This window comes from Microtus pennsylvanicus, chromosome 5, assembly GCF_037038515.1.
Source record: "Microtus pennsylvanicus isolate mMicPen1 chromosome 5, mMicPen1.hap1, whole genome shotgun sequence".
In the NCBI taxonomy this organism is placed as follows: domain Eukaryota; kingdom Metazoa; phylum Chordata; class Mammalia; order Rodentia; family Cricetidae; genus Microtus; species Microtus pennsylvanicus.
In genome coordinates, this window is record NC_134583.1 from 79,536,909 (window position 1) to 79,825,266 (window position 288,358).

Genomic DNA, 288,358 nt, shown 5'->3' on the forward strand with positions numbered 1-288,358 from the left:
TAATAATGAATAGAAAATTTATATTTTTCAGCAGACAAAAACATATGTTGTTACCAATTTCTGGTCCTCTCCACTCTTATCTTACAATTCATGGACCTTCTACTTCTACCCGAGGCATAAATCAGAACACAGATGGGGTCAGGGACCAGGGAAGAGGCAGGGAGAGATGAGGTACGAGGAAACAGGGACCTCGGGAACCTGTCCCTGACCCTGCTACTGCTCAAGAACAATTTATTGCATGCTCATTCATCTTCACTGGCAGCCACAATCAAAGAGCCATCTGAACCCTGACCTCACAGGGCACAACTGCTCTCTGTAAGGCTGTGAGTCCAAAGTCCCCCAGGATGTGGCTACCAACTTCTCTCACATTGTCACATATGAAGACAGAGAATGTTTTAAGCACCTTGTCTAGGTAGAGTACCTCAGAGGGAGATTCTTCTTCCCTTCCCAAGTGCACAGTGACCTTCTAAGTGGGGTGACAGGCCCATGCGAGTTCCCTTTATGGGATATGGTTAGGTGACTTCACCTGAACGGATCTCCCCACTGCAGCTCAAGGCCATGATCCTCAGAGATGGAGGCCACCCAGTGGGCGTCCCATTGCTGCCACCGCAAACACCATGGCCCTGATAAGCCTAGAAGAAAGTTGTGTGCTGTCCCATAGGCCTTGTGTTTGTGCCTCTGTTTAGTGATAGTCCAGGTCAAGCTGCTGAGCAGTCAAAGAAAAGGGATAGAATCTGCTAAAAGATGTCAAGATGTCACTGGAGAGGTTGAACTGGACAGTAAGAGCTTCATGTGTGGCAATAGGAAGCCAGGAGATGTGGGCTAAAACTTATTAAGTCTACACAGTTGCCAGGTGCTTTTTGAGAGAGGAAAACATTCCCTTGATCACACCAAAAAGGGAAGTCCCACAATCTCACTGATGACTGGATGCCCTCTCCCTTTCTCCTGGGAGTACATGGCCCACATCTATACTTGGTGAGTGTAAGCAGTAAATGGCGGCCTTTACATGCACGACACAGGATGGGCTATGGACAGGGAGGGCTGGATCTGATGGTCCAGCAGGGATGGAGGAGAGGCAGAAGCTCTAGCAACAATGGCTGAGGAACTGTCCCCACATTACTAGGCATTCCACGCACAGAAAGCTGAGGAGAAGCTGAGCTGGTTTCAAGTGACAAGTGTCTCTCTGCTTCTGAAGGAGCCATTCAGGATAGCGGTGACAGAGATTCTGTCACTGCACAACAGGCTTCACTCACGAAGAAGGGACACAGGCAAGTGGTAGCAGTGATCACATGTGGCCCAAGACCCCAGACCTTCATAACCTCCAAAGAAACACACAGTCCAAAGAGAGATGGGGCTCATTGCAGAGGCGTGGTTAGATCCACTCCCTGCAGGAAGAGCCATGCCCAAGGGAATCTGTGCTTGTGCCAAGGAACTTCTGAGAGAGGTGGAGACAGAATGGACAGGCACAGTGGGAGGCTGGTCTCCAGGGCGACGCTCCCTGCTGCTACAATGATGCAGTGTTTAAAGGGTTATCTTGTTGCCACACAATATTTTTAAACATAGAGGCACAAAAAGCATCTGAAGAAAGCACAAAAACCCATTTGGCAGCTTCAGCAAAAACTCCTCTCTGCTACATTTCCTTCCGATCTTCTTTTTTCCTTAGAAGATAATACCATTATTCTTGATAACTGCCTTCATTGTTCTCCAAACCCTAACACATCTTGATGGACACTTTAAGAAAACAACAGGACCTAGAAAGCATAGCGCGGAATAAAATTCACTAGTCAATTTTCCCATTTTTTTACTTCTTGGGCCATTTCATGTAAGTATGTAATGCATTTTCGTCATTTCCAGTCCCCCATTCCTGTCTCTCATCCCAGTCCTTCTCACAACGAAATCTCCCTTCCAGCCTTTAAGATGTAGACTGCTGTGCTACAGATGTGGCACTGGGCTTCTCTGCCTCCCTCCCACCCTCCTAGACCTGCTCCTTGTGTTCTGCATAGCTAGGAGGCAGGCTGGCTCTGGAGCTGTGACCGTCACCCCCCACCTAGGAGGGAACCTGGGCCTCCTAAACAGGGAGCCTACACCAATGAGCCCAGCAGCTAATCCTGTGGGGCCACAGCAGCTATTATCAAGGGTATCCTCACAAGGGCTGTCCTGTAGGCACAGGGTCACTGTACAGGTTGGGGAGGGTTGTGATGTACATGAATGTCTGTACACAGCTTGCATCTTTTGACATTTCATAGAAATGTCACTCTGTAATCTGTGACTGGCTCTCTGTGGAGACTTCCCCATGTTGACTTTCTACATGAGTTTTGCAAGCGTGGCATGACTTATCTACCCATTTTCTCACCCAGAGGAATTCAAAGACCCCGTTTTTCAGCATCAGGGATGATGCAGCAGCGCAGGTTTGGATCTGTGTCTTGACACACGTGTGCAGGTTTCTTTATAACGAGCATTTGCTTGGAAGCACAGTTTGAGGGCATCTTTCCCCTTACTAGCTCGTCCTCAGAAGTGGCTAACTCACATCCCAGGGTCTACACGCATCTTAGGATAGCTCTGACACACGATAGACCACAATGCTCTCGTGCGATGTCAGAAGTTTGGAGACCCGTGAATAGCTCAACTCCTTGCGTCAATATGAAGGCTCTTTTTTCTGGGGAGTGTCCGGAAGGAAGCACAGAGCATACTCATTGTGTGTGGCTGTGTGTGGCTTCTCATCTGTTACTGCTCACTTTCCTATTGATTGGGTGACCGTCACCCACCTCTGGCATTGATTGTGCTACAATATCCCTCCATCTGCACCTCCTGTTTCATCTTATTTATTCTATTGTCTATTGTTGGAAACAGAAAACTCAATACAACCACATTTACGGTTCGTTCTGTGAATATATATATATATATATATATATATATATATATATATAATTTAAGAAATCTTACCCTACCCTCAAAGTCAAAGAAAATTCTTCTAAAATATATTTTAAACCCTTTATGAGTCTGTTTCTTTTACTCCTTTTTAAAAAGTCTATTTCTGGCAAGCAGCAATGTTTTGAGGTTATGCTGGAGCCATGTTGTCCCCTTGGCTTCCTGGCTCTTTGTATTATGCCATTGATTTGCATGGAAAGTGAGCATGTGGGAGGTGCTGAGTTAATCCTAGCAGCCATCCGACCCAGTAGCAGCTCTGATGGTCAGGACCATAAGGCACGTAGGGCTGAGACAGCCACTTTGTATGACCAGCACAGAGCAGGAGGTCTGCCTTGGCCTCAGGCAGGCAGTCACAAAGCCGAAGGTGTACTTCATGACCTCTGTCCCCACTTCTGTGATCCACAGAGCCAGGTGGACTTGCCAAGTGTGCCACTTCTCTCCTGTGTTCAAGGGTGCCACCATGAAATGGCCTTGGAGGTCTCTTTCTGGTGAACAGAAGCTGTCAGGAGACAGAACGCACTGAGATGGTGTCTCTCGCCTGTCTGGAGTCACCCTTCTAAAGGAAGTCCAAAATTCAAATGTGGGTGGAGTCATCTCGGGTAGGAGGGAGGGGATCTCACCCATGTCTTTTTCTCAGTCCGCCATGTTTGTCCTAATGAAAATTTTCAGTCAGAAATCCTAGCTGTGGGCCACTCACAAAGAGCCAGCAATGCCCAATCATTAGCTAGCATCCACCTGTTGTGTATTTAAGAAGCTTCAAGAAGCACATGTCTTCTCAGGAGGCCCCCACACAGTGCAAAGCAATCATATGCCTTACTAAAGGGGACCACTATGTTTCTCAAGAAGGGTCGCTAGGGTTCCCTGGATGACTGATCACCACTGGTGTCTAGACGGAGTATGGCCCCTGTCAGGAACAGATGTTGAACCTGGGTCTACCTGTCACATCCCTTCTGCAATCTTTTTTTTCTTGTTAAAACACTTTCTAGGTTTAAACAGCAATATGAGCAGCCCCAGAGGAAGGATTAGAATCAGCGCCAATGAGTCAGTGTGCTTCCACTGCACCCAATAGCTGTCTGAGATGCGTGTGACCCAGGTTTAGCTAATGAGTAGAGAAGTCACCTGGGTGCTATTTTTATACTTGGATAGCATATATTACTATATTATTTATCTACATTACATATTAATGTGGAAATATTTGTATACTTGGAAATGTCTTGAGTCACCACCTCATAGAGTGAGTCACCAGTTTCCATCCCCTACAGCAGTATGTTATATAATAAGAAACCGCACAGTAAGATAGAGGGAGCAGAAGAAGGGGATCATCAGACCAAGCATTAGAGTTGATATCTCCACATCCCTGGCTGAGTAATAACAGATGTCCTCTGTCCTAATAAGCTTTGACAGCCAACTTGGCACAGCCTAAAGTCATCTGAAAGAGAAACTGCCTATCTCCGATTAGACTATGGGCATGTTTTTGAGGGACTGTTTTGGTTGTTAATTGATTTGGGTGGGTCAAGTCCACTGTGGGCAGCTCTGTTCCCTAGGCAATGAGTCTTGGACTGTATAAAAAAGATGGATAAGCATGAGCCAGTAAGCAAGCCAGAAAGCAGCCTTCCTCCATGATTTCTGCTTCAAGTTCTTGCTTGAGTTTCTGTTCTGACTTGGCTCAGTGATGGACTATAACTTGAAAGCTGAAATAGAAGTTGCTTTTGGTAAGAGTGTTTTATCAGAGCACCCATTATTGGTGGCTAGACGCTCCTCCTTTCTGTGGTTGAGGTTAGTGCATGCTGATGGATGCCCAGCATGGCAAATGCTTGCTTGAAATATGTCAGTCTGAGAGTCCACATTTATAAAAGCACATGTATGGGAATAAAATACATTTTTCGATATAATTTGTAAAGGAACGGTCAATTCCAGCTGCAAGGAAGAAAGAAAATGTCCACAGGTCACCAATGGCCATACTTCCATACTCAGGAGCTCTTCTCTGTTCTGGAGTGTGGGCATCCAATGTGTGAGGTCAATACTCAGGTAGAAGTGTGACCACAGAAGATAGATGTCGGGAACGGCCTCCTGCTGCAGAGCAATGGACTCTACCCACCCATCGTCTCTTGAGGATGGTTAGAATACAGTATGAGCTTTCTCTCCATGTCAGGCCACAAACCCCAGAGATGTGAATCTTGGCTCCCTCTGTGGCTAACTGCAGCAAACAGGAGAGCAGTGGACAGATGCCAATGCGTATGGAAATAGTAAATCTGTGGGGGAATGTGCCCAGGAGGACTTCAACCTGCCTGGCCATCATCCAAAGACTGTAGGGACTGTGGTCATGATGCAGTTGAGACACTCTATAAATCTGAAGAGGATAAATTTCTAATATTAATGCTACTAGTGTCAAAGGGTCTCAGGTAGACTCTATACTCCTAATTTTAGACCCAGTAGTGTATCTGAGAGGAGTACCCTGGGAGAGGCATGCAAACCATCTTGGCAGGAGGCTAATGGCTCAGTATTTATCCCTCCTACATCCAGAGCGCCTTATGGACACTGAAATGTGATTATCTCAGAGGTGTAAGGCACAACTAATAAACTCCCAGATGTCCAGAGCTTCACAACAACAGGCTCACGCCCAGTTGTCTAGAAACAGTGCTGGAGAAAACAAAATGTCTTTGTCCCATTGGTGCATCATGGGGGCCCCTCTCCAGAGATGTGCAAAGTCAGGAGCAGGCTTGCAATAAAAACTGTACGCTAAGACTGGCTTCATAATAAAACTCCTCAAGGTGGCTGAGGGATGTACAGGTCAGTTGTGACTGGGTTCCTGGCAGCATGCTCTCTAGCCCTGCATTGTCCATGTCTCCTACCAGGGAGTTCACCAGACCCAGGCGATGATCTCAGCAACACTAGTGAAGAAGCACAGCTCCCGAGGGTGTAGCTGGCTTTGGACAAGTTGCTTACTTCCCTCTTCCACCATCTGCTTTAGACAACTCCTCGGGGCTGGAGAGATGGCTCACTGGTTAAGAGCATTGACTGCTCTTCCAAAGGTCCTGAGTTCGATTCCCAGCAACCACATGGTGGCTCACAACCACCTGTAATGAGGTCTGGTGCCCTCTTCTGGCCTTCAGGCATACACACAGACAGAATATTGTAGACAACTCCTCCTCGGCTGATACTTCTCCAGGCCTAAATGGCTTATCTAGTAGGGTCTCCAACTCCATCCATGAAAGCTCCCAACCTGGTGTTCTCACATTTCCCTGGCACCATTGCTGAGCCTGTACCCATGATATTATAGTAGGGTAGCATGTGCCCTGGGAGTTTATCCAGGTGCCCTGCTTACTTTGTGGTTCCCCTGCAGGCTCTTCAGATGCACTAGGATGAGCAGGGTGTCTCTCTGCTCAAGTGCAGGGTCTGAAGTGCTGTAGTTCCAGGAGTATTCTGGAGGCGGGAGAGAAAACTTGCTTTCAGGGTGAAGAAGGACAAGGAGGTTGCATGACAGAGAAATCTAGGAGCCATTTCCTGGCTTTAAATGAAGAGATGAGTTCCCATTCTTCCTCACTGTCCGCTATGTTCAGCTAGTGCAAATTTATCCCATGCTTTTTCAGACCCAGGCCAGCTGGCCTTGGTGAGTTCCCTATAGAACATCTCCATTGTCTCAGTGTGTGGGTGCACCCCTCGCGGTCCTGAGTTCCTTGCTCGTGCTTCGTCTCCTTCTGCTCCTGATTTGGACCTTGAGATTTCTGTCCGGTGCTCCAATGTGGGTCTCTGTCTCTGTCTCCTTTCATTGCCTGATGAAGGTTAATATTCAGGAGGATGCCTATGTGTTTGTCTTTGGATTCACCTTCTTATTTAGCTTCTCTAGGAACATGAATTATCACAGTGGGTTTTTGATCCTATTGCACGTACTGGCTTTGTGGGAACCTAGGCAGTTTGGATGCTCACCTTATGAGACCTGGATAGAGGTGGGCGGTCCTTGGGCTTCCCACAGGTCAGGGAACCCTGATTGCTCTTTGAGCAGATGAGGGAGGGTGACTTGATCGGGGGAGGGGGAGGGAAATGGGAGGCGGTGGCGGGGAGGAGGCAGAAATCCTTAATAAATAAATAAATTAAAAAATAAAAAAATAAAAAAAAATGAAGAGATGAACAGAGGCACAGCGATAGAGTTGTCTGGGACCTTGGAGGAGAACTGACAGTTCCTAGCACCTAGGACATTGGCTCTGAAGGATCCACTGTCTTCAATCAGGCCCAGCAAACCCCTTCCAAGTCAGGAAAGCTTTCAAGGTAGAATCAGTCTCCATTCCTGTCACTTATCTCTGATCTCCATTCAGATGTACTGACATGAGCTGCAGATGGACAGGAGGAGGTGGGAACCAGACAGATGGAAGAAGAAGAAACATGAGCCTCCGATTCAAGGACAGCACTGCCTTACCCGAGCGAAGGTCTGGTGGGAACATGGAAACCACAAGGCCAGGCACAGACACATACCCAGGCTCAGGTCCTGGTGGATGGGCCCTCCTAGTGTGTACTGACCACCCCCCTTCAATCGCTTTATCATCCTGAGGCCACAATCTATTTCCTAGCCATAGCCACAACTCCAAGGGCTTTCTGGGAAAGCAATGCTGTTGTTCTGATGAAGGGGTGGATTAGAGGCCATTACCCTGGGCTAATCTGGATCCTGCTAGAGCGGGGTGGTAGAGGAGCAGTTGAGGTGATTCTGGAGCTGACTGACTGACCTGGATAAGGAGGTGGGGCACCCGAGGGGTGGCATCAGTCAGTAGTTCTGATGGCCTATGAGCACAGCAGAGGCCGCAGGGATGCGTCACAGGGAAAAAGCTGTATCTCAGGTTCTTGTCTTTGATGAGCGCTGTCAGGTGTCTAAATTACGGTTGCCTCTGCCTTTGGGACCAAAGCACCAAGATGTTGAAGCCAAGTGAGCATCCTTGGTGACAAAGCAATTAATGAAAGACAGTCCCCCAAACCACTTTCCTCTCCTTCCTTGACAGTTATGTGATGCATAGAAGGGGTGATAGAGATGGGTGCCATGGTCTCCATGAAGTCTGGACTCCATTGTAAATCAGACTGCAACCCAGGAAGGTGGGAACTTACTCTGCTATCTTTTCTAGGAATGGTGAAGCTATGTGATGAGAAAGAATGGCTCCTTTTCTCCTTAGGAAGGGCGGTGGGTGGGAGGAGTCACCTCAGGCTGCCAGTGGGAGCAAGGTTTATTCCTGCCCCACCTCAACACACTTCAAAAGAAGAACAGCACTGAGGACGCCCTAGTCCTCGGGGGTCCTATGGGGTTCCTGAGTCACCATTGCTTATCCACTTCCATCTCAGAAGCCTATGTCACACGCTGAGCAGCTTGCATAGGAACATCAGAGCAGAGCTTCTCCTGCATCCAGCTCATGTGCATGAGCCCTGTGGTGTTCAGAAAGCTCGGGTGAAAATCCCTGGTGTTCATCCTCTGGAATGGAGGGCATCTCAAGTGGCAAGGAAGGGAATGACTCAACCTGCTCTGTGCCTCCCACCCTGCAGACAGCCAAGACTTCCCAAGCCCAGGTGAGAGCCTATGTGGTCTTATACCTGTCCCATCTCTGAGAGCCAAGGAAGCCTCAGACACTCCCAGGTCACATGGGATACCAGTGAGGCACATCATGATTATTTCCTTCCCGCTCTGGCTCTCATCACCATGACAACAGGACATGCCACTCTCCCTTCTCCTTCACTCTGTCAGAGTACCATATAGGTAAGACTGAACTCTGAGCATCATGAAGCCAGAGCATTGTATGAGGAGAATCATGAGAAAGAGGTTCAAGGTCAGAGAAGGATAGCTAACATCTATGGGACCCTTGTGAACCAGGTCACTGCCCAGATGCTGTCAGTCAAGTGACTAGGTTCCTATAAATCCCCAGCAGGCCAAGTCACTGGTTTGGAGATAGCAATTTGAGCCCTTGCCCCTGAATATGGGCTGTTCTAGTCTGAACAATGCTACAAGCCTGTGGCAACGCATCCTGCAAGTTCCTGGTGCTAGGGAAGAGTACAACTTCCTTTCTGAGGATCTCATTAAAAAGAGCAGGGAGCCTTGAAGTCATAATGTTTAGAGAGCTGCCCCTGCCTGCCACCAGCTGCAACACTTGGGAGAGCAGGCCCTGAACCTCTCCTGGCCAGTACAATAGAGTCAATCCTGTTGATGGATGTGTGGGGTGAGCCAACTTCAAAGTTCTGAGCATGGGAGAGCTGTCCCCATGACTCAACATCATGTGGTGTGACAGCATGGGGGGGTGACCCGGAGATCATAAGGGTAGGAGAGCAACTCCTGCTCCCTACCAGCTTCAACACATACATCTCCTGGGAAACACAATGGAGTCAATCCTGTTGGCAGAGGTGTGGGTGAGTCAGCCCTGTACTTGTGAGCATGGGAGAGCTGTCCCCATCACTTATCTGTCATGTGACATCATGGACCTGGAAGAGATGCCCTTCCCCGTCCTCTACCTATCAGTGCCTGAAGCGGGTGGGAGAGCTGGCTCTGAGGTCATAAGAGCAGGAGAGCTGGCCCTGGCCCTCATTAGCTGCAGCACTGGGGAGAGTGTCCCCTATTCCATACTTGGGGAACACAGTAGAACTTACCTTGAAGGTGTAGGTGTGGGGGATTTAACTCCAAGGACTTGAAAACAGGAGAACTGGCCCCACCCCCTTGCTCATCACGTGACAATGCAGCAGAGTTCATCCTGGTGGTGAAGACAAGGGAGAGATGGGAGGTTGACCAACCCTGTAACTACCCAGGCCTAGAACAAGGGTTATATGTTGGCCCACCCCAACATTCAGCCCATCTGTGATCTGCTGGAGCATGTGAAGAGACCCAAAGCTACAGGATTTCTACAATACACGGCAACAACAGGATAACCAAGAGGCATTCCAATGAGGGCTTCCTTACAGGCCCGGCATCCACAGTAGATCCATAGAAACCAGAGGCCTCAAACGAGGACCAGACCAATGTTCTCTGCAATGACACTTGTAAGTGAAGATGCTTATGCATGAAAGGGTTGATTCAGAAATCACTGTGTCACTCTGCAGCTTCCATGGCGAGAATGATTTTCTTTCTTTTTCTCTCTCTTTTTTCCTCTTAATTTTTTTTCATTTTATTTGGGGAGGGAGGTTGCAAGGGTAGAAGTTGGATAGAAAGGGACGGGGGAATGAATGGTATGGAGATACATGATGTGAAAGACACAAAGAATGAAGAAAAAGAAGGGGGAAAGAAGAGGAAGGAGGCGGGGAGCAGGGGGTGGGGACTAAGGAATGGATGGGGGAGAGAGGGGAAGGCAGACCATACAGAGGAATGAAGGAGGAATTGTTAGAAGCAGGAGGAAGCAGAGAAAAGAGGAAGGGATGAGTGAAGAGAAAGAGAGTGGGGGGATAAAAAGAAGAAAGGAGGGAAGCAGGAGAGAGAAGGAAGAGCTATCTTTCTGACTTCCCCCTTTGGCTTCCACTTGGGCATTCTGGAGCATCCCTCATAGACGGAACTCTCCTCTACTAGGAAAATTCTCCAAAGCAATTGGCAAATGAGAGAAACAGGGAGAATTCATAATTTCACATTGACCCAGAAACAGAATGGATTTTTTTAAAAAATTTTCTCAGGCAGGTACTAGGTCTGCTCTACCTGGTTTGCGAACTGTAAGGTCCAGGGCCCCACTGAGCTCCGCTCGCAGCAGGGATTCATCACGAGCCGATCTAGTGTCAAGCCGGAGAAACAGAACCGAACCATTAGATACATGTGAAATTAATTAGCAGTCTCATGACATTATGCAAATCACAGTCCGTCTTTTTCCTTTCATTTTTTTCTTCACTCAGTTTATTCCTTTTAAATACCAGAATCAAGCATAGATCAGTCCCGAGTTATTAGGAAGCCCAAATAAACCTTTGTGGATTTTCTGCTTTCTTTAAGGCCCACTTAAGCCTAGTTACACAGCCAAGAAAAGTAAATTTGACTCCAGAATCCTTCCATTGCAAAATGAATGTTCCTTGATGTCTTTCTTAGGGCCTGCGAGACCACCTCCTGTGACACACAGGGAAATTTCCCCGATAAATCTGCTGTGTCCTCCAAACGCGAGCAACTTCCCTGAAGTCCTGTTCACAAAAATATAATGAAGCAATTAAAAACTGCCTCTAGATAATGGCCCCCCTCCCTGGTTTCTTTTTTCATTGCACTAAAGCTTTCTGGCAGGGACGGCAAACATGGAAGGCGGGATAATTCCCTAGAATGTCTTAAAGAACTTAGGAAAGCACCATGCCCATCACTGTGGTGTCACCAGCAGCGGCACAAATCAAGAGCAGCTGGGGGAAAGCAATGAGGTGTGAGGAGCTCCTATAACCCCTCCCCAGAGGATCAGGATGGGACAGCAGTAAGCAAGCCTCCCTGTGTAGAGTTTTTATTGAGGTTTGGCTACACAGGCATGACTAATCGAGTCATCCATTAGTGATCAGCCCTGACTGACTGAACTGAATCCCCAGTCTCTTTCTCCTCACCAGTCAAGTTGACACCCTGAAGCATACAACTTATAACCAAACAGTTGATCCTCTCTGCTTTGCCAGCCCTATCCTGGGGATGCCTATGGGCTCCCCAAGAGTTACTCATTAGCATGACCTTAGGGAGTAAACCCAAGAGCCAGCCTCAAGAACAATGGTGTGGGACTCTGTTAAGGAATCCAAAGGACTTACACACTCATGTAAGAGGCCAGGATAAGGAACGGACTATTTACTCACTATATGGCAGCTAATTATTCAACCCAAGCAGAGGACTGGCTCCATATCCACTGTCATCTCTAGTACAACAAGAATTATTAAGCCTTTGGTTCTCTTTTAAATTAGAAAATCAAAGTTGTATACAAGCAGATGCAATTTCTTGGTTATTATTAGCAGTGACATTCCCAAGGTCACTCTGGGAAAATATTGTCCGCTGAGGTCACAGAAGAAAGTGATATCATCCCTTTCTCTTCAGGTAAGACTAGGAAAGTACTGGGATTTGTTTACACCTGTGTTAGGAACAGAAAACAATCTAATACAGAGAGCTCCGGTAATGAGTATGGGTTTGATCCTAAAGACAATAGGGTTCCAGTTGTTTAAGTCAACATCTGGAGAGTGACCATCCCAACCTCATTCGTCCCTGTCATTGCCTCATTTCACTGTGTCCATGTCACAATGAAGTAAAGAGGGTCACAGTTAGACCATATCAAAACTTCTGCAGCTTTCATTCAAGATTCTTCTTTTTGTTAGGGTGAGAAGTCGAAAACAAACAAACAAAAACACTCTACAAGAGCTTCCCAGCAGGGAGAGCAGCTTCCAACCTTCTGACCCTGGACAGTTTAATCAGGGTATGGAAGGTCATTCCAAGTTCCTTCTGAGCACCTCCGGCTCAAGCTAAAGCTTCTTGACAGTGGAATTCAAAGTACGTGCCTCTGCCTTGTGTATAAGTCCAGCTATTAGAAGCGAGAAAATAATTCATTTAATATTTCTGTTTTATTGTTTAGTGTTATTTATCTATTCTGCACATGTGAACACATACATGCCGTGTGCACACACTTTGGAGGACATAAATCCACGTCAAATGTCTTCCTCAGTTGCTTTTCATCTTATTTTTTTCTCCCTGACCCTGGTATTCACTGTTATGAAAAAAAATAATAAGAAGGGCGTCTCCACTGGTGCAAAGAAGTTCAATTAGGTCATATCAAACCAAATTAAAACACCCATCATTTTATTAAGTACAGTGCTCTCGGGTGGCCGAGCGCTTGGCAGGGAGACAGGAAAGCAGGGAGCACATGCAAACCCAGAACCATGTGTTTCTCCTCTGGGAGCCCACTTAAATACCCTGTGGGAGTGGTCCTGACCCCTCCCTGGCCTGACCCTCCCCCAGGGAGGGGTCAGGACCTAGCATGCTGGAATTTGGAGTCCAGGCTAATGCAACTCCCAGGCCAAGGGGGCTGGGATGGATGCCAGGGGCTGGGCCTACGCTCCAGACTTAACACTCACAGATTTGGATATATTAACTTGCCATTAAGTACCCTAAACCTGCTTGTCTCTAGCCCCAGCCATGGAGTTACAGGCCCATGTCATCAGGCTCAGTATGATCACCTAGGGATTGGAGACTGGGAACTCAGGTCCTTGTGCTTGTGTGTCAGGTTGATGCTTTTCTGCAGCCACCTGAGTTTTATTTTAAAGGAGGATTTTCTTTCACTATGACTGTTACTCAAATGCAAGAAACACCGAACTTTCCTGGGCCTTCTGCAAACTTCACAGACCTTGGAATTTTTACATAATGTGAGTTCACATGACATCATGAGTCTGGGAATCATTTCTACGCACGGGGTGCTACTGAGTAAACTGTGTGCGGTACTGTTATCCTGTGGCCTCTAGAATGTCCCCCCCCACCCCCTCCCCACCTTCACCCCCCCACCCCGTTGACCAGCAGGAGCAATTCAAGAAAACAACGCTGCCATTGTTGCTGTTTTGTGTTGACATTGCTTTGATTATAATTGAGGTTAGCAGAGGGAAACACTTCTCCCCCTCCCTGAGTAAGTGGGAGGCCACAGGGCAGCATGATTTTTTTTTTTTGTGAAGGTTGCTAGTAACTCCCATGAAGCATAGCAATTTCCTTCTGTACATCCCCAAAAGTACACAGAAGAAAAAAAAAGCTCAACTTGGCCTCAAGGCAAAACCTTGTCTTGACAATCCCTGGAAGGCTATTCATTCCTATAAGCCAAAGAAGCCACGTGAAAGGCAAAGCAGCCTGAGAACAGGGGTCCTGGGAGGATGCTGCGGCGGGTGGGAGGTGGCCTGGAGCAGAGAGAGTTATGGAACAGTCCTGTCAACTGCTGTAGCCTTTCTCGGAACCGCTGGCATTTCCTGTGATATTTCCAAGCAGGTTCCCGCAGCCATGTGACAGGCGAGCATGCTGGTGTCACTTCACACCACCAGCACCTGGTGCTGGTGATGTCAGTGACACCATCACAGCCTCCCAAGCTTTCTGCCCTCCCCCTTGGGCTTGTGTCTCAAGCTTCAAAGGTTGTAGGTAGCTTTGACTCTGGCAAGTTTTATTTCCAACAGTGTCTGTGACTATGAGCAAATAAAACTTAGTATTCGATACACAAAAAGAAAGACTCTGCCTGCAAACCCATCTGCTTGGGTGCCTGGCTGTCAAAGGAGATTGTGAAACCAGAGCCTGGAGGAGCCTTGATCTGGCCCCCGGGTATGCCCGGAGCCTGCCGATAACTTGGAACTCGCCTCATCTGCGAATGTGGATTTCATCAAATTCACGAGAGACCGTCTTGAATTACTGCTTTTCAAAAGATTTTGTCAAGAAATGGAAGCAGAATGTTGGGTTTTCTCCACAGAAATCCTTTGGCTTCCTAGAGAATAAGTTCGTAAGCTCTTGCTTGTACTTCATATGTATACTTTGCCTCGGGGAAAGAGGAGGAGACGGCCCCTTGGGAACAATCTGATGGGGATGATGTAATTCCTGGCTCTGCTCAACTGCAAACTTTGTTGATCCAGGGGTAGAGTGAAGACTAGGGCAGAAGCAGAAACTTCCTGCTGCAGGTGTCAAAGGTGTTCTCTGTGCAGCAGGGTCTGCCTGCATCCTATGGCAGCAGCTGCCCAGAGACTATCTTTCTCTTTGTTGTTAATAAGAAATCCGGGGATTGGAGGCACTGCTTCTTCTTCCAGGAAGGCATAACAGGGCCACACCTCCTTCCTTATCACACCTTATACTACAGTAAGCTCAACAATAGAAAACAAAATAAATAAAAAATAAATAAATAAAAGAAAAGAAAATAAATAAATAGCTAGATGCACTGTATTCATGTGTGCAGAATTCAAAGAAGGATCACACGTAGTTCCTTGAGGTTGCTATAAGACCTCACATGTCTTAGACGTGGAACTGAACAAGAATGGCCCCTGAGAAGCTCGAGTGAAGACACTAAACCTAACATGAAAGCCAGCTTCATCTCTTGTGTAGACCAAGAAAAAGGCAGCCTCGCCAGGCACAGAAAGCACCAAGACCTACCTGCTTCTCTCCTGTGCTCTCTCATTAACATGTCATTAATGTCTTCCTTTCTTCATGTGAGGTTTGTGTCGCTTGTTTTCCATGAACTAGGAGCTACTCGGTTGCATGGGAAGATGAGACCTGTGAGATATTTCATATTTGTCACCTGACTTTGCTGGAGGTGTGCATTACTCGAGCAGTTACGGTCCTGCTTCTTTAAAAATTGCATTCAGCTGAGCGGTGGTGGAGCACACCTCTCATCTCAGCACTCAGGAGGCAGAGGCAGGCGGATTCCTGTGAGTTGGCCAGCCTGGGCTACAAGAGTTAGTTTCAGGACAGCTAGGGCTGTTATGCAGAGAAACTCTGTCTCAAGAAAGCAAATGAAAGATACTGCATGCATTGTTTGAGAATTTCATACATGGATACCATGTGCCCTAATCAACCCCAACCCCATTCTCATCACTGCCTTTCTATACCCCCATCACATTTCTCTCCAAACTTTGTGTACTCCTCTTGAAAAACAAATAACTCTACTTAGCGCCATTAGTAGATTATGGGTTTGGGGGGAAATACGAAGAAAACTGACTCATTCCCCCAGCAGTAACCAATTGTCAATAGCTCTCCAGCTTGGGGTGAGACTTCACGAGCCTCTTCTCCATCCATGCTACAATACTGGGTGGTTTGATCTTATACAGATTTTGTGCATGCAGTCACGGTCACCGTGGATTCATATGTGCAACCACCCTGCCACATCTGGAAAACACCGTTTCACAGCAATCCTCCTCTAACTCTGGCTCTTACAATCTTTCTGTCTCACCTTTCAGATTAATCCCTGAGCCTTGAGGGGCAAACACTTGATAGAGTTTTTAAAACTAAGAATTATGTAGCCTCTTATCCCCTCCACTTGGACCAGTTTTGAGTCTCTGTATTAATCACCATCTCCTTTATAAAGAAGCTTCCCTTATGGAAGGTGAGAGCTGCATTAACCTATCGGTACGAAGGGAGGCATTTGAGGAAGTTTAGTATTATGTATATGTAGCAGAATAAGAGTAATAGTATGTTCTCCCCTGGAACTTATGACCTACCTAACCATAGGTTCTTGACCCCGTAAACAGTTATCATATCAGGCATGGTGTTCATTTTGTAGGGCAGACCTTAAATCTAATCAGAAAGCAGTTGGTTACTCTTGAAATGTCCATGCTACACTTGTACCAATAATCATCTCTGGCCAGCCCAGCTATTATTGTAGTTCCTAGGGCTCCCAGCTAAGTAAGACTGGGGATTTTTCCTTCCTGGTAGCATGCGCAGCACCTTCCAGCCCTGTGAGAGCTAACCAGTAGGGATGCAGCTTTCCGATCAGTAGCTGTTGGATTTCTTCATGTTCTATGATCAAGTATACAATATCTTGCGCAATAAAGTCTTGCCTTCACATTTGGAAGAGAAACCAAGAGTAAAGGCAATAGTCCGCAGTGATTTGTGGATCTGTGAGACCTCACAGACTGACAGTTCAAAGGAAGATATCTCACGTCAGGTTCCAGGCTTCTTGTTCTATCGGCTACGGCATCTGCAGCAACTCCATTCTTCAGTACAGAGGAACTTCATTTAAATGCTTTTTTTAAACAATAGTTTGTTTCCAAATGGCATTTTCAAACATACTGAGGGTTAGTTAGCACTCTGGCTTCTTAAATTGTGGTTCATGGCCTCACATAGGATCATATGGCTGAATGTATGTTGACATATTTGGCGGTAAGAATAAAGGGTTCTGGATGTGTAACGATCAGAAATTAATTCAGAATCAGATAGAGCCATGCTCATCTGTGCTGTATCACACAACCTTACTGCAGCTTTGTCTCCAATGACCACACGATCTGTGCAGTTTGCACCGTGCATGCTGTCACACCACGCAGCACCAAGAAAAACTATCTGAGACATCTTGGCTCTGCTTCAGGACTATTCCACGCTGTCAGCTGTGGTGCTTTCCTTCTCAGTACATAAAAAGTGTCAAGTTTTCTGTGCTTTAAAAAGTACTATTGTTTAATTATGGAAAAAAAGGCAATGTTTTTCGATTACTATTCCTCGGCATGCATCAAATTGCCCTATCATCTTTGGATTGCATCGTGCTAGAATTTTAAAAATACTGCTTGAGCCATTGACTGGAATTTATGAGAAATCACTAAATAAATTTTGGCTTGGGATTCAGACAGAATTTCCAACAGTTCCTGAAATGCCCCTAGACATATTTCTACCATTTGTACTACATATTTATGCTAAGCAGGGTTCTCAGTACTGACAATTATAAAATCAAAATATTGATCAACTCTGAAGAACACTGAAGAAACTCTGTTTCCTGTATCAGAGAAATTCAGCCAAGATTGAATCTTTATGTCAAAATAAACAAAAACATCCATCTCGTTAATATACAAGTTTGCTTTTCTCTTTAACAAATGGCAAAATTTTATGTATACAAAAACTTTTAAAATAAAATTTGTTATGATTTGTAATCAGTGAATGTTTAATTCTTATACCTGAGGTCCCACAAAATTTTCTTAGGTGGGAAGGATCTATGAAAGGGGAAAGTTTAAAAATTGCCCCAGGGAAGCACAGCCTTACTCGGAGGCAGGGGAATGGCCATGTGGAAGAAGCCTTTCTGACAGTTGTCTTAATTTGGGTTAGTATTGCTGGGATGAAACACCATGGCCAAAAACAAGTTGGGGAGGAAAGTTTATTTTGTTTACATTTCCACATAGCCTTTGTAGGAAGTCTAGTAGCCGCAGAACTAGAAGCAAAAGAGAGAGCAGGGCTACCGCTGCTTTTTAAAGCAAAAAAGACGACACCCAAGTGGGCTGGTATCTTAAAGGCTATTGGCTGAAGGAGCGGAAGGAGCTCCCACAGCACCCTCAGGTTATGGAGACCACAGCCCACACCAGTGGAAGGTCAGGGTTAAAATCCTGGTTGGAACATAGATACATTCCTTTTCTCTAGAGCCATTTAACAGGACACTTGAAGCCGTGGTAGATATACTTCATTTCTAAGAGGAAAAATAAAGAAATAAAGCTGGGACTCGATGAAAAGAAGAAAAGAAGAAAATAACCATACGATCCTTTATTGTATAAGATTGTTTTGGCTATCCTGGGCTTTTGTTTTTCCATATAAAGTTGATTATTATCTTCTCTAGATCTGTGAAGAATTTTGATGGGATTTTGATGGGGATTGCATTGAATCTATAGATTGCTTTTGGTAGAATTGCCATTTTTACTATGTTGATCCTCCCAATCCAAGAGCAAGGGAGATCCTTCCATTTTCTGGTGTCCTCTTCAATTTCTTTCTTCAAAGACTTAAAGTTCTTGTCAAATAGATCTTTCACTTCCTTGGTCAGAGTTACCCCAAGATATTTTATGCTATTTGTGGCTATCGTGAAAGGTGATGCTTCTCTGATTTCCCTCTCTGTTTCCTTATCCTTAGTGTATAGGAAGGCAACTGATTTTTTGGAGTTTATCTTGTATCCTGCCACATTACTAAAGGTGTTTATCAGCTGTAGGAGTTCTTTGATAGAGTTTTTGGGGTCGTTTATAGTGATCCTAGAGAAGCTAAATAAGAAGGAGAATCCAAAGAAAAACATATAGGCATCCTCCTGAATATTAACCTTCATCAGGAGATGAAAGGAGACAGAGACCTACATTGGAGCACTGGACAGAAATCTCAAGGTCCAAATCAGGAGCAGAAGGAGAGAGAGCACGAGCAAGGAACTCAGGACTGCGAGGGGAGCACCCACACACTGAGACAATGGGGATGTTCTATCGGGAACTCACCAAGGCCAGCTGGCTTGGGTCTGAAAAAGCCTGGGATAAAACCGGACTTGCTGAACATAGCGGACAATGAGGACTATTGAGAACTCAAGAACAATGGCAATGGGTTTATGATCCTACTGCACGTACTGGCTTTGTGGAAGCCTAGGCAGTTTGGATGCTCACCTTACTAGACCTGGATGGAGGTGGGTGGTCCTTGGACTTCCCACAAGGCAGGGAACCCTGATTGCTCTTTGGGCTGACGAGGGAGGGGGACTTGTCTGTGGGAGGGGGAGGGAAATGGGAGGCGGTGGCGGGGAAGAGACAGAAATCTTTAAGAAAGAAAGAAAGAAAGAAAGAAAGAAAGAAAGAAAGAAAGAAAGAAAGAAAGAAAATAACCATAAAGCAAGAAGCGAAAAGAGAGACTGTAGAATTAAGAGCTATAACTGTGTGTTAATGTACAATGGGCTGCTTCTCTCATCAAAGGGGAGTGGAGATGAACTATTTGATTTTGGAGAAGCTGGTGGAGGCTGAGCCCTTGGCAGGCGTTGATCCTCAGTGTAATGACAGCATCTGAGAGCAGCTCACAAGCCAGCTTGCACCTAGCTCCTTCGGCTCTTCCTCTTTAAGCACTCCCATTGCTTTTCCTTCTCGTTACTATTAGTTTTGGAAGTGATACACGCTCATGTGAAAGTATAAAGAAGAGACATCTTTTAAAGACCACAATGCCGTAACCCACGGGTAAGCCCTGTGAAATCCATCTGCATTTTCTTTTAGTCTATGCACATATATTTACATAATTCAGATTATACTGCATGTGTGATTTTATATCCTGACTTTTTTTTTCACTTAATATTGCACTGGAAAACTTTCTACAAGTCATTGACGATTTTAGAAAAGCATTTTAATAGCTATGTAATTATCTCCGATGGGATATAACACAATTTAATTATTCCCCTATTGTTGGACATATGATTTTTGCATTTCTTGTTTCATTACTACAGATAATATTGTTATGAATATCTTTGCAATAGAATTCTTTGATTGTCATTATGACTGTTTCTTAAGATAGACACAAATAAAAGACATTTAATTAAATGATGAAAGTCAAAAACATATGAATCAATTAATAGTCCTTCAGTAGCAGGAATACACTTGTTTCATTGTTCCTTGATGGAATATGCCAAGTGCTATTTAGAAAACTTTCTAATTAATAAAACGGATATTTTACTTTGTTGTGTATCCTCTCCTTAAATAGCACATTTGAGTCACTTAATACTAAGTTACCAATAAAATCTTGGTAAATCATAGGTTTCCTTTTCCATCTAGAAAAACAAAATCCTCTTAGTTTATCATTTTCTCCTGAGTATTTTTACACTCATGAATCACTTTCATTTATGCCTGACAATGTGCTTCCTTAAACATACATCCTCGCTAGTACCTGAGGCCCCAGGGTCAGGCGTCAGTTAAAAGCTTTGGAAACTGTGTTAAACATCCATCTAGTTTCATTTAGACTGGAAAATACCTATTGTTGCTGTTGTCGTTATTATCTTGTGTTATTATACTTTGAAAAAAACACACAACAGCCAGGATTCTCCTCCCATCTAGCTACCAAGCAGCGGGAGACTGGATCCCTTCATTGTTTTACTCACTCTCTTCCATGCTTTAGTAAAAAGCCTCACCCAGCTTCTGGTTTGCTTTGATGGTGTGGTGTGAGGACCCATAAGCCTCACTCCCTTTTTAAATTAACCAAGTGTTCTCATTGGTCATGGTGACTTCGGCACTTTCCTGGCAGGCTTGCGGTTCCCTAATGGAGTAGTGAGCCCCTGTGCGGAGTGTGGTTATTTCTAGACTTCCCTTTCTGCCTCACTGATCTCTCTGTTCTTTCAGTAGCATTATACGGCTCTGGTATTAGAGGATTATAGCATCTGAAGATTTTCTTCATACTGCCTTAGCTGTTCCGTCCTGTTCATTATTCAGATGCATATTTCTCCAAGTATCCTAGTTCAAACAATCTTCTTGGAGACCCCAAGAGTGAAATGAGTATCACATACAGAGACAGACAGACAGACAGACATGCACAAGGGACGCATGCATGCATGCACACATACATAAACACACACACACTGCCCCTTTGCTGCAATTGCTAATTTACAGTGAACTTACAACCACAGATAGACTTTCAAGACTGTCCACCCAATACAGGTCTCCGCTCTAGGGGGATGGATTTTCTCTTTTCCCAGCATCTCCAGCTTCCTTACACTGTGCCTTCTTGGAGCCATAGGGAGGAGACACCATCTCCATAGAAAAGTGTCTCAACATAGAACCAAATTTGAAAAGCAGGGCTTGTAGGACAGGACCCATCTAGATGCAGGAACTGTGTGTGCCAGGGACAGCCTTTGCTCCCTGGATCACTTTGTAAGTGGGTCCATGAGACTAGAATCATAATGACAGCATCATTCTTCACCCAGCCAGTGCATCGGTGCCCCAAGAGAGGCAAGTACCATGTCATTCCTGATGCCAGAAAGTACCGGAGTAAACACAGTGTGAGTTGAAAAAAACAGAAGTTTGGCACAGAGGAGAAAGGAAGTAGCAGTGGTTTAGGAAATGAAGAATTGCCGTTTGGGTCTATACAGAATTGGGGTAGCCATGAATACTGTCTGGTGAGGCAAACACAGAATTTTTGGAATCCGTTGATTGACTGGACAGAAATCCAAACTGACAAATCTTTTCTGAATGATTGGTTAATGAGTTAGGTTACTCCTTTTGAAAGACCCCCCCCCCATACCCATGTGCCCTGCTAAACTTAGCTGAGCTGCAGACAGAAAAGTCCCAAAGCTCAGCTAGTGCCAGAACAGGATATCCGTGGTCTGCATCTGGTCATGAGACTAGCTGACAGGACTAAGAAGAGAAAACATTCAGCCCCCTAGGGTACCTTATCGAAACTGTCAAATTGCTGAAGCAGCCACCTAGGGTACCTTATCAAAACTGTCAAATGGCTGGAGTATGCTTTATCTAGCACTGGAGTTTTTCGGGGAACTTGGGAACGGACACATGGGGCTGTTTCCAGGATGGCCTAAGCCCACAATTTAAAGAACCAATGAAATTGCTGTTGCTATGCTCCCCTATTATGTAACCTGTAAAATCCTGTAAATGCTGGTTGGAGATCTTGCTTGGGGTGCTCAACTAGCGGGAGCTGCTAAGTCACCCACAAGTGCTTGTGAACAATAAAGAAGCCTCTTGCTGATTGCATCCACTGGCCTGGTTTATTGAATCTGGGGGTATCTCCAAGCACCCTTGAAACCGAGGGTCCTTCACTTTTTGAGGGATGTTGAAGACCAGAATGATAGTTAATATTGACTATTAAGTGGGCAGCATTGAAAGTTGTATGTATTACTCTGAGTCTGCCCTCTGGAGAATCTGAAAACTGACATCAGATGTCCATTTGACTCGGTTCATGGATTGACCGGTCACAAGTCTACATGTCTCCTCTCATCCGGCCTCTCTACTCTGGCCTCTCCTCCCTCAGGAGGCCTTTGCATTATCACTTTATCTTCTTTCACAAACAAACACTCAAGGAAATAGCCTGAGAGACCTCCAAGCCCTGTTGTTATCGGGGAAACTTGGGGTGTTCCTTTAAGAAGTCGCAGCAGAACACGTAGTTGATCTGCATATTGTCGTCTCAATGTTAACACGATAGGAACCAGTGACTGGTGGAAAAGCAAGAGAATGCTTGTTTGTCAAGACAGTTGTTAGGAGACAGCACAGTGCGTACAACTTTAGTTTAGTGCCAGAAAGGAAAATCCTGGGCTGACGAAGCTCCAGGCAATATACTTTGCCGAGAGTTTTAAACTAAAAACTTCAGGAAGGCCCAAGAAACAAGGGTGTAATTGTCCCCCTTCAGATGTAAACACAAATCAAAGGAAGCCTGACTTTGAACTTCATCAGACCAGAACCACGTAACCCCGATTCCTGCAGTTGATCCAGGCACAAACAGTGCCTTAGGGGTGAATGAAAAGCTGCATCCCTCCTGTGATGGAGCTTGGCTCTCCACAAGCACAAGCAGGATAGCCACTACTGTGGACACACCTGTGAAGTGCCATGTCGCCGGCACACAGAGTATGCTCTACAGAAGCCCTGTCACTGGAGACTCTCTCTGGAATATGACCAGTAGTCAGATATAGAGTACTGGCCTCGAAGAAGTGGGATCTAGCTGTCAGAATCAGCAATGCTCTGGACATGGAAACACTTCTCAGTTCCAAGCAGGCCTCTTGGTTGTTGTTGAGGAAACGGGTGAGGCAAGGTCACACACTGTCTCTACAGCTAGGGGCCAGCCACAGATGTCAGCCAGGACAAAAAAAAAAAAACACCAAAGAGGGTGAAAAGAGAAGGGAAGTAGTTTAGCTGCAGATGGTAAGAACATCCTGGAAAAGCCAGACACCCCTACTCCAAAGAGAGAGAGAGAGAGAGAGAGAGAGAGAGAGAGAGAGAGAGAGAGAGAGAGAGAGAGAAAGAGAGAAATGAAATACTAAACCAAAGCTGCCTGTATTAGTTACTTTTCTGTTGCTGAGATGAGACCCATGGCCAGAGAGAACATACATAACGAAGGATTTATTTTGGCAACCAGTAGCAGGCATGGCTGTGGGAACTGAATTCTGAGAGTTCACATCTTGACATGCAAGCATGCAGCACACATACAGAGGAGGGGAAGTGGAGTAAGGTTATAAACCCTCAACTCCTGTCACCAGCAAGCCTCCACCTCCTAAAAGTTCCAGAGCTCCCCCAAACAGCATCACCAGTTAGGAACCACTAAGTGTTCAAATACCTGAGCCTGTGGGAGGTGTTTCTATTCAATCTGTCACATGCCCCCCTGTGTAAGTATGCAAGAGCGAAACCAGGAATCCGGGGCAGGAGCGGGATGCCAATGGATGTCTACAGCCATACCTCCCTGAATGCATCCTATCTCGCTTAATATTTGAAGCTAAGCAGGGTCCGCCCTGGCTAGTATCAGTACTTGATGCAAGAGGATAACGGGCTGTCTCTATGTGTGCTTAATTATGAGCAAAGCTTGACACAGCACATAGGAAGACACATCGAAATGGCAATTCAGAAGAAAAATACGGACAAGAAAATGAAAGCACATGAGGAAAAACCTGCACTTCTGTTTGGATTGCTTGTTTTGCTTTGTTTCTGCATTGATGGGGATAAATTCGGGGCCTAGATTGGTCTCAGGGCCTCACACACCCTAGGCTAATGCCCTACCCAGCAAAAATGCAAATACTCCTTAAAAATATGGTATTTACCTGGATAGAGCCAGGTCCCTGTTCCTGAACAGGTCTATTTAAAACTATACAGTAGGCTGAGGAACAAATTTCATGGAGTATCAATAAAAATGCTAATAAGTTCTTTTTTCTGAAATCAAATAAGTATTTTCTAAATTTTATATTAAAAAATGAGTGGAAGATATCTTTAAAAATGTAAAGAGGGAACAATGAAGGAAGACTTACTAGATATTAAAAATATCTAGTAAAAATATTAAAAATATGATAAAGTCTCTGATTAAAACAGTGCATTGTTGGAACATAATTCAGCAAAACAATAGAAGAAATGGAATTCCATAAATAAACCTAAACACAAGCAGAAATGGAGCATATTTCAAAGACAGCCTCCTCTGGTACTCAGAAGGAAATAGAGGGAAACACAGAGCTTTTGGGGGACCTGAAATGCTCTAGGCGACCTGAAACTTGTGGCCACAACTCATTGTGTTCACAGATCAGAATTAGGTGAATCTGAGAACTAAGTGTAAAAAGAAGACAAGTGCAAACATTAAGGAAAGGAGTGGGTGAATTTCTTCATAGTAAGACAGGGCAAGATGGTACAGAGGTTCCTCCATCTTGTGTTCTTGCTGAGGCCATGTAAGGTTGGGCTTAACTAGAATTTAATGTTGATGGAAAGCACCATGGAAAACTACCTGACTCTATCTAAGAACTGGGGTCAAGATATCCCAGCTAACTTAGTTTCTATTAAAACTGCCTGCTTTAGAAGGTGAATCCAAAGACAAACACATAGGCATCCTCATGAATATTAACCTTCATCAGGCGATGAAAGGAGACAGAGACAGAGACCCACATTGGAGCACCGGACAGAAATCTCAAGGTCCAAATCAGGAGCAGAAGGAGACGGAGCATGAGCAAGGAACTCAGGACCGGGAGGGGTGCACCCACACACTGAGACAATGGGGATGTTCTATCGGGAACTCACCAAGGCCAGCTGGCCTGGGTCTGAAAAAGTATGGGATAAATCCGGACTAGCTGAACATAGCGGACAATGAGGAATACTGAGAACTCAAGAACAATCGCAGTGGGTTTTTGATCCTACTGCACGTACTGGCTTTGGGGGAGCCTAGGCAGTTTGGATGCTCACCTTAGGAGACCTGGATAGAGGTGGGCGGTCCTTGGGCTTCCCACAGATCAGGGAACCCTGGTTGCTCTTCGAACAGATGAGGGAGGGGGACTTGATCGGAGGAGGGGGAGGGAAATGGGAGGCGGTTGCGGGGAGGAGGCAGAAATCCTTAATAAATAAATAAATTAAAAAAAAAGAAAAAAAAACTGCTTGCTTGTGCAAACCTCCGCCTCCAGTTAACTGCTTATCTTAGCTTCTGTTAAACTGCTTGCTTGTGTAACGTCCCCCCTGCAGCAGCCGAATGAAATACCAAAACATGGCTTTTGTCTTTAAAAAGCCCTACTCTAGACACTCAGCACTGTACTTGGGTCCCGAATACCTCAGTGTAGTCCCAGCTGACTGCAGTAATGACTTTCCATTGGCTACAGACTGTGTCTGAGTGTTCTTCTCTGATGGTCTCCCCATAGCAACAGGAAGAGCCTGTCTGTCTGGTTGGGAAGAAAACTGCATAATAAAATGGATGGTAGGCCAGGGGTGGGAATGACATTCATTTTATTTGTGTTGTGTGTGTGGGGGGGGTAGGCATTGTACCTATGTGAGTGTGTGGGTACATGAACCCATGTGTGTACATGTAGATGCTAGATGTTTTCTTCTGTTGTAGTCTGCCTTATTGCCCTGAGACAGGTTCTCTCACTGAACTGGATTTTTGTGGGTTTGGCTTGTCTGGCTAGCCAGTGAACTGGAAGAAATCTCCCTGTCTCCACTTTGCAATGCTGGAGTTACAGGCCACATGAGGCCATCTCCCGTTTTCATACATGGGTCCTGAGGGTTTGATCTCAGGTCCTTGTGGTTGCATTACAAACAGTCCTACCCATCAAGGCATCTGCCCAGCTTCATACTGTCCTGCTTCTTGAATAATTTTTTTTATGAAAAGTAAGTAGTCAGTGTTGTAATTTTAAAAATGACACAAAGAGAAGCCATGGCATGCAACAGGGCTCACATAGGAGATTTATTGGAAGCGAGGGTGAGGAGGGGCAGAAAAACAGTAGAGATGAGGGCAGAGATCAGTCCCTGGGGATAAGTGTGGCAGGAGAGAAAGAAAGAGAGGGAGGGAGAGAAGAAAAGAGAAGGCAACGAAAGGGGGAGGTGGCAAAGCCCACTTTTTAAAAGGGAACATAGTGAATGTGCATAGGTGGTGCTTTTAGTGCTGCAGCTGAGGACATATCCTGTTAGGACCCTCAGGGCAGTCCAGTACAGATGCCTGAATACTATCAGACACCATTTAGTTTGAAAAGACAAGTCCCCCAAGGAGTACCTGCCCAGTACAGGATTGAGCTGGACCCACAGCTCATTGGGAGAATGTATTAGAGAAGAACAAGGAGGCTTCATGGGCCACATGGGACAGCACTCTTTAGTCACATTAACCTTGGCCCCACTATCAGAAAGTCCTTCTTGTCCCTGACTGTGGCTTGTCCTCAGACTCTATTAGAGGTTATTCAGAATTTTCCCAACCTGAAAAACACCCCTCAAAAATATTTTGCCATGCTGCTCACACCACCAAATGCTGCTCACACCACCAAACACTGCTCACACCACCAAATGCTGCTCACACCACCAAACACTGCTCACACCACCAAATGCTGCTCACACCACCAAATGCTGCTCACACCACCAAATACTGCTCATACCACCAAACACTGCTCACACCACCAAACGCTGCTCACACCACCAAACACTGCTCACACCACCAAATGCTGCTCACACCACCAAACACTGCTCACACCACCAAACGCTGCTCACACCACCAAATACTGCTCACACCACCAAATACTGCTCATACCACCACCAAATGCTGCTCAGACCATCAAATACTACTCACACCACCAAATGCTGCTCACACCACCAAATGCTGCTCACACCACCAAACACTGCTCACACCACCAAATGCTGCTCACACCACCAAATACTGCTCATACCACCACCAAATGCTGCTCAGACCATCAAATACTACTCACACCACCAAACACTTCTCACACCACCAAATGCTGCTCACACCACCAAACGCTGCTCACACCACCAAACGCTGCTCACACCACCAAACCCTGCTCACACCACCAAACCCTGCTCACACCACCAAACCCTGCTCACACCACCAAACACTGCTTATACCACCAAATGCTGCTCACACCACCAAACACTGCTCACACCACCAAATGCTGCTCACACCACCAAACGCTGCTCACACCACCAAACCCTGCTCACACCACCAAACACTGCTCACACCACCAAATGCTGCTCACACCACCAAACACTGCTCACACCACCAAACACTGCTCACACCACCAAACACTGCTCACACCACCAAATGCTGCTCACACCACCAAACACTGCTCACACCACCAAACACTGCTCACACCACCAAACACTGCTCACACCGCCAAATGCTGCTCACACCACCAAACGCTGCTCACACCACCAAACACTGCTTATACCACCAAACGCTGCTCACACCACCAAACCCTGCTCACACCACCAAACACTTCTCACACCACCAAATGCTGCTCACACCACCAAACACTGCTCACACCACCAAATGCTGCTCACACCACCAAAAACTGCTCACACCACCAAACCCTGCTCACACCACCAAACACTGCTCACACCACCAAATGCTGCTCACACCACCAAACCCTGCTCACACCACCAAATGCTGCTCACACCACCAAACACTGCTCACACCACCAAACCCTGCTCACACCACCAAACACTTCTCACACCACCAAATGCTGCTCACACCACCAAACCCTGCTCACACCACCAAACCCTGCTCACACCACCAAACACTGCTCACACCACCAAATGCTGCTCACACCACCAAACCCTGCTCACACCACCAAACACTGCTTATACCACCAAACACTGCTCACACCACCAAACACTTCTCACACCACCAAATGCTGCTCACACCACCAAACGCTGCTCACATCACCAAACGCTGCTCATACCACCAAATGCTGCTCATGCCACAGAGCAAGGCTCACCCCACTGAACACTGCTCATACTGCTGCTCGTTCTCATGGTTCTGTTTCTATAATAGCCCCGAGATGGTTTCTGTTTCTGTGCTCATTTAAAAGAAAGCTTTTATAGTAAAATAAAATTAATATTTCAAAAATATTGCATAGTTTGAATTCCTGAGATCTAATTATCAAACACCTGCATTTTCCAAAGTGAGAAAAAAAAATTAGGGCACAGTGTTGGGTTAAATGGAAATGTGCCTTCATTCATACTGAGAAGCAGATGTTACTTGTGAGGCGATCCTAGGCTCAGCTATGGGCAGGCCACCTACTAGACAAACTTGCTCCATCCACTCCACTGCACACACATGTGAAAGCACACGTTTCTTGCTTGCTAGTTTGTCCATGCACAGTGTGCTAACTCATGTCACACTCATACACAACCCTTCCCTGTTCCCTGTCGCACCCATGCTTTGAATCAGGTGTGCCCAAAGTGCCCTGACATAGGCCTATGTTTCCCCTGGGATAAGATCCTATATGCCAGAGGCCACGCTTGCCTCTCTGGATCTCCCAATGTCAAGTACTGTCCAGACTCAGGCTGCTCACATGCCCAGACATCTCTGGTTAACACTCTCCTGATTATTGTTTAGAGCAGAACCAAGCTCTGGGTTGGGACCCACAGGCAGGAACAACTGAATGGAGTCATTGAAGGATGGAGTCAAGGCTATCTGACCAGGTCAGGCTATGGTGCCTCCCACAGGTTGGTATTGAAATGGCATCAGGGGTCACAAACCTCCTATGGACATCCTGGAATGGTACTTTCAAACTAGTCTGCAGAAGACACACCATCAAAGCAGAAGGTGACTTAGAAATGGCATACTCTAAGTACCCAAACCCAGAGGAAGGAATTGGCTCAGGCTGTCCCAACTGATCCTGCCTACAAGGCAGTCAAAATCAAGCACACCAGGAAAGGGAATGGACCAAGGTCCAGCGGGGCATTGTCTCCCCTTTAACTCAAGGATGACCTCCTTGTCCACAGCCCCCAACAAGACACTGTAAGAAACTTGCCTTGCACCAGGCCTCCTTCCTCTTACTCAACATGTAACCAAAAAGAACTTTAAATCTTTAGGAGGCTTCCCTGTAAATCTGCCTTTAGACACATATTAAAAAACACACGCAGGCCTAGAGGTGAACATGGAGCTAAGAGGCTGATGTTTTTTCAGAAGATATTTTCATTATTTGATAAAGATTTAAATGGATTTTAACTACCTCCCTAGATAGCCCTTTTTAAATGTTTTAATTTTAAGGCCTTGCTGGCTTAATACATTATATGGTGCATAATCAGGTTATATATTCTACATCCTATCTCAGCCTGAAAAATAAGAAGATGGGATTATAGTAATACCTCTGCAGGGGCGATTAAACTCAGCAATCACAGAGCAGAGCTGAGATCACCTCAGGTCCCAGCTCACGCTGGTGGATGTTGATTCCCTCCCCTGCCCCTACCAGTTCCCTAGTCTGACCTAGCCCACTATTGTCTCCATAACCAAGGAAGAAGCAGAGACTCCTTCCCTGGGAGCAGGTAACAAGGATGATCTAGAAGGACACTCTCCCCACATCATGCCAGGAGCATTAGATGAAACTGGAACCCATTTATGGTCCACAGGCTTCATACTTGGAGTCTACGCTACCCTGTAGCCTTTATTACATGAGAATGTCTACCTATTAAGAGAAGAAACATAGGTCAACAGTGTTTCAGGAGCTTGGCCACCTGGCCCTGTGCTCTCTGACCCACAGGACCCCGGGGGATACACAGGATGACCCTTGCGAGCTGTTTCTCCTGAGCCTCGAAAGAGCATGCCAGAAAAGGCCCACAGGTGATGTGGGTACTGGAAAGCTGATCTCTGCAGGTGGCTGTCCTTCCGCACAACCAGAAAAGGCTCCCTGGTGGGTCTTATCTCCTATCAGCAGTCCTAGGATGGTGAAGCTGTGCCCAACACCCAAGTCTCGAAGCCATACTGCCCATGCTCCAGGCCCAGCCCGAGGTTTCACTGTCGTTCTGTGACTTCACTTATAAAATGGCACTCTCAATTGGTGCTTACATGAGCAGTCTTCTTAATACTGAGGGGACAGGAAATACCCGGCATGGACAGAGATGTTCTCCAGGGACACAGCTCCACTGGCCAACAGCTTTGTCGTAAGATAAGTCATCTGGTTAGGGTGGTCCATGCCCACTTCCCTTTCCCACTCTGGGAGCTCTCCAAGAGCAGGGCCAAACCAAGTCTCTTTGCTATCTACAACTGGACACAAAGGTGGAACGTGGAGTTCATGCCACCAGAGTGCACCTCAAAGACCAGCACTCTTCAGATGTCAGCCCCAGATTTGCTGTCCCGACTTTCCAAAGAGTTGCCAGATTTCAGCCTGGCCAAGAAGCACAGACCAAATGAATCAGCACAAGGAACAATTTACTGCTGACTGCCAAGGCTGGTGAGCGAGGGCAAGAGAACTTCATTTGCTTCCGTGGGCTCGGCCAAGGCATGCAGAACAGAGAAGCCAGGGTTTGTACAAGCCATTTCCACTCTAAAATATGGGGAAGGCTGCAGGGAGGTGCAAACTGCAAGAACTATTTATTATGTGTAGGATGGTAATAAATATTTCTTTTATACCCTAAATAAAATCTAAAAATTCAGAGTGTTTTGCGGGCTTCTTTTATGTCTTCCCATTACGGCTCTGGGCCTGTGATTTTGCCAAAATTTAGAGCAGTGAAAATGAGCTACAAAGAGCTTTCTCTGACCCCGAGACAAGCTGGGTGGGTCAACTGTCCCTCCACGGTCTGCAGGGCCTGTCTTAGAAGGAGCCACACCACAGCAGGCAAGAGTCAGAGGGCAGGGAGAGGAACATGGCTGGGAGTCCAGCCAGAAGGAGGATTGCATCTTATGCTTGTTTTTCAACTGGGTGGTGAGTTATCAAGGTTCTTTCTTTTAAGCCCAGGCTGGCCAGTGGATAAGAGCAGACAGTATTTTTGCAAGTACATTTGAATCAAGAAAGCATTTCAATGCTGTTAGTCCAAGGGGAGGGGAGGAGGGAGGGAGTGAAGGGAGGGGTAAGGGGGGGGGTTGCAGAGCCCTGACTTTGTTATTAAATGTGAGCACTGGAGAAGTGGAAGACGTCAGGGCGGCAGTAAAATTGATTCATTCCTCGGCACACTTTGCCAGAGGTGATTTATTGTAAAGAGCATATGGGACGCCCACATTTTGCCACTCCGCGACAGAATTAGAGGACTAAAATGGAGAGATTCGTCTCCAATGGACGTGGAGATGAATCAAGAGAAATCCCCACTGGAGCCCGCACCGCCTCCTTCAGAAGGTACCGAGGAGTGATCTGTCCTCTCGCAGGAGCCATCGTCCTATTGGTTGTCATTTCCTTGACTTCGACACACACCAGACATGCACACAGCATCTCTCCAAAGCGGGACCACAGGGGGGCAGGCCACCCCCCCACAGGAGCCCTGCACGGAGGGGGTTTAAGGATAGAAAACTCCGGCCCGTGACTCTTTAGGGACATTTAGACAGCACGACTCTCCCATGTTTATATGCTACCAACTTTTCTTCAGCATGCTGCTTCTTGTTGCCCAGATAGTGAAGAGCTGCCAATCTTTCTCTGTCCACTGGGTTCTTTAAATGTTAATTTGACCCCCTCTCTCTTTTCCCCCTATTCTCCTGCCACACTGGGAAGCAAGCAGACAGATGGGTATCAGTTCCAGCAAAGAGGGACAGGATGTAGCAGGAGGTGGGAGGGACAGTTTAGGGTGGCCTCTGAACCTGGGAGGCGCACACACACATACATGCTTGCATGCCCATCTGGCTGTCCTGAAGGTGTCCACAGCTGGTACTGGCCTAGCATCCCTGCCCTACGAGGAACCAGCATGAGGCTGTGACGTAGGCAAGTCTAGGAGTCCAGGGGTTTGAGAATGAGGGTCTGGTCCCGGAAGAGCAGTTAAGTAGGTGCAATGTGCTTTCTAGCCACTAGAAAACTCTGGCCAAGGATGGCTATCTCTCTTCCTTTCCTCCCCATCCCAACTATGCCAATGTGTAGAAATAGAAAATGGCAAAGTTCCCTCTTCCAAGGTCATCTTGCCACCTGTCCCCAGAGGGTCAGGTTTATGCCAGGTGCCGTGCTAAACCCCGAAATTAAGATCCCCCCTCTAGGTGGGTTGCCTCTCCAAGGACCTCAAGTATCCCCAAGACAGAGTCCTTGGGAGACAACTCAGGTGGAATGGGGCAGGCACGGGGCTGCTAACCCTGACAAATTATAGCTTGTCCGTGTGGAATGCATCTGGGCTGTGTGAGCACAGAATTGCTGACACAAAGCTTCTGGTGGGTGCCAGGCTCCTGGAAAAAAAGGCATAGGCTGAAGGTAGGTGTTTTGGGTATGAGCAGTGAGACCAGGTGGCCGTAGGGTGGACAAGGAAGGAACATTGTCCCCATGGGGAGCAGCAGTGAAAGAGCTGGGCACTAAGGGCTGACCTGGGCTCATTTTGCCATAATTGGCAACCAATTGGTTTTCTTTAGTCACACAGGCTTTGAAACACGACAAAGAGCTGTGGAGAATGTGGCATTTCTATTGTTTGTGCCCCACATGCCGATGTAGAAATTCTGGCCCCCTTCCTAACTCTCCCAAGCCTCCTTCAAGTTCCAGCGATCTGGAGAAGACTCCCAGTGTTTCTGTTGGCCTCCTGAGAGTGGGGGCTGGGAAAGTTGAGATGAAGTACCATGGAGCCTTGTGGCAGTGTGCCTGAGCAGGTGGCCTGAGGGCGCGGCAGGCAGCAGGCAGATGAAGCCGTTATTTGGCTGCTCACTTGTGAGAACATTCCATTTCTGCACAATCTCAGTCTGTGGGTTACCCCATCAGCGTCCAGAGCAAATTGTCTGCTCGAGGCTTTGACATCAATGAGTTGCCAAAGTCATTTGATTACAAACTTTTCTGTGCGGAGACCCGAAGCCTCTGGAGCAGGACAGCAGCTGTTTTCATTTGTGGTTTGCAAACGGAGGTCACAGCAGGGTGAGAGCATTGGATGAGGTGGCCAAGCTGGAAGCCATTCATCATTTTAAAAAAGTCTCACCAGTATTGCACGTTTGCATGCAGCCTGATCAGGGTATCTCAGAAAACAAGCGCCCAGGTGCCAAATGAACAGTCGAGTGGGTACCCCCAAAGCATCTTCCATCCCGCACATCTGAAGCTTGGCAGAGCGGGAATGGACTTATGTGTCTGTTTCTGGTTGGTATTCCATGCTGTCAGAGGATCCACCCATTCAGTCACCCAAGAAACCGCTGATACTTCAGCGACCAGAAGCTGGTCCTGCAGGACTGAGGGCCAAGTAGGAGTCAGATATAAAGATGCCCCAGGACTGCTCCCCAAGTTAGATGTGAAATAAACTTACAGAGCATGCCTCTAGGTTCAAGGTCACTCACTGCTGAGAGTAGCTGCCATCCTGCGTGACTTAACTGCAATTAGAAAGGTATTCATGCTTCCAAAGACACATGAGGATGGACAGGTTGGGTTTGGGAAAATGGAGGAGAAAAGAGGCAAATGTCAGCAGAGAGATTCTACTGCTGTCTAAATGGTTAGAGTAGGTCATGGGGTGTGCCAGACTTTAGCTTCTCTCTGTGACCTAGGTACATCATCTATAGGATATGTCCTCCATCCTACTCTGTCCTGCCTGAGAGACTCTGGGCATTGCCTTCTCGGGGACGGGGGGCGGGCTTTCTCTCTTCTAGGAAGAGAGGATTGTGTAGTCATTGTAACCTTTTTGACCTTGTAATAATACTTATTCTCATAAAGGAAGCTAGAAGGAAGGTAGAAAAGAAGGAATAGATGGAAGGAAAAGATGGAGGGAAGGAGGAAAATCAGGGAGGAGAGAGAGAGGTTGGGGAAAAGAAAGAGGGGTAAGGAGGAAGGGAGCAAGGAAGATATGTGGTTGCGCATCAAGCCTAAGAATGTTGAGCTTATCGGGAACACAGCCTCTGAGAACCAGGAGCAGCAGGGAGTTCAGCATGTCTGTCTGGCGAAGAACCAGACCTCTAGCTGACCGCCTAGTAGTACTCCAGTGTACACATAACAGAGGTGACCAGAGGTCTTCCAGGGGCTCACCTCTGCAGGGCAAAGTCTCCTTGCCCCTGGAGGATGATTCTCAAATGACTGGCATGTCTGCCAAGTTAACACTGAGTACTCACTGTTAGCTAGGGGCCAAAGCCAGTATACTCACAGATGGAGAGACAGAGGCTCATACAAACAGAATCCCTGACCCAGAGGTCTTTATCAGGGATCAGAAACCATGGGCTCCTTGCTAGGACTGAAAGGCACCCTGGCTAGGCCAGAATCACCTTGGGTGATCTATAGCAGAGCTTGACCCAAACACTGTCTGGCTTGAGTCCTGTGGCCTTGTGGGTTGAAAAGGTCCATCTATCAGTCTGTCTGAGATGCTAGGATTAACATAGAGATTGGCACAGGGAAGCCATTTTGGGGAGTCCAGTGTTACTATCCTCACAAGAAACACTGGGAAAGGACTGGCCTGAGAAAAGGTTATGTTCTCAGCTCTCTGTGTCCAGCCTTTCTCCTTGCTTGTGGCCCCAGTGGGCTGAGTCTCCTTGTGTTTCTGCATCCCATGTGTGTCTCAGCTCCTATATTCCACCCAGCAAATCCCTGTGACTTCTGTCACATAGCACAACCCTCTGTGCTATACCCGCCTTGGTCTCTCTATGGCACTCATTGTGAATTGGCAATGTCTTTTGCTTTGGTTTGAGTTTCTGTCTCTCCACTTGTTAATATGCAAAATCCAACCCCTAAGGTGATGGGATTGAGAGCCCTTGGGAAGGAGGAGCACTCAGCCCCAGGTTGGTGTTCTATTCAAAGAGCCCCTGAGAGCCCCTGGGTCCCTTCTGCCAAGCGAGATTGCAACAAGATGGTTTGCTCACAAGGATGGCCCCTGTGGCTAATCTCCATTAACAATGTGACTGGATTTAAAATCACCATGGAAACACACCTGTGGGTGTGTCTATTAGGGTGTTTCCAGAAACATTTAAACTTTAACTGAGAAACCCTGCGTGTGGCTAGGCTGGGGTCCTAGACTAAACAAAGAGAATGTGAGCTGGGCACCAGTGTTCACCTGGCTCTGCTTCCTGACCGCAGATGGATGGGAATCCCTGCCAGTCACGATGCCTTTCCCGCCGTGATAAGCTGTACCTTCAAACTGGGAGCCCAAGCAAAGCCTTCTTTTCTTAAGGAGTTTTCTTAAGGTATTTGATTGCAACATTGAGAATATGATTTCAGGAAGCCCTTCACTTGGCCTGCAGTAGCTGCCTGCCTCTGGGACCACCGCTCCCAACAGACTCTGAATTACATAGAACTCAGAAGATCTTTTCCCTGGTGCCTGGCCCAACTGCTTCAAAGAACACTAAAGGGATAAGTAAAGGATCCCAGGAAAGGAAGGACAGCAGGAGATCACAGAAACTCGAGACCCTTAGTGATGCTGGTCCCTCAGAGATGAGGGATGAAAAGGTGGCATCTTGAAAACTAGTGGTCAAATTGTTTTGTGAGAAAACGACAGACAGGCTCTGATTCCTAAGTCTTAGAGTCCCATGAGGGGAACATGGCCTGGAACTCAAGATGAAGACTTTGGTCAGGGCTGAGAGTGGCAAGAGCAGTAGCGTGGAGCATGACGTCTACCTAAGAGGCAGGCAATATGCCAGTTACCTGCTGATTGAGACGTGGGTCAGTTTTGGATCCAGAGTTAGATCATCTGAAGCAGGAGCGGCCAGCCACGGGAATGCCGGTCAAGTACCCGGAGACAGCAGTTTACAGTAACTGTGGCTTTTGCTTAACTGTGGGGCCTGATCTGGGTGGGCAGAGGTCTACTCGCTGAGTGTCATTTGTCCCTCTCACAGGCTGGAGAACCGAACCATCTGAAGGTTCACTTTTATCTTATCTGCTGATGCTGTTTATCTGGGCTGTGATCCATAGTCTTCCCCTAGGCTGAAGCAGCCTCTGAAAAGGCAGCTTCTCATGGAGCCTAAGAATGTCCTCAAGCCAAAAGAACCTGGCCTAGTGGGATCACTCCAAAGCTCTACTGATGAAGGAGGTCAAGATCTGACCCTCTCAGGGTCAGGAGGATGAGAAACAGGGGACATACTTGTCTTTGTGTGTATGTATGCCAGCCTGAGTGAGAGGAAGGGAGGGAGATGCTTAACTCTCCCCTTGGAAAAGTCCAGGGGCCCAGAAAGACTACAGCCCCTTGTCTTTCTTGAATCTTCAGTGAACTTAGATTCCTTGATGACCACAAAGTCATGTTTTACATGTAACTTCAATCCAAGTTTTAAATAAATGTGTCTCAGGAAAGAAAAGTGAGGCGGCTCAGCGGGTAACAGCTTTTGTCACCAAGCCTGAGAACTCGAGTTCATTCCCCTGGACCCACATGGTAGAACGAGAGAAAGGATTCCACAAGTTTCAGCTGATGGCCACACGTGCACGGGATTAAATAAGTAAATAAATAAATGACCCACATATCAACCAAGCATTGACTGGCAAATGCCCCTCACCCAGGTGTCACGCTCCAGGCTCCTGACTCTTGCCTTACTCAGTTTGATTCACAGTCCTCAGTGGTGAGGTCCAGGCCTTGCTCCCTTCATAGGGCTCAGAGGCTTGGGAACCAGAGTCCTTTAGGCACAAATTGCTTATAAATCTATTTGATTGCTAGTCTTTAATAAGCTAAGAAAAGAAATGAAAATGGAAGAGTCGATGAAAGATTATGTCATGTGACCCAAACCTGTAAAATCTCAGTAAAATATTTGTCTCCCATTCTGCTCTCTCAAGCAACTTGAACACTCTTATTCTTTGGCCCCCAGCCTGACTATTGTCCCCTCCCATATCACCCAGCCCCCTCTCACTAGGACTGCCTGCCCCAGCCCACCATCTGCGCAGAGGGGCACGCAGCCCCACTAGGCGACTGTTCATTTTCCTGCGGCATTTTGTGAACTACCTGGAGTCTCTGACCTAGGTCACAGTTTAACGCATGGTGGACAAAAAAAAATAGAAACAAGGCAAAGCTTAAAGGTTTTGAAATAACATAAATGAGCAATGTTCTCCTGTTACTGCATCCGTTTATGGCAGAGCATATGCTGAATGAGGCCAGAGCTCTTGGCAGACCAGAGTCAAGTAATGCGTCATTACTGCCCACACAGAGGCTGCTCGGACAACAGTCTACCCAGGTTGGTCTGTCCTAGCTATATCTGTGAATGGCTCTTAACCTCCCCTTCTGATCACCATTACCCAAGTCCAGGGAATTCCCAGACCCCTCCTCCTGGGTGGTCACATAGGACATTCAGAATAAGTGCAGTCGGCCGAGGGTTGAGTTCCCGAGGAGCATCTGCACCAGACAGAAGGTTCTCGTGTGATGGGAGAAAAGATAAATCTCGCCACCAATGAGAAACTGAGAAGTGTTGGGTAGAGATACAGAAAGGGCACCGTGGGTGGGGAAAACTCACCAGCCTGGGCCAGAGCAGTGAGGTTAGGAGTGGGAGCAAATCCCTTGGAAACGCTGTAGGGAGGAGGACAGGGTGGTCAAAGGCACACGCGCACCGAGATCAGGTGGCAGACATGACGTTGACCACAGCTGCTTTCTGAAGTTGCCCCAGCTGCTGCAGTGGGGAGAGAAGGTTCACATGCAGCAGTCGGAAACAGGCAGACTGGCTGGCCTCCCAACACACTCGTCCTCTGGGGGGATTCAGCGTCAGTTGGTGGACTGACACAGGCGGAGGATGCATTATTTATGATTATTTATTATTTAACAGAGAGAGGTGACCGTGGAGTTCACCCCTTGTCACGCTTAGAATTATCATGACATTTAGAGTTATCCTGACACCTGGAGAGCGTAAAGGAAATGGTAAGGGGAGCCTCTGCAGTAGCGTGCTGTCTTTCTGGAATGCTTTAAACATCCACAGAAGATCCCACAGAGTTAGGCACACCTGCAGCCCTGAAAGGAGAACGAGGACTCGAATATCACTGACATGTGTACTCCCGAGGATTTATAGAGCGCACCCTTCCCTCCCTGGGTGCACATCTGATTACAGCTGAGCTCTTCTCCATCATACACAGGCCAAACGATCCACAGATGTGCATGAATACAGAGGAGCTGCTTCTAGCACCTCTCTATGACTTAAAGAGTTTCTTAGAATTGCAGGCATATTTATGTGCACAAATTATGTTAGCTCCCACACATGTAGATAAACACAGGCTGCAGCTGCTTTCTCGTGGGTCAGGGGTGCCTGCAAACTGTTGTCTTTGTGTTCTGTCCCCCACTGAGGTCATAAACACATGATCCTCTCCATGTCCTGTCGACACCAATTCAAATGCAACCATGTGGTCACAAGTGTGTGGCACCCACTGCTGCCTGTGATGATAACAGTTCTGGGGCCCATGGTGGCGGCACAGGTCAGGCCTGACAGCGAGCAGACAGTTTCTATACAAGCACCATTGAGAAGGCTCAATGGAGCATTGCTTATAGCGGAAACGGAAGCGGAACTGAAAAAGTCACGGATGGCAGAGTCCTCAGGGGATGAGGTACCGATGGAGCAAGAATGGTAACCTTCCCTTGCAGAGTCCCACTGTGTGACAGTTGCCTAGAGAGCTTTGAACAGGGCCTTCAGGTTGTGGGGAGATACCACCAACTCCATAGCTTTCTTCTTCTCCCACATCCATTCTGCTTCCACTGTTGCTAGACCCAGAAACTTCTAGGACTGAAGCTGATGACTCCTTCACCATGAGCATCAGAGAAGAGGCCAGGAGAGCAATCTGGGGGACAGATCACATGATAGGTCTGGCCTTCTCCTCTGGGGTATTCTCTGCCACTGATGATCACAAACCTGTGACCCTGACTCAGGGGAAATAATCCAGTCAGAGACTGAGTCTCACAGTAAAGCAAGGCCAACTCAGTCACCCACTAAAGTCACGTGGTCAGCCTCCATGTGATAATAGGAGAAAGAAGGGAGAGGCGTTAAGGCAAAATCATCTCTCACGACTCACTTCTAAAGATGAATGTGAGAATTGCAAAGGTAGTCGATACTCTGTTGCCCTGGGTACCTCCAGTTGTCAGAGTTTGTTGACTTCCAGCTATCCAGCCAGTGCTCAACACCAAGAATGGTGCTGAGGACTCCTGGCAAATCCCACAGGTCTAGACATGCTTTGTCTGCAGTATGCACTGATTGGGATGCTCATATCTCAGTAATTAAAATGGCTCATGCTGTCCCACAGCCACCTCGTTCTCTACATTCTACCTCAGCGCCAGGAGCTGCTGAGGGGCCAGGGAACCCCAAAAGCCATGGTGGCTTCTTTTGTTCTGGCACAGTAGGCTCTTCAAACCCTCCATGTTCAGCAGTGACATTGAAATTCAATAGGCAGGTCAGGGGTGGTGAGGAATGAAGGGCCACTTTCCTGCAGGTGTGGAGGCTGGACCATGCTCAGTGACTCTATGGAAGGCAGCTCTGGGTATGGGTAACCAATGTGAGGCATGCACGTGTCCTGTAGGGTAGCAATAGCCTCATTGGGACCCTTCCAGGCACAGCAGAGCTGCACCTCTGGTAGACAGGGCACACAGGATGTCAGTTAGTTGGGTGGCCAAGAGCCCATTAGCCCAACTACTTTGCTGTTCAATAAATTCTCCAGGAAAGAAGGCCCTGAGCAGGATGGAGTTGTTCCCTCTCTGTGGATAGAAGTATGCAACTAAGTATAATGGTGGTGGTGACGGTGTTTATGATGTAAAAAACATGATATAAAACCATGATGAAAAATATCTGCATTTGAATAAAGTAGAGCAGTGAGGAGAAATTGTCTTCTGGAGGGAAGGGGGCTCACACTCATGGACTGCTAAATGTGCTACCCAGCCATGATGGACCATGTGGCTTATGCATGTGACTCCATGATCAAAGCCCAGCTGTCACAGTACCCTTCACTGTGTGCACATGGCATTTGGATCCCTCAAGCTCATAGACATAAGCATCTCCACATTGTGTCCCATGCCAGTTGTGGTTTGGGTGGAGTGTGGGCCTGTCACCCAGGGTTCATGTGTTGAAGCTTGGTTCTTCCATGTGACAGTGTAGAGGTGTCATGGCTCCTTTAAGAGGAGACAATGCCCAGTGGGAAACCATTAGGTAGTGGGAGCCAGGCTTTTGGAGACCATATAGTTAGTTCTTTCTGGATGACAGCTGTTAAACAGGATTGTTGGCTTTGTTCTACTCTCTGATTTTTTTTTGTCTTTCAGTTTAATTTTCTCTTTTCCATACAATCCTGATATTGTAATTCTGTCTACACTGAAACCTATAGGAAGAAGCCTGCATCACTTTACAACTGTGAGCTAAGCAAACATCTTTGCTTTACAAGTAACTCAGACTCGGGCATTTGGTGATAGCAATGGAACTCAGACTGATATGCCAACTTTCCTGAGATTTCTTCATCCCTGTTCTTCAATCTCATGCTCCCCAAATACTTAGCTAGTGTCATTAATCATGGTCCATATGCCAAATTTTTCTTTCACAAAATAGATGACACTGCTTGCAAAATTGCCACTTTCAGAAGCCTGGGGGTACATCCACAATGGGACGTTCCCTTCACCATTGGCTCCGAGGCCTCCCCTGGAGAGCTATGATGGAGCCAGCACTGTAAGAGATTTGCCCATCAATCTCACCTTGTACTTTTCCTACTGTCAGAGGATGTCAAAGAGCCCAACTGAAGCAGAGGTGTGGGTGCAGACAGAGTGGTCCTCATTAGAGGGGCAAGGCCAGAGGTGGGAGTTGAGTGGACTGACGGCTTCCAGAGGTGCTCAGACCCAGCCCTGTTGACTGTTTTCATTTTATATAACCTATTCACGTGTTAAGCAAATCCCACACTATGCTGGATGGATGAGACACATTTAAGAACTCCATTCAGACTGTAAATTTGGTGTTCTGTGCTCAGGCTGTCAGTCTCACTGGCAAGTGAGAACTCAATGTTGTTTAAGTGAAAACTACAACCATGTGGAAAAGAGAGATACTTTTCCAAATGCAGGGACCCTGGAGTTCCCCTGACTCGAAATGAGCCCCTAAAACCACCACTGCTTCTCTAGCCCCTGCTGCCTAAACTCAGAAGACAGCATCTCCTAGGGGTTGCAACACCCCACCCTGACACCTAGCTTAGGCAGATTGGGATAGAGTCTTCCCAATGAGACAGAGATACATTGAGTGGCTCTCCCAGGTTCTGGGGTAAAATTTCAGCAAATTCTGACCAGCATGACCACACATGGCTTATCTGATTCTCTTTAAGCCAGGCTTATACCCTCTCCAGGCAGGCAGTACCACAGCCATGGCCGATAGGGAATGGCTGGCTATTCTGGTCACCTGTGAGGCTACTATTACCCAGTATTCCCTGAACATAGATCCCATGACCCTGTGCACCTGTGGTATCAGCAATTCTTTCTTTTAAAAAGTCCCGTTCAAGTCACAGGGTGGTCTTAGGTCCTGGACGTCCACTGGTGTGCTGATTACACCAGCACCTGCAAAACCTGCCTTCGACTGTAGATCCTGAACCTCAGGAGGGTCCACGAGCCCCCCCAGCAGAGAGGGGTTGAAAGGTTGAAGGGCATAGGTGCGGAAACCAGAGCTTACCATGTGGTGTGGATGCCACCACCGCGAAGTGCGTTCTAACATGTGTGAGCTCTATAGGAAGGGAGCTGAGGAGGCTGTCGGTGTTCAGTGTGGAGCAAAGGCATCCTCTCAGAAGAGGGACTCCACAGCCTTGAAGTTAATAAGCTGGCATTCAACAATAGAAAGAACTAATCTGCTGAGATTTTACCAGGGCTTGTTCCAATCCATAGCAGCAGGCAGGTATAGGGAGTCAGTCTGTCGAAGCAGGTGTTGGGGGTCAGGGTCTGTCCCAATTAGGTGTAGAGAGTCAGTCTGTCCCAAGCAGGTGTAGGGAATCAGTGTGTCCCAGGCAGGTGTAGGGAGTCAGTCTGTCCAGGCAAGTATAAGAGAATCGGAGTCTATCCGGGCAGATATAAGGGAATCAGGGTCTATCCAGGCAGATATATGGGAATCAGGGTCTATTCAGGCAGATATAAGGGAATCAGGGTCTATTCAGGCAGATATAGGAGAACCAGGGTCTATACAGGCAGGTATAAGAGAATCAGGGTCAGAGTCAGTTTCAGTATCCTGACACAGCACGACATACACTTCTTCCCTCTGGAATCTTTCGAATCCCAAAATCTGCAGTTGACACATTTTTGCAGCCTAAGATGGTCATGGGAGCCTCAGCCAGAAAACATGCTGGTTTAAAATATTTATTGATTAAAAAAAACTTTAAAATCTTATACAAAGATGATGAGAAAAATCTCATGCAAACTCTGGGCATACAATAAAAATAACTCAAATAGTAATATGATGATTTTGTACAAAATAATTCTTTTTAAGAAGGACCTCTGACAGCCGGCGTGGCTCCCTTTTCCGCTGGCCGGGACACGCTTTCAGAGAAGCCAGTCACACTTAGCCACCTGCAGATGATCACGATCCACAAGGGTGTCAAATGTCTGGTTGTCACTGTGATGAATAAGGGGACCCATTTCTACTACTCAGGAAACAAGGGGCCTTGATCTAGGAACACCACGGGAGGCCTGCACGAAGGGGGTGACTCACAAAACTCTCGGGGAAGTTCTAGACAGTCCTTCTGCGCGGAAGCAGCACCTCGAGATGATGACGAACATTTCCTGCTTCTTCCTTGCCACAAACCTGCAGCGGGTTTATAATTTGTGTATATTACAAGTAATTTGCATAATTAAAACACTTAAGGACTCGACATCTCATGGCAGTTAGAAATGCATCGAACTGGGAACAATGTACAAAAGAGGGAGCTTCAATATGAAACAGTAATTCTCTGAGAACATCCGGCGCCCTGGCCGCCTGGGCTGTGCAGAGCAGCCGGCCACCGCCACCTCCCGTCTCTCTCCTCATGCGCACACTCAGCTGCCCGTTGTCATATTGCGTTGTGCAGACTCATCTCATTTTCCGGAGCCTGAGTCTGTTTTCCTTGTCCCGTTTCTTTAGAATAAGTATGAACTGGTTGAAAAAGTGCTCCTGATCCTTCCGCTTCTGAACAAGCCGAAACCTCTGATCCCGGCCGTACTTCTCCGCAAACTCTTTAAATGTGGTCCTGAAAGATAAAGGATTTCTGAGACTTCTTCCCAGAAAAGGAGGCCTGTTTTCCCTCAACAGGACAAACAAGCTCCCTGCGACAGGACTCCTGCCGGCTAACAGGCTGAGAGGGCTGGGTCCTGATTTGACGCATGCATATATCTCTGGCTTCAGGAACCCTATCTCTAATGCCGGTGCAGTCATGCAGGCCTCAGCTCTGTGCTCTCATCATAGGACATCACACATACTGGCACTGTGTAACAAGGCCTCCCCATCCCCCATTCTCCTAGTTGGTACCCATTCTTTCTTAGGAGCCCTGGTCTTTTTTGCGAAGCTAGTGTCCTCTAGAGACCCAGAGAGTGATGAAACACCCTTTCGGGTCCCTTAACATGGAATGTAACTGGACCTTCCTACACTGGGGTAGAGACACTGTTATCTGCTTGGCTCTCTACTCTGCTGACACTGAGCATCAAACCACGGAAAGCAGGTAGGAAGTGTTTGGTTCTCGGTGCAGCTAACATCCTGTCTCCAGACGAGGGATCCTCTGAAACCGCAGAGGCCATCCCTACCTGATCAGTGCAGACAGATCTACCAGCCATGGAAACTTAAGGTCTTCAGAGCTATACCAGAACCTGGAGAGACTGGGGTCCCAACCTGCCCAGCTCCAACATGGAGCTTCCAGGAGTGGCAGATTCAGACTGGTCAAGAGCCCAGGATCTGGCATTGGTTAACCAGCCCTCCGCCCGGTCACAGTTATTCTGTGTCTGTCACCCAGAGTTCCCACCACGGAGGATGGTTGACTGTGAACACCTAGTGTGCACAGAAAATCACTCTTTGTTCAGGAAACCATTGTTTTCTTGCTCAATTGTCTTTATAGAGAAGTTTACATTTTCCTCCACACATGTAATTATTGTGTTAAATTATTGCAGCTCTTAGTCATTTACACACAAATCACAAGAGCACATGGGTGTGGCTGTTAAAAGAACGGTCCTAGGACTTGGATCTGCATTTTCCTTTTTCTATCCTCACCCAGCTGCTAGTTCCCTGCTCTGCCCATAGGAAGCACTTGCTTAATGGGTTCTCTGAACGGAAAGTGTCTTTCTCTGGCTTCCCTCTTCTTCACTTCCTCATTCCCCCTCCATTCCCACGTCCCTGCTTCTCCTCTAGTCGGGTAACAGCTGTGCTAGCCTCCCACTTTTATTAAGGCCTCTTCCAGGTTGACAGCCCATGATGCTCCCACCCAGATCACCTTTGCGGCATCTCTGTAGAGAAACGTCATGGAAGGGGAGGAGAATGACAGCTGTATCTCAGCTATGTTGAGGGGTAGTGGTGGCTTTCTGCTGGTTCTGGGGAGTTCAGAAGGTCATCAGAGTGATGGCCATGAACCTGTGGCCACAACAAGTTGGCACCAGCCTTCCTTGTGCCCCCACAGGTATATCTGGTCAAGGAGGAATGTACACTAAGCTATCCAAGTACGTGAGATTGGCCTCTTGCTGCTCTGGTCCCGCAGGTTCTCAGGAGGGACTTGAGATGAACCATCAGAGTCAGCATGAACAGTAAGTAGCCAAGAGCATTAGAGGCCAGAGCAGCTACTGCTGAAAACACCCAAAAGAGAATGAGCTAAGCCCACCCCAACCAAGACTGACATATCTACCTCTTAGGAGAACAAGATGGCTGTGAAGGAAGAGAAAAGGGACATCCTAGAAGCAGATTTGGCTTCTTCAAAGGTTATAAACAGCTTTCTAATTATGAAAGTAATATATGCCCAGTGTGAATACTTTAATATTCAAATATATTCCACTGTAGTAAGTATTTTACTGTCTGCGTGTTTCCCACAAGTCACACTGTATCCCTTAAACACACAGCAACATTTACCTACAGCACTGCTGAACAGGAACTCTAGTATTTAAATAAGAGATTAAGCCCATTTGATTTCTCTTACTCATGTTCTGTGTGTGTGTGTGTGTCTGTATGATGTGTTGGGAATGTATTGTGTGATGTTTATGTAATGAGGTATATGGTGTGTGTTTGTGTGTAATGAGGAGGTGATTAGATGTGTTGTGTGTATACATTTGTTGTGGGCTTTGTGTGTGTGTGTGATGTGTGTGGTGGGGTATATGGGATGGGTATACGTATGTGTGGAGAGTTGTGTGGGTGGTATTGTAAGATGGATGGTACATGATGAGTGTGCTATGTGTATATGTGTGTGTTGTGGGGTACGGTATGTGTGTGTTTGTGGTGTATGTCACATGTGAGGTGTGTGTATAATGTGTGCAGTGGGTGTGTATGTGTGAGTTGTATGTGAGATCTTTCTCCAGTATGTACACCCTATGCCCCCTCTATCTTCAGGACACATTGTGAGGTTCCAGGATTGACACTAGCACCTACCAATGGGGGACAGAGAATATCAACCAAAGCCTTCAACAGCAAAGCGAGGTGACAGCTAGCACTGTTGAGTGCCTTGGGCTGCTCAGGGAGTAAGGGCCACACAGCAAGATTTCATGCTATCCCCTCCGTCACTTTTCAAGGTCAGTATAGTTACCTCCATCCAGATGAGACCATAAAAACACGTGAATGTCTAGCTCCTTATTCCCGAGTCTGGTCAGGCTGGAACTTAAATAAAGGTTCCAGAAGGAGATTCCAAACCACTTCTGTGCCTGCCTCCCTCTCATGACCACTCCTGGGTAGATAAGCCGGGCCAGAACCTGACCCAGTACTCGAGGCTCTTTGACTGGAAACCACCCTTACAGATGACTAGGCATACATTTGGATTTTCCTTGGCATCCCCTGAGGTTCCAGCTGCATTCAGCTCTATCCTCTGGATAGGCAGAATGATTTGGGGAGCAATGTGCAGTCAGTATTAACTGTGAACTCAATTATGGACCAAACACATTACAGACCATACTATGAATGCCCATGTCTTCGCAGAAAAGAACAACTAATATTCACTTCAAATATAACATTGCTAGTTACCATTGAAATAAAAATATATAGGCTGGAGAGATGCCTCTATAGTTAAGAGTGCTGACTAATGAGGCCTGAGGACTGGAGTTTGGGCCCCATGTTGTAAGTCAGGTGTAGCCCTGCTCAGTTCTATACCATATCACTGAAGAGACGGAGACAGGACAGAGACAGAGACTGGATCACAGAGTGGGGGCCACTGACCTTTTGAAGTCTACAGCAGAAGTACAAAGACTATAGCGGATTTCCCAGAAAATCTCAGTGTCTGCCAGACTGAGAAGTACCAGCTTCCCAAATGTTCTGTTGTTAACAGGTCTTTAGAGTAAACGTTTCAATGTCTTTGAAATATTAGATGTAATGAAGTAAGTTCTGCAGTAATGCCACATTTCTGGCCCCAGAAAACAATTGGTGTATGTCTCTTTCCATACCTGGGTGATACTTTAGATTCTTCTAGAAGTTTCTTGAATTCTTCTTTGGCTAGCAGCAATTTACTTTTCCTTTCCTTGTATTCTTCTTTTATTCTTGTCTTGACGAACTGTTCAAATATCTTAAAACACATACATGCATGGAAGAAAACCATCATAAAATTGAATGTGAGAAATAAATTCCTATATCCTCAACCAGGACAAAAGTCCAGCATCTGAGGAAAGTGGTTCTTTGTCCTAGCTATAAGATCTATAATGGAAACTCCTGTATTATAATATTGTCCACAAGACTGTGGACTCTAAGGAACAAACCCCAGTTCCCACAAGGTCCAGTGTGCTTCTTCCACACAGCCAATGCTTCTGGGCCAACTATCAATCAGGAGTCCTGGAACAGATTTGGACAGCTCTGTCATGTTCCAGAAGCTAGGAACCCTTCATCTGCATCCCCTCCTCATTTTGTACTTTGATGTTTGCAGGACACATAACCCACCAACACTCATATCATCATCAAAGCATTTACATGACTCTTAATCTTCTAAACCCCTTTCCTGTGGTTCTGCGATTGGCCATGGAATCTCTAAAAATGACACAAATTTGTAAACATAAAGACTCTGGCATCTCTGAGTCACACGCTCAAGTCTCCAGGAAACCTTACTTCTACATGTGGGACTTTGGGGCATGAAGAAGACTCAGGGTCCACCAGGGCCCTCTCTCAAGGTTGTCAAGAGATGTCTAGACTGCACCAACCATCAGCATAGAAATTACCAAAGAAGGTAACTGACCAAAAGTGTATTTTGAATAACCAAACAGCAAACCTTGCTCCCAATCTAGAGCATAAGAATACTGTCTGGTGTGCAAATCCATTCAACCCTCCCAAGCAGTGTTGTGAAAACAGTGCTGTACTGTTTTCTCTTGGGAATCAGGTGCTGCCTAAGATTATAAACCTTCTCTTTGCTACTTCCCATAGACTGTTCTTTCATCATTGTTGCTTGTCTGCCTGTTTCCCTTTTTTGAGACAGGATCTCACGTACTCTAGCCTGACTTTGAACTTGTTATGAGCTTCTGATCCTGTTGCTTCCACCTTCTGAATGCTAGGATATGCCACAGCCCCTGTCTGGCATATGCACTGCTGGGGATGCAACCCAGGATGTTATGCATGCTGGGCAGGCAAGCATTCCATCAACCGAGTTACAGACACAGCCCCAATGCTCCTTTTTGTCAGAAGACTATGCATTACTCTAACATTAGAAAAATTATTGCTTGCAGAATGAACATCAAGTCAAGGATCAGGAAGGACAAAGCTGTTCTAATCATAATGCTACCCAAGCATCCAGAACACTAAAAATTAAACTGAAGATCATTTAAATATTTATGTAAACTATCAAATAATCAAATTATCAAATAAAATTATCAATAAAAATTCACTTTCAATTTCACCAGTACAGACCATATCAGTCCACGTAAATCTGAGGTGTCCACTGGTCCCCAGCATCCCTGCCAGGTAAGGGAGGGGGAAGGGAAAAGATGGTACCTTAAGCCCATCACGGTCTCTGTCCTGATGTTATCTTACTGTTTCATACCTGTCTGTTTTGTTTCTTATATTTTAAGAGTGGGAAACAGGGTCTTACTCTGCTGCCCTGGGTGGCCTGGAACTCCCTTGATGCCCCTGCCTTAGCTTCCTGATGCCACTTGCAACCATGCCCCTGGCTCAGAGCCCTTCTTGACTAGGGACCCTTTTACAGGATGTTATACGGGAACTACTGCTTGCCTCCAGAGGACTCGGCAGCACAGAGGTGAAATATTCACGGAGTGCAACTTCAATTTTGACCATGTGCATACACATTTAAGTAAGACTACAATTGGCTTATTTTACCTTCAAGGCAAACAGTGAAGTGTGCTCTCTAGCAGACCTCTAATCTAAATAGATAGAAGAAGCAAATGCGGGGCCATTATCCAAATAAAAACACGTGGCTCCATCATCAGCCAAGTTTTGCTCTATTCATTTTAAACGTGGGCAGAAAGGTTGCCGACTGTGGGGCTGGAACATAGGAGAAATGCCCACACACCTCCCTGCCTAGAACCGTTTATCCACCTAATCAAAGGATTCCCCTTTCTCTCTCCTTTTCCTCTGTTGCTTTATTTAAGCTGCCATAACTCGACATAGCAGATATATTTCCCCGCTAACAAATTACACCAGTTTTACCCAAATTGGAGCACGACTTTTTAAAAGAGAGCACTGGCCGTTATCACGTTTTCTGTAGGCTCTGGTGTAATAAAATGAAACACTTCTTGTTACCATAGAAACCGGACTGATTAGCACTCCCCTGGCCTGGTTCTCTGTTTAGGCTCACTCCATCTCCTTTGCAGCCCTGGTAACTTCACACCAGGAGCCTTAGCTTTCCCCTGTGAAAACATTGCCACGGGAGGGCTGTGTGTATTCCATTTGATGCTTGTTCTCCAATCCATTTGTAATCTGGACTATGCTTTCTCAGAGAGGCCCAGACTCTGCTCCTTCTTCACAGGCGGTTGCTATGCCACTGATTGTACCTTCGCAGTAGGGACACGAGCATTAGACCAGGATGTTCTCTGGAGGGCCCAGAGCATAAAGACCACAAGGCTGGCTTCCTTCCCATTGCAGCACATTAAGACAGTGCTGACATCTTCCTTGGCGATTTCACAGGGATTTCTGAAATTTTTGGCTAAACAAGGGACTCTTGGTATAAGATGATTCAAGATGCAGAAGCCATGCCTAGGCAACTGTTGACTCCCAAAGCAGGGACAAATGTGACAGCCCTCTCATCTGCTCTTTCTGACCAGGGTCTATGGAAGCCCAGTCTCTAACTTCCTCGGCTGATCTGATATAGAATGCTCTGCCCTTAGACACCAGGCAGTGGATGATGGCTATTGACGTCCTGTCTACGAACCAACTCCTTCCTGCCTGGGTGCTTGCTCTCCTAGACCTCCCAAAGGATGTCACTTAGGGGTCAAACTGAAATTATCGGAGAGCCTCGAACTCAACAGGGCTTATATATTTTTTAGCTTCTTCTGAAATGATGCTAGCCTCTAAAAAGTATAAATGGCATGCAGAAAGCGAGTAGACACACACCAACAAGAAAGCAAAGCCAACCCCCCCCCCCCGATACACGCACACAAACAAAATGGCTCTTTGTAAAAGCACAGCCTATATGTTTATAGGCAGGCTTGACACATTAGCTGTTTGCAATGGCTCTTCACACACAGGCGAGGCTGCCTCGGGATCTCATGGCATCTTACGGTGTAGATGAGCTTTCTCTCCTACAAAGCGCAATTGAATTTTTGCTTTTTAATAATGCAACAAAATGGTGAAATAGTATCAATTATTAAAATCTAAAGTTTTCTTTAGCTATAGGAGAAAACACATGTAGCCAAAACTCAGCTCACTAGATTGTGGGCTTAGTGTTCTCCCATACTTGAAAGTTTTTCTGGAAAAAGCAAAAACTCTGTGAAAAGAATCTATCTCAAGTTGCTGAAAAAACAAAGGTGGAGATTCTAGCTGCCCAGTTCAGGACCCCCTACCCAACCTGTTGGAGGAAGAGTTGCTAGTTGTGCAGCAGGAGGAACTCGGGGTCCCAGGCTAGCTGAGAGCACCTGGGGGTGTCATTGAAACCATCTCAGTGTCTGCTTATAGCCACTGACAGACTGACTATAAAGTTGCATATCAATGACTTGCCCCAGTCGTGATAAGAATCTGTCAGCTCACACATCACTGGGTTCCTGGAGATCCTTGGCAATGACCCTCCTTTCTGCTAACACTGAAGCTCCTCCTGCAGTTGCATTGTGTGGGAATATACACGGGGGTGGGAGGGTCTCACGAGGAGTCTGGACAGGTCTGAGACTACAGGTATAGCTCTCTGTCTTTACAGTTCCTCCCTCCATTCTGCCTCACAGCCTTAGCTAAGGTGCGGTGCCCTCAGCCCCTCCCTGGCTCCCCGTCATTCCTCTGTCTATAGAATCTGGAAAGGCAGAGTTGGCTCTGTGAAGTTCTTCACCAATAAGCCTGAGCAGACCTCTGGCAAGTCATTCTTGTTAAGAGCCTGGTAGTGTCCACTCCAGGTCAACCTCGACATTTTCTGGAGCCTGTTTTCTGGAACGCTACCTTCTTTTTTCATTGACTCTGTTCCCTGGCCTCTCCTGGTTTCCCGGTAACAATATAACACCTTAAGTAGGTGGTAGTGTTGTTGACACACTGAGTACAGTCATTTGGAATGATCCAGGATTTGCACTTCCATCTTAGACTCAGCCATTCTCTGCAGGAGTCACAACCAGGCAGAACAGCTCCAGGCCTGAGCCTCCTCTGTCCACACGGCGACACTCCCAAGCCCTCAGACTGTTAGGGAACCGAGCAGCCTCTCAGCTCCGTTTCCAGTCCCCATCTCACCTCGCCCCAGCATTACCTGCTTGCGTTCCTCCGAGTTTAGCAGGAGATATCGTGGGTCAAACACAATTTTATGCAGTTCTTTCTCCCAAGTAGAAAATGCTGACACCTGGAGAAAGATATTCGATAGAGCTACTGTTAGCATCCAATACTGAGCCTGGAGTGCGCTGAAATGATCAATGGTTCAAAAAAAAAAGGCAGCATTAAGGCACAATGGATTCGGAGAGGTGTGTTGGGTAAGAGAGGGGGACATATCCAACATACCATGAAAATCAATATAAAAAACATTAGAAAATTTAATTTCCAGATGTCCGACACAACTTCTGGTATCTTCCAGAAGCCTGCTCTGATCCACAAGCGCGGGTTCCCGCAGGACGAGCACGAGGCATTTCACTGCCATGTCTTGAATGGTGAGAGGAGGCTCCTGGGAGTTTTCAGAGCCCTGCAGGCTGCAGCCGTGTAGGAAGGTCTGCAAACAGGCTGGTCTTGGTGAAATTTCATCTAATCTTTTAAAATTTACATTTAGCTGTTCTCTTTCTATTTTTAAAGTAAGGTTGCTTGTTTTGGGTTTTGTTTTGTTTTGTTTTTTTACAGTAGTTTTCAGATTTATAGAAAATGTGGAGACTATTACAGGAAGTCCCCATACCTCTCTCCAGGTATCCTTTATCACTGAAATCTGTCAATGAGCTTGGCATAGCACTGTAAAAACTAGATGGTCATTTTAATCAAAAGCCCTCAGATCATGTGGATTTCTTTGGCTATCTTGATTTTTTTTTTCTGTCCTAGAGTTTCGTGGCACAACGAGTCTTGTGTCTGCTGAGTTCCCCTACATTCGGTCATTTCCCAGACTCTCCTTGTTTCTGATTGGTCCCGGGAAGACACACTGCTCTGGCCTTCTCCAGAACTCCTTCAGGTTGGGGGATGACCACAGAGCCAATGTGCCGCTTCCGTCTACACCATCCCTGAGACTCACTGCTGATGGAACCCGGGCCTCAGGCTGAGGTGTGGGCCCAGGGTCCCCTGGATAGGTAGGTCACTTTTTGGCACTTTGCATACTACACCTTGGCAGGAACAGTATGCCATGCATGTAGGGGGTCATACTCTGCCTCTATGGGTGATTTGGAATCCTTCGGGTGGTATATCTCTCTGGTATCTTATTATTCAGCCTTTCTCTATGGCTGGGAAGACACCTGGGTGTGTGGTTCCTCTTCTCAGTCACGGTCCTGTGCTGCCTTATTTTTATTGCTGTTCAGCTACTTCAACTCCAGCTACCAAGAGCTCTATGGTTGTGCCACAGATATTGCAGATATTGCAGAATGCTCCTATCCTGCCTTGAAGGCATTAGTTCATTTGCTGGCTTTTCCCAAGGCTCCAGGCTCCTCTGTGCACTGCGCGTCTTAGCGTTTCAATCAGCCGACTTCTCAAAAGTCCTGGTTTTCTTAATCAGAGAACAGAAATAGAAGCCAACACCTGGGCATCGGTACATCACCGCCGAGCAGCTCTTGCCTCCAAACTCTCGGCTGATAAACAAGGGAATGTTTAAGTCATTTAAAAATAATTTGTTCATTTAAAAACATCGACTTAATATTGACTCTGCCTTGGCCCCACGCTGTGTACTGAGAATGTAGAGAAAATAAATCAAGACCCTGGTATCTGAAAGGCCCTGGTCTTGGGTAACACAGATGAGGGAACTAAGAGGCTCCCAAGGACCATTCTGAAACACAAATACTCATTCAGGCTGAGGAAGGAAGCTAGGAGGATGCTCTAGGATCAGCTGTACATGGTTGTGAAGGGCAACACTCATGAGTTAATGAGAAGGTGGGAATTCAAGGGGCTGGATGAGGTTGGGGGGGTGAAAGAACTTCTGGAAGGCTGGAGACAAGTACAGGCACAGTGACTCATGCAGGAGATTATGAGATGGCTACAGCCTCAATGTTATCCTGAGGACCATGGGATGAGAAAGACCAAGTCTGGCTCACACTTGGAGAAACCATAGAGATCTGGTAGGGGTAGGATCCTGGGCAGGAAAGGGAGGAAAACTCCCTAAAAGTTAAATCCATTCATGTTGTTTTGGTTTTCGTGTTTTGAGCATGTGTTACCCAGTTCACAGAGCCATTTATGGAGGCTGTGGAAGCTTCCAGAGATAGCAGCTAGTTGGAGGAAGTAGGTCACCATGGGAGGTCTTTGAATGGCAGGAACCATTTGAGGCTTTTGAACAGGACCCCTGGTTCCTGCTGTTTCCTGTTCCAAGGTGGTGTGAATGGTCACAGAATCCTGTCACCAAGGACAGAACTGCTCTTTCATGGGCTCCCCACTAGGGTGGAAGAAATCCCCCTGAAACCCCAAGCCAAGGTAAACTGTGCTCCTGTAAGGACAACAGTTACAGAGGCACAGAGGACTAATCCTGAGTGAGGACCCGCTTCAACCAACACATGTATGCTTGTGCATCATGCCAGAGAGATCTTCTCCATCAACAATTCTGTCTTTAATAATCAGCCTTCTTTCTGTCTATCCCACTAACCCTTTCACTGGCGAAGTGACCCAGTCTACACAGTACTTTTCTCCATGACTAAGCATGTGGTACAGTGTTGATGTCATGGGGAACAGGGGCAGAGTGGCTGGGGGAGTGACTCCCACAGGAGGATCTGGAGCAGTGATGGGCAGAGCTGTGGCCAGACTCACCTAGCTCAGCCAGATGGGCTCATTCTACTGTGGGGACCACCTGGGAAGGTTCCTTCAGAGAGGGCTGAGGATGGCTATCGAGTAGGTCATATACCCAACTGTGACAGGGTGTCTAGATTTTAGGAGATCTAGAGGTGTTAGAAGGAGGTATAAAAATACATGTATAAGCCTGGCGGTGGTGATGCATGCCTTTAATCCCAGCACTCAGGAGGCAGAGGCAGGCGGATCTCTGGGAGTTCGAGGCCAGCCTGGTCTTACAAGAGCTAGTTCCGGGACAGGCACCAAAGCTACAGAGAAACCCTGTCTCGAAAAACAAAACAAAACAAAAATACATGTATAAAGCTTCTCAGGGGAGTCTGTCATCCACGAGGGAGGCAAAAAAGAAAAAAGAAAGAAAGAAACTTGTATTTTGGCTATGATTTAAGTGACAAACAAACCCGGTCATCTCACCCATGGCCATGCTGATAGGTCCCATGAGTTCACATGGGTCTCAGCTCCAGAGCTCATGGTGGAGAAGACGGATCATCCTCCACATACCCCACCCACACCTAAGGAAGAGGCTGCTCAGCTATAGGACCACGTTGGCATGCTACCCACTCTGCGAGTCCAGAGATCCATGACACTACTTCTGCTTTTCCTGATCATGTCACTACCCTCCTCCCCTTGACCCCTAATGCTTCTTTGATTATCTAGCATGTTCCTTGATTTGGTCTCAAATGGTTGAATTCTTCAATCACATTTAGGCCACTCCCCACGGTGTTTCCCCTGTGTCTGACTGGGACATATGTCCCCTCCCCAGTTCTCTCTGCGGCCCCGCTCTGTGACCCCTTCTGATATCCAGAGGACCTGAGCATGTCGAGCCACTATGTAGATGACTACTACTGCCCATATCGGTGGGACAATCTTAGTGGTTCTAGATCTCATTTCTCACGGAACCAACTGCTCAGTGTCACCTGCTGTCATCAGAACCCTGAGAATGTAGACAGTATTCCTCATGACCCAAGGTGAGTGGTCCTTTCTCTACGTCCAGCATCTCTCCCTAAGGATAACAGAGTATCCTCTGCTTTGTCTCTGCCGTCTGAATCACCAGATGCTTCACCACTTCCACAGTGGAGGAAACTAGAGTCATGTGTTCTGAAGCCAGGCCCTGAGAGGGAGCCACAAGGTTAGCTGTGACTGGGGAGGGGGTGTCCATCCCCGAAAGGTATTACCATCACATTGGAGCCGGCATTGAGGAGCCATCCCGGAAATGGCTGGTTAGTATGAGCATCCCCGAGGCTGCAGACCCTATGTGGTACTATGTCTTGAGGAGCTAGTGCTGAACAGGACATGGGTATAGGGAAATCCCCCATTCAGGAGAAACCGGTGGCCTATTTGCAGCTCCAGGAGCTTGAGTTTTCATAGTATTGAGATCTCCATTTGTTCAACCTGTAAAGACAACCTTGTAGAAAAATCCAGAAATGTTTCCCAGACAAAGTAGCAAGATAGGAACCCCAGGTTGCAGCCTCTGGTGATGGTCACCTGGTATCTGGATGAAGAAAGTCATCTCCAAGTAGTTCCCCTCAGCCAACATCCTTTGCTCCACTCACAGCCTGAGCCTTCACCAACAGCTCTCCATCTGAATCCTCAGTTCCTCACCTCTTCAGCTGGGCACCCAGCAACCTCCTGGTCAGAGCCTACATCCCTTCTCAGCTTTAATATGGTTGCTCCCTAAACAGCCTGGATGTGACCTGCATCTTTTGTGGGCCCCATGTACTCCTAAGCATTTACTCCAGGCAAAGAGAGTTTGCAGAGACAAGGCCCTTCGAAGCACGCCAAAGCCTGGCAGCTGCCTAGTTCTCGCCAAAGCCTGGCAGCTGCCTAGCTCTCCATTCTGTAGATGAGTAGGGGAGGCCCCATCAGACCTCCCAGGGAATGATCGAGGACTTGTGTATGGAAAAGAACTGCCGTCTGTGAGGGGAGCATTTGCAAGGAGCAGCCAGAGTAAAGCACTCCATCTCCGTCCCAGCATTAGCCAAACCTCTCCAGAAACTGAGGAAATCGGATTTTGTGCTACCCCTGGGGATGATTCAGCTTTGAGACGAATGGATTTCATTTAAACAAAGTGGTCAGGCATGTTCTGAGATGGCCAAAGTGCAAGGATGTAGGTCCCATCTGCCACTGACAGCCCCCGGCCATCTGGGGTTATTAATGTGGGTCAGACCTGAGCAGGCGTGTGGGAGTGACCAGGGCTGTCATTAACCACCCTGTCATAGCCAACAGAATATTCCTTTCATCTTTCCAGCTAAAAAGTCTTGTATTTTCCAATCCTTGGACCACAAAGAATCTGGGGATCCCAGATGCTCAGGGAAAAAAGTGCTGGCACTGAGGTAGTAGCTGTATGATAAATTCCTGCCCATAAGGGGATCTTGGCAGGGTAGAGAATCCAGGCACTAGCAGTCCCATCTGATGCCTGCACTGGGGTGCCAATCACTCCTGCAGGAGTCTGTGACCTACAGCATCTATACACATATCTGTACTGCCCCTCTGCCATACACAGAGCTCAAGCCTGTGATCTTTGGGCATCACTGACGGCAACTGACAGCTGGACTAGCATTCAGGAGCTGGAACCTCTTCAAATAGTTTATTTCCATCTCAGACCCAAACCCATTTACTTCAGACACTAATGTTCCTCACCAAATTTGATTACCAAGCACTGTCTTGTCTCTCTTGATTCCCTGGTACATTGAGATGGCCGCCTTAAACCTGGGCTTCAACTACTTAGCCAATTAGAAATGACTTCTCCTTCATTAACTACAAACTGTCCTCCAAGGAAGTGTTCTGACTCCAGGCCACTCTACTTCTGACAGTACCATGGACCTCTAAAGCAAAGCGTACCTCTGTCACAGTCTCCCCAAAGGGCTCACCCCTTCCTTCAGTCCCAGACCCATGAGCAGGGCTTAAGAAAGATCAGGACTGGTGTTCCAAGCCCCTTCCTAGACTCTAGTACAGTGAATCATTAAAGTTTCTATTCACTATAAAAAATATGGGAATTATTTTATATTGATTAAAAACACAGGAATAACAGACATGTATGCAGAGTGGCCTGCAGTTATGGCTGCTGAGAGACCCTTGGGTCTCTTGGTCATGGATGTGTCCCCAAATCCTCTAAGTCTCTTCTCAGTGATTGTGAGCACATTTTGCTGGCCCCTCTTCTCCCTTCTATCCCCTCCTGGTTCTCAGGCAAGGATACAGAAGAAGTCCTTCCTCCCTGAGTACAGGGATTGATCAGAAGGGCTCTGAAAGAACACAGACCACTGGAAACTTGGCCACACTGAAGAAGACTCACAGATGTCTCTCCCTTCAGCTCTGTCAGAATTTAAATATGAAATGTGTCCCCTGCCCCACACATAACACACCCACAGGCTCATGTGTTTGTGGTCCCCAGCTGAAGGGGTTATTCTGGAAGATTGTGGAACATTAGGAGGAACATTGATGGAGGAAGTGGATTATTGGGGATGTGGCTAAAGGTTTTATAGCCCAACCGCTACATCCTGTCTACTCTCTGCTCCCTGACTGAGAAGACAGTGCAGCTCGTGACCGTAGGCCCAGCCTCTATGCCTTCCCGTCACGACAGACTTTCTCCTCACACTGTCTGTTCAAATGAACCTTCTCTTCCATTAGCTGCTTTGTTCGACTATTGTGTTACAGCAATGAGAAAGGTAATTAATGTGTCATAAAAATTCAAATTCCACACAGATTCCTTCCCAGTGTCCTCTCCCGTGGCCCCTCAGCTGCCGTAACTCCCTGAAGGTTTTGTAGAAACAAAATCTTGCCTCTTTGGAATGCTGCTCTCTGTGATAGAGTCCCAGAGCATATTTCAAGAACCTTTGTTGCCGGGTGATGGTGGCGCACGCCTTTAATCCCAGCACTCGGGAGGCAGAGGCAGGCAGATCTCTGTGAGTTCGAGGCCAGCCTGGTCTACAGAGCTAGTCCCAGGACAGGCTCCAAAGCTACAGAGAAACCCTGTCTCTAAAAACAAAAAACAAACAAACAAACAAACAAACAAAAAGAACCTTTGTTTTTAGCTCTGATGTCCCTGAGAAGTACAGGTAGTTGTAGATGGAACCAAAGACTCGGGCCTGGTGTGGGAGGCCACCTTCTCCACTGCTGAAGAAGTCATGGTCACTGTTTGAGGTCTCTTAAGCACAGCTCTGGCACAAGTGCTTGGCATAGCTGGTGTATCTGAGGTGGGAGTGCAGAAGAATGAGCTGGTAAAAAGCGGTACACAGTGTGTAGGAGATTCCTACAGAAGCTGCCCAGGTTTCCATGAGATTTCTCTGAATTTAGGGAAGTGTGTTTCTTCTTGGGTGTGAGTGTAGCTCAGGGAGTAGAAGCAGGAATGGTCCCTGGAGTCCAGAAAAGTCCAGATGAGCGCTAGGTAGAGAAATAAGTCCTGGACCACAGGGCGGGGCTGCCACTAGCATGGATACCCTGTCTTCACACTGGGACACAGCACTCTCAGCCTTGCCTCTGGTGCTCACAATGTTGTACAGCGCTCGTGATTCTATTTTTATAAATAGACCTTTACACGGCTATTCCACACACAGCTGATTCATTTGATCTGAGGATTATTTTCACATTAGAGACTGTTATCCCATCTTGAAATCTGAGCAGGTGGACACAGTTCCCCAACGGTTTGCAATTTCTTCTAGAGAGAAGGCCCCGGTCACACCTGAGGCACGACATGGCCAAATCCCAGGGCAGCCGATCCAGGGAATAGGGATGAGGGGCATAGAGGCCAACAGAAACAAATGGACCAAGAGGGCTTAAAAAATAGTAAGTAGCAAACATTTAACCTTCCTGCTATTCAGTGCTGATTGGGTGAGCTGGCAAAATAAACCATAGGGACTTCTCAGACTTTGTTGGTAGGAAAATATACTGAATTAGAACAGCATCTTCAAAAACAGTGTGATAGCAGAAGTCAAATGTTTATATTCAGAAGGAAATAAATCACACACACACACACACACAGACAGAGAGAGAGAGACAGAGAGAGATACACACATACCCCCCCCACACACACACACATATATGTGTGAGTCAATGAATATTATTTAAACAGCAACATTGGAAAATACACCAAATGGATTCCAGCTTTCCAGATTGATAATTAGTGGTATTTCATCAAATATTCCATTGTATATCAAAAGTATTTCCTAGGGGCTTAGGTATATAGCTCAAAGTAGAGTGAAGTTAGATTTTGTGAAGTTCTGGGATTGATCTCTAACACTCACCCCCTAACACACACACACACACACACACACACACACACACACACACACACATACACACACATGAGAGAGAGATTTCATAACAGTTCATACTAATTTAATTATGAGCTACTTACAAGAACACACAGTATGTACATATGTTTACAAATTAAGTTGAATCTTATGGTATTAACTGAAAAGAGAAATTGATTCAACTGTATCCAATTGAAACTCAGTATCAGATATACTATAAAAGTCTTTAGTCTTGATTTTTTAAAAGTTTCTTTAAGCTTTATTTTGTATTTTTGGGTGCTGGGGCTGGAATTGAAGGGCCATGCATATTAGACACATATGTGCCATCATTGATCCTTTGAAAACTATTTCTAGGGAGAAAGGTATGAAATTAAGTTTACTCTGGAGGTAAATAATTGTTTTAGGGTAGTATTTGTGCTGCTTTTCTCTTAGTACTCTTCTGAAAATTGATTGATTTACTAACAAACAATTTGGCATATTCAACTCTTATTTTCTTTGATAAGTATGGGTTATGCTGATGTGGGAGGTCCTTCTGTCTTGGTTAATGAATAAAAAAACTGCCTTGGCCTGTTGATAGGACAGAACTTACATAGGCAGGGAAGGTAGAACTGAATGCTGGGAGAAAGAAGGGGAGAGACAGAGAGAGAGAGACCAGGGAGCCGCTGCAGCCTGAGATAGATGTGCTGAATCTTTGCTGGTAAACTACGCCATGTGGCGATATACAGATTAATAGAAGCAGGTTAAATTAATATAAGAGTTAGCCAATAAGAAGCTAGAGCTAATGGGCTAAGCAGTGTTTTAATTAATACGGTTTCTGTGTGGTTATTTTGAGTGGGCTGGGAACCAACAAGCCTCCTCCCCTGTTACATTACGCCATTTCATTTTATCAGCATGTCCCACGCCCAAGACACTTAAGACTAGCCCCAAGAACACAGAGCAGCTATTTACCCCCCAAATTCAAGGACCAGTAGCTGGCACAGGCGCCTGCCCTCAGGACCACCTATGCAGACCACTTCTCCTGTGACCATGATAATAAGCGATGTTTTCGGCACCATCCTGTTGCTGCCAGATCTGTAATGAATGGGAGTCATGTGTGAATGTGCCCTGGAAAGGAAGAGGGACCAGACATGCAGCAGGCTGCAGGGTGATACCAATATGCAGACACTTGGGAGGGGTACCCTGTGCCCTCTGCTATAAGCTGACTGACTAAGGAGCCTCTGTCTGTTCCACACTGGCTTCACACAGGCTCCATAGTGATCCCTCTGTTCAGTTTGATCAATGACCACTATGTAATGAATATCCTATTAATCAATTCTTTCTTGTTTTTGACATAATTGTGAACTCAAATTCCAGGGCCTCTCCTGGAGCTGGCTATGGTGTCAACCAGTGTCCATAAGGCCTACTCCTTCAGACAGACAGATTCTGGGGGTACCCAGAGGCGAGTCTGAGCCCTGCATTGCTTGGGTCCAGCACAATGCAAAGGACTTCCCTTTCCAGCCCTGGCTAAGCAACACTGAGCACCAAGGATGCTACAGGAAGAGACTCCCAATACTCTGTCTCCCGTGGACTCAGTTAAACAGGAAGGGAAAATCCGGCAACCTGCTACTCAATTAAATAGAGCTTTAAAAAAAGTTCCCCTGTGATTTGTGCTCGTACAAGGACTAAATAAATAAAACAGAAACCTTTATTGAGCCATTTCCTGCTGGTTACAAAAGCACATAACTAGAGCCCCTCCCTAGCCCATAATCCCCTGGGAAAACCCAAGTACTGTCTTTTGAAGATATTAGAAATCCTCCATGCCTGGCTTCAGCACTCCATGAGCACACAGGTTTCTGAACTAAGTAGTCAGCAAATGCAATAGAAAAATCTTGTTAATCACTCAGTCCATAAAGTGTGACCTTTCTAACGGCTCATTCTTTAAGCAGCTGGAAGTCTCCTGAGCTGAGCTATCAAACTCTCATGAGCATGAGTGACTTATGAAATTGGCTGGCATATTTTATAAAGTCTGAGTATTGCAGGCGGTAGCATTGCTTTATGACAATGTTGTAAGCTCAGATTGCCCTGTGCTACTCCAGAACTGAAGGGGCTCTTGGACCTTCTGCAATCAGCACAACACGGGCCCTTTGCTTCTCAAACACCTATTGCTCTTTTTGACTTTTATAGAAGCATCTCAAAAGCAAAGTCTAAAAATCCCTCACCCTGATAACTTAAGCATACAATCCCTCCAGCAAAGCCCTTTGGAGACCTTCAGTGCTCCATGAGTTTGTCCCACCCACTCCTTTGCCCAGGAAGGCAGTGCTGGCTCCTCACTTTATCCCTGCAAGCTTCCAGAAGACTGCATCAGTACATTGGACTCAATGCTTTCCAAAACTTGAAGTTGAAAGTTAGGCAAAATGATGGAGTGGACTTCTCCTTTGACTTCTCAAAAGATCATGATCAGAGAGATGGCTTAGTAGATAAGGGTTCTTGTTGTGGAATCCCAAGACCTGAGTTTGATCCCCTAGGACACACAAGGCAGAAGGAGAGATCAGACATCCTCACATTGTCCTCTAACCTCAGCGTGTTTACTGTGTACTGTGTGGGTCTGTGTGTTACACATGCATACATACACACACTTGCACAAAAAATAAGTAAATGGAACACTTTAAATAATTCATGGTGACACACTGGACCAGCTGGCTAGAACCCTGCAGAAATGATCGTGTATCGTCTTCCTGGCTGGAGGCTGTTCAGAGTAAGGGAGGAGGTAGAGCTGGTCTAATGGCGTGAGAAAATCTCAATGAATCTTGGAGCCATGGAGCCAAACACAGGAACTCAGCCCTGGGGAGATGAATGTGGTGCTTTGTTCTCATGATGGCCCTCACCCCATCCTACTTCTGTTCCGTGGGGGCAAGAGTGCAGAGTCAGGAAGCAAACCTCAGCTCTTCCAGGGAACACCCCTTCCTCACACACTCCATAGGCTCCTCTGGTGCTTGCATGAGCCAATTAAGCACAAGGAGTAAGATATTGGTCATAGCCTAAACAACCTCCATAGAATACTCTGGAAATCCCAGGAAAATGGTCCAGCATATCCTGGTGCCATGGGATCTAGTATGGAAAGAACAGTTGCACCACGGCAGGAACAGGAGCCCACATGGAGTGTCCCAGGGCAGACTGAGGAAGAAGTTCAAATGAAGGAACCCAACTTAAGACTTGTACAATGAATTTACCACTCCGTTCCACTGTTAGGATAGATATCGGTGAGTGGCCTGCATCGATTCATTCTTGGCCCTTTCAGTGTCTGAGACTGAGAACTGAGGTTTGCTTCTAGATGACGGTACATAAATAGGTATACATGCTCACATTCATAATACCAAAAGAGAGAAAACTGCCAGAAAGGCAGGTGGAAGAGGATGCTTTCCTGCTCAAGTCGTGAGGCGCTATCCCTGCCTCCATCCTTCCTTCCCTTGGCCAGCACCCAGAGTCCAGCTGGGCCTGGCCTGCCATGGGAGTGATGACCCAGCGCTTGCCCTCTCCCCAGTCCCTGCTCGGCAGCCTCTCTGCATCTGCTGCAGAGAAGGCAAAGGTGTTTCCAGGAAACAGCCTGGCAGGGAGAAGCATGCCACTGCAGAGTTTGGGAATTTGCTTTGGATTCACAAGGCCATTACCGTATTCATTACAATTACCCTCACACAGTCTTCATTACTGCCTTCTGTGTTCTGCCGCACTCTGTGAAGAAACCCAACTGGGCTACGATATTGTACTGGCTCAGTTTTGTGCCCAAAAGCCAAAGTAAGAAATAAAAGTCCTGGTTTCGCATACAGTTTCCTCCACTCAAAACAAGATTCAGAAATCACTTTATTTAAAAACAGTCTAATTAATCCAGAAGTGTGAGATGCCCTGTGGGGTTAAGATATCCATAGCGGATTATTCCTGAGGTTTGGGCCCTGAAGCCTGGCCTGAGGATGGCAGAAGTCTTTCCCACACTGGTTTGCGTCCCTCCAACCATTCCAGCAGCCCATGCCTTGCAAAGCCCCCTCTCCAAGAAAGGAAGCAGAAGCAGCTCCTCCTGGGGTTTGCTCAGGCCTCAAATCCTTCATCTCCTAAACACCCATCAGCTTAGGCGCAGGTACAGTGGGGAAGACCAGTCCTTCCCAAGGGTCCCCAGGGGCCCTCCTCCTCTCCACTATCTCCCCACGGATGTTCAGGGTTCTTACCCCTCTCTCCAGCAGCATGTCTCGGAAATGGGTCACACGCTCCTCCAGGGGCAGGAGAATCTGTGGCGGTGGCGTCTGTGGCCCCTTGTCTACTTGCTGGGTCTCCTCTGGGCTCTCACAGCTTTCAGTCCTTGGGGACACAAGATGCAGAATTAGCCACACCCGAGGAGATCCGACTGGTCCCCACTGAAACCTTAAATCTCCCTGAGAGCACTGTTTACAGAGAGAAGAGTCTTGAGTCAGATCTTCTGGCTCATGCCTAAAATCCCAGCTTGTGAGAGGCTGAAGCAACAGGACCGCCAAGGGTTAGAGGCCTAGACTATAGAGTGAGACCTTGTCTCCAATAAACAAGAAAAGATGGGGGAAAAGAAACAGAGTCTTGGAAAGCTCTTTGGGCTAAGTTGGCAAAGGAGACTTTTCTTGCCTTGAAAGACAAGTGGCTTTGCTGTGTTCTGTGGGGAGACTGAGATTAAAGTCCTGGTCCACAGCCCCCGGTCCCAAGAAGAAAATGGCTGGGACAGAATCACAGAGATGCTTCTAAAATGGCCACACCATGAAAAGCATACAGAGGAGGGAAAGGGAGGCCCACCCTTCTGAAGCACCACTTGAGCTGTGCTTGTTAAGGGGGCAGGGCTCCTGATGGGTCTTTTCATAGCTCTACCTTATTCTAGAAGCACCTGGAAGTCTCCCCAAACATCTAAGTACCCATGTCTGGAAGGAAATATTTGGCCAAAGTTGTTACCGTTATTCCTCAAGCTGGCTTCACCTCACTGACAGGCTTCTGGAACACTCCTGTCTTTGAGGACGCAGCTGGCCCTTGCCCTGTCCTGTGCTCCAGAGCTCAGTCTGACCTTTACCCTGACCACTCCGATTCCTCATAGGGTCTTCTCCCCAGCCCAAGTCCCACATCTGTCTATGGTCAGGCCTGTGACAGTGTCTGTTCAAAATGACAGGCGGTGTTGGTGCTGCTGGGACAGTGCCAGCACCAGTCACCTCTCTGTACCATCCTCGTCTTGACTGCTCTCAGGCCATGTTGGTCTGTGATGGTAAGGGCACACAGACAACACTGCCAACAGACCGCCCAGACCTGCAGAAGTACACCCACAGGAGACACACAGAGCTAAACTCTGTGGAAGTCGAGCACGTGCCGAGAGCACTCAGCATTCTGGGCCTAACACGGGTTTTGGTTCTCACAGGGCTGTCTGTAGTAGAGATTACTCCAAACAAATGGGAAATGTGTGAAGGAACAACAATGGGGTGCTGAACCCATGCGAGGATTTTATTTATAGACCAGCTATTTCAGGACAATGTACCATCCTCGCTTCTTCTATGTCGATGCGGAATTCTGAAAAAGGAAAGTTACCAGTTGATCTGTGATCGTGCCAGACTGCAAGGTTATAATTAGGACTTCTTTGTAGTGAGCTTTTATTAGCCCAAAATAGAAGTGTGGAAACAAGGCTTGTATTGTTGTACCTGGAACCCATTATGATCTCCTGTTATTGCTTATCCAACAAATTATTTTGTTCAGAGCCACTGGATGTCTTCCAGGGGACGGGGCTCTTGGCTTGCCTGGATGAGTCAGAGGCAAGTGCAAAGATACGGTCATGTTTTGGGGTTCTTGTGTTAGGGTGGGCTTTGTACCTTTAATAAAAGCTGAGTGCTCCCTGTGGGTGGCAAAGCTTGCTCATTCCGAATTTTGCCCAGAGGGAAAGGCATATGAGCACTGGCTTGGTACCTAGCATGGCATGCGGCGCTGGTGTCGGGTCTTTACAGAACCCTCAGTTGTCCCACACAACAAACCTCACTTGTCACCCTGCTTTTATAAATGTCCTAGTGCTAAGTAAAGTTTGGAGGGGTTGGTTTTTTCCAACCCCTCACCCACAGATGATGGTCCCCAACTCTAGATACCAGCACTCCAGAGTCTCCCAACTCCAATGGAGAACTCCTGTTTCCTGTTAGGCAGAGAGATATTGAGGTGACTACCTCCCTCCCTGCAGAGAGGCTCTGACCTCCCATGACTGCTTCTTAGCCCAGCTTTCTGTGTACATCAAGATCACCCACAACCTTTCAGATCCTTTCAGATCACACGGGTCCTCCCTGCGGAGCCTTCCAGAGGCTAAACTAGTCGCTTAAGTAACACAATGGCAAACCCCAAACAGTTCTCTGTGGCAGTCTACAGGGCTCAGTTCCCTCTGCAAGCTTGAGTCACTAGCCCATCTTATTAGGGTCATCTGTCACACTACCCACATAAAAGATGTGCGAACCTGAGCTGTAGGATCATTTAGGCAAACCCATGGACCCTATGCTCAGATACAGGGTGATTGCAATGCTCATCTCGTGAGCTGCTGGAGGGTAAGAGTCTTGCTAATGCTGTCACCCCTCACAGCCATATGTTCACAATGTGACATGCATTGTATCAGACACAGAGAACTTCAGGAAAGCCAGGTACCTCACCCAACCAGGTATTCAGTTTGGTGGGAATGGATTGGAGTAGGGCATACACACAAGCCGCAGGCCAGGGCTGACATCCCAGCATCATAGAACCTAGTATAGGTGTTCTTAGGCCAGGTCTCTGCATAGCATGCCTATCATACCAGCATCTTCGCAGGAATAGAGGCCTTTAGATCGAACAGGAGAGAAGAGAAATGAAGGTTACCGCAGGTCATTGCAGCCATGAGGACACCACCCTGTGCAGAGAGAGCTGTTGTCTGGGAATATGCTAGCTCTAGAGGAGAGTTCTGTGGATGTGATGGGCTCAGGGGAAAAAGCACCAATGTGAACACACCGTGGGATCAATGTGCTCTGCTCCTCACCATAAGGCTGCCTATGTATACAGACGAGCTGTGGAAATCTCTGGATCTTGTCAGTGAGGTATGAAGTTCTAGCAAGATGGTCTTGACATGGCTGCAGCCCAGTTCTGTGATGTGATGGATCTTGTTGACTCCACCCTGCTTAAACAGTGAACATAAGGGCCACCTCTGTCTTGGCAGCACTGCCTCCCTGAGACAGCAGCTCTTCTCTATACAGGGTGGCAACCCTTGGCTGCAGTAGCCTGCAGCAGATTCTCTCCTCTCGTGTTCCACCCTGGACAACAGCCAACCTGAAGGCCTTCTTGGCACAGCCTTATCTGACAGGGATGGCAGAAGTCATAAAGTCAGCACAGCTGTTTGACAAAGATCCAGCAAAGCTGAGTCACATGATGGCTGCCATACCACCTTTGGTTTTTATCTCCACCTGCTACATATTTGAGAGACTTTTAATATTTGTACAATTTGGAAATATTAAATTGATGGAAAACTTATGAATCATTTGTGTCGTCTCCCAGGAATACTATTTCCAAGCTTCCCAAAGACAATCCTGAGCATACTATCCTCCCTCCTGCTTTAGTGAGATATCCTGATCTACTTGAAGGTTTTCCTGACACCTTGGAGGCTGTGACACACATAAAGAAGCAGAGGTCTCTTTATGAGGCTGTGAGATATTTTTGAGACATCTGTCCCTGTACTTACTCAGGAACAAGATAATCAAAACAAAATGAACTTTAAAAGGTCAACAAGATTTGGTGGGCTAGAGGAGTTGGCCACAGATCAGACTATAAGGCTCTTCCCACTATACACCCAGGCAATTACATGACAAATACAGCAACCAAGGTAGACTAGCTGAAGCTACCTCTGTCCTACACAGAGGCTTATACTGACGGGCAAAGAATGATGCAGAAAGATGATAAAAGTATTCTATAAAGATATAAAATATAAACATTATGACAGAATTTACATAATAACTGCAGCCGCTTTGGCCTGAGGCTATTTCTTGGGCACTCTGACCATTGAGAGTTAATACTACACTGCTTGGGACATGGCACCATGCCTGTCCTTGAAGATTGTTTTGGTCAAATGTCTTTGTAGCCTGAGAATAACTTATCATATGCCTCTAGACTCTTAAAAGTTGGGTTATGGGGTTAATGAGTAAAAATGATAATTCTGTTTATCAATGGTGTCAAAACTTGAGGGAAAATGACTGGAGATGATAACTCTGTTCTGTCATAGTTTATTAATGATGTCTCAAAGTGAGCTTATTAACAATGACTACAAGATGAGCAAAAGAAAGCAAAACACATATCCGAAAACAAAAATGATATGATTTATGTTTTGGAACAACATGAATGTATCCCTAATTACTAAATTCTGCATAAATAAAGAAGCACTCTGGCTGCTAGTCAGTCAGGCTGCAAGATTCTCCAGACCACCATGGCCTGCCTCATTCCCTTTCCTCGGCAGCTTCTTGTCTCCTCTGCTTGTACCTGTCCACCATCGGGGGTGGCTCCCGGCACCTCCTATTCCTGCAAAGCAGCTAAAATTATACAGGGTAGGGAGTGGCAGCCAGAGGCCCACCCACTCCGAGAAGACATCACTACATTCTGCTATGCTGGGCTTCATCTCTGACCCCTCCCTGTGGCTGGGGCTTGGTGTATCCATAGAACTCTTCCGCTGTTGCTCCTACAGATCTGGTGAAGAGGCCTCTTCTGCTGTCACCCAGCTGATTACCAGGAGGTAACACCAAAGGCAGCTGTCCAGATCTGAATCCAGGGCTATGCAAATGGACAGTGAGCTCATCTCCGCCAGCGCTGGGCACTGAGGCCAGGAGCATATGGAGTCCTAGTGATAGAGGTGTCCACAGCCTGGCCAGCCTCCCAGTCTGTGTCAGTTTGCAGGTGCCCACCACCAGTCTGAAGACCCTGCCAGAACCAGCCTAAAGGCCCTTTCAGATGCCAGCTGGAGTTCCCAGGGGCTCACAGCATCTTGATGTACCTCTGTGTCATGGCATATCCACAAGGCACATCAGTTCTTGCAGCTGAACTACTGGCCAGCGACTGTACTGATTACTTCCCTGGAGCCCGTACAGGGTGGTGATAGGCAGAGTGGGTGGCCTGGATCCTCATGATTTGGGCCTGTGACAGCACTTGTCAGGTCTTTGACAGAATTCCTGGCAGAGAAGGAAACATCCTGACTGACTAGAGGTCTGTATTATCCACAAGCAGACACTTTGCAGACCGCAGACAGGACCACACTTGAGCAGCCACCAACGAGGTGATCCAGGTTGTCCTGTTAGATCCATCAGTCATGTGGTGAGCAGTTTAGGACTCGGCTCCAGCCACCACCATAACCAGGATATAAGTGGGGACTTCTTGTGGAATCCAGTATTTCTACTAGTGAAGAAGCTAATTACTGGCAATCAATGAAACTCAAATAAAACTCTGGAACAATGGGGTTTGGGCACTTTCTGGATAAGACCACACCAGTCCCTTGTGCAGGCAGCACACGCTTGCTCTTCAGAAACAAGGCTCCAGTCCTTGGGACCTGTCTGATTTTACCTGTCTCTTCTACTGCCTGTTGCTGAGTTGCTCCCTTTCACAAATGGAAATCACCAAAACTCAAACCACAAGTATATCAGTTTTGGTGAGTTCTGTGACAAATTAACCAACTTAACCTAAAGGAAAGTCAAGGATCCCCCACATGCATGGCCAAATGTGGCTTTGTGGGCAGATGTGTGGATATGTGGGCAGCTGTGTGGCTATGTGGGTGATATTCAGAGAGACCGTCTCATCACACTGCTGTGGAAATACAAACAATGTGACAGGTGGGTCCTTCAGTGTGTGACTGGAGTTAGAGAAGGTCAAGGCAATGTTGCGAGTGGCTTCATCATGCAGATTCCTGAGGTAGCAAGTATCCTCTGTGTCCCCTTGTGATGCTCTGTGCTACCACAAGATTCAGTTTTTCAGGTCTTGAACCTCTTGACTGTGACTTAACTAACCTCTATTCCTCAAAAAGTGACCTAGTTGCTGATACTCATTCAGTTAAAGCAGCTGATATGAATACATTAGAGGCACCTTACCATTGGTGTCTGCAGTGGGAGTCAGCATGTTGGGATAGAGTCCCTGATCTGGGGGCCTGGGCTGTCTTATGAAGGTTGGTTTTCTTAAAGAGCCATTCCCATATCTGTTTCCTACAACTGCAGAGCCCAGTCCCTGGGTTCCTGTGGGCAGTGAACGGCTTGTTGCCCTCCTCACCAACAATTACTAAGTAAATCCTTGTTGGGTTTGACTTTGTGGTTACAACTTTCTTGAAGACATTGAATGCAGTAGAATTTCAGGTCCACTTCCTAAAGAGAATCGATTTTGCTGCCTTCAGCTTTCCTTCTTTGGCATCTAGTAGCCCTACGTCCTCACAGCCCCACCCCATCCCAGCTTTTGTCTTAGTGTTTTAGCCTGGTGACTGCAGAAGCTGCCCAGTGTGCAATTACTGCCACGTTGTTTAATCCTTCTCAATGTGTGGCCGTGGGCTTCTAATGTCACTGACGAAGGTAGTCAAAGAAATTTATGACAAGAAATTTTCTTTACAAATGTACCATAGTTCAGAGTTTTTTTCAATGCTGCATACAAGTCAGGAGCTGAGAGAGAAATGGTAGGGCTCAAATAAGGCTGGTTGCTCCAGCAGTCTGGGAGTTAGCTCTGCCAGAGAGTGCACTAATTTCTCCATTCCCACTGTCCTTATGCCCGCAATAGCCACAAAATCGGATTCACATTGTGGGGTAGAGGGAGAAATGTTGGGTACGAATTAAGTTTGCTCTCCATGGTCTCACACACCTTAGATCTCACCCTAAAATGTAGTGTGGGACCGTAGGCAACTCTTCTTGAACCCTATTTCATTGTTGTACTTTTTCTATCCATAAAATTTAAATACTTATAGTATCTGTCATTTGAGATTTTGAAAAAATTAGATGGGAGAAAAATGTCTAGTGTTTATTTACAATTATCTGTGTAATATCCCTTTTAAATTGATATCACATGCTTAAATGGCTTAGTACAGCAGGTGGTTTGTCAATGACTTGATTTGGGATTTGATAACAATGGTGATGATGGTAATGATGATGGTGATGCTATTGGGACCATGGTACGATGATGATGATGGTAGTGATAATGATAATGATGGTGATGCTGTTAGTAATGGTGGCAATGATGCTGATGATGATGGTGACAATGATGGTGGTGCTAACAATGATAGCAATGACATGAATGATGGTGATGATGACAGTTGGGAACCGTTTTTGGCTATGGTGGCTTCGGCCATCCATAATTGCTCCTCCCCAACTAAGCTCCAGCTTCTGCCTAGCTAGGGACATATCCCCTCTTATTTGATTTAATGGATGGGGAGAACTGTCTTCCAGAAAAAAATGGCTAGGAATTTATCATCAAAATATCACCAGCCTGTAACTCTGGTGTTAGACACAATATAAAATTCTGCAGGAATCAAAGTTTCTGTGAATCTTTTTGCCCTATGGGGCCTCCGACATCTTATCGTGGAGTGTTACAAATGATCTTCAGATGTAGTGCACTTTGAGCGATCTCTGTGTCTGGCATTTAGCCTCCACGCTGTGCCGTGCAGGGGTACGCTTCTGGCAGCTGTAAAGCAGGTTGGCTCATCAATCTGGGGCTCTGGGGTGCTGAGGTTCTGGAAAAGACCAGAGCAAGGGAGCCTCAGCTCTGCCTACGCTGTTCAGGCGGGGACACAAAGCTCATGCTGCTATGGGGACAGATGACTCTCTAAGGTGGATCAGAGCCATAGGCAAAATTTAAGCTAAGGGCCTGGCACACTTCTAAGCCAGAAATATGCAAGAAGCTGAGCAGAGCTGTTGTTCCTCTGCTGTCTTTTGATGGTTTACAAGGACATTTCCCAGCATTCACCAAATCCCTTATCTGCTATGCCCCAGGCCAGGAAGGCCTCGAAGGCTGGGTAACCATTCTGTGTGTCCTCAGTGTGGGCATATTTACTCATCTCTCCCACCATCTGCTGACCTTGCGGTTACAACTGTCAGTATACGTCAGGAGCCACACTAGACATAGAGAACAGAATAAAGAGTGACAGAAACAGCTGTGTCCTGACTTCATACATTTTGGGTCCTATAGCATGTTGGTGGCCCTGTGGGCAAAGGTTTTTTTTTTTTTTTTTTGTCATTCATAAGCCATGAGTCCCTTGGTTGTGAATTAGCTGCTGAAAAGCATCTTGATTATATAATTCTCTGTGTAACCACATCAAACCCTCTAAGTTGAGATAATGCATTCAAATGGCTTAGTACAATAGCTGATCAGCAAATGGTTCTGATTTGATTTATGGTGGTGGCCTCTTCTGACTTATGGCAGAATCCCAGTAAGCCTGGAGCTCCAACTCCTGGAACCACCAGAAGCAAGACATCTTTATAGCAGACCAGGCAACAGGCACTGGTTGGTGCACCTGTTCCATTGGTGGCTCTGTGGGGTACTATGCCCCTTTTATACTGCTCTAGTGCTTGGATTAGCTAAATCTGGAAGGTTTCCCAGCAGTCACAGGTTCTTAATCAGTAGCAGATGTGTTTCTGATATGCCACCCTGTGGCATCTCATTGGGGGCACATGAAGGTGGGTCTGGGAGCTGACATTTACTGTAGTCTGCATACAGCACAAACTCCCTAGGCAAGTTTGGCCAGCGACCTTTCCCTAAGGAAGTCCTCAACCAGACCAGGTCTCGGCCAAGGGAGAGCAGTGGGTATTTGGAGCGTGATTGACACTCAGAGCAAACTATAACAATAAAACCCACTTCCCTCCCTCTACCTACTGCCTCCAGGCAGCATAATAGTGACGGTGATGATGATGGTGATGATAATGATGGTGGTCATTTGTGGGGTATACCTTTTGGGGACTATTGAAGAAAAGAAACAAACCATGGACACATGCATCTCAGAATACAAGGCTCTTTGGAAATCTTACTTAAAACGGAAAGAAGCCTTGTGTACTCAATACAGGAAAGGCAGGGGCCATTTTTAAAAACCTTCTTAGATACATCACCCAAAGCAGACAGAGTTGCAAGAAAAATAAATCAAAAAGCCACAGGCATCTTGACACACTGAATTATGAATGGGTGCTGTCTGATCACAGCCCCACAGGTCTTCAGTATTGGCAGCTGTCTGAGAAGAAGGCTCATGGAGCCCCCACACCACGAGGCCCTGAGCACTAGCAAGTCTATAGCCCCACAGTGAGCAAAGCCCTAGGGTTAGAGACACCTGACTTCAACCCAAGCATCTCTTCAAAATTGTAGCTGACATAGAAGTGTCTAAACTGCAGGAAAGTCCATGGGATACGGGGAGGTTGTGGAGGGGTGGGGCTTCGAAAACTTCCCAGGTAAGACCTCCACTGAAGGAAAATTAGGAAGGCCAGGAGCACCAGGGACAACAAAGGCATAGGAAGTTGTGGGGAAGCAAGCACAGAGCCCAAACACAGGACCCCTTTGTTCCTTACTTAGGAGAGGGTGCTAGGCTGAACTCAGGGGCACAGCCACAGCCCTACCCATCACAACATAACATCAACATGGACAACCAAATCAAAGCCTCATCCCACTCCCAGCCAGTACATAGCTGAAATTATGGACAAAATAGTGTGGATACCAGCAACGAGGCAAGGATGGCACACCCAAGAGCCTGAGGAAAGCATAACTGTAGAAACTGAGCTAGAAAAAGTAGAAAGAGTATGATATAGGCCACTAAATAACAGCACAAGGAAGAGCAAAAAACACGAGGGAGGAGACAATTGGAAAAAAAATAAAGATGTGGAGAAGAAATCTAAGAAAATCAAAGAAATGTTTAAAAACAAACAAAAAAATTAGAGAGGAAAAAATACAGTAACCAGAATACATGTGACCAAGGATGATCATGTCTTAACAGAAATAGAAATTGAGGGGTCAGTGAAAGAGCCCAGTGGGTAAAGATGCCTGCTGCCTAGCGATACAGGCCTGAGATCAACCCTGGAAGCCCACGTATAGGTGAAGGGTGAGAACCTTCCACAAAGTTGTCTTTTGACCTCCATTTGTCACACACACACACACACACACACACACACACACACACTGTGCACACACATATGCACCATAGGAATAGATAAATAGACATGTAAAAAGAATTCGAAGTCAAGAAGGGAGAAACCAGGATGTTAGGAAAGTGGTATCGTGGGGTAAAGAAGAGCCAAAGAGCAGACTTAGAGTCTCTAACAAGATGAACAATGGTGCAACAGAACACAGCAAAACACAGGCAAGGAAGGGGCCAGATGTGAAAAGACACCTCCATATTTTGGTAGCATACACCTCAGACCTGCAGCAACCAATAATCACTATCATCATTTTAAACACATCACCTATGTTAAAACCCAGGGGTTTGTAAGGAGCGGATCATCTGTGGAGGACACCAGGGAACACATAAGTTGCTTTGGAAATTGACTTTGTCAGGAAAGAGCATCAAACCTTAGCCTGTGAAGCACCTAGAATCATCTGGGGAGTCTCAACAAAGGGTTCTCTGTATTGGGTCGGTCTGTGGGCATGTCTACAGGGATGGCCTTAATTCACTTCACTGATGCGGGGAAACACACCCCACTGTGAGCTCTCAGCACCATCACCTATGCAGAGGATCCCGAAACTGTATGCAGGAGGAAATGGAGCTGAGCACAGCAAAAAAGCAAGAGGGCATTGCATAAATTCATTCTCTCTCTGCTCTTAACTTCCTAATAATTACCAGCTGATAGCTGGAATTGTGACCTAAGGTAATCCTTTCTCCCCTCAAAGGCTTGTGGTTGGGTTGGGTGTTTCATTCGAGCCACAGGAGCTAGGGCAGTGTGTAAAGGCATTTGCCACACAAGCCTGGTGATCTAAGCTTGAACCCCGAAACCCATATAAAAGTGGAAGAAATGAACTGACTCAATAAAGCTGCCCTTGACCTCCACCTATACATGATGACATGCGTGTACCCCACCCACACATCATAAACACAGGCAATAATAAACAAAATTAAAGCAATAGTAGCAGAAAAATAGTCAAACTATTAAAATGCAAACAAAATGACAAACTTTAGGCCCCAGTGTTTAGAAATCTTGAAAGAATGAGTAGGTTAAATCACCTGCTACATCCCAGAAAGTCCTGGCCAGGTGTGATGACCTCCTGGTGGGAGACATTCCTGTACACCATAAACCTAACGTAACCTGGAGTCTGTGCAACCCCACGTACACAAGTGTAATGGGTCCAGCCTACACAGCACCCTGCTCTGTAAAGAAGTTTTAATGTCTTTAGTGACGAGGAGTGGATGAGACAAGTCTAAAGATTAAAAGAAACTGAGACCAAATACCAACAGCCTGCAGGAGCTGAACTTGACTGAGACCCTTGTTTAGGACATGGACGTGTAAAAGAAAACAAATCAAGGAACCTTGAACCCTCTAGGACTGGAGAGCACCTAAAGATGTCAAAAGACTGCTCTTTGGACTGGAGAGGTAGGGGGAGGGGAAGTGGGTGGATGGGAGAGGGAAATGGGAGGTGAGGAGGAGGAGGAAATTTTTAATAATAATAATAAAATAAAGTTAAAAAAGATTCTTAGTGGTTTACTTTCAAGGATTATATTAAGCCATTATCCTAAGATATTTACAAATGAAATGTACACAGTGCTTGGGGTTTGTTTCAGAATAACTGGGGAGCCATGAACTAGAGCCCCCACACACCCAGACGCGCCTACAGACCAACCTAATATACATCAATCTTTGCTGAGACTCTTCCTGGGTGAATAGAGGTTGTGGGAGCAGGGAAATCTAAATGTGAGGGTAAGGTGTATTTTGTTTACTGTGTTGAATTCTTCTGTAATTACACTTAAGATGGCCATTACAGGAAGTATTCCTTTGTCATCCTCACTGTGGGGCCTGCTCCAGCAGTGTTAGCAGGAAAGTGGCTTGCCTTCTCTCTCCCTTCAGCTCCAGGCCTGTTTGCTTTGATGGAAGGGCTTTGTCTAACCTGGGTATTACAAATGCACCAGCTTGTGTTGCTCATACCGCCCCTCAGTGGTGCTGTCCTGCCTCCAGGCAGGGCCTCAGGCAGCTTCCCTCTATAGGAGCACACACTGGTTTCCTTGTCTTGCTGGCCTTTGATCATCTGGAATCATAACCACCTTCCTCCCCCAAACTGAGTAGTCTCCGTAATAGAGGAACAACCACACAGATCAGGATTATTGTTTATCGCATGGAAAACACAGTGTCGTTCATGGAAGATGAGAAGAAAGGGGCTTAGTGCCTCTGCAGGGTTTGGGATGTTCTAAATTGTTGACAAGCTTTATTTTTATTAAATTATTTCATTTATTTTACATAACAACCAGAGTTTCCCCTCCCCTGCCTCTCTTTTCATCCTCTCCCTCCACCTCTCATCACCCCCCCACACACACACACACATCTACTCTTCCTCTGTTCCAAAAGGGTAAGATCTCCCATGGCAGTCAACAAAGCATAGCTTATCGAGTTGAGGCAGCACCAAGGCTGGCTGAGGCATCCCAGCATGGGGCCTAAATTCCTAAAAGCCAGATCATACACCAGGGACAGGTTCTGATCCCACTGCTAGGGGCCCCACAAATAGACCAAGCCACACAACTGTCACCCACATGCAGAGACCGTGTGCCAATCTATTTTATTAAAAAAAAACAATTGTGGAGATCCTTCCCCCACTTGACAATGTCCCTCTGTATTCTAGTGGTGACATATGTGGAACTCCTGGCAGAGGAATATCACACACTAAGCATTGGCTAGCTGACTTCAGCAAGCTTACTGAAGGCAGATGGGCCTCTGGAAAGAAAACATGCCATAGCCCGCCAGTGGGCACCAACTAGCCAACTTTGCCTTATACCATTTCATGTACCCCATGAGCTACCTTTCCACTTAAGAAACTGTCTAGCAACTTCGAAATGTGGCAGCCATTTCAGAATTGTCATGTGGGTCTCTGGGCTGCTGGTGTTCCTGGAGGAAGCTGAGAAACAACTGAAACCCCCCTCGCAGATGTGGGCCTGGTAGCTTGACAATCAGTGGGAGGGAAGGTGTCCTCAGGGTGGGAAGTGCCCTGGATTCCAGGCGAAAGGGAGTGTGCAGAAGGGAAGCGCATAGCAGAGCTGAACATTACAACTGGCTGCTGAAGAGAGGGACTCAGTCCCCAGAACCAGGACCAGAACCAGAACCAGAACCAGAAACCAGCACAACGCTACCCAAGGCCCCAGACCATAAACTATTGTCCTCCGTGCCACTGTCTAAGCAGCCCCAAATCTATACACACTGGGTGGTAAGAGAAATTTGTTCAGTGTGTGGCTGATGAGGAAGGCAAGGTTTACATCATCTGGGAATTTGCCCATTCACTTATCAGCCATCCACTTTGCCTGCCTTCCAGAGCCTCAACCTTTCATAGCAGAAATGAGACTGTGTGGTTGCCTGGCAAGAGCTGCAGGTCTAGCATTGTCTCAGAAATCTGCATCCTGCTAGCAAGACGAGGAGCACCCACACCTCCTCAAGCATCAGGGGCCCCAAACGCAGGACCCTGCACACAGTTTGACAAGCCAGTCAGATGGAACCTTGATATGGAGAAGTCATGTCTTCCTCTCTTCATGTGAGGGTGGCTTGCTCATGCTCCACAGCCTTGAGGAGGGACCTGCGTATGCGCAGGGCTTTGCTTCAGAGCTCAGGAAGGCCCAAGGACTTCCAGCAACCACCAGACTATAGGCTTCTAGAACGAAGTATATGAAGAGACTCTCATTGGAAGAGATTCTGCCAAAGACTGTTCTATCCATGGGATGGGAAGTCAGAAGTAACAAACCATGATTTTATCTCCAAGTTCCCTGCTAGCCTGGACCATCCCAAGGATGCCTGCCTGCCCTTGCTCACACAGGGTGAAGATCACGGGGTCAATGAAAGCCAAGTTCTCACTATACAATAAGTGTAAGATGGATGTTAGGTAAGTAGGGTATAGAAAACCAATGAAGAATAATCAGAGGCCAGACACTCTAGACCCCATTCTAGTCTGGCCTCTTAATAGAACAGCCAGATTTCAGACTTCTCTCAGTTCAAATGAAAAGCTTTATGATAAATATGAACTCCACCTCTCCCACCCACAAGGAAACAGCCTTGTGTGCAGACATAGCATCCAAGTCTGTAACACAGCTGTCTCCTGACGAATGCTCCCCCATCTAGGAAATATGTGAGTTTTTTGCTGCTTTCAGAATAAAGTAAATTCACAGGACTGTTCACTTTGTAGCTTAAAAAGACAAATTGAAATCCCATGACAAACTGCTACATCCGCACTCAATCTTCTCAGAGGCAGATGTCAATGAAGGGTCCTGCCTGGGACACCTTAGTGATACATGGCAAAGATCCAGCACAGGTTTCTATGTCGAGTCAATTGATCACCTGAAAGAATGAATTAAGTGTAAGCGATTGCTTAAAAGCTAAGTGGAGGTGAGTAATTTGTTCATCACCATACATGTCAAAGACTACACAGACTTCGCACTCCCTGTTGTCTCACAACGAACCTGGGGAATTAGGCAGGGCTGGCACAGAGAGGCAGGCCAATCTATTGTCTTCCTGGGCCATCTTTAGAGGTGTGATTTCAGAACATTTTCTTAAAGTATTTTGAAATACTTCCCACTCTCAGTAGTAATTTTCCAAAATGGTCCCCCACACTCAAGTGTTTGAATACTTGGTCTTCAGTTGGTGGAACCATTTGGAAAGGATTAGGAAGAGTGGTCTTGTTGGAGGAGGTGTGTAACTCTGAACTTCAAGGTTTCAAAAGTTCCACACCATTGCCAGTGTGTTTTCTCTCTCTGCTTCCTACTTATAGATCAAGATGTGAGCTCTCAGCTGTCCCTGCCACCATGCTTTTGCTCTGGCCTCTAACCATCTGCAACCGTAAGACCAATTAAACACAGACAGGGTTTCTCTGTAGCTTTGGAGCCTGTCCTGGAACTAGCTCTTATAGACCAGGCTGGCCTGAAATCACAGAGATCTACCTGCCCCTGCCTCCTGAGTGCTGGGATTAAAGGCATGTGCCACCAATCGCCCGGCTTAAGCAGTTTCTTTTCTAAATTACCATGGCCATGGCATTTTGTCATAGCATTAGAAAAGTAACTAAGACACAGGGAAGGAAGGAGAAGGGCTCAGCTCACACTTGAGGACCAGAGCTCTGTATACTGACCTTCCTGCTGACCAGATGGCAGCAGTTCTCTGTCTGCAAAGGGGTCACCTCCTCGACCTTCCCACAGACAACACTATCTAGGGATAGAATTGACCTGAAGACTATCCAAGGACTGGGAGCTTCTAAACCTCCCATCTTGACCTTGTTGGCCAGGATAGAAAGTTATTATTAAATTCTCATGTTTGGCTTTCAGATAATGGCACTTTTAATTTATTCTGAAAGGGTTCATCTTGCCATAGGGTCATGTCTGGGGTACAGACCTACAAGAAGATGAATTATAGCCATACAATTCCTGGGAGAGAATCTCAAATACACAAAGGTGGGATTCTCTGTGGTACCCACCTCCTCCTAAGTGGTCTGAAATTGCTCTTCACCATAGCTCCATCTGGAGACTCTTGGTGTCTGGGAGTAGAGCAGTAGGGGAAGGTTTGGAGAATGCAACAGAATGACATAAGGCCACTTCTTACTCACCCCAGCATCTTGGGTCTTCAAGGAAAGCTGACTATGACCTCAAAAATGATCTAGATTAGTAACTTTTCTCATAGCTGTGACAACACCCACCATAAACAAGTTAAAGCCGAGTTTCTTTTGACCCATAGTTTGGGGGGACTGACCATCATGGCAAGGAAGGCACGGTGGCAGAGGAGCAGCAGCTGGTCGCATTGTGTCTATAGCCTGGACTCTCAGACAGTGAGTGCTGCTGTCCACATTCAGGATGGGTGTTGAAACACCCTCCTGGAGGTGTGTCTCCTAGGTGATTCTAAATCCTGCCAAGTTAATAGTCAAGATTTAACCATAACAACACTTTACTTGACCTGACAATTCTGTGGCAGGAGACACTCAGCTTGGTACATCCAAAGCCAATGGTTGCATCCCAAAAGGTTAGAGAGCAACATAATACACAATGTCCCATCTTTTAATCAACCCAGAGCAAAAAATCTGTACTGATGTCATGGAAATGTCAGAATGCTATCAAAGCCACTGTGCCAACAGTAACTAAAGTACAAAATTCATTGACTCAGTGGAAACCCCAATTCTTGAATAGCAAAACCTGGCTTCTCAGGAAGGGGCTACCATGTATGCCCATAACAACTTCTCTGTAATGTTTCGTGGTTACTTCCATTCTGGTTTCTGAACCGAATGACATACTTTTGCTAAGTGCCCCCAAAATAATTTCATTTGAATTTGAAATAAAGTCTCAACTCCCTAGAATAGACAGCACATTCCAAAAGCAGGTCCAATCTATGAAAAGACCCAGTCTTCAGAAAGTAGGAACTGGCAGGACCTCCAAACCCTGCATGAGAAGGGGACATGCAGCAATGAGCCAATTTTCTGGTTCCCGGGAAGATGGATGAGTTTGCATCAGGAACCCATTCCACTAAATAGTAAATAAGAAGCTTTCAGGAAATGGCACTCACCAGGTAGTTTAAAATACTTCTGTTTTGAAAGCTTGTCATTGTGACATATTTCTCCTCCAAGAGGATTTTAGGGAAAGTATCATTTGTGCCTACATTATCTGCACAATCAATTTAATTCCATCTGTGTCTGAATGCCCCAGGTGGTTTCAGCTGTGCCAGGGCTCATCAGAATGCAGAGGTAGAGAAGAATCTAGAACCTCCATCACTATCATTTAGCCCCTATTTCTATGCATCATGACATATTGGGCCAGCAAGTCACACCTTGCCAGAAAGTTCTCATTGCTTTTTGAAGAGGGAAAATATTATTTATACTAAAGGGGCAGGTCAAGATGAAGTGATTCCAGAAAGATGTGTGGGGGCATATTCCTTGCTGCCTACAACCAGTTCTGCAATATCAAATGCATACAGTGCCCAGACCTGTGAAATGCCATTTGCCAAATGCAGTGGGGGTCATTATCAATGAGCCATGAGGTGTCATGGCACTGCAAAAAACCAAAAAGTATGGTGAGAAGCTGAACCATGGTGGGGCTGCAGATACAGCAGGCTTGCCTTCTGCAAAGCACAAGACAGACCTGTCTTCTCACACAGAGCAGGGCCTTCTTCAACACACAGGGTGGGCCCACTTTCTGTACACACAAGGGAAGGACTCAATTTCTGTGAACACAAGGAGGCCTACCTTCTGCCACACAGAGAAGACTAGCCTTCTGCATGCACAGAGCTGGCCCCCCTTCTAAATATACAGACCTACCCAGCCTCCCTCTCTGTACACTGGATCAAAAATGAATGATTTCCAGAACATTTTGGAATATGCTGGGTCTTCAGTCTGGCTGTTTTCTGGCTACTGAACATTTTTTTTTTCTGCAGAATCGTGTTAGGCAGGCACGGTCTCACCAAGGCAGCCCTGGGTGAGTACCTGGTGAGCCTGGAGGCATGGCAGCATGCATGCAACAGGCACCAGCCCCTCCCGCAGCTGCAGTGGATGTAGACACGCACAACTGCAGAAACTGGAACAGCTCTGCGGGAAACATCTGTGCTTGTTGTTTCAAAGTCAGTTTTTAATTCTGGAAGTCATTCAGATGATTAAAACCAAAATTAATGTGTCGCTGTTATTTAAATGCCAATTGCTCAGAATCCGAGGCCAGTCCATTTCCCCGGCACCACAGGGAGCTTGTCTCGGGTTTCAAACTCAGGGCACTTGTGCACAGACCAGCTGGGACAGCTTGGCTGACAGTTATGCTGTAGACAAGAAAGTCAAAAGGCTGCCTGCCCTTCCTCCCAGTTCTTGAACTCTTGAATCATCAAAGACGCTGGATAAAAATCTCCTGTGGTCACATAGGATTTCTTTGGCCTTCCCACAAAGTAACCTCTTAAAGGCAAGAGCTGAGGCAGTCAGAAATCAGAGGCCCTCAAGACTGGGATCAGAGGCTTGGCCCCAGGGTACCAAAGAGTTCTGTCCCTGCTTCATAGTAGCCCGTCCTGCACAGACCCTACACCACCTCCAGATGGAGGCACAGCAGCAAGAGGCCAATGATAAGAAAAACCATCCGCTGCTGGACCACAGTGTCCAGCCTTGACAATAGTGTCCCACCTTTACCCTTCACAGTTCTGGAAAGTTTTGTGTGTTTCTTCTCAGTTCTGAACTCAGTTAGTTTTCCCTCCAATCTAACTGTGGCCTTCACTGGAGAGAAAAATCCATCCTAAATTCTAGCTGTCAGAGACATAATGGCCCAGCATCTAGTTTCCCATCATCCTTTTGTTTACTGAAATATCTCAGGATGAAGGACCAAGGAGGTGAAAATGGATAATGGTTCTGAAATAAGATTTCATTTTTTTGTTATGCCATATGTCTGCTTCTTCTATTAAGGAACATTTTTAAAGGAGAAAATGTTGCCAACATGCTTGACCAAAGCCTCTGAATTTCTGGTCCGGGCCTGGGGAGATAATGAAGGGAGCTGATACAGAAGCCAGATGCAGGTGAAGGTACTTGATGGGCCCAAGAAAGCCGCATGTTTCAGTAGGATATCCATTTAGGTCCTACCGAGGCCAAGGACAACTAAGTTCATGAGTTGTTCCGCATATAGAGGACAGACCAGTGACCTTGTGAGAGACACTAAAAAGGAAAGGACATGTTCTATCCCATGCATGCAGCTGTGCAATGACAAGCCAGTTTGATAGATACCTTCATGTCACTAAGTACCGCACGTAGTTTTGCAGACAGGCCCACAGCTTCACTTCCAGAACTTATAAGACAAGGACTGGATGGATTGCAAGCAAGACCCAGAGAGGCAATATCCATCCAGAATTATTTTACACAACACAGGTATGCCCTGAGTAGGGGGCCACGATGGCCACTTCCACGGGGTTCTGGAAGCTGAGCATGTGGCCCCAAACTTTAATGAACTATCCAGAGCAGATGCCAAGAGATAACCCACGGCATCTGCTTCACAGTTAAACTAATTTTTTTTTCTTAACTCAGTGTAGTCGAAGTGTTTTCTTTTCACGCCACCAAAGCATCAAGGGCAGATAAAATAGGATAGGACAATGCCACCTACCTATTCCTCTTAGTTTTCACACTTTGGTCCTCATTGCCATCTTCTGAACTGGATCCATCGCTGCTTTCAGCTGAAAGAAACATCACATTAACACAGTTGAGGGTCAGTCTTAGTACTCTGGAAGCCAGAATCCCCTCTAAAAATTAGGAAATTGTATTTCTCTTAGACACTGACATTACTACTATGAACTTGCTTTCTTTGGTACCTATTCCTTTGAATTTTAGTAATATCAGAAAAGATACCTACCTGACTTTGACATCAACCTGATTGTTGATGTCAAAGAGGCCATCTCTAGCCCCTGTGCCTCCAGAGGTCACCAGGCCTCTGGATGAGTAAATAAGATAAAAAACAAACAAACAAACAAGCATTGCTCTACCTGCAAGATCAGCCCTTCCCAAGCAGGTATGAGCACTGCCTCTTTGCCAGTTGGCCACTGAAGTGGTAGCTTCTCCTTATTGGTCTCCTGGTACCCAGGGCTTTCCTCCATCCACCGCAAGAGCAACAGGCCCTTCTGGCATACCATATGATCTTTATCACAGACTACCTCTGTCCAAAGCCTGACCATTAGAAAGATGCGTACTGTTTTCAAGCTATGTGGTGCGGCTCTGGAATTACTGCATGAAATGTGAGAATGGCAAATGTGTGCCGGTGCCCTGGGGTTTCCGGGTTGACTGTAAAAGAGCAAGAATGAATGGGAGATGGTTCTAGAGCCTTGTCAATTCTGACCCATTGCATGAACTTTGTTCCCAGAAAAACAAGAGGTAGCCTAGCCTGTTTTCCCCTCTGCATCTGTACACTCTCAAACCCACCATCTCTATAAGCCAGTCATAGAGCTGACAGTGGAGGAAGGGTAAAGTCGGCTTGGCAGAGTACACCTCCAGGTCCCCACACTTCTACTTTGGTCACACCCTCCCATCAATTGCTGTGTATTGTCTTGTCGTTTCTGAAAGGGCTAATGCCCCTGTTCTAAACACGTGTGAAACTCACAGGATAGTGATTTCACTGCCCCACCTCATGCCAAGATAAGATTTTATGTAGCCAAGGTGGTCTTTGAACTCCTGGTCTTCCTACTTGGACCTTCCTATCTTTTCTTTTAAGATATTACATTTACCATTAGGTGCTGACCTGGAAGCTTCATCTCTACGAGGGCTACCTTTCATAGTACTGAAGTTACTATGCATATTACTAGGGTAGAAATATAATTAATACTTTTATCCTGTTATTAACCCTTCCATATGCAATAATGACCAGCCTAGCAAGATAGGCCCATTAGTGCAATAATGACACGGACGTCATAGAAGAGACAAAACCATAACACACCCCAGCCTACTCCAGAGAGACCATGATCAGTGATAACCTTAAATGCACAGGCTGTCCAATAATTATATAGATACTATTCAAGATAAACCTGCAGAATGTTGGTTATTGTTTGGGAGGTCTTTTGATTATTTTGAATAATCTCAACACAAGTAGACCGTTTTTGTCCTGATATAAAAATTCATAAATCACAGAGGACAATATTTTCAAATTTGACTGTCTTTAAACATACAATATGAAACAGAAAGCCACACAAAGCAGATCTATTGGGTTGGTCTCTGCCACTGCCACTGATTAGAATCATCCTTTTCACACCTGGGAGACTATGAGCACTCTACTCACGAGGGCAGTGCTGGCATAGGGAGAGGTTGCTGTCCTCCCCTGACTTCAGGAATGATGGAGTAGAAACAGCTGTGACCATGTCCAAAGCAAACAGCATACTACATGAAGTTCCCATGAAAAATCAAAGATGATTTGAACCAGCCACCAGCAAACTGGGTCATCAGTTTCCCAAAAATAAGGGGAAAAAAACCTCATGGAGTTACCACCTGAAAGTGCCTAGATTACCTTGTTGAACCTGTTTACAAAGCACATAGAGAAAGAGGAAAGAACTTAAGGGGCTTGTCTGAAGGAATTCCACAGGCTGACTTGACTCCACTCAGATAAATCAGACATGGGCTACTGAAAGCACATAAAGCCTTACTGCAAAGCGAAGAGGAAGCTTAGGACACTAACCTCACAATGATGTCCTCTACAGCCAACATGGCGGCAGGGAAGGTGGGGAGCGTGGAGGCTAGGAGATGGCTTAGTGGGTAAGCATGCACACCACTCTTGCACAGGACAGGAGTTCAGTTCCCAGCAACCAACAGCCTGTACTCCAGCTTCAGAGCATCTGATACCCTTTTCTGGGCTTTGTGAGAGGATGCTGGGAGCCAAGGGGAGGAGAGCACAGGGAGATACTGCCAAACTCTGACAGAGCTTCTGTCTGGGAAGGTGGAAAAGCTCCAGGAGTAGCTAGTAGTGATGGCAAACAGCATTGTAAATAAACTTAATGCCACTAAATGTACATTTTAAGACGGCTAACTGGTAAGCTGTATGCTACATATATTTTCTCAGAATAAAAAAATCATGAGCAAACTGTTTTATGGAAAAGATCAGAGCTCAGGAAAACTACTGAAAAGATATGATAGTCAAACACCTTAATCCCCCAACTTACGGGAGTCCCTATAATTCAGTGAGAAAGACAAACACGAATGTGTTCCCAGAAACACAAAACAAATGGCAATAAACTTCTGGGAATCACTCAGAATTAAAGAAATGCCAACCGCAATAAGGAATGGCTTTACATTAAGTTCTGGTGATGGACGGTGCTGGTACGGAGTGCATCCGTGGGAGTGTGAATTGATGGATTGATCCCTTCCGAGGAAGACTTCCCAATGTTAGAAACTGAAAAGGCATGCGCCTGATGATATAGCAATTCCAATAACATGGAATTACACAATAAACACTCTTGTGAAACTGTGGGTATGGACTGACATAAACAAACACATGTTAAGTTTCATAACTCATAGACTAATCATAACTCATAGACTACGGTTGATTAGCCAGCATTAAATCTCCTGTATCTCTGAGACGCTGTTTCTTTCTGGGAGCGGAGGGATTACTCTATGTAAATGTGTGTCAGGCATGGTCTGTGGTTGAAACCTAATAGAGAATCACAGAATTAAATAGTGGCAGGTGAGGGAGCCGTGCACTCAAGTGAGATCCTTGGAGTGTGATGTATACCTGCATTTCACATGGCCACAGGTTGTAGAGGAAGAGGCAGGCACTCCTCCCTGTCAACCCTCCAGGAAAGGTGTGTCCATGAGCCCAACTGTGCTGTGGCCATTAAAGGAACAACCAGCTGTTTCCTGGTTGGAGTTTAGGCCTGGTCTACAGCTGGGAACCCGTGTTTGGTACTATAATTCAGGAAAAAGGGCCTGTGACTGGGGAAATTACAGACCTCAGAGAGGAGGCGTCAGCTATTGTGTTAAATAGCTGCGACGAGCCTGTCAAACTCCTCCAAACATGGTTTGTTTTTGTATGTAGATTACTGCTGCTGTCAGCTCACAGTCCAAGGAGCCTTACTTTGACAGTGGGCAGCAGTCAGAGGAGAGGTTTCATTCATGATGACTGAAACTGCCGGGAAGAAGCGTCTATCTGTGCTGTTGGTGTGGCTTAGTGACCTGATGCTCAGCCCTAAGTGGGAGAAAATATTTGTAAATGTGTGTGTGTGTGTGTGTGTGTGTGCGTGTGCGTGTGTGTGTGTGTGTGTGATCCCTTTCCAAAGCTTCAGAGACATCAAGGCACATAATAGAAGAAGGTGTGAAAATTTAAGAGCTATAGGAAAGGGAGCAGTCCTCCATGTTGGGCACATTCACCACTATCTTGAAGCGTAGTTGTGAGCATGCTCATGACCCTGGGCCTATTCAAACTTCTTTGTGAAGAGAGAGCCTTACACTGCTCATGGGACCCTCCAGAGACCTTTCTGGGATCTTCATTAGGTCTTCCCTTCCTGAGATTATATATGAGAGAAGCAATTGACCGGAGTGAAACTCTTCATGAGTGCAACTGTGCGTAGGTTGCCCAGAGGACTGGCTACTGTGTGGCTGCCCACGTAAGCAACCACAGTAAATGGACTGACTTGGACAGTCCTTTCTTTTGTCTGCTGGTACCTTATCTGATACTAATACACCTTCCTTCTGTCTCTCTAGGAAAAGCAATGGTCCTTTGGTAACAGGGACCATAAAGGGGTGAGTTGGCTGCCAGTGGAGTGGGAAGCCAGCTTGCAGCAGGGACAAGAGCCAGGGAGAAGGACACAGTCAGAGTGAGCCCACTGTGCAGCTGGTGCATCTGCAGATTAAGCCAGACGCCCATAGGTGCTAGCACTGTTTTCTCTGTGCTCCTAGGGCACATTTGAATTAAGGGACCAATGCAATGACAAAGAAGCTCATGCTAAGAAAGAGCATGGTCTACGTGGGAGCTGATGTTACCCTAGAGGCCACCCATCCAGGAGAGGATTCTATGGGATGTTTTGTTTGGTTGACCTGAGTTCCTTGCTGACATTCAAGAAGGAAGCTTGGCATTGTGGGAAAGATCATGGAAGGCTCACTGTCAAAGGCTTCAATAAGTGTCCTATCCATATCCTATGCTCTAATGCCACAGTGTCCCTTCCAGCCTTCCTCTTCTTAGCCCAGAAATGGGTGGTTAGGTCCGCAAATTGGTCTGCTCCTCTTGCCTCAGGACCTACAACATTCCTTATGCTTGTACCCCATATGTGACATCAGCCAGTGTCATCAGCCCTATCTCAAGAAAGATCAAGGCCACTGGACTGGATGCTCACTGTGCTTGGTGTCCACACCTTTAGAAGGCTCATGGCTTTCTGATCTGCATGTGCTTACTATTGGAGGCAATGCCAAGTGTCAAGCCTGGGCTTGATTAACGTCAATTAAAAAAACAAAACAAAACAACTGATTGGTTTAGAGAACGATTCCCTCTTCTTTCCCTTCCCCTCCTTCCTCCCCCTTCTTTTCTCCTTTTTTCTTATGTTTGGTGAGAAGTGGGTGAAAGTTTGGTTCTGGGAAGCCAGATAGATTAAGGTTGTGTGGTTCCATGTAACAGGCAGGAGCTGGAGACACGGAGAGTTACACTGGTTCTTCTATTGAGGAATGAATGGGGGCTAACTAACATGGCTCAGTCCTGAACTGCCCATTAGCCTTGCCTGATGAATGCAGGCCAAACGCAGCCATGAATAAGGTGTTATGACAACATCCTAAGACCCCCCGCCCCGCCCCGTGTCAGCTTCTCTTGACTTTATTTGTTCCTTTCCCAGCTGAAGACCCACATTAAACTCTACCTGCATTCTGTCTTCAGCTTCTTCCTAAAGTCCATGTGGGACTCTCCCAAGAGACCATGGCTTCCTCCCCCTTCTTATCTGGTGTCACATACAGAGATTGACCAATTTAGCCATTGGGAGGGACCTCAGAAAACAAGGCTCCTGTTGCCTTCACAGTGCAAACATCAGTCAGAGTCCTCCTGGCTGATACAAAAGACAACATACAGAACTCAACTCCACTGTAAATAAACTTCAGCCACTCACACAGAGCTGAGCAGGTGGAGTCCCTAGCCAGAACCCCCCACATTTAACCCAATTCTTCTTGAGCTAATGAAGCGTGCCCTTATGCTTTGGGGAGGGTTCCAGCATTTGCCTTTCAGTGGCCACCTGGTCCCTTTGTGATGCAGAGACCCAGTACACAGGGTCTCGGCCACACAATGCCTGGGAAGTGGCCCCTTCACCAGCCACAGCTGTGTTTACCCTCAGGATGATTTTATATCCTACTTAGTGAAATGCATGTCACTGTGAATCCACATTTATCCTGAATATAAATGACTAAAATATTTGCACAGCAATTGAAGCTGAGTGAGCTCTTGTTTGTCTCTATTGCCCAGAAGGGAACAAGGGATTGTTAGTCAAGGCTACCTGTACCCAATTTCTCCTGTGAGACCTGACCAGGAAGCTCTTCTTCAGCCTCAGCTGAACCCATCAACCTTCAATTCCTGATCCCACATCTGATAGACCAATGAACTCAGCAAGATACCTGTTCTGCACCCCTTCCTCTGTAAAGTAGGGACATAGATCATGGAAAGCAGAGATGCCTCCCAACAATGTCATCAACCTCACTGAAAGCCTGGAAATGTGTTAGGTCACTCCAAGAGGAGACTCAGAGTTTCTATATAGTTTACCTAGTGATGGAGATTGTCCTATACCATGCCCTGGATAATGAAAAGTACCTAAAGAAGATGTCAGGAACTGGAGAATGGCTCAGAGGTTAAGAGCACTGATTGCCCTTCCAGAGGTCATGAGTTCAATTCCCAGCAACCACATGGTGGCTCACAACCATCTGTAATGAGATCTTATACCCTCTTCTGGCCTGAAGGATACACGCAGGCAGAACACTGTATACATAATAAATTAAAAAAAAATCTTTAAAAAAAAGAAAGAAATATTAGGAAGACCAGAGATGCCTCCCAGTTGTTTTGAAGATGCAGGAAGGAGAAATGGACCAAGAAAATCAGAAGGCCACTGATGGATATATGTGAATATGTAATATGTTTCTGTGTATATGGGTATACATGTTTATGTGTATGTGAGTGTGTGTGTGTGTGTGTGTGTGTTAGAAAGGAGGAGGAAGCAGATACTCCGCAGAGCCTCGGAGAGGACATGCCTTGCTAGCACTCAAGATATACATATTGGACTTCTGCACTTTGGTACTGAAATCTAGTCTTTTGTTTCATTGTAGGACAATATTTGGCAGTTTATTATATTAGCAATTTATGCTCAAATCCTGCGGTGCCATCCTATAGGGCTGTGAGAATTTCTGGAACCAAGTATGGGAGCTTCTTGTTAAACATTTCTCTCCATCCTCTGCCAAGAGGATGCCTGCTGCTTCTGTCCTGACCCAGGCCTCCTGTTCTCTTCAGCCACTGGGAGGAGACAGAACAGGAGGAAGGGTGGAGTGATCACTACCTGACTTCCTGTGCTCCTCTACCTCAGAGGAGACGCTCAATGGCCAGGTATTTAATACGCTCTGAATTTAATGTTTTACTCTGTTAGATCATCCAATGAAAGGACATCCCAGGGCAGGAACAGGATGCATTCTGTGATCATGGCAGGTGGGATGGATGTAAGGACATAATGCTGCCAGTGCACTGGCAGGTGACAGAGAGATTCCTACCCCTTCACAGTAAGAGTGGACATTGCTGCTGCTGATTAGCACAGAAAGAACTGCACCTCCTAGGCTTGATGAACACGAACAATCTGATGGAGAGACAAATGTGAGCGCCTCTGATGGGAGGAGTTTGTATAATCCTAGAGTGTAGCAATGGGTAAGGCCTCTGCTTCTCATTTCACTTTAGTTCAATAGCAAAATTGCAGAGCCATAAAACATCTGGATGCATTACAAGGTAATTAGATGGTAATTTGGATCTTCTCTGGAATCCCTTAGCAAGGCCAAGAAAATGAAAAGGTGGATTCCCCCCTTTCCTGCTGAATGCCCAAGGATAAGTACTTGAGTTATACTTAGTAAGCTGACTGATCCTGAGAGCTCATACATCCCTGGGTAACATCATGGATGTCACACTGCACTCACAGATACACACAGGCACACACACAAGTGCATACCCATACATACATAAATACATATACACATATTCATAAAAACACACATACACACATGCACTCTCATATGGCATGCATGTAAACACATAAATATATGCATACACACATTTACACAGACATATTGATATACAAATATATTCACATAAATGCATGTACATGCATATTCACATATATACACATGTATACCCATATATATTCACATACACACAAACACATACTATACACTCATACTTACCTAAACATACACACATTCATACACAAACATTCTCAAACACACAAATACATACATGTATAATTATATGCACACATGCCTATATATTAATATATATACACTCACATACACATAAACATGTATACCTACATACACACAAACATTCATATACATATACACATACATACATATGTATATACATACACATACATATGAACCTGCATAGGTTCATGTACATTTACACACACTCATATACACTCACACACATGCACATTCTTTCTTATATACTACCTATCCTCTTTGTCTCTCACGTACTCAAACATGTTCACACACATAAACATTTTCATACTTACACACCAAACTCATACTCTCTTCTCTCTTCTCACACACACATACTCTCATATCCACATGGACTCACATCCACACGTTCATACATTCTCTCTCTCTCTCTACACACACACACACACACACACACACACACAGCCTGATGTCAATTAATGTGGCTGACATTGTACAAAGTTCATTTTATTTGCCTCTTGGAAACCAGTGGGGATGGACAGATCAACTAGAGTGCTGAACTGTTCTGTTTAGAATAGAAAGAAACATCTATCAATACACTCCAATCCAGACTGGATCTCAACTGAAGAAAATATAAAACAAATGCCACTGAGAGCCGTCTCCCTGGAGCTTATTACACCAACAAGGCCACATCATCCCTGAAGAACCAGCAGCCAGGGAAGGTGCCACGAGGCTGGTGTTGGCTGGAAACTGCCAGTTCCTCCCTCATTCCTTAATTAATTCTCCAGAAACACCTTCTTCTCTAGATGCTTGCCAGGTCTCACGGAGTTAGAAGTGCTGGTCTCAAAGTACAAGTCTACCTGGCAACTAGAAATTGCAAATGGAGGTCATTTGCAATTTGCATGTGCTTTAGAATTGTGTGGGAAAATGCCCACTGTCTCATCTTCTCTTAAAGGTAAAAATGTCCTTGAGGTCACACATTTCAAAATTGCCTCTCTCTCTATCATCTATCTATCTATCTATCTATCTATCTATCTATCTATCTATCTATCTATCTATCTATCATCTATCTATCTATCCACCTCAAGGCTGTGCTGTCCCCAGGTTGTGATGTCAAGTTAAGCTACTCAGACATTCCTGGGTATGTCCGTTAAACTTGACACACGACTCTGCATTTGTCCCTAGAAAATGCAATCTCTGTTAGTGGGATAAACTGGAGCACTGACCTACTTGACTCGGGTGACTAAGGCCATGGTCCCCTTCCCAGACGACCCTGTAGAGGTTTTGGAGACACCTCCCTGTCTCTTCAGATCTGGCATGATTTGGTCCAAACAACAGGAGAGAACCATGCACTCAATTCTCAATAACCTCATTTCTTCCTCATTTCTGCTAATGCTTGGGGCAAAATCAAAAGAGCACACACAAGTTTCTGGAAGTCACGTCTTTTAAAAGGTGCGAATAGCATCATCACCATCCATGAAGCAAATGAAGTCAGTGCCAGGGAAAACCATGCCAACTGTTTCTCGGAAGACACGAAATCCTCCTGCTCTTTCTGACCTGTGCGCCTTCTCTTGTCTGAGAGCCAAAAGCAACTGATCTGCAGGGTTTGGAAAGCCTCTCTGGTGATGAAAATGCCTCCTCTAATTAAGATGTCACTTCATCAAAAGGGAAAAACATAGTCAAAAGTCCAGTTTCATCATCTCTGAACACAGGGACATTTTAACTTTTTTTCTTCCCCCCTCCCCCCCAGTAAAATATACACCTACAACGTCTTTATTTTCTCATCATCAGCTGGGAAACTCTCAGGAGAATATTCTGCTTAAGTGAGATAGAAATGCTGCATTGTTCTGTCTCATTCATTTAGGACTAAGTTTGGCTTTCTGAGAGCACCTAATTCTCTGTAGTACTGTGAAGAGCTAAGAGGGGTTTAATTTGCAGCCTTCTAACTGGCTCTGACTTAACAAGCTGATGTCCTCTTGTTCAGCTGTAGGTAATGTGAAAAAAAAACACATCAAGCCCTTAAAATACCTTCTAAAATTGAACAACAACTTCATTTAAAATGTCAAGATTCCATGCCCACCTCTCTGCCTTTTCAGAATGTATAACCACTCTCAGCATGGAAGGTGAGGCTAGCCTGGTGTGTGCCTGTAATCCCATCCACTTGGACAACTGAGGCAGAGGAATTTAAAATGCAAAGCCTTTGGGGGCTACAGTGTTCAAGGACAGCCCAGGCAATTTATTGAGACTCTGTTTTCAAATAACAAGTAAAAAGAAGCCAGGGGTACAGTTCTGCAATCAGTCCAGCATGTGTGACACATATTCAGTCCCCAGCACACCTCTTGAAGGATGCTATGTTAATCCGTGTGCTTGGGGAGCAGGGCTTTCCCATGCATGCATCACTCATAAAAATACATCTGCTTCCCTGACAAGGAGCCTCGCACAGGATGCTGGGTGCTCTTCTCCCACTCTTGGTGAGATAGGACTCATAGGCTGGTGGGTCAGAAGTAGCCAACTCCTCACTTAACAGTCCCTTCTATGGGACAGAAGGTCCCCTTACCCCACCCCCATCTGTGGGCTTCCACTAATATATAGCCATGACCTCCGTGGTCCAGGGGCTAGAATGTCCCGCAGTGTTGAAGAAAACACACTCACACTTGCCCACATCCGCTCTCCAGTGCCCAACAGTAGGAGAACGAAATGAAAGCCAAAGGACAGCCAGTGGTCATCTGCACTGTCCCTGCACAGATGACCTCATGGGATGCAAGGAGAAGCCCGAGCCCAGTACTTGAAAGAATCAAGTTTTCAGTGGGAAGCGCCACGAAAACTTAATGTATGAGTCTGTGGTCCTCAACATGACTCCAGTATAACCCCGCCCCCCAGCATAACCATGAGCAGCAGCAGTGCCTGCTCCTGCCCCCAGACAGAGCAGAGCCCTTCCACAGGGCCACCCCATCCCCTGTTAATTACTTGCTGAGGCCTCCAACTTGCGTTTGTGGGGCGGGTCCTCGATGATCCTCTTGAGGTCCCCACGGTTCTTCAGGTCCATGGGCTTCTCCCAGACTGACAGCTGCATGGTCGGGTTGAAGAAGAAAACCCGGTCATCCCCTGTCCAGACCACACACCTGTGAAAGTTGAAAACCCACCTCAGTCACTTTCAGAGACACCTGGTGAGGAGCGGGCGCCCACACCCCTCTCTCAGAACGCCCCTGGAAGTCATGAAGACATTCCTGTAGGCATCAAAAATAATGGCAGAACCCTTCCCCGGGGACTCTTTGTGCTCCTTCTCACACCCTCATTTGGTTAACAGGCCTTATTTCCATTCCCTGCCACCAGCAAGGATTCCAGGGTCAGAGAGGTCAAGACACTTTCCGAGACCACAGAAAGCTACACCCACCCCAGTGCAGAACACTGCCTGACTCAGCTCAGTAATATTTTCTCTCAGGCCTGGGCACCTGTGTCCCCTGCTCCAGGTGACCATTTCACTGCCTTTCCCATTCCGCACTGTATATCCATCAAAGAGATGATAAATGGACCATTTGGCCTAGCAACTGAGCCCTTTCTGCTCAGCATACTCATGCTCATGAGAGCCTCATACTTTCATATATGGATTCCTAAAATAAAGGAAGAAATGGTGTATTGTTTGGTGTATCGTTCTCTCACGTTGAGAGAATGAGAAATAGACACAGAAGAAGAGAGCCCTTCTCCAAGGTTGACCACTGCCTTTGGTCTATGCCTCCTGTTCTTAGGAAGCTATAAGAGCAAGCCTGACCAAGGCCCATTTCCTATCCCTTAAAATTTACCTTAGACAAGGCAGCCCTCCCTGGCCTCAGCTTCCCATAGTAGCCCCTAGTTCTTCCCCAGGATTCTCTGTTCCACAGAGAAGATAGGGCAGGCTATGTATATATAAACCCTGCCCAAGAGAGGACACCGCCCAGAGGGTTCAGTGAGACACTGCTGGGCCTTCAATACCTGGTTCACACATCACTCTAGAAGGCTAGACAGGAGTGTTTGCACAGAATTAGCATGTGAAGGCCAGTTAGCTTTGTTCCATGAGCTGTACTGAGGGCCCAGGGCTGGGTCCCATGTGCTAGCAACTGAATGGAATAGGACCCTAATGACCGGAGGTGGCCCACCAGATATCTTAACCAGACCAGGTTCCATGGTGGGGCAGACAGATTGACACTCTTCAAATTATCCACATTCGGATCCCAGAACCTACAAATAGGTCACCTCACATGACAAAAGGACTTAGATAAAGATCCTGAGATGGGGAGATGTCCCAAGTCACAGAATGGCCCCAAATGCCTTCATAGATTCCTTGTGAGGAAGGAGGAGACTGTGGATGGAATTAGAGAACACACACAAGCACATGTGCATGTGCTCACATGTGCATACATGTGCATTCACACACACACACACACACACATGCGGAGAGTACTGGGGAGGAACTGTGTTACTGGCCTTGAAGGTGAAGGAAAAGCCACAAGCCTAGAAATGGCTCTCCCAGCAAGGCCTGCCATTGAAGTAAGGATGAGAAACCCTCAGTGAGAAGAGCTCAGCCAATTACCATCTATCTGCTCATCAGGGGAGGCATTGGCATGCTTGATTAATACCACAAACGGAAAGGTATTTGAATGAGATTCACTGGGGAACAGAACTTGGGAACAGGGGCAGAGGACCCAGGAAGGAGGGGAAGCACAGTTGCAAGTCAACCCTTAGGGACAGAAATGGAGGCGGGGAGGGGGGCACACACGCAGCAGCCTCCACTAATTTCAGTTCCCGACAGGGCTCCAGCAGTCTCTCCTCATGTGGAACAGATGGTTTGCTACGGGTGGTCTGTGGAAACCCTAGCTGTCCAGAAGGCTGAGGTGACAGATTGAATTCTGGTAAGACTGTGGTCAGAGAAGGGACTTGGGCATGAGAGAACTAAAGACAAGAGAAGCTGAAGCCAGATAAGAGAAACTGTCCTCTGCCTCCGTTGAGACGAGCGGAACTCCTGCCCCAGAGTGCTGGAGTTTAATCATGACAGGCTGTCAGCTGTGGATCCTGGGCTGCTACCTAGGCATTTCCCATCACCTGGAAACTTGACGCAAAGCAGATCAATCTATGTGGGAAAGGTGGGGACTTGGACTTGGAGAAGTAGCTTCTATGCTGGGGGTAGAGACAGGTACATCAAGGCATGTGGATCTATGTAGGTGGTCCAGGAAGTTATATGGTAGAGGGTTAGGAGTCCCTATCCTACTGAAGGCATCCTAGACCTTAGGCTGAAAAGGTAGGAGGGCTGATGGCCACAGGGTCTCCAGGAGAGGGAGAGAAAGCAGGGCTGTGCAGGTTACAGTGACCTCCGGAAGGGGTCACCTGAATCTCACCACAGGCCAGAGCCATGCAAGGGAGCTGGATCCATTGCCTTTGGCAGTTGTGTTCCTTTCCCTGATGCAAAGGGATCCTTGAGGACACGTATCTCAAAGTTTTCTGCTGCGAAGCCCAGCTCAGCATCTCCGGGTTCTCAGGTGTCTCCTCTCTACCTCCCAAGCACTCTCGTCCACTAAAGAAACAGGCTTCACAGCTCAAGACTTACATCGATTTGGCCACATTATCCCAGGCCTCATTTTCACAAAGAGGAAATGCTGTTGCACCTTCTGAGTTCTGTGGGAGGCAGTGGCTTCAGCGTGTGGCACTCAAGTACAAAGCCACACCAGCGCCTCCCGCCCCAAGAAGAGCTGGCACTCTGCGGTGCCTCAAGGTGGAGGAAACATCGCCTGTTTCCCATCTTTCCACCACCAAACTTATAAAGCCAGGGAGAGATGGAGCTAATCAGAGACTTAATGGAGCATTAGCGTCTAGGGGGAGGAGTGACAATTAACACTGTACACATTTATATCCAGGCTGCAAAGGACCAGTTCCTATGCCCGGGGGAAGCATGGGGAATTGAACTGCAGGGCCGGTGACAGGTAAATAGATGTGGCTCCCAGGAGGAAATCTGCCCATCCACTTGTTCCAGTTGGTTTCAACTAGACGGAGCTGGCTATGACATGCAAAATTAATTTTATGTTTCATTTTATGCCCATTTTAAGTACACGGATAGCTTCCCTTCTCCAATCATGCCACATAATTCCTGGATGGCAGCCATATCTCTCTTCTTGCAAAATGTCCCTAGATCCCGGAGGACGTAATTAGCACACTGAAGTTATTTAAGTCTGATACAGGATCCCCACACTGAGAAGCCCCTTGTGTGGTGATCTGATGTTTTGTTCTAGAAAAGGGATTTTAGTAATAAAATCGCCCTTTGAACAGCAAGTCCTAAGGTGTGGGAGAGTCACTGCTGCTCAGCCCACTGCAGTGGGAAATCGAGTCTGGCCTGCTGCCTCTGTGAACCCTATACAAACATACTTGGGGCTTCTTGCTCTGTGCACTCCGCCCTCCTTGCACTGCCCAGGTCTTCTGGATGAAGCTTGGAACTCAGATCTGGTTTGGCATCAGTGGACAAACTGTCCATTTTGCTGGCCCCTTTGCTGCTCTCCCTCCGGGGTCTCATCTCTACAGGGCACTGACCTGGACAGGGTTGTGGGTCCTCTGTGGCCCAGTTGTGGGAAAGAAGAGGACCATGAGGCTTGTGGAATCGAATCAAAGAGGTGAGAAGAACACACTTTCCAATCCGAGGACCTTGGCCACGCCTCCCCCCACCCCCTTAACTTCAGAGCGAGTTCACAGGGAGCGGGGGCATTGTATCTGACACTCAGGGCAGGGACAGAGAGCAGCTGACTTAGGACTGTCACCAGCACTGTGCGTGAGCCCATTTATAGCTTTATAACATGACTGTCGTGTTCCCCATATTCAGGCTCGTCTAAGAGTGACGCTTGCCCGAGGCATGTTTCTCAGGAATCTGGAGGGTAGAGTGTGGAATTGAGGCCCCTCAGTGCCTTTCATGTGTTGTTTTCCCCGCCTCTTACTTTCCGAGGTAAGAGTGGGTAGGTGAGAGGGCCACGGAAGGTTGACAAAGCCCTGCCTGCCGCTCACATGCCTTCCCACTGTGGCACCCAACGAGGCCACAGGAATGGCTCCTCAAGGTGTGACAACCTAGGCTGCATACCCAGGCCTTGTCCTTGTTGCTTCTTTGCAATGCCCTTGTCGTGTTACGGCTCTCCGTCTTTAGCTGTTTCGTTTATTCGGATTTCCTCATTCTGTGCCAATTAGCAGCAGCACACCAGCGGTTAGCTTTGGACCACTCGGCATGCAGTCTTTCAGAGCGTGGGCATAGGCCCTTCCGTCCCTACACGTGGCCCCGTCTGTCTCCAAGGAACCAGGAAGACCAACAGGGCAGGGGTCCAGAGCTGCCTAAAGAATCTTTCTTGGAGGGCATAAAACCATCCTCCTTCACCTTTCTCTACCAGGGTCCCCGCTTTTCACAAACTACAGGGGCTTAATCTTTTTTTAATAGCTATTCTGACCTTTGACCTCCCTACTCAGTCTAAGAGAATCGAAATCACAGATGAGGTGCCACAGGGGATCCTACAGGCCTGGCACTGTTCCAGGACTCTAGTATTTCTCATGGAGATAGATAAAAGCACCTGGAGCTGGGAGCCGCACACTCCTCCCTCCACCCATCCGAGGAGGCCACCTCCAGAGGCCACTTAACCCTGGGTCTAAGTGGTGGCTTCCTCCTGTCTCCTCCTCCATCTGCCATAACTAAGCACTTTGACATTTAATTCAGCACTCAGCTCCCTCCCCAGCAGTAACACCTTACCTGTCCCTTCTCTGACATAATAAAAGGCTCAATTATGCAAAGGGGACAAAGTGACATTTGGTTTCCCTTCAGCAGTATGTACTCAAAGAAGAGTGATGTTTGCTCTCAGCTGAGCGAGCATGATCACATGTCACATGAAAAATTGACACTGCACTGATGTGGCCCAGCCCGCTTCTCCCTTAATAACTGTGATTCCTAATCACCTCTCTCTCTCCGACACGCATGTGTGTCACGCCTGGGGAACTGCTGCTTTCTCTCTGAAGCACTTCTGCCAACTTCATCCCAGGAGCACACTTTCATCCAGACCACTTTAAAGTTAAACAAACGCAATACTGACATACACATCCAGAGATTTTATTTTTCTTTTTAAAAAGTTATATGCAATTAATTAATAGTTACAGTATTCTTAAACTATCAGATGAAATCAAAATAAAAGCCAGGCTTTTATTTTTATTTTATTCACATGAAACCAGGGCCAAAGAAAATATGCTTAGGATGGCTAAGAACTCTCAGAGTCACACTTGTAGGACTTCTCCCCAAACACATCTCTAACCCAATGTGGACAGCCCACCATTGGCCTTTCAGTGGGACGAGAGGCAACAGACTGGCAACACGCCATGCTCCTTGGGCGAGTACTCAGCACCTGAACTGTCTCTGAACTAAGGATGAGGGAATTGGCCTTGGTAGGAGGTGGTGCCTGTGACGGCGCCGGGTTCCTTGACTCCTTGGCAGCCCACTTCTGTCTCTTCCCACGTCACTTCACCAAGAACTTGTTGATAAGTCACAGACAAAACTTGAACTACACCAACCTGGACTTTCTTAGAAAAGTCAAATGACGTGAAATGTTCAGCAAGTGCCGTTTCACTTTCATGGAAACAGCTAAATTATCTATCAACCCATAATCTCTAAAATGACACTCAGATGCTAATTAATCATTGATGTTGACATTTATTGCCCTTTGAGCTAAGGCCTCATGGATTTTACACTTTGTTTAGCCATTACCTTTGAAATGTCCCCGTGTCATCAATAACTGTAAGAAAAGCATTTCCGTGTGAAGCAGGAGAAAGGTTCATTCCCTCAACAGTGCCAGCGGTAAACGCTCAGCCTCCCTGTAGGTTGAAATGAATGCACATTCTTCTCTCCTCGGCCCCGGAAAGGCTGGGTCTGGATTCCAGGTCCCTCCGAACTACCCAGCAGCACTGAGCTCTGTGCCCTTCCGAAATGGAGAGTTGTCTGAAGACATTATTCTGAAGCCAGGAGACATCTTTAATGGTTAGACTGGCACCCACCACGAGAGGAAAATGGGCAGAACCCTGGGTCCACTCTTACTCAGGGACTGACTTTGTGTTTCTAGGGTTACGCTAATGGGTCTGAGGAGACCATCTGTCTGGCCATCTCTTGGTAATTAGACTATAGGAGGGTATCCAACATGAAGGCCTTGGGATGCTCTGGCTCAATTCTGGCTTACTTAGCTCTTCAGCAGAGAGTGGCTCTGTGGGATGGGTCTTCTCACACTTTTAAAGCCATGTCTTTAATCTGATGAGTTCCTCAGGTGTTTTACACAGGGTGTTTGCAAACAAGAAACACGATGCAAACACGAAATACCTTCAGTCTTTGCTCAACAGTCCTGCACACCTGTGTGCATGAGACTTGATGTCTTATTTACTGGAAGCACTATCAAGCATTATGTTTCTCAGCTCAGTTTGCGAAAGTGTGCAGACAGAATGGAACACCAGCATTCTGCTTCGTGCTTGCTCTGGTTCCAGCCTTCCAGGCAGCTCTGGGGTTCAGGGTGATGCCTCCTGCATCCACGTGACCTCTGCCTCTATGGAAATTTCCCAGTCATGGATTCCTCAGAACATGGGACTTCTGTTCTGAGGTTCCTGTTTTTCTGACAAGGAGTCTCCTTCCAGAATCTGAACCAGGTTGGCCACTAATATCTTCCCACTGACCCTGCTGGTCAAGGCCTGTGCTTAACTGGCCATCAACCTACCAGGCAGGAGATGGTCCATCATAGGATCAAGATGAACAAGCGTCCCTTGGACACAGGACGAACACTTGGGTGACTGGTTAGACGTAAGCAGACTTGCTCTGGGGGCCTCGGGAATGTCTTCTGTCATTCTGCTTTGTGTCAAGTCACCTGACACCCTACCTGATGTCTTGTTCCCTGCAATGACTGGAGAACCCTGGCCTACTGTAGTGTGATCCCCAGAGATTCCACTGCCCCATTCGTACATGCAATTGCTACAGGGGATGTTGTGCTCTGACCCCGGGTGCATGTCCTTGTCCTTTGTCCTGCTTTTCTATGGATCACAGAAATGTCTGCATCTCAGAGCAGTGAAGGAAAGGCTGGTGTACTGTGTGTGTGGGGGGGGGGGCGGGTTACACATACTCATAGCCAATGAGCGTACCGTCAGGAGATGCTCTCTGGGTGACTGTGATTTAAGCCTCCCACTGCTGAGACAGAGATCCCAGAGCTCCCTGGGTTTAGGCAGTGATGCGCATCCACATCCACAGAAGCTGATGATGGGGTCCCACCAGCTCCCATGCTGCCCTTGTCCTGATCCTGGCCGTGCCTACCTAAGAGTTTCTGCACTCTGACTTCAGTGGAGCTAGTTCAAGGTGGCCACTACTTTCTGAAAAGAGGGTACCACTGTAGCACTGTTGCGGATGATAGATGTGAACAGTGACAGGTAAAGAAGATGCATTATAGCTCCTGCACCTGTGGGGGTTTCCAGTGTACCTGGCTGACCAGGGACAACTGGACACTGGTGAACCCTGAGAGTGTGAAGGCAGCAATACTTGAGATAACTGTCAAGGCTCTCCATAAGGAGGAACTCTGTCCCTGGAGTGGATGCACACAGCTCCACGTGTGGAGGAACTCTCTTCCTGGGGAAGAGAGGCCATGGCTTCCGAGTGGGAGAAGAACTATCCCTGAGCAGACTCTGCAGTCAGAAGGAGTCTGGTCTCTAAGACTTCATATATGTGATGCCAGAATTAAAGAGGATGTCATTCTAGGTGCCTACAAAATCCCTCTTGGCCACACTAGCAGCAGAAGTGAGAACTGGAAGCTGCTATTCTCAATGGAGTGGCTAGGTTCCTCTGCTTCTCAGAGCAAGGAAGAATCCCCTCTCGGGTCTGGTGTGAACTTCCAACACACACATCCTTAGCTAAAGGGCCACTTTATAAGGCAAGGTTCTCTAGCTTAAGCAGAGCTGAAGTTAGGAACGCATAAAGCAAAAGATGTAAGGGAGAGAGCACCGCCCTCCTCACCCTCTGTAATACTGTACAGGTCCCAGTAAGGAGGCCTAATTCTGATTGGTCCATGGGATGGAGCCCCTCCATCCATGTATAGGTATTTTGTGCTTCTCCTACAGTATGGTATCCTGTAGACTGCCCTGATGCACTTTGCTGCAGAGCCCCCACTACTATCAGCTTGTCCATCAGAGAGGAGAGGGCCAGAAGCTGCCCTCTATCAGCCTAAGACAGCAGGGCATCAGGGATTTTGTATATCCAGTGTGACCTCTATGGCTCTGTCCCTCCTTTTAGGCCTGAACCCTTCCCAGCTGCAGCTCATACTCACAGCCCTGCTCCTATGCACCGCAGCTAACCAAATGAAGGGCCTGCTCCCCACTGACACCACACCCTTGTTCATCCCATCTTCTAGAAGAACCCTGAATTTGGTGGCTCCACACTAAGAAGCCCTGCAATTGTCTCATGTGGTCCTTTCCCTGGGATAGAATATTCTATTCCAATGGGGACAACCCCTACCCTATTTTGTGAAGCCCAAACACCTGTTGTAGCAAGGATGGGGCTCATTTATATCATGGTCATGTAGGGAATCCCGCTACCCAAAGCAGGAAGGCTTGCATTCTGACTTAACAATTGAGAGGCTGAGGATGCTCACACAGTGAGTGGGAAAGCTACAACCTATGAGCCTTGCTGACCATCAACCTGGCCCATTTCCCATCTCTCATTGCATCATTATATCAGAAGAAAGCAAGCCACAGGGTTCAGTTAGAAGGTTCTAGTGTTCAAGGTCACATCTAGAGGTACAGTTTCCTGAGGGCAGCTCCATGGATGCCGTCGCATGAGGTATGATCAATGGATGTTTCTACACATAACCCCTCAGCCCCAGGTTCTGGCACAGAACTGCTAAGATTCCTGAGTCCTGATGAGTGATAAGAGCATCCTTTGCCCCTCTGACCACACCTGAGTTCTTTTTAGTATGTTCAGGATGGGGACTTGTCTCCATAAATCAGGATATCCCACTGTAAGAGCCTACAACTCCACCGCAACCTCCCAGGGAGGTAGGGCTGAGTTCAATCATTTGGCTATCTAAATAAGTCTCCATAGGGATACTGCCATCAAAATAGAACAGTAATCTGGGCATCTTCCTGGTACACAAATATGTTCAGTTGCCAAATGCCCAAAAAAGGCATAGAGGCATGAGGCCCTGTCCCACCCCAGGGCTTTGTGTTTCTCTCCCATCGCACAGCTCCTGAGTCATATCCTTTATAATAAAACTGCAATCATGGCTAATCACAGTCGAGCACTTTCCTGAGTCCTGTGAGTCACTCCAGAGAATTATCACCAAAATCAAGGGGAGGCATGGGAGGCCCTGGGTTTGCAGTCAGCTAGACAGAGTGTGGGTAGCCTGCTGAGGCCTCCTGCTGACTCGCATCTTTATGAAATAGTCTCCTCGGACTGAGCCTTTAGCTCAGGGGTCTGATGTCAACTTGTAATCTAGTATCTGGAGTCAGAATTGAACAATAGACTCTAAGAGCCCTGGGCTTGGGGAAGCAGCACCCAGTCCCTCCCAGAGACAGAGCCGAAGGTGGGGAGCAGGAGGTCACTAATGCTGCAATAGGGACACCACCCTACAAAGAGAGAAAAGATCCCCTTTCTCGAAGTAGGGTACAAGGTTCAATATGCCCAGCACAGTAGATGTGAGACCCTGAGACAATGAGCAAGTCACTCTTCCTGACACACGCCATTGCTGTGCTTAGAGAATGTTGTGCCCTGATGGTTCTATTGCAGCTCCCAGAGGGCGCATTGCCCCCAAACCCCCACTGCAGCCCCCAAAGAGCACATTTCTCCAATACCCCCATTGTTGTTCCTGGAGGACACGTTACCCTAATGCCATCATTGCTATTTCTCTTAGTCGGACTTAGCATTTCCTCCCAGCTGTATATTGTTCTCCGATTGTCAGGTTTTAAAACTAATTTTTACTATAATAACCTTTTTATCCCGATTCCAAATTACTCTATTAGAAAAGGGCACTTTTAAAAACCAAAGACTGTGGCTCCCTCGTGGAAGGTGCTTTGGAATAAGGCATACTCAGAGATCAGGAATCCTCTCAGGGCAGCCAGAGAGAGCGAGACACAGCTTTAATTAACAGTTTCTTCCAATATGCCTCCTTCAAGAGAGGGTAGAGACTCCTTAGCAGTTCATGGCAGGCTACATTTACCTCGAGCTGCTGATCTATGGGCAACAGCAATGCTGTTCTAATTCATACAACTACATCAGGACAGAGAAACTCATCACTTACGCGCCATTTTCCTTGCTACAGATGTGACAGCATGGAGGATTATTCCTGCCCTGGGGTGGAGATTTTGTTTTATTAAGCATAACACACCTAAGGAGTATGTATGCATGCACTTTCTCTCCTATGACATTAAGCGGACTCTGGGACATGGAACTGTGTTTAATAGCTCTTGGCTTTAGAGGTATCTTACCAGGGGGATCCGGGCACAGGCGTGGAGGCCACAGGTCTATTGCCTTTTGCTGCAGTCTCCTCCCCTCTTACCAGGATGGGTGGAGGCTCCTTTGAATGAAAGAGAAGGGGAGAGATGACTGTTTTAATTCTGAACACTCTCTCAGTTCCAGTAACAAAGAGGAAAGTAACCAAGTGCCCAGCAGGCTCAGCGGTCTGTTCCCAGCAATGACTTACTGAGTAAAACATCACAGAAAGGAGGCTCTCAGTTTGGGCAGTCACAAAAAGGCTTGAATTGACAATGGACTACATTACATATACGTGTAGAGCAACCCACCAGAGGCAGCTTCTAATTTCCCCATTTGTTGGCTCTCAGATCCAGAGACAAAGGGGAGTCATGAGAGGGCTACAGATTGGTAGGGGTCAGGTGTAGAAAAATACTGCTGAGCTCATATCTAGGCTCATAGGCTGGAGTCACTGTGCCATGAAATCCCTATGTACAGTGTCAGAGAACCTCCATGCTGCAAGGTATCCTAGACACAGGCAGGGCTAACATCTGGGTCTCTTATGGTAGAGGAAGTGATAAGCCTACTCTACCCTAGACTGGCCTGGAACTCATTATAGAGCCTAGGATGGACTCAAACTTGCAGTGATCCTCTTGTCTCAATCTCTTGTCAATCACCACACTTAGCTCAAGCTGCCATCCTTAAGGGAAAACAGAGTCCTAGACAGGTTTGGCTGCTCTGGAGGTGAGGGTATTCTCCATCTTTCTGGATTGCTTTGCTCAGACAGCACCAAAGGGTCATTTTTCAAGGTACATGTGATTCTGAGGCTCTGCTGGGTTTGGGAGGTGTCAGTATTTTTGTCCTAGAAGAAAATGAAGATTTATTCTCTCCAGTCCAAAGCAGCAGCAAATGGACCCTTCTCTGTGTTCATTTCAGATGGCACTGGGGCGGGGGAGGCAAATCTTGTTTGAAATGAAAAACTCTGGACAATCTCAAGTCCAATAGGGACCCAAAGCCGAGACTCAGGCTGTCATTCCTAGCTGTTCTACTTAAGACAGTCATGAATTCTTGGTTCAACAATGGGCTGAAGCCCAATTCCCACCATGAAAGAGCAACATGATGAGAGGAGGCTCTTCGAAAGAAAGGAATTCTAGGTTTTAGGAAAGAAAGGAATTCAGAAAGCATAAATTCTAGGGATAAGAACCATTCTAGACTTTTGTCCCCCAACCCACTCCACCTCACCATGCCCTACAGTTTGCATGGCTTCATTATCAACCTCAGACCACAACAAAGATGGTGCAGGTGAGATCAAAGGGCAAGTAGGTTGTTTTCAATGACAGCCTGTTTTCAGCTGAGGGTTCCGTGACTGAATAGCAACTTGACATTTTAGAATGCAGGATTTCTGATATGTGACCTGCTCCAAGGGATCATGACTCACAGGTTTAGAACCACTGGCCAAAGCAGGTTAAATGTGGACCTGGAGCAACAGCCCAGGGGTTCAGAGTACACACTTTTCTCGGGTTCAGAGTACACACTTTTCTCACAGAAGACCTGACCTTGGCTCCCAGTGCTATGGGCTGCTCACAGCTACCGGTAACTCCAGCTCCAGGGCATCCAATATCCTCTTCTGGCCTCCTCCAGCACCCATAATCATGTGCCCATATTCCCACACAGCTACACATCATTTAAATTCTTTAAAATTCTTTTTTAAAAAGAGAGAGAATTCTGAAGAGGTAAATCTGCCGAGTGTAGCTCTTTGGTAAAATCCTTAATAATACAACAAAGCTGTGTTGACTGTGTTATACAAAGAGCCAGCCAGTCCCTCCCTACAGGGAAGGACAACAAATCTGAGATGGCAAGAGTTGGCCACGAAAGCACCTGCCCTGTTTTGGTGTGAAGGTAAATCTGAGAAGGTGACTGAAGCATTGGACCCATGATGCACCTGGGCATGTGCATCCCTTGTCTTTCCTGGGTCTCAAACAGTGTCTGCTTTTTGTGGCTGATATCTGCCTTTAATTAATAGTTTTTTAATTTATACAGCAAACCCTTACACTCATAAGTATAAGAAGAAAGTTTTGTAGAATTCTTTAAAGAACTTTCTGGAAATAGAAAATATCTTTGTTTCTTATTATTGAGAAAATAAATAAGGTCAGGATAAATAATTAGCTTAACAGAGAGTATTGAGAAGCACTTGTCTTCAAATATATATATATATATATATATATATATATATATATATATATCATATATATGCATATGTATATTAATACCAGGGTTTATATTACTAATCCAATTAGAAAAACTGGAGGGAATTTTCACTGAGAAGTTAATTGAACAATAGAACTCAACATGGAGTCTCTGAGTACCAAATTATTCAAGTAAATGTGGTAGAGTATAATTTGTGATGAGACCAACTTCTAAATCCGGCAACGCTAGGATCCTCTCCTGCTAATTACCAGGATCTTCTTCATGAGGCACATGCTGGTTATGATTTCCTGTTGGTGATAAAAACGGCTAATCATGGTGTAAAACTCCTGCTTGACGAGGAAGTAATAAAAGTGAATCAGAATGGCAGAACCCAGTAATAAAGCCAGTATTTATGGATGACATCAGTGAAGCTAGCTGTGTAATTAATATGTAATTTTGGCATAGATGTGCTGATCTCTTCTGGAAAACCAGAGCATGTTCGAGGCTGCACCAACACACACTTGCAACTGGTGTTGTGATAGGAGTGGTGGGCAGCTTCCCACCTCCCAGCTCCTGGCCACCAGCTAGCTTTACCAAAATAATTACACGGAAACTGTATTCTTTTAAACACTGCTTGGCCCATTAGCTCTAGCCTCTTACTGGCTAATTCTCACATCTTGATTAACCCATTTCTAATAATCTGTGTAGGACCACGAGGTGGTGGCTTACCGGGAAGGATCTTAACCTGCGTCCATTTTGGAGAGGAGAGCTATAGTGTCTGCCTCACTTCCCTTCTTCCCAGCATTCTGTTCGGTCTACTCCGCCTATCTAAATTCTGCCCTATCAGGCTAAGCAGTTTTCTTTATTAATTAACCAATGAAAGCAACAGATAGGTAGATGACCCTCCTCCATCAGACTGCTGTTCGCCATCCAACACTGGTAAGAAGGGTGAGTACGAAGAGGAGGGTGAGCATCAGGGTGATTGTGCTGATGAGGCTCCCTGGGGAGCATGGGCCAGGGAGGACAGAGCACTCCCAGTGGGTATGAGGTAGGAAAGCTTGAGAAGAGGAAAGAGGAGAACGTGTTGAAAGGCTCTGAGATAAAGAGGCTCCAGGACAGCCTGCTGAGGGCACGTGTCCTGTAATTCATTATCTCAAGTGTAGTGTCATAGAGAAATCCCAGCTTATCCAGAAGCAGGGCTGGGTAACCCATTTGACAACTGTGGGAAGAATATGGCCTAAAATTTCAATTTTAAAGAAAAATGGCCCTGCCTTGGGATGTCTCTAACAGTAAAACCTAACTTTGAACGGCACATTGGCAGAAGCCTGCCCCTCACATATCTTCTCTTCGTTATGAAAACAGATACAGTGTGAACACCACAGAACCCCATTCACGAGCTCCACTAGGTCAGGGTGCTCTGCCTGACCTTGCCTGGGGCTTGCTCTCCCTTGGGAAATGAAGTCGCCAGCCTGGTTTGAACTATGGTGCAGGGCAGACTGGTAAAGTCATTTCATAAATGCCTATGAGAAAAACATGTGAGGTGTTCCAGCCCCACATCTTCCACCTGTGGGTTGTGTCTCTAGAAAACTCCAAGGGTTGACATTCACCTTGTCCTCTTTGTCTCCCTCCAGGCTTTTCCTCTCTGGGGCACGTAGCATCAGCGCAGGAGGACGGGATGCGCGCCTGAGCTCTTTGCTTTTTTTATCTGTGGGACCAAAACAAAGGTCATTAGTATTTCATTTGTCGTGTCAGTCATGACTTGAAAAATTAAGCAAAGATAAAATGTGGCTTTGGAAATCCAAAGTAGAGTGCCAGTATACAGGCAGTCCCTGCCATCTTGGCCTTCCAGCTATAGCCTAACAATGTTGCCCTGACACTGAGACTCAGAGACATAGGTCTCTCACCTGGACCCCTTCCTGACCCAGCCAGGGATAACCCATAACATCTGTGTCTGTGACTCCCTGCAGTCCTCTTTTTGGCCTTTTCCTGAAGAGACTGACTGGTCCCAGTTTGTCCCCCACGATCTTTTAGATGAAGAATCCCAGGAGGAATGAGTACATGGAAAGTGTGCCCAACAAAATCATCCACGGCTGGAACAGTCCTGCTGGTGAGTCAGCACATGGTGGGAGGGAGTAAGAATACTACCCACAAATGGCTAGCCACTGCTGTGGCTGAGCCCAGATGACCCATAGGCAAATCTGGATGCTATGGCTTTCCCTGTGCATCCCATGCCCGCCCGGACATTCGGGCGCTTCCTTGGTGCCATCAAATGCCATATGGGCCAGTACTCAGCATGGTCTAAATCACCTTTGGTAATGCTGTATGGCCAGACTACTTGGATTGGGATGTATAGGACCCAGGCCTTGCCCAGAAAGGACAAGGAACATTATGTAACACAGAACCAGCCTCTAAAAACCCAGCTGATGGCCATTGTGCATACCATGGAGCATCCCTGATGGGTGTGGAGAGGACTCCAAGCTGGCCATGCCTCCAGCTATCTCTCATCCATCACCAAATGGGTAAGGGGTTATCGGTGGTCGGAGTGCATGATGTTTGAACAAAAATTACATGAGCAAAGACAGAGAAAAAGACACAATCTGTCAAGTCGCAAATGAAAGCCAAGTTGAAGTTTAAAGTTTCTTTTCCAAACTATATCTATTCAATGACTCAGAAACCGTAGCGAATTTCTTTCAGTAAAAGATATTACACTGATTTCTGTTTTAACACCAGAAATAGAAAGGGAAACCAAACGATCCGACCACACATCAGCCCAACAGAAAAAAAACTACTAGAGGAGCAGGAGCAGGCTTCTCGTGGTTTGAGAGACACGACACTGAGACACTTCTGCTTCTCAAGGGGGATCCATCTGACATCAGCCTCTACTGGCACGGCCACAATAGGGGAAGGCATAAATAGCTTCCCATGTGTGTGTGTGTGTGCAGCCACATAAATATTCACATATGTGCGTACAAGTGCAAATATAAACATACAAAAATGGTGACCAGTGGCTTCCTCTGGGGAAACATCTGAGCCTGGAGGATGGGGCAGGCAGGGCAAAGCAGGGGAACCACCTTGGCACCTTCCCACCTTTAATCTTTCTATTCGACCACTGGGAATATCTTGCATACTGCCAACACCATGCTCGCTGTCCAAACTCCACTTCTGCCACCCTTTCGGTGCAGGTTAGTGGATGGGGCCATGCAGATATGATTTCCACACTGGGCTTGAGGTCATCATCATGCTCGCTGTGGCTCTGTACCCTACAGGCTGTGCCTGCAGAGTCAAGCAGGCAGCTGCAGCGCAGCCTGTTACTGAGCTGTGTGGAGGAAGATGCTCACTGAGTAGTGTTCAGTTAGCAGTAGTGCTTCAGAAACAGAGTGTCTGGGAAGCTCTGACCATGAACAGAGTCGCCATGGAACACAGACACATCATCTGGACCAGGAAGGAACATGAGTGTTCCATCTCTGGCTCCTCTTCTCCATCTGGGGGTGGGCATGAACACCTAGGGGATGTCATGTATGAGGGTCCTTGTCCACCACTGCCACTCTGTAGAAGTCCTGGCTGACACTGTCCCCAGAAGACAGAGGGCTGGTGCTTACATCTGAAGGAGCAGCCATTATTATTAGCTCATGATGTAGGCAAGAATGACAAGCATGCGACCCTGGTGTCGTCATGGCTTCCTCCTGTCATTGTATTGCAGGACCGAGCTATAACGCACACCCTTCCTTTCACACAGAAGCCAGGCATGCTAACCACAGGGCTCCAGCACAATCAGCCACAACCACAAACAAGACACATCCCTAGGGCCTGGCCAAACCATCTACCCAATCCCTTCAAGATTGGCCTGGAAGAGAGTAGAGTGTAACTCAGGAGAAGAAATACTGCCCAGGATATGTGAGGTCTGGGGTTGGATCCCCAGTATTGACAAAAAAGAGAAGAGAGGAAGGGATGAAAGAAGGGAGGAGAAGAGGGAGAAGGGGGAGAGGCAGACAGGTTCACCTTGCTAGGAGCCATCAGCTTTCTATTCAGCTGGATAATCAAGCTAAGCCAAGAAACTAAATTTAAGGAAATGGGAGCATGTCCTTACCTATGATGCCAAGCCTTGCTGCTGAGCACATCAAATTTCTAGAGTCTGCGTCTTTGAGATGGCTCAAAAGCTAACCTCTACAAGCCCAGAATACTATCAACAGAGAACGGTACACACACACACACACACACACACACACACACACACACACACACACACACGGTAGATAGATAGATAGATAGATAGATAGATAGATAGATAGATAGATAGATAGATAGATAGATAGACAGATAGATAGACAGATGTGATTGATTTAGGAAAGACTTCTAGAACTCTGGGGTTATGCTTGAAGCTCCTTTCTTGTCATAGTGTGAAGAAGACCTAGGCACAGGTTTTTGTCCTGACTCCACACTGGGCAATCTGCCTCCACCTTCCACAGAGCAGGACCGGCAAGTCACCACATCACCATCCCACAGACACGTGAAGAAAGAGCACATGGATGAGATAAACGACCATTTGTTTTGTGACTCCCCCCCCCCGCCAACAAGGGCAAAAATCCCATTAAAAAATGCACACAAACAGATGAACCTTGATGTCAGCCTCCCAAAGTGGGCATTTAATGGTCTAAAGAGTCAAGTGGACAGAACTTTGTTGCTCTGCGGCATAAAAAAGGTTCAAGGCCATTCAGTTAACAGTAGCTGTAGTGCTGCTTCTTCACACCCTCCAGATTTACTGTCATTGACGCTGGCCTTGGGGTAGGACAAAACCTGATGCTTCTGTGCCTTCTTTAGGTACCTGGCAACGGAACGTGTTTTCAATCCAGTAAGATCCCCAGTTTGCTGTCCAAAAAGCAAAGGACTCACTATGGAGACATGGTTGGTTAGGTCATTGGCCAAGCTATTGTACTCAGACCCACCTCCCTGAGAGGTCAAGGCAAGGCTACATGCTCCCATAGTGGAATATTGTGGGGTATCTCTGGAGACCAGTCCTCATCCCAAACATCACTAGCAAGACTCAGGTGTGGTCAGAGGGACAAAGCACATCCCTGTCCTTCATTGCACTTTGTAAAAGACTCCAGCTCTGGGTTCAGCCTAGGCCCCCTGGGGATAGGACAGCAAAGTTTGTTTAGAGGCTTATAGACAGATATAGGGCTCTTAATTTGTCTCCCCTGAACCCTAAGAAAGGGGATAGGCAAAGGTTTGGACTGAGGTATATGCAAGCATGAATAACCATAGCAGGAGGTCTAGGCTGTCCAAGGGACTGTGATGACAGAACTGGAGAGAAGTGTAGAGATGAGCAGCGAGAGGTAGCTCTTGGGAGAAAGAATCAGTGTCCTAAGAATTCCTACACCAGAGTTAGCCAGGGAGGGCCTCAGGACCCCTGTCCTTGTATTTTGCACGGAACCCTCATATGCAGGATGAGGAAAAGTGAGACAAGCCTAAGTGGAATTGACTCCTGCAAACCGTGACCCAGCCCAAAGCAGACCCAGGTATGAAAAGAGAAAAACCAAGCATCAGGGGAAGTTCGATGCTCTGATTATGGCTACGGACTTGACATATTTAATTACTGAACTGAGACCTATTTTGTGAGTGGAAGTGAGTGGATGAGATTTTACTACCCAAGAACGAGCCACAAGCCATTTGGTTTGGACTCTATCCAAAATGTCATAAAGAGCAAGCTGTACAGAACAAGGCAGGATGGACTTTGCAAGAAAGGAACAAGGCTGAGTTTGCCTCTGCACAACATGCTCTGTGCTTACAATACAGCGGCCACGGAAGAAGACGTGCATGCATCTTCTGAGGATATGCAAATTAATATCCATGGCCAAACAAGTCGGTAGAATTGGCAACAAGGCCAGGAGTCTGTAATGCTATTTTTGAACAAAGGAAGCCTGGCTTACATTTATTCCCCCACCCTCATTATCTTAGGAAGGCATACTGAAGCCTTTATTTTACTGGAAACAGTTGATCTTTGGAAAGATCAGATTTTAAAGGCTAGCCTTGGAGATTCATGGGTTTATATTGGTCCTCTTGAGTGCTTCTTGGAGAAACTATTTCTGATGATCATTTTAAAGCCCTTCATGGCAGACACATACCCCCCGGACACCTGTGACAAATGTCTGCACCTTGCCCTATGTAGTCTCCTTTATCGCCAACTCTTTTTAACAGCCATTGATTTTGCAGACCCTGCGGAGGTGCCTGGAGGAAGCTCCTTGGGCCCCCGGACATAATTGGGTCTGCGCCTCAGCCATTCCACTGTGGAAGTGCTTACTCTACAGCTCTCCGTGGGCCACTCGCGGGGTCCACTCTGACATGCTTAAGTACTCTTTGCTTTGGGCCTCTCCACAGACTCGGATGATGCCATCGTAAAGGACTCCCTGAAGTGGCAGAGAGAGCTGCTTTATGCAGCAAAATCAACAAGTTGTAAGACTTCAAGCCCCCCTGTACCTGCGGGAGTGCAGGATACATTTCCACCTAGGAGCAAGGCACGATGGAAAACGCCTTCCCTGCAATCAGTCTATTGATCAAGCCTGACACTGATTTGAAGGCTCCCCGTTGGCCTCTACTTTGATTTTTCTTCTTGGCAATGTTGAGGACCAGGAGAAATGGGATGATGGGCAGGATAGTCTGTGAGCACAATGTCAGAGCTGTGGAAGTCACGGGAAATGGCAGGTGTTGGCTTATTGTTCCCAGGATTCTGCACAGTGCCCCTTGGTGGTTCAGAGAGGTAAGGAAAGGGATGCTATCAATCAGTGCTTCCCCAGGGCTGTAACAGCTGGCCAGTGAAGAGAGACTGGGTTCCTCAGAACCCTTGGAGGAGCAGCCAAAATCAAATCTGGAGTTCAGGGACCAGTGCAATGGAAGTAGGGGACAGAACTGTCCTGATGTACAGTCCCAGGAGCAGGACAAAGAGTTTACCACCTGACTGGAGAACCCATCCCAGGATGTATAGACCAAGCATAAGATCTTCCGGGAAGGCTTGGATCACAATGATAGATAGCCAAACTAGCACTATCCTCAGAGATCTCCTCCCAGGGAGAAAACGGCAAGATAGCAACCACCACTCAGTGGAGCCACAGCCAAGCTCTGCTGAAGCCCTACAGCCAGAGGACATGCCTGGGCTCCTGGCGTCTGTGTGTGAGATGATTCCCTCTGCCTCTCTAGTTCCTGATTCTCCAGCTTGGCTCCAGGGATCTCCCAAAATTCCACAAAACTGAAGATCATTTTCATGGCAACACAAATCACTTCTGAGTCCCCCTAAATTTTTCACAGGTTGTGATTTCAGAGTTGACAAGCGACAGAGAGAATTGATTTCCCACCCATTTTTATTTTCTTGGAATTTCCTATGCCAATGAGGTGGTAAAACACTCAGACAGGAGGGCAGGGCTGAGCTTCTCAAGGTGTGGAGATCCTGGACTGTAAGACCATCCCGCCCCTAAAGGGTGACCCAAGCCATAAAAGACACCAGTTTCTCTATTCCCCCATTGTTCCACTTGACTTAGGGGAATCCTATGTCACCGCTGGACAGAATAGCCTATGAGGCTATGGGTCAGTTTCCCCAGAACATTACAGAACCTGAAACAGTCTGGGTGCCTGATGCAGGTAGACCACATGAGGCTATGGATGCAGAAGCATTACCCATAACAGTGCCAGCTATATGAAGGAGATTGTAACATAGCTGTCCTGTGGGCCAGGAGGAAGAGGAGGGATCTGAGATATACTGAGGCTCTTTGATGACGCTGTATATGGCAAGCAGGTTTCAGTATCCATGAAAGTACTGGACAATGCTATAAGTCCCCCAGAAAACTGTTCCAAGGCCACCAGAGCTCTGCAGCCACCCACCTCGGATGCGGTCTGTGACCTGCTATGCCCAGAATGGACAGCATGTACATTCTGAATCCAGTCAATGACCACAGAGCTAGTTTCCAGTCTACATCTCTGGCCCCCATGAGCTTGTGTTCAGATGTGAATTAATAAGCAGTGAGTGACCTTGTACAATTTCAAGAGTAACAATATTCCAATCTCCACTCTACAGTTGAGATTTTTAAAGGCAGAAGCATTAAATTAGCATTAAATTAGACCATTCCTAAAAGAAAGCACATATCTTGTAAGTGTTCTGGGGTCAGCACATGGCTGCAGTCGGAACTGGCCCCAGGCTTGGAGCAGGAAAGAAGGTGAACCAACAGGCTGAAGGGGGAGAAGAGGCAGGCCCAGAGGAAAAACTGAAGCACAGGTTGGGACAGGAGGGGGCAGGAAGAGAGCGATTTATGTGACCTTAAAAAACATAGCAGTTTCCCCAAAAAGCTTAAGTCCATTTCAGGAACAGGCTGGGTTATTCAATCAGCACCCACCATTCAAGACAACATGGACTCATAGCTGGTGAGACAAGGAAAGCAGAGATGTTCTCCCATGTCTGATGAGGCTGTGCTGCTCCCTGGGAATCTGGTGCTCTGGGCAGCTCGGGATCATGACAGTTGTACATTAATTCTTGGGCTAGTACAGAGGGACAAGTTCTCCAATCCTCTAAGATGCTGATGTGCCCAGGCAGTGCACACATGGGTGCCCACAAAGAGATACATGCACATGCATCCATGACCACAGATGTGCAGGCACACATGGGTGCCCACAAAGAGATACATGCACACGCATCCATGCCCACAGATGTGCAGGCACACATGGGTGCCCACAAAGAGATACATGCACACGCATCCATGCCCACAGATGTGCAGGCACAAGCATAGAGACACATGTGTGTGCACAAGTTGACATGGAAACAAAGATCCATACACACAGCCATTCATGTATACACACATGTTCATAGGCAGAAGCATATGTACACACAGGTGTACATGCAGAAACAAGTGTAGATACACAGGTACACAGGCATATGTGCACACACAGGTATACACACATACAGGCACATGTACAAGTATGCACACATGCATACTCATGGACACAATTGTTAGGTTTCAGCTTCACAGACGAATGAGATATCCCTTTCCTTTTAAGATCCACACCAGGGCAACGCAGTCCTCCAGACCCTGCTCTGATTGATTTAAAGTCAGTTCCTACTTATCTTTTATCTGTAGATGTGTCCCAAGGCTGGTGGCCATTTTTATTTTCAGTCTTTCAGCCTCTACATTCTTAGGCAGTTACAAAATCTCTCCCTTCTTTTTGGTCCCAGGGTGTTTTCAAACTTCCTGTAACAATAGCTGCTTCACAGGGGCCGCTGATCACTACAGTGTGTTTACTTGGGTATCTGAAGAGTGAGCCCCACAGCTCACATGCACACGATCACAGGACAAGAGATGAAATCATCCTCAGAGGGTGGGGTCTCCTCAGGGTGTGTGGGGGGGAACCGGGGGCTGATGGCAGGTGTTTTGAACATTCGCATCTCCAGGTCACAGACTTACTTGGTAAAAGACGGCATGTTAAAGCAAGGTGAAAGCACAATTGAATTCCAGGAGTTTAGTGGGGACAAGGACACTGCAAGGCACCCCCCCCAGTACCACACTGCCATCTGCACAGAACACACTGCCTTCCCCTCCATCCACTGTTTATCCGCTATCCACTCGCCCCCGACCAGCACATCAACTCTTGTTCCCAGAGCACTCTATGTCCTCTCCTCTGAGCACACCAAAGTCTGCTGATGCTCCAGCTGTCTGAAAACCACTCAGAGCCAGGCGTGAGATGCCTGTGATTCCACTTATCAAGGCACAGCTAGGGGGAGTGAGAGGCATTCAGGCAGGAATTTATGCCTCCTCTATCTAAGGCCATCTCAAGGGCCCCTGGGATCCTCGGACCTCATCAGAGGTGTCCATCACATTACAAATGCTCCAGGGATGCAGACCTTCGCTTGCTACTTCTTGCCTTCATTAAGTCAAATCCGAGTCAACAGATGGGACCGTGGCACTACACTCCAGAGAGCCACAGGTAATCGTGTAACAAGAAAACAAGGCGACACTAGTAGCTCTATGGTAGCAACTTCATGGACACGAGTGCATGGCGGCTCCTACACACTCTCAAGAAGTCCCCACGTGGGTGTCGCCATCCCTAAGATTCCCGCTTATGTGGCTTTAGCTCTCTCTTTCAGCCTGTGTCCTGTCACTGTCATGGCTTGCTGTCAATACCCATCCCTGCCTCCCTCCACCGCAAGCAAAGCAAACGGTCACACTGAGGGTCGAGGGAGCTGGAAATGTGAGCCAGGTACTGTCAGAGCACGAGATATTGCATACTGCATATTATATAGTATATTACAAATATAAGAAAACATAAACAAGCTTTATTGCCATAGTGAAGACTTTTTTGTTTTTTTTTTGAGATTATAACATAAATATATCATTTTCCTTTCCCTTTCTACCCTCCAAACATGGTCTCATTTTGACCAATATGTTGTCATACACACACACACACACACACACACATACACACACACACACACACATACACACACACACACACATACACACACACACACACACACACACTCCTAAAGGCGTCTAAGAATTGCTTAGAGTGGCAGGAATAATATCCAGGGAAGAACATACCAACTGATAGCAAATGGCCAGTCCCTGAAAACACTGAAGACATTTTAAGTCTCTTGTCTACTGCCCACTATAAGCATACAGAGGATATGAGACTTTTAGAGGGGTTGGTTGGTGCTAGTCTAAGGTGCATTTTGACAAGGTTAAAACTAAGCGTGTCTGTCCTAGCATTCAAATACTGGCATTCGTCACTTCATGTTTTAGGACTCCCTCAAAGTACCTTTTTATATAACCTTCGGTTAAATATAGAAGAGAAAGGAATGATTAAATATATCCATTTTCTAAATTGCATCATTAAATTTTATCAAATAGGAACATTTTATAAGAATAGGACTCAATATTAAAGCAATCGTAACACAAGATTTGTTGCAACTGCACCTCTAGCACGGGGTAACGATAAGCACAGAGTGGATCCCAGCTTAAGTTACGCCATTATCTCCCAGGACGACAGTGTTGCTGGTGTCTGCCGTGTGCTGTGTTCAGAAAGACATCCTCTTGTTACTCTGTTCTTGTGATTTGAGAGCTTCAGACCTCAGGCTGGGAAAGGTGTGTTCTCCAGCACTGGACCTGAGCTCATAACCCTTTGGCCTTGGGATCTACAGCTCTCTGGCCACCAAGGAAGAGAGTCCTTTTCTTTGCTAGGACATGGAGGAAGAGGGGTGCCAGGATAAGGAGAAAGAAGGAGAGTTGCAGCTGGATCAAATGAGAGATGTCTGTCTCTGTCTATCTGATCTAAAAAGTCAGCCGTCAGGTTGGGACAGTAGCTACCCCTTCCAGAGAGAGATCTGGGTGAAGTCAGATGAGCCAAGTGTCAAAGCCCAACTCAGCCACTCAGAAGCCATGAAGGATAGTTGCTTTTCTTCTCAGAGTTTCCATTTCTCCTACCACAAAACAGGATGATGGCTCTGGACCAAGATGCTAAGTCCGCAGTGCCATATGATACACCATACGATGGGTGTTCTTGATACAGGGTTCCAGTGCCTATTGGACCAAAAAATCTATTCGAGCTTGTCATACGCACCCTAAGGCCCATAGCTTTGTGGTCTTGTTTCTCCTGGGGGCCTCATACTGGGAGAACTTCAATAAGTTGATTAAGTAGAAGAAGTAAACACCTAAACACAACTCAGACATAAATCAGGATTTATGATTATTTCATCCTAGGGCACCGTGTTTACATGGTTTAAATGACCAGATACTTAGGCAGCCCGAGCCCAATGCACAAGAATACGTACTGTGCTGGCAGCCCCACGTGATGGGATGCAAAGATGATTTCAGAGGAACACTGGGCTCCCTGCGCAAGTTCAGTGAGCAGCTTTTGATTTACAGGCCTGCTGCCTGCGCATGCGCCTGCCGCTCTCCTCTGGAGAGCTCAGATTGAGTCAGCGCTGACTTCTGCAGGACTAATCTGCATGGAAATGCAATCCTCACCTAACTGATTTATTCTCGCATTTAGATGTAATAAAATTAATAGCGCAGTTCTCGGCTCAGCTGATGAAATTAACTCAGGACTTTCTTAACCAACTTCTTCAGTTATTTTCTCTATTTTCAAAAGGCAAGCTACTCCAGTCATTTGATACAAATGGCTTTAATTAGCTTAAGGCAAACATAACCTTTAAAGAATGTAGGCTTGGGACGGTGGGTCCTGCGTGGAAGGATGGGAACGGTGCTGTGCACACAGATTTCCTTTGTCACATCGGGGCCATGGCATCTGATTTGAACTGGCATCAAAGCAGACCAACCACCTATCATTTGGAAGACCAATCTTCTGCCGAAGCATCAAGAAGCCACCCTGTCACGAAAGCCAAGCAAAGTGCATTTGTATGACAAGGACAGTACTTTTCAGAGGATGGGGAGAGAGACCCAAAGTGGATACTGCGTCCTTAGGTTATGAAGCACGGCAGGGACTGGATTGCCTTAGAGGCTGTAGACATTTTCCAGGGAACTTGAAACTGTAATGCCTATTTCATTTAGTAATACTAAAAATTTAAAGTGACCGGTCCTGACTTACTGTGAAGCACCTGGTAAAACAAGACCCTCTGGAAAACACAGCTCTTCTCCAGGGTCCTTCTTTCCAACATTCCATTGCACTGCACCCCAGGGATTCATCATTCCTTATCAGACTAGAATCGGGATTTCTGGTCCACAAGCTAACACTTGTGTTTGCAAACCTGACGTTGGGCTTTCCCTGCCCTTCGCTGCTTCTCTCTCCTTGCCCTCTGCAGGGTAGAAGCCAATCCCATGGCTTCTTTCCTCACCAGATCTTACTCTCAGGAGTCCATTGCTGCCCACAGTCCTCCGTTTCCCCATGAGATTTCATGATCATGTGTCTACAGAGTGACACCGTTCCCATCTCTGCCACTTACAGCACCCCGGCCCCACTCCTCAATATGAATTGGGGACTTAACCTCCCTAGGTCTCTGGACCACATGGAAGACAGTGTGTTGACTACAGAGCAGATTAAAATCATTGGCCACTGTGTGTTCTTCTTTTTAAGAAGACAGAAACCTGTCCACAGCTCCACTTTACATGTGAGGCTCAGTCAGCCGCTTTGAGCTGGCTATGCCCCCAAGTAATAGGAAGAGCAAATTGCCCCTGGGAGCCACCCCACTTCTCTTTTGTGCCTCCTTGGCTCAGGTTCTGGGGACTTACTTCCCTTTCTGCCTGGCAAAGCCCTCCTATTCTCAACAGAGAGTCCCACTCCCACACCCCCTCAAAGTCTGCTGCCCAGGCTGCTTCACTGAACAAGGTTAAGACCGCCTGGGTGATTTTAAACACGGTTTGCACATTTCCATCCTTGTGCGTCACACGTCAAGGACCCGCCTCGTGTCTGTGAGCTCTGGAAACAGAAGTCATGTCTCTTAATGTTAAATCAATTATAAATCAGCTGTGTGATTGACACACATTAATTGCCCAATAAATGCCACGTAGCTGACTACATGTGAATGACCTGCTATCCACAGGAAGGGACAAATGGGCTTGTCATCTTCCTTCCTACTTCTCATGTGGAAAACAATCAAATGAAAGAGAAGCAAGCCAGAAATTAAACAAGCAGAAAGACACAGTGCCCAGCAAGAGCCAGGACAACTGGCATGGGAATTCTGCTACCAGAGCAAAGCTACAGTCGCATAAAGATCTCAGCAGTGAATGGCAGGCGGGGGCCAGGGGAGGGGGTGCACCACCTTCAGATGAGAACTGGATGCCACAGCACTCGTTCTGAGAGCACAGCAAGGGAAGGTTGTCACCCATTCGGAGGTATGAATGGACAGCCACACCAGCAGCGGACATAAGGATAGCTGTGGGAGCCAGATCAACAGGGTCACGGGGGCTCGTAGAAGAGAGAAGAAATCAGGCCTATTCAGAGCCTCCACATTATTAGAGACTAGAGGGGATGCTCTTCCCACTAGCAAGAAGAGTGCAATGTTAGCAGTGAGGATCATTGGGGACCGTGGGTTCTCAGATTTTTTGGCTATATACACTGCGATAGTCACATGTGCCTGTATATATATTTATGTCTCCCACGGTCCAGATGATCTAGAGTCAAGAGGTCTGTCCTACCTCATCTTCTTTCTGTATTCCGTCATTCTGAACCTCAGGACACATGTCGCTGGACTAGCAGGGAACATTCTGCCTGGTGATCCTCTCCTGACACCCAGGAGCTGACATTTAGAACTGAGTCCCTACCCTGACTGAGCTCAGACAGGCATTAGTTTTTCTAGACATGCCTGTTTTTCTGTACCACACTTCATCCTTCCTGACTCCATCATGAGAAACTCAGGCTTAGGACATATGCTGCCTCTGGATGAAGGCTATCCCTGGGTCTCCTTGAGGTCTTGAGTTTGAAAATCTTGATGCCTCCTCCACTATCCACAGTCACAGCCTGACCTAAGTGGAGGGTCAGACCTTTGCATTCTGTGAGCCTCCTGTGCCAACCCAGCTGTGTTCAGCAGCTTTGGAAGGACTTGGCCCCACCAATTATGAGAGGAGAAGAAACAGGCGTCATCAGAAGTGTGCACTCTGTGCTCTTCCTCTGACCCTGAGGTTTGGGGCCTGATTCCTGTTATCAAAGGATAATATGCCTTTGGGCATGAGTGGAATGCATCCTCCCCATCCCAAGTTGCTCTTTGCCTCCTGAGAAGCAGCCTTCTACTTTGGTCCCCGGCATACTTCCTGGGCAAGGGGTGGCAGGGACTTTGCCATTCCTTGCTTTCTCTGGTACAATTAGAGTGATGCATGTGCCTGCTTTTGACAAGAAGATGGAGGGCTTCGGCACCATGGTGGCTAATTGGTGGTGTTATTTGTGTGTTTCAAATGCTTGTGACGTTTCCTGGCTGTTTCTGTTACAATTAGTCTCGTCAATGGCGAGGTTTATGAGTTGAGATAGCAGGGATTAAAGTACTGTCTAACAGAATGGAACACAATGAAAATGAGTGTGCCCTGCAGGTCTCCAACTCAAGGCACCGAGGGAATGGGTGTCCATGTTTTACAGGGAGATCATGGGTCCTTCTTTCCAGCAAGCAGCATTAGCAAATTCAGGCCAGAAACTCACATCCAAGCTCTGAATACTGTAACTGACTAAACATTCCAGGGAACTTCTGTGGGGATAAACCCTCAGAAGAGGTGGGGTCAGTCCAGATGATACCCTGGACTAGTCTCTAAAATACCTCTCACTGGGGTGCTCTTTCTATTGTTCCAGAGATGTCAGGGGACAAAGAGTGTGAGTCCTGTCCCTGTAGCCAGACAACAGCATTGAGAATGCCTCTGAGCTCTCAGGCCAGGACAGTCGTGCATGTGCTTCTGTGAGCTCCTTATTCTTACTTCCTGCCCATCTTCCTCATGGATTCTGAGTCTGTCTGTCTCACAGATTTCACCTGTCTATGGACTCTGGGAGCTACATTACTGACTGATCTGGCAAGACATGCCTGTTGGAGCAATGGTGGCACAGACATCATGGGAATAACCAAATGGTTTCTATGTGAATGTAATTGGATGAGGATTAATTAAACTCCACAGGATGAAACCCATATATGGCACCATTATCAGGATAAGAAATTGTAGCTAGAGAGGCCATTGGCCCTAGGGTAGAATGTACTGCTATATTTTTTAGGATAAATAAACATAATATTAAGCTGATTCTTAATTACTTATCATTATACCTATAGATCGCATCTCCCAATCCTGACCCGAGAAGCTTCTATTTGCAGTAGATGTGATTAGCACAGAGACTCATAGTGCAGAGAAGAAGACTGTGAAATCCTCCACCCTAAATGGGACATCTATATTACACCTGCTCCTTTCAAGGCTAAGGGATGATTGCAGAAGAGGATGGGGAAAGTGTGTAACAGCCAGAGGCAGTGATGGCTACAGGGAAATTGTATCTGGAACGCAGCTGAGCAGCTGCACTTGTGAACTCACAGCATATGACAGCATGCACAAGCCTCCTGCAAGCTCAAGCGAGACCAAGTCCTCGTGTGCAGAGGGGAGGTGGGTATGAAATTCTACCCCTAGCTAGGGTACTGGTTGCCACTGATGGCCGCTGGGGGAGGGAGAGACGGTGTGACCATGCTTTAGGGGAAGGTCACACATACAAGTATATATAAGAAGCACAAATGGATTTGATTGATAAAAACAAGGACTCAATGTTGGGCGGTTAGGGAAAGGGAGGGGATCTGGATCTGGGAGGAGTTGGCAGAGGGTTGAATAAGATCAAGACACATCATATAAAATTCTCAAAGGACTAATAAAAAGGAAGGAAAAATAATAATTAAATACCACAAATATCAGACTCTGCAGAAAAATAACAGACTCATGTTAAAGTATGTCTAAGTCGTTTTCAGCCCCATTTTCCTGTGATGCATATTACTCAAACAGTTCTGCATTGGAAAACCATTTTTGAAGCATCATTTTTCAGTGAATGGAAACCTAAGTTTCTCCTGAGGCATCAGGAATGAAATCACCCATCAGTCTCCATATCCAGTGTCATGGTGTTAGCATAGATGCACGCAGGGAGCTTTGCAGTAGGTCGCAGGGCTCTGCTTGTCATATCTACAGATCTCCATGGGAACCACGGTATGTGTGAGGCTGTGGTCCTGTAGATGTCCCACTGACCAGAGTGAGAACTCAAATTTGGCCAGTTTGAGTTATCAACAAAAAGATAAGTAGAGACACAAATATGAGAACAGGTGTTTATCTCAGCCAAAAGTAAAACGCCCAATTCTAGGTGTCTGGGAAAAGGACTCCAGAAATGACACCAGAGCCTAAACTCAGAAAGAAAATGAGGAGGGGAGGAAAGAGGAAGGGAAAGAGAGGAGAGAGGGGATGAAGGAAAAAAAGGGAAACAGAAGAAGAAAGGGGGCATATTGAACCATTGCTTAAACATGCCATGTTCAGTGACAGGAAGAAGTTCCCATGGGCCATCTTCCAGCCCTGCTCAGGTTCCCCACATGACCCTATGGTCCACCTGCTCCCATACTGCTCCCTGTAGGGTAATGGACATCAGGACCTGCCGCCTAGCCCTGCACCTTCCTGCCATGTGCGAGGGACCTGTGGAAGCCATGCCTGGCTTAGTAGGCTATTCCTTACTGAAAAGTGGCAGTGAGTTCTTTACCCCTCCCACAGCAGCAGAACTAAGACTCCCCACTCGTGTCCCCTTGGCTAGAGCCTGGAATAGCATCACACAGTCTACCCAGGCAGGAGGGAAACAGTGATGAGGGCGGACTGTAAGGGCAAGTAGCCTCAGTAGGGCAGTGGGGCACCCTAGCCGATTCTCCAGGAGCACATAGCATGGGAAAGCAACCCTGGGGGCACTCTGGTGCCTTGGCAGAATTGAAAGGGAGAATCTCAGAGCTCATGCCACTAGTGTTTCTAAGAACCCATCCTTGACGACTTAAGACCGTTCCCTTTGCTCGGTATTTTAGCACACGCATTCTCTGTGTCAGTGGGCTGTTTTATGGGCACAATACTAATGGTGCCTAGTGCTTCAACAGAGACACACACTACGATCTATTAGGCTCTTGTCTGACACACACACACCTTTTCCATCCTTAATCCCTGTTCTAATTTGTGTCCCTTGAATATCTTCGCTAATCATTTTCTGGGGACCCATAAGGGCCTTCTACACATCCAGGTGTCATTAAGTCTAAGATGGATCGGGCTCTCCTCCAAGTCTTGCTGCCTTTATCTCACTTGCAGGGTTCACAATGCCTTGGGGTCACCGTCTACCTGCCAGCATTCCCCGGGGATGAGGAAAGAGGGGATGGGAGATTTTAAAAAGGACTCCCAAGGGCCAGGCTATGTGGAGTGGGCTGGGGGAGACAAGGCTCGTCTGGTGGGATAGAGGCATGAAGACAGACCCACTGACAATGTTTTCAGGATACATACAGTGGCTGGTACTGCAAGGGTACGTCGAGAGTCCTGCCTCCAAATATGTTGTCTAGGGTCTACTAATGCCAGCTGCACAAAGGAGTTCAGAAGGTCTCAGCCCAGCCGCTACCTGTAAGTGTTCACCCTGGGAGCAGAATGATCCCACCACAAATCAAGAATGTGTGTCTCTGCATCAAAGCTATCAGAGAGCAGCTGAGACTGGAGGTGGCAATGTCACCACAGGGTACACTTCCAGTCCTGTTGTTAAGTAAAAAAGTCATCTCGCAGAAATCAGTGGACTAACAATCTCAAGTTTACAACTCCCCAGGAGTGCAAGGTCCTGGGAATGATCCCAAGCTCTGCAAAACAAACAACAGTACAAAATCTTGTGTGGGATTGGGGGTGTGGGTTCTTAGTCTTCAGGTACAAGGCCCTGGATTCTATTCCAAAGAAGGAAAGAAGGAAGGAAGGGAAGGAGGGCGGGAGGGAAAGGAGGGAGGGAGGGAGGGCGGGAGGAAAAGGAGGGAGGGAGGGAGGGAGGGAGGGGAGGGAGGGAATGGAGGATGAGTGAATACAAGAGAAGAAAAACAAATTTTCACCTCTATGTGGACATTTGCATGCACATGCAGAAAATTCACTGCCATCACTACCCTGTTTCTAGAAGTTTCTTCCACGTTAAGAATAGAGAAGGATTCCATGTGCTTCTAAACTGGGAAGGAGGAAAGTATTCTGAGTTGTAGTTTCCATTTTTAAAAAGAGAATGCTTGCCTTCTGTAGCTTAACTAGAAAAAAAACATTTTGAAAGAAATAAGAATTGATAGATATGGATTGAACAGGTTGCATTTACATATCTAGGTACATGTGTGCATGCATGCATGCGTGTGTGTGTGTGTGTGTGTGTGTGTGTGTGTGTGTGTGTAATAAAAGAGCAAGCAAAGGAGGGTAGGTATACGGGAGAGTTTGTGGGGAGGAAAGAAGAGAAATCGATAGTAATGGCATTACAATCTCAAAAATAAAAAGAATTAAAAAACAAAACAAAAGATATGCCAATTGGTCATATGACCAATATGGTCAGCTGTCTTGAGATTGGCAGGCAAGCACTTTGCGTGAAGAAGACTGGAGTGGAGGGTCTTATTCCTGTCTGCAGATTTGATGGCAAGAGGATCAAGGCTACAACACGTCTGGTTTGCTTGACTCATCCCACGTTAGCCAGGAGCACCACTCACAATTCCTGAACCTAGAACATTATCCTTCAGGTCCTTCTCTTTCTTAAAGCCATGCCAGGGAGCTGGGTGAAAACTGCCTGCCCAGAGTGGCCAAGCCTTGGATTCCCCGAGACTTGGGGAGGAGAGAATTATGTTGCTGTGTTTCAGGACTATATAGCCCTACAACTCAGAAGGGGTGGGGACTCTGAATAGACAGCCACCTGTCTCCACAGCAGCACTGTGGGGACAGGGTGTGGGTCACTGAGCAAACAAAACCAGGTTGGTAGAACCAAGGAAGAGAGCCAGTGTGACAGATGCCTCCTGCCAGGCAATGTTCAACTCACTGGATTCATGTCTCAGAAACCCAGCAGTCTTTGCTGGGCTCCTGCACCAGAGTCCTAAGAGGCCTCTTGGATATCAGTGGGCTCAGATGATGGGCAGACATCTAGGACTCCTCCAAGGAGGAGCAGAATTGTCCGCTGGGCAATGTGATCCTCACACAGCTGGCGATTTTGCTAGAGAATTATAGCTTCTTCTCTTAATTATAGTCGCTTGATTGGATCATGTGGCTCTTGGCATCACTCACCTAGATTGAGTTCCAGAAGACTGCAGTGAAAAGGGCTATGGCTAAAGATATCCTCTCAAAACCTGACTTTATTTATTATTATTATTTATTTATTATATACACAGTGTTCTGTCTGCATGTATTCCTGCAGGCCAGAATAGGCACCATATCTCTATATAGATGATTGTGAGCCACGAGGTGGTTGCTGAGAATTGAACTCAGGACCTCTGGAAGAGCAGCCAGTGCTCTTAGCTGCTGAGCCATCTCTCTGGCCCCCAAACTTGACTTTCTAATCAGCTGTATCAGGCTTAATGTTATTTTTCTCTAAACTGTCCCCATCATTGCTGTCCAGGCCCCGGAAGTACAAGGTGCTCAGCTCTGGGTATGCATGTGCAGAGGGCCTTAGGGGACAGCTCCTCTGGGTGTTTTTCATGTCTGCAGGACGAGAACCAGTATAGGGATGGTGCTTAGCCAGAGAGAAGTGTTGACCCTGACTTTAACCCAGACTCACCATTACAGGCTCAAAGACTGTCTAGACACAATATACAATGAGAGTAAAGCTAGGGTACCCAGGGCTCACAAACCTCTACTGAGGGAAGTGTGTGACTTGCACAGCTTAACAGAGCTGCAAAGCTACACTCTAGTAGCTCCAGGTAGAGAACAGGAGTGTGTTTCTGTTTGGTCTGGGTTTCTGTTGCTGTGAAGAAACCATGACATGGCATCTCTTTATAAAGAAAAGCATTTAAATGGGGCTGGCTTACAGTTCAGAGGTTTAACCCATTGTCATCATGGTGGAAAGTATGGAGGGATGCAGGCAGGCATGGTGTTGGAGAGGTAGCCACGAGTTTTACACCTGGCTCATCAGGCAGAAGGAAGAGAGTGACACTGGTGTGGGAGGTCCTTCTGTATATGTGCTGCTTTTATTGGTTAATAAATAAAGAAGTGGCTTGGGCCAATGATAGGACAGAGTAAAGGAAGGCAGGAATTCCCAGCAGATAGAGAAGGAAAGAAGGCGGAGTCAGAGAGATGCCATGTAGCCACCAAAAGAGACAGACGCCAGGGAATCTTGGTAAACCATGAGCCTTGAGGTAAAATATAAAATAATAGAAATGGGTGAATTTAAGATGTAAGAGTTGGCTAATAAGAAGCCTAAGCTAATAGGCCAAGAAGTCTTGTTTTAATTAACACAATTTCTGTGTAATTATTTTGGGTCTGGGCAGCTAGGAACGAATGAGCGGTCTCTGACTACAATACTGGGCTTGGCTTGAGTATCTGAAACTTCAAAGTCCATTCCCAGTGACAGACTTTTTCCAACAATGACACACCTACTCCAACAAGACCAAACCTCCCAATAGTGCCACTCCCTATGAGACAATAGGAGGCCATTTTTATTCAAACCACCACAGTCAACTTAGAGCCCTCAAGTGTGCATGTCCTTGAATCAAAGGGTGTTTTACCTAAGGGTCTGCCTATGGTGTCTATAAAAAGCCAGAGAACTTGTGCTAAGATTTATTCTTCTTACTCTTTGGAGCACAGGATTCTTCAGGAGAGCACACCCTGCTCCCTGCCTTGATAGAGGATTCTTCCCATCAGTTCCCCGAAACACACACACACTCCAATCAGGCTCCACAGTCAGTATTCAGCCTGCAGCCCCATGAACAGGAGCTCTAGTGCATACTAGATGACTGTTCTGTCCCCAGCAGAAGTCACTCACCAAGGCATTCACTTCCATGAGCTTCCCAAAACAAATCATCACAAAACCGAGGTCTTAGGACAGTAGAACTCAGGTCCCTGGGGCTTGGAGGCCCACGGTGTAACTCCCAGACTTGAGCTGGGTAATCTTCCTGGGAGTACCTGGGAGTAGGCCTTTGCCTCTTCCGCTTTTTTATGGCTTGCCGTGTTTCCTGGTGGCAGCATGACTCCAGCCAGCCTCCATCATCACATGGCCATGGCCAGTGTCCTCTCCTCACCAGACGTCTAACTAAGACATCTGCAAAGACCCCATTTCCGTCTAAGCCCGAGGCTTTGGGCAGAGTGACTTTGGGGATACTTTGTCCCTGGACAATTGTAAAACAGAGCTGCGTTTGAAAATGGAAGAGCCTGAGTCTTGCTTCCCTGTTGGTAAAGTTGATCCCACCAGGGTTGGCATAGGAGTGAAGTCCCATAAGGATACAGTGAGAGAGTCAGTGTTCGGATGATCCCTGACCACCTACTCTGTGGAGGACCCTGATCTCGCCTCCTCATTCTGTGGAGAGAGAGCTTGCCCATCAAAGCACGCATCATATCAGGTCCCAGGACAGAGATGCTTCTGCTTGAAGTCCAGGGTCCTCCTCATCAGGGAGCTCTGACTCATTTTCAGAATGGGATTAGTTTCTGGCCTCTGTTTCTGGGTCCCCAGCTCACCTCCGTTCATTCTGGTCTGCTCTGAGAATCTAGCCAAGACAGACCAAGCGAACCACATCATAAAATCAAGCCCATTGGCCCTCCATTCAAATCGAACACACCTGATTTTACTGTCTTTACTGACTGATAACTGGTTCCCTTTAAAAGGGAGAGAAAATGTTAATCTTAACAATTTATTTATTTTTTATCCCAACAGCTCTCTTGTGTGGAATGCCATATAATTAAAATTCGAAGTGAAGGTCCATTGTGAAGCAAGAATTAGAGGTGCCGGGCTATTGGCTATGTCATTTACTTCTGAAAGAGGGAGCTATGAAATCTAACCTGGTTTTCAATTTCTCCTAATGTCAGAAAAAATGGCAATAAAATCAAAAAGGCAGAGAAAGGGGGAGAAGGCAGGCCCTGGAAACAGCATCCAGAAAACTACATTAGATGTGAGTCATCCTCACAGTGATTTCGCTGGGGAATTGCCTCATTCTATCCCATATCTCACACCGTAGAAGTCAGGAACCCACTAGCCATGTATTAAGGAAAAAAGTCTTCCCAAGTAGTCTGGAAAGCCAGGTCAGTGCTGGGATGCACACGGCTTTTGGTGGCCTCTCTAGCAGAGTGCTGTCACTGGGGTCACTGGCACACCTAGAAAAGCAGCAAGCTCCCCTCATACACACACACACACACACACACACACACAGAGAGAGAGAGAGAGAGAGAGAGAGAGAGAGAGAGAGAGAGAGAGAGAGAGAGATGCTGAGCAAGGTAGTCACGGTAAGGAGGCATTATAGACAATCATTCTGTTTCCCAGAGTCTATACAGCCCAGCCTTGGGCCAGGCACAGCACAGGCCCAAGGTGCAGAACCCACACAGGCAGGATGCCCCGGCTCAACTCAGTGAATGTGAAGCAGGACCAGTGAGAGGCAGCCGCATCCCCTGTACAGTGACTGCCATGATAAGGGGGTGGAACACAGGTTTCCAGAAGCTCCTCAGAGAGCTGAGCTCAGTGAAGGACTGGGGACAGTGCAGCCCTGGGCAAGTTGATGCCCCAGGTTTACAGTCCAAGGTTACCACAGAGATGTCAGTCAGAGGGAGAAGGTAGTCTGCCCAGGGAAGATAAGGAGGCCTCTGAGACCAAGTAAGGGGTAGGGTAAGGGAGACAGCTGAGCATCTTCGTAGCATTCTGTAGCTGACCACTGTCCACAGGGTCTCTCCTTAAAGCTGATTCAGAAATGATGCAGAAAGCATGTATGCATGCAAACACACACACACACACACACACACACGTCACATGGGGAAGCTAAAGACGCAGGGGTGTCTCCAGTCCCAATCCCCTTACCTCCCCCCTTGAGCTTCTAGTTCCAACACAGTGAGATTTCCTGCCTCCAAAGCAAGGGTTTGCTCTGAGAGATGTGGTCCTTCCTAGCTGCTTTTCAGATGAGTACAGTATCGGCATACTGTTGACTATGTTGACACTCAGCCCTGGTGGAGAGCTGTCTGCTGTGCAGGAGGCTGATCCTTCAGGACAGGCTCAGAGTAGAGTTCAAGCCCACTAGTTGCCAACTCCTCATCCTCAGAATTCATCTCAGTCTATGACTTAGAGAGCCTCGTCGTTGGGGTCTAGCTAGAGCACGGAGCCAGCTTAACAGTGTCTCTGTCTTGTCTCTGGTCAACTTTTCCAGGGAACAGAACATCTTGGAGTTTGACATCCTTACTAAGCCTGGCTTAAGCAACTAAGCTAGACTCCAGAAAGCCACGAATCACCTAGACAGGAACGTGGACTAAGTTTACTGACAATCTCTAGTTACTATGAAGGAGAAAGCAGATTCTTTCCTACTGAAATTACGATTTAAAACCAGAGTTTTGTTTCTAAATGCATTAAGAGACCACTGGTAGAATGCTAATGAACATTTTTACACACCCATGGCATGACCAGTGAAATAGTTCTACCATTACAAGTGTGAATATTCCAGATAAATGTCCTTATAAATATAGAATGAGTCGCCTTTGCCCTCTTGGGGCCAGCCACCTCCTCTGCATAATCACCCTGCCTCTCATTCCACAGGACCTGGCAGCTGAGTGCCCATCTGTCTTCCCACCACAGCCACAAGCACCGCCTCAGAGCTGGGCAGCAATTATGCTCCAGAGTTATTTAAGGAGCTATTAAATTAAGTTCTGAAATAAACCATTGTGTAATTGTCTAAATGCATATAATTATTTAAATAACTTTAAGCATAAAGGAGTCTGTATGCTTTTAATATTAATCTTCAGATATAAACACTTCTAAATATTACTTGTTAATGTATTCTAATGAGGCCTCTCTCCGAACAGCAGCATGGCAGACGTTTTTCACATAGAAGCTCATCACTCCTGGATCAGACCACATCTGGCCCCTGTAAATTCACAAGACGAGTCATTCCCTTGGAAGTGAGAATTAGAAATCTAGAGGACACATTTCTGAGTTTGATTTTTAAAAAAAAGATAGAAAAAAAAAGAAAGAAAAAAGTCATATATTTTCTGCAGAATGAACAGCAAGAGGGAGAAAATAATTACCTAGAGGAAGGAAAAGCGGTACCCAAGCTTCAGACCCTCTCCCTTCTCTTATCATCCCCATAGCATTGGGGAAAACACTGAGAGAAGTCATTTACTCATTCTGCAGCCTGCAGGTAGAGAGGGACATGGCTCACCTTGCCTTTGGCAGCTTAGAGACCAAGCTTGCAGCTCCTGGCTCCTCCTCTCTTGGGCTGCCCTCATCTAGGTCACCCTGTACCCCTCCCTGAAGTCCCTTCAGTAGCCATAGTCACCTCTGATTGACTGCTCTCTCCAAAGTTGCCCCACAGACATCCAAAGTCAACATTTATGGCCAGCTTCAAGGAGGAACAAGTCAAGAGCATTATTTGGGGAAGTCCCAGCAGTGGGACACTAATCATGGTCCTGATGGAGCGTGACCCAGCTCTGCCAAATTTCTCAGCCTTCCAGACTGCACAGCAAGGGGACTAAGGAATATCCACTGCTGTGGGGGATATAAGACCTATGGCAAGGCCAAGAGCCCAAAAAGTCTCCTAATTCTCTCTTCTCTGCCATCCCCTCTCCTGTCTTCCCTTATCTTCCTTCCTTCATTCTCCTTATCTCCCTCACCCTCCTTCCCCCTCCTCCCCATTCTCTTCTCCTCTCCCTCCTTAGTATTCCTTCTTCCTGCTGCTCTGCTTACTATTCCATCATGCCCAGGCTACGAGCCTATTTTGCTTATTAGTAATAAATTATATCTGCAGTCAATAACTCATTTTCCAAAAATTAATTTGGGAGTGACAGCGCACAGCCTCCCACATGAAATCGAGTAGGCCTTGCAAACCGCCAAAGCACCAAGTCGTTATTCCATGACGGGACCATTTTCTCATTTTCCTCCAGTCAAGATTTATAGTTTCCAGGAGGCACTGCCATGCACCTTCATGTCTGAATTGAAATCAACCCTCCAGGACATTGTTCCATCTCTGCTGGGTCTCCACCCACTGGAGAACCACCTCCAAAGAAGCATTCAGACACTGGCACCCTGAACATCTGGGGATGCTGGTGGGGCAGAAGGGCAAGAAGACAGCAAGCCCTCTGCCCATAGTTGCCACCATGAGGCCAGCACAGCCTCCAGGGGCCAGGAACCACTTTGGAACCTCAGGAAGCCAGAGGTGGAGCTCATGTTGCAGTATTTGGAAGACCTTCAGATCCAGAAGGTGTATGCTGAGCTCAGTTTTGCTGAATCTGCTACCACGCCAAAGCTTTTTGCTGTGGCTCCTTCTTTGTGTCCTGGGCCCCGGCTGTATCAGGAACTATATTAGCTAGAACATCTTCTATTTAATAAGTCCTTATGACCGATAATGTCCCCTACACAGAACCTCTTCAGTCAGCTCCCAAAATGAATTCAGTGAACACCAAGTCTGAGCTGAAAGAACTGAATACACAGGCAAAGAAGGATAAACAGGCAAAGAGATGAAGAAGGACAAGAAGCTCTCTCTTCAGACATCCACATCTGCTACCATGGAGAACACTAAGTGGCTCAGAGGACAAGAAGCAGATATCCCCAGAAAGTACCAGAGAGGCACAACCCATGACCCATCAGGGATAGCCATGAGTCAAAGCCAGAAAGCTTCAGGTCACTAGATCACCGGGTTCCTAAGCAAAGTCCTTACTTTACTGTTGCTGGGAAGACCTGTGGCTCTCTAGATAGATTTATCACAATGGTCTAAGGTTTGTGTGACACACATCTGGGCACACATTCCCCCTGTGGTGCACACAAAGAAGGAAGCAAAAGGAAACTTCTCTCCCCCTCCAGCTATGTGGTCTCTGAAGTGATGCTCAGTCTCTGGGTACCTCAGCTGCCCAACCTGGAGAGACCATGACCAGAATTTCTCACAGTCCCTTGCCCACAGGGTTGCCAGGAGCTCAAGATGATCCTGTATCTTCTTTGTTTGAAACTCTGAATTTCAGTCAACTTGATTTTGAAAATATTCCATGGAAAATTCTAAGAAATCAAAGAATTCCTATGTTTTCATCTGCGTGCTGTTTCTGAGTAGCATGTTGAAGTCCCATGTTTCCAACCTGGAATTGACTGCTTTGTCCACCATAAGTGTTTTAGCTGCTCACTGAGCTCCTTGGCCACATGGCAGCTGTCTCAGGTGTCAGATGGACCAATGGGATACAACAGTGCTTGTATTAGATAAGCCTACTTCACTTAGCGACAGTCTTCCAGATCCATGATGCTGGCAGTTTGGATGTGACAAAGAGAAAAGGGGTTTCCTTTAAGATAAGAGGAGAAAATTCACTGTTTAAGAAAGGAAATCTGCCAAGCTGGGGTTGCCAAGATTGGTGATAAGAACATGATTTCAATCTTCAAAATTCTAGAAAAGAGAAATCTGTACGAGTTTGACTGTTGCACCTCAAACTGCAAGCTAGAGCCACAGTGCCTTGAGTTGAGCTAAGGAGGAGAAGACCCTTCTGCCTTTCTACCCCCAGCATTCCACTCTCTACTTTCATATCACATGGGATGAGAGTTGGGGTACAGAGGAGAGAGGGTGGGGGATGGTTGTACAAAGCTAGGGTTGTATGAAAAAGCCATATGGAAATCCATTACTTTGCAAGCTAATTAAAAATATAATTAAGGGGCTGGGGAGATGGCTCAGTGGGTAAAGAAACTGCCACATAAGCATCAAGACTCGAGTTCCCATCCCCAGAACACATGCAAATTCCGGAAGGGTATGAGGCGTATCTATAATCCCAGTGTGCAGGAGACAGAAGCAGGGGCTCCCTGGAGCAAGCTGGTTAGTTAATGTCTCAAAAGATTAAGTATTTATAAAAAGGAAAATTCCCAGAAAATTAGATTTTTGTGTGTGTAAGAGAGTGAATGAAAAGAAATCATGTTGTGAATTAGAAAGAATTATCTTTCTAGGCTGGACCCTCATTGCCACCCCTGCTAAATTCTCAGGCTTTTGACTGGGATCTTTGTTTCATGTTCAGTCTAGAAGAGCTCCACCATTCAAACTACAGAGACTGTAACACACACACACACACACACACACACACCAAAGCAAGGGACTGTGCCTGCATCATCGTAGTCTCCTGGTGGATGAGAACGACTGCCTCATACCTGGGCTCGGGTGTCAGAGCCCACCTTTCGGTAAAGGGGTCAGCTGAGCTTGTGTCCCCTCTCATGCTTCATCACTAACTTGGACTTGGACAGGAGGTAAGGCAGCCGCTCCCAGTATGTCACATGCATATTCAATCTGCAAGACAGGGACACGAAGACACTGAAAGGAAGGGCCATTTCCTCCTTTCAGGTCCATCACTGGCCTGGATTTAAGAGGATCTCGAATGTACAATATGACATTCCAGTCATCCAGTCAACAAGAATAAGGAAAGCTTCCTTCATCTTGCCCATATGCATGATGGGAAACCTTATGCATCTGATCCAAATGCCTGATGGGAAACTTCATTAATCTTGAACAAATATATGATGGGAAACTTGATCATCTAGTCCATATGTGTGGTGGGATGCTTCCTTCACCCAGCTTAGAGGCTGCATGGTGGGAAACTGCATACATTGCCCAAATGTATGATGGGATATGATTTATCTAGTTCACTCATGGTAGGACACTGCGTCTAGTACAAGTGCATGATGGGAACCTTCATTCAGCTAACCATCATACATTGTGAGACATTTCAGTCAGAGCTATACATTAGGGCTTACCTAACCAGTCTATAACTATGTCTTCCAAAGTAGGACAGCTAACTGAAGCCATGAGAGTGAAGGTTATCAGAAACATACAGACAGCTACCTTCTAAAATTCCCCCAATCTGCTCTGTGCACCCACAGACCTACTGACAACACCACTAATGGCCTGTGGATGTGAGGAAGACCCCACAGATACAATCATTTGTGCACTTTGTCAGAGATGGACATATCTCAGGCCTGGATGGTTAGAATGGACCTACAGATATTGGTTAGATGGTTAGATATTGGCCTACAGAATGCAGGGTAGTCTGTAAGAGGAAGTGCATTGCACCCTCATGCCCACTATGACCTTTGGATCTCAGGACCTCAGTCTTTCGTCTGCCCAAAATACCCCTGTCCTCCCCTGTGAAGCAGACAGCCAAGTAAGCTGTACCCTATTCAATGTGCCACATTATCAGTGAGGACCCCGTGCTGGTCACAAGTCACACAGGGCTGCAGGGCCTTAGGATTGAGAGGAGTTCATTGGAAGCCAGTCTGGAGACCAGAGGAAAGAGACTCTGCCAGCTCTCAATCCTGGATCTAGAAAGATGCACAGGGCATGGAAGAAAGACAGATGCTGCACCTGTACAGACCAGCCCTTGAACTTAAAGGGTTTGCCTCCCAGGAGCTGAAAACTTCTAAAGAAAATCTAGCTGGAAAGTCAACATGAGGGAAACCATAAATTGTGATGCAATTTTTTTCCTCACTGGGACAAGATATCTGTAAATTCTGGGAAGCTATTTAAAGGTGATTCTGTGCAGCTAAGCACTTGGGGTTGGAGAGCTGAAGCCACAGTTGGGGCTCTAGTCAGGTATCTAGCAGGGCTGTTCCTCAGTGTCCACTCCAATGTCCCCAGGAAAATGTGATGAGTTGATTTGTGTGACAGGCATGGTCCCAGGGTCCCAGGAGCCTCTGTGTCTCCTGCTCCCAAACTCCCCATTGTATCTGGTAAAAATATTCCTGGGCTACATCCATGTGAGAATTCATTTCCACAGACGCATAGCGGCATGTGCTAGCTCTGCTCTGGGAATTGGTTTAAGGCAGGAAGGGAACAGAGATCTTGTCTTGGGAGATCGTTCTCAGCACAAACTCCTGCAGTTCCCCAGGCCTTTCCCGGGTTCACTGGTGTCCCTGTGTCCTGAAGCAAGGGACTCTCTGAGGTGGATAAACCCAGTCAGTGAATCTGCTAGGATCCTTCCTCGACTGAACATGTTTTCATCTCCAAAGAAAGGAGATATGGAGCAGCGCATTATTGAAGATATTGTTCCTGCAGAAGTTCCCAAGAAGATACTACCTCAGATAACCAGCTGCACCAGTCCACACCAGACCATTAGACCTGCAGACCACAAAAATAAGGCAGGCATTTAACAGTAGGAGCCAGCAGGCACGTGCTGATGTTCAACCAATGTATTTACTTAACAGGCGGATTTAAGGCTTAGGCTAGACAAGCACTCCTCTTTGGCCTTTATATAGACCACCTTCTTGGATTCCATTGCAGTCTGATGGCAGCCATTAGTATCATCCCATTTATAGACAAGAACTCTGGAGCTCGGAGCAGGTATGAGCAGGCCCCCCAAGGTTACAGAGGGAGGAGGTGAAGCAGCATTGGCTATTTTCCACTAGGGAGTGGACACACTTAAGCTCCTATCCCGAACAACACCACTTGATCTAAGGGCATTTCTGGTGCTGACCCCCTGATGCGCCACCACTTTCTATTATCTAAAACCCCACCCCCACTCATGGATCCTTCTAATCCCCACACCTCGGACGATGCTCACTTTGAACCATATCAACTCACAGTGACCCGGAAATACATAGTTCATGAGAGGAGAGCACTTCTAAGTTGAAGGTAATATCATAGATCAGGAGCACACCACCAGATAAACACCAACTGCTGAGAGACAATTAGCCCAAGGAATGATTTCACCAGAAATAGAAATGCTTGGTTGAAGACTCAGTAGCACAGCTGGCAAAAGCCTAGCCCCTTGTGGAGCCTCTGTGTTCATGGGCAGCAGTGACTCTAGCCAGAAGGTCATTTAGGCTCACCCCACACTCCGCAGCCAGTACTGGAAAACCCCATCCAGCCTGGGGTGCCCCCCACCATCCAGATGGGATGTGGAGACATACATTCTAACTCAACTCACTTATGCCAGTGACTTTCCTCACTGCTCTTTCAAATTTTTGAGTGTGTGTTGGTGAAGGCACTACAGCGGGAGCAGCTTGTGGCTGTGACCACAGGAGTGTGAGGCTTCCTTTTCACAGCTAGGTAGATTAAGAAGCAGAGAAGGCATGGGAAGGAGGACTAAGCTATGTACAAACCCCAAGGTCTGGCCCTCAGACATCCTCTTCCTCTAGCTAAGCCTTACCTCCCAAAGTTTTCACAACCTGTCAAAACAGAAGCTACAGCTGGGGACCAAGTTTCCCAACACATGGGCTTGTGTGGGACAATACACACTCAAGCCACAACAATGTTCTCCAGTTAGAAAGAATGGCTAGGCAGAAGAGCAGAGCATATGCACACTTGTGTGTGCATGCTTGCGTACACACACACACACACACACACACACACACACACACACACACACACACCACCATCACCATCACCACCACACTGTGGGGGCTTTACAAGAAACCGTTAAGTTAATAACAAGAAAGAAAGCCATCTTGGGCCAAGGGTTTACCCCAATCCTCAGTGGAGCAGAAGCAGGAAAGGCACCTAAAGAAAAGGATAAGCTGAAATGGCTTCAGGGAAACATGAAATCATTTTCACAGAAACCACACTTTCAAGAAAAGCAGCGACCAAGTGTGAAAGCCCAGAGTAGCATATCGACTATTTGTGCAAAGGCATGGTTGTGTAGTCACAGACTACCTACCTCTAGCTGGATGCTTCCCCTGCTGCATGACCTGTTCCAGGGTAGGTCAGGGCAAGCAAACAGAGAGCCCTGATGTCAGAGTAGCCCGGAATAAAGATCGCATGCCTTCAAATCCAGCCCAGGGTTCTCAGCAAGTCATATGTTGTACACTGTACTGAAGTTGAATGTAGAAAAATAGAACAGGGCCACCCCTGTCAACAAAGCCAGCCCAGCTAAGCTCCACGTTCAGTGAGAGCTCTTGATTCAAAACATAAGAGTGTTTGAAGAAGACACTGAACATCAACTCTGGACTCCATACACAAACATGTGTGTGTGCACACACACAAACACAGACACCAGAGTATGTGTGGCCACATGCCTGGAAAGGAGACAACACCACACATTTCTGGAATGTTCTAAGCAGGAGGAAGAGAAACTAAGACCAGAGCAAGAAGAGGAAGCTGTGGTATCCCACCAGCTGCCTGTGAGCCTGCAGGGCTCCAGTTGTATGCCACAGCTGCTCTTAAGTGTCTGCATTCTAACAGACCCCCCCCCCAATCTAGAGACAGATCTCCTCCTCAGCAGTGTGACACCAGGGGAAGGCCTGAAGGAGTCATCCAGCCTGGGGCTTGGCGATTGCTACAAGCTGGGCAAGGTCACTGATGTAGTTGGTGCTGCCGAGTGAACCACGCCATTTCTCACTGCACCAGTGGCCCTGATATGTTCCATCGACACAGGGCACACGTAGTATGACCTAACAAGACTGGCATGAACAATAAAGTCACAAGTGTAGAAGACATTGAGCGTGGACACAGAACCTTTTCAGTCATAAGTTAATTGAACAAGTTGCCTAAAGAGAAAGACATTTAAATTGGGAATTCCTGAAGGCCGGGAAGAAGTGACTGAACCCACACCCAGGAGGGTTTTATACAAGACCTCCCATGTCTCCAGGGCACTTGAGTGGAATAGAAGAAGGGGTGGGTGGCATGGTCTGAGCTTCACTTAAGGGTGCATTCCATATCTGGATGGGATTTTTAAAAGTATCTGTTGGTGTCTCCCTGCTGTTAGGAAAGCGTTTGGCAGGAATTTAATATCTGATTTTTTCACTGGCAAAAAAAATGGCTTCAGAAATGACACTGAATTAGGTTTTGACGCCAGTGTGTGTGTGTGCGTGTGTATGTGTGTGTATGTGTGTGTGTGTGGTGTCTCTGTGAGGTTTATGTGCATGTGTGTGTGTGTGTGTGTGTGTGTGTGTGTGGTGTCTCTGTGAGGTTTATGTGCATGTGTGTGTGTGTGTGTGTGGTGTCTCTGTGAGGTTTATGTGCATGTGTGTGTGTGTGTGTGTGTGTGTGTGTGTGTGTGGTGTCTCTGTGAGGTTTATGTGCATGTGTGTGTGTGTGTGTGTGTGTGGTGTCTCTGTGAGGTTTATGTGCATGTGTGTGTGTGTGTGTGGTGTCTCTGTGAGGTTTATGTGCATGTGTGTGTGTGTATGTGGTGTCTCTGTGAGGTTTATGCGCATGTGTGTTTGTGTGCGTATGCGTGTGTGTGTGTGTGTGGTGTCTCTGTGAGGTTTATGCGCATGTGTGTTTGTGTGCATGTGCGTGTGTGTGTGTGTGGTGTCTCTGTGAGGTTTACGTGCATGTGTGTGTGTGTGTGTGTGTGGTGTCTCTGTGAGGTTTATGTGCATGTGTGTACATATGAATTCACACATATATGCACATGTGTTGTATGTGTATTCATGCTTTCCTGTTTAAGTCAGGCCTGCTGTCATCATGGCTGTGGGCAGGGAGCTGCTTGGTTATACAGGTACCTGGATGTTGTGTCCTGTGTTTCATGTGCCCTGCAGCCTTGTATCCATCCTCACTGCTTCACAGGACTTTAGGGAAGGCCTCGCCCTCCATCCTTGAGTACAAGCTTGGAGGCTTTAGGAGGCCACGTAGCCTGAAGCAAGGTGGCCGTGTACTGATTGCCAGAGGTAACATGGAGAACAGGACTGTTGGCTTCCAAACACAAACCCTGTGGATCTGGGTCTTGTGTGGGTGCAGGAGACATCACGGCCACCACGAAGTTTTGCTGTGCCATCTTCCCGCAGGGCCCCACAACAAACATGTCAGCAGCTGCCACAAATGGCATTTCAGATGCAGACAAAGTGGGGTGGCTTTCAGGAAAATACCAAAAAAAAAAAAAACCACCATTTCCCTTCACAGGTTCCTCGGCAAACCCAACAATAGAAGACCCATATTTACCTCCAATCTGTTGGACACAATTGAGTCACCGGAGAACATAGGCCTCCAATGATCTCAGAGGCCTTACAAAATCTTTGTCTCGGGCAGCCTTGCTACCCAGAGTCAGGGAGAAAAGACCCATCCTGAAACAGCTGCTTGCTACATGGAAAGCACTGACACAAATGGTGTTTTGACCAAGGATCAGGTGTGTTACAAGTGTCTTCACTGAAGGGATAATTCACCGAGCCAGCCTTTCTGTCCATCACTGCTGTGGGCAGGATCTCTGGTATCACTGAAAGCAAACATCTAGTTGCCTCTATTACTCCCCCCACACTATCCCACATCCTCTGCCCTCTCCTCTATCTAGTTCAATGGGCCCTTCACCCACAGCATCTTTTCCTTCTATAGAACCCTTCCCTGCCTCATATTCTCCTCCACTCCTCCATGCCCCCAGGACCCTTCTCTTCCCCTACACTCCTTCCCCCTCTTCCAGAGTCCTTCTCCTTCCCTCTATCTCCCCCTTCCCTTTCTTCAGCATCCTCCTTTTTTCCCTCCACTGCCCCTGCCATGTCCAGCCCAGGCATTGTGCTCCATCCTAGCTATTCATGGGCCCTCTGCCTCCTGACTTTCCCACCTGTGTTACCCATCCATATTCTGCAGAAAACTACAGATGAGGCCCAAGGTCTCTGGTCACTTGGTTTCCTCCTGTTCCCCTGCCCACCCTCACCCTATCTTCTTGGACTGGGGCTATATGGGCAGGGGCTTCCCAGACCTAGCCAAAGCAGAAGCAATGCTGACCCTAGAATGAGAGTCTCAGATCAGGTCATAAAATCAGACCACGAAGAACCTTCTGGACCATGGATTGGCCAGCCAACTTCTGGGAAAGACAGTCATATCATGACCAAAATTCAGCAGCTGCTGCCTGTGTAGGTTCCAACACTCCGAGTGGGGGTTAATCTAAAACACCTTAGATGAACTGAGATGCTCTGAACAGGAGAGTCATCTTTACTGTTAACACCTATGGAAGCTCGTGATGAGGAGCCCATACGACAAACCCACTGGCATCTACCACATCCAGATTGCAGGGCAACTGACCAGCAGATGGATTCTTCCATCTCCCAAGTTCCCCTTTTCAGTCCTACAAAACCTCATGATCCCTATGCCACATGCGTGCAGTACTCCTGTGACGAGACTCCAACTCCAGTTGTTCTGATTAAAGCAGAAGTATGCTCTAGAGAAGCCTCTCTGATTTCTTTTATTTCCAACTCTCCTTCATCAGTCCCAATCTAACATTTTGGTGCTGAAAACCAGGAGGGGTTTGGGGTTCCTACACCTCAGCCTTCCCCTCTGAGTGATCTTTCTCTCTCCCCTTACCTATCTCCCTCTTTTCTGAGACCCAAGCTTACCAGGGTTTACCAGCTGCCCATCACAACTTGAAACCACTGAGTTTTTGGTGTTCCTTGTAAACTCGGTTTAGGCCTTCTGACATCTGCCCTGTCTCTCTCTTTCACTGTCCTCCAACCTCCTCAGCAGGGGGCTTCTACCATCAGACCACAGCATGTTCAGCTTCTACACACCAAGGGAAGGTCAGGTTCGCTCTAACAGTACACTAGATGGACACCTTTGTCCAGACCCTGAGAGTTCCCTGGCTTTGCCTGTCAGATTGCTAGAACTGGAGACACAAGTTCAAGTTCCTGGTCACTCATTTTCAGTCACGTCCTGGTTGTCGATAACGACTTATGACCAGGAACTAGTCAACCAGCCTCACCCTTGTCTTGCCTAAGGTGACTCCTGTCCCCTTTGTTCTCTCTCTCTCTCTCTCTCTCTCTCTCTCTCTCTCTCTCTCTCTCTCTCTCTCTGTCTCTCTCTCTCTCTCTGTCATACTAAACCAGCATGCTAAACTATCAAAAGCATGGCATAATAAGTAATGTGATAGTAGATCTTGGATAGACCTTGGGCCTCATCCACTCCCAGACACTTTTGGTTTGTTCTAAAAACAATCCTCAGGGTGTTACTATACCTGCCAGATGAGGTCTGGATTCAGTATAAATTGGATAATACTTTCGACTTTTCAAGTCTCACTGACTTATGTAACTTCATAAGACAGTGTAACAAAGGCCTGACACACCACCTTCCGATCTCTTTCCTGTCTTTTCTTCTGTCCTTCTGTTTATCCTTCCACTATAGCTTTTACAAACCCAAACTTATAAACTTAATTCACTAGATTCTCTCTCAGATGCTAAACTACCTGATCAGTGCTCCCCTCCCTTTCAAAAGCAATGCATATTAAATACTGTGAGCAAATTTACTGTTTAAGCCAAGATGCTGGCTCTGAAAGGGATTCAACCTTCCCATTCCAGGCTCACATGTTTATCCTCCAAACTCCTGTTCTGGTCAGGCCAGCCCCAGACTCTTACTAGGAAAGGAGAACAAGGTAGCCCACTTCTTCCCCAATCCTGGAACTAGACTGGTAACATCATTTAGGAAGTCCCTCTTCTGCCACTTACAGACTCAGTTTCCATGAGCTGAGACGTGGAATTCCTTCCCTTGTTTATTTTTACTATTTTGGACCTACCTGCCCAGGCCACAGGTACCATCTCATTCTATATCCATACTAACCTACCTAAATGGTGTCTTTTCAAAGAAAACAGTATAATCCATATTTGATCTTCAAAATGGTAGATTCCATAGGGGCTTGTGCCCTGATGGGGAAAAGGCTCACTTCACCAAGTGACTGAACCCACCTTCAGCAAAAAAGAACCATGTGGTTTAATGCCATGTTGGCTGGTAGATCTCATCAAGATGGAAGCAACATGTGACTTGGCCACCATCTTGCTAATAATATCACAAAGAAAGTAAAATGCGATATGACTTCACCACCATTTCTACTAATGTCACCACATGTCAAACTAGTGACACCATAATACCTCATGATTCCACTGAGTCCACTGGGGATTACTGAACCCCTTTTTATATTAGACCAAGGAGAAAACATCAGGCCTCCAAGGCGGATTTTTGTAATTTTGTGGTTTGTAAAATTTTGATACAGTTTTCTTACAGGATACATTTACTGGCTTCTAAGGAGAACCTAAACATTTTCCTGGCCACATTCCTCCAACACTGGCATAGTAACAAAGGGAGCTAGTGCTTCAAGATCCCAACAGAGACTCAAAGGACAAACTGCTAAGTTCTAGACAGGCCACCACTAGTGAAAACTGCTATGGGAGGCGATGCTGGGTTTCAATGCCTAGCATTTCTGCCTGGCATCTCCAGGCTCATCTTCCTCTGAATGAGAAAATGCCCCTTATCCCCTGTACCACACATTTCTGTCTTTGCTTCTGCCTACTCTAACAACATGTTTGCTGAAGAGCTCTGTGTTTGTTTCCATTTCACAATGAGAATTATTAAAAAACACAATCCAACAAACAATAATGTTCAAAATCTTGGCTTATTAAAATTGTCTTATGTATAGTTATGTATGTCTGTAGGCTGCCCACAAATGATTATGGTTTGCTTTTTACAACATATACTTAGTACAAAATTGACTTATAAGCAAATGCTCGTGTAAATTAAAGTTGTTAACTTGGGCCAACTTTTCTTTGTTCAGAGTAAAACTAAAATTAATGGGGGGATCAAAAATAAAGTAATGATAAAAACAAAACTATATTTCTACCTTTAATTAATATGACCAGATAGGTGTTAGGTCCAAAGTGCCCGCTCAACCTGTTGCAAATGGCAGTGTTGGTAACATTGTCTAAAACAGAAGGACTTTGGTCAAGTAAACAGAATGATTGCTATTGAATAAACTAGTCTAAAGATGTGTACCTTTAATCCAGGAACCTTGGTTAACCTCCCCCCAAAAGTCAACTACCTTGGGCAAGGGCACCTACTTCCCTGTCAATCAGGACAGCCTGTATCAGCTCAGATCCCCACAATACTGACCGTCATATAAAATCTGCTTGCTCTTCCACTGTTTTGTTCTTCTCTCTCTCCCCGATCCTGAGATGGCCTGGGGAAAATAAACCTTTCTTTCTACCCAGGAAGCAGTCTAGTTCAGTAGTCTCTGCACCATTAGTTATAATAGATAAAATAAATAAAGATGGTTAATGGCCCTAAATATTTCTTTGAGACAATTAACATGAGGTTTTAATTGTCAAATTCTAAAATCTGCTTTTAAGGACAAGACATACATAATCATACAGTTCTTGTCAAGATGCTATCTCCTTGATCATTATCCCAATTCTAGTTTCTACAACATGCTCCCTGTGAATTGAGTGTAGGAATTAGCTTTCCGAGACGATTGCTTCTACTCCAGGATACATTTTCCTATTGGACAATTGCCCTCTCTATGTCTCTGCTTGGAAATGTGTTTTATATGTAAATTAATGCATTCATTTTAAGTTTGTTTTTGTTTTTTTTTTTTACTATTATGGCCTCTTTGAATACTAAGAAATGAGGGTCTGGAGAGATGTCTCAGTGATTAAGAGCACTGGCTGCTCTTTCAGAGGACCTGGGTTCAATTCCTAGCACCCACATGACAACTCACAGTGGACTGTAACTCCAGTTCCAGGGAACCTGACACCCTCAGACAGACAGACATGCAGGCAGAAACTCCAATGCATATAAAATAAACAAATCTTATATATATATAATATTATCATTATATTATATTTATAATATTGTCATTAATATATAAAATAAAAACTAGCAAAGGAGTTTTTCCAAGATCCTTATTTTAGCCAGGCCTGTTTTTAGAACAAAACAAGAAGACTAGTATGCGTCTCTCAGAATACAGGGCTTCTGTCCTAGCTCATGAATTAAACGATTGTCATCTTCATACCTTCAGCAATGCTGGCCTGAAAAGACTTTACTGGGATTTGTTAAATGTTAATACTCCTTCACAAACGATGAGGTGAATATGCTGTCCAGCTAGTTTCATCAAAAGGAAAACATGGGGACTACGATGCGTCTGTGTGACTGCAAAATGTCCTCATCCACAGAGTGAAGACTCCTCAGTACAATCCCTTCAGAGTCACCCACACTCCCAGTCACCCATACTCCCATCAGCACACTGTGCCAAGTTTCTATAAGTCAAGCCCAAAAAGCTCATTGATTCCCCAGGGTGAACTTTGATAAAAATCGAACTTTGGTTTGTCTTTGAGATCTTAGGAAGAAGGGGTAGAAATTGCTTAGATCCCCTTCTTCCCCAGGCAGAAAATCCTCACAACAGATAGTAAATTCACTGTCAATGCTATGGTGTCTCATGGTATTAAGCAATAAAAAATGTTGTAAAAATGAAAATGGAAATTATTTTAGTAAAGAAAGATTTTCATATAAAGATTAAAATGGATGGATGTTTCCAGAATGGAAAAAAAAATCTAGAAATCTTTTGAAAGTTATAAAAACCTAAGTAAGTTCTTTAAGGATGCAAAGGATAATTCTGGAGATGACATATATGGTATTCAAGTTTCTAAGGTCAAAGGTCAACAGTTACAAAGCTGGGCAAATGTATGTTGAATCGAGGTTTATTTAGAAGTATCTGGCTATTAGATACTATTTGGCAATTAAAAGTACCAGTTTGGTGTAACCGCTCTTCTGGAGGTTCAGCGACAGTGCTGGGAGGCTATACTAATGTGGCTAGCGGAATTTTCACCCTTGTCCTCCAAGATCATTGAAGTCCCAGTGGACTGTGGGCCATCTCAAAATGTTCTGCAAGTGTGGACAGCCATCTGTTCTCTTGTTCAGGGAGGCCATGGAGATCCCACTCGGTGAATTCTAGCCAGCATCCAGCCCATGAAGGAGAAGGTCAACACAGAGGAAAGATTTTCATTTCCTCAATGCTTCCAAGGGAAGTCCCAGTCCAGGTCAAGCAAGGCCTTTGACTTATCCTATATAGATGGACAGCTGGCGAAGAAAGGCTCAAGGAGTCAGAGATTCCTCTCAAAACCAAGTGACCCCTGGGAATCATATCATCAATCTGTCTTAACAATATAAAAACAATTTAATTTAATTCTGGCAAACTGCATGATCCTAAACACCCATTAAGAAAGTATTATCAAGATTAAAATGATTTATATGTTTCTTTAACAGGTCAAGGGACTGAAATCTTCAGATACTATGCTTACCCATATGGAATGTTCTTTGGACAACTGTTTCTCACTCGTGATCACAGATATAGAACAAGACCTTGGTTACATCACCAACTATACTATCTAGCCACAGCTGGGGAAAACAGGCTTATCTTCTTAAGTATGAGGCCAAATCTAAAGACTATATTTACCAACTGTGGAATATTCTTTCTGGAAAAGAACTTCTCACAGGTGTAATATATCTTCTTTCCAAACCCTAATCACCTAGGTTCTCTCATTGAAGGAGACTGCCAGAATCTCATCAAACTCAACATGAGTTGCCTGCCAATCTTTTAGCAGGACTCGGTAGGACTCTATTTCTCTTTCAAATTGTTGTTTAGATGCTGACTTTAACTGACTTCTCTTACAAAGCTTCCAGATGCTTGTTTCTTATCCAGGAGTCTGATGTAGCAAACAGCTGATTACAGTCACCTTACTCTGCTGCAGGACTCTGGACCATGGTCCAGCCAGTTGTCCAATCATATTTCACCTCGCTAAACAAAACCTATGTTAAAACCTTTTCCTCATTACCTTTGTTTCTTACTGTTCCCCACCACAAGGATAGACAGACACTAACCCCCTCACACAGTACGATCCAAGAATACGTGTTATCATCATCTGTTAAGTTTGGTTGTCTCTTAGATGGACCCTCTTAGGAGACACTCTAACTGCTGCCCTGCTTTACGCTATCCCTTTTGTTGCTCAAAACAGAGAGCTCTACACTCCCAAAACTCCTAAAAACAGTGCAGATGATCTCTAAAAATGGGGTTCCTGGGCCATCCACCTTAATCCTCTCTTGCCACTCTGGACATTTTTTTCAGGACACCCAACAAAAACAGATGGGCCAACGCTTCTGTGCCTCACTTTGACTCTCTGCCTCCCCAGATCTCAGAGAGCTTTAAAGAAACTTCAGATCTGCTTAACATCCTTCAAGACTAACTTGAATCTCTGGCTGCGGCATTACTCCGAAATTAAAGAAGACTAGCTCTGACTACCTCCAAGGAAGAGATCTGTGCCCTCATCTAGAAACAGTGCTGCTTCCACACCAACAAATCCAGACTGGTTTGAAAGAGGGCCCCAAGATGCAGGGACCAGACAAAAAATTCAAGCACAAGCTTCCTCCTGTGGATGAGCTTTTGGTTCCTTCCCATTGTGGTTCCTCCCCTTGGTCACACCCTTCTTCCTTACTGTTCTCAGACAAATGTTTCTACCCTGTCTTTTAAATATTGACTGACTGAACCCACCTCCCTTAGAACAGCCAGACACCATTCAAACCCTAACAAGAATGTTCCCCTGGAAGGTCTCCTGATGGCTCTCATCCTGCAATGGCTCCATTTGTTCCAGACACATCTGCAAAAAGACCTTTTGTACAACACTGTGTAAGTGGAGCTCTGGCTGTAAAAGACTTTTATCCCTTTCCTACCCGAAACCACATAGAATTCTTTTTTTTTAATTTTAGGGGTTTTACTTATTTATTTTTTTGATGTAAGAATTTTTTAATGCAATCTTTTCTCATTTTACATAGCTATCCCCATTCCTATTCCCTATCCTTCTCCTTCCCCATCCTTTCCCCACCCCACCCCAACCCCCACATACTCCTCAGAAAGGGTAAGGCTTTTACCATAGGGAGTCAATAAAGTCTGACACATCACTTTGAGGCAAGACCAAGGCCCTCCCCCTACATCTAGGCTGAGCAAGGTATCCCTCCAAAGAGAATGGGTTCCAAGATGCCAGTTCAAGCACTAGGTATAAATTCTAGTCCTACTGCCAGTGGCCCCACAGACTGCCCAAGCCACACAACTGTCCCCCACATTCAGTGGGCTTAGTTTGGTCCTATGCAGATTCCCCCATTATCAATCCAGAGTTAGTGAGCTCTCACTAGCTCAGGTCAGTTGTTTCTGTGTGTGTCGTCATCATGGTCTTTGTCCATCCTATCAATCCTCTCTCTCTTGGACTGGTCCCCAGAAGCTCCACCCAGTGCTTCACTGTGGATTCCTGTATCTGCTTATGGATGGTACTAGAAAAAAAACATCCTGAGACAGACAAACCCAGACCCAGATAGACAAACACAGTAGGTACTCAATCGTAAGTGAATATTAGATGTAAAGCAAAGGGTAGTCAGCCTATAGTCCACGATCCCAGAGAAATTAGGGAACAAGGAGAACCCTAAGAGAAACATATATGGATCACCCTTGGAAGGGAAAATAGACAAAATCTTCTGAGAAAATTGGGAGTACAGCAGGGGGGAGAAGGGAGGGTGAAAGGGGAAGGAGAGGGGAGAAGGAAGAGGAGAACATGAGGGAATGGAATGCTCAGGAAGGAGGAAGGACAGACAGGGACAGAAAGGAAAGAGATATTTTGATTGAGGGAGCCATTAAGGGGCAAGCGAGAAACGTGGCACTAGAGAAATTCACAAGGATGAGCCCAGCTAAGACTCTAAGCAACAGAGGAGAGGAGACCTCCCATGTGACCAGACTGATAACTCCCCTAGCTTTCATTCACGTGGAGTTCTTTACCTTAGTTCTCCCTTCTCACCTGCCCCCCCCCTTGAAGCTCCGTGGTGTCCTGTTGCACCTGCTAGCTTACTTTGGTGCGGCATTCCTGGCAGTGGGACTAGTCACGGTCACCCCAAATGACTAGACGTGGAAGGAAAATGTCCTCCTAACACTTTTTACATTTACTTGTGCGTCCTTAGCTTCATACACACTTCCAAAACTTCCTGCCTTACATCGCCCTCTTAGGCCCCCCTTCCAGCTCTAACTTTTCCGAGTGAAATATCCTTTCCACTAGCTACAAGCCTTCCCCTGCTCCCCCTGACCATGATCCTTCTATGGACTGTACTCCGACCTCTTCCCCCTTAATCTCTGTACAGGAGAGCTGGGTGCCCACCTTCAAAAGAACTCATCAGCTCTTGAAAGCAGTCAACTCTAACTACGCATCCAGCTGCTAGGTCTGTCTATCCACTAAGGTCCAGCATTCCTTAGATGTCCCTGCCCCCTCCCAGGACCTTTGCCCATAACAGACCTCTCAAGATGGCCCCACTGTCCTCAGCCTCTTAATATCCCCACTGTTTTCCAAGTCACACATGACAAACTACTGTTCTTTCCCAACTTACCAACTCTATAGTATCTTGCCTGTTCTGATCCGCCTGACCCATCCCTGCCAGATACTCACAGCCTTTCCAGACACGAGACAAATCCTTCCCTCGCCCTATAAATGGGAGCCCCATCTGTGGACACCCACCCCTTCTCACCCTGTCTCTCTAGATTCCTCTCCCCTCCTTCCCCCTTCCTGTTTCAGTCTGTAAACAAATCATCCATTTTCAGCCCTCTAACGATTATTTTGTGAAGTTTCTTTAGAAATGTACGATGGCAATGATGCCCTCCCCTCCAGCTGATCAAGTTCAAACTCTTCTGCTATACGAAATTAATCCAACCTATGCCCCTGGAGATGCTGGGGAGAGAGTCTAGTCCTCCCCTTCACTGCCCCCCTTCTATAGGAAGTAGCCAATGAGAGATTATGTCGCCCCTTCTTATTATCTGACCTGGGTCTGAAATGAAGGGTTAATTAGCTAAAAATCTCAGGGGATTAAGAAGCTCCGGAAGGAAAGCTGACGTGACTGCTAACACCTGTGGACGTTCCTGATCAGGCAAACCACACACTGAATCAACCCCACCGGAAGCTACCACGTACAGTCTGCTGGGGAACTAGTATGCAGATGGACTTTTCTATCCCCAAAGTTCCCCCCTTTTCCATCCTATAAAACCACAAGACACACACACACACACACACACACACACACACACACACACTGCATACCCTGTGAGTACGGTGTCACTTCCAAGGAGAGACTGTGGCACTTTGCTTGTTCTCATTAAAAAACACTTCCACTACCTTGGTGTCCCGGTGTCCCCACTGCAATAGAAGCTTCACCTTTTGCAAAGACCTTTCAGGGACTCTCTGTAAAGACCCTACCAAGGTGCCAAATCCAAGATTCTTTCCACAACATTTTCAATATTAAAGCTTTCCTGCCTCTTAAACCAGTACCATTTGGGCAACTCTTACACACTTCCAAGTTTGGCTGCCAACTTTAGATGTAGCCTTAGTCCTCTTGAGCCACAGATTCTATGTGCCAGCCCTGAAGAAACCTGTTTCTCTTCACAGATTTCAGCTCAGCAATGCTGAGCTCTTCTTAATCACAGCTAATAACCACATAGAGATTCTTAAACCAAAATATCACACAAACAGCCAGCATAGAATCTTTGCTTCCCTCTGAAACGTCACAAATCAGGTCTTTGTTGTCTGAATTTATTTCAGTATTCTTACCTTTCAAGTACCCACAGTACAGCCTATTACGTTCTGAGTATTCGTCAGCTTTTCCACTTACAAGTGTTCCAGTTCAAAGGTCCAAAGACTTCCACAGTCCTCCCACAAAGCAGCATGGCCAGGTCCATCACATGAATACCCCACTCCTGGTACCTACTTATTTTCTACTTTCCTTCCTGTTGCTGTGATAAAACACTCTGGCCAAAAGCAAGCTGGGGAGAAAAGGATTTGTATAGCTTAGACTTTCAGGTCACAATCATTCAGGGGAAGAGCTGAAACACCACACACAGTGGGCAGGGCATTCCCACATTGAGCATCAATAGAGACAGCCCAATCTGATGGGTGCAGTTCTTCAGCTGAAATTCCCCTCATCCTAGGTGACTCTGGTTTGCGCCAAGGTGAAAACACTGACCACTAATACAAAGGGGTTCTGGCTTCCAGAGTTGCAGCTTCTACCTCTTCTCTTGTCTATGTTCAGGTAACAGAGGAGGCCAGACACTGGTCTCCCAGGAGAGAAGTCAATGATCCAAGAGTGTGTTTCCTCCCTTGTCTTTGGCCTAAACATCCCAAGAGATTCCCTAGAGCTTGCGGCTCAAGGAATGTGCAGTTTCTGGCTTTAGTTGCTTGAGTTTAGAGTTGGCGTCCCATCATTTCCAATCCTAGGCAGTTTGAGCAGAATGGCTATGAAATTTTTATCAGAGAAATCATCTCTTTTTCAGAGGCAAATTTCATTGGTGTTACTAACTCTACGTTTATAGGTCTTTAATTTATAAAGATCCCCGAAGGATTTCTGTCGTGCTCATTTTAAAAATTTCACCATAGACTCATTCTTCTTTGATGTGCAGTCAGGAGAGTCAAGACTATGCCGAGGCCATTCTCGCTCTAACAAAAGCGCATGGCTGGGTGCACTGTGGGGACAGCCAGGAGGGAGAGTACCGCCATCCAACAGAACCCAGGGCTATCTATCTGTGTTCCTAGCATTAGCTAAAGGATGCTCACATGGGAGCCCCGAGGCTTGGGGCAGAGAGGAAGGAAGGCAGTGCAGAAAAAACCCAACACACAGGGAGACAGCAGCCTGACTCCAGCAAAGAGAAGGCAAAAGCTAAAGAGAGCCTGGGCTCTGTAACAATGGTGTGCGGCTGTGGGAAGAATTGCCATAAAATGGATCCAGGGCTGAGTTTGTGCTCAAGATTGTATTTGTTATTACAGCTCATTACACACAGACTTCACTTGCTCGCAAATGATGTGTCTGGTACCATCTCTCACAGGGACACCTCCAGGAACCCAGTGCTCACTGTCCAGGCCCTGCATGCATGTAAGACAAATGAAAGAACTGGATTTGCCTTCGTGGTACTCTAAAAACCTAGGGAAACAGTGGGACCCGGCAAATAGCTGCTGTCCTGCTGATTCCAAGTGGATGTCTCAGCCAGTGGCCTCACCATTCATGTCGCAGTGGTCAAGGCCAACTGTGGTCCTGGGGGCCTTTCTTGCTCTCTCTGTAACTCTCCACTCTGTTCCTATGGAGAGAGCTGTATGCTAACTCCACAGCCCATACGGTGAGAGGACCATCTCTCTCCTTCCAAAAAGTGGCCTGTGACATATTACACTATCAATACAGACCACTTTACAAGTTCTGGGCCATTAGAATGGCGGTGTCACCGCAGCGTGCAAGCATTAGCATCTATCAGAACAATGAGTCACTGATGCATGCCCAGGCCTCCTGAGGCCCCAGTGTGACAAATGCTGCAGAAATTATCCACAGGCACTTCCATTCAAGCAGGGACAGCTGCACTTGGAGCACTGCGTGGCTCCAGTGGGCCTAAGTCTGAAAAAATGTCATCCTCCTTCACAGCATGGGTTTTTTTGGAATGCTACATCCTCACCTGGTAAATGTAGAACTCACAAGAGCAACCTCAGTGTTCCTGTGGCTCCAAGAAGCCAGCAGGGCTTTGATTAGGAAGGAGAACATTCTGGACAGGTCTTGAGCATACAGAGCCTTCCCCCAAGTGAGCCTTACTAAGAGCTGTCAGAGTGACCACTCAGGACATCATTCAGTCCCTGCAACTGTGACATGACTATTCCCATAGACTTGTCCTTGATGTCCTCCTGGCCTTTTCTGTAGACAGTTTCAGTGTAGAGAAGGTTCACCTTCTAGAATAGAGCCCTCTAGAGGTCAAAAGAGATGCCCTGAGGCTCATGTAAGTCTTAGAGTGGCTACTCTCCCACTCCAATCCTAAATCTCCAGCCAACACCTTTACTCTATTGACGGAGGTGACTTGGACTGGGCCCTTGTAGCTGCATAATTCTTGACAGGTGGTCACCTGTGCCCAGACCTTTCCCCAAACCCAAGATTTTATTTCTCTCTGAATAAGCCATGGGGAAGGAAGGACCACCAAAGACTGCTAAACCTATAAACAGAACCAAAGATAGCCCTGGGATGGCACTGGGAAATTCCCATGTTTCTAGTCAGTAAATTTGACCACAAGAACAACATGAGTCACTACCATCACGAGCATTGCTCTGGGTCACATATATGCCCTGGGAATTGTTGAGTTCTTTTGTTTTGTTTTGTTTTTGTTTTATAATGCACAGACACACTGACTTAGAAAGATCATTGTGTTCAGAGAACCCACACTGTGTAGCCCTTGACCCAGGACACACAGAACTATAACTCTCAGCCACTCCTATTGGACAATGTCTCATGCCACAGTTTTGTTGGCTCATTGAGGGAAAGGTTTAAGAAGAGAACTAAAGAGCTTCAGCCTACTAAATTTGCTTCTTCGTGGCCCTGTGAGCCATGACTGATAGCGAGGTCCACAGAAGTGATAGGAAGCATGCTGTTACAATTAGAGTCACCAGTTAGGGCTGAAGAACAGAGGCTCGGCAACGTAAGCGCACCAACCTCACAGGTGCATCATCCCACCACGTGCAGAGGAAGGGTGGGCACAGGCATTCCCCATCTGTCAACAAACGATGGTTTCAAGGACACCATCTAAGAACACAGTGCCTCACGCCTGCTGCACACTCGTGACATCACATTTCTCTATCTGCTTCAGACCAAGGATGCTTTCTAATTCACTACAGGACCTAGTCACCATCTCATTCCAGTAAGCAAAGGAGCACATGGAGGGGTTGGTCGCTCCCCACCCCCATGACACAACAGCATAAAGGTGCTCACTTCAACCTCAGCATGACCTGCTGTACAGAATGTAGAAGGAGGAATTCATATCAATACACAGTCATGAACAGTATCCAGTGCTCCCAGGACCATGCATGGAAGGATGCTCTGGTTAATCTGAGGATGAACCTAAGTGTTCTTGACCATGAGATGCACTGCTCCATTTGAGTCCTTGCTTTACATCATCTTAATGAGATGAAGTGCCTTGAAGGATACATGTCTCAGAGAGGTGCACCCTGGAACCCACAGGAAGCTTCTCTGGTCTCATCATTGCTTCGATCAGTGGGTCTCTCGGTTGGGTCAGGCACAGGTGCCCACCTTCCAAACTGATAGCCTAATCCAGAAATTGGTGGGGCTTCGAAGTCTTTCTTCAGAACCGTTGAAACTAGAATTAAGGCCAAGGCAATCAGCATGCAGAAGAAGTGGGCTCTCTGCTCTGCAGAGCACTGAAGCCCGTTCTCATTAGGCCACCAACTGCAGGAAGTGGAAATAATCAATGCAGCAGCTGGCATGTGAGCGAGGGTGGGGGCAGCCCGCAAATGCAATTCCAAGCTATTCAAGGTAAATTAGCCACATAGTAAATATATGTAATCAAAAATAATTATAGTTTAGAAGTTTAAAAGCCCGGGCAACAAAAACTAGGTTCATTTTAAACAAAGAGAAATCCTGAGCTTGCCTGGGGCAGATGGACAGATAAAGTGTTGTATTTTCATGTTTGTGTAGAACTTTAGAGAGAACAAAGCCTCCAGCTTCCGAATCAGGACACAGAAGCCAAACAAAAGCAGAGAGAGATGCTGTCATCTGCTGGTGCCCGTCCGCAGAAAGGCAGGAGGCCTGCTGCCAGGTTAGGTGTGTTCTGGGCAGTGAGGTTGGCTCCCTTCAGTACAAACCTGGCCAGCTAGATATGTCCTGCCCCTTGGACAAGCTCTTTGGCTCTCACTGGCCACAGGTAGGAGTAATACTTCATGCAAAGGTGTTGCCGTTTTCCATGGGAAGTGACTAATGGCTGCAAGAAGGATGCTTTCACTAGCAAGGGGTTCACTGAGGCAACCAAAAGTGGCCAGACTCAGTTTAACTCTATTCCAGCATCAGAACCCTGGGGCAGCTCTCAACTCTGAGCCCGTGCAGGAGGAGAATCTAGTCCCCATTCTCCTGTGATACTACACACCAAGAAGAGCAGAGGACACTAGGAATGCCATGAGGTAGCAGAGGAGGGGGGACTCTGTCCCACCGGAGGCCTCATGGTGTGGGATTGCACCCACCTCCCCACCACAGACAGTGAGTCCTCCTCTCTAGAGGGGGAATCTTGTGCACATGGAGGCCTTTCATGGATCCCGCCTATAGACTTAACCAGAGCACCAGGTAAGGTGATGTGTTTCAGTTAGACAAGTTGCTATCCGCGTGGACTGGCCATTTTAGGCTGAATGAATGACTAAGTTGCAGACGTGAGCACAAAAGTCACATTTTTTATGATCACAGAAAAGATGACATCCATCACTTATGAGTGATGTCCTCCTTTTCTTGTTTTGTTGGTTTAACAAAGAAGATAACCCCTTCTCAGTTCACACCTAATATTTAAATTTTGATTTGAGCAGTTACCTTCCAGGCAGATGATCTGGCACAGCCTGAAGCAATAGCTGAAGGCTGCTCTTGCTCAAGCTTCCGGGCTTGCCTATTCAGGTCCATTGTTGACCCCATTCTCAGGATTCCTTCCGCCTCCTGGCACCTCATTAGCTCTGCCCCCCCTTCGCCATGTCTGCAAGCTGACTCCACGACAGGTGATATTGGTTTGCTGAGGTTGCCCTTTCTGAGAGTACAATTTACAAGGACAGGGCAACTCTCGCCTGCATACTTCTGTAGAGCCATTTCTGACCCCCAAGATTTCTTTGAAGCAAGAGAGGAGCAGCCAGCCATCCTAGGAAGTCCCTGAGCTCAGCTCAGGGACAGTCAACACCCATGCTGAGTGGATTTTTGGCAGTATTTGCTATGATGATTAATTTGTACTGTCAACTCAACTGGATTTGGAATCGCCTAGGAGACACACTTATGGGCATGTCTGTGAGGCTGTCCCCTGAGGGGTCCAACTGAAGAGGGAAGACTTATTCTGAATTGGGCCCCACTAGCCTTCGGGCTGGAGACCAAGGTAATAAAAAGAGATGAAAGGAAAAAGGCACCTTGAGCTCCATCAATCACTTGTGTCTTCTTCCTGACTTTGGACTCGAAGTGACTGGCTGCCTGGTCCTCACACTCTCATGCCTTCCCCATCCCGATAAACTGTGTCTTCAAAGTGCAAGGCAAGACAAACCTTTCTGTGAGGTGCTTTAGTCAGGGACTTTGTAAGACAAATGAGGAAAGTAACCAACACACCTATCTTCTACTGAAAGCATCCCAGAGGGCCTGGCGAGATGCCAGCCACCTGCCAAACAGCTAGAGAGGAGAGTGGATTGAAGCTGCCTCCCAGGAGCAGACACTCCTCAATTCCTAGATGATCCCAGGATGACCTATGGACTTTGATGGCCACCATCAGCCCAGCCACTGCCTTGAATGTCTCTTATTGTTTGCAAGACATTGTGGATGTCTGTGTTCAGGGACCACATCTTCTGTAACACAGCAGAGCCAAATGCTGGGGACAGTTGGAGCCCAGGGAAAAGATGTCTGTTTTAATCAGAGCCTGTGACCCTAAAATACAAGTTTAAATACTTCAATTGTGACCCTATTTAACCTGGCTGGGGTTAAATGTGTTTTTGCTATTTAAGAACACTTTTATAATTAAGCCATTTTGTAAAGAGGACAAGGCTCTCCTCGCTTAGTTAAGCATCTGGCATGCAGGTTTTGTGTTTGTGAGTCTGAGCCCGTACTTGTCTCTGCTTATGTAGATGAGGTAGACATATGTGTACATATGTGAGCGACCTAGCCCACACCTTTAAATATTGCCCTTCATTTTCATGGGTGACTTCCAAAATTGTCATGGCTAAGGTTTAGACACACGATGAAGGAGACTCTCACTCATGAGGCACTTAACTATCACTTATGGTATCAGCCACTGACCCCGAGGCAATGCCCCTGTGGCCAGTGTGGCCAGAGATCAGAAGTGCAGACATCCCTGAAAGCAAGCTGGGACCTAGCCCAATGCTGCATGAATAAAGTACTCTGTAGTTTAACAAGATTCCCAAGTGACAAATGGACATGAAAGGTCAAGACTGTGTAAGCTATAGCATTGGATCTGGCCGGGAGCCTGCCCTCCTCTGCCTGCCAGCAGGTGCCATGGTATAAACTGCCTGTGACACCTCGGGAATGTCCTTGAAGTCCAGTTCCCAGTGACATCCGTCCACCTTCTCCAAGGTACCTTCCTGAACTTTCCACACCCTTCCTGCCTCTAGGCACTGACCCCAAACAGCCTTCCATCCCAGCTTGCTACTTCCTGCCCAAACTAACAGAACACTTCACTTTCAACAATAAAAACATTCTAGCAATGAAATAAGTCTTGGCCGGATGCATCTCACTGGCTGAGTGTTTTTACCCCCTGTTCTTATGGAGCATCTGAAGGCCCAGATGTCAGGAAAACTAGCCAGAAGAGCCATGTTCACACCCTGGTCTTGATTGTTCCTGGTGCTAACAGTCCACTCATGCTAAAAGCTCTGCTCCTTGAAGCTCCTAGGTAATAAGGAGGGGCAGGTATGTGAGAGACAGCATCAATGTACAAGTGGACACCAGAGGGGCTCTCATTTCTGTGACAGTGGGCTAGGAGGGTGTTGCAAGGAGAGAGTCTGCTTGGTCATTCCCGGCTGCTCAGCCCTGAAACAATCACACAAAAACTTTATTAATTAAATCACTGCTTGGCTCATTAGCTCTAGCTTCTTACTGGCTAACTTTTATACTAATTTAACCCATTTCTATTGATCTGTATATTGTCACGTGGCTGTGGCTTACTAGGTAAAGTTCACAGTGTCTATTTCCGGCAGCTCCATGGCTTCTTTCTGACTCTGCCCTTCTTTCTCTAAGCATTCAGCCTAACTTTCCCTGCCTACCTAAGTTCTGCCTTGCTATAGGTCCAAAGCAGTTTATTCATTAGTGGTGATCACAACACACAGAGGGGACTCCTATATCAGGAGTGTGGACTTCCACAAGCAGGACAGCATGGAGAATGTTCCCCGGAGAAGGTGGAGGGGGTCCCTGGGCACAGGACTGCTGACAGATCCTGGGGAGACAAAGTCAGAGTTAACACTCTGACACCTACAGCCAAGTGAGCAAGAGCAGCAGCTGGAAGACCCCAGGGCAGTGGTTTCAGCCTGGATCTAGAAACCACCTTCAGGTACTTATGGTATCTCTTTGCTGCATGCACTATTAAAGCAATGCATGCTCATTTTGTAATGAGTCATATACATCCCCACTAAATGCTGGAGACTAGCTTTTACTATCTCCTTTCCTGTTGGAGTAGCCAAGTCCAGCACAGCTCACCTGTGATAGACTGAGGGATTCTGGGTGAAACAAACAAGAGCCAAGGAAATAACTCCTAAGAATGGTCTCCAAAGGCTCCACTCAAGAGGAAGCCATGTTCAGATTCAGTTCTACGGGAGGTGACACTTCAGGAGAACTGTGTGACACAGGACAGGGCAGTCTACATGTTGCAGTGCTCGGGGCTAGAGCAACATTAGCCCAAGTGAGCTGATGGTCGTCTATCTCAGACCTCATACACTGAGCCACTCGGAGCTGCTCTCAGGAGCATCTTGGTAGCCAAGTTCTGTGTATCCTAGGAAAAGACGCCAGTGTCTCTCCAGGTTTAGATGGGCGGGATGTTGCAGTAAGTCTGTAAGTGGTATCAGGAAGCCTGTTGGCCAGCATATAGGGTACCCTTAGAAGTATGTGAGCAAGCAAATATGGGGGTCTTCCCAAGTGCTCTGGGTTAGCAGTCCCTGAACACCACTCCCAAAGCAAGAGAGATTAGGATTTGGCCACAGAGGAATAATGATAATGGTTATGCTTCCAAGATTTCAGTGTGTGTGGGGGGGCTGATTTGACACAACCTGGCACCAGCCCAAGACAAATCAGTCACCGAGTTCCTCCACTCTCAAGCTGGTATGAAACTTCATTTTGATCACAGCGTGGCATTTTGGACAGTAATGAGCAGCTAGGTCAAGCGAGGAAACCAGGCCCCAGAAGACAAGCATAGGAAACCCAGGCAATAGGCAAAGCCTCTCATCCTGGAGAACCATGGCCAAAATGGGCAGTTACCCGGTGAACCAGACTCTACTCCTGGGCATCTCATTTGTTAAGCCTTGGTTGTAATATTCCCATGACATTACACACAAGGTAGGTGCTGCCCTACCTCATGTGTTGGCCACATGGCACAGCACGGCACGGGATAGCACTGCACAGCACGGCACAACACTGCACAGCACTGCATAGCACTGCACAGCCTGGGAAGGCACTTTTGCAAAGGTTTCACAGAGCTGAGACTTGTAAGACTCGCCCCCACACACACTTCCCTAATACTGGAGAAGCAAACTGATGGTTAGTTTCACCTCCACAGACAGCCCAGAGGAAATGTCCCGTGCCTTCAGCTCTCCTAGTAGAATCACTGTTGGGGACACAGGTTTAAGGCCAGCGATTCAGACTCTGCAAGGGTTTTCAGAGGCTTGCTCTGCTGTCAGCAGTGTCGATCACTCTGCTTTGACACAACTTCCCCAGCCTGGAGTCATGTTATGATGGGAAGGAGGCGAGGGTTATGTTGTGGGGGCAGAGACCGAAGGAAGAAGAAGCTGGGAGGGAGGCAAAGGGGAACTTTTAGAGGAAGGTAGCTCATATAGTGCAGCATTGGGATGTCGTTGTCACTGTTCCTGTTGTTTGATTTTACTCTTACTCTGTTTTTAACTCCCGAATTCCCTTTAACTTGTTTAAGCTATTACATAAATATAGGGATATACATATACCTACACATATATAATTGTGGCATGTGGAAGCCAGAGGTCACTGTCAAATGTCTTTCTCAATTGTTTTCCATCTTATTAAGGCAGGATGTCTCCCTGAACCTGGAGATTCAACTAGCAAGCTTCAAGAATTCTGCTGTCTCTGCCTCTCCAGCTCGGGGATTAAAGGTGAAATGCATGCTGCCCCGCGTGGCTTTTACATGGGTGGAGTCTGTCTGAACTCATCCCCATGCTTACATAATAGCATTTTTCTGGCTAAGTCATCTCCACAACTCCCCACGAGGGTTATATCTTAATAAATAAGATATAAATACGTATATACACCCAATTTGCTTTTGCATTTCTCAGTCCTGACTTTTTTCTTCCACTTCTTTTCATTTCATCCATTTCCTTAGTTAACTCTGCTTTTTATAGATAAGTTTATAGCCCATTTGATGTTACATTAAACATAAATTATGAAACTAACAACAATATATTGAACAGCATCTTCCATTTTTATCTGCATTAAACTTTTAGGGAATTGCTTCACCGCCTAAATATTCTTGGCCGCTGACCGTCAAGCCCTTTTATTTTGGTTGAGTTTCCCATTCCCATCAGCCCTGACCTCTGTACCCAGGACCCATGCTGACTGAAGCGTACATTTGGAAAGCTTCATAGATTATTTGGGTACATTTGTTCCCATAATTTCATGGATCCTAGCTGTTACAAATGATAATTTTGCTATTTGATAGGTTTGAGGGATACCAATGTCTGAAGGCGGGGAATGAAAAATGCATCATCGTGGCCTTTCTTCAAGGAGCATTGAGAAACTATGGCTGCCTGCTTCCCCCAGTGAGGACAGGGGACCAAGACTGCTAGGTTGACCTTGATTGTCATAAGAGCAAGAGATTCCACTCCGGCTTTCTTTTTCAAAGCTAAAGGATGACGATGGACTGGGAGGAAGTCACTGGGAGGCTCTACGGGTCCCCTGACCTGCCATAGTCACACTAAGGAGAAAGAAGATGCTGAGCAAGATGGGAGCTTCCTGTAGGCCAGCAAGGTTCACCATATCAAGGGACCCTGCAAGCCATGCGCAGTGCCTACATCTGCACAGGTCAAACAGGTAGTGGTAGTCGCCGTGGCCAGTTATGCATAGACCATCTCCTGTGAAGCCCTATGCCAACAAAGTTATTTTCTACAATAATTGCAATCATGACCATAGAACCAAACCATAGATTTTAAGCCTCAGAGAAAGCGGTGTAGACTGTTCTAGAAGCACGGACCAGCAGAGAAGTCTCCTACAGATAGTGAGACTGGGAGGCAGAGCTTTTTTCACAGACTCCTTTGAAAAGCATAAAGACACAGAACACTTTGGACCTAATGAAATCATGTTTGCAATGTCTCCTAAAGATCTACAAACAAGAACAAAGTTGTACATGTGGTATATACTCCCTCAAATTTTTTTAATTAAGTTTTGTATTTATTTTCTGCATAACTGTTTTGTATGTATGTATGTATGTATTTGTCCCACGTATATACCTGGTGCCATGGATTCCCTAGAACTGGAGTTACAGGCAGTTGTAAATCACCATGTTGGTACTAGGAATTGAACCCAACCCTCCCACAAGAGTAATAAGTACTCTTAAGCATCTCTCCAGCTCTGCCAAAATTTAAAAGCAGTGCTGGTAGGCAAGGGATTTAGAAATTGACGTTTGAGAGTTCTAGAATATTCAGGTGCACTTGAACAGAATTGAGTGGATTTCTCTACACCAATAAGGGAGACTCTCGTGAGATAGTTAAGATTCAAAAGTCAGCATCTAAGACATAACCCTGTAGAAGTCAGCCAGCTAGCATGTGTCTGCAGCACGGAAGGGGTCTGGTTGGCTGGGCCACCAAAGGGTACAGGGAATGGCACAGCTGGCGGGGTTAGGTGTTGTCAGCTCCTAAGTCTTTCTCTGGGTCCTCCTGCTGGATGGGAAACTTATCAATTGAAAACACATCCATCTATCACTTGAAAGCAGCAGTTATGGGCTGGAAAGATGGTTCTGTCAGTAAAATGCTTGCCGTGCAAGCAGGAGGACCTGGGTTTGATGCTCAGAACCCACATAAGAAAGTTTTGTGTGGTGGTGCATGCTTGTGATTCCAGCACCGGGGAGGTGGAGATAGGCAGATCCCTGTGAGGCTGACCGGCCCAACCTAACCTAATTAGGAAGTTTGAGGCCCCTGAGGGACCTTGTCCCAAAGGACTGTGGACAGCATTCTTAAAGAACACCCGAGGTTGACCTCTGGCTTCTACACAGATGCACAGCGTACACATGCACCCCACCTAGAAACATACATGCACACATATAAACACACACACATAAAGAGCTGTAGCAGCAGCAGCAGCTGAATGTATACAAAGTACCCTCCCCTAACTAAAGATCTGTGCAGTAACTGTACCAATACTACAAACTATGTCTCAGGGTGAGCAAGAGGCACTGTAAGGGAGGGAATTCATCTAGACAGTTGTGACAGGGAGCTCCAGAACAAATTCCAATACACCTACCTCCTAAGATATCAATGCCCTGTTTGCGGGCAAACTGAGCCTTTTCATTGTGGTCCCCTTCCGTGGGCAATACCCTTCAATGCCTGTGCACATCAGGACCGTGTTCCTCCATCCAGACATTTAACCTAATAAATTCAACGAGGACCTCCATTCAATGGTTCTCAGTTAATAAGCTACTAGGCCACTCCCCCAAGCAATGGGACCAACAAAGGGACAAACTATAAGGCCCCGTTAGCAGAGCAGGGCCTTCTGAATCACACTCGGAGACGTACTGTGTCCATTCATCACTGGGCCCTTCCATACGGTCCTCCCGTTCAACTTGTTGGCAGTTAAAAATGGCACCTACGCAGCAACAGCCGTCCCCACTGTGTGGAAGAGCTGCAGATCTTTCCATCCGCTCTCGCACATTTAGAAGCACAGCTGCTGATGAACCGGGAGCGAGGATGCCGTGTGGAGGTGATTGTGTCTATAATGAGACTCCGCCAGGAGCTTATACTGGAAGAAGACGAGTATTAAGGTGGATAAGTGAAAGCATATACACATGTCCCTGCAGGCTGGCACAAAGAAAAGGACCGTGTAATGCACTTGCTTGGTGGGTCTCGGCAATCTGTAGTTTCCAATTACTTCTTCCTATTAACACTTGTCTGCATGCCTTGCTCCCCTTCCCATGGTCTCTTCTGGGAGGGGACATGCATTTTGTGGCATTTCTCTGCCCTGAGCCCTGCCTTGTCCCATTTCACAGGGCCTAAATGGCTGTCTGGTAAGTCTCTCTGTAGCCCCAGACTTCAATGGTCTCGCAACCCGCTTCCTCTGCTTCCTTCCCTGGCTCCTCCCTGTTCTGCAGGTGTGCAGTGCTAGCCTTTGCATTGACCATCCCATCCCCTCTGCTGAGCAGACTGCCCAGAGAACTGTAAGGCAAAATCTACGCCATGACCAGAAGGCTGCACTATCACGAGCCACCTAGATCCCAACACACAGCCTGCTGCACCCTTGATACCCCCTCTTTCCTGCAGAGCCCACTTTCGAGAATGCCTGCCACTTTCCAGTATATGGTAGCACACCCTGCCTTTAGTGTCTGCCTCTCCTGCTGGGTTTGAAGCCCCTTGAGAAAGAAATCTTTATTTTGTGTCCCCAATTTTTCCAAGGACCAAAAACAGTGGTTCATGTTTATCATAGAGTTAAAAAGTAATCACTGAAATTGATGAATGAGTTAGTGAATGAATAGAGGGATCAAAAAATCAGTATACCTCCAAGTTCAAAACTTGCTTTCTTCATGTGTGATGATGTAACCTGTAGAAGGAAAACTTCAGGCATACACACGAAACTCTGTCACTGCATATAATACTTGGGATGACGGTACTCAGGACCCCCCAAGGGGGCCTTCCTCCACAGCAATGCTTGGAGTGAGTCCTTTTGCTTAGTTTTTCAGGCAGAGCTCAGCCTGACCCTGGATCAGGTGCGGCTGGTCAGTATGCTCTCCTTGTCTAGTGAGAGGTAGAGGGGAGGGAATCCCATGGAGGAACAGGGTGGTCGAAGGTGCTGTGAGTTGTAGCTGACTGAGCCCAAGAACTTATTGGGGGAGTGCCCACCGGGGACTTTACAGAATGTCAGGATCACGGAAAACAGCGGACATCTCCCTAAAATCTCTTGCAGCCAGGGTGGCTGGGTGGGACTATGGCATAGACCTGTGTTGGGATAGTAAAGAAAACAATGAAATGTAAGCCAGGGTGGAAGTCCCAGTTGGCACGATGCAGTGGGGCTACCTTCCTGTAACTGAGAGCTTTCCATTAGGGAGAAAACAATAACAAAACCCACGTCTCTTTTGCTTAAGTGTTGGTCCAGAGTCAGCAGGATCAGAAGTCAGTGGGGCTAGGTGTCAGAGAGGTATAAAACATCAACTGTGCAGCTGAGCCAAGGCAGCTCCTTCTTGTCTAGATGCACCGGCTAACAGAAGGTCTTCGCCCAGTGACCTTCACAGAGTCAGTACCCCTTCTCATGTTCCCTGAGTGCATGCTGTTAGCTCATGATCCCTGCTTTCCTGGTTTACATATCACTGGCTATTTTCTCAACACCCTCCTCCCTACCCCGCACCTCACTCCACCATTATCACATCCTCCCAGAGAACCCATCTCACCAAGCATGCTGTAAGAAATCATCTTATCTTCACCAAAAATGCTTTTGTGTGTTGGACAAGTCACCATCAAGGACAGCAACATCTGGTTCTGCTTGATTCTCTCGCTGCTCATAGCTTGGGCATCCTGGCCCATCACTGCCTCCCATGCCTTGCAGGGCATTCTTTTCCATCCAACTGGATCCACCAGGACAGGGACGGTAGGTGGTTCCCACCATGCCCTCCAGTTAGCGTGGTCACTTCAGCAAGAAATCCACACCCAACTGGAGCACAAGCAAGACTCTTCTGCTCCTGGAACTATCACCCAAAGGTGAGTCTGCAGAAAATGCTAGGTTGGGCTTTCCCCCAGATGGCAGGGAAGGCTGGTCCTCCAAGTCAGGGCAGTGTTCTTGGCACGAACCCCAATGCACACCCCTTGGATCCAGTTACCCACTGTCAAGATGATGGAAGTTCAGTGAGGAAGGCCAGCATCCAAGAAGAGACTTGACCACAATCACAGGACACTTAGAGGAAATTCTCCCCAGGACAGAGGTTTTGGGAAGCTGCACTTGTGCCCGTGAGCGGCCTCTCCACATTCCCTGTCTCTATACATAGCCCCTGTGTGCCCGGACTCTATGAAACAGGAAAACTTCCATTTGCAATCCTGGTGAAGATCCCTTAAGAAATTCTGAGGGTCTTGTGCTGGAAAGAGCCTTCACAGCTACCCTGGACAAGCAAATCCATCACCCTGCCTTCTGCCCTCATACATCACACAGGCAAGTACACACTCTAGCTCAGTACAATGATGTCTGCTCCAGAGAGGTTCATCCTCCTGCCTCAGACAAACAGGTAATGCTGTGACCCAGCACTGTGGTGTTTGCTGTAGACAAGCTCATCCTCTTGTCCTCACACAGGTAGGTTCATGCTGACCCCGCCCCTCGCTGTCTGGGACCCTTTCCCATCTAGTGTAGATCAGGAGCTGTCCTTCTGGTCACTGTGCTGTCTCCTGCGAAGCACAGTTTCATGCTGATGTCCCTGCTCACCTGGGGGCCACCTGACTTCTCTGTCTCCCTGCCCTACTTGGACTGTAAGAAGTTTACCCATCTGAGGGCCAGGATCATACACACTATTCCTCTGCTGCCCAGTAACTGCTACTTTTCCAGAGACCCAGGCCCATAGCATAGACCTCCCAGTTCAGAGTCAGGATGAAGCCCTGAAAGGGCCTTTCCTTCTCACTGCAGAAGACAGAAAGTTCAGTTGCATTTCTGAAATGTAACTCCATGCCTTCAGTTGGAGGCTGCCTTTATCAGATATTAAAAATAAACAATGGCCTATAAATTGCTTGCTGATGTGGGACCAAAGATATGCACATAGCAAAGAGCATCCCGCAGAAGACGTTTATAGTGATGCCCAGAGTAAAATGAGAATTAAATGTCAGCATGCATCTTATCTCCTAAAATAAAGGAACCCTCCCCCCTTGCTCTGCATTTGTTTGTTTACTGCCTTGAACGAAAGCTCCCTGCAACTCTGACAAGTGGCCTAATGTTGGAGACAAGTGTGGTGTTTACCCAACACCTTTTATGAACATCAAACTCGGTCGCAAACCTTAGGTTTTGGTTGCCAGGCAGCCTGGCCATTTACATCCCAGCCCACCAGACCTGCCCCAGAGATGATGTGTAAAGGAAAGGAGAGTCTGGCAGCCACTTCTGCACAAGGGTTTCCATGGGCTTGACACTGCAGACTGCAGACACTAGGGATGCTGGGCAGGTATCACTTCCGGGGAGGTAGAACCTTCTCACCTGAATTCCTGTGTAGGCTCCTGCACACTCAGAATGGTACCCTCTCCCTGGTTTCTAGAGGCAACAGCACTAGCCTCAAGACAAAGACAAAACCCTTTCTCTGGGACCCTAAGCTCCAGAATGGGAGAGTTTCTTAAGGTGTTCCAGAAAAAGAGAAAAGAGAATCCCCCGGCAAGCAGATGCACACCAAATAGGGTGAGAAACAGGGAATGTGAGCAGAGTCAGCAGCCTCTCTTCTCAGGCTGCTGTGGATAAACTGGTACCCAGAATGGAAGTAAACCCCACTGATCCCAGGAGCTCAGCAGAGTCATTGGTTTGGCCCTATGCCTTTAACTGCCACGACAATTGCCCAGCATTATTTCAGAATACATTCCAAGCCTGACACTTTCCTTGCTATGCTCCTTCTAAGCCTGGATGTTGTCAGAAGCAGCACCGGGAACACGGTATCAGATGCCAGGGCCAAGCTCAGGACATAGCTATAACCCATAGCCTCCCTTAGGCAAGCAGAGACTGGCTTGTCCACAGAGGGCAGTCACATATGGAATCAGTTCCTGGAGCTGGTTGATTTTATCATCTATCTCTTTCCCCTGCCCAAACCTTGAGAGCATAGACTTGAGGCATTTATACCAAGTGCCTAGCACAGCTTCTGGTACAGACACACCCTCACCAAGTTCTCGTGAAGCCAGGAATAAGTGACTTACCAAGGGGAGAACAGAGCGGGGGGGAAGGGAAGACAGGAAGGACACACTGGTGGGTGGGTAAATGAAGTGTCTAAAGAACTAAGGCATTGATCTTTTCACAGCTTAGAGGACAGCGTGATCTTAAGCACATAAGAGATGAGTAGGCGTGCCCATATGACTCGGATGTAAACACTGTCACAGGGCTTGTGGCTCCCAGTGAAATGACATCTACCTGGTCATGTTATCAGAATGTGCCTATTTGTTAACTTGTGGAATTAGTCTGAGAACAAAACCATAAAACTTGTTGGCATGTCTAAGGCAGAAAGTAATTATTAGCACACTTGAAAATATGAAAGCAAAGCACAGCAGCAGAAATTAGGCCTCAGAAAGCTGGAAATAGTCATGCTAGAAAATGCAGATTTATAATAGAAAATAGCAATTTGCAACAGAGCCTCGGGTTATAGGCAAGGAGAATCACCACTCGACAGAAGATGCTCATCGCTTTATGGAGAGAGAATGTGAAGTTTAAGTGTTTTTATTTTCATTACAATTTATTTAAAGGACACTTAGTCATAACTATCTGAGACTAAGGATGACTGTGTGGGATGGTGTGCGGGGCTGCACTCTAGAGGCCACTGATGGTCCCTAAGGCGAGTAGAACTCTCTGAGCCCACTCCTACCTGCCCCTGCCTCTCTGACTCCAGGTGCGACCAGCAGGCCTGCACTCGCCAATGGGACAGTGCCTAGTGGAGACTTGAAAGCAGCATGGATGTTGGGCTTGCCCTCTCTTGTTGATCCTCTAACCACCCCTCAACAGAGATGGGTACCAGGGGAACAATCAGTAGGCAAATGAACCCTGGACCCCTAACCTTTAAAGGCATGCCTTGTATTTTCTTCTGCTTCTATCCTTGTAACCTTCCTAACTGCTCTGCCAGAAAAGCCAGGGCTAGGCCACTTGGACAGAATGTTTACAGATCTGGGGCCAAGCAGAAACTGGTGAGGTTCTACCTACCTACACGAATGACTTCTAGTAGATCCCAAATCTCTCCGTGCTAAGGAGAAAACACAAAGGGGACCCCTATAGAGGAAGACCCCTGTGCCACCAGATGCGCCCCACAGCCCTAGGGTCAGACCAGCTGCCACAACAAAGTCACAGTGCTTGCCCTGGGTTGACCACGCAGTCAAGCAGTAGGTCCTTTCCTCCCATCATCTGCGCTCCAGGGCCCTAACTCTGATGCGTGGGTTATGACAGCCCCTGTCCAGGTTCATCCAAAGAAACTTTAAGCCATGTTTGCCAGAAATGCTGACTCTTTTGTTGGACCCACAGGCAGACAGGTGACCGGACAGGGGTGAGAAACCATTCCCATCTTCATTGTGTTTGTCCCCTTTGCTTCCTTGACCTGTGGGTCAGTTTCTTTTTGGCTCTGCCTGTGGACGTGTTGCTCATTTAAAACATGTTTCCCTGGAGACTGTGACAGGTTGACCTGGCTCGTTGTCCACTGGAGTCGCCATGTGTCTTTTCAGCTGAACCACCTGAAAGTCCATCAGACTTCCCATAATTCCAAACAGAAAAACTGTCTGGGCCACTTATTCAGCTTCCAGACCAACCTGACCACCTGTTAAATAGCAAGGCCCTAGATCAGGACATACTCATGAAAAAAGAAAAATATCTTTCAAAACTCTGCCATGACCAGTGGAAAAATTACCAAACTTCTGTTCATGATGGCTAATCAACAAAAGGCTGCCATTCCACCTTTGTCACCTCATTCTCAACCCTAGCACTCTATCTTGGCTAATATCCCACCTCCCTATGAGAAATGTGGCCTTGGAGATAAGAGTCACATGACCATGCAGGCTGCTCAGTGACACTGTCCTGGGTCATTCAGCCTCCAGACAAAATATCATAGCTGACAGAGAGGGAACACTGGATAGCTAGCAAGTCAAATGCCCTGATGAGCCCATTCCCAGTATGTGGGAATAGAAAAGGCAAGCCACGGAGGTTGTTTTACACCACTGTGTTTTGGGGGTGTTTACTGTGCAACTGGGGAGTAGGAACATGACAAGAGGAAAGTCCAGTGTGGAGAAGAATCCGGGGGAACAGAACACAAAGAAGGAGATCACACCACCCTGGGGCTGTGGCAGTGTGGCTAGGACAAGCTTTGAAAGCTCTCACTGCAGACACAAGCCACACCGTGAAACCATCAGTGTCAATTACACCCCACAGGAACTAATCTCTCTGTCAAAGGACTCAGGGTCTTCTTGGCGACGGACTCGAGCTGATGGAAGCCTGCCAGGCCTGAGCTCCCCTGGGAGGGCCTCATTGATATGACTGCCACCAGCCTGGGGTGCAGGCACCGTGACTCTGCCACAGGCTGGAAAATAGTCTGCAGGATGTAATTAAAGCGTCCAATGAGAGGAGGCACCAGAGCGATATTAATTACAGTATTTAATCCATTAGGTGGGGTTGCCTGGCCTAACCTCTTCGGAATTCTGAGTTTGTCTATGATTAATTATTTTGGGGAATAGCAGCCAACATTATAGCTTGTTAATAGGCTTAAAATAATAAATTTTAAAAAAGATAAAACCCAAGAGGTTGAAACCAGCTTTAGTTTCATAAGTGCCTGGATATGTCACGAGCTCCTTCCTTCCTCGTGCCCTTTTCCCCATTAGCACAGGTCCCACTATCCAGCCACATTGCCATCCGTGGCAGGCATGTGACACTCAGCAGAGCCAGTTCAGGCTTCCCAGACAATCATCAGTCATCTCACAAGACACCAATCCTCCACTGTCGCCAGGACTGGAGTGGGCCCTTCCCAAGTGGCTGGCGTAATGGATTCCAGTCAGCTAGTAGTTAAATAGTCTAGAGCTGTCTGAGTGCAGAGCTGGAAACACGGACTGGAGATCTGTGAATACTGGGTGGGGGAGCTGTGAGACAAGTTCAGCAGCTTAGGGCAGCAAGGCTGAGCAGGTTGCAGAGGACAGACTTAACCCTACAAGAGACGTGAGCATGAAGTCCCCACTGGGTAGGCACGTGGATGGCTCTGGACATCATGTTCCCAGTGCCTTGGTTAGTCTGCTTCTTCTAAGCATACAGGATGCTCCTCTCACTCCTCCTCAGGGATGGGGACATGCTGGGGACACAGTGTCATCTGTGCTCAGTTGTTCTGTGTCCTTGGCATAAACAAAGGAGGGGGCCATCCAGGAGCGAGGATCATGGCCCTGATCCAGTAACAGGGATGCTGTCTGGTCTGGAAGAAACAATGGATGTTTCTAGCAAATCCAGGCTGGGCAGCCCCCAAGGGCTGGAGTCTCCCAAAGAACTGAGGATGAAGGGAGGGCAGGCAGTACTTTCCCTACTTTTTTCCCTGTCAAGATAAGTAGAGCCTTGCCTTTGTTGGTTTCCAAGGTAGCCATAAACTGACTATACATCCAAGCGCAGGCCCTGTAGGGGACTGAAGTGAAGAAGATCCTATCAGCATTTCTGAAGGCAGACCACTCTTGCTTTTTCTACCCTCAGAAGGGAAGTTTACATTTTGGGATTTGGAGTCTTTCTCCTCACTCACTCCTTTTTAGAACATTCCAAACAGAAAGCGCTCTCTCTCTCTCTCTCTCTCTCTCTCTCTCTTGTGTGTATGTCTGCTCTCTACAGCATAACTTTGTATGAGAACCTGACTGTAGACAGGTAATTAAGACATAAGTCACAGACCTTACAACTCACCCATTTGCAGCATACAATGAGTGATTGGCACTAAAGTCAGGGTCCTGCACCTATGGCCACAAGCAGTAGCAGAAATTCTGTGCCTGAACAAGCCCTAGGTCTTCCTTTGTCTCCTTTCCCCATCTCACCCAGATGCAATCTCTGAAAAGCCCATACCTGTATCGTCTTATCTATTCTAGATGTTTAAGGAAACGGTAATAGAATGTACGGTTTATAACTGGTTTATTTTACTTCTTTTCATTGTCTGTCTAGACTGGAGCATGGATGGGCCTCCATTTCTTTTCAGGATACTGAATAATATCCCAAGGTGCATACAGACCCCGTGTAATTGATTCACTCATGAGCTGATGGGCATTGAGATGTTCTTGTGAACAGCTGCTGGTATCCTCTGGGTAAGTTTGAAATGCATGTATGTTTGCAAATTCCTTGTATTTTTACCTAGAACAGACCTGCTGATTTGCAAGGTAACCCTGTGTTAGTCATAGAGAAGCTTCTTGGCTCCCTCATGAGGGCTCTGCCAGCATGCAATCCCACTGTGATAAAAGAGCTTTATTTTTTCTATTTTCACCAATGATGTCACTGTGCATCCTTCTTTGGATGTTGACAGGGTGTCTTGGTTTGAGTGAGAAATGCTCACCCTGGTCTTTGGGTAGCTGAATGCTCAATCTCTAGTAGGTGGCAGTTTGAGGAGGTTTACATGGTGCAGCCTTGCTTAGAAAGTATGTTACTGGGGAAAGACAGGCTTTAAGAGTAACAGCCGTGTGCAATATCCAGTTGACTCTCCCTACTTTGTGCTTGTCTTTGAAGATGTGACTGCTCAGCTTCCTGCTTCTGCCACCATGCCTGCCTGCTGCTGGCTGCCTTGGCTCCCAGGCATGATGGACTCTTACTCTTTTGGAACCAGAAGTCCAAATAAGCTCTTCCCTCCTTAAGTTGCCTTGGCCATGATGTTTCATCACAGCAGCAGAAAAATAATCAATACAAAGCATGAGATGGTATCCTATTGGGGTGTTCATTGATACATTTCTAGTTGCTAGTGATGTTGAGTATGTCTTTCCTTGTCCACCTGCCATTGAAACATTTCTTTAAAGAAATGTCTGTTCACATCTTTGGTTACTTTTTAGCCAGTTCATTGTCTTGCAGGGCCATGTCTGCAGGTTCACATGGATCGTTCATAAACTTTCTGACTGCATACTGATGGTTCAGAGTAGCCACACCAGCTCCACGGTACAGAGCTGACACTGCAGACACCACAGGCTCCTCCAAAGTCCTGGCATGAGCTTCCAGGAACCTGTACCCTGCCTGCCCCACAGCCACTCTGCATAGCATCATCATCTCCATTCTCCATGCCAAAGAGCCTCTTTCTGTTATTTCTTTCCCCAGATGTCACCTGAGAAAAAAATGAGTACGATAAAAATTATAGCTTACTCAATAAAATTATAAAGATGTTTGAATGCAGTTTGGGATCCATTTGATGCAATGTGGACATTAAATATGCAAGTGGGAATGTCACACAGACATCTTGGCATGTGAATCTGGAGTCAGGGAAGTGGTCAGGCTGAGCAGAATTTGTGGGGCAGTCACGGAAGCTATAAGAGTAGAGAGATTTCACAGCTGAATTGTAGTAAGAGAGTATGCCTGATCATTTAGAAACGAGAGAGGGAGCAGCTTGGGACATATGGTACTATGTACAGCAAACTGGGGCTACCCTGAGCGGGCATAGTTTGGGGAAGGAGGATGAAGGAAGTGGTGAGCGCAGTCAAATGCCAGCAAAGGCTCAGTGATAATAACACAGGAAACTGACCTTTCAGAAACAGGAAAATGCAAGGTGCTTGTGACCTTGACGGGAGCAGTTTCAAGGTTGTGGACAGATTAAGTTTGCCAGAATTGAGTCCAAAAGAAATTAGGGGGAGAGAGATTTTGATTGGCAAGTATCACATCTTGTTTGGAGAAATCTTGTTTAAGGAAGGGATGGGAAGTTGGCATCCACAGGAAGAATCTGGGTCAGAAATTACCGCTCTGTCCCATGTGAGCAGAGCCCAGATTGTGCAGGAGTCAAGGCATTCTTCCTGCTCAGAGTGATGCCTGTGACTCCACACTGCTCTCACAGCCAAACAGTCTGCTAACAAGCCTGCTTCCTGTACCTTTAAATGAGGTTGATCCAAACCTGACTTATCCACAGCATCTTCCACCATCTGCTTGCTCCCAGCCTTAGCATCCTTCTCCCATATGCATAGTCACTGTGGTGCCTCCCTGATCAAGTGACTGCCCAAGAACTAATAAACTCATACCCAAATGGCTTCATAGGACCTGGCCATATTTTGCAAAGTTCTCACAGAGCTGATCCAAGATAATGCTCTCCTCCTAGGACCATCCTGCCTCCATTTGCTGCCTGGCTGGGAAGATGTATTGCAGAGGCACAGCAACTCCCCTTATCAGATACACACAAGAGGAAGGAGTGTGTCTCCCTGGATCTTAGAGTGAGGCCCTTTCAGAACAGACATTAAGACTTGCCCAAGTCCCCAGTAGGACTGAGTATATTGTCAGAAAGTGCCCTGTAGGGGCTTTGTTGGCTCTGAGCTCCTAATCACAATCCAGGCCATGCCAGCTCTTGATAGAACTATCTCCAGGGAGAACCAGGGCTGGTGGCCTGGCCCACTGATAGGCACTGTGTCCTGGGAAGAGGTGGTCTCCCGGCACTCATTGTAGATTATCCAGACTCTCATCCAGCAAGGGCTCAGGAATGGGTGATGACTTACTGAACAGACAAAGAAGGAAACTACTTATCCAAGGAGAGTCGGATTTTTCTCTATATAATTTTCTGTAGAAAAGCCCATTATCTTAATAGATGTAAAGCCGCTGTTCTGCCACATTAGCAGACACAACGCAATTGGAGGAAGAAACAGAGGAAGGCAGGGGCTCTTGGAAGGCGTCTATGGTTTCACTAGCGTATCACCTTTCCAGACCCCAGAAGACAGCTTCCTCTCGGGTCCTTGGTGTTGTGTACAGCTCGCTAAGGATGACTGCTCCTTCCATAGGCAGGAGCACCCCAGGTCCTGGCAGTAGAAGTGCATTCTTTCTTTCGTTGATTCTCACAATCTCAGTTCTTTCTGGAAAAGCCTCAGACATCACTTTCCTTATGCCTGTACATTCTGCCATATGGTGCAGGGCCCCAGCTGAAGGAGAAAACGGCTCCGTCCTGCTGCCTCTCCTGGCTCAACTTGGCTCTGAGCTGTCCTTGCATGCCTGTGTGCACATGAGCAGCTGGTGGATCCAAGCCTCAAATCCTGGCCCCTCTTTCTCAAACCAACACGGGAAGCAGAAGTATTCACTCTGGCAAGACCCTGGGAGCAGAAAACAATGCCTGGTGCCTCCTCGGGGCAGGAGTCAAACAGAAGCCTCCTGGCACAGGGACGGCTCTGCTTATATAGACAGTCTCACCCCTCCCCCCCCCAGCACCTGGAAACAGGGAATACACTCCAGGGTCACAGGCTGAGACTCTAGGAAAGCAGCAGGACTGTGGTGGTGTGAATGAGATGCCCCCCCCCCCCGTCCCCCGTAGTCTCAGACATTTGAATACTTGGTCCCCACTGAGCAGCTTTTTAGAGAAGATTGGGAAATGTGGCCTTGTTCTCTGGGGACAGACTCAGAGGTTTCAAAAAACAAAACATAACAAAAAAAAAATCCAAACTCATGGCATTTAGTTAATTCTCTCTGTCATCTGTTTTCAGGTAGAGATGTGAGCTTTCAACTGTGGTTCCTGCCACCTGCTGCCATGTCAGCTTGCCACGATGGTGATGAACACTTACCCTTCTGGAACCACAGGCCCAAACAAACCTTCTTTCTATGACTTGTCTCATTATGGTGATTTGAATAAGAATGATTCCCCTAAGCTCATAGATTTGAATGCTTGATCATTAGGAAGTGGTACTACTTGACACAGAGTTGGAATAGTGTGGCCTTGTTGACGGAAGTGTGTCACTGGGCGTGGGCTTGGGGGTTTCAACTGTTCAAGCCAGGCCCGGTGCATTCTCATTCTCTCTCTCCCCCACCCCGTCCATTCCTCACTGCTGCTTGCTGATACAGACATAGAACTCTCAGCTACTTCTCCAGCCTGTCTGTGTGCCGCCATGTCCTACCATGATGATAATGGGCTGAACCTCTGAAACTGTAAGCCAGCCTTAATTATACACTTTCCTTTATAAGAGTTTCTGTCGTCATGGTGTCTCTTCACAGCAACAGATCACTCACTAAGACCCTCGGCCAAGGTGTTTTATCACAGCAACAGAAATTCAAAGACATTGGTCGTGTGGTTGATATTGGGGCAGATGAGGGATGGGCAAAGCTGAGATGGCCCGCCAGAGCCCACCTGCTCCTGTGTGCCACCTTATTTTACCGACATCCAGGAAAAGCACGGTGCAGGCTGGCTGTGTGAGCTGCTTGCTGAATTCTACAGCCGTCATTTTAAAGGGGCTGTCTTAGTTTGTCTTCCTGCTCCTTGGATAAAATGCCCTGGCAAAGCGATTCAAGGGAGAGAGGGCTTATTTCCACTCACAGGTGAAGACACAATCCATCTTGACAGGGAAGTCAAGGCAGCGGGGTCTGAAGCAGCTGGTCACATTAAGCTACAATCAGGAAGCAGAGGACCTAAATACCACCAGCCTTAATTGACCTAATCTACTTGACCTCTTACAAGCAGATAGTTTGGCCACAGACTAAAGAATTCCTCAAGGCGTGGCGACGGGCGTGTCTCTAGGAGAGTCTGGATCCCGTGATACTGATAATAAGCCATTACAAAAATGAAATACCCAGGCAATGTCTGAGTAGAGCACATCCCACCTGTCACTTACGTGCTGCCTTTGCTGAAGGGGACACCTGAGCTCACCTAAGATGAATGGCGTTGAGGCCCTTTTAAGATCTGTGTTTCTTCACTCTTTCCGCTGTGTCCGGTTGAAAACCTATCACTCCAATACCTGGGGAATCGATAATGGAATGGAAAGGAAATCGGCCACTGGAAAGGATGCTGACAGTTCACCAACTGCTGACCTGGCGGCCATCCTCACCAGGAACCTGTCACGGTTGTGACAGGGCAGGTGGCCTCAGCTGCCTCCAAAGCTTGTCTGACACTCTGCATGTATTCCTGGCCGTTCCTTGAATCAAAGCCAGGTGTGGGTTTGAGCTGAGGAGAGGCAGAGGGAAGTGTCAAAACTCAAACGACAGGAGGGTGAAAAGCTAGTCCAGAGCCCTGTCACTGCCCCTAATGACAGCAGCAGGGAGAGCAGGGAGAGGCACTCACAAGCCCCAGAACCTTATTCTCTGAGTTCAGAGCCACAGTTGTCAAGGTGGCACTCTGTCCTTACTGAACCATCCCAAGTTCTCAGGACTAAAAGGATGAAAATGTGGGACTCTGCCAGACGAGCAGCCCGAGTCCCAGCCTGAGTCCATTTGTTTGCAGGAAGCTACAAACCCTTGAGTATGTCCCATTTCCCATTCTTAGCAGTTGCCACTTAGGTTCCAAGTTCCTTGCAGAGAAATCCAGCACCTGCTCTGGACAGTCTGGAGCCTTGAGGTGGGCTCCCTTCAGCCCATTGGCTTAGGGTCAAATATGACCAGAAGATGAGGACAATAAGGACAGATGCCTGCATATCTCTCCAGATCCTGCAGAGGACTGGATTTGGGCCAGAGACTCCATCCTCTCCAAGACCCTGGTTTACACTCCCTAAACCATTTTGTCCTGAGTTCTGGCCTCATTCTCATAGCATTCACCTCCAGCACCTACCCATTCCTCTGTTGAGTGAAGGTGGAGCCATCTTTGCTCCTTGGCCCACCTCAGTGAGGGCTTCCAAGGCCTCTCACTAAAATCCTTTATCTCCTCCCTCTTCTTCTTCTACCGACATCTACTATAAAGAAAACATCCAACAAAATGAGAAAACGCCCTATGGAGTCAGGGGAATCTGTGAAAATTGGACTGCAGTCGACATTGACATAAAAAATCAAAGTACTAATAAGCTGATTTCAAGAAGACATACTAACAATTAACAAAAGAATGGGAGAGAATATACTGCCTAACGCTGGAGGCACTTGAATGGCCAGCAGGAAGGGGCCAAGAGGCAGCATCTCTCATCACCAGGGAACGCAGATGGGGTGACTATGGGATGGAGTAGTCTGCTAAGGTGGCATTGATGGAGATGAGAGTACACAGGCTCCATGAAGGTTGAAGCAACAGAAACCTGTGCTCACTGATGGCAGGAACAGAAGTCCATATGACCATCATGGACAACAGCATGCAGAGTTCTGAAGGAGCTAAGAAAGAACTACATTACGGCCAAGCCTTCTTAAGGTGACCAAAGGAATATCGTGGCCACCTTATAAAGAAATCCGCATTCCTTGTAGTGTAGTTCCCAGCAGTCACAATGTGGTGACAAGGTGTTCACTGAATGACTAAAGAAGCTGATGGGTAGCTTAGAAGATATTGTACCCGATGAAATAAACCAGGCACAGAGAGAAAGGTGCTGTGTGGCATTACCACATGAGAAATATAGGAAAAAATGAGTCAAAAAAACTGAGAAAAAAAAGTGTTAACAGTGGTTTTATGCAGGATCAAATTTAAAGATCAAATGAGTGCCTAAAGACATGGCTCAGTGGTTAAGAGTGCTTATCATTCTTGCAGAGGACTTGAATTTGGTTCCCAAGACCCACAAGTGGCTCACAATGCTTGTAATCGAAGCTCCAGGGAATTCAGTGGCCTCTTCTGGTCTCTGAGGGCTCCTGCATACACATGGTACATAGGAGCTTACACAGGCTCGCACACATACAGGTAAATAAATAAACCTTTAAATACCAAATGTACAATATGAGCTTATCGTTCAAGTGAGCGATAGCTGGTCTTGAGATGGAAAAATAAGTAGCACCAGTATGAGAAGTGGATGCCCAGTAGGTTAGCTACAGTAACCATTCCACCTTCTATGTATCTCGTAACATGGTATATGGTTTAAACACAGGCAGTAAAACATAAGACAGCACCTTTGAGTGAGTGAGTCTGTGCTGAGCATCAGAGAATACACAGGTGATAGCTCATGCTGGTGAAGATGTGGAGTAAGGGGAACACTCCTCCATTGCTGGCGTGAGTGCAAGCTTGTACAGTCACTATGGAAATCAATGTGGTGGTTTCTTAAAAAAAAGGGGGGGGGATTAATCTACCTCAAAACCCAGCTATAGTACTCTTGGGCATATACCCAAAGGGTGCTCCATCTTGCCACAAGGACACTTGCTCAACCGTGTTGGTTGCAACTTTATTCATAATAGCCAGAAATTGGAAACAGCCCAGATGTTCCACAACCAAATAAGGGATTGTTATATTTACACAATGGAATATTACTTTGCTGTTAAAAGCAATGACCTCATGAAATCTGCAGGCAAATGTATGGAACTGTGTGTTTCTTTGGGATTGATCGGCTGAGGGAGCAGGTGGGTCAGAAACTTCCATCTACAGGACTGCATAAGAAAAACAACCACAGAAGAATGGCTAAACGCGGCTTGTTTCTTCTAAAGGCAGCAGAGCCCCACTAGGCAGCACGCACCTGGCCAGCAATGATACATTTGCAAGTGAGGAAGGCATTTCCCAAGCTGCAGAGGAAGAACAGCAAGGGTTCATTACCTCTGGAGTGGAGGGGGCAGGGGGGAGAGATCTATAGCTGTATCCTGCCAACCCCCCTTTAGGGGAGGCAGATATCTCCAGACCTTGAGTCCTTTAGCGTGAGGATATATTTTCAGTTTCTAGACAGAGTGGACAGGAGATCATGGTGGAGACCGCAAATGTAGACCCCAAAGTGTTGCATGCATTCCTAAGGTAATAGGAATGGTTGGTTCTGGGGAACAATGGTCGGAGGTGGGCAATGTGGCAGGAAGCACTCAGTGTGTGAGCAGTCCTCACTCTGAGATCCCAGCAACAGGTTTTCCCCCACAGAGGTAGTTTTGCCGTTCACCCACTGCAGAGGGTAGGAATGCATGCTCAGGGCATTCTTACAGAGCTCCCTGTCAGAGATAATAAATACATAGGGCCTTCTGCTTGCTTGTTGATATTCAGTCATGATACCCTCTGGGCAGGCGACCTCCGTGTGTTTGGGGATATCAGTAACTATATTGCCAGAAGGTTTCTGAATTTTTGACTCTGGAAATACCTAACACTGCAATATATATTATGACACTTTTTTATTATAGTAGAGGAAAGAATAATTCGTGCACTTAAAAAATAATAAGATAAAAGAGGGGCCAACTTTACCCCCAAGCAGTTGGCTCTTTGTAGTCAGAAGTCACCTAGAAGCTGTGGACTTCCCTATTGGGAGAGCTGCCAGCATCTGAAAGGCCGTGGGCAACACTGATACCGTGAGATGTCCTGGACGTGGTATGTGGCTTGGCTGGCAAGTCACTGGGAGACAAAGAAAATCGTCACTGCCCAGCTGTTCTGTGGCAAGACAGCACGCTAAATTTAAACCAATAAATAGTTGTGGAAGCAAGAGAACAGGTGGCAAATGGTCTCCGAGGCAGATGGTGCTTTTTAATATTTGTATCCGATAGTAATTGGCAATACTAGAGACAGTGTCTCTGTGCTCCCATTTCACCTTTCTCACAGGAGAGCCTTGTAAAGGCTGGGCCATGCTGTAAAATGAACTATCATTCTTAGGAGAAAAGCCATTTCAGATTCTTCATCTTTTAGAGAAGGCATGCGGTACCTGGCTCACTTGTCCTAGCAAAGGTCTGAGCAGAACTATGGTCCAATGACTGCAGGTCAGGATAGCCCATTCTAGAAACACCAGGGAGGCATGCTTGCCGTGGTCCACATCCTCTACTTCTCCTCCTATCCTTGACACCCAGCCTGACCTCCTAATGTTGAGACGTAATTGTGATGCCCAAGACCTTTCCCCTGAATAGGTTTTTTTCTATATTCTGAGACCACGAGGAACAGTGAAAAGTGAGCTAAAACCTGTTTGTGGGTGAAAGGAGAGGGTCTCTGCTCTGTTCTCCTTTCCCTGGTGATTCTACTATCCACCAGCCTGCATGCCTGCACTGTCAACAGAATAGACATGTCTCCAGATGAGCCTGCTGCCCTCTGCCCCAAGTGGGATTCAGGGACAGGTGGGCAACCAACAGCTCTAGATGCCACAAAAGACAGAATAGCTCTTCCTAACCCAACAAGGATCCAGCAGGGTGCTGGATCAGGGATGTCACTGAGTCCATAGATCCACAGCCTGTTGTTCATGGAGGGAGGGGTACAGAAAAAAAGGACACAGTTTTCTGATGGTGGACACACAGTCCAGAAAAGGGACAAGTTCCACAGGTATCTAGCCTATGGAGAGCAACCACAAGCTTTGGCTGTGCCCATTACACACAGAAGGAGACAACCCCATTAGAACTGAGCTTGGAGCTGGCCCCTGGCTCTTTGAGTATGGGTTGAGAACTACACAGGCAAGGGCTGCAGACCTAGTGTAAATCCTTTGTCAACGTTCTCTCCACAAAGATATGTCCCTCTGGGGCTTCAGCTAACAGAACACACACAAACACATCACACACACACACAAACAAACACATCACACTGTCTTCCCTGTCCAGCTGAGCTTATCCACGCTGCCCTAGCACAAGATCTCACAGTTTGTTAAGTGGTATTCTAATTTACACCAGAGGTTTTCTATGGAGATAGAACTCGGGGCAGATGAAGACTGCAGGACCCAGCCTCTCCACATGCTGACATAACTAAAATCCATCTCCAGTAGTTGTGTGGATATCCCTAAGAGGCAAAATTGTCCTCAGTTGAGCCTCATTAACCCGAACTGTATGAAGCCTCTGAGGCATCTGGCTTTTTTACATCAAGCAACAGTCAGGCTCATCATATGAAATGGGAATTGCCCTTCCATTACGAACAGTTTGCTCGCTGCAGAGACACCAAGGACCACAGGCTTCAGATAAGCTGGCATGAGGGACGGGCTGCATCAGACCTGACTTCTCTGTCCATCTAAGCCTGACTTCTCCAGTTCCCACCACACCAAGTCACTAAGGAATCTGTCTTCCTTCTGATACCAGCCTGGCTCATCAGTTGCAGGGTGTCAGGAACTTCCAGGCAAACTAGCTCTCTGAAGAGTCTGCTCCTTCAGTCATTCCATGGACTCCTAAGGGTGCCTTCAAAACAGGCCTGCATCTTGATGGGTGTTTTAGTTAGAGTGTCTGTTGCTGTGATAAAAACATGGTGACCAAAAGGGACCTGGAAAGGAAAAGGTTTATTCCAGCTTTCAACTCGCAGGTTACAGTCCATCATTGAAGGAATCGGGGTGGGAATTGAGACCACGGAAGAGCGCTGCATACTGGCTATCTAGCCTACTTTCCTATGACATTCAAAACCAGCAGCTCATACATGGCACTGCCCACAGCGAACTGAGAACTCCAACACTAATCATGACTCAAGAAAATGCCCCGCAGGGTTGCCCACAGGCCAATCTGGTGGAGACGTTTTCTCAGTGGAGGTTCCCTCTTCCAAAATGACCTGGGTATCTGTTAAGTTTACATAAAACTAACCAGAACAATGACAAGCTGGACATCCTTCCAGCTCCTTTTAGAAGCTCAAGGCACACTTGATAAAGCTTTCACCAGAAGTATACCCGCACCTCTCAATGACCTTCTGCAACCAGCAAGAGAAGAGACCCAGTCCAACTCAACCAAGTGGCCATACCTCCCAAAGAAGCCCTGTCTTGGGCACCCCTGGATTTCACTAAACCTGGAAAGGGAAGCCAGCCGGCAGTACAGTGTCTGGTTCTAAGATATATTTTCATAAGCATCAGTGGATCAGGGGATTGAGGGGTTTTAGCCCACAGCTTCACACAGCAGGAATGTGGGCTTCAAAAGAAGATTGCCCTAGGGTTTGTTCCCATCACATCTTAAACAATGAAATGGAAGGCAGATTTCACCCTGGGCAGTACAGTCTACCTTTACAGTTAACCCTTTAGGCTGGTAGAGGAACACAGAGATCAAAGGTCCAGTTGAAAAGGACCACATTAGATTCCCCAGAAAGAAAATCAATCACAGAGGGCACACTAAAAAACTGGAACATGGGATATTCATCTTTGCCTTGTATACATATGTTTGAATGTGCTTATGCATGAGCATATGCATGCATGTATGCAAATGCATGTGTGTGTGTGTCTATATGCATTGCATATGCCTATACATATATGTGTGCATGGGCACATGTCTCATCTAGTGATAGTTTCCTGTTGCTGGGAATGCAGCTATTAATGACATGGCTAAACACCCTTTATCCAAAGTGCTTTGGATGCAAGTTGTATTCGACTTTTGCAAGATTTTGAAATTTTTACATATACATAAAGACATCAAGTCTAAATGTGAATTTATTCATTTTCTATAATGTATACACAGGTTTTAGTTTATTTTATATGTTTTTTAAAATAATTTCATGCATAAGTAAAGTTTTCCAAAGCAGAATTTTCCCACCTGTGGCATCTAATCAGTGCTGAGAGTGCTGCCTTTGGATTTGTTGATGCAGGATGCTCAGCACGTAGCCGCCTGCCTCCTGCAGACTTTCTGTGCAAGCTATACCACAGCACAGGACCAGCTCACTAAAGCAACCAAAACTCTGGGATGGAAGATTCCAAGTTGATATTACTATCACGTTTGAAGAAACACAGGGACATGGGGCACACTGACACCAGTCTGATGTGGGAGTGTCATATATCAATCTGTTGATTTCATTGGCTAAGCAATAAAGGAACTGCCTCGGCCCATTTCATTGGTTAGAAGATAGGTGGGAGGAGTAGACAGAACAGAATGCCAGGAGGAAGAGGAAGTGAGGTCAGACTCGACAGCTCTCCTCTCCGGAGCAGACGCAGGAGAGACGCCATGCTACCTGCTCCAGGGAAGACGCACGCTATGAAGCTCCGACCCAGGATGGACTTAGGCTAGAATCTTCCCGATAAGACCGGTGCTCACAGATTGTTAGAGATGGGTTGATTGGAATATCAGAATTAGCCAGTAAGGGCTAGAGCTAAGGGCCAAGCAGTGTTTAAAAGAATACAGTTTCCGTGTAATTATTTTGGGTAAAGCGAGCCGGGCAGGCGGCTGGGGTGTTTGGGGACGCAGCCCCGCCGCTCCCCTTATTACTACACCAGTCGACCAACGCAATACAGAGAGCAGTAAGCACATCAAGTGGACAGCAGCAGGAAATGTGGCCAGTCTGGAACCTATTCCACAACTCAGGAGCACACATCTCTGAATCTCTGCACCTCGGGATGCTGAGAAGCCTCAAGCTCATCCTCTCCAATTCTTCAAAAAGGCCCAACACCCTGAGCACCGATGTCTCTGGGGACATTATGACTCTTATCTTCCACTCCCGCCTAGTAGGCAGGATTTTCCACATGCCCCAAGAAGCTATCTTCAATCCCATGCAGGGCTAGAGAGAGCCATGTGCAGTTCAGCAATGGGATATCACTAGCTAGGTCAGGTGATGCGTTTTAGGTGGGCTACCCTTTCTCTCTGACATGCGGCACACACACAAGGAGATGATCAAGGTCTTGGGGTCCTCAGTACCTACATGAGTTCAAAAGGGGTCTTGACTCTTCACATGCACATACCATAAGCCACGTGGCACAGCCAAGCCTGGCTCCGTGGAGTCCACGTGCATGTGCATAGTCTCCCACCAAGCAAACTCCACAAAAACCCAACTGGATGCCTCTCCTGGATCTGACTTCCAACAATTCACATCATGTGCCCAGGTACAGAGAACAGTGACCAAGACACTGAGCTTGTGGGCCAGCTGGCCCTGCTTCCCTAAATTGGATTCTGGGAACAATTCATGACCTTTCCAGACGGTATTCTGGTTCCTACCTGAGAAGGGGGTGGTCCGGAGGGGGATTCTGATGGGAGTCAATGTAAGGAAATGGCAGGGCTGCACAATGGAGGGGGAGAGGCCCCGGAGTTCCTCAGGGTCCACGGAGACCATGGCAGCAGCTGCGGCAGCGGCGGCGGCAGTGATGGTGATGGTGGGACCACTGCTGATTGGCTTAAGGCTGTTTTGGCAACCACCTGTGGGAGAGAGACCAGGGTCAGTACATGGGTCACACATCCGTTTCAGATAATAGCCTCCTCAAGATGTAAGACTAGCACCGCCTCCTTCAATGACATCCTGTACCGGTTAGCACTGTCCCTAGAGTGAATCTTGTCACTCAGCATATGTGCTTCACTGTGTGATGCTTAGAGCGCCACCATTCTGAAGTCACCGGAAGGATCCCAGGACATGTACATGGTAAGGGGAAATAGTGTCACCGTGGTACACATGTGTGTTGGTCATTTGAAGCAACCACCAAGACTGTGCTGAAGCCCAGCCTGGTGGAGGGAGGGCACTGAGAGAATCAAGGTGGGGAGGCTTTGCAGGAAGGGGTGGGTGTAGGCCAGGGCGGGAGGGTTTCCAAAGCACTGGGACTCAGGATGCTGAGCACACGTGAAGAAATCATCACCCACGCAGGCTCTCCCAGATGCTCCAAACGCAGAATCCAGGAAGGATGCCAAGGTTACAGAGAGTAAGTAACCCAGGCTGCAAACTCACTTCTAAAGATCTGCCTTACACTCATACAACCAGTTGTCTTTGGGGGACTGACAAGGGGCTGAGCAATGGGCAGGCAGAAGGCCTGTTTTCAGGAGAACTTTCCAGAAGGAAACACATCATCGATACACTTCTCATCTGTTGGTTTTATGATATAGGTTGATGGATTTAAGTCAAGGGGGATAAAGAAGTGATGATTGTGTCTCAAATTTCTGCAGGTTGACCTTTATTGGGATAAGGACACATGGTCCAAATCATTCTAGAACGGGAGAATGAGGCATCCTGGCCACTGGGAAGAAGGACCACCAAGTACAAGAGTTCTGGGGCAGATGCTACTCCATGAGATATGGGAGCTTTGAGGAAATTGGGAAGCAGAGAGGAGCAGAGCAGTGTGGACACGGGTGGGATGTGGGATGTGGGATGGTGAGGAGATGGGGTTGGGTGAAAACACCGGGCTAGGCAGGTAGACACCACTGGTGTGTGGAGGATGAGGTTTGCTGCAGAATGATGGGAGGTCAGATGCCCAGGAGGTCTGCTCAGTGTTCCTGCCATGGTCCCACACTGGCTGCCTTTTTTATAGGAACAGTCAGGGGATGGGGCAGCGTTCCGGATGCACTCAGAGACAGAGTGCCGAATCTGGACCTCAGGGGAGACGTCCATAAGGGAAAGAGAAATCTGAAGGCATCTAGGAAAGTATTGGATATCATAAAGTCAGATTTAAAAAAAAATGCACTCCAGACTGTGAGTGTGCCGAAGTGGCAGACTCTTGGTTGATTTTCTCTCCCTGTCTTTCCATATTTACAAATTCCCTAAGAGGGACACACACTGTCCTTTAAAATTAAACTTACAGAGCAACTAGGCAATGGCTACAGAGCTCCCACACTGCCGGCGGCAATTCCCTTGTCATTACCACCTTCCCCAGGGTGCTGCGTGTCACCAACCATGAGCTCAGATCGACCCACTGTTAACTAAAGGCCAGCTTCCCTCCCAGGGCCTCCGTCCTGGGTATGCCCTGTGAATTCTGACAGATGTAGGATGTGTCCACACAGCATCCCATGCAAGAATTTCATGACAGGAAAGTCCCACCTACTTCACCCTGCCCCTTCTGTTCCCCGCACCTACACCCAACCCCTGATCCCAAAGCAACACAGTGTGGCCTTTTACAGAACACCGTGTAATGGCAGGCATCACGTGCAGCCTGTTCAGTTGCTTTCTTCCACTCAGCAATCTGCTTTGCAGTTCGCTTCCTGACTTTGGTATGACTCAATGGCACTTTATTTATCATTGAGCAATAGTTCATTATAAGGATGTGCCACAATTTATTTTCCATTCACCTACGGAATGACAACACCTTGGTTGTTTCCACGCATGATGTGTGTAAGCACAGGCAGGCATGTGACGTGGCACACACAGAAGTCAGAAGACAGCCTCGGGTACCAGTCCTTTATTTCTACTGTGTTTGAGCTCTTGTTTGCCATTGCGTATGGCAGACGGATGACCCAGAAGCTCCCTGTCTCCAGCTCCCACGTCACTGTCGGAGTGCTGGGGTTACAGGCACATGCTTCTCTGTCCAGTTTCTGGGGATTCTAAGGATCAAAATCTGATCCTCAGCTAGTGAGTGGGATAAGTCCTTTGTGCACTGAGGTACCTCTCCAGCCTGGGCTTTGCTTCAGGTCTTCTTCTTGCTGCCTTCCCCACCCAGCAAGTGAGCATCCTGGCTGCCCACAGCCTTGCATGGGTTCCATGTCATCTGTATCCTGTATCTGGGTGTGGTAGACTCCCTGGGTTGTTATACACACATTTGAAATCAGTGCTATCAAGAACGTACCGCCATTATAGCAGAAGCACACCACGGACAATTAGTGAAACAGAGCAAGGGTCGTGATCTGCCTTTCTGCCCTTCTGTCTGGTGGCAGCTCCCTGGTACCACGGTCTGACTGATAAGGGAATGTGTCGCAATCTCCCCTGTATGTTTGCTTCTATTGTAATAAGTCACAGAATCAACAGCCTCACCCTCACGTACCTTACAATATCCAATAAATCAGGACACCCAGAGAATGGAGTACTGCATACGTGTGCCATATTGGCCTCCCCACCCCAACCACAGGTATTCCCTATTAGAAGTAGCCATGTGTAAACAGCTGAACCAACATACTGATATCTTCCAGTCACCATAAAACGGTGTCAGGAGCCAAAACACTATCAGTGCTTTTGGGATATAAAGTCAGCTAACAAGAACATTTTTTAATATTCTGATATGCTTTAAGACCTATTTGAATGATTTTTACTCAGGGTCCTTCCTGCCCTCATCTCCACCCAAGGGTTCATTTATGTTCATTTCACTACGGCTACAGAAAATATAGCTGGAATGTAATTACACGCGTGCTCTGCTCAGTGGTCCGAAGAGATGCCAGAAGTTCAGGGGGCTGGTCAGGCATGGGGAGCCCAGGGAGACAAGGAGGATCCAATTATGAGAGCCCTCAGAAACCCACACTATAAAGCAAGGTGGCGTGGGAGAAGTAGACTAGAGGAAAGTAAAGCCCCCAGGATTCCACAACATGGCCCTCATCCTTATAAGACCAAAGTCTTGTCCAGTCAAAAGCTCCTGGGAACCATCCCTCCACAGTACCTAGCTCTCTACCCCACAGCATTGCCTCTTGCCCCTACCAGACCCAAGTCCTGCCCAGCCAGGAACCTGTAGGAACCAGTTGTCCAGGACACCTAACTCAGACCCACAGTGCAGCCCCTCATGGCCATAAGGTACGACAAGAAGTGTATGCCTCTGCTCTATCTTCTCTGCAGCCCTGTCAGATTGTAGAGTTCGTTGTGAGAGTTTCAGGGACCAGCTCCCCTCACAGAGAAGATGATGGAGACCCCAACAACTTCCCCTTGCAAACCTTTGCCCCACCCTCCCCTATTTCAGGGCATATAAAACCTTGAGCAGTCAGGTTCAGCTGCCCAGCAAGGGGAAGATTCAAGTCTGCAGCTGTGCTTAGCCCTGGTCTAGACTGCTTATTATTCTGAAGGAGAAAAGAGCATAGAAAGTTGTGGTTTTCTTGATTTCCTACTCTATCAGGTGTGGATTAAAGACTCAAATATCTTCCATTGTCTGGTGCTTTTATCGATGCTTCTGAAATCAGACAGCCCTCTTAGCTGAGCTTCTACTCAGGAGTTCCTCCCATAAGGCAGATGTCCAGGCTGCAGCCCTCCCCCGGGAGACAGACTGCAGTGGGCCCAGCTAGCTGCACCTTCCCCCATCTATGAAGAAGGATTACTGACCACACACTCCAGTGCTAACCATGTAGCTTGTCAATGAAAAAACTTACTGTTAAAACATACTCCAGCAAAAGGCATCCTACTGAATGGGAGAAGATCTTCACCAACCCTGCATCAGACAAAGGTCTGATCTCCAAAATATATAAAGAACTCAAGAAACTAGACTTTAAAATTCTAATTAACTCAATTAAAAAATGGGGCACTGAACTGAATAGAGAATTCTCAACAGAAGAAGTTCAAATGGCCAAGAGACACTTAAGGTCATGTTCAACCTCCTTAGCGATCAGGGAAATGCAAATCAAAACAACTTTGATATACCTTCTTACACCTGTCAGAATGGCTAATATCGAAAACACCAATGATAGCCTTTGCTGGAGAGGATGTGGAATAAGGGGACCACTCATCCATTGCTGGTGGAAACGCAAACTTGTGCAACCACTTTGGAAATCAGTGTGGTGGTTTCTCAGGAAATTGGAAATCAACCTACCTCAGGATCCAGCAATACCACTCTTGGGAATATACCCAAGAGATGCCCAATCATACTGCAAAAGCATTTGTTCAACTATGTTCATAGCTGCATTATTTGTAATAGCCAGAACCTGGAGACAACCTAGATGCCCCTCAATGGAAGAATGGATGAAGAAAATGTGGAATATATACACATTAGAGTACTACACAGTGATAAAAAACAATGACATCTTGAATTTTGCATGCAAATGGATGGAAATAGAAAACACTATCTTGAGTGAGATAACCAAGACCCAAAAAGATGAATATGGTATGTACTCACTCATTTGTGGACTCTAGCCATAAACCAAGGGTATTAAGCCTATAATTCACAAGCCCAGAGAAGCCAAATAACAAGGTGAACCAAAAGAAAAACATATATACATCCTCCTGGAAATTGGAAGCAAACAAGATTGCCGGGCAAAAGTTGTGAGCATGGGGGTGGGAGTAGGGGTGTGGGTAAGATTGGGGGAAGAAGAGAAGGAGAGAGAGAGAAGGGAGAAGGGAGGGACTGGCAAGAGCTTGGGGGAGTGGGAGGGTGGAGATAAAGGAAGGGCAGATATAGGAGCAGGGAAGAAGGAATTACATTAAGGGAGCCATTTTAGGTTTGGCAAGAGACTTGGCTCTATCAGGGATCCCAGGTGTCCAGAGGGATATCCCCAGCTAGGTCCTTGGACAGCAGAGGAGAGGGTGCCTGAACTGTCCTTGCCCCACTATCACACTGATGATTATCTCGAATATAACCATAGAATCTTTGTCCGGGCGACGGGCAGAGATAGAGATAGAGACCCTCATCAGATCAACGGACTGAGCTTCCAAGGTCCAGTTGAAAAGCAGAAGGAGGGAGAAGACGAGCAAGGAAGTCAGGACCGTGAGGGATTGGTCCACCAACTGAGGCAGTATGTCTGTTCTAATGGGAACTCACCAAAGTCAGCTGGACCAGGTCTGAATGAGCATGAGATCAAACAGGACTCTCTGATTGTGGCTGACAATGGGGGCTGACTGAGAAGCCATTAATAAAGGCACTGGAACTTGTTTTTACTGCATGTTCTGGCTTTTGGGGACCCTAGTCTATATGGATGCACAGCTCCCTAGGCCTGGATGTAGGGAGGAGGGCCTTGGACTTCCCACAGGGCAGGGTTCCCTGCCTTCTCTCAAGCAGGGAGGGATAGGGAGGACAGGGTGTGGGGGAGCGGGAGGGGATTGGGAGGAGGGAAGGAAGTGTAAATAATTGATTGGAAAAATAAAAAAATAAAATAATAAAAAAAAACATACTCCAGCAAGCTGCCGGCAGTCATGACCCTCTCAAAGCCAATGGACACCATGCTTGGGGGACTATGTCTTCATGCCTAAGACAGAGCTCACAATCTCAGCCATGTGCTGCCAGATGAAGTTTCTGAAACAAACTTGCTCCATTGTTTAAAATGAAAGTGACCTTGACTGATGAAAGAGAAAGTTACCATTAAAAAAGCAACAGATGCTGGGACAGGTGAAAGCATTTTGCAGCTAGAAAAATATGAAAACGTTTTTAATCACCACGTGATTTTTGTTGCCAAAAATCATCTGTCAACTTAAATGCAAAATAACTAGGATTCATTAGTCTTCCCTTTAGAGACTGAAAAGATGGGTTTTTTGTTTTTTGCTTTTCACCTACATTAAGATTATTTGGCCTTATACAAAACTGAACCATCTCCCAGTGTGTTCACAAAATCAAACACCAGTGGTAACGGAAAGTTACCAATCAGCACAATGTATCTAGTGTTGGTAAGTAACAGGGAGAGAAGAGGTCCAGTCTCCCTAAGACTGGTTGAGCCCCAAGCCTCTGTGGTCCTTGACCTCAAAAATAAAAGAACCACTAAGGGGCCTACAGTAGCCACCAAACCTCCTGGCCAGGCCACATATCAGGACAGCAAGTGGGAAGTACTTCAAAAGGGGGCTGTGTTTCTTATCTCTCCTGGTTGCTGTACTGCAGTGTCTGGCGTAACAGCATAAAGGAGGAGGGTTTCTTTTGCTCAGTTACAGAGGGTTTGGTCCATCACATCAGGGAGGGTGTGACAGAGTAGTTACAGCACTGAAGAGGATGCAGAAAGAAGGGCGTATAGAACTGAGTCATGCCAAGGTCTAATCACCACAGACCCTGGCCCCTAGCTCCTCCAAACAGACCCTGCCTCCTCTTAGCCACTATTGTCCAGTAATACAGTCCTACCGTGAACCCACTCGGCAGTTGTCCATGCATGTATCAGAGTCCTTATGACTTAATCCAGAAGGCCCTCAGACACACACTCTAAGAGAACCTTTACTGCCTCCGCTCCCCATCATAGTTCTCAATCTAACAGAATTCACCCTCACAATACTGGGGCACTTTGACGGATAGGTTCATAGTTCACAATACATGGGAGAAGGGATGAGGCTGCTGGTAGCTTCTCCTATCTCATCTCCCAGCCCCCAGTCACAGCAGAGCATCTCTGTGCCAATCTGCACAGAGCATGGGAATGAAAGACAATGGGATAGATACAAGACATGAGGTATCACTGGATACCCACAGAGAAATGCTGCTGGCTGCCTGCTGCTTGAGTACACCAGCCAGGAAATGCATGGAGCCAAGAGAACCTGTATGCTAGCTGCTCCCCCGAGATCTGCCTCTCAGCTGAGTTTGGACTATAAGCAAGAGCGTTCAATAAACTGTGCCAACTGATAAACAATGACAGGAACTTCCTTTCCCCAAAGGACTTCAGAAAATCCCTTGGTTGAGTAAATAAATAGTAAGATAAGATGGGTACAGCCAGATAAACCTGCTAAGCCAGCGAAGAGATAAGCCAGCAAATCATACCATAAAGAGTAATATACAAATCAGTGTTCTAAAAAGACCAGTAAAATGAAGCAGGTGCTTCCTTAATGGCAGCATGGAGAGGGGGTAAAGGGACAGGAGCTCATGAGACACATCTGCGTATGTCCAACTGCAGCAGCTGCTGCCCTTGTCCTCGTGACGCAGGCAAGCCTAGGAGACAGTTTAGGTCCTGCGACCCCAGCCCTACTTGGTTTGAAGGTTCTGAGCGGCTCCATTCTTTTAACAATGCTCCTGGTAGCTGTCCTCCTTCAGTTGCGTGTACTGTACACACAACCCATCTCCAAATAAAGCACCTAGAAGCCTCAGAACGCCTCCATTCCCCACCTGCAATAGGCTACTTATATTCTGACCTTTGAACAAAGGTATAAGTTTCCCCACTCCTGGTAGCCATCAACTTAGACAGTTTCTATTCACGTGTATTCCCAATGTATCCAGGTGTAAAGAAGAGAAGGGTTACTCTGGCCTGAACTGGTTTTGAGTGCTTGTACAGGAAGGCAAAACTGTGTCCTCTAGAAACCTTTTAGAGAGACCCTAGTTATCATCTTATGCATATGTATAATTGGTGTGGCTATGATTAAAATTAGATGCCTTGTGGGAGGGGCCATGGGCAGTACATACACGACTAAATAGACTAAATAACCCAATCTGTCAATCCAAGTGCAGAATTCCCTTTAGAAACCAGTCTTTCCTTCCCCTTAGACCCATAACAAGGACGCTAGACTGGACCTCAGGGCTCTGGAGTACTCTCGCTCATGTGGCCCACTGTCAATCTTAGCGGTGCCTCCTTCTGTAATTTAAACTATCATTTCTTTCTCAAAAAAAAATTATCTTTCTTCTTCTGCAAATCTGTGTGAACCTTATTTTCAGTTATTTGGCCAAGAGGCCAAAAACCCTGGGAAGGTCCACTGGTAATGCTCACTGCTGCCAGAGTTGTCAAGGCCAGCCCCCTTATCCTTGCTCTCCTACTACAGAGGAGCTGCTGGCGTGTCCTTTCTGAAGACAGTCCTCAGACACACACACAGAGGAGATCATTAAGTGCCCTACTATGGCAGAGGAAAGCTGGGTGCCATAGCACACTTCCCTTGATAGTTATACCTGAGACTCTGAGGTGCCCAGACTCTACGGGGGACATACACACTGGAGTCCTGTGTATTAGCCCTGTATACATTAGCAGCCCTGGCTTACTAATACTCCACTGGCCTCCGAAGTGAAGGCAAGAGGTGGGTTTTTCATGTACCCTGCAGGACTACTGCTAAGCTGTTGCTGTCCTCTGGGAACCTGCCTCAAACCCTGGAACCATTTGTGCTGAGATTTGCTTCCCTGGGATGAAATAGAGAGAAGGGAAGAATGAGAGATCTGGAAGAAGGGCAAGCAGGAGCTGCAGAGCCACAGACATCAGACCTAATTAGTGAGTTAAACAGCACTGCATTGAACCAGGGATGTCCCACAAGGGGTGAGCAACTGACCTTCCCATTATCTCTGGGCAGCTTCTCCAACAGGTAAGACCTCAGCTCTTGTTATCTCCTTATCCTCTGAAATGGAGAATGCTGGCATCAAAGGCTCTAGGTGTTCTTAGGGATCATGACTACCAGTGGCTAGGGAGTAAGTGGGGTGTTAAATATTCAACATGCAAATTTTAGACAAGACAGGGCCTTGGCTACGGCGTGCCGCGTCTATCAGAGAGGACACCCATATTGGGGCAAACTTTAGGATTCAGAGTTGTGGAGTGTTGGGTAAACAGCAGAATGGTGAGAGTCTCTGCCGAGCAGAGTCTGATGAGCACCAGCTGTCACCCTCTCTGCTGAGCAAAGCATTCAAAGAAATAAACAACCATTCGTTAGCCACGTCTGCTTAGCAAATGGTTTCGGCTCCCGTGGAAATCCTTCAGGCATTGCGCTACTGAATGGTAATCATTTCTGCAGAAACGACTGAGTGATGAGGATGGTGACTTCATCTGTATGGAGCATGTGCTGTGGGCTCTCAGAGTCTGGTGTGGGGCAGGGGGGGGGGAATGCTGCTAAGCCCACGGACTCACAGAAGGCATTGGGGAAGTCATCAATAGCCTCTTCCTTCCCGTTCTGTGAGAGCATCGGTTTCCTGTGCTCCTAGGAATGAGGATGTCTGTTAGGATTTAAGCGTGTTTTTATGGAAGAGTAGCTACAGGTTTCCTGGGTCTATGAGACAAACTGATAGGAACCCAGCCTCCGCGTGTTTGAACTGTGGCTTAACGATGCAGCCAATATTTGCTGTTTGTTCTGGTTGTTTTCTGAAAGAGACATCTAATTCCTGGTCTCGTTACAAGTGCTGAAGGTGCCAAGGAAGCAAACCTGCAAGCTGTGCTGGACCATCTGCTGAGCTCCATAGGCAGCGCTCATCACGCAAGCCCAGTGAGCTCTTGCTGGCTTTCCCAAGCACTTCCCTGTCCTCCCAGGGATTGGAGGAGAGGAGGACCCTGATGCTCAAGGCGTCCCTTGCAAAGAACACCGTGGTTGGTAGGATGGATGACCCTTGGCCACCACTCCTTTACCTCATCTGGCTCTGTGTTCCAGTCACAGACAATGGCCTCCGAGAATGAGGGAGGCCACACTCTTGGGCAACCTCCCATCAATGGAATGACATGGGGAGGCATGGGGATGGTGTCGATGGAATTCTGGACGTCAGAGGCCTTGGCAGCCTTGCCTAGCTTAAAGACCCAAATTGTCACCTTGGTGACTTGCCTGGCCCACTGAGCACCAGTGTTCTCGTTTTCTGAGAGTGCATGCTTGAGCCTCCAAACATGGGGAAGTCTCAAAGGCAATGTCCTATTGTCCCAGTTTCTGCAACCCTATGAGACACCAAGGCTATAGAGTGCCCTTTAATGGTGTCTACTTCCAACTAACAGTTTGTCTGGGTAGGATATCCTTTCAAAGCAAATGTACCCAGAAGAAGCATTTTGCTAGCTAGTCACTGAAATTTACATACCAGAAGTCACACTAAACAAGAATCTGGAGGGGGGTGTAGGTGGGAGGGGGACCAGGGTTAGCCTGGAATGGCAATGCAATACTGAACATACACAGGTGTCCACAGCCAGATGGGTGGACCCCAGATATCTCCTGAGCAAGATTCTTATACTGAGACACAGTGCTCACAGCCACATGGACTATCTCTTAGATGCCTTGATCATTAATGATTCCTCCAATACCACATGTCATGTGCCATAGACATAGAGCAAGTCAGGTTCTGATGACACTGCCTGTCTTCCCCAGGCTGGCATATCTGCTGGTGCCCAGGTAGCTGAGAACTCCAAACGGTGGTCTCCTCTTAGCAGGAGTGCTGCCTGGGCCTTATCCCCCAGGGCCCATAGAACTCTAGGACTCAGTAATGGCTCACAGGGCCAACCAGAAGTGGGCTAGGGTATGTGTGCAATACAACCAGAAGCCCCCCTGCTCGGGTACCTAGGGAAGAAACAGTGATGTCAGGGCTCACCTTAAATGAGAGTCAGTGATCAGGGAAACACATTCCCAGGCTTTCCAAACAACAAGAAACTTGGTGAAGAATGTGAGGCAGGAAGAAGCCTTCCTTCTTGAATCTCCTGCTTCTTTTCCTTCTGCTCCCTATGGATGGAAGATGAGCCTATTCTAATGTTTATTCAGAGCCTCAGAGAAAGGATATACTGTTCCCATGTGCAGCTAAGGAGGGAAGGCATATCATAGCTGGTTTGTCCCAGAGACATTGGAAATAGTCTAGCAAATGCCATTTCTAAAATCACCCGCATTCCATCCTATGAATGGATCATTCAATTTCTTCCAGTGATGTTCAACATGAAGAACAGAAAACCCATCTTCTGGGCCTATACTTGCCCAGGACAAGACAGTCAAGCATCTTCCCCACTGTTCATGCTCAGTACAGACTGAAGTGGAGGTAGAGAAGTTCATGAGGGTATGCCTTGTGATTCTTTTTACCATTCTGTCCCCGAAAGGATTCTGAGAGTGACTTCTGGTTCCATCTGCAGGAATATCATACCCATGCACACCACCTGCTTTGCAATGGGCTGGTTTAAGCCAGCTGTATTTCATTCAAAACCTTAGGAGAAACCAGCTCACTTACTTGTGGTTATTATTTGTTGTGGGACAATGGTCTTGTACCTTGTAAAGATTTGTCACTTGTATTGGTTTAAGGAACACTGATTGGCCAGTAGCCAGGCAGGAAGTATAGGCAGGGTGACCAAAATATGAGAATTCTGGGAAGAGGAAAGGGTCAGCCTGCAGTCATCACCCAGACTCAAAGGATGCAAGATGAGAATGCCTCACTGATAAAAGGTACCAAGCCAAGTGACTAACACAGACAAAAATGATGGGTTAATGTAAGATGTAGGAATTAGTTAATAAGAAAGCCTGAGCTAACAGGACAATCAGTTTATATTTAATGTAAGCCTCTGGTGTTTTTTTTGGTACTGAACAGCTGTGGGACTAGACAGGACAGAAACCTCTGTCAACAATTATTATCTTTTAGATAGGGACTCATCATGTTCTTTGGTTGACCTCAAGCACCTGGTCCTAGGTAATTCTACTGCCTCAGCATCCTGAGGAGCTGGGGTTGCAGGCCCACTCCACAATGTCTGGCTCATACTGCATTATCTGAATACACACCCTAAATTGCCAAGCCTCCTCCTAAATAGGATCAGCACCTGCCTGGCCCCAACATTTCTCATGTTTTGTTAGTTTTTCCAATGGACCTAAGCACTAGCTGGATGAGATTTTTTTCCCAGTGGTGTCACCACTCAGTCCTGGTGGCAAAGGTGGACAAGCTTTCAGTTACCATCCCTTTAGTCCAATCTGGATTGCTATCTTAGGTGGCATCTGGTAGACACAGGAGTTCAGAGAGGAGTCCAAGGTGCTGTGGGAACTCCTTCAACCAATAGCTTTTAAGATACTGACTCACTTTGGGCGTGGTCTCATGTACTATAAATGCAGATGTAAAAGGGTATATGGGCCCCTTGGCTGATGAATTCAATTTCAGTTCCCCTGTGCACGCAGAGGACTGCTGATCACTACTCTTTCAGTGAGTTTACCCCTTAACCTTTGTTATGATCCATTCTGGGCTAGTGTGGAACTGCTTTGTACCTCAACTTTGTTGCAACTGTTGTGGTACAAAACACAACAATGTGTTATCTACCCAGAACATCAAGCAGGGGCCTGTGATAGATGCTTTCTTCAGGGTCATTGCCTCCCAAACCCATGGAGGGAAAGGTCTGTCCCAGCTTATCACTGAAGGGCCAAAGCCAGGACTAATCCTGTCCCCACCCCCAGAGCACCAAGACCATCTTACATGAGTCTCCTCTTAGAGTCTGTAGTTAAAAGTCATAACTTTGATGGGCATGTCTAGTGAAGAAATTGATGGCTTGAGTTCGAAGGCTCCACAGGCTCCTGCTTTTACAAGCAGTTCCACCTCCATAGCCCCCACTGGATAGAAACTATGTCACCTAATCTCCAAGTCACCACACCACACACACACACACACACACATCACACGCGCACACGCATGCTGCTCTTGGGCCCCAGCAATGTTGACACTAGAAGACAAGTTATTTAATCCTAGGAAGGTGGAGAATCCACTTAACTCTTTTTTTGTCACTTTACAAATACTAATTTATTATTATTGTATGATTTCATATAACTTGGTACACAATAATTTGAATATTCATTTTATTAAACTAGAGATTAATTACAGTACTCCACAGAACAAATTGCTGCTAAAATCAGTAGTCTGAACAACCTCAGTGCTGTAATGAATTGAGTAGGAGGAGGGATGAAGCCAAAGCAGCAAATGCTCTTCCTAAGAAATAATGGCGGCTTCATGTTAACTTTGCTAAGTGCTGTTCCAGGGACCACCTGGCCAATACCCATGGTGGCAAAGTCTTTCTGGAATGTGGAAGGGAACCCACCACAGGAAGGAGCTTGGAGAACAGAAACCTAGGCTCAGGTACCCAGTAGAACGAAAACAGTGACAGCATCCAGGCACCAGGCACCCTGGCTGTACTAGAGTCTAGGGCTGATTTCTAAAGACCCCTTGTCTTCCCCAGATTCACCATTCCCCACCCACGGACATGTTCCTGTCTTAGGCACTTAAAACTATGTGTTAATGGGAGACATTTGTCTTCTAAACAAGACATTGGGCAAGTAACTTTAGTAGGTTAAAAGGGTCATGCAGTTTTCCCAACCCTAAGTTTCCTTCTCCATGCCACATCCTAAGAAGGGCTTTACTTTGAAGGGTATGGCAGTACCAACCCTGCTCAGTCCCAACAGAGTCCATGTCTGTGGACTAAGAGAGCATCTTCTATGGAATGTGATGGTTCTGACCAAAGACACATCTGTCATATTAAAGAATGGATGGATTCATACAGGTACAGCAGGCTGACTCTATTCTTAGCATACATGGGCATGGCTGGGGGTGGGGTAGTCCTGACTTGGGTGCAAAACAGAATCCTATTAGTTCGCAGCACAAAAGTTTGGCGCAAAGTTTGTCACAGGTTCAGAGACTGGATGCAGCTGTTTCCTCACATTCCATGTGCACACAATTGACGCTCACCTCTTACCTACCTCGTAATACCCCATGGCAGTAATAAAGCCCCGGAAATTATTCTCAGTCACGACTTTCTCTTCAGAGACACATTTAGGCAGCAATGCAATCAACCAGCCAATGGTTTACAGGAACTTTCCCACTTTGCCATGCTGATCTTCGTTATGAAATTAAGATGATTGAATGCTTCATAATTGAGATACCAAATATGCTTTTCTCTCCAGCACCTGCCTGAGTGGCTCCTGCTACTGAGCCTCCCCAGGTGAACGTGGGAGGTTGTTTGCATTCAAGGTTTGAGGACTTGGATCCGGATGAACTTGTCTGTCGTGATGGATGACTGTATACCTAAAAACCCCAAACACTTTTACAGAAATTAGCCTCTAGACCAGGACACTATGTACAGGCCCCACCCAGTGAAGATGTGGAAAAATATGAAGACAGAAATTGCCAGAAGAGCTTTCTCATCCTCGCAGCTGTTATGATGGGTCGTGCTGGCTTCCATTGCAGTTGCTATGAACCGATGTTCTGTGTGAGGAGCAACTGACAATATAGAAGTCAGGGCATTGGTGGGACTGAGGACAGCCATGGCCTTGCTGAGCCAGGAGCTGTGAGTTTCTAGAGGGCCCTCCTCCTGCAGATACACCTGGTCTAGGTGGGTTGGATCAGTTGTGTCTCTGAGGAGCTGTCGGCTCCTGTATCCACAGAATGAGTTTCAATCCTTGAGAATGTGGCTGAACCTCAGAAGACACCTGGAGCCTCTTCAAGGTCTAAAGATCTGTAGAGTCCATCCAGGGGACCTCAGAAAGGAGTCAAAGGCATGTCTTGGGGCAGTGTGGCATGCCTAGCGCACTCCCGTCACTTCAGCCACACAAACAGACAGCAGAAAACCTCCTGCAGGCCAGTGAGGCTTGTCCCCAACCTGAGTCACCCAAGAAGCTCCCTGCCTCCTGCTTGTGTTCACACCAGTCAACTCGGGTGCACGCATGCGAGCGAGCGCGCGCACGCGCGCGCACACACACACACACACACACACACACGGGGCGGGGGATCCCTGTTCTTTGTATGGCTTTCATGTGGCCACCTGTGTCCCAGCTCTCTACACTTCAACAGCCAAGAGGGACTTTGAGTCAGGCCCTTCTGGGAAAACCAGGGCCACCAGTCTGTTCGTCTTCTGGTGCAAAGCAAAGATGTTTCTTGGGCAAGCCTGCCACCTCACCTTCCTCTTCCTGCTCCATATTCATATCTTGACCTTTCAGAGGAAGTCCCCAAAAGCCATTTAAAACGTAATCGCTGTGATCCTCTACAAGAATTTGCTTCCCTTGTTTCCGTCAGAGCCTGGACGCATCCTTGCAATCACAGCTTTCTACCCTCAGCACACGCTAGCCTTCCATCTTTCAGTGCACATTGGAAAATTCCAGACTCTGCTTCCAACCAAATTCAGTCCTCCTTTCAGGAAACCAAAGAACAAGAATGGCCATCCTGTGCAAATTTCCCAGCAATGAGCGGTGGGAAATGCTCTCTGTTCTGCCACCTGAGGGAATCCACCGGCAGGTACCCATCTGCCTCTGCTGTATACAATGAAGGTACAGACTCATCCAGAAAAAAAAGAGATTTGAGTTTCATTTCCAGTTTGAAAAAGCCTGCTGTGCTGTGGAAGGAGAAGATTTTTTTTTTTTTTTTTGCCTCAAAGGAAAAAGTGCCATGTTGTTTATATAAAGGCATTTGTGTCCGCACAGGTGAGACCTAAGGTCACCAGACAATTACAGCCAACAACCAGTGCAGTTTGCCCCCACGGATACACTCCTCTGCCACCATGCCTGTGGCTCAAAGGTGGGCACACCTTGAAGATAGGGAGTCTCGGTGTAACCTGGGCACCTCCCAATCCTGTGGATAGGGATCTACGGTAGGTATTCTCACTCTTAAAGCCACTCTGAGCAAATTCACCCAACTCTATCCCCGGAGCACACAACAGAGCCAGATATTTGGTTCCTAAGCTTTGAAGTTCCTCAGACGTCCATTTGAAGTCACGTTCTCAGGAATTCAAAGAATAGAATTAAGGGAACCAGAACCGTAGCACAAAGGCATTTTAGAATCTAACATTATTTTTGAGATTTCTGATTCAGTTCCTTCTGAAAATGTGCTGTCGTTCACAATGTCTGATTGGGAGAATCAGACACAGAAGCCAATGAGAGAAGCCTGACTGAAACACCTGGAGGCTGAGCCTCCTCGACTCCAAAATCTCACTGAGAGTTTGTCAGTCCACGATTACAAGCTAATACCATGCAATACTAATTAAGATTAACTCAGTGGTAAGACACAGGATGCAGACAGCTGTGTTTGCTTTGTTATTCCTTCATCCCTAGCAAGCTACCATTCCCAGCACCTTTTGGAGGTGCTTAGCCTGGACCTTGGCTTTGATTATTGACTATCTGTCATGCCCTAATAACCCTAAGCACTTCCCAAGCCCCAAAGAGTCAACAACATATCAGACATCCCTCCAAGGCCTCGCTCACACCCCTTACCTATGGGGCACTCAAAGAAGAAAAAAGTGGGATGGTTAAAAAAAAAAAGTCTATTTTCATAAGGTATCGCTTCCTGGGTCTATATTCCATGCAGGTTTCAGGACTAACTTTCCAACAAATTAAAGCTCTGGTAATCGCATCCATCCAGAAGCGTCTATGCACCTGCGTACCTGGCTGTGTGCCAGGCTGTCAACGCCATATAATTTGAGGGTATATAATTTGAGACAAGAATGTATTCTCTGTTGGAAGAATATTTCTTACTATACAATTTAGAGATAAGAGCACACAGGCCACTGAAATGACTGTTCTTTTCAGGAAAAATAAAAAACCCAGCTCAACTAGGATCCATTTTTCACCAGAGCTCTGAGCTAGACTCCCCAGGGTGTCTCTGCAACCAGTGGAAAGCGCCTCTGGATGGAAGGCAGGGCCAAGGCCACTGAAAGTGAGCCTAATTGCAAGGATTTGCTTCTTTCCATCTCCCAGGTGTCCACAGGTGGTAGCAGGTCTGCCTTGAGGGCAAAGGCAGAAGAAGCCATTGGGGTCTGCAGGAGCTATTGGATCTTAGAAGCAAGCTGGAGCTGCTCCTTGGGAGAGGGTTTTCTGGCCCAGGGCTGGTACTGCCCTGCAGTTCTACAAGTGAGGATCTTTAGATGAAGGAATAAGCAACCAGCCAGGCAGAGTTCAAAACAAGCAAAGCAAGGAGGGAGCTACAGTGAGTCAGCAAAACAATAAGAAGAAATCCGTCGCCCACATCTACGGGGATGTCGGAAGTTCACAGGCAGAATATCAAGTGGCTGTGCATGAGTGTTTTTAGGAGAGCAAGGGTCAAGACAATGAAACAAAGAGTGATGAAGGGCTGGTTTGTGTTTTTGTTTTGTTTTGTTTCTAAAATTACGGGATTTCTAGAGATGAAAAATGTAACTGTTGGAATCTAAAGCTTCTCAGGCAATTGACATAGGAGATTCTGTGTAGATGAAGAAAAACTTAGCAACTGTAAAACACACCCTAAGAAATTACCTAAATAAGCCCAGAGAAGAATGTGGAGTATTCTCACACACTTATATGAATGTATGTCACTGTGATTGGTTTAATAAAGAATCTGACTAGCCAATAGCTGGGCAGAATAACGTAAGGGGGAGAACCAAAATGAGAACAGTAGGAAAAAGAAGGGCATAGTCAGAGGAGTCACCCACAGGCACAGAGAGAAGTAAGATAGGCATGCTGTACTGAGAAAAGGTACCAAGCCACATGGCAAAGCATAGATAAGAAATATAGGTTAATTTAAAATGTAAGAGTTAGCTAGTAACAAGCCTGAGTTATTGACCGAACATTTGTAATTAATATAAGCCTCAGTGTGTTTATTTGGGAGATGCCAGTGGGACAGAAACTTCTACCAACAGAAGAAAGATCAATCATTTGAAAGGAAAATGAAGAGAGAGGGAATTTAGAATAACAAAGTTTAAATCCCTTACCAATATTTTAGAGGGCAAATGGGGGGGTGGGGGTGGGGGGAGTAACAATTGAATGATGTCCCAGAAATGGTAAGAGACAAAAAGAAATTCCACAAAAGAACCATGTGTAAATTGGAAGGGCTTTTAAAAGGGCCACATCCAGGTAAAACCATAAAGTCAGGGGCAAAGTCTTTAAAACACCAGAGAGCACAGACAGACGGGCTGCCTACAACAACAGTTATGCTGATGGAAACCCTCAGCAGAGATCGCAGACGGACAGGCTGCACACATAAGTTAGACTAATGGAAACCCTCAGCAGGGTTACACTCAAGTCACAAAACACTGAGAAAATAGATTCCCAGAGTAAGAAAAACAAACTCCAGCAAGAAAAAAAAATATTCTTTGAAAATAAGGGGAAATATTTTCCTGATGAGACAATATTGAGTGATTTTACTACTAGCTGGCCTTCGTCAAAAGTGTCTTAAACAGGTCTATTAATAAAACACTTTTGGAAACACCATCTGAGAAACCTAAATATTTATCCCGTAGAGAATACCAGTAATAATCATTTCTACAAAAAAGTTAATGCTCAACATAATCCATAAGTTGGGTCCTCAATAAAATGGACATTGCAGTCAGAATTGTCACAATGTCCTTCTACCGTTCAACAAAGATGAGGGAAGCAGCAAGGTCCTCAACACGAGGCTCTTTGAGTTATGCATTTATGACATAATTTTTAATTTTTTAATAATAAAGATATATAAATTATGAATAATAGAGGATAATGAAAACTTCAAATGACTACTAAGTTAACAACAAAACGTAAGCTATGAGAAGGGAGATTAGAAAATTGAGAAGAAACCAAAGTAAAAAGCAATAAGGTCATAGCAATCTCCCGACGATCAATATTCATTATAATGCTAATTGGCTAACTGGCTAGCTAAAAGATAGATTGCTAATTAAGAAAAAATTTCAGCTATTTAATGTCAAAAATACTCATTTTAGTTCTGAGAACACATGAAGTTGACAGCAATAATCGGAAGAAATACAGGTTTCTATAAGAAGAGTGTCTGGGAGGGCAAAGGGTCTGTGTAGCCATATTCCTAGGAGCAAACAGAACAGTATCGCCATATGCCAAGTGATTTCCCAATGGAAAGAATAGAAAGGAAAATTCAGAATAAAACTATGGTCACTAAACACACGTGGGACACTGTCAAAATAGCTAACCCAGGAGCAGAGCTTGAGACCTCTCCTATCATGCCAACACAATTAGCCTGCCTTTAGCAAACATTTTTAAAAGGAAAAATGCAGTCAAAAACACAATGACAAGGTGAAGGAGGTAAGAGGAGGACTGATCTGAGGGATACTGGCTACAGGAAGGCTCTCTTTGATAAGAAAAAATAGTTCTCGTGGACATTCTGACAACTTGTACACCCAGCATATGGAAAACATTTGTTGTGCAGTTCATAAACATGACCAGAACCCTTAAAACGATGAACAAGCAAGAGCAAAAACTCTTACTAAGCCCCTACAAAGGAGAAATTACTTCAATGAAGTTCTCTTGGAAGGCAGTTGCTCTCATTGCTCTCTGGCCAGGGCTTTAAATAGAAATTCCTTTTTAAAAAAAAGAAAAATCCATAGGAGGCCTGGTAGAATGATTCAGCCATAAAAGCCTGGAGACCTGAGTTCAGTATCCAGAACCCATGAGTCTTAGATTTCTATTGCTGTACACCATGACCAAAAGCATCTTAGAAAGGAAATGGCTTATTTCATTTTACAGCTTATGGTCCATAATGAAGGGAGATCAAGGCAAAAACCTGGAGGCAGAATTGAGCAGAGGCCATAGAGGAATACTGTTTACAGACTGGCTCCTCATGGCTTGCTTGGCCTGCTTTCTTCTCCACTTTAGGAACACCTGCCCAGGGGTCGAGCCAACCACAGTGAGCTGGGCCCCCCCATCAATTGTCAATAAAGAAAATGCCCTACAGAGTTGCCCATAGGTCAATCTGATGATGGCGGTTTCTCACCTGAGGTTTACTCTTCCCAGGTCACCCAAGACTGACATACAACTAGCCAGTACCCACTCCCTAAAGTTATCTTCTAAACTTCACGGGTGTGAACCTATCACCACATACAACAATAAAAATCAAATAACTTTTTTATTGTGTGGGATATAAAATTACAATTTAAAAATCATTATAAGCAGGTGATAACAAAAATAGCACCTTTTATGTTTTTCCTCACAGAGACAATTAAAAATAAAATAAATCTCTTTTAAAATTTTCTTGGAAGTAATGAGATGATATGTGGAATTAATGTGCAAATATGTGTCTTAACAACTTCAGAAAACACATAAACAAAAAAAACCCAAACAAACCAGAATTGCACTCCCCCGCAAATAGAGAAAGACACCCATGTCAACGAGGCTATAAAATGTGTGAAAAAATGTCTTAGAATCTGAAAGCTGCTTTTTGGAGGAACCAGTAAAATAGGCAAACTGTTAATCATGTTGATTAAAAATAGCAAGGGGTAAACAAGCAATACTGCATATGCAAAATGTGACAACCACCAATACAACATGTTAGAACAGGTAATTGATACAGAACACCCTTGTCTCTGTTACAGTTTCTATCGCTGCGACAAAATACCAGAACCATAAAGCAAGTTGGGGAGGAAAAACGGTTTATTCAGCTTACGCTTCTACATTGCTGTTCACCACTGAAGGAAGTCAGGACAGGAAAGCAAACAGGACAAGATCCTTACTAGGGTACTCGCTAGCTCACTTTCAATGGCTTGCTGAGCCTGCTTTCTTAAAGAACCCAGGACCACCAGCCTAGAGATGGCACCGCCCACCACGGGCTGTGTCCTCCCCATCAATCACTAATTAAGAAAATACCCTACAGCTGGATCTCATGGAGGCATTTCCTCAACTGAGGCTCCTTCCTCTCTGATGACTCTAGCTTGTGTCAGCTTGCCACATAAAACCAGCCAGTACAGACCTTATGCCAGAGATGACTTTCAAAGTCTGGTGCAAGGATGGATTCCTAAATGCATGTGTATTCATTGGTCAGCCTTACCAGAGTGAGCCATAAGACTGACTAGTCAAATGAGAGAAGACGCTTTAAATCAACAGCTAAAAATCTTACCACAAAGGAAGGACTAAGTTCTATTTTAACAGGCCAGTCCTACATGTTGACAAATATCTTTTTCTAATATCGTAATGCAAAGCTTTCGAAGAATTAAAGTGGAGTAGCCATTTCTCAGTGAGCTTTCACACTAAATATAATAGGAGATCAAAAGACACAGGGCAGCTTCACACACAAGATAGATCAAACACCCTAGACGAAGAAGCAGCAGTAACTTCAGCACAGCCAAGAGCGTTGGCCAGGAGGAGCTCGGGTTCCTCTGAGGAATGCATGTTATTTCACGTTTCAGCACATAATGCATGTAAAATAACCAGTTGTTTGGCTTAGCGTCTCTGACCAAACACAAACTAGGGAGGAGGAGTTTATTTGGCTTACAGATCACAGTCCATCACTGACAGAAGCCGATGCAGGAGCTCAGACAAGAACCTGGAGGCAGTAACCAGAGCAGAGACCTTGGAGGAACCCTACCCTGCTTACTGACTTGCTCCCTTTGGCTTGCTCAGCTAGCTTTTTTTTTCTTAACACAGAAGGGGATGGGTACTCTTACATCAACCCATCAAACAAGAACACTCCCTATAGACCTATCCACAGGCCCATCTGATGGAGGCAATTTCTCAATTGATAGTCCCTCTTCTCAGCTATGTTTCAACTTGACAACAACTAACTAACACACCAATTTAAAAAAAAGTTTAAAAAAATTCTGATTATCTTAATAGAAAAAGAGAAAATTGTACAAAAATGTCAATATTACCTCATGAGGCAAATACGACCACCAGCAAACTAGCCTGGGAGGGACATCCCAAGTGAAGGAGGGATGGCTAGTATCATTTACATTATATCATCTATGCTGTCTATTCTCGATGATGGGAACCATTAGAACCACCCCCTTCAAAATATTGTACATTCTGTCTCTTATGTTGTGTGTGTGTGTGTATGTGTGCGCGCGCGTGCACCTATATGTGGTCATGAATATGAGTATAGGTCATGAAACTAGAAAGGGGACCCTGAAAGGAGAAAAAAATGAGCTTTGAAAGAAGCAGGGCAGGAAAGTGGAATGTGGGTGGTAGGGGATGGAAAGGCTCACTAGGCTCAGGAGCAGGAGAGAAAGAGCAACCAAAACGAAGCATCTATGCAAATGCCAGAATCAACCCTGTTACTTTGTATGCTAATTAAAAAAACAAATCAATAATTTCTAAAATAGCCACACCTTTGTCATTACCATTACAACATTGCATTCAAAGTCCTAGATGGTAAAAGAAAAAAGTAAACTTTAAAAATGTCAATCCCAGCCGGGCGGTGGTGGTGCACGCCTTTAATCCCAGCACTCGGGAGGCAGAGGCAGGCGGATCTCTCTGAGTTCGAGGCCAGCCTGGTCTACAAGAGCTAGTTCCAGGACAGGAACCAAAAGCTACAGAGAAACCCTGTCTCGAAAATCCAAAAGAAAAAAAAAATGTCAATGCCAGCAGGAATGGAGGCGGGATCATGAAGCCCTGCCCCTAGCAAGGAGCTATTTGCAGCTGCTAGCCCCTGGGGGGAGCTAGAGACAGTTTACTTCAGCAATGTGGCCTCTCTTAGGTTATCCATGCTCCAGTGGGTGGGCTCACACCCATGTGCCCATGGGTAATACTAGCCAGACTCAGTGGGTTAAAAAAATGAGGCCATGGTGTTGACAGGGGGATGTGGGGAGGGGATTCTGGGACGGCTTTGAGGAGGGAAGGGGCAGGGTGGATATGATCAAAATACACTGCTTGCATGTGGGGAATTCTCAAAGAGTACATTAAAATACATATCAAGATGTAAATAGAGGAGACAAGAGAATGGGAAGAGAGGAGGAAACAAGTCTCCCCCCTCCCCCAACCGTGGAAGCATCACAGTGGCTCCTGCAAGCTGTCCTCTATTGTCCTTTAAAAGCCTGGGAGGTTACTAGAAAGAACTGACAGCCTCTAAAGTGTTCCTGCGCAGTGCACTCCAGAAACAGTTTTCCTCTGCTATTATTTATGAATACTTCTTGGCATGTGGATGGTATTTTTCTTTTCTTCTACATGTTAATAATTTCTAACTTTTTGTATGAAAAAAAAGGCAGATTCTTCTTATACTGAAACAGAATAAGTCAAAATAAAAAGTAATGTCTTGGAACAGGTAATCACCATTCAGACCCATGGCACCTGAGTATCTCAGAAGCTGTTTAAAATGGGCTTTTTTATTCCATCTTACACCTGTAAGAATGGCCAAGATCAAAAACACTGATGACAACTCATGCTGGAGAGGTTGTGGGGAAAAGAAAACACTTCTGCATTGCTGGTGGGAATGCAAGCTGGTACAATCCCTTTGGATGTCAGTATGGCGATTTCTCAGAAAATCAGAAAACAACCTTCCTCAAGACGCAGCAATACCACTTTTGGGTACATATCCAAAGGATGCTCATTCGTGCCACAAGGACGTGTGTTCAACTATGTTCATAGCAGCATTGTTTGTCATAGCCAGAACCTGCAAACAACCTAAGTGCCCCTCAATCAAAGGGGGATAAGGAAAATGTGGTACATTTACACAATGGAGTACTACACAGCAGAAAAAAATAACAACAGCTTGAAATATGCAGGCAAATGGATGGAGCTAGAAAACATCATTTTCAGTGAGGTAACTCAGACCCAGAAAGACAATTATCACATGTACTCACTCATAAGTGGTTTTTAAACATAAAGAAAACCAGTCTACAAACCACAATCCCAGAGAACCTAGACAACAATGAGGACCCTAAGAGATCTACTCTACATGGGAAGTAGAAAAAGACAACATCTCCTGAGTAAACCGGGAGTATGGGGACCTTGGGAGAGGGTTAAAGGGGAGGGGAGAAGCAGGGAGGGGAGCAGAAAAAAAATGTAGAGCTCAAAAAAAATTAATAAAATTAAAAAATAAAAAAATGGACTCTTTATTCTCATAATAGGTGAGAGGGGTGGCGTCAGGGTTGTTTGTTCCCAGAATGCATGGTCTGACAAAGCCTTTGAGGAGCAAAATGTTAACCCTCCTGCAAGTCTGTCTCGATGTTCTCACTGACGGCTCTCTAAGACCAATACAAACAAATGTGCTCCTATGTCTGCTGTGGCCATGGGATATAAAGCTGTTGATGGAAAGGAAAGATATTTCTCATCAATCAATTTTTCTGAACTGTCTTTTAATTAATTTGGAGAGTTTTAAAGTTGACCTTGATGAGATTTCTGAACTCCTCTCCCGTGTTGTTTCATTTCTTGGCTAGAACTTCCTGGAGAAAGTTAAGGTGGCCTGTTAGTGACTCTCACTGCGGGGGAGTCTTGCCCTCTGCTGAAGGTGGAAGGTCTTAGCTCAGAGTTCTGCACCTGGCTCCACACCATGTTTCCGATTTCAGACTGTTACAGATGGCTTCTGCCTTTGCACGTATCCCACAATGCATCTTCATGCAGCTTATTGACATGAATCCGATTTTCCTTATTGAACCAGTGGGCTTGATGCTGTGGTCAAGGCCTGCCTTGCCGTTGCACAGCTTCTGTAATTGCGAACCATGCTCCTCTTGATCTCAGCAGATGTTAGCATTATTGAGAGTGATACCTCTAGTGTTTCAGATTTTTTCAGCTACTCAGATAATTGAGATTCATCTATGCGATTAAAGTTTCTGGGTTTTTTTTTATTTTGCAAAAATGCTAGTATTGGCAAGCACTTTCATAAAAGATATTATAGTTTCATCACTTCCTGTGTTCCAAAGCACACATCACAGGAAGTAGCATCTGTATCAGGTATAGAAGGAACTCACAGCCAAGGGAAAGAGCCAATATGAGGTTACCTAGCACATGGCCCAAATGGAAAAGTCCAGAAACCTATAGGGATGTAAGTAGCTACCCCATACTGGTTCAAGTTAAACAGCTCCTAAGACCCAGTAAAGAGTTCACTGAATGATAGAAAGTAACTGTTTCTCTTTATCTTGTAATAATGTTTTGTGTCCACAATGGTGAGGGAAACATTTATCAGCCTGATTTATCCGTGATTGTTTAAGCTATGAGTGTCTGCCTTTATTTTTGTCATTGGCTTTTCCATAATATGCTGTTCTTCTTCGAAGTCCCTGTGCCCTATCTGAAGCCACCTGACATGGCGCCTATACACCGTTTCACCTTTGGATCCACCTCCAAGCGCTATGTGCTTGCAACTTACGCCATGTGCATCCCAGGTTTGGTTATTTTACAAAAGGTTAATCTCTGTAATCTTGAATTCTTTCTTTCTTTTTCCTGCAGTCTTCAAGGCTGCTGGACATTTCTTTTCTGTTTATCAATAACTTTCGGGCTTTATATTTATCTGAGATGCGTTCTATTTTCATTTCCAGCTGTCTGTGCTAACACAGGAACTCGGTGGAATTGGTACATTGAGCTTGTGCCCTGCACGCCTGTGAAATGCCATACCAGCAGCTTCTGGCTCATCTCCCGATCATCTCTACGCTGGCCGTGCTTCTGTCTACAACTAGAGATGGCTTTGACTGTGCTCTGTATTCCTCTTCCTCAGTTCCTTCCCTCCTGTGTCCTTTCTGTTTGCTTGCACCACCTGCAGCTTCTAGAACTAGTTTTGCACAGGTGTGTGTGATGTGAGCACAAGTCCCTGCCTAGCTCTGCACCTTGGAGGAACCCTCCATTATCACTGTTTAAATGAAGCATTCCCTGTGGCTCTCTGAAGCATGTCTTTTGTCCACTCAAGGGGGTAATCTAAACTCTCATTGGCTTGCACATGCTTTATTTATTTATTTATTTATTTGATTGATTGATTGATTGATTGATTGATTGATTGATTGATTGCTGTTGTTGTTAATCTGACTATATGTTGAGCTGGGAAAATGATTTCTATTGTAGCTGTTTTACATTCAGAAATCATCTTACTTTGTAGCTCCAAAGTTGGCGGCTTCTTCTCAAGGCTAGCATCCCTTTCAATGCTTGCTAGGATTCCGGGCATGCATCACCATGCCACTGACGCAGTTTCTAAACCTACTGAAACGATCTATTTTTTTTTTGTTTCTGATAAATAACATCAGTTGGTTTCCTGATATTAAATTATCATTTCCTTCCCAGAAAGCACAACTTGGTCACAAGGTGTCACCTACTGTATACACCGCTGAACCCACTACATTCTCCTGGACATTTTTGATTTGCGCTGGTGAAGCAGTTTTGTGTGCAGGCTTCCTGTGATTGCCACGTGACTTTTGTAACCGAGGAGGGCTGATCTCAGGGAAAGGAGTTGTAGGAACATTATCCCCTCTCCCATATCTCAACAAGCTTGTGTAGACACTCCTTCCAGAAACAACGGATGGAGCTAGCCAGAGAAATTGTTTGATGCTGGAGAATTTCCCCGGAATATCTTCCCCAACACTGGAAGGCTTCGAAGCGGACTTGCTGCGTACATGTGCTCAGATCCGTTCACGTTCTGTTGCTTCCTTAACTCAGCTTGCTCTGTACAAAGAGTCCGTCTGTTTGGTTAAAGCTCTGAGTACACTCCAGGAGGCAGTGACTCACATTTTTCTCACTGCATTTTATATAAGGTTCCTGATGTCGCTCATCCATCATTGGCAAAAACAAAAAACAAAAACCTCCATCCAGGAGATGATCAAAATTCAGTTTTGCTTCCATCAGTTTTCCTTATATTTCTTTGTCGATTCTTTGACATCTCTTCTTATTTTCTGTGTTTACTGTCAACTTCACACAATCTAAAAACACCAAGGCAAGAAGTCTCAAAGACAAAACTGTCTAGATCAGGTTGTTCTGTGGGCAGTGCCTGTGGGGCGTGGTCATGGTTATGACAATTGAGTGATGAAGACCAGCCAATGTGGGGGGCACCATTCTCCAGGCTCAGGGTCCTGAACTGGATTAAGTCAGAGACAGTGAGGCAAGTTCTAGATGCCTGCATTAATCCACCGCTCTTTGCTGGCCACTATGGACGTGACGTGACTAGTCCCTCCTGCTTCTGCCACTGTGACTTGCCTGCTATGAATGACTGTAACCTGCAGTTATGAGATCTTTCTTTCTCCCCTAAACTGGGATATTCTATCATAGCAACAGGAAACAAAACTGAGTCATCTTCCCCCCCCCCCCCCCCAATTCTTTTGGCTCGTTCTGGTTAGGAAGCTCTCTGTTTCTAGTTACTTATGGGTAAGCACTGATTTAAATTTTCCTTTCCAATGCAGACATTTTCATGTTACACATGTCTGGCAGTGTCCTGCTTTGGCTATGCTCCCACAAGATTTCTTATAATGATTTTCATTTTTTAAATCAAAATATTTTCTGGCTCCCTCTATCTCTCTGACCCAATGTTTTACGTTGAGTACATTATTCTATTTTCAGGTGTTTAGACATTCTCCTGATTGTTTTTTTTCCTGTTCCATCCCTGGCTTCTAAATTAATGCTATTTTGGCCAGAAGGTGACTTGTGTAGGCTTTAATCTAACTCAGTATCTGTGGGGTTATTTTGCAGCCTAGAATGTGGCCATGATGAATAATACTCTGCACATGCACACAAAAACATTGTCTGCTGTGAAGTGGTCTGCAGCTGACCCTCTGGCCAGGGTGGAGGGTGGACTCCTGTCGGTTTGTTTTTTTTTTAAGATTTATTTATTATGTATACAATATTCTACCTCGATGTATGCCCACACGCCAGAGGAGGGCGCCAGATCTCAATACAGATGGTTGTGAGCCACCATGTGGTTGCTGGGAATTGAACTCAGGACCTCTGGAAGAGCAGCCAGTGCTCTTACCCTCTGAGCCATCTCTCCAGCCCCCTCCTGGAGGTTTTTCAAAGCTGAAAACACTTCCACCTTCTTGCTGTTATACAAGGAGCTGCTGAAGCCCCCAGGTACTCCCCCCACTCTGCCTGTGCCTTCCTTCTCTCGTCCGTGATTCTGCTGTGTGGAAGCTCCTGCTTAGAATTCTTCTGCTCTTTTGACACACTTTCTGCACATTTTTATGAATTCAATTTCCTTTGCATCTCCAGATTCTCACTTGCCTATTGGCTGGCCACCTACAGACACTCTGGACCCATTCTGAAGCGGGTATCTTCTCCTCACCTTAACCCACCACCAGGCGCTCTGGACTAGTTCTGAAGTGGGCATCTTCTCCTCACCTTAACCCACCACCAGGCGCTCTGGACTAGTTCTGAAGTGGGTATCTTCTCCTCACATTGACTTTCACCCAGTTCATGACGTCATATTCAAAGCAGGTTTCTTAACAGAAATGACTTATTTGTGCCAAAAATCTGGAAACCTCTGCCTCCAACAGGGAGTGAAACCTCACATTTGAATCTTCCTTTGTAGTTTGTTTTATGCGTTCATTTCCCTGTGTCCTGATCCTTCCTTCTCTTTTTATACCTAACTCTGGGTTAAATAATTATGTAGGAATTTTATTTTGTTTTTGTATTTTTGGGGGAGGGGATCATTAAACCAACAATATACCTACAGTAGGCTCTCCTGGTGCTTTTCTATGTGTCCATATGTATTTTGTCTTTTTTCATTTTTATTCACAATGGCTTTATTTCTCATATAACATATCCTGATTACTCCCTCACCTCCTCCCAGCTCCTCCTCACCCTTCCCGTGCAGATCGACCCTCCTTTCTGTGTCTAATTGGAAAACAAGCAGGTTTCTAAGGGAAAATAGTATAATATGCTACTATGATAAGATGAAACAAAACCTAACACATTGGAATAGGACAATACAAACAGACAGAAGGAAAAGAGCCCACAAAAAGCATAGGAAACAGATAGAGATGCAAAACCTCACTCTAGAATCCCCTCCGGGTGCAGACCCATGCTGCCTCTGTGCTGGTAGCCTCAGTCTCTGTGAGTTCATATTTGTCTTGTTGATTTAGAAGACCTTGTTTCCTTGGTGCCTTACATTCCCTCTGGCTCTTTGTTTGTTTGTTGAGAAAAGCTCTCTGTTTGCAGCCCTTGGTAACCTGGAATTTGCTATAGGGACCAGGCTGGCCTTGAATGCACAGAGATCCACCTGCCTCTGTCTCCCTAGTACTAGGATTGAAGGTGTGTTCTACCATATGCCTTTTGCTTTTTGTTTTTGGTTTTTTTACTTTTTGTTTTTAAGACAGGGCCTCACTATATATCTCTGGTTGGCTGGATTGAATATTTATTATGATTCTATTACTCTGTTTGCAAGTATTTTGCTACCTTGTCTGTCCACAATTTCAACTGCCTGCTCTGAATGCCCCCGCCATGTGTGTTTGTGTGTGTAATAAAATATACACCTTTATATAAATAAATAGATCATACATGAAGATACAGGTCTGTCTTTAAGTCTATAGAATTTACTGTCACATGTTACCGTATGTCATATAGTAGATGGTGGGAAGGTGATCTGATTTCACACTGTCAGTTCCTCCTCCAAATCAGTGCTAGCACGCATCTCATGCTTTACAAATGCTGGAAGACTGTGCAAACATGCTCTGTCACTAGTCCCTGCTAGCTCCACCACCAGTTACTCTCCAAGCAAGAGAGAGAGAGAGAGAGAGAGAGAGAGAGAGAGAGAGAGAGAGAACAATACAACCGTTACCATCTCTATCACTTTGAGGAGGAAAATTCCTCTCTGATGGTCCATGATTTCTTCCTGATAAGCTTCCTTGTAATTTCTTGAGCCAATGATCTCCAGACAGTGAATTCCCTTCCGTTCTATCTGTTCTAGTTCATTTGGAACACCAATCCATCTCAAGTTCTGCCAGTTTTTGATTAGTTTAAGTTATTAAGCTTATCACTTTGTTACGACAATAAAACTCATGAGATTTTTCGTCTTTGCTCCTGTCTATGTAATGTGTCTTCTCCCTAGCTTCAAGACTTGCCCCTAGTCTTCGCCACTCGCATTTGGCTCTGACTTGTCGAGTGCTCAGTTCCTGCTTGTTTGTAGCTTTGTTCTTTTCCAGTTGAGTTGGCGGAACGTCTTGAGTCTGCGGTTTGACAACACTGTTTATTTTTGTATCACCTTTGATCATTATCTCTCCAAATGCTCTTTGTGCCATGTGTTCTTCGAGGACTTCAATCACACATATGTTAACCATCTGACGTTATCTCGCAGCTCTCGGATGCAGGCTCCATTTTCCCACTTGCCTTTCCTCTGAAACTCAATTTTAAAAAGTTTCCGTCTTGTTCTATCTTTAAACTCTTCCGTTGGCTTCATCACATCTCCTCGTGAGCCCATCCAAAGTCCCTTTCCATCTTGGGTGTTATATTCTTCTTAATATGTCCATGACTCTAATTCCAAGTCGCTGATGAAATCCCGCACCTGTTCCCTCCTGCAGGGCATTATAATGTTAATCAGCATTGTGCTGAGAGTTCCAGTGTGCAGGTCTCTGGTTCTGCTGACTGTCTTGTCTCTTGATGGATGAATTCTCGCTTGCTTTGCACTTCTTGTAACAAATGCTAGCCCTCGTAAGTAGGGCAGCAGAAAATGCCATTCATTGGGCTTCTTTCCCAGGAGCATCGCAGCCCTTCTTGTGTCGGGCTGTCAGCATAGGGAGCAGGGGCAATATTCAAAGTTGACTTGGACTTGGCTCCTATTAGCATGTTTGCCTGCAGAGGCACCAAATTCCCTTCACTGTGACTTCTCCACAGTGAAGTCACAGTGACTTCTGGGGTATCTGAGCATCTCTTTCAGTCTATGTGCCCCCCCCACTCCTCTGGCCATCTTATATTCCTCTGCCATAGAAAGTGAATACCATGCACCTTTCCTATATCACCTAGTGGGCAAGGACGTGGTCCAGCTTCAGTCTTCGGGAACCTTGTAATGAGTTGTGAGTTTGGGGCTTTCTGGCAGCACAGTCCAAGCTTCTGCGTTTCACTTACAGGGAGGAATATCATTTAGAGCTTTTCATTCACTCCAGGGACCGAACCACAGACATTCATATGTATCCACTGTGATTAACCACCAAGGCCGGTGCTTGCAAATCTTCTGAAGCCTGACTTCCTCATTCTGACTCCTTGTTAGAGATTTATTTCTTAGTAGAGGACTTTAAAAAGAAAATAATAAAACTAGGCAATATGAACATTTCCAAATATCTCACGTTTCCCAGAAGGGATCTAAGGTAACTGTGGTCTAATAATTTGAAACGGCGAAAACATAAGCTCGAGTCAGATTTCTGAAAAACCTCATTTGGAGAAAACAGGATGATCCATATGGCATACGCCAAGTCACCCTACATTAGGAAGTAAGCAAAATGCAAACGCCACTAGACAAGAAACAGCAAAACAGAATAGCAAGAAAATACAAACCAGAGCGCCAAAAATCATATCGAAAATATACAGCACAGAATACACCAGGCTTCATTTAGAAACACAGATATCGCGCTCTTACACAATCTGAGTGTTGAACAACAACAACAAAAAAAGACAAGAAACATGAAATGAAACTAGCTGTGAGCAGAGTGGTGGCGGCGGAAGTGACGGAAGTGACTTTCATATGGACCCACTCCGAGCTTCTCTAGGAAGGTCCTTCCTTACCTGTGCTCCAACACGACCTTCCGGTGAGACGCAACATTTTCTCACCTCTTACTCTCTTAACTTTTCCCAACACGGAGTCCAGATCTAACAGGGTGGGATGCCATGGCCATGGCTCCACTTTTTATATGGTGTCCTCACTGTGGTTTGCATGTGAAATGACCCCAAGAGATTCAAGTGTTCATCTCCATGATGGAATATACCCCTTCCCCCCAGAACTGTGAGCCCTGATACATAACCCTTCCTCCTGCTAAGTTGCTTCTTCTCGGGCATTAGGCCACAGTAATGAGAAAGGGAATGAATAAACCAGGCCTCAGAGAGCAGAGATGCCCTTCCTCGTCACTTTGAACACTGTACTTCTCATTTGTTTACGGGAGGTCAGAGCCTTTTGCCGTTGCCTATGCCCATTGCCTTCTCTGAATATGGGCTGCTTTACAGAGTCACACAGTTGCATACTGGAGAATGCTTGCAGACTGTCTTCAGGTGCATCTTGTCCTTGTAGGTTTTAACCACTATGTTTCAGAATGGTTCTTTTGCTCCTTTCTCATTTCTTTCGATGGTCTCTCCACAGAGGCTACTGGCTGCCTATTGCACCCCTTTCTGATCTTCTGTGTTACTTATGTATTTATGCCTGTTAAATTATATTAAAATTTGCTTTACCCAAAAAGGTGACCAGGTCCTGCATAAAGCCCCTCTTCTGCATCTCTGGGATCAAAGGAATCTGAGCAGAATGCTCTTCACAGCACAGTTGGGATTTTATTTTCTTCCCCATCTGTCTCACTCACCATTGAAGTTGGGGTGGCATACCCGGTTTGGCTAGTATACATTTGTGTTTCCCAGCACAATCTCCAATGCTCAGGCTAATGAACAATGCCATATAGATGGCACTTACTCCAACCTCCAGGTTCCCTCAAGGCACTGTTTATTTTGTGTGTCTCTACCAGGCGGCAAGTGAATTAATGATCTCTTCCCACCGCTAGATGTTCTTAGTCTCGGCTATTTTATTTCTGAATAGTGCCCTGACCTGCTGCCACATTCCAGGGACTAACATATTCCGTGGAGGAAGAGGACTGAGGGAGAGATGAAGCCAGCGCATCCAGCTCCTGACCAGAAGGACTGGGTTGCCCACTGACACATTCTCTACTGCCTGCTTCCTACCCTGAATCAGCTGCTGACACTGGGAACCAAGGAGTCTTGGATGGCTTCTCAGTTTGGCCTCCCATTAACACCACCATTAGGGATAATTTCCTTATTAGCCACTTAGCTATTATCATAGACCTTGCTTTCCACAGCTCTATGCCTTTGCATCCTGGACCCACTGGCCAGTGGAAAGGTACTAGGCCCCCTGGTGCACCTTGGCTTCCCAGGATGATTCCCTGCTTTCCTGGAGGCACTGTGAAGCCATTAGAATGGGAAGGCAGTGTAAAATTTGACAACATTACAAAGCATGAGCTCTCCGGGATATGTCTGGCTGAAGATAGCCTAAGTCTAGTTAGTACCTACTGCTTCATCTAGGCTCCCGACTGACTCCTACACTGGTCCAGTCTCACTTAATTAATTGTCTGTAGTTTCTTGCATATTGTATCTACTCCTTGGTTTAACATCCTATTCCTCTTCCTGCCCTGAGAGAGCATTCTAGGTCTTCCCTCGAGGTTCCCCACCATTTGTAACTATGTCACATGACTGTGAACTACTGTTTCCCATCTCTCCTCTAGACTGCATAGCCCAGCAGTCATGGTACTGGGCCTGCAGCTTTCCTTGCGGATGGTTTGCCTGGTGAATGAAGGAAAGGAGACCAACCTCAACCATAACTTCCCACATTTGAGACGGCCAAGGCTGCTTCTAGCTCTGAATAGAATAGCAACCGTGTATGAATCCACTTTACCTAAAATATGGAACCCTTTGTAGTACATCAGACTTCAGACGGCTTTCCAAGCTCAGGCAAGTTGAGTTCACATGATCTGAACCCCTGACCTTGCAGTTAACTCTCAGCCAACTTAAGTGAGGAAGATAGGACATTAATATAAGTCTTAGAGTTTCTCACCCAGCACTCCATACATAGTGACCTCTACAAGGCAGCCAATAGCACAGTTACTCAAACCGCCTGCTAGGCATGGATTGCTTGAGTTCATGGTATATAACCTTCCACTGTCCCTCAAATGTCAACGCATGACTGAACAGCACTTAGAGAATAATCTTACATGAAAACCACTATCCAGCCAAGAAAGGGAAGTCTGAGCTCACTGCTTAAAATGAGAACTCAAGACTCACTTTTCCTGTTCTCTGGAAATTCTAATTATGTTTCTTTGATTAATTTAAAAAAAATCAATAAAATATATCTGATTCTAAGGTCACTGAATTTGGAACAGAGAAAATGTATAGCAAAGTTGATCAATATATGTCAATCATGTAGTATATTTACAAAGATATATTTTATATCATGTTCTTGTATAAGAGTGTCCATGGTTGTAATTATGTATATTTGTATTATATAAATTATAATGAAAATTAAATACAACTTTCAAAATTATCCACCCATAAGATATAAAATATAAAAAAATATATTGTTTTAATAGCAACATATCTGGTAATGTACACATAAGTTTTTTAATAAATGCATAATTTCTAGCTTTTTACGGTAAAATTAGAGTGATGTATTTTCAATTTTAACTGACTTGGGGGTTAACTCTACCTTTCACCTTTTCTTGATTCCCTCCCAAGTGCTTTGTGAGTCGATTAGTAACACATAAATGCATAAAAACACAAACATATAACACATAAACAACCCTTTGCATGTATGTCCATCAGACATTCAATTCATTCTTTTCAAAGGTGAATGATTTCTGAGAATTCTGAAACTCATCAAAAAGTCTAATTTTAGGTATGCAATTTAGGGACTCCCATCTCAAGCAGATGTAGCTGTTTATTAGTCACCTTGGGAGACAGGTCAACATTTCTCTCCAAGACAAACCACGCTTCAAGTGTTGTCTTCATTGGTGACATGCAAGGTCAAAAAGAAAGGAAGGAAGGAAGGAAGGAAGGAAGGAAGGAAGGAAGGAAGGAAGGAAGAAGAAAAGGAAAGGAAAAAGGAAAGAAAGAAAGAAAGAAAGAAAGAAAGAAAGAAAGAAAGAAAGAAAGAAAGAAAGAAAACAAAAGAGAAGCCAGGGAGGATAAAATGCACAGATGTGACTGACGGTAGGCAAGGCTGGGATGAAAGATTGCTAGGACATTATGTTTGAAGTAAGTATCATTTCACCATTTGAGGATTACTAGTCCCAAACCAGAAGGTAAATTAATGAATGCTGTGTGACCAGAGGGTGAGATATGGGCTGTGTCACAGTGAGTAAGCCACCTGAGAAGTTATAGGTTTCCCAGTGAGCATAGGATGTTTAGAGGACATGCTTCCTGGAAGGACTGAGGCATTCTCAGACATGCCCGTATGTCCTTCTGCCACGAATGCAAAGAGGGAACGCCACTGGATGGATCTGTTAAACCTGTAGTTACAAAACTAAACCTGCAGGTGATCTGAGCATCTTCATCTATGCGTCGAGAAATGTCATTCTCCCAAGAGTCACTGAAAGTCATGGAGCCCTCATATATGATATGTGTCATCAAATTACCTTCCATGACTATTAACGCAAATAGGAACATGAACATCATGGCACGCGATGTTATAAACATGAGTACCCCTGACGCTTGGTCAGATCTCAATCAGTCGACAATGAGCAATGACAAGGAATAAAGGCGCTTTCCAGGCGAGAATCGCAAAAGCCTGCAGGACGCGTTGTCTTGTTCTCCCTGAGTTATTGCTAAACAAGAGTCCTTGCAAATTAGAATAAATATGCAGCCAAACAGAGAATAAAGTAAATGCATCCCCTACCCCAGTGTTGGTATCCACAGGAGCAGCTCCTTATTACTAAATTTTAGAGACACATATTGAGATAAGCTTGGTAGGTAGGAAATTACAGGAAGATAATGTAATTCTGCAGTCATAAAATATTCCATAATGGAAGGGGCTGCAAGACGATTTTGGCACCGGCAACATTTGCTTTTGTAATATGATCATATGTTAAGGTGATTTTAAAAAATCAATTTAAAAATTCATAAGATGATTTTATTCTCCTATTACAATACAGGTTTATTATGCAATATTTCATCCAGGGACTGTTTCGGGGGTGGCTATTTTACAGGACAAATGTTCGCTTGGGTCACTTGATTCCAAAGATAGAACAAAGCCCATCTTTCAAATAGAGTGTTTTATAATCCATCTCTACCATTGCCCCCATTGATAATTCCCAGTTCACAAAAACCACAAAAACTATGCATGCACCTGTGCCCGGCAAACCCACAAGCATCCTTGTATCCAGCACCCTAGACAAGCAACACTGTTAACTAGTGACAGTGGTTCATTTGCTGTCCTCACTAACCAGTAGCATAAAACATGGCTATAAAAACAGAGCCTAGCCAATATTTTCCTATCCAAATCCCTCCGCTATCTCCTCATCTTCAAAATTGACCCTACAGCTGAAGAATGATAACAGATGCACTCAAATTTTTAGAAAGAGTGCAATACGTCCTACAAGAGTTTGCTAAGAGAATTGTGTCTTGAAAATAACACTGCTTTCAAGCTGACTTATGACTCACAAAGACAGGCACATTGTCACTATTAGCTGGGGACTGACCTGGTATTGGTTGAGCTGCTAATACCACAGTGGGGAGAGGCCTGGAGGCAGGAGCTGGCCTAGACAGAGATGGAGTTACTTGGTTTGCCAGAAAGTGAGGTTTTTCATGGCTGTGGAAGAGTCCTGATTCCTCGGGATATATCCACGTGGAGTCCAGAGCAAAGGAATTGTTTAAAAAGATCTGTCCAAAAGAAAGGCAAGCAAAACATTCACAAACAAAACACTTGGTGGAATAGACAGGTGTATACTATTGTTCACTGGCCCACTGGTGGGTGTTATACTACTGGACAAACCATAAAAGTGTGAATTTAAAACTTAAAGAAAGGAATTGCTGTAAGACACCAGAGAAAGACCTCTAGCTGAGACTGAGCTAATCTTCAACTACCAGCCGAGCTAGGTCAGTGCAACAGCCAGGTGACAAACTGAAGAATCACCTGATGAGATCACCATTCTGGATGGTAGAACAAGTTAACATGTTATTCCGTCTTTCATATTCAAGTAAGTAAATGATATTCGGGACACTTGAGTTCATAAGCCATCAGAAAGGAGAAAAAAATCAAAGTAGAACTCATGAGAAAAAAATTCCTTTTCAAAATGTGAAACTTGCATCTTATAATATTTAAGAGTGGATTTTGACCAATGGTTGTAGATTTTAAAGTTGAAAAAATTCTGATTCAGAAATTGTTGCTTTTTCAACAGAACCCAATTGTTTGAGTCATGACAAAATTATCCCTATCTGCTGCTGTCTCTGAACAGGTCAGTCTGGTTCCGGGATGAGCCCTCTCTGTACTCAAATAGACAATCTATTACAATTAGAAAATGTGAAATGTTTTCTGTTAACATGGTGATCCTCAGCGACTTATCAATTAAAAATCCACTTATCCAATTAAATCGCTTGCACTTTTACCTTGTAATTAGGCATCCTCTTGTCTATCCAGCTTTTCCCAACAGGAGGTGGCAGAGCAGAAGGGCAGACATGTGGGAAAAGGGGCAGCAACTCCACAGCAGAGGAGGGGGATAGTCCTATGGATGGAGAATGACCACCAAACAGCCACTGGGACCCAAAATTGAGAGAGAGAGAGAGAGAGAGAGAGAGAGAGAGAGAGAGAGAGGGAGAGGGAGAGGGAGAGGGAGAGGGAGAGGGAGAGAGAGAGAGAGAGAGAGAGAGAGAGAGAGAGAGAGAGAGAGAAACATTAGCCTTGTTTGTACCAAAAGACGCTGGAGTAGCTGTTATGATAAAGGAATTTAAGCATAGAAATTTGATGAGAATATTATATAATTTCCAATCAAGAAAGACCATGAACATTTATAAATTACAGAGAGACTTGTGAAAGTTTCATATCTGGATCATCACAAAATTATCAATTCAGTATCTGTCAATATTGGGGAGGAACTTCTAAGATAAGACAATGAGAGACTCAGGAAATGGGACTTCTACAGCCCAAAGGTTACACAGAAACCTGGCAAAACTAAGTAGGTCATGAAACAAAGTCTAAAGTCAGGAATCTTGGAAAGGAATTGGGGTGGGGGTGATGGGGTGGGAGGGAAACAAAAGATAGTGTGTGTTGGGGGGGGGAGAAACCAGAAACCCTTCTATTCGTGCAGGAAACTAACATAATTAAAAAATTGAAAAAGAAATGAGTTTCTGGCTTGGGCGGATGGGAAGGGCAAAGGCTGGCTTTGGGACCATTTCTTTTGAATTCCCATTCTCTCTTCACGGAGAGCACAGAGCCGATCTCTGGCATCCCCATCAGTGTGGCAATTTGCACCCATCTCGTTTACTATTTTGAAACTGTTTTAAGGAGCTAAGATTGTAACTTTCTCACGGTTCATTAATACAAACAGAAACTAGAGCCAAGGAAATGTAAGGACTCCTTGGCTGAAGATCTCAGACAGACAGCACAGGAAGGGACAGACGCTAAGTACAGGCCACCCAGTAACCCCCCTCCCGCTTCTTCCCCCCAGCAAGGTGGGGGTGGGGAAAGACTCAGAGGCTGCTCCTTCAAAGGCACAAGGGTTTTCTTGTTCTGCTGTATGTAAAATGGCTTTCTGATTCTAGCTATCCTTGCTTAGATAGCGAATAGCAGAAAATATGCAAATGACAAATGCGAAGATTTTCCGGATTTTTCCTTTTAATTTATTGGGGGGCACAAGAGCTGGGAGGGGGCAGTTTTCAACATTATGTACCTCTAGTGGTAACACTCTGAAATGACAGCCCTCCTAAACATGGCAAAAGCTACCAGAGCTTATCCAATAAAGCCTAATACGAAGTGCATCACACATCAAGATAGCATGCCCAGTATGGCACGTATCATTATCGTTAAGTCCAAGGAACAGCTTAGGGGAAGTTTCATGACGTCTTCTAGAAAAATACACAAGGTGGTACCGGTTTAAAATTAATTAAAAGGAGTATTGTAGCCGAACGCTTATTTGAATATGCTAATGAGGTCAGTTTCGGAATGAAATATATGCTATTCCTGTATTCAAATTCATTTGCACAGATAGTGAACAATAAATTTGACCAGAGCCAGGAAAGGTTGCAACACCGCGCCGTCAATCGAAGGTATAGTCACTTTTCTTTGCTGTTCCAGGCTCTGCATGCCAAACTCTTTTAAAGTGGAATCTGGCTTAAGGAAATTCAAATGGCAGGAAAGGAAATCCCCACCCCCCAAAACATTTTCAAGGCAGGATTTCCAGGCTGCCTTCCGTGGCTGGAATTCTCTTAAGCCCTGCCTTAAATCTATGTGAAGGAGTAGGGGGACCAGATCAGAATCAGAAATAGCTATTGATCTGCAGCTTGCTTTCTAGTCTGGCGGAGACTGTAAAAGTATTAACTTCGAGGCGATGGCAGCCACGATAGTTGGTTGCCGCGCTGCGATACGCAGCGGCGACTTCAGCACCGCGCTCTGGACAGCGCCCGGTGCCTGGGGAAAGTTGGGTCCAGGCTCTCTGGCTCCTGCTAGGGATGCAGGGTCTGAGCCGCTCTGATGAAAGCCCGAGGGGAAATATCAAATAATAATAATAAAAATAAAAACTGCCAAGGCAAAACCGGACGTCGAAGCATGAACTTTCTTGCCAATGTATGACTGCGAGGCTGCGTCCAGATGGTGTGGAGAACCAAAAACCACCTGGGAAGGGAGGAGCGCCAACCCAGACCAGGGAAAGGAAGGGACCCGTAATCCTGAGCCTGAGTGGGGATCGGAGCCGGGACGTTACCTGTCCGGGGAGCAGGGGATAATTGTGCACGGCGTGATCTGGCGCAGAGGGCAGCGGCAGCAGAGGCAGCAGGGGCTCGCCCGGGGCTGGCCAGCCTGGCAACCGCGCAAGCAGCGGGGCGGCGGCGGGCTGCGCCGAAGCCAGTAGCACCGGCGGGGGCGCGACCCCGGCACCGAGCCGGAGCAGCCCGGTGGAGCCAGGGACCATCCAAACCCAGGGCGGTGGCGGCGGGTCTGCATTCATCGGCCACGGGAAAGCCTGCCGCCGCCGGGACTGCTGAGGCTGCTGCAGCTGCCGCCGCCGCCGCTGGAGCCTGGCGCCCGCCAGCATCCTACACCCCCGCGCGGGCGGCGGCGGGGGTGGCGGGCGCCCGAGGTGCGGGCCGGCGGCGGCGCGGGCTTCGGAGCGAACTCACTTGGTTGCGCGGCGCGGTTGCTCGCTCCGCCCCTGCCCCGCACGGGAGCCCCTCCTCCTGCCTGAGCCCTCTCTGGCTGCACCGCCCCCGGGCCCAGCGGGGGCCCCAGTCCCCGCCCCCAGCCCAGGACCCCCGAGGCGGTGACACCACGCAGCACCGAGGGGCGCGCCCAACCCGGCCGGCTGATTCCTCTACTGCAGTCCCCAGCCCACTCGGTTGTCGCTGCTTGTAGCCTCTAGTTCTAGCTGAAGGTGCGCACAGCGGGGCCAAGGGCTCCAGGCTCAGCGCTGCGGTCCTAACGGTGAGATGAAGCCGAGGTGGAGACGCCAGAGCCGGGCAAGTCCGCCAACCGCGGAGCTAGGGGAGCCGGTGCGATCTACCTGGTTTAAAGTGAGTCTAAGGCGCAGGGCCCAGAGAGAATACCAGACTGCAGACGCTGACGCCAGGTGGGCCCGGGACCCTTCTAGAAAAGGATTGATTTCTCTCTTGGTTAAATATGGAAAATATTTTCCTAGGTCCCTAAAGGGTCACAGTGCCCTGAAATCCGAATTTTTGGTACTGAGTCTAACGTCCTTCCCGCCTGATATCTGCTGGCTTCAGCGCCCTCCTCTGCCTCTGCTTTAACCCTGGGACCCCCCAACCTCTCCCCTCACTCTGGTGCAATGCTCAAGACAAGAGGGGTCATGGGGTCCTTGCACAAGATGTCTACTCATCTAGAGGGCCCGGCCTCGGTAAAGTCTCTTTAATCCCTCCCGGCACAGGACTGAGCTCCTTCATGCTTCGCCACAAGCTGCTCGGCCACTGCATGCAGAAATCTTGCTCCCTGTCAGCCCTTGCTGAAGGAGCCTGGCTCCGCGCTGGTCACATGCAGTATCCGCCAGGCGGCGCTGGTTCTAGCCCCTGTTCTGACCCAGCTTGAGCAGAGAACTGGTGTCCTGCTTGAGATTCTCTGACATTAGTTGGTAGCAAATTCCAGCCCCAGTCAAGCCCTGGGCTGTGCAGACAGCGGGGCACAGATTTCCACATATTAATGAACCCTAAACCTTTGGCATCCATCTGTAAGATCCAGCCCTGCTTAGAAGCACTTGACCAAACTTCAAGTACCAAGAAGAAGGATCTGTGCAGTAAAGAGCTTGCCTAGGAAGCCAGCCTGACCTGGGTGGGAGTGCAGCATACCAAGCTACATCCAAAGGCACTCACTCCTAGGTCAGGCACTACTCAACATTCCTCACCTCCTTAGCAGCCCCTCCTGGTAGAAACAGAAGCACCAAAGTACTTCCATCAGTTTCTGGGTTGCTTCCTCATCCTCTTGGTTTGCCTGACTTCCTCCTGGCCTGGCATGGTTTCTTTTAGATCTCAGCATATGCTGATTTACATAGCTGGCACTACTTTTCTCCACCCGAACCACTTACAATTAGCGGGTTTCTCTCTTTCTTTGATGCCAAAGTACTGATAAGATTATTTCCCACACGCAACCCCAAAGCTTTGCAGATTAGAGCACCGATAGCATCCGCTGGAGCTTGCTCTCATATGTCTCTTTATGCACACAAGTGATGCTGTGTGGGCTCACAGTCAAACTGATGTGTTGCACGGGCTGCGAGGCAGACTACAGGCCCCCCGAAACTATACTTAGAGAAGCAGAGCAGGCTTTATTCACCTCTTGCTGGTATGGGGAAACAGAAGACACCTAGTGGCCCTATATTTGTTGTTTCTACTCTCAGCAAAGCCAAACTTTATACCTGTGGCACCTTCAGCTCCTAGAATAAAGAAAGGGCGTCAACCCAAATCTGTGGCTACTCCACACTCTGGGGGATTCCCTCACCCCTTCTCACACAGTGCTTATTCTAGTCAACTGAACGAAAAGTTGTGTCTCTCACTGGGCTGTTTGGGGCTCAAAAGCCTCGACACGTTGGGAACTCCCCGACTTTAAAGAGAAGGCAGTCAAAGAGCCTCCAAATAGCCGCACATTTTTGCTGTCACCTGCACAGGCTCAACTCCACTAAAGCATCTCTAAGCTTTGAGCCACATTTCTGCACCAGGCTTTGTGCTGGAGTCTGGGTAACATAGAAAAGACAACTCCCACTGGTTAATTGCTATGAGGAGGCTCAAGGGAGCTTAATTCCTCCTTCAGATTCTTGTTTCAATGGCTCCAGCACAGGCTTGCCTCAACCCCCATAGAATCCAGCAACAACTTTATACCCCTGTGTATATGAGAAGGTCTCTTGGGCACCCTGGATTCCCGGTTATTTAAGCAGGATCTACCAATGACCATTCCAGTGAAGGTTGCTGTTGTGTCAAAGAGACAGAAACTGCAAAGGTCTGAGAGGAGGATGCTACCAACAAGCCAGGCAGCATTTCCTGAGGGTAGGAAGTGAGGAGACCTGCCCTCTTTGATTTGAAGCTGCCCCCCTAGGAGATGTGGGGTGCCGAGGACATGTCTACTTATTGGTCAGCATTTTAAAGGGATCTGCTTACATGGGACAGAAATTGACACCCATTGAATGCATGCCTTTCATCTCCCTACAAAATTCAGTGGAAAGGTCACTTTATAAAGGGTTTTATGCAGCCATCCTAAGTATCACAAGTCAGAAAGGACTGCCAAGATCTGTCCTTTATATTAGTCAAAATCAACAAATAGTTCCTGCTAAGGTAAGACAGAATCCTGTGTTAAGCAGAGCAGCCACAGAAGGAAGCTACTGGCTAATTATCCTCAGATGCTAATGAGTTCTGAGTTGTATATCATCTTTCAAGAAGAATTAATAGGGGGTTAAGGGAATGAGATTTCTGCAACCTGGAGAAGGTGTTCTTTTAAAGTTTAGTTTGTTTTACTAAGTAAGATTGAGGTGGGTTTTTAAAAAGTAGGAAAAAATATAAGCCGGGCGGTGGTGGCGCACGCCTTTAATCCCAGCACTTGGGAGGCAGAGGCAGGCGGATCTCTGTGAGTTCGAGACCAGCCTGGTCTACAAGAACTAGTTCCAGGACAGGCTCCAAAACCACAGAGAAACCCTGTCTCGAAAAACCAAAAAAAAAAAAAAAAAAAAGTAGGAAAAATGCAAACATTTCCATGTAGGCCTGCAGAGTTAAAATAACTGTCAGGGGAAGCTGGGGGAGGTCCAGGGCCCAGGCTTCCCTCTGCCCACCCTCCAAGCTGTCTCTCCAAGGGATCCTATCAGGTCCTCCCCCGCTGGAAACTCACTGTGGTGACACAGCGGAGTCCTGGATGAAAGCCAACCAAGCAAGCCACCACTTGGGCATTGGCGGATGCTGGAGGGAGGAGGGTTGACAGTTTGACACCAAGCCCATGAAGCATGAGGAGTAACAAGTGCGAGGTCTCCCCAGCTTTGTCCTTTCAGAGTCAACTGTGAAGGCTCCCCGGCCACCAAGATCTGTCTTTGTCACTGTTAGAGTTCAGGAGCAAGGTCCTGGCTGGAGCTAGAATTGAGAGTGACAGCTGTCAGTACTCATGGATGTCACAGAAGCCCTCTGATGCAGGTTCAGTATGGTGGAGAGAAGGCAGCTGTTTGGGGGTTCAGTGGTGGTGTGTGATGCTCTCTAACCCAGAAGGAAATAGGATGTACAGGCCAGGCTGCATTTAGAAAAGAGGTGTTGTTGTTTTCTATGTGTGTCAGTACAGATATCTTGAAAATACAAAAAAAAAAAAAAAAAAAAAAGCACAGTGAAGGCGTAAGTCGCAAACAATGCCACACCAGTTTGGAATTATGATTAATAGGGTGATATTTATTTAAAGGGGAAAAAACTTACAGATAACTGTCCCAGACAACAGTCCTCTGCTCAATCAGGAAGGAGTCTAGTCGCCAGAAACAGAGCAGGAAGCGAAGAGAGCAAGGAGGGAAGTAGCCGCTTTTTTTAAAGGAAGAAAGACCACGCCCCAATGGGCTGGTATCTCAGCGGCTATAGGCTGGAGGAGCAGAAGGACCTCCCGCAACACCTCCCCCTTTTGTTTAAGTAAGAGAGTTCTAAACCTACTATGAAATTATATACAATAAGTACAAATATCCTATTCTAACTAGCTTAGGTCTTGTATAATAAATAACTTTGCCAAGTCATGAGAGAAAAGTAACTACATTTATATAGTCTTCAACCCCATCGAAGATCTGAGAAGGGAAATAATGTTACCTGGGTAATTAGGAAGTTCAGTAAAACAACTTCCAAAACATGCAACAAATCACAGAGACAACTAGCTACCTGGGCAATCACCCAAAGTCACATTAGCAGCGTTGAAGCAACCAACTTTGGCTAAGGCCTAACATAACTGACATACCATTTTCAAAGGCAAGCAACTTTTCAAAACTATCTTACCCTGTCTTGGCAGGATATGACAGTCCTGTTTTATCCATTGATGCACGCTCTGTATCTCTGTCAGTGGTTGAGGTATGGGCATTTCTTTGCCCAAAGGCCAGTTCTGCCAAAAAGAAAGGCTCCAGGTGGAGTGTCTTTGGTGCTCAACATTCTCTCGGGAATAGAGCGGTGTTGCCAGGAGCAATTGTGTCTCACTACCACAAAACTCTGAGTTAGATTAAAGGCCATTTTCTACAGCTCTTTGAAGAGGTTGAAGATTATCTATCTTTACTGAGTATATTATCTATCTATACTGAGTATAATCTCTATATATCTAAAGAATCTGATTAGTCTAATTATAAATGACAAACTTAGATGACTATTAATCTATATAATTCTCAATATCTATCACTCAGGGGAAAACAGTGCTAACATTTGATGACCTTCCCTCTACAACAATATTTTCCTGTTTTTTTTATATTTTAAAAAGAAATGTGTTGTGTGTGTATGTGTTTGTGTAACATTGATGCATGCAGGTGTCAGAAAACAACTTGCAAGAGTTGGTGTTGGTTTTCTCCTATATGTTGATTCAGAGAATTGAGCTCAGATTGCTAGGCTTGGTGGCAAACGCCATTAAGTACCTAGCCACAACTCTGGCCCAACAACATTTTACTGGCGTCTTTCTATGTGTGATGTGAAAACAGACAGATAACCAGTATATATCTAGGTTGTTGCATCTCATATTCACGTGCATTTCTAATAAAGAACACTAGTTCAGTTTCTACTATGCATAATTCAATCTTATTTACACTTAGTGCAGAAGCCTATGAGTTCTGCACATTACCACAAAGTCTGCAGGAGTTTGTCCATCCACACTGAGCACACACCCCAATGAGGACTGAGCACCATGGGTAAGTCTGCCTACAGATGGCAAAAAGAATAGAGTCACAAACACCAAGAATCTCTGCCTACAGCGCCTCTTGCTTTTGGGGCTGTTGCGTCTAACCAGGTCTGCTCCCCAAACAGATCTGCCCTCTGCTAGCCTCCAGAGTCTCTGCCTTGAGTGGTCGAAGGAGAGAACCAACTCTCAAAAGTCCTGAGACATTAATGTAGGCTGTGGAATGCATACCTCCTCCCTGCCCTGCACACACACAAAATAAATAAAAAGGCTCTTTTATTACAAAAATTAAGAAACTGAGACAAATAAAAAATCTGCAGCATGCCACAGACCCTAGAACTGATCATTTTCACAACTGTAATTTAGATCCAGGAACCCGGACCCTTGGGGAAGGAAGCCCTCAGGAGTGATAGAAATATCTGGGAACTGAAAATCACATTAATTCTTGACCTCTCCTCTTTGGAAGAGTCCCATCCAGGGGGACATTCTCGCTGAGCCTGAACTCAGAGCAGTGTGCGTTCTAGAGATATCACCTCTGAATTAGCCACCATAATCCTTCAGTCTGCATTCTCAACTCTCCACAGTGCACTATACTTCCTCAGACACAAACAAGGGGACGAAGTGTGTGGTCTCCGCACCAAAGACTGTCTTAATATTTTTCACTAGATAAAACTGTCTTGCAAGGGAGAAAATAATCACAGAAAAGACAGTATTTTTCTTCCCTGAGCATTTAACTTAAATAATTCTGCACATTCAGCAGCTTCTATCATTTAGCCCTTTTCTCTGACTCTTCCAACTCATTAGTAAGTACATTAAAATAGTCTCCCCTCAGCACCAGCCCTTTGGGCACCTGGCTTTCATCCTTTCCACTACTGAAGGGGCTATGTAAATTCATACATCATACCATGGTCTTGAGCAGTGAGGCTTTCATAAGGACCTTGTTGGGACAGCTAAGCCATCTGAACAGTTTGGGGACTGCCAGGAATTCAGAGAGAGCCTGGACGATGATCAGAGAGGCAGACTCTCCCCAGGACACTCTCTCAGGAAATGTCTTCAAATAGTTGGCTAATGCTTCTCAGCTGACCTCTGAGAACATGAGCAAGGTAGAGGGACCTGCTCCCTCCCCAATCCTCCCATCTCGCTTTCCTCTTCCAGAGCCAGGTCCCTGACATTGCTGGGTCTCGGGTGTCTCACTCCTAGGTGAGAGCCCTCATCGGTCATTGATCATTGCATTTACCACAATGTCAGCGGAGCGTATTCTGGGCCCTGCTTTGCTGTGGGCTGCCAGATAATTCTGGGCAAGTTCTGTGATCTCTGTAGACTTAGTCTCCCCAGATAAAAAGCAGGTCTTTAGCGTAAGGAAAATGAGGGCCATTTACAGGAATTCTTACAAGAGTTGAGCTTCATAAAGTCTGGGGATGGGAGGGAAGACAGCATTTCATCTTAATAGTCTCCCTGTCCCTGGCACAGCCCAGCTCTGTGGCTCCTTTGTTCATGTCTAAGCCCCAAGCCTGGTTCTGACTCCAGGAGCCCAGAGACTGTTGTTTGCCCCACATACAAACATGCAAAACTTTCTGAACCCCATTTCAAAATAAAACAAAACATATCAGGCAGCCAGATGACTTGAGAGGTGTTAGAGGGCAGACTTGCCAGTAACTGAAGAGTAGTGTCCTCCTGTGCTCCTGACCACATCAAACCCACACAGGAAGTTCCTATCCCTACCCACACAAATACTGTCAGTCCTACCACAAACCTGGAGCCCATGGCCAAGTAGGTGGCAGTCCAACCACGGCTAGGTCTGACCCCCTTAAAAGGAGAGGTTTTCTTCAAGCGAGTCAGGGAAAAAATGAATAAATGAATAAATTAAATGTATGCAAAAGTAGCTTCTGGAGAGGCAGCGCCCCCAAAGAGGAGAGAGCAGGCATGATGAGACACAGGTCCCTCATTTCTAAAGATAATTTCTTTCTCATTGTCACATGTAGATGAACTGTGCAGATCTAAGCCCCTCCTGGGACTCAGGATCTCCTGCATGCTGCTCTGTGCCTGTCCTGGGGACAGGAAGAACCGCACAGGGGCTCCAGTCACCCTAGAGAGGACTTTAAGAGCTCTGAGGCCATTCTCTCCTGTGCTGCTACCTTGTAAGGTGAGCCTGGGCATCTGATGCCTCTCCAGTGTCCAGTGTCAGGGTTTTATCCTCCGCCACCATCTATCAGCAAGGACAAGGACAAGCACAGATGAACAGGCTGGGTTTGGAAAGAAAGAGCATGTTCCCAGGAAAGGATCCAGCCAGAGTGCTGGGAGGCGGTCAGTGGACATCAGTTTTACAACAGAGGCTTCCATCCTCCCTTCCTCTCTCTCCAGCCACTCCACCTCTGCAGAGGTGAATGTGATTCTGAGCTCCTCCTGAAAAGTGACAGCCTCATCCATTCAATCAAATCTGGTGACAAAGAAGCCGGTGCTCATGGAGGCGCTGGAGTTATCAAAGCTCCTCTCCAGACCTTTGAGCTAAGCACAGAAAATCAACAGCGAAAGACCCTCCAGACGAGCCGGAAGTAGCCTTCTACACCACACAGGGGCAATGTGGTTTAATAGTAATGCAATCCTGGAGTCAGCCACAGTGTCTTTCTAATTCATCCATGACCATCTCTGGCTCCTCCCACTAGGTAATGACGGGACATGGGAAGGTTGGAAGCATTGGCCAAGGCCTGGAACTGGACAGAGATCTGGGGCTGTTTTGCTTTGATATGAAGAGTCATCACACCCCACCCCCAACCCTCTGAGGCTCATGAGTTGAAGACTTGGTTACAAATGCGATGGAATTACCAAAATCCTAAGGTTGTCCGTGGCTTAATCTATGGATGAGTTCACACTGGGTAAACTAGGAGAGGTAGATACAGCCTGCCAAACTGCTGCTGGGGGAATCTGTGGAGAACAGTGACACTCTGAGGGGCCTCTGCAAGGTCTTTGTGGTTCCCTGGTGCCCCTCCCTTCGTGTATACAGCCGCTCACTACGCAGATCAGGGTGCCTGCTTCTCACCGACCTCCTCAGGATGAGGAGAGGGATAAGGCTTCTTATTTTGAATTTATTTTATGTGCATTGGTGTGGAGGTGTCCTGGAATTGGAGTTACAGACAGTTGTATGCTGCCATGTGGGTGCTAGGAATTGAACTTGGGTCCTCTGGAAGAACAGCCAGTGCTCTTAAGTGCTGAGCTGTCTCTCCAGCCATGAGGGATAAGACTTTATCCAAGGCATTTTCTCCAGCACTGTCCCCAGGTCCACTTCTTCATGTGTTTAAGACTCAACTTGGTCACCCCATACACTTTTGGTGATGAATTGTCATTCTTCTCATTCTGGTAGTAGAGTGTCTAGGTACCTGCTACAAGGACAGTGGCTCAGCTGTGTGATGACTCTGAAGACAAGGTTAGGGACAAGACATCTGGACTGGGAACTGTGGTGAGATGCTGGCTGTGATGGCCTGAGTACTCCTGGGCTCATTATGGGGGACAGGGGAATGTCCTTGTGACTCTATGCCTTAACAAAAATTCTCCGAGTGTGGGGTTCCTTGGACTTCCCACAGGACAGGGAACCCTGATTGTTTTTCGGGCTGGGGGGGACTTAATTGGAGGAGGGGGAGGGAAATGGGAGGCGGTGGCGGGGAAGAGACAGAAATCTTTAATAAATAAATAAATTTAAAAAAATACTTTCTGTGTGCAAGCACAAACCAGAAAAAAAAATTCTCCGAGTATGGAATATATATTGACATGGCTGAAATTTTTAAAGGTATAGAACTGAATTGTGCCCCTGAATGGGAAGACTGTGAGTTTAAAAATGGCAGGGAAACCCCAAATGGAAACAAATAGTCAAGCTGAACTCTTTGCTTTATGTGGATTATCATCGGCTTATGGAGAACTGACCAAAGCTATTGTTTCCTTATGGGAATCAAGAATGAATAGATGCCCAAGAGAATCCCAAGTAGAATTGGGGTCTCCAGAAAGTAACAATGCTCTGTCCCAGAGAACCCCCTGAAGTCTGGCATTCGGTCCAGAGACCCTCAAGGAACCTGTACATAGTGCCTTAATGTCTCTTGGGATGTCTGTCCATTTAGCCCTGAGGATCTTTGGGGAGCAAGTCTACTTGCCCCCAAAATGCCATCAAGAACCCAACTGTTCGGTCCTCCAGTTAAAGAGGAGAAAGCCTCTTGCCAAAGATTCAGCCCAGATCATCCACAGAGGCCCTGGATATGACCCTACCACAGGGTAGAAAAATCTCTGGAAGATGCAGCCTAAATCTAGTCCCCAAGGAGCTGCTACCCAGATGGATCAGAGGTATATCTCAAAACAAGGCACCTGAGGGAGGAAGCTTTATGACCGATGGGAGGGAAACATTGAGATGAAGGGATCGAATCCCCTGGAGACAGCTAATACGGGAGATATAGGGCATTGGATATGAAATCTGTGTGTGGGATACATTAAAATAAAATTTAAATGTGTTACAGGGCTCTGCCATGAATGTTTTAAAAATATTTTAAACTGGCATCATAAACTTGAGGCTGAAAGTGAAAAATTATTTAAAAAATTTCTAGGTGAATTTGGAAATTAATTTAAGAAACTTTTCACAAGTGGAAGTGAGGTTCAAAGCACAGTGTGTGTGGATTTAAAAAAATGAATAAGAGAGTCAGGGAGAGCACTCAGTAGGTCAAGTGCTTGTCATGCGTGCGTAGAGACCAAGTTAAGATCCCTAGACTTCACATTAAAGCTAGGCATGGTGGCACACGTGTGCAACCCCAGTTCAGGGAGACAGAGATAGGCAGATCCTGCAGGCTCACAGGACAGTCAGTCCAGCTGGAACTCTAGGGTCAGTGAGAGATTCTATCTCAGAAAACAAGGTGGGAAACAGTAGACGAAGACAGTGTTGACCTCTGGCCTATACGTACACACATGTGCACACACCAACATAAAACACACACACATACTAAGTAAGAAGATAAAACAAAATTAGAGAATATCTACCTATAACTCGGATCAGATATATGTATGACAATGTATGAGGCTTGTCATTATTAATTAATATATGTTAATAAAATCACAAGCAAATAAAGAGCTCAAACTAAGTTGAAGAGCTTAGGGACTTGAAGAGGAATAGGAAGTACTTACCCAGAATTCATTCTCTCCTTCCTAGGGAGCGCTTATGATCCTGGAAGTGAGGGTGAGAAGTTCGGAGAACAGAGCAAGCAGTGTGAGCATGCAGCAAGGGCGAGCTCCTGAATGAGTGATGGAGGAGAGGCTGGGAGACAGGGGTCAGTATGCAGATGGAATGGGAGATGCCTCTCCAGGCACAGTGTGTGAACACTTGTTCCCTTGCTCTGGTGCCATTTCTTTGGGAGGTTATAGGACCCTTAGAAGGTGGGGCCTTGGATAAGAAGTAAGTCCCTGGGGTTGGGCTTAGAGGTTTTCCATCTGTCTGCTGTCTGCTTTCTGTTTCCTGTTCCACCAAGGTGTGAGGTGAGGAGTCCCAGCTACACACTCCTGCCCCTTAAGAGCTGCCTGCTGCTGGACCTTTGCTCTATGAGGGACCGTAGCCTCAAACTGAGCCAAAAGAAGCCCTTGCTTCCTTATGTCTCTTCTTGTCTTGTATTTGGTCAAAGCAACAAAAAAGTAACTAATGGGAAAAGTAAGGGGCAAATAAAGGCATGGGGAAAGTAAGAGACCCCAGAAGCCAGTCAAGGTAAGGTTCAGAAAATGGGAGAGGAGAGAGAGTGCCCCCAGGAGGAAGGTCAGAAATGCTGGCACAAAGAGGGAGCAGCGAGAGAATGCCATCCAGCCCTGTCCAGCAGCAATAATGAAGACACACTTTGTAGGGCTAAAAATTAAGCTAAAAAACAAAGTACTTGACCAAAATAGCATGTAAATTTGGAGGGAAAGTAAAGATACTTATTAAAATTTAACTTTGCCGAATTAAATATTCATGTTGGGATTTCTACAGTGGATGTTGAAAGAATAAAAATAGGATTTGGCAAGTTTTTTTAAATCAATATATGAAAGTTATTTGCATTTCCATAATGTATGCAATAAATGGAAGACATAATTTAAAATACGTAGTATTTACAATAGCCACAAAAAGGATGAGGTCCATAAGAGTAAACTAGCAAAAAAAATTGTGTAATTTCATCATGAAGAAAATTGTATAACTTTATTGAGACATTTAAAAAGCACTTAGAAATGGAGAAATGGAGTGCTTTTATGGATAGAAATGTAATGTATTAAATTTACCAATTCTTCCCAAATGTATGCAGAATTCTAATGCAATCAAAATAATCAAGAGATTGTTTTTAATAGACCATGATAAGTTAATTATCAAATACATTCTGCAAGGGCAAAGGGCAAACATAGCCGAGACAGGACAGCCTTACTGAAAGAGAACACTTTCAACAAACAGAACAAATCTTGTTGGATAACAGAGCATGGTGGTTCATGCCTGTGATTCCAGGCCTTGGGAGGCAGAAGTGAGACTCCAGCAAGTTCAAGGCCAGCTTGAGCTAAAGAGTACTGACATCACTCCAAAACAAGACAAGTATACACACACACACACACACACACACACACACACACACACACACACACACACACACAATGTTGGACAGGACTGAAGAAGTGGCTCACTTGCTGCTCCTCCAGAGAATCTGAATTCAGTTCCCAGACCAGTTCAGGAGATTCCCAAGGGGCTGTAGCTCAAGCTTTAGGAGATCTGATGCCTTTGGCATCCAAGAGCACCTGCACTCATGTGCACGTACCAACACACCTGTGCACACCACACACACACACACACACACACACAATTAAAATAAATAAAAAAGGAGTCTTAAAATAGTATTGGATAAAAGTATTAAAGAACATGAAGACAGAACAAGCCTTGAGCCCTTCCCTCATTCAATATGTATCATAGAACTAAAAGTAACAGATAAAATTATTAAGCCTTTGGGTAGATAAAAATTTTATAGGCCATAGACAGCAGAGTATTTTAAAAGAACAATGAGAATTTGGTACCCATCAATACTGCATTTGAAATGTTGCCCTTCAGAAAACATCACTCTGAATTTGAAAAAGAAACTCTCAGTCTAATAAAACGTTGATAATGCACACACCAGATAAAGATCTACAATCTATAGAATGTCCAACATATCTAAAGAATGTTTGCACATCAGCAACAAGCAGTTAATAGCCCAATAAGAAAAGAATAGACTAGAAATTTCATAAAATATATCAACAGATGACTGTAGTCTCCATGGGGACTCCATCTATGGAGTCTAGAGTCTCTATTCTAAGTTCAACCTCTTGTCCGTCAATCCTAGGCACCAAGGCAGCCTAGTGCTGGTGAGCTTTGTGTTTGTTTAGTTGGCCCTGACAGCAGCAAGATTCACCTGGTCGATCTACTCCAGAGCCTGTGTGGTTGCTATGGGGCCCAGTGTGCTCAGAGTCTGTGACACTGGCAAGGCCAGGATACAATTCTGGCCAGAATCTAGCTGTTGAGAGGTAAGGAGAGATCCTGCTTAGAAGGACTTTGGCTCAGGCACCTGAACTGAGGAGATGTGGCCCCATTGTTCCATAACTATATCTAAATGTTGCCAGATGCTTTCTAAGAGGACCACCCCACACAATGTTACAGTAGAGCAGAGGTTGCACAGTGACCCCGCCAGCACCTCGGGAACCATGCTACTTGGATCACATTGGTGTCCTGGTTCTGAACAGATGCAGCTGCATGCCTCCATCACTCCACCTGCAGCTCAGTATCACCCAGCCACACATCACCTGGAGCTTAGCAAACGGATTGCCAAGCCCACTGGTTCCCAGTTTTAACAGTCTGGGAACTTTGTGCTTGCACTGAAGCAGGTGTCTCCCATCCCCGGGGTTGTCTGTCTTTCCTATCCATTTTATCCAAGAGGGCTTTACATGGTAAAGACAACCTCCTGCCTCTGACAAACCAGAAACTGTTAGACTCAAGTGTGTGTGTGTGTGTGTGTGTGTGTGTGTGTGTGTGTGTGTGTGTGTGCATGTGTTTTAGGGGGGTTAAGAAATGCTAAGGGGCATTTTTGGAACTATAAAAGTATTCAATAATGATCTTTCAAGTTTATTTTCTGTGGTATTGGAGATCCAACTCAGGGCATCGTGCATGCTAGCCAAACACCTCCCTACTGAGCTCCAAGCCAAACCCTTCAAAGTGTTCAAAGGAGAATTCCCTGTTGGGAGTCTCCATCTAAGAACATTAAGAAACGCAGCAACCAGTCCTCAACAAACCCACTCAGATAGTTACCCTCCAGCGTGACCTTTGTTCTGGATCCATGGGCCGCACTGCAAGAATAATGGGCGAGCTGATCTAAGATCACATGGCTCCCCCTTTTCCTGCTGCAGCTGCTTTCCAGTGGGAGAAACCTGGCTTGGGAAAGCTTAGTGAAAGGTGCCAGCACAGCTCTGCAGATGCTAGCGAGGGGCAAGGAGTAAGGTGGCGGGTCACGCAGGAAGCCTGCATGCCTCTCGACACCAGCAATGACCTGGCCGGCACAGGACCGACCCCAAGGATGTGCTGCCACTGTGAAGCAATCCCTGGCCACACAAGGACATGTCACTTTGATATGCGTGGTCCTTCACCTCCTAATGGATTCGGCTATGGAGACAGGACCATGCAATTATCAGGGACATATTGGTGGGCAGGTAGGGCAGTCCCCATGAGTGTAGACTCACCCTGGGGGTCACAAAGAAGAAAACGAGTTTTCAGGACGTGCTGGGCTTCTACTTGGTTCCTAGAGGCCTCTTTCCTACCTCTGTTCCTTCCACACTGCTTTTACACGAAGGTGCTGTTAGTGTTCTTTAATGCAGGGTAGGAATTGTCTGGGTGATGGAGCCTGGAGATGAGGCCTCTGGTGGGAGTCCTAAGGGTGGGACCCTGTGGTAGGATCATTCTCTTCCCTGTGGAAGAGGGGACTATTTCCTTTCTACTTTGGGTGGAGAGAGAAGTAGGTGGCCATCTTCAAACCAGAAAGGGCACTCTCATCAGAAACCGTGGGAAGTGGATGCCTCCTATTTAAGCCATATGTCATTGGTGGTATTGTGATATATTTTGTTTATTACCCGGTGCTGAGGAACATGCACCACTTCCACAGAATGGGGTTTTCCCCTACAAGGAACCACTAGACCATGAGTAAAGCAGAGGACTCAAAAGAACCAGCAAACAGAGAGTGAGCTTCCATAGAGGAGGTGACACAGCCTCACAGACAGTCTAATGAGGGAGTGGAGAATAGCCTTCACAGCATGGGAACAGGGCTGAGTGAGATGTGCCCTGGATCTCCCTTCACCCCCAGGTCATTCGGAGTATCCCATGGTGTGAGAGGTCCTTCTGTCTGTGTGTTGCTTTTATTGGTTAATGAATAAAGAACTGCTTTGAGCCTATGGCAGGAAAGAACAGAACTAGGAAGGGGGTGGCGCCGGGGGGGGGGGGGGGGGGAACTAAACTGAATGCTGGCAGGAAGATGGGCAGAGTCAGGGAGATGCCATAAAGACACTGCCAGAGTCAGACAGACATGCCAAAACTTTGCACAGATTAATAGAAATGGGTTAAATTAATATAAGAGTTAGCCAATAAGAAGCTAGAACTAATGGACCAAGTAGTGATTTAAATAATATGGTTTCTATGTGATTACTTCTAGTCTAAGCTATCCCAGTGGCCCGGAACCAACAAGCGCCTCCTCCTTCCAACAACCCCAGAGGATAATGGCCCACCAGTTCACTGGTGTGCCTGCCCTCCCTGACCTGGACAGTAGGCTGCTTCCTCTTTCCCTGCAAAGCATCACACTTGTCACACGCTTTCTCTGTCACCATCATCACTCTTCTTCCCTCAAGGTCCAGCCCAGAAGTCAAGTGCTGTGCACCCGAGCTTTCCATGCAATGCTGACCGCTCTCTTCATCCTAGCATGGGCTCTGATGACCATGACTCACCAAACCTGGAATATCTTCTATTTCCCCAGCTCCACAGGGTACTAGAATTCCACCTGAGTCAGACAGCAAACTTAACAACTCAATGTTATCAGTGTGGCTTCTGTGAGCAGCAATGAGCAAGTCGGTTAAGCAGATGACATCTCACACATTGCTCTAAAATGAAAGAATCTGGAAACTTCAGGTTACGCTTGGCCCTTCAAAAGATAAAGAGCATAAAATGGCCTTGGTTTTTTGTTTCTTTTTTTTTTTTTTGCTTTTGTTTTCTTTTGTTTTGTTTTGTTTTGGCAATTGACCAGTCTATTTGGAAAAAAACCTTTAGCAAACGTAAGCTGGTGCCATTGAAACCGTAAGTGGCGTGTTCAGACGGGGATAACTTCAAAAGCAGAAGTTGCCCCCTTGGGCTTTCTGTGTGAGGAGAGAGGGAATCTCAGTCTTCCAGGCCCACCCACCCTGCCACGGAACCAGATCCAAGCAAAGCGTGTGCTTGCTCTTTAGAGAGGAGGGAGTCCTCCTCTGTGCCAAGGACAGACTTCTCCTGAGGCATTAATTACCGCCAGCCCACACACAGCTTCCTCACTCCACACTCTGCCAGGAAGGACTGCTGGGAGAAGCTCCACACTAGGGGACAGTTGGTACGTGGACCGTGAGGAGTTATTTAGAATATCGTCCGGGGGTGGAGGTGGGACGGAAATGACGCTGGAAAGTGTTGTGTGTACCTGTATTCTGAATCTTTCTGTAGCCACCTCCCTGTGGTCACTGACCAGTTCTACCTCAGCAGAGCGTACACAAGTTCACCTGCCCTGGAGCAAAGTCTTTGCCCCCTCATTGAGAGTGGGGAGTCCCCCCTGTGCTTTCTTTTCTCCTTCCATCTTTCCACAGGGAAAATGTCAGGTCATGTCCCTTCACCTCCGTTCATTGTATTTCAAGAAAAGAAAATTGGAGGTGTGTACTCAGAAGTGGGACTTCTGCGTCATGTGGCCACATTATTTTTAATTTTTGAGAAACACCACACTATTCTCCACAGTAGCTGCATCGTCTTACACTCCACTGAAAGTTCAGAGTTCCAATTTCTGTGCATCCTTCCCCATTTTTGTCCTTCTCTGTTTAGTTTTATAGTAGCCGTCTTCAGGAGTATGAGGAGACACCCATTCCTTGCGGCTTTGATCCCAATCCCTATTATTCATAACACCAAGCCTCTTTTTATGTGTGTGTTGGTCACTGGTCTTTTGTGTGTGTTTTTGTTTCAGTGTGTGCACCATGTGGATGTGTGTGTCTGTGCGTGTCTGTGCGCGTGTCTGCATGTTCCTGTGTATGAGTGTAGATAGAGGTCATAGGACAGCATCATGTGTCAGTCCTTGCTTTTGACCTGATTCAGGATAGGAAAGCTTTCTCTTCTGTTGCTACATTGGCCAGACTGAGCTTCCAGGGCATCTCTCTCTGCCTCCCGTTTCACTGGAGGAGTGCAGAATAGCAGATGTGTGCTGGGGTCCTAGCTCAGCCCTCATATGTGCCCAGCAAGCGCTTTACCCACAGAGCCATCTCTCCAGCCCTTCTATGCCTTCTTTAGAAAATGTCTTTTGCCTATTCTCAAACATGGTTATTTGTCCTGTGGGCAGAAGAAGCCTCTACATCTCCTGAAATCCACCCCTTACAAGATGCAGATCTGAAGATCTCTCTTACTCAGAGGTTTGCTTTCTTCCTCTTCTGGGCATTTCCTCCTGAGCAGTTGTTTCATATTGCCGTGGTCCAGCTTGCCTGTGCTTGCTGCCTTTGCTCCCTTGTCTCTTTGAACATTCTTTGCTCCTCGGTGCTACTGGGTTGCCATCAGTTCAGCAGAGGATATCTATGTTAGTCTGCTTCCTGGGGGTGTGATAAACACTATGACCGAAAGCAACTCATGGAGGAAAGGGTTTGTTTGACTTATATGTCCCCTTTGTAGTTTATCACTGAGGAAAGTCAGCGCAGGGATTCAAGCAAGAACCACGGAGGAAGCTACTTACTGGCTCGCTTCTCTGACTTGCTTAGGTACCGTTCTTATACTACCCAGGCCCACCTGCTCAAGGAAGGAATCACCCACGGCAGTGTGGGCCCTCTCACGTCTATTAACACGTTAAGAAAATGCCCTACAGACATGCCCATCGGCCTATCGGATTAAGGCAATTCCCCAATTGCTATTTCTTGACAAAAACTGTGAAAATCTCCAAGGCACATCAGGCTTTGTGAGCAATGTGGTTTTGAGTCAAGGTTCCAGGTAAAAATTCTCCTCTGGAAAGTAGACTGGACATCCAAACACCACCTTCAGTGTTGGAAGACTGCATTAGAGCTCTCCAAAGGAATAGAACTGTGTGTGTGTGTGTGTGTGTGTGTGTGTGTGTGTGTGTGTGTATGTGTGTGTGTTACACATCAAAAGCGAATTTAGTAGAGTAGCTTATATAGTGGGGACCAGGTAGTCCTACGATGGCCCAAGAAGCTGAGAACACAGTAGCTCTTCAGCCCACAAAACCGGATGCCTCGGTTTCAGAGTCTGAAACTGCAGCGGAAGGAGAGAAGATTCCTGGAATTCTTGGAGAGCTACTGGTCTTTGGGGCATACCGGAAGGCCAAGAATGTGGGCTCTGTTACCAGTGAAGGATGGCACAGTCAGCAGCACCATGGAATAGAGGTACTTACCAGCAAGATGTGCAGAGAGGCAGGCAAAACAGCTAACAGCTCCCTCAGAGGACTGCACAGCCCATTTCAAGGGGACTTCTCCCTTGTTAATCCTCACCTCCTGTCCTGATTCTCTCAGGCTGACAATCAAGGTTACCCATCACAATGACAGAGGCTGATCCAGGGCACCACCCACTTCACCCCCAGGAATCCTTTGCACCCTATTTTTGAAAGCACATGATCTGGCCCCTGCTCTATGGGTACAGTGCAGAATCTGCACAGCCTGAGGAATACAGATTCCTACCCTGCCCTGGACTCCCTCATAGGTTCTTCAGTGATGCCTTGGGCCCTTTGCTGTCCTGCACTTTTGCTGGCTGACATTGGCTGCTTGAAGTCTGTCACCTTCCCAGTTACCCCTTTCTGAATGAGATCCTCTGCTGGGTGGCTTCTCTGTTCTGTTCACATTGGCAGCTGCTTCTGGGGGTGTCCCAGAGATTATCACATAAGACACCACCACAGAAGAGACAGGGACTCTGCACTGACTGTTCCAGCGACACACTGTCAACTCTACAGTTTGGAGAAGTGCTTGGCATTTTGTCTATTAAAATTGTGAGATAGAATTTACTGCAAGGAACATGATTTCAGTTTTCCCCTTCATAAGATTAGTCTTTTTTTTTTTTAAAAAAATCAGTCTCTTAAGTAAACTTTACTTGAATGCCTGTTATGTACAATAAAATGTATCCATTTAAAATGTTTTGACAAATGCCAGCACCAGGGTACCTCACAGTCAGGGTATAGACATCCCTGCCTCCCCTGAGAGAGCCTTGAACACTATCCCATCCTGACGTTGCCCAGCTCTTGCTCACAGGGGGCTTTAATCTGCCTTTGGACCACCGTCACTAAAGACGTCGAGAGACTTCGCGTGTGCCTGGGTACCCCCTCACTGAGTTTTGTTTCAGATATGTTGCTGAGCTTTTAATATTAAAATTTGAAATCACTTGCACTGAGATTTGATTTGCATGGGATAAAATGTATTTATTTAAAATATGTAGTTTGAGTTTGTAGTGTAATACTTTATTGAAGTGCCTATCCAAATATTTTTGCCATTTTTATTAGATTGTTTATCTTTTCAAGTTATATGAGTCATTCCTATATTATGGATACAGTTTCAAAATTCAAGCATTTTTCTTAAACAAGTGCTCCTAAGATTGTTGCAAACTTGTGCTTAATTTTAAGAATTCTGAATTTGACAGTACTTTACACGTTACAGTTCTCACTGCTTTTCTAGAGTGACAGATTTCCAGGGGACGTGGCCATTTGTAACGATTCCTTGTGGCTCTTCATCTCCCCTGGCACCTGCATATTACATCCAGTCTCTGTGACCAACCTGCCCGTTTCTGTGAAAACGGCACGTTGTGTTGTTTAGTTTATTATAAGTCTTAAGATCAGATGGAATGATCACATAAAAACTACAGGCACCTGGAAGAACCAAAAAAAAAAAAAATCCAATAATGGATAGCATTAGAGAATTCCCAAGTCTGTTCAATAGAGTCTGAGACTTCAAAGTCATATCAAGGGCACGCCCCCCTTTAGGGCACTGCTAAAGCTGAGGGGACATGTTCTACTTGTAGCTGGACACTTTTTCAAGGTGGGCACTGGGGTCCCATCAAGGGAACTTTCTGCTCAGAATTAAGTCATGATTTTCCCCCTATCATTTCAATATGGTGAAGTAAATTGATTGATTTTTAATGTAAACCATTCTTGTATTCTGGGAACAATCACCTCTTGATACTAATATATTATTCTTTATAGGAAACATGCATAATTAAAATGCCACAACCGACCTTCAGCAGCTGCACCTTGGCTCCAGAAATTCGCAGCAGCACGCTTCGATCTCCTCTCTCCAGAGTGCATGTTGCTGTCACCTGGTTCCCTCTGGTGCGTGTTATAAATGCCACAGTGTATTGTTTTTCAAAATTTCATTTCCTTAGGTCCTTGGAGAATGCCCTGGTGCAAAGCCAAGGCCTTGCCCTCCTCTGGCTGGTTGGAGCCCAAACGTCCTCAGCACTATTTACAGCCTGAGCTCTTGGGACGGTGTAGTCTGCAGCCATGGGTTCCCTGGAAATGCCATCAAGTTCTATGCTATGCAGTTCGGTATACTATCCATGCAAATACGCAGTGGGGCCATGGTCCTATTTGGAGTTTTCTCCCACAGCTTCCTCCTTCTGCTCTGCAGCTGCGATGTCACAAAGGAATGAATGGAAGTCACCTCTGGTTCCACAATTAGCAGAGATCACTGTGAAAATCTGGAAGGCTTTTCTTAACTTGGGCTCTGCTGTAGAAAGAAGATTGCTCGCTGTCTGCTTTGCAGGAAGCTCCCTCTACTCAATTCCTTCGGGCAAACCTCTCGCCTTTACAGTAAACTGAACTGGAGCCCAAGCCAGTGAGATTACGGCATAGGAAAAGGAGGTATTCAAAGAGGATATAAGGGTTACACATGCAGCAGGAGGGCGGGGCCCTAGCCCAGTTTGATGGGTGCCCTCACTAGCAGACATTAGGATGTACTCGGATGGTAGAAATCTGCAAGCCTGTGGGGGAGGTGAACACTTTAGACTTGGACCTTCAGAACTAACTTAGAGGTAGTTACTGCTCTTTATTTAAGCTGCTTTGGGATGGCATTTGTTATGACAGCCCAAGCAGATGAACACAAATCCAGTGGGTATTAGGTGGAGCTGGGTTTGTGGAGCATGCTGTGTTGGTCCATCTTATGTTGCCATGGCATTATAAGGAAGATCAGGAAACATATGAAGAATGGAGTTTGATTTGGCTTACAGACCGAGGGCTGGAAGTCCACGTTCATGCCACTGACACTGCCTAGGCTTTCATGGGCATCCTCTTGCAGCATCACAACTTGGCCGAGGGCCTCACAAGTCCTGATGAACCAAATGTGCTAGAGACATCACTCTTTTAAAACAGACACTAGAGACCCTCCCTCCATAACACATTAGCTCACTGGTGTATCTGTCTATCGGTTCAGGAACGGATAAACCCATTCTCAGGGGTAGCGTCGTCCTGATCCCCCAGAATCATCCCTGTCCATACAGCTGCAACAGGAACTGCTCTTTCAAACTGTGAGACTTGAGGGGTATATTCAAATCATAGCCATGCCCTCCTCAGAAGAGAATATCATCTTATCCAGAGGTGGCTTTGACGTGGGCATGTGTCATCACAGCCAATGAGACTTGAGATGTGAGGCTGATCAGTCAGCAGGTTCATTTAACGATTTTGTATGCGAGAAGTGAGAGAAGAGGGGTAGCTGCTAGCATCTGGGTAACATCTTGATGTCCATGTATAAACTTATCCTGCCAGCAGGAAGGACTAGGTCTGGGGATGGTGGCAGAAAGAAGTCAGGAGAGAGCCACATGCCCCTGGGCTGTGTGCCAAACCCAGGGCCACTGCTGCGCGCGGCCCTCTGCCTGCAGCAGACCCCATCATACCAGGCATCTCCCTACCACACATTCCCTATCCAAAGGCGTGCGACCAAGCATGCCACTCTTCCGTAGTTACAATAGCATTATGCACTTTGTAACATACATATGTATTTATACATCATGATTTTCCATGTCATTAAACATTTCTTATAAATATGATTCCTCACAGCCACATAATGTATGAACTTTCCATCTTCCTGTGGTGAGGACTTGGGGCTCCCAGCTTTGAAAATACGCTTGCTGCGGAAGAGCTGTCGAGAGACTTTTGTCTTCCCTGCAGATTACATCAGGACCCGCGGAGCAGATCCCTTCTGCCCCCTGCTGCATGTGCCTCCTGCGAGACACAGGGGTGGAGCCAGCTCCTCTCCCACAGCTTCACAGGGTGCTACCATTTTTTAAATCCTTTGGATCTGCTTGACAACAAGGGACACCTGCTTCCCAGCTGAGGTTTGGTCTGTAGGGCGACAGGCTGGAGGGCTGAACCCAGGGCCCTGTGCATGTTGAATGAATGCTCTATCACTGAGAAGCAGCCCCAACCTGGGTCATCTCATTAAAATCTCCCTTAACTTGCTGTCCACGAGTCCCCTGCTCACTGCCATGTGACACAGTGCCTTTTTCAGACACAAGCCCTTCCTGGGGCCACTACACCCTTCCTTTCTGTATTATCATACTTAAAAGCCTAAATCGAATATCTTCTTTTGTGAAAAGCATTTTATTGTCCGTGGACTTGCCAATCCCACACTCCATGGCCACACTCCCATAGCTCACTGTACTTCTCTATACTATGTCAGGTTATTCAGTCCTTGAAAAAAAAAAAAACCTCAGGAAACACATGGTGCATGCATGCCTGCATAAATGCATGAATGAGTGAACAAATGTACTGCTGGCACTAAGTATCCTGCCTTGGTGTTGGCAGGCCTGTGGCAGGACATGACTAGGAGATTCTCAACTGAGATCCTGTTCTCCATTTTTTCATAATACATTGGTGCCACATGGGGAGACACCCTATTCAGGACTGAGGCAGAAATCTGAACCAAGCAGAAAAAAAAACAAAAACTCCTGTGAGGAGAGTGTGCTGCTGGTTCCTTGTCAAGGATAGCCTCATGGCCAGCATGTCATTGTCACTAAAGTTCTTGTGAGTGCAGTCAAGGGGAAAATACTCCAACACATAGATGTGATGTCCCAGCTTGCCTGTGTGTGAGACTCCAGGCTGCTTCCCCACGGTCCATCCTGGTCTAACAGATACCAGAGTCTCCCGGTCACCCAACCTTCATTCCCTGGGGTGCTCAGTCATGTTTGAAGAGTGGAGTGAACGTTCTCTGAAAATTCCCACCTCTGAAGCTTTGCCTGTGTTTGCCAAGTCTTCACCCATGACCCTGGGTCTACAGAAATTGTGGTGGGTGGTGGTTTATTTTTTTTCTTTTAAGTTTCATCAGGGAATATCTCATTCTTGCTCATTCTTCCCCCACCCCTTTGAATCACAGCACAGAGAGACCCATGCAGCACTTTTCTGATTCTAAGATGTATTTCTGAGTATTATCCAGATGTACTAGGAAAGGAAAGCACACCCCCGATGCCGTGGCGGAGGCCGTTCACAGGCAGCAAGCTTTTGAAGGTCGGCAGTGTAAGTCCATCTTTCTCATTCTGATGGTCTCATCTCTGCACTTCTCTTTGGCATTGAACTGTTAATGGAGAGCTGTTTTAAATGAACAACCATTTCATTTCCAAGAGTAATGGAGGTCCTGAAATAAATGGAGGAAATCTTTTTTAAAAATGTCTACAGAAATGAATTCTTCTATGACTGGAGTAATGAAAGGTCGGTGTATTGTTTGTTTCTAGGGTTTTTGCTTAACTCCGTTCCACCAGGCCTGCTGCTGGGTGGCTCACCGCTGCCCAAACACATCCCTTCGTCTCCTCAGTGCTGATCATTACAGCTCAGCACCGCCACACCACAACGAGTAGCGGAGCTGCCTCCCACTGGAAAACCAGCTCCAGAAAGCAGAATCACACTCCCCCTTCCCCTCCTCAGAATGACAGTTTGTGCTCTCCCCCCACTTGTCCCACACTCAGCTCCTTTCTTAGGAGAAGATAGGTCCACCTCTCTAGTTATATTTTTTTTCTCCAAAATGCTTGTGCTACCACTCAAATTGTAAAGGGGGCAGTAGCTTTTTAACCAGCCCTAGGCAAGGCTACATGTGAGTAGTTCTTTCTGTGTCTCAGATAAGCACTGTTGCTCAGTCTAGCCAGGAATGCAATGCTCCACAGGGACACAATATAGTAGGGTAGGCTCCCTGACCCACCTGAGTTAGTGACCTTTCTCTCTGGTGTGCCACGTGTAGAAACAAATCCAGAGAGGAAGAGCTTGTCTTGACATACAGTTCTGGTGATTTGGTCCTTAACAGTACAGAGAGGGTGACAAATGGGTTGGACTCCATTCAAGGCACTGGGAGCTCGAGTGGTCATCTCCTAAAGATCCAACAACTCCACCTAACAGCTCCACCAACTGGGTACCAAGTATTTAAGCACACGAGCCTGCGGAGGACATGTCACATTCAAACATAACCCAAGTTTCCCCAGGTTCTGGTCACGAGCCATTCCCCAAGGAGAGAAACAGCAGGCCAGCAGCTGCAACTGTCTATTGGCTTGAACCCTACCACAGTCACAGGATGCCCCATGTAACAAACATTCCCATGCTCAGTGGCTTAAGCAATGGATTTTGGTTTAGTTCACATGCCCCTGGGTTGTCCAAATGATTCCTTGGTATAGCCGGGCATTTGATAGCCATCAATAGGTCCTAAACATCTAGAGGGACGAGTCTTCTTCCACATTTCCAGTCCCTTGAAAGTGCCTGGAAGATGCTCCCCTGCATCATTGGACAAGATGCTGAGTGTGGAATGAACCCAGACTTGCTACCAGCACCGTTTGTACCTGAGTCTGGAGTCTGAGGGAGGGACAGTGAGCAAAAGCATTTGGGTCTTGAGCTCAGATCATCAGTCTTGGCAACAAGGGTCTTTCAACACTAGCCATCACACCAACCCACCTTTTCTTATCTTGAAGTGACTTCTCATTATGACTTCCAACTTGTGAAGCACTTCCCAGCCACATATCACGAGAGGAGAGCACTCCTATAGGACCGAGCTTCTGATCGTGGCAGCTTGTTGAATGTGTGAGTCACTGGAATTTAATCTGCTGTGGTTGGAAACTCAGAGATGCACACAGGAGACTGTCCCCTGGGTGGATTAAGTGTGGAGATGCTGAGAAGGTGCCGACTGTGCATTCTGCATTCCGTAATGTGACCCAGCTATGTGTCATTATAACAGACAGATTTCTGGTCCCTCCTGCCCAGGGGCTACCAGATTGCACAGCACAGTGACACACTGCATGAGACTTGCACTGGCCTTGTGTGGCACAGCAGGAGAACGTCAAAAGATCTGGTGCTCAGAGAGCTGGAGCCACAGCATCCGGCCGCACAGAGTATACAGTGGTCCACAGGATTCCCCACTAGCCACAGTCTACAGAAACCTAGGATAGAGGCTCCCAGTGTGAACTCTGAGCTCAGCAGCCAGAGCAGCTGTGAAATTGCTGGCAATGTCTGTTCTCAAGCAGTTCCATATGCTAGTTATCTAGAGCCTTCAAGGCTTATGTGGCTGAGGTCTGAGGCCCCTGCCCCAATGCCAGGCCTTCCCAGAGGCACCCAGAGGGAGAAGTGTGCCTGGATTCTGTTTTGCTTCAGAAGGACACAGGAATGTGTTTTCTACCCCCACAGGTTTCCTCCAGTTTTGAGATTTTTCCAGCGCAATTCCTTCCTCCCACAACTTTTCCAAACCATATCATGGGAAGTTGTTCAGGCCCAGTGCACATCAAGAAGCATCTGATGGAAACAAACAAGAAAGCGGGGCTACTGATCAGCTAGCTGCATGCTGAAAGCACCAGGGCCAGGACAAGGCCATTGCAAGTCTCATGCACAATGTCACTGTGCTGTGTTCCCTAGGTCTCAATGAACTTGTGAGAAAATGAACAAGCCTGTTAACATTCACACAGGTTGATGAAGCTTTTCTCACCCCCAAAATGTGGCGATTTCACTGAGAATAAGGTGTTTGATCCATTGCAGAAAAAAAAAATCACTCCGTGCAGGGAAGCTATAATTGCATCCTCAGGGGCTTGGAGTAGGGTATCTGGAGAAGGCTGCATGGGCGTGCTGCATCCTGGGCTCCCCAGCACTCTGCAGGTTGCACCCGAACTCCCTGGAGCCTTGGAGGTGGTGCTGAGGTCATCACACTCGGCTGACATGGAAACGGAAACAAAGCATCAAGAAGCTCATTGGGTCTTTTGGGCTTATGGGAGGGATCACGAAGAAGGAGTCAGATTTTGGAGGTACCTGCACCTAAAATGCCAGGGTGCTATAGGCAATCCTGGCTTCATATGCCTCAGTGGAGAACACCTGCTGTTTCCCATGCAGAGAGGGGGCCACCTCGGCTATGTGTCTGCATCACAGCCTAGTCCTAGTGATACCATAAAAGGGATACTACTGTCAGGAGGGAAGTCTGATCCACACTGACCACTGTGGTCTCTCCAGGGTGTCCTTCCACTGGGAGCTCTGAGACCCACCAGGTGAGCAGTGCTCAGGTTGCTTTGATAAACTGGAGCTCAGTTAACAGTCTGAATAGGGCTGCCCAACAGAGCACTCCAGTGCCAATCTCCCTTGCCAGGACAGACGTGAAGACTGCACAAAGAAAGCCAAGCTGCAGTGCACAGAGCCCTTGACCCAGTACTGTATGGGTTACCAGACCCTCTTGGTCTCTTCTGTCTCCTGTGCCCTAGACTCTTTGACCTTTCTTCTTTTAGAAGACACTTGGACTTCAACAGTAAGCACATAGGGAAGTCCCCTCGTACCTGTCTCCAACATAGCATTTCCTCCAGGGTGTCTGCAATCTCTACACCATTCCTAGCTACTGGGAAGTTCTAGAAGGCGTGCTCTTGTGCCAACCCACCTACTGGACAATCTGTAGAAGGCATGCTTTCAGACTAGCCTGACTCAAGAACAGAACCAGCGTCTGGATTCCAGATATGCACTGTCAATGACTCAGCCTGAGGTGTGTGCTGAGCTCTCATTTGTTCTGGGGAGTGAAGGAGCAGTCGCTGGGCTATTCTTCCGGCCTGTGGTCACTGTGGGAGATCTTCAACACTTTCTGTCCTGGCCCCATTTCATATGCCAGGTCTGAGTGAACACAGACACAGTTAGCAGAGCCCCTTGCCTGGAGTTGCTTTGCAAAGGGTAATTCTATTTGATGTCAGTATAAATTATTTAGTCACTTTTTAAAAAAAAATGTATTATGTGCGTGGGTGTGTACATGCTTATGCAAGTGTTTATGTGCATGTGGAAGCTGGAGACAGCCTTGGGTGTCATTCACCTTGGAGACAGTCTCTCACTGGCCTGGAGCTGACCAGCAAGCTTCAGGGATCCTCATGTTTCCATCTTCCCAGGGCAGGAATTGAATTACATGCATTCATCATTCTGCCCGGCATTTTTCACGTGGATTCTGGGGAGTGAACTCAGGTATTCACGTTTGCAAGCTCTTTATCCTCTGAGCAGTCTCCCCCACTTCATGTCATTTTTGAGGGGAACATTTGGGGGCTTACTCTTTATTACCAAGGATCAGTCTCCCCCTGCTGCTGTTTGCCTTGGTTTTTAACCACACACTCCCAGCTACTGCTTTGTCCCGAGGGCTCCTCTCCAGACTGCTCCGCTTGTCCTCCAGCTGGGGTGAAAACGGAGCCAAGACTCATTGAGATTCTGCACCACTGATGCAAACAGCTCTCGGTGGTAGAAGATCCCATCCTGGGACCATCTCCCCTGCTCTGCAGGCTACGCCTGGCCCTTCGTGGGGCCATCGTAAGCACTTCTTTCCCTGTGTGAGAGCTTTTATTGTCCATAAATCATGATGAGCCAAACTGCAGTTGTCCTTGCTGGAAGGTGGCAATCTCTCCCTGAAATGTTAGGGTCTCGGTTGTGAGAAAGCACAGGGTGGGCAGGATAGGGAAGAGCTGGAAGATGTAGGGAGCCAGATGGGTGCCTAGCCACTGTCAGCGATTCATATACCAGGGGACAAAGATGCTCAAGTCCTTCCACCCATGTGCCTCTGGAGGAGGGAGAGTAGACGTCCTGCCAAGCCACACTTGACTTCTGCGTGCAGAAGGTTCAAGCTTTCTAGCAGGACACATTCATGCAGCACAGTCTGCCTCTCTCCTGTGCAGAGCCTGGCAGGGGACTTGTGCTAATTCCCAAGTTGGCTTCCATCAGTCCCTAGTCCCCCTCTGAGCCCTCCTTTCTCCTTCTGCTCCTCGGAGCCTTAGGACAGTTGAGGATCAGTGACTGATAAGGGCTGAACTGTGGGGAGGCAGGCTCCCCGGGAGATAGTGTTCAGGGCCAGACAATCCATCACTGTGGCGTGACACAGGAGATGGCAGACAATGCTCCTCGAGTACAGAGAATAGGGCAGTGTGCTAATTCAACACCCCCTACTCCTCTCATTCTCCAGCCCCATCCTGCAGGAAGGAAGACCCCTTCAGGACCAGCGTTCCCTTCTGCTATTCCTATGTCTTTGAGACATACTGAGGAAAGCACAAATGCTAGCTTTTCTTGGGTTTCACTGGGCAGGAGGGGATGGGGTACTCACACCATCCCTGAGCCTTAGTTCCCACTTGACCTGCTTCACAGGTATATTCACTCCCTAGACATGAGCCATAGGCACCAACTCTCCATCATTTCCAGATGCTGAGGAAAATATTGTAGAGGACAAGTTGGTCCAAACTGAGCTGGGATAGGTCTCTGAGCAATAAAGAGTCCAGGTGCCTGCAAAATTTAAGATGTCATTTTTTTTCTGCTGTGTAGTACTTCATTGCATAAATGTACCACATTTTCCTTATCTATTCTTCAGTCGATGGGCATTTAGGTTGTTTCCAGGTTCTGGCTATGACAAACAATGCTGCAATAAACATAGTTGAGCACATGTCCTTGTGGCATGATTGAGCTTCATTTGGAACTAGAAAATAGCATTTTGAGTGAGGTAACCTAGACCCAGAAAGACAATTTTCACATGTACTCACTCATAGGTGGTTTTTAAACATAAAGCAAAGAAAACCAGCCTACAAACCACAATCCCAGAGAACCTAGACAACAATGAGGACCCCAAGAGAGACATACATAGATCTAATCTACATGGAAAGTAGAAAAAGACAAGATCTCCTGAGTAAATTGGGAACATGGGGACCTTGGGAGAGGGTTGAAGGGGAAGAGAGAGGCAGGGAGGGGAGCAGAGAAAAATGTAGAGCTCAATAAAAATCAATAAAAAAAATTAAAGAAAAGAGTCCAGGTGCTCCAGCTTTCTTGCATAGCAACTCTTTGAGTCATAAGGCTGACCCCGAGGTCAGTGCTTCTGTTATCATCATCCCCATTTACAGTGAGAGAACCTGGGCACGGGGGGGGGGGGGGGGGAGGGTAGGTAATTTGTCACATAGATAGGCAGGGCAGAGCCAGAGTTTAACGCCAGGCTTAGCACCCGTGTTTTTGTCCTCTGCTTCACAGCTTTCAAACACTTTAAGGAAAGCACACCAGGCCAACATGGTGGCTGTGAGAGAGGACACAGCTCAGGGCCTGGGTTCCGAACAGTGGAGCACATCTATTTGTCTCTCTGTGGGTTTTCTGGATTGACGACATTGAAAAAGCCTCTCAGCTCAATGTCACAGTGGTGGGTCTAATCCAGCTACAACAGAGACCTACTTTCCCCCCAAATGATAGCCTTACTGAACACATGGGAAGTCCACTGTGGGACAACGGTAGTCTAGTTTCAGAACCTGTTTCTTTCCATCAAGTGAGCTTGCCCCTAAGGAGGAAGGCACCACTTGAGGCTTGAAATCCATCCATCTGGGGACTCCACAGATCACTGGCTGGCAGCAGCAGTAAGCCTACGAGAGGCACAGTGCAGGGGTGAAGAGAGGTTTGGGGAGAGAGTGGAGCAGGACCCTGTACAAGGAGTGCAAAGGACCTAGATCGTAAGGGGTGAACAGGGTCAGCCTGTGGAGCTGGTGAAACCATCTTAGCTTCATCTCCCTGAGGAGACTACCTGGCCATGGGAGATCTGCAGTAGGAAGTCTCTGGAGCTCAGTCCTTTAGGCTAGGAGAGTCCAGGTCCAGCAACTGTCGTATCTATGAAGCACACCTGATCTCACCATTTTTCGACCACTGTGTCTTCCAGACAAAGAGCCCCATCATCACCTGTGAGGAACAGAGTGAGTCAAAAGAGAACTCTACTTGGTCTGATCTTCATCGCTGCTCACCTCAGCTTCAAAAGTATCAACAGTGTGCCCACTGTCCCTGACTTCCTGACCATGGAGAACAAAACCAAACAAACAAAAGTAGCCAGGAGCAGAGAGTGCAAGAACTTAGGTGGTTCTCTTTTTGTTCTGCCTTTTCTTTCTTTTTATTTTTCTCAGACACTGACGTGTATAGCTATGGAGTCTCTGAGAACTCAGCTTGAAGTTTCTAGAAGAAACACTCTTCCCACCCGAGGAGGGGATGCCCCTGATCTTGGCACCAGCAGAAGTGACTTCACTTACTTGCTGCATGAATCTTCATGGAAAAGAATACAGCTGTAAATTAGTAGCGGAGCCACCGAACGGGAATTCAGGATGTGGTGGAAAATTAAGTGACTAAAGTTTCAACTCAATGCAATTCCCCAGGGCATCTTCCGGGAGGAGGTTCCATGGAGGAAGATGTTGTTCAGGGTGATCTGGAGAATCAGAAGCTCTTATGTGAAATATAGAAAGACAGCGAGACGCATTCAGATAAGAAGGTTTGGCTGCAGGAATCTGAAGGATGGTGGAGGCAGGTAAGTCTGGCATCTGTAAAAAAGGCAGGAGCTGAGATTGTGGTCTGGAATGGGATCTTCCTCCCCTGGGGACCTATCTTTTTAATGACACTAAAGTCCACCCACATTACTGAGATCACCCTTACTCAAAGAAGAGTGTCTAAGATGCTAACTACAGGAACCAAGGTGGCAGGGAGCTCCATCTCTGCCTCTGAGGCCTGGCTGGGTGAACACACAGGGCTGACATCACACACACACCAAATGATCCTGAGCTCCTTCTGAGAAATCATATTTTCATCAATACAGAGGTAGAGATAGAAATTCTCCCTGCCAAATGCCAGGTCACCTTGGAGACCCCAGGGGGTACTGTGGTAGGTGAACTCTGGCCCCCACATCCTGCTTTCTCCAGAAATATGGTCATGGGCGGGGACAGGTTGGCAGGGAGACACCCTGTTTTGTTTTGTTTTCAGAGCATTGTTCTTTTCACTTCTGAAGCATCCCAGAGACTTCTGGAGGCATAGGCTTGATGAGGGGAATCAGTGGAGCAGTGATACTGGGCATGCGCCAACAGGGTCCTCTCAGTAGAGCCCCTAGGTAGCTCAGACATGACCCAGGAATACTGCCAAACGCTCACCCGTGTCCTTGCTGACTCACAGCTCTGACTTGTCACAGGACTGGGGCTAAGGATACCTCCCTCAGCACACTACCTTCATCCACTCTGCCCAGACGTCTTCTTAAACTCAGATTGTCCACCATGGGACTTTTTGTCACTATGAGGGAAGGACACAGTGTGGATAAAAATCACCACAATTAGAGTCCTAGCTCTTCAAACAGAGGTTCCCTGTCAATGTTCTGAGCTTAGTTTCTTTATTTGAAAACAGATTCAAGGTTGGTGCAACCTGCCAGACAGTAATGGCTGGATAAGAAACATCAGCGGGCTGCTGCCTCTTCCCTGGCAGCTAGAATATGGACAGGTACCTGACACCCACATACCCTTTCTTTCCACACATCAGCCTCCAGTATGTGATTTCCAAGACATGCCTGCTCCCAGCAGTACAGCAGGCTGAGGGTGGCTGGGACAGAGTCAGAGACGACTTTTCACCTGCCATGGTCCATGCCACTCCAGATCTAACATATAAAACATTCACTCACTACAAGAAATGACTCTGAACTAATTGATTCCATCCTGAACGTAACCCTCATCACAAGACCCCAATGGAAAATAGACTGTGTTTGACTTTCTGTTTTCTCATTTCAGACTGGAAATCATTAAGGTATGTCCAAATACCCCATATGCATCTTCAGAACTATTTCTGGTTAGGGGCCATGTCCCACTCCCTTTCTTGCCTGTCACCTCTGTCCAAGTCTGTGAATACTTCAAGTTTTACCTAAGTAAACCCCTCAGTTTTGATACTCTTCCTCTGGACCCTTCTGCCCTAACCTGCCTACTCCACTTACTTCCATTTTTAGGACCAGAAACTGCAGTGTTCCACACAAAATGTGTTTCTCCCCAGTGCCACCTGCTGCCTGGGCAGCTCACTATTCTGGCTTCCCTTTCACAAGCCATCACTGATCCTTCAGGGGTTCCTGGTCTCCAGTGTCCCTGCATCCCTCCAAGCCATGAATCAGTCTTGGAATTGTTTCTTCAATTGTAGTTTTTTCTCTGACCATCTTTGTGTGGGGAAAAACACCATCTGGCTAAGGTTTGTATTGCCCACTCCCCTGGGGTCAGCCCTGGCTATGTCCTCCATCCAGAGCAGGCTTCTCTCAGGCTTGCTCCATGGCTTATGCCTCCTTTAAGCCTTCTCAGTTTCTTCTAAAGTGTCTATCATCTAATTTGCCATTTCATTTTCCATTTATAAATTGTATCTCTGCATTCGAGTGCAAGTTATAATCTCAAGAGGGACAGAAATTTGCATTGTTTTGGGGGGGTTCTGCTTTTGTTTTTGCAAAATTTTGTGTTTGTTTCTGTCTGTGAGCTCACAGTTTGGCAAGGGTTTTGCAACCTGGCCAAGATCTGTTGGTTTCTGTCAATGTTTAAGTCACTTTTACACTACTGTGACTGAAACACGTGTCAGAAGCAACTAAAAGAAGGAAGATGTATTGGGCTCATGGTCTCAGGAGGCTCCATTTGTGTAGGTGGTCACAACATCATGGTGGTAACATTATACAGAGGAAAGTTGCTGACTTCGTACTGTATGGGAGTCAAAGACAAAACAGAAAGGAGGTATGGCAAGAAACAGCCCCTAAGACATGTTTCCAGTGATCCACTTCATCTAACTAGCTCCTAAGTCCCCTACATCCTGCTTTTCACCACCTCCCCAAATGTCATCATTCAAAAGAATCCACCAAGAGATTAATCTATTGAATAGGTCCAAGTCTTTATGATCTGATTTCTATAAAGGGCCTCACAGACACACCCAGAGGTGTGCTCTGCTAATCCCCAAGGCACATCTCAGTCAATCCAGCTGACAATGCCAACTGCTCCAGCAGAATCCCTCCAAGTGTCCAAATTGGAGAGGGTCAGGTTTGAGGCAAAGGCTGTATTTTTCAGCACCCTGGACAGTGCCAGACTTCTCTTGGTTCTGTGACCCTCACCTATGAAAGGCATTTCATAACTGAGAAGTGAGTTTTCCTCTCGTTTAGCCTACTTTCATGGCATCCCTGAAATTTGTGTCTGTAGCTTCCATTTTTCCTACTTACCATTTGATGATACAGAAATCAAAGGAGCATGCGGTACGTGAGCCATTTTTCTGCACTTCCCTCCTGGGCTTGACAGAAAATAATGAACATGTTCACTACATCAATTTGGGGTTTAAAGTCATGGGGCAACCCAAAGAGCACCTGGTTTATAATTTAGCTTTCCCTCACCTAACATTTGGACTTAGTTTTATGGCAGGGAATATCTGAAGAGATTTTTCATTTTTTCTTAGTTTGAAAAGAAATTTAGGGTCATTTCCAATGTCACCTTATTAAAATGGAAGCTGAAGAGGCTTTGAAGCAATGCCAGATGCAGTGAGTTCCCCAAGTAGTGAGGCTTTTTTTTTTTCTCCAGCGGGAGCCACTAGCTTCTCCACTCCCCTTTGTCACAAGCAGCATGAAAGCTTTCCTTCTAACCTGTCTTATCTCAGAGCCTGAGAGCTCAGAGCACAGGACCAGGCAGGAACTCTCAGGTCAGCAGTGAGTCTTTGCTTCCCTCTCCATTCCAGACATCTGTGTAGGAGTGGAGGAAGGGTGAGAAGGACATGAGAGTCACAGTCCTCACCCTATCCCCAAGCCCAGCTTCCATATGATGTCCTCTGCCGGAACTCCCGTCTGTCCTGTCATCTGGACCCACAGTTGTTCTGAAACTGTGAACTGTCACAAATGAATATTTCAAAGGGGTAAGTGCATAGCACCACTGATGCCCCCCACCCCCACCCCGTACATACACATGCCTGTCATTTCTGCTTCCTCTTAACATTGAGGTTCTTACTATCCAGAAGTTAATAAAAAGTCTAGAGGGAGGAGAAGGGACCAAGGAGCTCAGGGAAGATTCATCAACTGGAGAAATCTTTAACTGGCCCAGAATTCTATCAGTGTTGAGGTTGCTAACACCATAACAGGAGTCAGCCACAGAGGGCTCAAGCCCAATGTGAGGCCTTACTAGCTGTGTGGAGATGGCTTCTACTGTCACCAGAGCTCTGCCATGGGTGGAGACGAATCTGTTTGATTGTCTTTCCAGAGCCAAAGAGAGTGGCTCTGCAGCCTCACTTCTTACGACGCTGCTCCACTGGGACGCTCTTTGCGAGGGACGCCCATACACAGCAGGCAGCTTGTGGGTGCCCATGCTTTGGGGGCTAGCCTGAGGCTAAATCCAGAACTCATCAGGATTATCATGAGAGGCAGACAGTGCAGTCACTGCTGCTGAATCCACGCATTTAGGGAAAACATGGCTGCTCACGCCTTGATAACCGAAAACCACAGAGTCACCCTATCACACACAGAGCTCATTAAAACCACAAGGGTGATTTTAATGTGCAGTCCTGACACCTCTTGGGACTAACCAGACCTTCAGGAGTTCAAGCTGCCAAGTGCATGATATGGGTTCTGTGATCTGACCTCTTCTGCTTCGTCAAGATACTGAACAAACAGGAGCTGTTCCTCTCATTAATTTCGTGTCAGTCATTTGAAAGCCAGCCAACCATTCACAAAGTTTCTCTGTCATTGTGCAAGAACAGCCTCTGCCTTCCTTTTCCCAGCTCTGTGGGTGGCCCAGGCTGCTTTCAAATGACAGGGAAGAAGGAATGTGAAGGCCCACCCAGGCAAAGGAAGCCAACACAATTGTTAGTTAGTGCATAAAAATATAGGGGGATAGTTGCTGGAATGTGCTCACACAAAACGACTTTAACAACAAAGGGGCTGAGTGGGAAAGATGGTGTTTTCGATAGTAGTTCAAACCCTACTGCTGTCAGGAAATGTGCCCAGTCAGCACAACTGCTTTCATCTTCCATATTATTAAGAAAGATTTTCTTATTTTTTCCAACTGTGCAGCTAACAGCCAAATGTGTCCACATCTGAGGACAGTTTGTTTGTCCCTAAGAAGGAAGAAGATGATGGTGGGCTTCCCCCCTAAGCATCTAAAGCTCTATATTTAATGCTGCTAGCTATCGGCTAGTCAATTACACCTGTCTGTCACTTGGTTTCTACAAGCTAAACTGCTCCACTGCTGAGGGTGTTACCGAGAGTCAGGGCTAGGCAGAGGCTCCTAATGCTTTTGTTTGTGCGTCTTTTCTCTTCATCAGTAATCTGTGGTGTAGAGAGGAACAGGGGGCTTCCTGCTTTCAGTGAGGCCTGCCTGCAGTCCTTGGCCCTGAGCAAGCACGGAGCTGGCGCATGACTCACCCTGCCCCAAAGGAAGGCTTTGCAAGAAAAAACTGATGCCACAATAGAAGATGGAAACATTTGGTAAACATGCCTTGTACCACAAGGGGGCCTCGAACTTGAGGGTTCTTTGCTTCTGTGTTCTCTGACATATGAGGGTTTCACATCTCACAACAAATTTACTTGAGACAGTTCCCACTGGAAATTTCCTAACCAAACAGCTTCCTTCATTTCCAAAGCATTTTTCTGCACTGTGAGAATAGGAAGCCACCAGGGTTCAGCTACCTGTCACTCGTCTGGCCCCTGTAGCACAGGCTCCTGTAGCAGGCTGGACACACACCGGTGTTTCTGACTTGGCCGGATGCACATCCTTTCCCTTGGAGGGAAGCTTTTTCCTGCCTCAGCAGTTTTACTTCTTCAGGGGACTTAATTGTCTCATCACAAGGTTTGCACACAGAAAAGGCTTTCTTTTGAAATTGAGATTAAAAAAAAAACACTTAGAGAAGTTTTACAAGGCAGATAAAGTTCCTTTTGTTAAAGTTCCTTTTGTTAAGTACTGATACTTATCGGTGCTCAGGAATCTTGTCAACACATCAGATGACAAAAATGACCATGGCCACAGTGGCTCCTCCAATGTTATCACAGAAACTGTGCCAGGCTGAGCTTCCACCAATGGACTTTCTGGTCATCACACCAAGGGGACCCTCTCACCTCCCTGAAGCTGAAGGTGTATTCACATTTGCATGTGTGTACACACAGAAATATGGTATATATTAGTGTTCATGTATGTGCACATACATGTTCTCATGTGTGCATGTACCTATAGAAGAGTGTACACATCTGTATGTATACATTTAGAGGCTTATGAACATTTATTTGTGGGTTCACACAGGTGTATGTGTATGCACATAGATGCACATGTATGCACAGGACTGAGAAGAAGGTCAGCAGTTACAGCAGACATATCTGTCACCACAGGTGAGGTGAGACCACAGTAGCAAGAGTTCCCCTAAGCTCAGTCCCAGGAAGAAAGTCCCTCTCTAGAGCTACCTCATCCCACAGTGACAGTGGTCAGGGAGAGGGGTTAGGCCTCCTGGGGCAGGGGAGTCCATCTTGCACTAGGTGAAATAGTGCTGATCACATGTAAGAATAGTAGAAACAGTCAGACTCCTTCCAGCTCTGTCTTCTCTGTTCAGTAATACTCACATAAGACATGGTTCTGAGATACTTGACTGAACTTCTGAGTCCCTACAGATGAGAAAGGATGGCTAGGAAAAGGTCTGTCATAACTCAAGGGAAAATATAGCAAGCTTTCTTGAAAGAGAGCACGCCCCAATGGGCTGGTATTTCAGCGGCCATTGGCTGAAGGAGTGGAAGGTGCTCCCACAGCACCTCCCCCTTTTGTTTAAGTAAGAGAGTTCTAAACCTACTACAATACAATAAGAACAAATATCTATCCTAACTAGCTAAATGGCATAGGAGAGTCTTCTTTCTATGTGTTGCTTTCATTGGTCAAATAAAGAAACTGCCTAGGCCTTTTGATAGGGCAGCAGCTTAGATAGGCAGAGTAGTCAGAACAGAATGCTGGGAGAAAGGAGGCAAAGACAGAGAACTGCCATGAAGCTGCCAGGTCAGACATTCTGAATCTTTTCCAGTAAGCCACAAGCTCATGGTAACATACAGATTATTAGAAATGGGTTGAATCAAGATGTGAGAGTTAGCCAATAAGAGGCTAGAACTAATGGGCTAGGCAGTGTTTAAATGAATACAGTTTCTGTGTAATTATTTTGGGTAAAGCTAGCCAGGAGCCGGGCGGCAGGAAGCGGCCTGCTGCTCCATTTACAACAGGTCACAACCTGGGGCAAGAGTCTGAGCTTTATTCCAGAGTGATGAATGACATTAGTCATTTCTCTCCCTGTTTGTTTCCACTTCCATATCTGCCTTACCCAAGTCAATTTCCATCTTCTATCTTGCAATCCACATTTGTGAGTCTTCTCTTCAACCAATTTTAGTGCCTGCTGGCATTTCTTAGGCCAGCCTGGCCAACCAGGTCTCCTCAGTTATCCACCCTCTGACACCTCTCACTTTGACTGGTTGTCCTCCCCCAGGGGTCTCACTCAGTTCTGTGATAACTCACCAGGCCCCTCAGTTCAGGATCTGCTAGTTTGCAATTGCAAAGCTGACTACCCTCAATCAATATACCCACAGCTCATTGTGGTATTCTTCGGCTCTGAAATGGCTGCCAGCTGCCTCCGAGTCTTTTCTTAAACTCAGATGCCCAGGGGTCACTCCAGTCATTTTGGTCTACCTCCACCCTAGTGCCCATACTACCTAACTCTAGTCATGCCAGTCTCTCAATCTAGCTATGTCTTCCAATATCTCATCCCCCTCCTCCATCTCACTGCAGGATAATCCAAGAAGGGGGCAACCACAAACTCTCCTGTCTCTCTCCACTTCAGGGGGCCCCTCCCTGTGCTTGTTTTGCATTGTGAAATGTAGATTGTTTCTATGGTGTATAACCAGATCCCTGGCATGTTACTTTCACTGAGGCTTCAACAGCACATGCATAATTCCCCACCCATGTGCTGAACATAGCCATGCATCACTCTTTCCAATAGGCCCTGTGCCCTCTCTTACTACCCACCCATTTGCTTCTTTGTGATCCAGAAAAGATTCTCTATACTGGTAATATCTGCACAGAGAAGCTCAGTTGGTCCACACAGTGCTCCTCTAACTTGTATGTGACAAACATGGCTTATCTATCTCATGTATACTAGCTCCCCACTCTAAATCAGGACCTTACTAAAGAGGGATGTGGGCGTCAGTGGCATTGAACTGGGGACACATGGAGCTCACCATACCCAGGGAATGAGGCAGTGTGTGAGCATATGACACACAGAAAGTCTAATGGGGGAGAGACATTGCGTGGTCTACACATCATGCACTCAGCCCCCCCCCCCCCCCGTTCTCTGGGCCGTATGAAGTATTACTGTGATGTTCCTTCTCTTGTGCTCTGGTTTTTATCATAATTACCAAGAGCTAGAAAGAAGCTTCGATTCTAGAAGCCATGGCTCTGCCTTCCACTGGGATTATGATTGTGACCAGGTTAACTCCCCACTAAGGGTCCCGAGACCAGTTCTCTGTCCTGAAGACTCAACATCCTGAGTGTCCTGAGAAGGAGGCAATGGAAGCAATGCTGGTGGACATCACAGGCTCTTTTTGTTTTGCTGCATTATCATCCCTTTGGGATCCACTGAGTCAATTCAGGGTACTTGTAGGTGCCTGTTGGCAGAGGCTGCTTGTTCATTCCCAGCTGCCCAGAACTGAAATAATCACACAGAAACTATATTATATGCAATACCATTTGACCAATAGCTTAAGAATATTTCTGGCTTACTCTTATATCTTAAATTTACCCATTTCTGTTAATCTGTGTATTGTCATGTGACTGTGGCTTACCAGCAAAGGTCTGGCACATCTGTCCCCAGCAGTGGCTAAATGGCTTTTCTCTGACTCCACCTTCTTTCTCCCAGAATTCAGTTTAGTTTTTCTTACCTAGCTCCATTTTGTCCTATCACAGGCCAAAGCAGCTTCTCTATTCATTAACCAATAAAAGCAACACATATACAGAAGGACCTCCCACACCAAGTGCCTGCCGTATGTGTGGACCTGAGAATGCACCAGGCATGGTCCCAGCTTTCATGAATCCTGTAGAAGTTTCGGTCTGTCCTCTGACCTCTCCTCTTGGCCTGGGTCTGTGAACGATGACTTCCTTCTTTCCTTCCTTCCCCCCTGCCTTCATTTCTCCCTCCCTATACATCTCTCCCTCCATCCCTCCCTCCTTCCTTCCTTTCTTCGTTCTATATTTTTGATGAGTCTTATGTATTCCAGGCTGCTCTAGAAATCACTTTATAGTTAAAGATGACCTTGAACTTCTGGCCCTCCTTCCCTCATCTTCCAAGGGCTGGGATTACAGACATGTCATCACACAAGTTTATATGATGTTGAGGATTGAGTTTAAAGCTTTGTGCTTGAAAGAAAAGCATTCTATCAACCGAACTATATCCCCAGTCCATAACCTACTTTTTAAAATCCTGTGTGGTATCTCTCAATTTCACTGTTATGCTGACTGACAAAGCAATTTTCCATCTACAACCTCAGGACCATAAATAGAAAATGCCAATTACAAGACAGGATTTTAAACATTTCCCAATCTCAATTCTCCCTCCTCTATGTGGACAGTAACCACCTGGCTGTCCCATGAACAATTGTTAAGGCTATCTGTACCTCTACAGGTGAGGTCAGGTGCCAATATGGCAGTGTTGACAGCTCTGGAAGCCCTGTTGTCCCCAGGACTTACTCTTCAATGCTCTGTAGACGTGGGAGAAAAATATTTTCCTTGCGAAGTGAAGCTGAATTTGAGTTCCGTTACTTGGCAGCACTGTGTTCTCAAGCTGCTCAATGCTTTCTTGGATGCTTCGCTGATGTGTAAATTAAACCAGTTCTGCCCCAGCTATTTTTTCCCCTGTAGGTTCACAGAGAGTGTTTTATGAAAACTAGTTCCACAGAAGAACTTAAAACATCTTAAGCACTTTACTCCTTGGTTATTGGGGCAATAATGTCTCCTAAGCAAGTAAGCCACTCATTGACCCAGCACCATTTCTCCCCATTGAACACTGCCCCAACACTTTCTAATACCTTAGACAGCTTCCACACCATTGAGAGCCATTTGCTATGGTGTTGTGGGATGTGTGGAAGAAGAAAGAGGGGCAAGCTTTCTGGTGCCCATTCATTCTGAGGAGTGGGGGGGTCTCCAAGGCAATTAAGTGGCCCTCAGGTACTCCGTGACCCTGATACAAGCAAAATACTCCACAGAAGTGAGCGAATCAGGTGGTCTGCCTTGCTGGGTAATTGAGACATTTGGGGGGGGGAGAAGGTTTTCAAAACTACTTTGGGGTAGAGGCAAGCATGGCCTTGTGTGATCTGGGAGTTAGATTCTGTGAGTTGCTGTACTCCACATCTCTGAACACTTTTCTTCATTCCTAGAGTCAGTGCAGGATTGTGAAAGGATACCATGAAAGGTCTTGAACAAGCGAAACCCTCTCCTCTCTTGTCTTCTCCTTACACATTCCATCATGATGAATGTAAAACTGAATGTGGGGGGGGGGGAGGCAGCAGTTAATCCAAACACACACACAGCTTTGCCATGTTCCTCAGCACTGAACACTGAAGCTTAGCCTTCAGAGACAGAAAGAAAACAAACCCAGCCTTTTCTGCCACACTCCAGATCCCCTTTGCCAACACACAGACTAAGCACACACATACCTCAGCACCAGGGTTTCCAGACTTGTTTTTTACTGATAAACAGACAGGGCATATTTTTTTCTTCTGCTGCTAAGCAGTACCTTATGTCATTGAATAAATGATGTGTTTCTATATTTTTAAAAAAGAAAGATTTACTTGACCAACTTCTGATTTTCCCTGGAATGTCTAGGGTTTTGATTTTTTGACAAATAAATGTTTTTTATAGCACAGACTATGTAAGAGGATTGGGGAGGTGGGAGGACTGAGAAAATGGCTCAGTCAACGAAGTGTACAAGTACAAGGACTTTAACTCAATCCTTAGTGTCCACATAAGAAATCTGCAATCCCAGCCCCAGAGGCATAGACACAGGTGTGTCTTAAGCTTATTGACCAGCTACTCTCACTGAATTGGTGAACCCTGGGTTCCGTGGGAGGTCATGTCTTAAAAAACAAAGATGAAAAATAATTAAAGATAAGACACCTAACATCAACCTTGGACCTCCACACAAATGCGCACATAGCACACATCTACAGAATACCAAACACATGCACACACACACACACACACACACACACACACACACACACACACACACACACACGACTGCAGAGCTCAATGCTATACGAGGAAAACAGGTGCCCCTCTCAGAGGACATGATGAGTCAGTACACCCCTGTCCTTTTGGGTCTTCCTTATTTCTGTTAGCAGAGGAGATGCCACTACCAGGTGCCTGTTAGGACTTGCCTATTCTCTACATTGTCTGTCTTTCTAGCGCAGTCTGTAATCTACATCAAGTAGAGCTATTGATTTTGGCGGTTGATGATGTTGCTTTGTTGAGCTGACTTGGTTCATTATGAATGGCCAGATAAATGACTGATAAATGTGGTAGTGAGGGAGCCACAAAGCTTGTCTCCTCCCATACAAGCTAGTGTGTCCTCAGTAAGCCTCTGCACACACAGAACACACTTGTAAACCAACACACACATGACTCTAACCAGAAACAGTGTCAACAATCCCACTCACAGTTCCATGAAGGATCAGCATCTGTCTCCTGGGTCTCCAGAAAGGCTCATCAGTGCCAGTTGTGTCTCTGAGTTCTGCTAAGTCCGTGTTCATTATCCTACCAGGAATGTTTAAGGTTTTCTTCATTCTCAACCTTCTACATGCACTTTTAAAACTCATGTGTTGTGCAGAATGGTACACAGATCATACATATCCATCTTGAATTTCTACAAAGTTCTCAGGTCCATGTAGATGCCAGTCAGCCCTCATCAAGCTCCTGAAACCCACTCTGGAGCAGTATGACCTCCGAGAAGCCACACTGTCACCATGGCATCCTGGAAGGCCTGTCCTTGAAGTCTGATCTAGGGTCACTCAGGGTTTTCTGACCATGGGAGGTAAGCTGCTGAGGTTACCCCCTTGTCACATGGTCATGGTCCGTGCCAGGTAGTGACCATCTGGTGTTTCCACTGAAGTTCAACACTGTCTGTGGCATGTGTGTGATTCTTCACTGGTGACGTACCCAATGGCAGAGATGGTTGTTGATACACACCTGGATCCAGATTGGGTTCATCCACAGCATCTTGCAGGACTGCAATTGCTTCCATTTAGTGGAACTGCCACTAAAAAAAAAAAAAAAAAAAAAAAAAAAAAAAAAAAAAAAAAAAAAAAACGAAAATTTTTTAACCTTTTTAATTGTATTTTTTTTAAAAAAAAGAAAACAATCTTTTTTTTATTCTACCTACCAATTCCAGTTTCCATTCCCTCCCCTCTTCCCATTCCCTTCATCTTCTTCTTCCCCCCAATCCACTCCTCAGAGAGGGTAAAACACATTGCTTTGAGAAAGGTAAAAGGCCTTCCCTACTATATCTAGGCTGATCAAGGTATCCATCCAAAGAGAATGGGTTCTAAAAAGTCAGTTCAAGATAAATCCTGACGCCTCTGCCAGTGGCTCCACAGTCTGCCCCAGTCATACAATTGCCACCCACATTCAGAGGGAATAGTTTGTCCTATGCTGGTTCATTCCCTGTCCAGGTGGAGGTGATGAGCTCCCATTATATCAGGCAAGCTGTTTCAGTGGGTGTCCCCATCATGGCCTTCACTTCTTTGCTCATAGTCTCACTCCTCCCACTCTTCAACTAGACTTTGGGAGCTCTGCTCTGAGTCTCTGCTGTTTCTATCAGTTGCTAGATGAGGGTTTTATAGTGATATTTAAGCTAGTCATCAATCTGACTACAGGGCAAGGCCAGTTTGGGTACCCTCTCCACTATGGTTTAGCTGGGGTCATCCTTGTGGGTTCCTGGGAATTTTGCTAGTGTCAGGTTTCTTGCTAGCCCCGTAATGACTCCCTCAATCAAACTATCTCTTTCTTTGTTTTCCATCTCTGTTCTTCCTCCACCTCAACTACCGACTATCCCATTCCCTCAAGTTCTCCTCTCCTTCCCCTTCTTCCCTCCTCCTCCCCTTCCACCCTTACTTCTCCTCTTACTCCCATGCATACACCCAAAGGATGCTCAGTCATACTACAAGGATATTTGTTCAACTATGCTCATAGCAGGGTTATTTGTAATAATCAGAATCTGGAAACAACCTAGATGCCCCTCAAGGATAAATATCCAAGAATGGATAAAGAAAATGTGGTACATTGCCACAAGGAAATTACGAGTCACCTGACATTTATTCCTACTAACAGCTTAGAGGGGCCCAGGTCCCTCCAGAATTCTTCAGACCCTCGCTGTCACCTCCAAGGTTTAGTCTTTCCTCCGACCAGTGCCACCTCATGCTTTAAGCCACTGAAATGCAGTTTACCCATCCTATAGGGCTTTCATTTTTAGGGTATAAGAAGCTACATTTGGCAAACAGATCTCTACCAGTAGAAAAAAATCCCTTATTCATTTCTTGGCCAGTCCTTCTCTGAACCCCTCAGGCTTAGCTGCTTGTCTCTGAGTTAACATAGAAGTCCCTGGAGTACCATAGAACATTGATGGAAGATGCAGGGACCTGCTTTGTGCCTGCCTCTTTTTGATGCGAAAGTACTTTGTTGCTGGAGATGGTATTTTGTTTTTGTTTTTGTCTTTGAGATCCACCTAAGCAGACATGTAAAGCACAGTTAATTTATTAATTGATTTTTCTGAGTAGTATTTGCTCGCTTGGACACTTCAACATTTGTTTATACATTGTCCTACTAAAATAGGTTGATATCTTTTGGGGGTTGTGCCCTTAGGTGTGAGATTACTGTGGATGTTTATATGTAAGTCATGTTTGAACACATGTTTTCACTGTTATGGGGTAAATCACAGGAGTGGCTCCCATGTTGGTCACATGGCAAGTGTGACTTTAATTTTATGAGCAGTTGATGAATAGTTGTTGAAATTGTTTTCTACTTTATTTTTCCAAGGGGATTAAAACCAGTCCCTATCTCAAAATGCATTAGAAAAATTTGATGGGAATTACATTAAATTGTATGGTGATTACTGGAAAAATAAAGGTATTTGGCCATGTTAAATTTTCAACATGATTGTTCAGATAAAACTCTGAATTTCAAGTTGTTGGAAAATATATTGAGAACAAAAATTTAAAACTTTAAGCAGCTATAGAAATGTAACATTTTAATCCTCTTGGTATTAATAGGCACATTATGGACATTTCTCAGCTACACACTGCTGGACAGTTCCCTGATCTGTGTTCCACACTGGGATGTGTGCAGGGTATTGCTGAGCTACAGCAGAGGCTAGCAGAAAGCACCACCCAGTCATTTCCTAAATGATACACCTGTTAGTCAGCTTCCATGGCTTAAGAAGATATCAGAAGTGTGAGCTATAAAGAAGATTTGCTTGGGTGCGCACTTTTATGAGTTCCAGGTCATGATCAGGCCAACATACACACTGTTTGCTGGCCTCTGGTAAGGGATGCCAAATCATGGTAGGTTGGTGTGGGAGAGAAAAAGATTGGCTTCGTGGTGAGAAGCAGATAAGAGTCAGGTGAACCAACATCCAACCATCTCCATCAAGGTCACATGCCAGTGACCTAAAGATCTCCTTCTAGATTTGGAAGATGGTTCCTCAGGAAAAGACAACTAATGCTCTGCCTGATGATCTGAGTTTTAAGTCCATGGAAGGAAAGAATTGACTTCTGAAAGTTAGCCTCTGACTTCCATACATGCAACTGTGGCACACGTGTGCGCGCATACACACACACACATACACACACACACACACACAAATAATAATAATAAGTTCTGCTTCTCAGTAACATCACACTGTGGACCAAGCCTTTAACAAGTGAGCCCATAGGGGACATTCTGAATCAAAAATATGGCATGACTTCCCCAGGAACAATGACAAATGCCTCCTTAGAAACTGTGCTCGGCTATGGAGTCCTTTTGCTAGGACAAGAATTTTCCCGGGCTGATCCACCTGCAGTTCAGAGGTTCAGCTATTGCTAGAAGTGAAAAAAATTCTAGAATAGTGGTTCTCAACCTGTAGGTTGCAGCCCCACTGAGGTCACATATCAGGGATCCTGAATTTCATGTTTACATTATGATTCATAACAGTAGCAAAATTCCGGTTATGATGTAGCAATGAAATAATTTTACGGTTGGGGGTCCCCACAGCAAGAGGAACTGTATTAAAGGCTCACAGCATCAGGAAGATTGAGAACCACTGGTCTAGAAGTAGTAATAAGGGGCGGCAGGGCTGCATCTCCAACACCCCAGCCACCTGCCCGGCTAGCTCAGTCGGTAGAGCATGAGACTCTTAATCTCAGGGTCGTGGGTTCGAGCCCCACGTTGGGCGCCATTTGTTGTAATATGGGGCAGTGGCAGGGCTGCGTCCCCAGCACCCCGCCCGCACGGCTAGCTTTACCCGAAATAATTACACGGAAACTGTATTCTTTTAAACACTGCTTTGGCCCATTCCTATCTAGCCTCTTCTAGGCTAATTCTCACATATTAATTTAGCCCATTTCTAATCATCTGTGTAGCGCCCCTAGGTGCGCTTACCGGGAAGATTCTAGCCTAAGTCCATCCTGGGTCGGAGCTTCATAGCGTGCGTCTTCCCTGGAGCAGGTAGCATGGCGTCTCTCTCTAGCGTCTGCTCTGGAGAGGAGAGCTGTGGAGTCTGACCTCACTTCCTCTTCCTCCCAGAGTTCTATTCTGTTTACTCCACCCACCTAAGGGTGGGCCTATCAAATGGGCCTAGCCGTTTCTTTATTGCTTAGCCAATGAAATCAACAGATTGATATATGACACTCCCACATCAATCTTATCTCACTTTTTTATCCCCGTCAGTCTCTACTGCCCTGGTCCTCCTAGTCAGATTTTTGAATCCTTGTTTCCTGCCCAGGGGAAGAGGCCAGCTCTGAGATGGGACCTGGGTGGCAGGTAAGGGGTGTGATGACAAGTGGTCCATGAAATAAGGGTAGCTCCTGGCATACAGTAAGAACAAAGTAGTTGTCCCAAGGCAGACCTGTAAGCAGCCAGGCTCCCCTTGGGAGGGTCATCCCAGTGCTGAGCCCTCCGACATCATCTAGCTGTCCTGTCTTTACTTCCTCATCTCCGTGCAAAGCCTGTCTCTGAGAGCTTACTTCTTGGGAATCAAATATAAGCTCAGTGCTTTACAGTGGTGGTTATTATTTGCATAGAATAATATCTCATTCTATTTCTTTTTGCATTGCAGTTAAAATTGATATGAAACTGCTTTTTCAAAAGTGTATTTTCTGCAACAATAGACCCATGGGATGCATGAAAGGAAAGAAGTACTCCGTGGTCACCTAAATCTGGGGAATGTGTATGGACTCTCCCTTTCCCTCAGGAATCCAGCCTGCCTCTTACTCATTACAAGCTCCCAACAATTTTGCCATGGAGGAAGTTTTTATATTATTTATTTTTACATGGTGTTTCCAAAGTTTAATTAAATCTGCCACATGCATTGCCTACTACCCTTGGGCTGTGGTGCAGTGGGACTTGCAAAGCCCTTGCAAGATCTTGCTGTCACCACACAGCCAGTGCCCAGGGCTGAAAGAGTGAGACAGACATACGCTCTCAACAGGCTGTCACAGGACCGTGGTCTCCCCGGGGCTCCCTGGTGACATCAACAGCATTATTGGATGACCCTTTTGTCTGAGGTGACACCAGGCAGCAGAGATCTCCTCCTTCTCTGTCAGCAGAGGGCAAGGCTTCTCTAATCTCAGGCTTTGCATGAGGACCAAGCCATGCAGAGACACTGGTGACAGAGCAAAGGGTCACTCAAAACATCACGACAGTTGCAAAGTGGCCACAATAGGGTTTGCAGGGTGTGTGTATGATTGAGCTTGACATCTGTCAGGGCCGTACTGATCGTAGGCCAAAGCAGGGCGAGGGTCAGTGCGCAGATAGTTAAAATGGGGTGCACCTGAAACTGGACTGCTGGGAATCCGGGTGATGCGGTGACCAGACCTCACATGGGGACGACAGAGGATGAGGATTGTGATTAGATATCAGAACTGGAGGACTGCTAAACTGACTCAGGGTTCTTACTGAGGTCTGAACTTTACATGTATACAGATGGGCCTAGAAGGTTTGAGAATACCGCTGAGGGCCAGGTAATCAGAGCTTCCTTAGTATTCTCTCTCAGTAAAACCTCTCACGGCCTTACAATGGACTACAATGAGAAGACAATAGTCACATGGGTCATACATGACAGTCCCCTTCTCTAGAGACCAGCACTGCCACTTCTGAACCAACCTGTGCTTTAGACATCACAGAGCTGGTCTCCTGACTCTTCTTCAACACGCCCCCCCCATCCTGGCTCATCTGCAGAGGAGACTGGAGTCTTTTGGAGCCATTTCCTGACCAAAAGAAAAGGGCAACTCCACCACTTTTCCTAAGTTACATTGGAAGTTCATTTCAAATTTCTATTTTTTTCTCTCAGATTTATGCTAACATCCCAAGAGACTTGGGATTCAGGAGCAACTGTTTGCAGTGGGGTGTGCTCCCTGGCTGCCCAGGATCTGGAGGCTTCCATGCCAGGAAGGGCATGGGTGGGCCCCCAGGGAGTCACTTACGCCCGGTGAGCAGCCCTGGTTCTAGGATCCTAGACATCCAGAGTGGCAGCTGGGATCCAGATGTGGTGCCTATGGGCTCTTGAGAGGAAAGAGGTTTTCTCTGGAGAGGGTTACCCCTAGAAGCTGATGGGAAACAGTCAGGAGGGCCCAAGGCAAGGCAGTTGCAACACTGAACTATTTCAGAATACTAATTTCAGATGTGTTGCATTCGTTTGTGCTGTGGAACATTGTTTAATGATGCATCTTGATGTCCTGCATTCTTTTAGGTTGCATCTGCTTACCTCTGTGAAGCTGTGTTATGGCCCTTCCCAAAACACCCGATTGTCCTGATGAAGAGCAGAATGGCCAATAGCTAGGCAGGAGAGGGACAGGTGGGGCTGCCAAGGAGAGAGAATAAATAGGAGAAAAAAGAAGAAAAGAGGAGAGCAAGAAAACGACATGGAGAGATGTCAAGGGCCAGTGACCCAGCCACCCAGCCACCCAGCCACCCAGCCACCCAGCCACCCAGCCACCCAGCCACCCAGCCACCCAGCCACCCAGCCACCCAGCCACCCAGCCACCCAGCCACCCAGCCACCCAGCCACCCAGCCAAACATGGAATAAGAAAGGAAGAAAATATATACAGAAAAAGAGAGAGGATAAAAAAAAAAACAGAGGCAAAAGGTAGATGTGATAATTTAAGTTAAGAAAACCTGGTTAGAGATAAGCCAAGCTAATGCCAGGCTTTTGTAAGAAAAAATATGTATATGATCATTGGGAAGCTGGGTGGCAGGCTCCCCAAAGAGTAAATAATTTAAAAAAAAAAGACCAACTGCACTGAACTACTTCCCATAGTAAGAACCTGACTGAGACCAACATACCTGGGAAGTGGTAACTGGCTGCCCAGGGCCTTGGGGGAACTTGGAGATCCAGTTTTCACTGTCCATCTCCAGATCATACTCTACCTCCCCTGGCACTGAGCCAGCAATCACTGGGGATCCTGTCATCACTGCACACCAGGGTGGCACGAGCGTCCTACTGGGTTTACTCGTCAAGTTTCTGACTTGATCAGCCTAGATTGCGATCGTCTGGAATGTCAAATCTTCTGAGGCAATGCTACCGTGCAGCCAAAGAGGAGGTCCTACAGGAACCCTCCTCGTTTAATTCTCTATGTCTGGAGGAATAAGGTCCTGCAGTCCTGGAACTCGATATCCTTGACCAATCTACCCTGAAGGCTGAGCTCTGCCACCAATAAGTGGGCCCATCTGTCTGCCCTGGACAACGTGAAAGCTCAGGGGTGAGGACTGGACGGTATAGGGAGGGAGAGTCTCAAGGTCCTGGGTGGACATCCTTTCCACTACATAGGGCTCCATCTACATACTTTAAGATTTCAAGTTGAGAGGTTACAGAGATGGCTCAGCAGTGAAGAAAGCTTGATGCTCTTGCAGAGGACTTGGGTTTGGTTCCCAGAACCCACATCAGGTGATTTATAATGGCCTGTAACTCCAGCTCCAGGCTACTTGATGACCTCTTCTGGCCTCCACTGCCTCTTGCATATGTGGTTCACATAAACTCACCAAGACACACATAAGACAAATTATTTTGAGGAGGGCAGGAATTGTCCTGTGTATTTTAATGCTGTTTTCCTGTCTATTTTTGAGATTATACTATAATTAGAACGTTCCTCCCTTCCCTTTCCTTCCTCTAAAACCTCCCATATGTCCCTCCCTGCTCCCCTTCAAATTTATGGCCTCCTTTCACTAATTGTTATTGCATGCATATGTGTATTTATATTTACAAATATATTCCAAAATGTAACCCGTTCAGTCTATATAATAATGTTAATCCTATGCATGTTTTGATGTGGGCTTGTAACTGGAGGTTTCTTTCCCACCCACCAGTTCCCAAATAATCACTCTGAGGCTTAATATTAATTCCAAATTGTTTGGCCAGTCAGCTCAGGTTTATTGTTAACTAGCTCTTACAGCCTAAATTAACCCATTCCTATTCATCTGTGTATCACCACATGCCCCATGGCTTACCGGTAACGCTCTGGCATCTTACTCCTTCAGCGACTGCTGGCATCTCCCACACTCTGCTTTCTTTCCCCTGTATCTTTGCTTGGTTTTCCTGCCTGGCTCTATTCTGCCTGGCCATTGGCCAAATCAGCATCTTTGTTAACCAATGGTAATAAAACATATTCACAGAATACAGAGGGGGGAATTCCACATCATGTGCTTCCCTGGGTAAGGCCACATCTCCCACACCACCCAGCTTTCAGTTGCTGATAGTCTAGGGTTGAGGCTTAATGGGCCTTTTCCTGTTCACCTTGGCATGGCTGTTGGTGTCCTTCTTGTTCTGCTTATGTCTGGGCAGTCATATTGGTGAGACTCTACGGGTGTGGTTTCTGCAGATGCTAGGCGACCCAATCTCACAGAAAACGCCTGGTCCTCTGGCTCCTCCACAAAGATTTCAGATTGAAAGTTTCAAGTACAGCTTTCTTCTTCTTTTGTTTTTTTTTTTTTTTTACGTGAAATGGATTGTGATTTGTTTATTTTGTGAAATGTTTTGCATGGCATACTTAACTCATTTTTCTGTCTTGAAAAAAAAAATGTCCCATGTTAAGGTCACACGGCCGCAGGAATGAAAAAGATGCTCTCATGATAAGCAACCATTTGCCCTAAGCCAGTCATGGGCAACAGATCTGGAGCAGCTCAGACGGTTAAAGAAACAGCTTCATATTCTCTAACAAGCTCTCCCTGAGCATAATAAATGGAGAGAAAGCATTTCTCCTCAATGAAAAATTAAAGTATACCAGACCACTTGCTAAATACGACTTTTGTAATTACTGGCATATTCTTGTTTTATGTGATTAAATTTGGGTATTTTAAATGAGATTTTCTATCCCCTTGAGCAGCCCCAAATACAGTTTTTTTAAAATAATTGAATTCTATATTTTGGTTAAACTGTTAACTTTATGTATGAAATTATTTTTTAAAACAGTAGTTGATTTCAATATTCCCATTGATGACCTGGATTTACTTGTTATTTATTGGTGTGAAATCCCAGGAAGTTATCCCTGCCATCACACAACTGTGTGGAGAGGACGAGCCCAGTCTCAGCCTCACCTGTCCCAGCTTGGTCACTATGTTCTGCCTTGCCAACTTTGAGGTGACAAACAGTCTGTCCTCCAGCCACAGACTCCTATCACTGTCCTGTGTGCCCCAGCTGCTCACCCTGGGGACCTTACTCCTATGCCATAGAGGAGACTTTCTAAACCAGCCCTGCGGTTCTGGGACCCTTCCCCACAAGACCTAGAGGCTGTGCTCCTTGCATGCATTTTTCTGGTGACTCAGGTCCAGGGCCGGTGTTTTCCACATCACTAGACACTAACTCCTGAGGACATTTCCATAGCACATCCCTCCCAGGAACTGGCCAGTGAAGGCAACAGTGACAGGCTCACAGAGTGCTCGCCTGACTAGGAGGTCAAAAGGTATGGTCAGTCTTGGTTCCACCACAAACCAAGGCCTCGTGTGAACCACCTGTGAAAAGCACTGCTTTCTCTGCGGGTGGGAAGGCTTGGAGGAGTCAATTTTTATAAAATAGTCTCCGGAGTGATAGCATTTTATCTAAAGGAACCTTTAGACCTTGAAAAGCCGAGCCATAATATCTAATAGCACCTCTGCAGAGGTCAGCAGGCAGCCTTGTTCCTCTAACTCCGAGGATGGTTTCGCAATAGCTTCATTTAGGCTGCGTCTCTGGTGACAGGACTTTGAGAGATCCGCATCTTAGAGAACAATTTCCCCCATGCTTTCAGGATTATTTCGGCTGAACAACAATTAAAATACAGACTTTTCACTCAGCCTCCACCAGTCCCTCCTTGCTCTGAGCCTTGAATGTGCGGGAAGAGATGCTCTCAGGAGCCCTTCGAGGCCCCATTCTCTGTGCCGGCTAATCACTCCTCCACAGCCCCCTCCCCAGGGAAGCTTGGCTTTATTGTGTCTAAATCAGGTCAGAGCAATCAGAACTGTTGGCCGTAGCAATTGCAGGAGGAAGACTCCTGCTCCTGAAAGGCTGGCGGAGAACTCACCGGGCTGAGCAAATGGAAGTAGACAGTGAGCTGGAATGAAGCCTGTGGCACACACTGGGGACCAGACTCTGTGGTGATTAGCCTAGGGAGGCCTAATGGGCCAGGGAGCTTTTGCAAAGTTTGATTGGCAGGGCATCGATCACTCTATTTGTGGTTCTGCTTGTCTCTTTGAGGTTGTAAATGGAAACTTAGCTTGTAAAACCTCCTATTAGCTACTTTATGGGATCTATTCTCAAGAGGCAGCTGTGTGTCCCATGCTGGGGAGGCACTGGAACACTGGCTGTGTTTGATGCTGCGAGCACAGATAAACGCTTATCTCCCTCTGCAAGCCAGAGTCTTCATTGTCTCCCCCAAAGGAGCCTCCCTCAGGAGTGTGTCATCTGAAACATCATACAAACCCCGAGTCATGCTTTGGAATCTGTTGGACCTATTGTTCTGGGTTGTGACAGACATCACAGTGACACTTGTATTCTCCTCCTTGGCTTGTGACTTTAAAGGGAAGTGGACTTAGTAGCTGTGGAGGCTACTGAGTTCAAAGGCAGAAGGTGTTCTATATACACACTGTAATCGAGTATCCTCCATGGTGGTCACCCCAAAGACTTAGATGTTAAGTTTGGATAAAAACACAGCCAGAGTGTGACCTACTGGCTAAAAGATAACTCCCAAAGATGGACCAATGCATGTACATCTCTGGGAGTGCCTGTGTGCTGATGGTTTCCTGTGTGTACATATGGCTGTGTGGATATGCCCCTGGATTGTGCTCCCCCGTGGAGTTTTGATATGAAATGTATGACCCCAGTGAAAGTCACCTCAGTGCCTTGAGGACAATCCTGTCCTCAAGCGTCCCTGTGCAGGAGCTGAGATGGACCCACAGGAAGTTAAAATTTCTCAAACAGCAGGAAGCAGCCTGTGTTCTAATTTGACGGGACTTTGTCAAGGTTCTGAACCTGAATTAATCCAGCTTCTAAGTAGCGCTGTGCTGTGCTGTGCTGTGCTGGGGAGCTGCACAGTCTCTGGGATGCCCTCAGTGCTGATTGATGGATGGCTGCTGGTCAAGAAAGGTCCTCGCAGAGAATTTCACCAAGAAAAACAGACATGGCCTCTGGCTGCGCACACCCACATTTACAGCTTCCAGGCAACATACAGAAGTCAGCATTTTTCTTCTTTCAGATAAAGTTATTTTAAACAGAAAAACAAATTCACTTCATAGGATCTTTTTTTCCAGGTCGATTAGAACTCCCTTTAGGCTGGTTCCTCTCCTGCTACCCACTGCTGGGAAGCACCAGCCACAGATCAGAACCTGACGTGTAATGAAGCTAGTTGGAGGAGTCAAAATACACGTCCCATTCGAAGTGGCGAGGCTTGCCTGCCCTGGCTTCAGAGGAAGGCCTCTGCATTAGCTCCTGAATAGCAGCAAGACCCTCGGGTGACATGGATAGTGAAGACCCAGGAGGTGCCAGGGGCTTCTGAACAGCTGGAGGTGGACAGACACATTCCACCCTGCCCTCAACCTCGAAGCCAAATCCTGCCATCCTGTCACTGCCGCTGCCTTCCCTGAGACGGGAGCTGTGACACTCTTACGCTGTGTATGGACACAAGCCGCCCTGGAATGCCCAGGGAAGTTCAAAGGCATGACAACGGGGCTGCCAGAGCTTCTGTTCTGCTTCAGAGAATCTACTCCCAACTTGCAAGGAGCAGAGGAGCTCATCGTGGATCTCAGGCACAGCCTAGGCTGTGAGGGATCCTGGGGTCAGAGCTACCGGAAGGCAGGGATGACTAGGTTTGCGGAAATGCCCCACTCCTGGAAGCTCTCGAGGTAGCCTGCTGAGGGAAGTGAGGTTTCTTCCTTCGCTTCCAGAGGCCCTGGACAGCTAAGTTTCAGATACTGCAGGTTTGAGGACGATGCTAGCGCAACACAAGGGGCAAGCAGGCTGACCAGCTTGACTGCCAGACACTCCTGTTCCTAAGCAGGGCCTCAGGCAGCTTCAGTATACAGAACTGCTTCTTCATGTGAGGGGCAAACCTCAGAAAAAAGTGCTTTATCAACATCAAAACTGCAGGGTTGGGTATAATGCATTCCAGGATAACTGAGATGGGGGCAGAGGTCAAGGTTAACCAAGAGGTTGGCTGACCATGCCTGAAAATACAGACTTATGGATATGTCATCCCAGACAGTGTGTGTGTTCAGCATTCAGTAAAATATTTTCCCAACAGGCTGTGCAAAGCTCAAACATCGCTCTCTGAACCTGTGCAGCATTCTCATGTGAGTGACCAAGACTGGTCACATACAGGGATGGATAACCTGTTGTCCAAAGTATAGTTTCAAGTGTGGGTCCTTCAGAGAACACCAAAAAGGCAGGGAAGCAATGAAGGGCCAGAGGTGGATCAGGAGTCAGGAAGAAGTCATAACTGCACCCAGTAAGTGATAATGTAAGGCTGTGCCAGGCTCCCCACATCTGTAGAGGGACAGCAGGCACTCCTGGGCAGCACTAGTAGAAGTCAACAATGGATAAAAAGTATGCCTGAGAGGAGGACAGCACCCACACTGAGTGGCTTGCTTGCTATAGAGCAGGGTCACACTGTGGTCCTCAGATCTCTTGTGCCTTCTGCCTTCATACATGTGTATGTTGGCGTCTTTTAGAACTCCTCTTTAGAACAACTCTTTAGAAGCATGGGGACAAATACCAACAGCTGTGTCTTTTGATAAACCATCTCCTGGAAAACTCCATTGTTGAGACCGAGCCCAAATCAGCAGTCTTAGCTGGGCCGGGCTCTAGGCTTCTAGACACCTTCCAGATGGCTGGGGATGTGGAAGGGAGTCAAGCATGCTGGGCTGCCCAGATGTCTCTTTGGCAGGCTGTGACTCCTTAGAACTCTGCGTGAAAAGAGCAAACAGGGCTCTTGCTGATTTGATCAGAACAGGGTTTTAGGAAGAGTATGTTTAGTAAGCAATGAGGCCCTCCTAGGGCCCCTGAACTATGGGGAATCAGATCATGGTCCACACATACAGGCAGTAGCCTGAGGGTCTCTAGTGGGGACAAGCTATGAATGCACTTGAGTGTCATGTCCTGCATCAGTCTCAGACAGCTTCCAGTCTCCAGCTCCTGGACCTATGGTTCTGGAATCTTTGGCTCTGGAATTCAATACTGTCAGTAGAGAACTCTCCGTACCTGACTCATTGTATCTCCAGCTCCTAATGAGAAGTTGATACAGAGCCTTGGCCTGATGGAGTTTGGAATAGGAGCCCACTTAGCACTGGGATGCAGAAGTGAAAGGTCACACTGTAAGTTGTTATATGGTGATGTCCCTGACAGCAACCCCAAGCGAGAGGTGGGAAATTCCCTAGATAGATAAAAGACCATTGTGCTGGTTAATTTCTTGCTTCAAATTTATTCACTGGGTCCCAGGGTGCCAAAGTATTTGCTTTCATGCTATCTCTCTAAATGTGATCATGGTGATCTCTAGACAGAGTCTAGCTGATGTCTCCCATTTGACCTTGTCCTGTGCACTGAGGGCCTGAGGAGAGGAATACTGCAGGAAGCATCCACCTTCCTCTCCCCAGTGTCCCCAAGGTGGGACACTGCCACTGTCTTCTCTTACCCTTGGCTTAGCATGGAGCTCAGGCCACCTCTTTTGGGTCTTCAAGCTGCCCACCATGGAGCCAGTCTCCTCTCTGTCTGAGGTCACATGACAAACACCCTGCACTATATCTTTCTATATAGACAAAGAGAAGTAGATACACAGGGAAGCAAGTGGACAATGGACTTTTTTAAATATAAAATCCACTCTTAACAGCCATTCCTGTTACTGATGAAATCAATAATTCCCCTAATGCACGATATTTAAATGTTATCTTAAAATATTCATATTTTAACCATAAAACATTTTATTCATGTTCCCATCTTCTAGAAATGGAGTCAATAGAAATAGTTTCAATCTCAAAATTCTAGCTCTGTTTTTATAAACACTGAAAGCCATTACTGAGTAAAAGAAAGCTGTTAAGCGTTTTAAATGATTTTTCAAGGTAGTGAAATGGGATCTGCTCATTCCCAGGCAAATCAGATAGCCTCGTCCAGGTAAAGCACCATGGTTGGCATTTAAATGCCCTTGCCGGATGACTCAGGCTGAGGGAAGCATTTCTGTTGGTGCCCTTCTCCATCGCGGAGGTGCATTCACCTCATCCCCATCAGATACCCAAAGGTTACAGGGAAGTGTTACCAAGAGCTGTAGTGTTTCTATACGGAGGGAATTTCCAGGCACCCCGATACAAGGGATTCCCTGAGCAGGTGGAATGGCTCCCAGGTGGAGGCTCTTCCAGAGCTGTCATGACAAGGTCCTGTCACGTTTCATTTCACAAGAGGATCCTTCACGCTCCTCTCACCTGCCATCAAGAGAGGCATTTGTTTGTTTGTTTTGCTGTTTGTTATTTTTTGCAGCAAATGGAGACTATTACAGAGATCAACACTGATAAAAATATGGAGACTGAGTATCTGTGGGGTTCCCCTTCAGTTCAGGAGAGGCTGGACATTTGGAGAGCTTGGGGACTATTAAAAAAAAAACCTACTGGGACTTCTGAAGTAAAGATGACTGGGTTATTTGGGTTATTGCATTATGAGAGCTTTTGGGGGGCAAGGAGTGGAATGCTAGGGTTTGAATCTGAAATGTCGATCATAGGGTCATGTTTTTATAATTTAGTCCGCAGCTTATGGAGCATATGGAGCAGTGAAAGCTTTAGAAGATGGGACATGCCTGGCAAAAGTAAGTCACCATGGGTAGGCTTTGGAGGATCACAGCTGGCTTCAGTTCCAATCTGCTTCCTCTGCTTCTTGCCCACCACCATGTGAGGCATCTCTGCCACACAATCACTGTGAAAGGAACTAAGATGTTCCTGCCTTATCTTTCCTGGCAAAATGGACAGAAGTCCTGCTAAAGCCAGGAGCCCGCCGAAAACTTTCCCTCCGGGTCCTAGTTTGCTTTTCATCACTGTGATTTGCCATGACCAAAACCTACCCAAGGGAGGGAAGGGCTTGTTTGGCTTACGTTTCCATTCCATAGTCCTTCATGGTGGGAAGTCGGTGTAGGAACTCAGGCCAGGAACTGAAGCAGAGGCCACAGAGGAACACTGCTTACTAGCTTGTTCACTGGCTCGCAGTTGGTCAGTCATCTTTCTTTAACCTCTGAGGACCACCCAGAGGTGACATTACACACAGTGGGTTGCCCCACCACCACACAACAAAAGTCAAGGAAATGCCCCCAAAGACTTGCCTACAAGACAATCTAATGGAAGCATTTTCTTAATTGAAATTGCTTTCTTCCTGGACACCTGGTTTACATTGTGCTGACAAAGACCCACCACCCAGCACTTCCTTTCATGTTCCTTCTGTCCGACACTTTGGCCACTGTAATGCTAACGTGACATGACAATAACCAGCCACACTAAAACCTCAGGGTCTGAGAGTGCTTAGAACTAGGGAGTTCCACAGATCCTGGGGCAGTTCCACATAGGCAAAGGTTCCTTCTGTGGGGGAACGGGATGTGAAGAAGCAGAGGGGATGGGTGTTTGTCCCTCCCACGAGGCATGAGTGAGGATTTACCAACTGCACAAGCCATCTTTTCTTGTGGGTCATCCATGGTGACCTATGAACATCTCCAAGCTTATTTTATGAGTCAGAAAACTGAGGTTTGGGGTTATAGGTTTGGCTCGTGACAGAGCTGCCTAACTTCAGAGCGTTCATCCTTTTCCTCCTCACTCATCAGCTCCTTTCAAAAGATGCCAGGCCCCAATCTGCCACGCTGTCCACACAACCCACTGTGGTGGCCACCATTTGAAAGGACTTACTGCTGCGTGTGTCTGTGGGTGAGTTGTTGGAAGTACACATGTGTGTGTTGTGTGTGTGTGCGTGTGTGTGCGTGTGTGTGTGTGTGTGTGTGTGTGTGTGTGTGAGAGAGAGAGAGAGAGAGAGAGAGAGAGAGAGAGAGAGCCCTGGACAGTATTTCACTCCCCGAGAACCCCCTATTGCTCCTCATCTTCTATAAATCTTTCACAGCGAGCACTCTTTGGCCTGATTTCCTACTGACAAAAACAAAGGCAAACTGCTTCCCTCCAGAAATTGTATCTTTTGTATTTTGTGTCCAGACTCAGAGCTGAATCCTTCAATTACGCAGCTCTGCAGACTTGGGCTTGGGATGTCTGGCCACATCTCATTAAGTCTCCCTGGAACATCTACGACCTCTGCCACCGAGTGTCCGTGGCACCGACAGGATCCTCACTGAAAAGCAGCCCATTTGACTATGAGGTATATTGCATATGTGGGGATGTAGTCGGATACACATAAACACAGGGGGAAGGAAAGGCACATACATTGAAAGCTTAGAAAAATGTATAGTTATTAGGAGATTTTGGAAAATTGGTGGTATCTGCTTAATAATCTCTGAGGTAGCAGCCGAGAAGAATGCAGCTCCAGCTGCCTGCAGCTAATGTTATTCATTGCAGCCCTTATCAGCCCCCAGGCAGCATGCATAAGTTTCTCTTCCATGCTAACCTAAGAAGGGAGATTCCTAACCCCAAGGGGCCCACGTGGAAGAGGGGAGCAGAAGACTTTCATAAATGAGCAGAGAGCTGGGAGCATTACTGAGGCCATGTCATCCCAGATCCTAATTGGGAGGCTGTCTGTAAAAAGTAATCCACGCTAGAGGCAACTAACGCAAAAGGGAGAAGCTTTGCATAACGCCATGCTTTGGCAGCTGGTTTCTGGCCAGATGCTCTGTCATTTCACTCTCTACAGGAACTGTGTGCCCTGGGGCAGGACCCAGCCAAAGGAAACGATCATCCTGGGTGGCCAGCCTCAGTCCAGTAAGGTCCATGGGGCAAATCCTTTTCACCCTGATGACACTTTAAATACCCCATATGCCCAAATAGAGCATACTCATGTATTCATATACATAACCACACATATACAAACAACCATGTATACATGTAAATATAAACATATGTGCATACCCAAGTGAATACACACAACCAAACACACTCAGCTACACACACACACTGTATCTATACCCATTCATGTGCGTGTATACATAGGTACCTGCCCATACATGAATACACATATTTGCATTTAGAAATGCAGACATTTTACACCCACAAACACTTTATGTACACATACATATGTACATAAACATATATACACAAATGAACATATACATACATAATGACAAACATACTTATAGATACACACACATATACCCATTCATGTATGTGTACATACATGGACATGCCTGCACATATGCACATCACACACACACACATATAATCTCTTCTCAAGGTTATAAGTCCCAGTGATGCATACTGCTTCATATAAACTAGGATTTGGGGCCCATAAATAGCAATAAATTCTTATCTCAATTTATCTTTCAACAATGAGTGGTTAAAGAAATGTTACTCTCTCCACTACAGCTTAAAGTAAACCTTGGATCCTCTCCTATGTCACTAGAGTTGCGAACTGTCTGCCTGTCCAAAGACCCAAGCAGATTGGTGGCTAATTGGCTCAGCTCTGCATGCTCCTGGCCTGGCTGGATTTATCATGATTTTCTTCACTCTGCATGTCTGTGGGGCAGACACAATTAGGAAAGGCTGTCAAATCCATGATGACCTCATCAAGCCCAGGGAAAGAGCCCCTTCTGTTCCTTTAGGATAAGGGCGTGGTACAGTGATGTCACAGCCCCTTTCCCTGGCGGTACCGTCAGTCCCTTGCCATTATTCACCTCTTCCTAGAAGGCTGCTCTGCAGTTTTCCCCACTTATCTCCTCCTACCTCCTCCATTTAGTCACAAAACCTCTTTTAGAAAACTCTTGTGAGGATGTGTGGGCTCTTCTCCTCCCTCAAATCCTCTGATGGAACTCCCTGGTTGCCATGCTACTTGAGCCTCCCCATGTCCTCTATAGCTGTTTCTCTTGTAGCTGGACACTGTCCGTGCGTGTGGTCCATCCTGGACACCTCCCAAGATCTCTACCCCATTCTCCAGTGCCACTCCTGTCTGTGACCAATTATGCTTTCACCATTGACAAACCTCTAATTCTCAGGAGGCTTCAATGACTTAAAAAAAATATACTAGTGACAGCAAAACTGAGAGAAATGGACATAGGTTGGATTTCCCACGCTACCCTGACTGCACCCACATGCCGCCACCACCACCATCATCAATATACACACTACAGCTGTGCATCTGTTACTTTTTCACCCCAAGTTCCTAATCTGTATTGGGTTTTAATCTTGGTGAGCATGCAGTTTATGGGTGTTGATGAATATGGAATGGCTTAGGTTGTCTTTACCAGGTCTTAAGGGAGAACGTCATGCCTGAAAGTCAAAATTCTCTGCCTATTCTCCCTGCCTCTCCAGCCCCTGAAATGTATGGCTTTTTCTTTTAGTATTATTATTTTTAATTTATATTTATTTTTATTAGATTTTTTTAAAAAAAATACCAATCCAAATTCCCATTCCCTCCACACACACTCCCACCCCACCCCCTCTAGTCCTAATAGAGGGGTAAGGCACTTTGCTTGTGGAAGGTCCAAGGCTCTTCCTACTGCATATAGGCTGAGCAAGGTATCCATCCAAAAAGAATAGGATCCCAAAAAGCCAGTACATGCAGTAGAGATAAATCCCAGTGCCACTGCCAGTGGCCCCTCAGTCTGCCCCAGCCACACAACTGTCAACCACATTCAGAGGGTCTAGTTTGGTCCTATGCTTGTTCCTTTCCAGTCCAGCTGAAGTTGGTGAGCTCCCATTAGCTCAGGTAAACTGTTTCAGTGAATGAACCCTTCATGGTCTTTCTCAGAAAATTGGAAATCAACCTACCTCAGGATCCAGCAATACCACTCTTGGAAATATACCCAAAAGATGCTCAATCATACTACAAAGGCCTTTTTTCAACTATGTTCATAGCAACATTATTTGTAATGTTAGAACCTGGAAACAACCTAGATGTCCCTCAACTGAAGAATGAATAAAGAATGTGTAGCACATTTACACATTAGAGTACTACTCAGCAGTAAAAAAACAATGACATCTTGAATTTTGCATGCAAATGGATGGAATTAGAAAACACTATCCTGAGTGAGGTAATCCAGACCCAAAAAAATGAATGTAGTATATACTCACTCATAAGTGGATACTAGCCATAAACGAAGGACATTGAGTCTGTACTTCATGATCCTAGAGAAGCTAAGTAATAAGGTGAACTCAAAAAAAAAAAAACATATATAGACCCATCTGGAAACAGACAAGAATACCTGACAAAATCGGGAGCATGGGGGCAGGGGCGGTGGGTAGAAAGAAGGGGAAGAGGAGGGGAGAAGGGGAGGGTTGAGGAGAACTTGAGGGAATGGGGTAGTCGAGATGGAGGAAGGACAGATATGAGAGCAAGGAAAGAGATATCTTGATTGAGGGAGCCATTACGTATGGATGGCTTTTTCAGCCTCTGATACATCTATGAGTTCCTTAGAGCATCTTGGTGCTGGAATCAGTGTGCAGGCAGCCTGTTCACAGTGCCTCTTCTGACAAGTTTCCCCTGCGCCTCTCCGTGCCTCACCAGCTCCCTCCCCTCTTTCAGCATGTATGTTCTGTCTGGATGTGCAGCTTATGGACCCCTCAGCTGCCGAAGAACACCCAGGAGGCTACAAGTTTAGGCAATTAGTAATAAAGTTGTGCAGGGCTTTGTGTCGCTGTCAGTACCAACTCTTCTTACACTTCCAATAGCCAGAAATCAACATTAGAGAAGCCTGCACCTTACTCTAAAAGGTGAGGGTTTATGGAAAGTTTTAGAAGTTTGAGGGTCACACCCAATTGCAATAGCCCATTGGTTGGATTACAGAACACCTCCCACTTCTTTGATATTGCCTTTTATCTCATTTGCTAGGCAATCTCATATGACAGGGGATTTGTTGGGAAGAATGTAAACTGGGCAGGTGTGAACGTGAAGAGCGGTGTGCTCACTCTGCTGCATGTAGTTCTCCACAGCTACCTGTGTCTGCTGCGTGTAGTTCTCCACAGCTACCTGTGTCTGCTGCGTGTAGTTCTCCACGGCTACCTGTGTCTGCTGCGTGTAGTTCTCCACGGCTACCTGTGTCTGCTGCGTGTAGTTCTCCACGGCTACCTGTGTCTGCTGCGTGTAGTTCTCCACGGCTACCTGTGTCTGCTGCGTGTAGTTCTCCACAGCTACCTGTGTCTGCTGTGTGTAGTTCTCCACGGCTACCTGTGTCTGCTGCGTGTAGTTCTCCACGGCTACCTGTGTCTGCTGCGTGTAGTTCTCCACGGCTACCTGTGTCTGCTGCGTGTAGTTCTCCACGGCTACCTGTGTCTGCTGCGTGTAGTTCTCCACAGCTACCTGTGTCTGCTGTGTGTAGTTCTCCACGGCTACCTGTGTCTGCTGCGTGTAGTTCTCCACAGCTACCTGTGTCTGCTGCGTGTAGTTCTCCACAGCTACCTGTGTCTGCTGCGTGTAGTTCTCCACGGCTACCTGTGTCTGCTGCGTGTAGTTCTCCACAGCTACCTGTGTCTGCTGCGTGTAGTTCTCCACAGCTACCTGTGTCTGCTGCGTGTAGTTCTCCACAGCTACCTGTGTCTGCTGCGTGTAGTTCTCCACAGCTACCTGTGTCTGCTGCGTGTAGTTCTCCACAGCTACCTGTGTCTGCTGTGTGTAGTTCTCCACGGCTACCTGTGTCTGCCGCGTGTAGTTCTCCATGGCTACCTGTGTCTGCTACGTGTAGTTCTCCATGGCTACCTGTGTCTGCTGCGTGTAGTTCTCCACAGCTACCTGTGTCTGCTACGTGTAGTTCTCCACAGCTACCTGTGTCTGCTACGTGTAGTTCTCCACAGCTACCTGTGTCTGCTGTGTGTAGTTCTCCACAGCTACCTGTGTCTGCTGCGTGTAGTTCTCCACAGCTACCTGTGTCTGCTACGTGTAGTTCTCCATGGCTACCTGTGTCTGCTGCGTGTAGTTCTCCACAGCTACCTGTGTCTGCTGTGTGTAGTTCTCCACAGCTACCTGTGTCTGCTGCGTGTAGTTCTCCACAGCTACCTGTGTCTGCTACGTGTAGTTCTCCATGGCTACCTGTGTCTGCTGCGTGTAGTTCTCCACAGCTACCTGTGTCTGCTACGTGTAGTTCTCCACGGCTACCTGTGTCTGCTGCGTGTAGTTCTCCACAGCTACCTGTTTCTGCTGTGTGTAGTTCTCCACAGCTACCTGTGTCTGCTACGTGTAGTTCTCCATGGCTACCTGTGTCTGCTACGTGTAGTTCTCCACGGCTACCTGTGTCTGCTGCGTGTAGTTCTCCATGGCTACCTGTGTCTGCTGTGTGTAGTTCTCCACAGCTACCTGTGTCTGCTACGTGTAGTTCTCCACAGCTACCTGTGTCTGCTACGTGTAGTTCTCCACAGCTACCTGTGTCTGCTACGTGTAGTTCTCCATGGCTACCTGTGTCTGCTGCGTGTAGTTCTCCACAGCTACCTGTGTCTGCTGCGTGTAGTTCTCCACAGCTACCTGTCTACTGCGTGTAGTTCTCCACGGCTACCTGTGTCTGCTGCGTGTAGTTCTCCACGGCTACCTGTGTCTGCTGCGTGTAGTTCTCCACGGCTACCTGTGTCTGCTGCGTGTAGTTCTCCACGGCTACCTGTGTCTGCTGCGTGTAGTTCTCCACAGCTACCTGTTTCTGCTGTGTGTAGTTCTCCACAGCTACCTGTGTCTGCTACGTGTAGTTCTCCACGGCTACCTGTGTCTGCTGCGTGTAGTTCTCCACAGCTACCTGTGTCTGCTGCGTGTAGTTCTCCACAGCTACCTGTGTCTGCTACGTGTAGTTCTCCACAGCTACCTGTGTCTGCTGCGTGTAGTTCTCCACAGCTACCTGTGTCTGCTGCGTGTAGTTCTCCATGGCTACCTGTGTCTGCTGCGTGTAGTTCTCCACAGCTACCTGTGTCTGCTGCGTGTAGTTCTCCACGGCTACCTGTGTCTGCTGCGTGTAGTTCTCCACGGCTACCTGTGTCTGCTGCGTGTAGTTCTCCATGGCTACCTGTGTCTGCTGCGTGTAGTTCTCCACGGCTACCTGTGTCTGCTACGTGTAGTTCTCCACGGCTACCTGTGTCTGCCGCGTGTAGTTCTCCATGGCTACCTGTGTCTGCCGCGTGTAGTTCTCCATGGCTACCTGTGTCTGCTGTGTGTAGTTCTCCACGGCTACCTGTGTCTGCTGCGTGTAGTTCTCCACAGCTACCTGTGTCTGCTGCGTGTAGTTCTCCACAGCTACCTGTGTCTGCTGCGTGTAGTTCTCCACGGCTACCTGTGTCTGCTGCGTGTAGTTCTTCATAGCTACCTGTGTCTGCTGTTTGTAGTTCTCCACAGCTACCTGTGTCTGCTGTTTGTAGTTCTCCACAGCTACCTGTGTCTGCTGCGTGTAGTTCTCCACGGCTACCTGTGTCTGCTGCGTGTAGTTCTCCACGGCTACCTGTGTCTGCTGCGTGTAGTTCTCCACAGCTACCTGTGTCTGCTGTGTGTAGTTCTCCATGGCTACCTGTGTCTGCTGCGTGTAGTTCTCCACAGCTACCTGTGTCTGCTACGTGTAGTTCTCCATGGCTACCTGTGTCTGCTGCGTGTAGTTCTCCACGGCTACCTGTGTCTGCTGCGTGTAGTTCTCCACGGCTACCTGTGTCTGCTGCGTGTAGTTCTCCATGGCTACCTGTGTCTGCTGCGTGTAGTTCTCCACGGCTACCTGTGTCTGCTGTGTGTAGTTCTCCACGGCTACCTGTGTCTGCTGTGTGTAGTTCTCCACAGCTACCTGTGTCCTCTGACACCATCGGCCTCTTAAAAGTCTCTCAGGCATTACGGTCTCTCTGGTTTCTCAGCTGGTCTTTTCCTAATGGTGTCTGTGACCTGTTAGCTGTGATAGGTACTTGGCATGTTGTGGGGCCAGCAGTAAAATAACATTTAACCCATTGGCAATCACACAGGAGCAAGGGGGAAGCAGGCTGAGTCATCTGCTGTCTACTCTTGATGTCACTAAGATCTCCAGGTGCAGAGGCAGCAGACCGGATCAATTAGAGAAATGGTGATTGGAGCTGAATGTGAGAATGTGATTAATTATACAATTTGAGTGTTTGGGTTTTAATTATACGAAGATCACATCATATACCCAGGGCATTGGAAGGGTCACCAACAGAAGGTTTCCAAGTAGGACAGGGCCACTCAGCCTCTGTCTGTGTCTGCATCATCTCTCTTACAGCATGCTGAATTCTGAACTCACCCCACTCGGGTCACACAAGCCTCTATGACCTGCAGGTGCAGAGGCCATACTCTCCTGCCTCTGAGAAAGTGTGGATGCCCCATCCCACAGCTGAGTGGAGAGCAGCGAGTGCAGCTCCTGGCTTAGGAAGTATCCCTATGTAACCTGTGCTATCCTTGCCGCCCCTGTCTGAATGGTGGCGGTGTCCCCGTCCTAATGGATCTAGGGTCTGGCTGATATAGAGTAACATGCCATTGCATTTTCACTGACCTCGGGTTACTCTAGCTCCAGCCAGTCATATTAGCACCCTTCAATGTGGACCAGGTTAACACCAAGTGATTAGTGTCCAGCGCATGTCTTGAATCCTGGGTTAATAGACATTTGTTCTGTGGGAGGTATCTTTTCCTTTTCTGTCTTCCCAACATGTCCTCCTGAGTACAGTCAGTGCACAGCCTAGGTTCGATCCAGCATCACTGGAGAGCAAGTGTGCCTGGCAATGAGTTGTTGCCACACTGTCTGGGGTCTCCACGCGAGGGTTTCCACTCAGTGCGATGAGCAGAGCATGCCTGTGCTAGAGGTCTGTGTGCCATTCTCAATTCCACGCTACCACTCCTAATACCTAAGCAGCCTTGCCAACCCACTGGCTTCTAGAATGGCCACCTAGAGCCCTAACAAGGTTGAGTCAGTGTTAGCAGAGGGGAGAATAGAGGGTCACCATGCCCAGAGTAGAGGACCACAGTGAGCCATGCAGAGAGAAGGCCATGAGACCCAGAGCAGACAGTCATGGTGCCTAGAGCAGAGATTCATTGTCTCCAGAGCAGCAGGTCACAGTTGCCAGAGCAATCTGTGATGCTGTGGAACTCAGGAAATCAGCATAAGTGCAGGGTCCTGGTCCTAGGCTGTGCTCAGTGCAGAAAAGAGTTCAGGTGAGCAGCACGCTCACTCTCTCAAGGGCAGAGTGATGTTCTCAGTTCCTACCCCCACATGTGCCCATCCCCCAATCCCATTACTGTTTCCTGAGCCCGAGCCTGAGAAACACATACAAGTCTCAGCCTGATCTCAGACGGCGTCATGTCCTCCTTTTATCCTCTCTCGTCAGTTTCTTTCTTCCCACCCAGACTTCTAACCGCCTGCTTTGCTGGGCTCCCCAAGTCCTTGACTCCCAGATCTGACTCCTCTTTGCAGCAGGTGTTATCTTGGGTACCCACCTTAGTCCCAGAATTCAGTACTCTGTCTCTCAGAGTAAGTGACTGAACTTGGTGCCCATGGCCAGCATCCACACGTGGAACTCTGGTCAGCTGATGGGTGCAGAAGCTTCTATTGTGTTT

The 288,358-nt window shown here is 46.5% G+C and overlaps 1 protein-coding gene across 1 annotated transcript; it reads right to left on the reverse strand.

Annotated features, from left to right (window-relative positions):
* Positions 1-42,201: 42,201 nt before the first annotated feature.
* Tcerg1l (transcription elongation regulator 1 like) lies at positions 42,202-222,441 on the reverse strand. The gene is made up of 12 exons (XM_075972609.1): positions 221,883-222,441; positions 219,574-219,720; positions 218,667-218,847; positions 182,469-182,666; positions 107,368-107,465; positions 103,591-103,679; positions 93,076-93,230; positions 82,346-82,415; positions 63,321-63,450; positions 51,177-51,266; positions 46,747-46,865; positions 42,202-43,376 (listed from the first exon to the last, which is right to left on the reverse strand). The coding sequence occupies exons 1-12, from the start codon at positions 222,210-222,212 to the stop codon at positions 43,220-43,222; spliced, it is 1,764 nt and encodes a 587-aa protein (XP_075828724.1). The 5' UTR covers positions 222,213-222,441; the 3' UTR covers positions 42,202-43,219.
* Positions 222,442-288,358: the final 65,917 nt, after the last annotated feature.

Coding starts and splice junctions, on each gene's coding strand:
- Tcerg1l (XM_075972609.1), bottom strand. CDS start 222,212: ATGCTGGCGGGCGCCAGGCTCCAGCGGCGGCGGCGGCAGCTGCAGCAG. Junction 182,667..218,666: donor AGCAGCTCAACCAATACCAG/GTCAGTCCCCAG, acceptor TCTCTCCCACAG/GTGGTTGCCAAAACAGCCTT. Junction 51,267..63,320: donor ACATGCTGCTGGAGAGAGGG/GTAAGAACCCTG, acceptor ATCTTTCTCCAG/GTGTCAGCATTTTCTACTTG.